General features: G+C 45.9%; 1 protein-coding gene, 2 long non-coding RNA genes and 1 pseudogene across 4 annotated transcripts; 1 reads left to right on the top strand and 3 right to left on the bottom strand.

Moving 5' to 3' along the window:
* Positions 1 to 25,467: 25,467 nt before the first annotated feature.
* On the bottom strand, positions 25,468 to 32,892 carry LOC118357089. Of its 2 annotated transcripts, none has more exons than XR_004820144.1 (4): positions 32,720 to 32,892; positions 31,362 to 31,748; positions 30,809 to 30,929; positions 25,468 to 25,778 (listed from the first exon to the last, which is right to left on the bottom strand). It is a non-coding gene; the product is annotated as an uncharacterized LOC118357089 (long non-coding RNA). The 2 variants fall into 2 exon arrangements; XR_004820145.1 differs by having other exon boundaries at positions 30,809 to 30,900.
* Positions 32,893 to 33,543: 651 nt separating this feature from the next.
* Positions 33,544 to 189,027, bottom strand: CGNL1 (cingulin like 1). Its single transcript, XM_027570815.2, has 20 exons — positions 188,927 to 189,027; positions 170,593 to 170,682; positions 129,967 to 131,559; positions 129,115 to 129,209; positions 127,250 to 127,355; positions 124,282 to 124,383; positions 123,588 to 123,736; positions 122,079 to 122,214; positions 113,373 to 113,585; positions 65,704 to 65,910; positions 64,737 to 64,841; positions 58,781 to 58,933; positions 57,703 to 57,873; positions 54,324 to 54,485; positions 51,182 to 51,271; positions 39,781 to 39,864; positions 38,960 to 39,084; positions 37,922 to 38,030; positions 37,454 to 37,617; positions 33,544 to 36,407 (listed from the first exon to the last, which is right to left on the bottom strand). The coding sequence occupies exons 3-20, from the start codon at positions 131,542 to 131,544 to the stop codon at positions 36,275 to 36,277; spliced, it is 3,882 nt and encodes a 1,293-aa protein (XP_027426616.2). The 5' UTR covers positions 131,545 to 131,559; positions 170,593 to 170,682; positions 188,927 to 189,027; the 3' UTR covers positions 33,544 to 36,274.
* On the top strand, positions 156,641 to 157,293 carry LOC113909538 (annotated as a pseudogene).
* Positions 189,028 to 195,169: 6,142 nt separating the features above from the next.
* On the bottom strand, positions 195,170 to 210,726 carry LOC113909539. Its single transcript, XR_003515763.2, has 3 exons — positions 210,633 to 210,726; positions 210,241 to 210,336; positions 195,170 to 195,963 (listed from the first exon to the last, which is right to left on the bottom strand). It is a non-coding gene; the product is annotated as an uncharacterized LOC113909539 (long non-coding RNA).
* Positions 210,727 to 215,229: the final 4,503 nt, after the last annotated feature.

Genomic DNA, 215,229 nt, shown 5'->3' with positions numbered 1-215,229 from the left:
TGGCTGTTGAAAGCCAACATGGGTTAGAAATATCTGCATGGTTATCTCAGTAGAAAGAAGCTAATGATTATTGTTTTTTTGTGATGTTGTCCTGGGGAGAAAGGAAGTGGGCTGCCATTCAGACAGAGTCAAAATAGCCTGGCATCGTCCATGTTTATTTATATTATGGCAACCACCCAAGTGACCACCCAAGATGGAGTCAGCATTTGAAAGGAAGTGTGGTCCATGGATTAATTTTCCCTCTGTCTACCCAAGTCTTTTTCATATTGTTAATATAATACTTTGCACGCCGTATTATAGTTTATTACAAAAGCAGCAGACGGCACAGCAGCTTGTGAGCTCTTTGTTGTAACTGGATCGTGTTTACATCTCTGCCTAGAGCAGCCACCGGCATGTTCCAAAGGCACGCTAAATGTTGAATGGATGAAGAAATGGTGTTAGAGAGCAATATTGCAACTCACTCAAGGTCAAGCAAAACAGAAACCAAGATCCTTGCCAACCCAGCTTCTAGGGTGGGCTAGGGTCTCCAGGCAGTTCGCCAGCTGAAGCAGCCAGTGGCCCAGGATTATCCCAGCTGGGAAAGTTCCCCACACTGGCTGTCACTAAGGGCTGTGATTGGACGGATGCCACAGGCCCTCCCTACCAGGCCGACATGTATGGAGCTGCAAGAAAGAGGAGAGTGGGGAGGCCCCAGGACGTGGGAAAGGAGGACAGAAAGTGGGAAGGCACTCTGGGATTGAGAAATATATGGAAAGTGGATCTAAAATGGAAGGAAGAAGTCAAAAACGAAGTCATAGTCACGAGTTTCTGTGAACAGTTCTGGGAGGAGAAGATGGAAAGATTGACTGCTTTCTAAAGGGGAATCAAAGGTGAGCACCTCTGCTCCAGCCAGACGTCCTCCGGAGCCTACAGAACTGAAGGATTGGATGAGGCAGATGGGAGAGGGATGGGGGTAGGGCTCTGGGGTGGAAGGTCACCCTGCTCCCTTTCAACCTTGCTTCGGTCGACTCTGGGCCCAGCATGAGCTCTGGCGACCAAGGACCACGGCTGTTCCAGCTGAAGGGAACAGAAGCTATGACAGGACTGCCTTATTTGCCATCCCTCCCATCACAGTAGTGCTCACACATTCCTGAATTTCCCTGCTGAAGCACAGGTCTATAGAAAATTCCAGATGTCTGTATAGACACTCTTTCTTCTCTTGAAATCAATCACTGAACTGAACCTCCTTCTTTCACCCTACTTCTAGAACTCTTTCCTATCTTCCCTGCTTTCAGAATCGTCCTTGTTGCTCTCTGCTGAACCCTCCCCAAACTCTCTATTGCCATCTTGAGTTGAGGGGCTGATGAGGGGACCCACTTCTCCAGCAAAGTCCCGAGCCGCAGAGACTGTCGTTATTTCCTGGCAGAGACGATGAGAAGTTGAATCGCTGGACAAGGACACAGGATAGGTGAGCCCAAGCCAAGCCAGGCTTGCTGACACTTTGTGCGCTCTTCGCTCAAGCTTCCCTTATCTGCCATTCAGCCCCAACAGTCCTGCTCTGACTGCCAAACAGAGACTAGACTTTCACAATAAAAGACAGACACAGTTCCAACCCAAGCACGAAAGTATTGAATTATAGAGCCCCTTTGGGTGAAGCAGAACAAGAAACACCCCATATTCACGGGGCGTAGAAGAAGAGGGCAGGCTCTAGAGATAAGCAGAATGAGAGGAACCCAACACCCTGGCCAAGTCACCCAGATGCACACCATTTAGAAACCTGTCTAGACACGGGTATGGTATTGATGCGAGACAAAGAGGCTCTGCACGAGGGCCACCAGCAGCAGTGGAAGGGAAAGGAGGGGAGGAATTCAAACGACAGAAAATAAACAGAACTGAGTGACCAAGCACAAGCTGGAGGATTTTTGTGAATGGTAGGTCACCCTAGTGAGCAGTCGGCCAATACTGTATAGATCGTGAAGGAAGGGGAATCAGTTAAGAACAAGTGATTCCTTTCTCAGCCCTGGGGCTTGGCTGTGCATTAAACACAAAGGGGCAAATCTAAAAACAGGTGTCCTTCTGACTTTTCCAAGTAGCTAAATGGGCTTGTAGTAGAAAAGTTGCAGGTGCAAAGGCGGAAATCTTATGTATTTATTTTTTCAGGAAGACATCCTGGTGACTGTCTTTAAGAGGAAGCAGGCTCCACCCAATGTCAAAAAAAAGTCCTCACAGAAGGGAAGGAGTAAGTCCGATGAGAAATGTTAAAGGAATTAGGGGCCTTCCTGAGCAGGGTGGCACAAGGAACATCCCCCTTTGTAAGCGTGCTTCCTTCCATGAGTAATTTAGATTTGCCCGAAAGCTTCTGGATTGGTGACTTCTCAGTAAATCCCATTGGACTGATCAAAATATGAGTGATACCTGTATTTGCATCTATATCAAAAGTGAAATAGCTCATTTATAATGGGAAGCGGGTTTGTTTTTTTTTTTTTTTTTTGCTTTAAAAAAAATAAAAAAGCCTTGAGATGTTTATAAATGTGTATTCGTGTAGAATATCGGATCCATCTGTTTAGTCTATGACTACTATCTCTCCCAGAAACTGACTCTGAGCCAAGGATCCATACAATTACTAAGGAGGTGCTCCGAGGGGAAACCAGGAGGGGAGTGGAGACACAGGAGGAGGAAGAAGCAAGCAAGAGCACCACTTCAGGGAAAGTTCCAGATCCAGCCTGATTCCATGGACAGCTCTGGAGTATAAAGTGCACCTCAGAGTTGTGCTTTAAGACAAAAGGGTGTTTGTACTCCTCCACCAGCCAGTCATTCCCTGGTCGGGGGTGGAAGGGGGGGGTGGATAGGGGAGGTAGATGACCCCCAAGCACTGTGGTGCTCTGTAGGGGCAAGAACCTCCTTGTCCCCAGGAAATCCTCTGAAGGTCACAGGTACAAACTATTAGCATCAAAACACATGTTAAACAGCTGGGAAAGAGACACACAGAGCTGGTAAACGAGGGTCATGGAGATTGAGGTGGGCACCAAGTGTGTCCATGACATCTATGTATGGTGTCGATACAGAATCTGGATGTACATAGATACCAGTGAGTATGGAATATGGCACGGCTCAGAGTAAAGCTCTCTGGTACAGCAGTAACCACAAACCACTGTGTGGCCTAGAGAGTCTGGTACAAATCAGTGTGAACACAGACAGTCTGAAAGATTCAGAGGGAGGAACACTCAATCTACTGAGGGGAGAGGCAGGATCCAAAAAACCAAGAGGCTGGAGAATCTGACAAGAGGGAATGTGATAGGAATAAATCTACGGTCCTCACCTTGGGTCCAGAGCCAACAACGGCATCAGTAACGGATAGAGGAGAGCCGGCTCAGCAGCGTCATGTACTAAAGATACCTGTGGAACTCAGTTTGGCCAGTAACTCCACAGAAGCCAACCCTTCTATGACCCAGAACATCTCATCTAATTTCACGGTGCTTTCAGAGGAAGGCAGGGTCTGGGCCAGAGAAGCAAGAGGCCCCGCTGTGTGGTGCAAGCCCACCACGCCTGGAGTGTGGCCTTTGATTCTGGGTGCCACAATTTAAAGAACGTGGACCATCCAAATGATTTCAGAACATGACACAGATGGTCTATGAACTTGGCATCAAATAATGGGAGATGCAAGCGACGAAACTGGGAATGTTGTCTCTAGAGAAGGAAAAACCTGGAGATGTGTTAGGTGCCATCAATTCTGTCCCTGTGACGGAGTAGTTAGACGTGTTCTGTGTGACCCAAAGTGTAGAATGGGGCCCAGTACGTAAAAGCTACAGGGAGGTGGGGTTCAATGGAATCTAAGGGATGCTCCAAGAGCCAGAGCTAGCTGAGGAGAGGGAATCGAGGGCAGGACTTGGGGGAGGAAGGGAGCGATGGGCAGGGCCCACTCCAGAGGTAGGCGGGACATTCCCTGTCACTGGAATGTGGCTCCATGAACCGTCCCCAGGCCCACTCTGCACTGAAGCCACGAGTGGACTTTCTAATAATACCTTTCTGGGATGACAACCAGAAATGCATATTCTAATAAGCTTCCCAAAATATTCCCAGCATTTGTATAGGACCAGCGTCTGGGACCACTGATGGATACATCTCATCAAGGATGCCTAGAGGGAGCCCAGGTATCAGGTGGGGAAGGAGGCACAGAGAAGATGCATGTATTCCCTTCAAATCCTAGACATCTGTGGCCCTGGAACTGTGGGATTCTAAGTTTTACATCAGAGAAGTTAGTCTGAGAAACAATTTTTTTAAAATTTTTAATTGTGAAATTCTTTTTTTAAATTTTTTATTGTTATGTTAATCACCATACATTACATCATTAGTTTTGGATGTAGGGTTCCATGATTCATTGTTTGTGCATAACACCCAGTGCTCCATGCAGAACGTGCCCTCTTCAATACCCATCACCAGGCTAACCCATCCCCCCACCCCCCACCCCTCTAGAACCCTCAGTTTGTTTCTCAGAGTCCATCGTCTCTCATGGTTTGTCTCCCCCTCCGACTTACTCCCCTTCATTCTTCCCCTCCTGCTATCTTCTTCTTTTTTTTTCTTAACATATATTGCATTATTTGTTTCAGAGGTACAGATCTGTGATTCAACAGTCTTGCACAATTCACAGCACTCGCCATAGCACATACCCTCCCCAGTGTCTATCACCCAGCCACCCCATCCCTCCCACCCCCCACCACTCCAGCAACCCTCAGTTTGTTTCCTGAGATTAAGAATTCCTCATACCAGTGAGGTCATATGATACATGTCTTTCTCTGATTGACTTATTTCACTCAGCATAACACCCTCCACTTCCATCCATGTCGTTGCAAATGGCAAGATCTCATTCCTTTTGATGGCTGCATAATATTCCATTGTGTATATATACCACAGCTTCTTTATCCATTCATCTGTCGATGGGCATCTTGGCTCTTTCCACAGTTTGGCTATTGTGGACATTGCTGCTATAAACATCGGGGTGCATGTACCCCTTCGGATCCCTACATTTGTATCTTTGTGGTAAATACCCAGTAGTGCAATTGCTGGATCGTATGGTAGCTCTATTTTCAACTGTTTGAGGAACCTCCATACTGTTTTCCAGAGTGGTTGCACCAGCTTGCATTCCCACCAACAGTGCAGGAGGGTTCCCCTTCGAGAAACACAATTTAATAGAGAACGCAGGCTTTGGAACCAAGCGAACCTGCGTTTACATTCAGGCTCTGCCACATATTAGCTGGGAGGTCCTGGACAAGTCATTTCTACCTCCCAAACCTCAGTCTTCTCACCTGTGAAATGGGAGCTCACCCTACCACCTCTTAGAGTCTTTGTGAGGCTTGAATGAGAGGATAGAATATAAACGAAGTGACTATAGCACATGAGGTCCCTTCTAAATAAAAGCACGTAGGTAGAGGTCCCCCCACTTGTGGTTTCTATGGCTTCTGTATTTGTCCTGACCACGGCCTTGGGGAAGCTGGATGGCAGTCACCTTCAAGGGCATTTTGCACTCCTTTGGACGAGCCACTGTCACAGAACGAAGAGGACAAAGGGCGTACGTCCGGGCTCTAATTAGGTATGAAGTGTAGACTGACCTGAGGAGTGGTGGGCAGACTAATGCACTGGCTTCCCGGGGCGGCTCTGACAGGATCTGTGTTGACCTGAAGTCATGTTTCCTCTCTGGGGCCTCACACCTCCACACGATAACTGAGGGCCTTTGGATGGGATGTGCTCTCAGGCTGCTTTGTAGCTTTGACATTCCAAAGGCCTTGATAAACAGAATGATTCCCCAGCATCTCTGGGTTGTGATTCACTCAGGTTATAAACCGCCATTTTCTCTACGTCATAAACAGTTTATAATAGGTGAGGCCTCTGTGGGCCGGGGTGGCCCTGCAGGCTAGGTTCTGGAGAAAACTAGGCACAGGTCCTTCTCTGGACATTCAGTTCAAACCGCAGGAGTAGCTGCCGGCGCAGTATGTCCTGCACGCCCCATGTCCTCCAGCCTGCCAGCCTTGGACTATTTTGACTTTCTGGAACACGTTCTGTACCTTTACCCCTCCATGCCTCCACGTGTCTTGGGTTCCCTGGGACCCACGCTCTGAGGCAGGCATGTGCGCAGGGCGGTTTCAGGGGTGCCCTGAGGAGACCTACCTGTCCTGGAGTGGGGGAAGCAGGGCTGGGAGAGGGAGGGTCGGTCTTGTGGTGCAGGCACACCAGAGGCTCTGGTTGGTCCCCTGGGGCGCCCTGGAGCGCCCTGGAGCCGGGAAGGCCCTTCAGAGCTGGGCCCAACTGAGGCCCTGCACCCACCCATTGATCAGTCCCCTGGGGAGGAGTCAAGCGCAATCCCAGGGAGCCTGTGGACGACTGGGAGGACCCTGAGAGGGAAGGAGGGAAGCAGAGGAGAAGAGCCGGGGGCAAGCTGAGGCTGTCTGAGAGCTACGTCCTGCTGCAGATGCTGTCAGTGCCTTGGCCCCTCATCAGGACGTTATTCCCACAAAGATCGCTGAAAACGCTATTTCCACCGTGTTTGTTATCTCCTCCAAACAACAGTCTCAGCGAATAAGAAGACAGACATATCATAAATGCCAGGCATTTCCTCCTGCCCCAGTTTAGATTTGAGGACAATGCATTTATGACTGTTGCATCACACGGGCCACCACATATACCTCTGAAAATAGGAAACAGCCTGATGAGAGGGGGCTCGGGGGGTGCTGGCTCGCCTGCATCCTGTCTCCCCCAGGGCCAGGCCTGGCCGGATACTCCACGAGAAGCCCACTTCCGTCCTCACCATCCCCTCCCTCAACAAAACCATCCAGAAGGAAAACACTTCCCCCCCATCTTGGGTGGAGAGAGACCTTTGTCCCGCCTAGATGAGGACAAAAGGGGAAATTACAACATGACTGGACACTTCCAACGCTCCAGTGTTCCTTCCACAGGTCCACACAGCCTCCCCAACATGGCTCTGTTCAACATGTTTATATTCAGATTATGGGTGTTTTCTGTTCTATCATTTTATTTCATTTTTCTGAAAACCCTACAGGGTACAAACAAATCTGAACTTGCCATGAGTTAAAACCCCTTAACTTTTTTTTTTAACATATACTGCATTATTTGTTTCAGAGGTACAGATCTGTGATTCACAGTCTTGCACAATTCACAGCGCTCACCATAGCACATACCCTCCCCAATGTCTATCACGCAGCCACCCCATCCCTCCCACCCCCCACCACTCCAGCAACCCTCAGTTTGTAGATAGCAGGAAGGGAAGAATGAAAGGGGGGAAACTGGAGGGGGAGACGAACCATGAGAGACGATGGACTCTGAAAAACAGAGGGTTCTAGAGGGGAGGAGGGTGGGGGGATGGGTTAGCCTGGTGATGGGTATTAAAGAGGGCACATTCTGCGTGGAGCACTGGGTGTTATGCACAAACAATGAATCATGGAACTCTACATCCAAAACTAATGATGGAATGTATGGTGATTAACATAACAATAAAAAATTTAAAGAAAAAAAAAACCCTTAACTCATCACTATCTGTTATAAACACTTGAATAAAAGAAAGCCTCGAGGGGCGCCTGGGTGGCTCAGTCAGTTGGGCGTCTGCCTTCGGCTCAGGTTGTGATCCCAGGGTCCTGGGATCGAGTCCCACATCAGGCTCCCTGCTCAGTGGGGAACATGCTCCTCCCTCTCCCTCTGCCCCTCCCCACTTCTCGTGCGTGCGCTCTCTCTCTCTCTCAAATAAATAAAATCCTAAAAAAAAAAGACACACTGACCACATATGTGTGACTAAAAAGTTTACGTACACACACACGCGCCTGGTGCGTGCACACACACACAGCTCACACACACTGAGGGCCAGGCTGTGGGCAGGTCCAGTGTGAGAGTATGGTGACTGCACCAGAGGCAAGCAGTCCGATTCTCCAGCTTTCTCTGAGCAGCCCCAACGGCTGAGGGAAGAAAGAAGGTGGAAAGACAGTCAGTCACAACTAAGGATAGCTAATACTTGCTGAAAGCATCTAGGATCCAGGGACCATAGAAAGTTTTACCCACATTATCTCATGATATGTACATATACACATATATAATTATTCATCCCATCCTTCCCTATGAGGTAGGTGCTCTCATCAACCCCAGTGTACAGGTAAGGAAACTGAGTTCCAGGAAGAGGAAGTAACCTGCCTATGGTCTCACAGGCCGTAACAAGGAAGGTGCGGGGACGAAGCCCAGGCAGCCTGCGCCTGAGCACATGCCCTTAGCCCTGGTTGTGGTGGCCTTCCCGAAGGGTGAGGTCTGGAGGCGCAGGTGGAGGTCAAGGAGAGGGGGAGGGCAGCGCACTGGGAGGGCCCAGGTGCCTGTGGTCTCCATAAGGGTGAAGAGCTGGTTCTGTGAGCACGACAGGACAGCGGCATGCAGAGCTGCGGCGTAAACTAAGGAACTTGTGGTTACAACTCTGGCTTAGTCCTTGGAGACGGGACAATGTAAAGCTTGCCACGTTCCAAGGCATGGAGTCGGTGAGGCTGAACAGAGAGCATGGCGATTAGTCATGGGGCTTGGGCAGTGATGACAGGCTGCTCCTCATCCCGGATGGTGAAATGACCGAAGTTTTCCAAATCTCGAAATTCGATGCATTTTGGAGGGATGCACATGGCAGGGACATATTATCCCTGGGGGAAACTGTCACTTAGCAGCCAAATGTGGGGACCAAACCCCTGAGAACCAGGACTCGGAGGGAATCTGTTACCTTCACCAGAAGCCCCCGGACTTGCCATCATGAAGGGCAGGTTTCAGGGATGGCCTCTAAGAACAGCGCATTGGGAGAGATTTTGACTCTCCGATCACATCTTATGACTAATTCGTTTTCAACATTTTCATTAACCAGAGAGATTTACAGTTGCCAGTTAGAGCTTCCGACCAACGGAGACCACCAACCTTGCTGGCTGGGGTGCTAGAAGCCGCGGGCCAGGAACCACGGATCTCATCAGCTGAGGTGGCAATACTTGGGAAGCTGTAGAATTTTTTTTTTGTCAAGCTTTCCAGAGTAGTAGAATGGCCTGCAGTTCCCCCTGAGAACATCTGCAGGCCCCTGAGGGGGCACAGGCCTATGTCAGCAACCTTGACCTTGCCTTGTCTCCTATGGTTCGGGCTGGCTTGTGACAGGCATGTGGAGGGTTGGGGCAGCTGTGGATTGGGCCAGGGCTCGGGACTCTGGAGGACAAGGTGCTGCTTAATTAATACTGAATGAAGCCTAAGGCATCAAGGTTGCATAAATACCTCTTCCCAACTTTTTAGGATAATGCCAAGTCTGTGTGATTTCGTGCCTTTCAGTAAAGGTCGAGAGTCTAAATTGTGATGTCCAAAATACAAAGCCAGCCAGTTTTGTAATTTTTAATTTTTCCAAGAGCCACATTTCAAAAAAGTAAAACAGATAAAATTAATGTTAATAATGTCTTTTAAGTCAACATATCTAAAATATCATTTCAACATTAATTAGTAATGTTACTATTTATAATAGCAAAATAGTAATGAGATATTGGATACATCAGGGGTACTGGGTGCTCAAAATCCGGTGCATGTTTTACAATCTCAGCACTTTTCAATTTAGACTAGCTACACTCCAAGGGCTCAACAGTCTCACGGGGCCACGGCTACCCGGCACCGGGATGCCTTCCTCGGACCCTGGACGGTGCTGCCCCTGCCCCTGCCGTGGAAGTCCTGCTTGTGCCAACCCCAGGAAAGCCCTCCTCTGAAGGTGCCCTCAAGGATCGGCCAGGCCAGCTCCTCCGCCAGGGCAGGGCTGCCTGCTGACGCAGCCTGGCGTCAGCAGGGACAGACGGGGACCAGCAGGCCCCTCGGGACAAGTTTTCCTCGTCACGTATGGGAATCCCGGGGGCTTCAGACATTTGCCACCAAAGGAGCCTACCAGCCTCACTACCCGTAGAGGCCCCAGGACACATTGCTGTCTGGCTGGAGCCAAAGGCTCCGGGACTCACAGCCTGCACTCTGGCTCCTATTCTAAGAGGTCACTCCAGATGCTCCCCACAGCCCCTCAGCGTCCCTGGGGATTTTGTAAGCTCGAATCCCAAGCCCATCTCAGGAGAAGGGCAAAGAAGGAGCTTGAGCCCGCTCGGAGGGTCTATGGGACGCGCTGGACTCGTGCTCTGCTATCTCCTCGGTGCTGCCACGAAGGACTCGAGGCCTCTGTAGGCCTGTTCCTGTCCACCCGGAGCCTTGTGTCTCCTGCAAGCCCCACGCTGCCCTCCAAGTCTCCCCGGATCCCCGGCTGGTGTCGGATGCTCCTTGCTCTGCATTCCCATGCCCCTCACGGGTCCGAGCATAGCTCTTCGCTTCCTTCTGCCTTGCTCTAGTCGGGAAGCTGACCGCATGCCCAACACGCTTACTTGGTTGTGAGCTCTTTGATGACAAGGAGGGCATTCATCTTTTACTCACATCTTCCCAGATTTCTCCCCTCCCACGTCCCTCCCTCCCTGTGCCCATGAATAGTAGGTGCTCCGTACATGTTCACCGAGGGCAGGAAGGACAGGGCCAAGAAAGGGAAGGACAGCGGACAAGAAGCATCTGTACGCCAGTCATTTCAAGTACAAGATAAGATCTCATCACATTAAATTCTGGACCAGACTTGGCTCCAGCAGGACCTCGCCAGCCAAGGGGAGGTCAAAATGACATCTTTTTCTAGGAAGCCACCGGTATTTGGGCAGTGAGGCCCATCCTTCAGACCCCGCGTTTCCTAGGGGATCGTGCAATTCCAATTCGTTTCTGCACATGCATCTTACTGCGATGCTCCTGTCTGTAGGCAAGACAGAAACAGCCTTAAATGAGGGACACAGACTTCAAGAGTTGAAACCAATACCTTCAGAGATGGAGAAACTGGATCTAATGCCAAGCCGATGTTTTGTGAGAGCCCACTTATTCCAAGTGGGCCTCTGGGCACCAGGACAACCGCAGTCAGCGACATAAGCACAGACCACACGCTTGGACAATCCGAAGACTGTTGGGTGAATTGCACGAACCAGACTCAAAAGAAGATCAGAGTCTTAGGGCAAATAATTATTAACATTTCTTTTGAGAGGCAAAATTGAGATAATAGAGGTTGGACTTTAGAGCAAATCGGGTTCAAATACTGATTCTGCAACGACTAGCTATTGACTTTATTGAAAAGAAATAAAGTTTCACATATTTATGATTTAGAAAGTGCAAAAGTTCTCCCAGCTTTATATAGAAATGAGCATTCTCCTGCTCCATACCCTTATTTCCACTCTCTAGACACAACCACTTTGAACTCTTTTAGCTATTTCTTCCATGGTATTTATCTCTATATATTCAAATGATTCATTTATATGGCTATACCTAGATTTTATTTAGATTTTTGATCTTATCAACTTTCCACATGGAAGCTGAGGTTTTGCTCTCTTAAATCTCCCTCTCCACCTCCAACTCCTCCATTCTCCAAATAGAAGTATGTCATAATTCTGCCTAAATCAATCTTCAGTGCTTACACCCCATTGCCGTGTGATTATTAGGCCATGAAGTGCACTATATAGTAATATTTTCTTTCTTACAACATTTTTTCTTTTTCCTGGAGTTAACAATTATTGTGTTCTTTTTTTTCATTTACTTAGCTACTATGTACTCATTACCAACTCATTGCTAACTTTCCTGAAGAAGTAGCAATCTCTCAGTACAACAAAACGCACTGGGTCCTTTGGCATCTTTTCCTGGAGACGGGCCCAACCCCACGTCCTGGCAGAGCGCTCCAGACTGGCCAGCTCCACAGTGCCTCCCGGGGGCATCCCTTTCCATCCTGGGGATTCTCAGAATGTAGCTCCTGGGATGGATCACGCCTGCTTTTCTTCCATCTTCCTCTTTCTTGGAGAATGCCTTCATTTTGGAGGAATACACCTAAAGATAACCAGGAACTAAGGTTTCAGGACTTGCAGTTTTGAAACTGCCTTGATTGATGATTTGGGTGTGTACAGAATTCTGGTATAGAGAAATCATTCTCTCTCAGAATTTTGAAGCCTTGCTCCATGGTTTTCTAGCATTTAGTGTGGCTTTTTTGGAAAAGTCTCATGCCATGCTGACTCCTGATAGACACTTCTCTCTCCCAGAAGCTCTCAGGGTCTCCTCTTGGCCCCTAATGGTCTGAAATGTCACGATTACATTCTTTGTTGTGCATCTATTTGCATGCACTGCACTTGGCACTCTGTTGACCTTCTCCATCTGTACATCCATGTCCTTCAGATACGGGGACATTTCTTGAATTGTGTCTTTGACACTTTTCTTCCTTCCCTGTTCTCTGTTCCACCTCTATGGAACTCCTATTATTTGGATGTTAGACCACCTGGACAGATCCCATAATTTTATTATGTTTTCTCTCCTATTTTCCATCTCATTTATGTTACTGTTCTACTTTCTGAATGATTTCCTTTCGTTTTCTGTTTTATTTAATTTTTCCTTCTACTCTCAAACTTTGAAGTTCCAAAGGCTATTTCTGCTGTTCTCTTATGACAGCTTCCTGTGCTTGACTGTACATCCCCAAGGGATCAATCACAAGACCTTGCCGTTGCCATGATGGTTGTTCCTTCTGCCACCTAGACTGCCTGTTAATTCCCAAGTTCCTCTTAGTTCTTTCTTTGCTTTTGACTCTTTGATATTAGTGATTTCTCTCAATGCCTGAGGACTCATTTTTGAGAGTCGAGTACTGAGTAGCAGATGGCAGCCCTGTGTGTGAGGACAGGATCCACGCACTGTGGGGTTCGCCAGAGTACGTGATTGGCCACTTTCCCCGGGGGACATCCAAGTTCTACGCCCTGAGCCCTCCATCTTTCCCAGGAAGGAATCCTCCAGGCTCCCCTCTGGCAGATAGCAAGCTGGCTGCCGGTGCTCCTGGAGCTGGGTAGCAGAGTGGCAGTGGTCCCACTGGTAAGAGTACCAGCTACCAGCATCCAATGCCCCATCCTCAGCCATGCTACTGCCCAAAGCCCGCAGCTTCAGGGAACCAATGTCTAGTCTTCTGCGAGGATGGGGGACAGGATCTAGGAGGGCTGTATCATGTACAAATGCTATTTGTAGCCCCACCCACATCCCATTTTCAGAGGATACGGCTTCAAGCTGCCCTCACTATCCACATTCTGCCCTAGGTTCCTCCATTCTCTAGTCTATTAAACTGACACTTGTCCATCTCTTTTCAGTTTCCCAGATTTTATTGCTGTTGTTTACTGTCCTCTTCTCTTTCACTAGTGTTGTTTTATGGTCTTAAAAGAGCTGAGTGCTATTTTAGTAGGGTTTCAAGAAGGAGCAATGATAAGCGAGTGAGTTCAACCTGCCGCTTCACCAAGAATCTGTGTCATCTTGGTGAGTTACTTCGTGTCTCTAGACCTCTTTTCCCTTCTCTGGAAAATGCTGCCAATTGATACCTCCCAGGGCTATTCTAGGAATCAAATGAGGTACCATTTATAAAGCATTGTAACAGTAACTATGAGGCATATACTATGTACTCAACGCATCACAGTTCCTGTTTTCAGTGACCAGATCCACTCTGAGACAGTGGCCCGCAATGCAGCAAAGAAATATGCAGCTTCTGTTCAAGTAGAACTTCCTAAATAAAAATTAGATCCCAGGGGCGCCTGAGTGGCTCAGTCGTTAAGCATCTGCCTTCGGCTCGTGGTCCCAGGCTCCTGGGATCCAGCCCCGCATCAGGCTCCCTGCTCGGCGGGAAGCCTGCTTCTCCCTCTCCCACTCCCCCTGCTTGTGTTACCTCTCTCGCTGTGTCTCTCTCTGTCAAATAAATAAATAAAATCTTTAAAAAAAAAATAGATCCTGGAAGTCATCATTTGCTGAAGATATCATCTTTCCACACCCATGAAATCTGAAGACTATGATGGGCAGACAGAATGTGATGGTTACTTTAGACACGTGCTCTCTGGAAGGAGGAACTGAGTGAGATGGCTCTGAAATCACAAAGAATCAGTGCGTCTCTGATGAGTAAATATCACAGGGAGACAGGGCTATGGAAATAGGGCAGCTCATTGTTGCTGGAAATTTGAATTGCTTTATTTCCAGGTGGTAGCTTATTGGAATATTAGAACTATCTCTGAGTAATTAGAAATATACAGGTGGGTTATATCAGTAATGGTGTAGGGTAGTCCTGCAAATTGTATTTGCATTAGAGCTAGAAAATAAATCTGAATTTAAACAAGGACCATCCAGCGCTTGGATTGACCACAGGGCCTTCTCAGTAGGATTCTGGATGCTCAGACTTGGGAAACACACATCTCCCCCTAGAAGCTGGGTTTTAAAGGAGGTTTATCTACAGAATCTGGTATCTTTTTACCCAGGGTGAGTTGATATAATAAAAAGCTCATGCAAAGAATATTTGGGAATACATAAACTTTGGTGGGGTGTGGGGGGGACATAGCTTCTCTGAGGAGTGATCATGCCTGACCATTTTCAGAGGAAATCAGCATACACAGTGATGCTAATGTTGGGGGAAAGCAGTTGTAATTTATAGATTATGAAAAAACATTTGACAAGAGTCTTTGGCAAAGACTCTCTTTTTAAAGAAGCCATGGTTGTGAGGAATGTTCTCTCAGGCACAGAGAACTGGCGAACGGGCAAGAAGGAAGGAGCATTTGTGAATAAGAATTGCTGTCGGAGAAGAACTCTAAATCCTGGAGGCTTCTGGATCCTGGGCTTTGGACCATTCTTTTGTTTCTTTTGAACATTTTTAGTGATTGCATCTTCAATGTTTAGGAAAATGAAAATAAGTAAAAAGAAAAATTCCTTGAAATCCTGCCACCAGTCTTAGCTTTTTCACAAATGGTCTTTGAATAAGAGGAAAGATCTAGAAAAATCTTGTGGCTTGAACATGTTACTATGTTCCTACAACAATGCTGAGCTTATGGCCTATGCATAAAGAAGGATCCCCTAGGGCCAGATTTGAGAGGACCTCAAAAACTAATCTACTCTGTTGTGGGTCTACACCTGCCCCATCAGAGATGTGTTCACACTAGGCAAATACTGGGACTCAGCAAGTTCCCTCGTGAAAGGCCAACACCTCATTGGCTTTAACACACCTTAGCAGGGATTACTTTGCTCTAATAAGGCCAACACCTTTAAAAGCAGAGCACACGGCCCCAAAGGAAAGGGAAGTAGGAGGTGCCTGGGTGGCTCAGTCATCAAGCGTCTGCCTTCGGCTCAGGTCATGATCTCAGGGTCCTAGGATCGAGCCCCGCATCGGGCTCCCTGCTCCTTGGGAGCCTGCTTCTCCCTCTCCCACTCCCCCTGCTTGTGTCCCCTCTCTCACTGTGTCTCTCTCTGTCAAATAAATAATTAAAATCTTTAAAAAAAAAAAGGGGGAAGTAGTACAGTGCAAAGTACAGTGTAAACTGCAAAGAACCGTACAAAGAGTGTGTTATTATTGGTCCTAGGCATGGGATTCTAGGTAAAAGTGTGACGGAGCCTCCTCACTGAAGGCAGGTATCAGTAGGAAAACTATGAGTCACTAGGAATGACTGTCTAAACAATATATGCAAACATGAGACATGAAGACCCAATATACCTGTCAACGTGTCTTGGAGAAAGATAAGAGGATCACAGCTAATCGAGAATGTCCTCTGCACTGTGGGATTGTGGGTAGGGGAGCCATTGGGCCAGTTGGCCTGTGACTGCCTAGCTTTTAGAGACTGTCATGGTAGCTGCAGTGAAAAATCACGAAATCCCCCTACAAGGCTAGCATAATCATACAGTTATGCAGGCACTTTGGACAATAGCTTGGCAGTTCCTCAAAAGGTTAGGCAGAGAGTTACCTTATGACCCAGCAATTCCACTCCTAGGTGTATACCCCAGGGAACTGAAAGCATATGTTCATAAAAACTTGTACACTTAAGTTCATAGCAGCATTATTCATAATAGTCAAACAGTGGAAACAGCTCAAATATCCATCAACAGATAACTGGACAAACAAAATGTGGTCTAGTCACACAATGGGATCTCATCTGCCATAAAAAAGAATGAATTATCAATACATGCCACATGGATGAACCCTTGAAAACACCAGGCTAAGTTCAAACACAAAAGCGTATATACTGTATGATCTCATATATATATATAATGTCCAGAATAGGCAAATCCATAGAGACAAAAAGCTTCATTAGCGGTTGCCAGGGCCAGGAGGATGAGGTGGGGGGCTGGGGCGGGGGGGGAGTGAGGAGTGACTGGTAACGGATACGGGGTTTCTTTTGGGGGTGATGAAAATGTTCTGAAATTAGATAGTATTGATAGTTGCACAACAGTGAGTACTAAAAAACAATGAATTGGGGGCACCTGGGTGGTTCAGTCAGTTAAGCGTCTGCCTTCAGCTCAGGTCATGACCCCAGGGTCCTGGGATCGAGTCCTGCATCAGGCTCCCGGCTCAGCGGAGAGCCTGCTTCTCCCTCTCCCTCTGCCTTCCCCCCACCCACTTGTGCTTCCTCTGGCTCTCTCTGTCAAATCAATAGATACAATCTTAAAAAAACAATAACAACGAACTGTACACTTTAAATGGGTAAATTATATGTTATGCAAATTATACCTCAATAAAACTTATTAAAATAAAATACGTGAAAACCCCCAGGATGCTTAATTTTTCCTTTCCGATGCCCAGAAAAGTCTTAGCCTCCTTTCAAATACACCAAATATACATCAGCAACTAGCCTACAAGAAAGGGTGGGGATCGAGCAGAGTGGAAAAACCCGGTGGGAAGCTATTCCATGTGAAGCAACTAGTGCATTTTTCTTTAATAACTGACAGTGAACATGGCTAGACACTTTCATTATCTGTGAAAACACTACAAAGACAAAACAGCAGAATCAGAGGTGTGGGACCAGCCTCCCACCCCCACCCCAGGACACACCTTTGGCTTTGGTTGCCTGTTTCAGGAAGGCAGAAGGCCGACTCCACAAGGCCCTACCCTGGCAGGTCTGCGGAACAGGAAGAGGAGCTGGGAAATACTGACACTGATGGAAGAGACAGAAGGACATGCAGCCGGACATGGGAGGAAACAGAACGGAGAACACTCAGTCCCATGCCAGGAGCCTTTCAGATGGGTCTCTTCCTCAACCAATTTTATCTTCTGCTAACAACTGTACTTCTGTATACACAGCTTCCAGCAAAACACCCAGCATATGTGGGAGTTCAATAAAGATGTGTTTCATGAATTAAAAGCAACAGCACTTATGTCAGCAAACAAACAAACAAAAACCAACTTCAATGTTGTACAAAAGACTCGGTTCGTATACATTATAATTAAGCAAGTTACTTAATCTTTCTATGCCTGAATTTTTCTTTTTGCTAAAATGGAGAGAATAATGGTACTTATCTCGTAGGCTTATCACAAGGATCTACGAGCTCACGTATGTAACCTCCTAGCACACAGTAAGGACAAAATGAGTGTCAACTATCATTATTATTCCACGGAACACTGCAGCTGTTAAAACTATGCTGAGGAAATATATTTTATACATGGAAAAATTCATGGTAATTTGAAGATAGGTTATGTAATAGTACAAACAGTATGATTCCAAATTTTATAAAATAAACATGCAGAGGGAGAAAAAATTCTAGACAAATATACACGAAAATACTAATAGTTCTTTCTAGATAGCGAAGCCTGCTTCCCCTCCTCTTCTCCTTCTCATTCATAGTCATATAATTATTAATCTATCTGTATTTATTAACAATGAGTACAAATTATTTGAACAAGTGAAAAAACTTAATAAATATTCCATTTGGATTTTTTAAAAAAGTATTTGAGATAATAATTCCAATTTTGGGAAACTATTCCAAGAAATAATCCCAAATACCAAAGGAAATATTGCCTATAAAAATTAGGTAAAGTATATTTTCTATACATTATAGAATAATATACGGATTTTAAAAGATGTTCAGGATGTTCTAAAACATTAGAATGATGCTTTAAAATATTAGAAAATATTACTAATATTAAGTAAGCTAGAGTCAAAACATTGATCTCAAGCATATAACAAAAAAGATTAAATATCATAAGCAAGTTAAACTAGAAAGAATTAGAAAACAACATTAACAGGGAAAATCATCATTAGCAGAATATTAGCATGTTTGACTCTCTGTCCTTTGTTGATTAGTCAACTCCATTTGTCACCTTTTGAACGGACAGGGTACATTCTTTCTCAGTGATTCACAAATTAACTTAGAAACTTCTAGACTTGAGGCACCTGGGTGGCTTAGTCGGTTAAGTGTCTGCCTTTAGCTCAGGTCATGGTCTCAGGGTCCTGGGATCGAGCACCACATCTGGCTCCTTGCTCAGCGGGGAGAGTCTGCTTCTCCCTCTGCCTCTGCCTGCCACTCCCCCTGCTCATGCTCTTGCGCTCTCTCAAAACTAAATAAATAAAATCTTAAGAAGGAAGGAAGGAAGGAAGGAAGGAAGGAAGGAAGGAAGGAAGGAAGGAAGGAAGGAAGGAAGGAAAGAAAAGAAAAGAAAAGAAAAGAAAAGAAAAGAAAAGAAAAGAAAAGAAAGAAAAGAAAAGAAAGAAAGAAAGAAAGAAAGAAAGAAAGAAAGAAAGAAAGAAAGAAAAAGAAAGAAAGAAAGAAAAAGAAAGAAAGAAAGAAAAAGAAAGAAACTGCTAGACTTATTAGAACATCAGTTCTTCCATCAGTGAACGGTACACTAGGATGTAGGACTAAAATCATCACATCTATTTGGTCTAGGAGGAGAAAGACCCAGAGGAAATACGCTTTCAGTTTACAAAATCATAAAGTTTAGGTAAATATAGCCCTGATCACTGATCAAAATGTGAGACGAAAGTCGTTTCAATTCCAACATTGCCGAGGCCCCTCCTACGAAGATGAGTAGTGAGTCTTTGCCGTGGAGGAGCTCACCACCTAATGGTGGAGGGGACAACTACAATCGGCCAACCACAGCTGGGGAAGGGTGACATTAGAACTAGAACCAGGGGAGCCCAGAGAAGGGAGCAATTTGGATATGAAGGGTCAGGGAAGGCTACATATGGGACTTTGGCACTAAGCATGGGTACAGTTTTGGCAACTGGTGGGCTGAACAGTCAGAACCCAAGCAGGGATGATGTCCTTCACTGAACAACAGGCAGTGTGTAAGTGATCACTCTCAGGGCTCTGTGTTGGTTTGTAAAAGGATCAATGTCAACCAAATGGCCCTTGGAGCTGCCGACAGGGACAATCCCTGCATGAAGGAGTGGATATTGCAGACATCTGGGGGGACATGGCAGGATGCCATCTCACTCAGGGGGGCACCTAATTCCAGCCTGTGTCTGGATCAGGGCTGGTCTCTGCTGACCATGAGGTCTGCTTGAAGGAGGTCCCCATGGCCACAGGCTAGCCCGTCCATTCTGGACCCCATAGTTCCCATTCCAAGTTCTAGTTCACATTACACTCAGACAAAAACCATGCTGGAAGAAACCTTCAAAGTTATCAAATCTACTCCACTCCTCAGGGAGGGATTAGATGAGGAGAATTCTGAGGGCCAAGCAGATGGTGGTTAGGGTGGAGTCAGGAGTGGGGACATCCAGGAGGAGGAACGAGATCCCAGTCACTAAGCACTTCCTTCTACAATGTGTCCTTGCATGCTTGACAGCTTAATGCTGAGGTTGGTTTGCAGAGTCATTCCGTAGCAAATCCCTGCAATGAAGGCTTACAGAAACAGCCCCCACAGCCTCTGTCCCAGGACTCCAGGTTTGGCCAGTGTGGTGAATGTGGTGCTCTCTGCTGCCACCCAGTGGATACATTGTGAAAGGTCAGGTAGGAAACGTAATCCCAAGGTTCTCTGCGTGCATCAAATTCTTGGCTGTTCTGGAAACTCTGGGAGGAAGGCCAGCAGTCAAAGTTTTAACAAGCCCTCCAGGCTACTGTGATGCACACTCGAGTTCAAAAAGCACTGATTTAAACTAAGTAGTGATTTGCACTCTGGGATGTTTAAAATGGATAATTAGAGAATTCTCAGTTAGGGGAAGCTGGTTCTCCTTACTGATAATCAAGGATCATACTAAATGTTACCAGCCACTTAAAAAAATTATTCATCTCCTTCTCAGAAAGGACAAGAAGGCATAAAACTCAACACTCTGTTTTTTTTATCCAGAATCTCTTACTTATAAACATTACTGCTTCCCTGTTTCTGGGAGTCTTCCATCAACAAAATAGGGATAGATGGAACATACCTCAACATCATAAAGGCCAAAAGATGCACAGCTATTATCCACCCACAATGGGGAAAAACTGAGAGCTTTTCCCCTAAGGTCAGGAACAAGATAAGGATGTCTACTCTCGCCATTACTATTTAACATAGTACTGTTAGTCTTAGCCTCAGCAATCAGACAACAAAAAGAAATAAAAAGCATCCAAATTGGCAAGGAAGAAGTCAAATTTTCACTATGTGCAGACAACAGGATACTCTGTAGAAAACCCAGAAGACTCCACTGAAAAATTGCTAGAACTAATACATGAATTCAGTAAAGTAGCAGGATTTTAAATCAACGTACAGAAATCTGTTGCATTTCTATACACCAATAAGGAAGCAGCAGCAGAAGAAATCAAGGACTCGATCCCATTTGCAATGCACCAGAAACAGTAAGATGCCTAAGAATAAACCTAACTAAAGGAGTAAGAGATCTGTACTCTAAAAACTATAGATCACTTATGAGAGAAATTAAAGAGTCCATGCTCACGGACTGGAAAAACAAATATTGTTACAATGTCTATATAACCCAAAGCAATCTATACATTTAATGTAATCCCTACCAAAATACCACCACCATTTTTCATAGAATTAGAATAAACAATCCTAAAATTTGTAGGGAACCACAAAAGACCCTGAATAGCCAGAGCAATTTTGAAAAAAGAAAAGCAAAGCTGGAGGCATCACTATTCCAGATTTCAAGCTATATTACAAAGCTGTAGTGATCAAGACAGTATGGTACTGGCACAAAAACATAGATCAATAGAACAGAATAGAAGCCCCAGAAATGGACCCACAACTCTATGGTCAGCTAATCTTTGACAAAGCAGGAAAGAATATCTAATGGAAAGAAGACAGTCTCTTCAACAAACGGTGTTGGGAAAACTGGACAGCAATACGCAGAAGAATGAAACTGGTCCGCTTTCATACACAAAATAAATTCAAAAACAAATTCAAAATGGATGAAAGATCTAAACGTGAAGCAGGAAGCTATCAAAATCCTAGAGGAGAACACAGGCAGCAACGTCTCTGACCTCAGCTGTAGCCAACTTCTTACTAGACAAGTAGCTGTAGGCAAGGAAAACAAAGAAAAAACAAATTACTGGTATGTCATCAAGATAAAAAGCATCTTCACAGTAAAGGAAATAATCAACAAAACTAAAAGGTAGCCTACAGAATGGGAGAAGATATTTGCAAGTGGTGAATCTGATAACGGGTTAGTATCTAAAATCTATAAAGAACTTATCAAACTCAACACCCAAAAAACAAATAATCCAGTTAAGACATGGACAGAAGACATGAATAGACACTTTTCCAAAGAAGACATCCAGATGGCTAACAGATACATGAAAAGATACTCAACATCAGCATCATCAGGGAAATACAAATCAAAACCAAAATGAGACACTACCTCACACCTGTCAGAATGGCTAAAATCAACAACACAAGAAACAACAGATGTTGGCGAGGATGCGGAGAAAGGGGAACCCTCTTGTACTGCTGGCGGGAATGCAAACTGGTGCAGCCACTCTGGAAAACAGGAGGGAGATTCCTCAAAAAGTTAAAAATAGAACTGCCTTATGATCCAGCGATTGCAGTACTAGGTATTTACTCAAAGGATACAAAAATACAGACTCAAAGGGGTACATGCACCCCAATGTTTATAGCAGCAGTATCAACAATAGCCAAACTATGGAAAGAACCCAAATGTCCACTGACTGACGAAAGGATATGGAAGATGTGGTGTGTATATATGTATATATGTATATATGCAATGGAATATCACTCAGACATCAAGAATGAAATCTTACCATTTGCCACAATGGGGATGGAGCTAGAGTGTATTATGCTAAGTGAAATAAGTCAGTCAGAGAAAGACAAATACCATATGATCTTATTCGTATGTGGAATTTAAGAAACAAAACAGATGAACATATGGGAGGGAGAAAGAAAAGAGAGGGGGAAAAAAAAAACCACAAGACACTCTTAACGATAGAGAACAAACTGAGGAGTGATGGAGGGAGGTGGGTGGGGAAGGGGCTAGATGGGTGATGGGTATTAAGGAAGGCACTTGTGATGAGCACTGGGTATTGTATATAAGTGATGAATCACTGAATTCTACTCCAGAAACCAACATTGCACTGTATGTTAACTAACTACAATTTAAATAATTTTTTTTAAATCTTCCAAAAATATAGTCCCAAACCCATTTTCCAGCCTCACATCCAATCATTCCACCACTTTATCCTTGACTCTAACACAACTGGCTGATTCTCTGAATCCAAGCTACATCCATGCATTCATCCTGGTCTGTCCACCAAAGAGGCACCATCTGTTTAAAACTTCCTCCACAAAGCCTTCCCCAGTTGCCCCAGCCAATAGCGATCTTTCCTCTCATGAACCGCATCACACTTCCCGTGTCTCTCTTTTAGCGCTTTACACTCTGCCCCTCGTTTTTTATTTCTTAGTGGTCATTTCTTATCCGTTTGAGTCCAGGGACTGAGTCGTACTTATCTCAACATAGGCCAGTGTAGAGTAGGTGCACAGCAAATGCCCTCTGAAAGGTGTAAATGAAGAACTTTTGTCTCACGAAATAGCTCACAACAAATGTTGGAAATAAAATCAGTGGCATGCAAACATTGCAACATAGCTGTAACTTAGGAGCCCCAGATGACCTGGGCTAGGTTGGGAAGACAAACATTGGTATTGTTCAAAGTCCCTTCTGGGACTCCACCACTGATGGGCTGGGCTCTGGATATGCAGTGCCACTAATCCACCAAGGCCAGGAGTGACCACAGCCCCCCCTGCTGGCCACTACAGCGGTTGCACCAGAACTCGAGGCAGGTAGTCAGCCCCGAGAAGCCTTCCATCCCATCAGTCTCTTAGCCCCTTAAGGAACCACTGGAGAACCCAGGAGCCTTTGGAAAACTTCACACCTGCAGCCACCATTTATACCTGGTTAGGAATGCCACCTCCCACAGACACTGAGCCTTTGGTCCAAATCTCCTATTGCCATCTCAGGAAAATGGGGTTGACCCTGTAATTTCTCTTCTCCCAGGCCATTTGCCCCAGTGGTCCCCATCCTCGCTGCCTTTACCAATAAATGTCCCTATATTTAAGATTTTGACCATGTGGACCTGCTAAAAGAGAGACACCCACTGGGTCTGACAAAGGGTGGGGCAGAGGAACTGGGACAAACGGTACCCTTGAAAGAGAACCTGAAAGCCAGTGGGAAATCAGAGAGTAAGGAATCCAGGACATCCCTTCCTCCCCCCACCCCACCCCGGCCAAAAGAATGTGTGAGAAGCAGAAGATAGTCGCCAAAACAGGGACCAAGGGATGTGATGCCTAAGTGGGCAGGTGGGAAAGGACAGTCCATGAAGTAATCCGGGGCTGACACGGCCATGAGCACAGAGTCCTCGGCATGTCCAGGCACAGGGATTTGGGTGCCTGGATCCCTTCTGAAGGCCTAGACCTCTTCAGACAGATTTTGGCCTCTTGTGGTGAAGCCCCCTCATGTATTTGACACCATAGTTACTGGAGAAAAGCCTTGTGGTCAGCCTTCCTTCAGGATCACTTCACTGGGTCATGAGCCCCAGTCCTGAATGTTGCCCTGCTGGTGAGCAGTCCAAAGGCAGGTTTCCTTTGTTGTGAGGAAGGTAGGGGAGGAGGTAGCCAAGCGGCAGGGAGTCCCAGGGCCCACAGCCACCTCACCATCTTTTAAATCCCCTCAAGTTGCTTTCATTTACTTTTCTATGAATGTGTCCAGTGGGACGCTTACAAATTCTGGGGCCTGGAAGAAAATCAAGAAGGTGGCTTGGAAGAAATAAAAGAAACTAGAAAGAGTGGTTGCTTAACTGAAGATTGGAGAGATTGGAGAAACTGGGGTAGAGATTGGAGAAACGGGTCAGGGATGGAGGACTCATTTTTTTTTTTTTAACTATTTTACTCTATTATATGATTTGCATTTTCTATTCTATGCTACTTAAAAAACACACTAACCTTAACCAAGAAAAATTAAAAGAACAACAACAGACATCTCAAAAGTACATCTTGTGACATAAACCCCACTGATAACACAAAAGGAGATTAACCTGATGAAAGAGGTTATCCTGTTCTTCAGGAAGAGATGCAAATTAGCAAAGCTGAAGGAACTACCACGTTTGTGTATTATTGGTGTCTGTGTAAATTGGTAAACCCTTCTGAAAAGCAATCTGGTGGCACTTACAGAGACTTAAAGATTTGTTTTTCACCTGACACCCAGTAATTCCACTTCTGACCTCTACCGAAGCAAATAATTTGAAATATGGGAAAAAAAAACCCTACAGCTATAAAACTATTAATGGTAGGAAAGCAAAATTTAGAATCCTAGACACCCAATAATATGGTGATGGTAATTCACTCAATGGCTTGTTTCACAGCATTTTAAAAAGTGATACAGATTATCCAATATCGGGAAACAGGCTTATTCGATTGTTAAGGGACCACACCGCATATATAAAATCACATAAACGCTGTGGTTGTGGTTATGTTCAATGTTCAAAGAAATTGCATAAGAAAAAAGACTGGGAGAAAATGTGCTAAATGCTCATGATGGTGGCATCAGGCTGGTGGGGTTATTTTCCAATTTTTGGTAATATAGTTGTCTTATATTATACGGAAAAATAAACACATAAAGAAAGAAATGAGGTCTTTCAGTCCCTCTAACTGCCAAGCGGGAGCATCCATGAGGCCTCTTGGCAAACTGAGGGGTGATCCTATTTCCAGAAACTTCAGGCTGGAAAATGCCTGCTGAAGGAAGAACACCATAATGCCTGCCTCCATTGCCATACTGTTAGAAGAGCTATTCCTGGGATGGAAGGATTCCAGCTACTATGTTGCTGCTAAAAGGGAAGTCTACCAAATGAAGCTCACATTCTGATCTTTGAGGGTCCAAATGGAACACAGCAAAAGAAACATGGCAGCCAGCCCCCAGCCGGCCCTGAGTGATGTGCATGGTGCCCTCTTCACCCGTCTGACCATCCAAGAAAGGTTGCAAGCACCAGGGCCCGTCGAGGCAGCAGCCAAGGCTGGGTGTGTCCAGGGATGACAGAGGATGCCACCACTCTTTGTTCCCTAGGGCAGATAGCCAGTGAGACCTTGGTCTTTGTGAGCCTGGAACTAGGCTTGTGGGCACCACAGGCAAGCTGAAAACGCCACTTCCCAAACAGGCAAATCACTGGGTGTTCCTTCAAATCCATTTTCTTTAATATCTGTCCACCATATTTGAGAGACAGAGGGGTAAGGAAGGAGAAGGAGTATCTCTGGGGCAACATCCCAAATGTGGACATTCCAATTCAGTCAAACCAGGGCCCTGCTCATCTGGGTTCACCATTAGAAGGCAGCTTAACCACCACGCCATTAGTCAAGTATGCCCCTTGGGGGGAGGGGTTCTCCCCACTCCCCAGTGCAGCTTCCATCTCTCTCTAGGGCTCTCACCTCCACTCGTCCCTCGCTTCACTGATCCTGGACACTGACACAACCGGCTGATTCTCTCAATAGTGGTTGCCTTTGGAGGGAGAAAAAGAAAGAGCAGGGAGTGAGGGACAAAGGGAGAAATCTTCAACTTTCTCCGTAACATTTTATTTATATATGGGAAGCAGATATGACCCAATGTTAGCCACTGTTAATTCTCGGTGGTGGGAACACAAATTCCTTAAACAAACAAACAAACAAACAAACAAAGAACACACCCAAACTCAACTAGAACTCGCAGAGATCTGATGTCGTGTTACCCTTGTGCATTTCGGTCTCCTTCATATTTGATGCTTCCTAAATGTCTTTTTTGCTGATGTTGGTAGCAAAGCCACAAGGACTAACTCCACAGCTGACCTCCTAACAGCTGGGGAGCAAGCTCTGGACGCACACCAGCACTTCTCAGAAATATCCCCTCGGCCCCCGGGGCTGCACGCCTCTGACCATCACAGGGCTGAACGAGTCCAGTTTATCTTGGGCACACCTAACCTTTCCATGGGGCTTGGGAAGGCCAACTAATTTTAGTGAGCGCACAAGCACTCTGTACTTGAATTTTAGAATCCAGCAGCAAGGGGCGCCTGGGTGGCTCAGTCGTTAAGTGTCTGCCTTCCACTCAGGTCATGATCCCAGGGTCCTGGGACCAAGCCCCAGGTCCAGCTCCCTGCTCCGCGGGAAGTCTGCTTCTCCCTCTCCTGCTCCCCCTGGCTTGTGTTCCCTCTCTCGCTGTGTCTCTCTCTGTCAAATAAATAAATAAAATCTTAAAAAAAAAAAAAAAGAATCCAGCAGCAATGAAACACACAAAGGAAAAAAATGGCCTTGAGGGGAGGAGACAGTAGCGACCGTTACTCATTTCAGAAAACGAAGCTGGTTTGGGAAGCCACGTGTGCATCAGGAACGAACGCTGCTTGGGAGTCGGGGCTTTGGATCATAGCTGGTCAGAAGAGGAGGTGGCAGGCAGGTTGAGTGGAAGCCAGTTCTGTTTTCTAGTCCTTCATCATCTAAATGCCAAGAGAATCTCCCCAGGGAGACTGGACTGCGACATGGCCTATCTCCTTCGAGAGGAGCCAGGAGCCCGAGGGTGCCTGTTACCTTTTACAGATCCAATTTCCCTTGCCTAGCTCTTCAGGGAGCCCTGTACAGAACTCCAAGAGCCCCGGATTCATGACCACTGACAGGCTGGGAACTGTGGGGAACCCCTGGCACCCCATGAAAGGCCAGGCAGCCCCAGCCCCAGAGATGGAACTAGGCAAACCAAGGAGTCGGACCACAGGCTTATCAGTCAGGCCCTTCCAAAGGCCAAGGGGCATTTAACCGGAGACACCTTGTTTATCTTAATCTCCAAGTCCTTTCCTGGAAAACAAGCACATCCTGAAAGGACCACAGGGCCCTGAGGTTGGCCAGGCTGGCAGCCTGCAAATGGCAGGATGGGGGCGTGCAGAAAGGAGCGGGCAGGCCTTATGCTCCATGTGCAGACTTGCAGTCCAGAGGTTGGGGCTCTGTGACCTCAGATAAACCACCCAGACTTTGGGCCTAATGGCCTCAGCTAGGGAAGTCTAGGGACATCAGTGGTGACTGTTTCAGAGGGGCAGCAAGGGAGAATGGCCAAGGTACGGGGAAGCTCTGGGTTGCAAGGTCAGCTGACCAGGGGCTTTCTTCCAGCTCCACTATTTACAGCTCGTGACTTTGGACACATTATCTCTCTTTCTGCACATGTTCCCCAAATGTGAAAGGGGTAACACTACCCCCTCACAAGGCACACATTAAATCAGATAAAGTGCAAAGATTCCTGGCCCATGGGTGTCTGCCCAATTGCAGCTTCCACCCTATTAAGGGATTTCAGATGTTCACAAAGAATCATTCCTGTACATTAAAAAAAAAAAATCATTCACCACGATCAAGTGGATTTATTCCTGGGATGCAAGAGTGGCTCAATATTTGCAAATCAATCAACGTGATACGTCACATCAACGAGAGAGATGATAAAAGCCATATGATCATTTCAATAGATGCAGAAAAAAACATTTGACAGAGCATAACATACATTCATGATAAAAAAAACCCTCAACAAAGTAGGTTTAGAGAGAACACACCTCAACATAATAAAGCCCACAGTTAACATCATACTCAATGGTAAAAAACAGAACTTTTCCCCTAAGGTCAGGAACAAGACAAGAATGTCCACTCTTACCACTTTTATTCAACAGAGTACTGAAAGTCCTGCAGCCACAGCAATCAGGGAGAAAAAAAAAAAAAAAAAAGACATAAGGCACCCAAATTGGTGGGGAAGAAGTAAAACTTTCACTATTTGCAGAAGACATACTATATATAGAAAACCCTAAAGGTTCCACCAAAACACTACTAGAACTGATAAATGAATTCACTAAAGTCACAGAATACAAAATCAATACACAGAAATCTGCTGCATTTCTATGCACTAATAATGAAATAGTAGAAAGAAATTAAGAATACAGTCCCATTTACAATTGCACCAAAAATAATAAATACCTAAAATTAAACTTTAACCAATAAGGTAAAAGACTTATACTCTAGAAACTATAAACAATTGATGAAGGAAATTGAAGACAAACAAATGGAAACATAGTCCATGCTCATGGATTAGAAAAACAAATATTATTTAAAATGTCCATACTACCCTAAGCAACCTAGAGATTTAATGCAGTCCCTATCAAAATACCAACAGCAGGACACCTGGGTGTCTCAGTCAGTTGAGTGTCCAACTCTTGATTTCAGCTCAGGTCTTGATCTTGGGGTCATGAGTTTGAGTCCCATGTTGGGCTCCACACTGGGCATGGAGCCTACTTAAAAAAAAAAAAAACCACCAACACTATTTTTCACAGAACTAGATAGAACAAAGAATCCTAAAATTTGTATGGAACCACAAAACCTGAATAGCCAAAGCAATCTTTTTTTTTTAAAGATTTTATTTATTTATTTGAGAGAGAGAGAGAGAATGAGAGATTAGCCAAAGCAAACTTAAAGAAGAAAAACAAAACTGGAGGTATCACAAATCCAGACTTAAAGCTATAGTAATCAAAACAGTGTGGTACTGGCACAAAAACAGACACACACATGAATAGAACAGAATAGAAAGCCCAGAAATAAATCCATGATTATATGGTCAATGAATCTTTGACAAAGGAGGTAAGAACAGCCAATGGGAAAAAGTCTCTTCAACAAATGGTGTTGGGAAAACCGGACAGCTACATGAAAAAGAATGAAACTGGACTGCTTTCTTTCACCATACACAAAAATAAACTCAAAATGGATTAAGGCCTAAATGTGAGACCTGAAACCATAAAAATCCTAGAAGAGAGCAGGACAGGAATTTCACTGACATCAGCCATAGCAACATTTTTCTAGATTTGTCTCCTGAGGCAAGGGAAACAAAAGCAAAAACTACTGGAACTACATCAAAATAAAAAGCTCCTGCACAGCGAAGGAAACAATCAACAAAACTAAAAGACAATCTACTGAATGAGAGAAGATATTTGCAGATGACATATCTGATAAAGGGTTGGTATTCAAAATTTATAAAGAACTTACACAACACGGCAGAAGACATGAACAGACATTTCTCCAGAGAAGACATACAGATGGCCAACAGACACAGGAAAAGATATTCAACATCACTCATCATCAGGGAAATGCAAATCAAAATCACAATGAGGTATCATCTCATACCTGTCAGAATGACTAAAATAAAAAACACAAGAAATAAGTGCTGGCGAGGATGTGGAGAAAAAGGAACTCTCATGCACTGTTGGTGGGAATGCAGACTGGTAGAGCCATTGTAGAAGAAGATCCCCCCAGAATTAAAAATAGTATTACCAAAAGATCCAATAATTCCACAACTGGGTATTTTCCCAAAGAATATGAAAACACCAATTCAAAGATACATACACCCCTATGTTTACTGCAGCATTATTTATAATAGCCAAATTATGGAAACAGCTCAAGTGTCCATCGATAGATGCATGGATAAAGATGTGATATATAGAGAGAGAATGCAATATTATTCAGCCATAAAAAAATGAAATCTTGCCATTTGCAACAGCATGGATGAATCTAGAGAGTGTAACACTAAGCGAAATAAGTCATTCAGGGAAAGACAAATACCATATGATTTTACTCATATGTGGAATTTAAGAAACAAAAGAAATGAACAAAAAAAAAAAAGGAGACAAACCAAAAATAGACTCTTAACTCTAGAGAACAAACTGATAGCTACCAGGAGAGGTCGATGGGGGGGGGATGGGTAAAACAGGTGAAGGTGATTAAAAGCACAATTGCCATGATAAATAGTAATGTATAGAATTGTTGAATTACTATATTGTACACCTGATACTAACATAACACTCTATGTTAACTGTATTGGAGTTTATGCTATCATTTTTCTCCATAAGATCTTTTTTTTTACGTTTATTTATTTAGGGACTCTCCCCCCCTTCCCTAGACACAAGGTGGCCTCCGCCCACTTGTAAGGATCCAGAGCCCATTCCCACTGGGACTGCTCCTCCCACACTCGCAGAAACTATGCTGTCACCTCCGGGAAGGCAGCCCACTATCAAGCCCAGGGGTTTCAGACTCCAGCCCAACCACCTGGTACTCTTCAAAGAGCAATTCTCGGGTGAGGGGTTTTCTTAGTGACCTCAGTGGAGAGTGTTCTGTTGAGAACAATCTGCTGATTTCAGATCGCAAGTGCAGTTTTGAATGTAAAACTAACATGAAAGGGACACTACACAATGAAGAGTATTGTTATATACGGCTCTAGAAGGATCTCACCAGAGAGCAGTCTGGGGTTGGGAAGATGAATGTTCCCCGGGAACCATCCAAATTCCAGGACTTGCTGATGTTTCTGAAAGACCACCTTCCATGCAACGAGGGAGTGGCAAGGCCCAGCGACCACCTTGAGCAGCCATCCCACCCCAGACAGGAAAGGTCAGCACAGCACCAAGAGGTCGTTGAAGGTAACATGAGAGATCCAGCAGCAAGTGGAACCAGAAATGGTTGGGTTAGATGAGCAGCTAAAAATCTGTGACTCACCTTGTCCGTGAGCTCTGTGGCTTCAAAGGCTAATTTGATTTCTACCTGCCTCTGATTGCAGCACTGAGTGCAGGCCGGCAAAGGTGGTGGAGCTGCAAAGAAATTCACACCTGAGGGGGATCTGAAAGAGGAAAGATCAGGAGGCCTGAGGGTCTCTAATTCGGGATCAAATGAAAGACCTCTGCCCTCCAGGGCAGTGAGTGTGGGGGGAGGGGCAGCCGAGCTTCCTGGGGGCAGAGTGTGAGCCCCAGAACCAGACCCAGACTCTGGTCCTGCACCTCCACCTCCAACGGTGTGCCCTGGGGAAGGTCAGGGACTATAAATGGGAAGAGACAAATTTGGCATGCCATAAACATAGGGAAGATTTAATACTTAAATCTAATTTCCACTTAGTTTAATAATCCCCATTTTGATAATTGCACTGTAAGCTCCTACGGGTGCCAGACTGTGGCTTAAACCTTGTATCTGCTACAGCACCTGGCCCGGGGTGGCAGGTTCTACTCCCAGGGGGGATCCCCACTCCAGATGTGACTTACAGCCTCCGATTCCTTACCTGTCGAAATTTCTGCTTTCTCATGAAATTGTTTAATTCTGTGCACCCAGAAGACCTCTGGAATCATGCTCCCCACACCCAAAGAGTCACTGACAATCTGCTGTGAGAGCAAGTGGGATTCCGTGTGGTGGGAAACTTGCAAACAACCCCCGCACAATAGGCAGTATTGTTGAGTGTCTTTTGGGACCGCTGGTAAGGGGCACACGCTCAAACCTTGCTTTGCTCACGGAGACAGGCATGAATGCCCGTGGTGATTTTCAGCGCCTGGTATTCGACAGGTCTGAGAGTACGGTCAAGGCATGCGGATCCCTCGACAGAGCCAGGCACCCCACCTGCCTGTGGGGTTGTTCAGCCCCTGGCAGGAACTGGCAGTCAGGTCATTTCCCCCTGCCATATGAAAATTTAGAAAATTTTCTGGTTAATGACTATCTAGCAACAAAGACAGGATCACAGCTGCTATCAACAAATTCAAGGAAGGAATGTCAAGAATGCAGACAAGGGTGCCAAAGGACTTTTCCCTTTGGCTCTGGGCTCCCCTTGGGTCTCCTATCCCCACCAAGAGGACCCTGGCGGGGGGAACCAAGGAAAGGGGCCTAGATATAGTTTCAAAAGGAGATAATACCAGACAGGGCACCTTTTACCAGAAATGACAAAATGATACCTCAGTAAACCCGACCTTAAAGAAAAAAGCAAACAGCATTTATGCAAAGCCTTTGATGACTTATTAAAATTTAAAAATCTCATTTATGGGGCGCCTGGGTGGTTCAGTCGTTAAGCGTCTGCCTTCGGCTCAGGTCATGATCCCAGGGTCCTGGGATCGAGTCCCACGTTGGGCTCCCTGCTCCGCGGGAAGCGTGCTTCTCCCTCTCCCACTCCCCCTGCTTGTGTTCCTGCTCTCGCTGTCTCTCTCTGTCAAATAAATAAATAAAATCTTAAAAAAAAAAAAAAAAGAGAATCTCATTTATATCTGAGATGCTCCCTTTAGTCAGAATAAGAGGAGCCTAAGGCTGCAGCATAGCTGGGTGGGCGGGATATTTACATCAGTGGGGGTGAGGGGGCAGTGGGTAGAGCTCAGGGCAGTAAACAGCACCCCCTTGCAGGGGCCCAAAGAGTTTAGTTAAAAGCCGCACTGGAGGGTAGACAGTGTTGTGGGAACCCGCCACGGCCGCTGAGGGACCCAGAGGAACAGCGACAGGAAGCCAGGACCACCTTTAGGACCAGAGGCACAAGGGGGAGGTAGGGTCACCCAAGTCCTGTGGAAGCTGGAGTCACGAGGGAACCCCATCCCCCCGTAGGAGCCACCGCCAAAAATGTTGCATGAAGCAGAGAAAGATAACAGAGAAATATCCAACCCCTACCTGCTGCTCCTGGCTGACCCCCAACAGAGCAGCCATAGGTCATGGAGGGACCCCAGGGCCGGCAGGGATTGGCCTCCAGAGGACAGGGCAGAGACTGTATCTGAGGACGAAGAACCAGCTGTGTAGGTCCCTTTGTGGAGAAGGAACCCTTTCCTGTAAAATGGGGACCCTGGTACTTGCTGTCAGCCGGCTATCGATCAAGAGAGATCATGTGTCAACTCTGATGGTAGGAGAACCGATTTTAGTTTAGGCACAAGGAATAAACAGAGCGTGTCTGTTTATCCTCAGTTATGAACGCACTTCCCATGTTGCCTTTTTCTGCAAATGGGCAGGCTGGATTTCTCAGAACATCACCATCTGCAGGCATGTTAATTCTCCCAGTGTTTACCACAGACCCGCTCCCATCCTTCTAATTTCAGAAACTGGTTCTGGGCATGAAAGGCCACTGCGTTCCACTTCCTCAAGCAGCCTCCAGCCATTCACCTTGGCTGTTTCTTGCTGGACACGGAACCAAGCTCTGGAGAAAACAAGGGAGTTAAAATAATGGCACAGTCAAGATTCCTGTCGGATGATACCATTTATTTGAAAGGCAATCCTGCTTTATCCAGTTCACATACATGGAGGTAGCTGCCCACAACATCTCTTCCCCATGACAAACCAAAGCAATCAAACATCCCCAAAGCCAAAGCACAACAGAATAAAGCTTCTTGCGTTTGTCAAAGGACACTCCGAAGCAGGAAAAAAAAAAATTATAAAGATATATGATGATTGTCTCCTTGGCATTGCATTAGGCCACATATTGGTTTATTAAATAAAATATTTTCTTTTTTTTTAAGCTAGCTAAAGAAAATATTCTTGAGTAGGGTTAGTTCTTAAAGTAATAAACAGGAAAGAAAATGAGTATATAATAAAATCAAAGAATGATAGCATGTCAGAGCTGGAAAGGACCTTGAGCCATGGTCCTCATGTATTCCAGGCAATCTTGCGCTCTGAGAGCACACGCCCCCCCCCCCCCCCCCGCCCCATCAAGGTCACCCCCGTCAAGGTCACTGGGGCAAGAAGAGTGAGGACTTGAAAACATTTCTCAAGGCCCAGCCTGATGCTCTTCCCACCCTGCTCCCCGGCACGCCTCACCTCCAGCACCAAGCCCGTGTAGGCTGATGCCTTTGTTAACATTTACAACAGCCCATCTTTTACCATGAGGTTGCAACCCTCTGAACAGGGATCTCTGTTCTCTTTCCATGGGCACGTTCGCCTCTTGCAGCCAGCCTCCTGGTGACCACGAGGAACTGCCAGAAACAGTGACTTTCTCACAAACCCCAGATAGACACTCGCCACCCCCACTCCTGCCACGTTCTTGCACCTCTGACCTTCTCCTGTCCCACCTGTAGTTATGAGTGGGCTGAGGCATTCGTGGGCAAACTTCTTGGCATACAGCTAATGACAGTGGGTGGAAGCAGCAGGGTTCTCCCTCGGAGAACCCCCAGGGAATTCCAGTGAATCAGGCTTGTTGTGTCCCCAAGAGGACAGAGGCACTCCAGGGCTGAGTACAGAGGGGCTAGGCCTCAGTGTCCATTGGTAGGACCATTGTCCTGCACTCCAGGAGGGGATTTGGGTCTGTTTTATTCACTGCTGGATTCCCAGTGCCAAGGACCGTGTCTGACACATGGTGGACACCCAATCAATATTGGCTTAATGAATGAATGGTGAAAGGGAGCAATCTCTCTGCACCTTAAATGAATAAGCAGAGGCGAGAAGCACTCTAAGCCAGCAGAGGTGGGGCTGTCCTGCCTCCAGGAGCCTCACCTGTTGCGGAGGCAGGGGTGGGGTGACACCTGCCCTTAAAGCAGGCTGATCACTCTGAATCCTGTTCAGTGGGCTCTGTGCCCTGGTATAGCTAGGGCACTGAAGCTCCCTGCTCCTCACGGTAACTGTCATGGAGTTCTCTGGTCCACGGGCTTCCCGTCTCTTAGGATACCTGGGGACACGCCAACCCAACTGAACACAATGCTCTCTGACCCTGGTCCCCAACCCAACTGAACACGATCCTCTCCACCCCCGTGTATAGACACATCCGTGGCCCTACTGAGCTGCCTGCTCTGGCCCTGACCTGTGGGGGTCCGGCTGTGCCTGGACTTGGCCTCTGGCCATCCATGGGACCAGTCGCAGTGGGAGGTGACACCAGGAAGGCCAGAAGGAAGTACTGGGATACTACAAGACTGCAAGTTCCCAATTCCACACTCCCTGTAATGCTGCCCCAGCAATGTGCCCTCGCCCAATTCCGCTTACTTCATGCCTGGTGCCAGCCCACGTCCCTCCGTCCCAGGAAGCCAGGAGGAGCCTTCCGGTCTGCACCTCCTGACTTTTTTCCCCTCACTTTCCTGACATAAACTCGAGATCCAGCTCAACATACCCCTTGTCTACACATCCCCCGGCTTTCACGAACTTCCCTCTCTCTTCCTTCCCCCCCACACCCACACGGGCCCGCTTACCCCTCTCCCGCCTCCCCCCATGACCTTCCTGGACACTGCCCGCCTCTTCCTCACACCCTCCCACTCCCTACCCAGCAACCATCGGCCAGAGGAGGCTACCTGGAGGCCTGACATGGATGGACAGAGGAAAGGACCAGTAAGAAACGACAGGAGGACCCCAACCCTCCAGAAACCACATGATTTGTCGAAAACCTTATTTACAAGTCTCCCCACCCCAACTGTGGAAACGAAATTGCAGTTGGTGACTGGGAATTTGTCTCAGCATGGTTCAGAAATTGTAACAACATTCTATATAAAATAAGTAGGCAGGGCCACAGATACCTGTGACCTTCTGACTTTCTCTCCCCCGTAAGTTGTTCACCAAGGCCACTTGAATTTCTCTTCTCAGGATTAACTGTGCCTTATCACCACCACAATTCCTTTTTTCCAACTCTGATGTCAAAAGTAGTCTGTATTCTACCCTCTCTCTCTCTCATCTCTATGTCTTCATACTTAAAACCTTGTAGCTCCATGTTTTAAAAAATAATAAGACAGATGTGTGGAGTTTACAAACAAGCCATCCTAAGAAGCTTCTGTAACATTCCACAACGGAACAGCTGCAGCCCAGGAGAATCTGGATCCAAATATGTACAGTCTATGCATCATCTCCTCCCCTGCACAATGGCTATTAAATAACAACTAGCCTTTTGGACCCTTTTCCTTGGCCAGGGAGGGAGGAGGGGGCAGGGGCACCATTGCCAACGGTGCGGCAGACAGCTATGCAGAATCCGGGCTTCCTCCTGCTGAAATAGAGCCTCCAAACCCACAGTGAGTGGTGGTTCCTATGCCTCAGGCGCCAACATTTAAACTGCTACCTGTCTGAGCGAGGAGAGGTGCGCTACCAACTCAGAGACGCCGGGAGGAATGCAACGTGGAGGAGTCGGCCTGTTCTGTGAGGAGGAGGCGCACGGGTCTTGGGTCTTGGCTCCGCATAGACGCTGCCTCTCCTGCTCTCCGCTGTGGGTGGCTGGCTGCTGGGCCCTGCGAGGCATGATGGGCCGTCACTGCAGCCCCAGAAGGGGCCTCACATCTGGCTGGTGGCAGCGCTGTCCTTGGGGAAGATGTGGCTCAGCGGCACCTCGTGGAGGCTCCCCCCATCCGTACTGAGGTCATCATCATCTGTGTCGTCCAGCACCTTGCTTGGCAGCTTCTTAAGTCTGCCGAAACAACAGGGGGCATGTGTCCTGGCCCTGGGCTGCTGTTTGTCTCTGATCGGGGGATGAAGGAAGGGTCTGGGGTTCCCATCTCTCCACCCTCTGGCTGCCACAGAAGCACGTGAACCGGTCTGCACCTGACAGTTCCTTCAGCAAAAGGGAGCAAACTGCCTGCAGGCGGCCGGTGTTGCCGGGGAGGGCTGGACGGGGTTTGGGACAAGTTCAGCAGTGCTGATTTTTCCTTTTGCCTCAAGCTACGATACGTCTCATCAGGGTGCTGTTATTGATCCCATCTTAATTAAAAATTTTGATATCTTGCTCACCATGGGTTGTTTGCATTCACTTTATATAATAGCGCGTGAATTATCTATCTTGATTACTAAGATTTTTGGTGCTCCCTAAAATGGTGCACCCTAATGCCAGCCCTGGGGCCAGGCTCTTAAACAGGCCCTATTTATAGGATTCTCAACGGGCTGGGGTCTTCTGTCCATTTACAAGAGAACCACCTGTGCTACCTGCATAGCCTCTGAGAAAGGCTCAGCTCTATGGATGAGCATGAACTTAATCTCACCCTGTACCCAAGTGACCCTGGGGCAGGGAAAGTGAGCCCCATCCCAGGCCCCTTCTACTCACGGCAGGGGGGCTTTAGAGGCAGCTCTCTCCTGAGACCAGGCCCAAGAGAGTCTAGTCTTCATGGGGATATGAAGCCAAACCTTATCTTATTTCTCCCTAAAAGCAGGACTCCTAAGGGCTGGTCTAGGGGCTGCCCCCTCCAGGGTGGTATGAGCTAGGTCTCCTGCTCTGAGCCTCAGTTTCCCCTTATGGACAAGAGGGATGAAATCTGTCTGGCTGACAGCAGGGGATTGGTATAGGGATGACACATGTCGGGTGGCCGAAGTGGATGTGGGTGCAACTCTAGGATGGGATAACCCCGAGAGGCGACAAGGAACTGGCGTCAGACACCAGCAGTGAGCATGCCCTGACAGTGTCGAGCTCTCCTCAAATGTCAGGGGGATCACGGTGCCCGTGGGGCCGCCACACTCGCCCACCTTAGGTCCTTCTTCATGGCATTGAGCTGTCCCTGCAGCTGCTCGTTCACATCCATCTGCTCCTCCAGCTCCCTCTGCAGCTTCTTTTTAGAACTTTCTAGTCTGTCGATCTCCTCCTCGGCCTCCTCCACTTGTCGCTTCATGGCTTTCAAGCGCAAGCTCAGCTGCATTGGGAGAGAAGGCAGGTTGAGCGCCAGCTGGTCACCCAGCCCAGCGGGGATGGAGAAAAGTCCAGCACAGAGAGGCCTGCAGTCCAGCCGCCGTCTCCCCAGGCGACCAAGAAGTGGCAAAGGGAGCAACTGGTCTCAGCTTCGGGGCTGAGGGTTGCTGAACCCCCTGCTAAAGGAGGCTAGAAAGGCCCCATTGGTCTACAATGTACCTGGGGAGAGGGGAAGACATGACTCAGTCTCTACAACTCTATCACCCGCCCGCCTGGGGCGGAAAAATCTGAGAATAAGGGTCCCTCACCTGGTCCTTCTGATCAGTCAGTGACAGGTGCTCATCATCCACCTGCATCACCAGCTCCTTCACCTTCCGCTCCAGCCGGCGGTTGCTGAGCTGGAGGCTGGCCCGGTCCCTAGAGGGGCAGGGGGAACAGAACCAAGGACCCTCTCATCCAGCCCCACAGGAGGCCCTGGCCAGGCTGTGGAGGCAAGGAAGCTCCTGCCAAGCGGCCTGGTCAACTCGTGACTTAGGGTTGGAGACACACAGCGGTCAGTCCGGGAGGAAACGGGGGCTCCACGAAGGGGAGCGACTTGCCCGAGGCCACAGAGCCAGTGACAGGCAGAGTTGGGACTGGAGCTGCCCTGCGTTCTTCCAGTCCCAAGCTTTACTTTGCAAGGCAGAGGGTCCCCGACTGCCCGAGTATGAGTGGCATGGGTCTACTCCAGGCTGCTCTAGCCCAGCCCCAAAGTCCTACTAGGAATGGATAATGTACAGTGCTATATGCACACATACCTCACCCCTGAGGGGCCAGGAGTAAGAACAGAGGCCAGTCAGGCTCAACCGGGTGCTGGCTGGCCCTCGGGCTATGATCTCGGAGCCAGTTGCAGAGAATCTGCTAGAGAGGAGGGGGGGCCCTCTGATCCCAAGTGTCTTCCACCCACTTGTGGGGGTCCTGCCCATTTCTGAGCCAGCACTGGGCCTCTCTGCTCCAACACCTCTGGCCCCTGGGGCAGAGTGGACCCCCTGCCTCTAATCCAGCTTAGACTCAGTAGCTGATGAGGCAGCCTGTCATACGAGGAGTGGAAAGGAGCAGCCAGCACAGCGTGGAAGCTGTGGGCTCAGGTGTGGGATGCCTGCGCTATAGTCCGCTGGCCAATATTCAGCCCGGCTACCTTCCCCAGTACTTACTGGCACCGGTCTTGCTTTTCTCGCCTATTGCACTTGCTCCACCTTCCTCACGGGAAGGCTCATAAGGACAGGAAGGGGCACAAATGGGAACATGCTCTGCAGTGTGGACACCACTACTCACAGGGCCTTTGCACCTCGGCTGGCCAGGCTCACCTCTCCTCGCTCTCCAGACGGTCCTCCAGCTCAGCGATCCTGGCCTCCATCTGCACCACCAGCCCCTCTTTGCTGGACCTGTAGGAGCCTTCCAGGTGGATAATCCGGCTCTTTAAGTCCTTGTTCTAGAATCAGACAGGGATGCTGTGAGGGGTTGTGCGTCTGCTGTGCTCTCTGTGCAGGGTGGAGCCAGCACGTGGTCAGCAACTGCGATGAGCCCACCCTCCACACAGGATGCATGGCCCCGGGGGACCGGGGGAAGCGGGCATGTCTCTAGGGAAAGGCCTTGCACTCCACTCCTGGCACGCTGAGAAGAGATTCTACCACATTCCCTCCTGAGCCCAAGCGAAATCTTTGGCCATCATAGGACTCCTGGATATCAGGCAAACAGGCGTGGCCTTGTTTTTGTATAAAACTATTGGGGGGGGGGTAGGGATGGCAGGAGAAACAGTCTCCTTTGCCAAGATCATATAGGATATTCAGTGAAGAATTTACATGAATAGCATGTAAAAGAAACGATTCCAAAACAAAACAAAACAAAACAAAAAGAAACGATTCCAATAAGCTCTGTTGGCAACTCGTGGCTCTTTTTCATTCCCTTTATGTCAGAATTTAGCCCTCTTAGGATCTAGAAGACGCCACCCACAATTCCTCCTCCCCTAGCTGTTCAACCTCCAAGCAGATTTAATATTATTGGGAAAACCTCTCCGGAAAAGGCCTTCAGAACACCTCCACCTCTCAGGTGAGTCAGGCCCCAGAGTTCTTGGGGTGTCATGCAAAGGAGCCCCCGCTGAGGGGGTCTAATCCAAGACCAGCCTCACCTGCCTCTCCAGAGAAATCTTGTCACACTCCAAGTCCTGCTTGACAGCTCTCTCCTGCAGGAGCTCACTCCTCATCTGCTCCATCTGCACCCAGGAGAACAAAGCCCAGCAGTTAGAGGTGCTGTCTCTGTATCCTTCGTGAGGATATGGTCCCTGGGTACCGAATTCCAACCACCAAGCCAGCTTCTCTTCATCATGCCATCTCCTCTTGGAGATGGTTTCGTGATGATTGCAAAGACAACAATACCAACGACGGTAACGGTCATAGCACACCCCGCTCTTATGGGCTGAATGGTCGGCCCCCTAAAGAGATACACTGAAGTCCTACCTCCTGGCACCTAAGATATGACCTTATTTGGAAATAGGGTTTTTACAGAGGTAACCAAGCTCAAATAAGGTCATAAAGGTAGGCCCTAATCCAATATGACTGGTGGCCTTATAAAAAGGGGAAATTCGGACTCAGGGACAGACATGCAGCCAGAAGAGACAGCCACGTGAAGAGAGACACAGAGGCAATGCCACGTGAGGACGGAGGACCGGAGGGAGGCATCTATGGTCAGGGAATGCCGAAGAGCCAGAAAGCTGCCAGAAGCCCGGAAGAAGCAACAGAGAATTCTCCTACAGGTCCAAAGAGAGCAAGGCTCTGCTGACACTTTGATTTCAGACTTTGGGGCTCCGGAGTTGCGAGATAATAAATTTCTGTCCTAGGCCACCCCATTTATGGCAGCTCCAGAAAACGGAATCACCTGCTTAGCACTACACAAGCACTATTACTGTCCCCACAGCCCCAGGAAGTAGGTAATCCTATCTCTGCGGAGGGCACTGGGGCGTAGAGAAGCTCATCAACTTGCATAGTGCCCAACCATCCCGGCCAGCTCGCCCAACTCGGAGGATGTTCTTGGGGCACAGGACTTCTGATGCTAAAACTGAGCATCCGAGCATCATTCGTCCGGGGATGAACCAGTGATCCAACTTGCCTGAGATCTACACAACTAGTAAGAGGGAGAGCGAGCACTCATCTGAGTTCCTGACTGCTGCAGGGTTAAGTTCAAACTTCGGGAAAGGCTTCTACACTTAGCATATCTCAGACGCTGCTAGATTTCTCCCTTCGTGTAACAAAAACAAAAGTCAGCAAGAATACTGGGCAGCTCTTGGTGACCTGGCAAAGGCTAAACGTTACTGAGGATTTCATCTATGTTAATAGGAAATGAGCCTAGTGGAGCAGTACCCAGAAAGAAATCCCGTGGCCTGCCTCTGTTCCCCAATCCCCAGAGGGCTTTCAGCAGCAGTGACACGAACCCCAGACCCTGTTCCCACGACTGTCCAGCAGAGGGCAGCCTGAAGAAGCCGGGAGAACTGACCGCGTGAACCAGTAAAATAAAACCACCCCTTCCTTCATAAGGTTCAGCCTGGGTAAGAGGTGCACCAACAAGTCCCTGGATGCCCCGGGTACACCTGTAACAGTCTCACCGGCCTGGTCTCCACTTGCATTTTCACCACCTGCACAAGCACCTCAGTAAAGGAAAAGCCTACCCCTCCCCCACCCTCTGCCTAGAGAGCAAGACCTTGGGGGCTGAGCGAGGAATAATAAGAGGAAACGCTGGGACAGGCTTGCATCTGCTCCCATCTCCCACTGTCCTTGCCACAGTGCATGCAGGGAATGACAAGCAGCATGGTGTGGGTGGCCCAGAGTGGGTGACAGGGAGGGCTGAGGAATGAAGCTGGTGATGGGCAGGACCTGGACCTGGAGGAGGCTGGGACTCTGCCCACAGGTGAGGGAGTACCTGTGTGGTCAAAACAAAAAAATGTTCACATCTTTGCATTTCTGGCCAGTAGGCTTCTAAGTCAAGGGAATTCAGAATTCTACAGCAGGGGGATACTGATGCCCAGGGCAGTGATACATGCGACCAGAGAGAGCAGAACTAGAACCCAGGCCAAGCCTACTCACAGCCCACTACTCCGCCTGCCCTGGCTCTCTGGACCATCTTGGTGCAAAGGCCTCACACGGATCTAGGGTTCAAATACAGCGGTCATGTAAAAACCAAGACCTGGGAAGAAGGCAATCTCCTTAGGGCACCGTTGTGCACTGCAGGGAAAAAAATGTCAGCAATGCTAAGGGTCAGCCGGCAGAGCACGGAGAATTCCGTCCATGGCCCAGCTCCCACCCTGCCTGGCCCTAGAGCCCTCGAGAATCACCTGTTACAAAGGTGCTGGAATATTCCTGTAACTGCCACATGAGCACAAAGTCCACAGCTAACGAATGCGGGCTCACAGCCCCACTCCGAGCACGGCCTCCAAACTGGCCGACGCAGCACACGGAGCATGGAGGACGTCAGCACGGCTGGGCCACGGGACTGCCATGTGCCTCCCGGGGGAGAGTGTTCTGTTCACCGGAACACGGTTAAACTGTCACTGTGATGGGAAGTCAGTCCACAGCTGAGCAGTGGAGGCCCGGCTTCTCCTCTGGCTCTGAGTTCACTTGTGTGTGACCTCAGCCACCTCACCTCTGGGATGCAGACTCGTTTCTAACACAAGGCACTTGAACGAGACAGCCTGTGAAGGCCCTTCGAGGTGGCCGGTCACACAGTGAAAGCACATTCTGGTGGGTGCGGTGTGGCTCTCCCCGCGAGGAAGCCAGAGGACCCTGCCCCCATCCTCCGGCCGGAGTAGTGGTCCCATCTCTCCAGACACTGAGGAGTGTCCCCAGAAAGGACGTGCATGTACTTGCATGCTGGGGGACAGCTGGTCTTGGAATGATGGGACGGGTGACAGGTTGGGTTCGCTCCTCCAACGTTAGCACAGCCCTAGGACACTGACAAAGACCAACACAGGACCTGCCCTAACTGTAGCCTCGTGGGGGACAAACGAGTAAGTCCCGTATGTGTGGCACATGGCAGTGGTCACAGCCCAAGCACAGAAGGCCAGAGAAAGGGCCCCTCAGCTGTGACCCACCTGAGAGGCCAGGCTCAGGCAGGGTAGAGAAAGGGGCAGGAGAGGGAAAACAGCTTCCCAGACCAGGGCCACCGGTGAGTCAGAGCGGGAGGTAAGCAAGAAGACTGGGTGCTCGAGAAACGGAAAGCACTGGACTAGACGCGCAGGGGCGGGGAACAGGCAGGTTAAGAGAGAGGGGACAGGGAGCAGTCCCATGGGGCCTGTTACTACATGGTGACCAGGGAGCTTGGATTGCACTTGCTAAAGGAAATCTTAAGCATTTTTACAGTGCTGTTCCTTTAGTCCTCCATTCCCCCACCCCCCCGGAGGAGGTAGGTCCGGTACCAGCCCCATCTACCCCTAGAGTCCCGGAGAGGCTGCAGACAGGTGCAGAGACTGGGTGGCACCAGATGAAGCCACGGGCCTGATGAGCTCCCCGAGGAGAACTGTAGGAAGGATGAGGAGGCCCCAGAGCTGTGCCCTAGGGAGCACTCCCCCTAGGGGAGACCGGGACGAAACCAGGATACTGCCCCGTCCCATAAGCCAAGGGTGAGGACTGAGGAAGGTCAGGCAGAAGGAAGCCTGGGAAAAAACACCTGAGCGGGACAAGAAGTCGGCTCTGGAAGGCTCGGCAGAGAGGGGAACCCAAGTGCAGAAACTGGGAAGGTGCCGGGCACGATGAGGTGGGAACACGCCTTTCCTCGAACCCCAGCGGTGACGAGATGACAGCTACAACTGGAGGGCTGGGGGTGTGAGGGCCCCAAAGAGGGCTGTACTAGAGGCGCCCCGCACCTATTAGCAGGCGAGGGTGAGAATCACGGAGAAGGAAAAAGTGACAGCCGCTGGACAGGAAAGAGAAGGGAGCCGAACAGGGAGACGGACTGTGTATGGGGAGGGACAGGGTGCAGGCCCGGGGCCGGGGCAGCATGCAGTGGGAGGGAATGTTCTCTGAGCCTCTGAGAGAGAGCATAATGCAGGACTGAAGGGGGGCAGGCTCCTGCAGCTCAGAGGCATGGGAGGGAGGGAAAGGAGTGAAGGGAAGGGAAGGGAAATTATTTTTCCAAAAGTGGGGGCTAAGGAAGAACTGTGGGCTTGTAGAGAGAGAAAGAAATTTAGAAATTTAGTTGCTGTGAGGCATTAGGCTGAAAAATACCAAAAGACAATAAAAGGCCAGCAGAGCGGAGACAAGGGTGTGGTTGTAGCTGTATACGGCGTCTGCCTTTAGGGGGTCAGGTGGTGTTCCTGCAGCTCTGCCCCGGGCCTGAGGACCAAGGAGGGAAAACCTAAGAATCCAAAGCCCCTGGTGACATGCCCAGGGCGACTGTGAGTGTCCTGGGCACATCTGGGCCCATCAATCCTCCTGCCACTCTCTGAAGCAGATGTTATCACCCCATTTTCCAGGTGGGAGCTTCAGGAGTGTTGGAAGCAGCTTTAGATTCTATTCTAGCCCAGGCTTTCTGGCTGAAAATCATTTACTCCTTTTCTCCCTCTCGGCAAACGTGGAAGACCCAGGTCTCTCAGTGAAGGGCAAATCATACAAGACGAGAGCGTTCGGGCGGGGACTTCCACAGTGGAGCGAGGCAGACAAGCTGCAGGGAGGGGCTCCAGCACCACCAAGGGGCCATGCAGCACTGGGCCCAGACGGGAGTTCAGGAAAATCCCTGTGACTCCAAGCAGCAACCAGTGGCCAAGTCTAGCTCCCTCAGTGCCACTGACTGGAAAATCCGGGTCCTGCCAGGACACGGGCCTCCCAGTGCACAGGAGGGCTCAGGGGGGAGCATCCCAGAGGTCTCCTCAGGTTCAAGACCTCCCTGGAGGGGCGCCTGGGTGGCTCAGTCAGTTAAGCGGCAGCCTTCGGCTCAGGTCATGATCCCGGAGTCCTGGGATCGAGCCCCATGTTGGGCTCCCTGCTCAGCAGAGAGTCTGCTTCTCCCTCTGCCTGCCGCTCCCCCTGCTTGTGCTCTCTCTCTCTCTCTCTCTGACAAATAAGTAAATAAAATCTTAAAAAAAAAAAATCTCATTGCTAAAAAAAAGACCTCCTTGGAGAGCCCCAGGCAAATGGTGATGCTCCAAAAAAAAAAAAAAAAAAAATCCCAAAAAACAAAAGTCATTATTTATACTCCCCTACATCCCTTCAAAAGATGGCTATTAAAATGGAAGTGCAAAATAAATCAGAGTGAAGAACAGGAAGGAACAAATGTGCAACCATAAAACTTAACAGTTACTATGACAGGGCTGTCCACTTTTTCTTACTCTTTCGCAAACCAGGCCTTTTAGCAGGCATGCGAGGCTTCCTTCAATTCTTCAAAAAGGACAGCCTGACAGAAAATTCCAAAATAAGTCCACTACATGGAGCCTTATACAAGGAATACCTTGTGAAGTGACGGACAATGCTCCCAAGGCTGGTTTTTACCATAAACCAGACGTGCTTTAGCTCTGTCAATACAGTGATCCCTAGGACTGGAGCAGTGACTTGAGCCCACACTGGGAGAAGAGAGGAGAAGGGAGGGGAGTGGAGGGGAGGGGGGGAGGAGGGGCGAGGAGGGGAGGGGAGGGGCAGAGAGAGAAGGGAAGAGAGGAGAGCCTCTGGCTTGGCCAGCTTCCTCCTGCGGACCAGAGAAGTAAATAAATCTGTGGCTGGGAAAACATTTCTTTTTATATAAGCTTAGTGCGTTACATGTTGTTTACCCTTCAACTATACTAAATAAACCAAACAAAAACTTTTCCAGTCAAACTAAAAACAGAACAGGAGCTGAAGGCAACAGTTTATCAGAGCTGGATTGAAGGAATGCTAAACCCTGAGCATCTTGATCGGAAAGAACAGTATCAGATTCCAGTGGGTTTTATGTCAGAGGCACCCATGACCTGAGCCAGCTCTCAGGATGAGAGGCAGCAGCCTTCTGGGTTAATGAGAAGCCAGAGATATCTATGATCGCTAATAACAATACTTTGCCCCATCACCTGTGTTTACCATTGGGCTGTAGAGGGCCTTGGGACCTACCCTCCTGGCTGGTATTAAAAACACCAGGAAGATCCTCAATCATAAGAGAGGAAAACCATTATTAACCAACTATACACATTGGGTTTTAAGCCGCCCATACAGTCGGAGCCAGGTCTGAGACTAAGGAGCATTTCAACTGAAAGAAAAGCAGCCCCATAATTGATCATTCAGTCACTGACTGCAAAGGAGCCTTACTTCCCAATACCATATCCTACTGGATGCAACACCCTGGTGCAGACTGAGGAGCAGGTGTGAGCCAACCACCTGGGAGCAGTTCCAAAAAGAAATGCAGAGGTCTGCAACTTCATCCACTGGGATTTATTCTGTTGTTGCCAAGGCAACAGGGAAGCCTTACTCAGCCCCTGGAAGGATCATAAAGCCACCCAAAGCTCTGGAGTTGGTAATTTTTCCTCTTGTTCTGCCTACATTAGAAGAATCATCTTTCCAGTGAGCTGGGTCATTGTAGCTTCCATGGCCAAGAAAACGCCTCTCCATTGAGGCCCAGCCCAAGTGTTGACTGTTTGTCCTCAACCACCAGGAACAGCACAGCAGCGCCCAGTGAACTAGAACATCAGCCTGGATGACAAGTTTAAAACACACCAATGCTGGGCCTACTCTTTTACTATGTAAATCCTGGACTCACTGGACAGTCAAGAGAAGATCATAAATCTTCATCCATATTAAGAGACACCATGGCCTTATTTTTAACTTGTGAAGAGAGGCCCCAAATGTACCTGGGGAGGTCTTTACCAGTCTTAAGTCTGATGCTGGAATGATGGGAACAGGCAGGAGGCAGTAGGCTCTGGAGTCAAATCCTGGCTTGGCCTCCAAGCTTCATGACCCTAGGTGGTCACTTACAAGCCGAAAACAATGACACAAAGCATGCACAGCAGGGCACAAGGAGCCCAGCACTTAGCAAATCCTCCGTAAAGATAGCAATTGTAAATGGAGACACGGTTTTGGAGGAAGGAGAGAAAAAAGGATTTCTCTGTATTTAAGCAGACCAAAGCTGGTGAAATACCCACTATTTAAATCAATTTGCCTTCACCTTACAAGTCAGAACGCTTCCTGAATCAGGTGCAACCATACTTGGGTGAGAAAACAAATACTCCTCACCTCTGTTTTACAGAGTAGATAAGACATGACTTTATCAAGTCTAAATTCATCCCTTTTCCTTCATGTTAGCCAGATTTGGAAACAAAATTCAAGCATCCAAAAAGTTTGGGGAAAAAAAAATTTGTTAGGATTTCTGAACCCATCAGTCTGAAAAATTACATCCTGAGCATGTACGGAAAAGAACGGCTGGGAACTCACAAATAATGCGCCCAGCATTTACTGAGTGTCAAATGTATGTATAAGAAAGGGGTGGGGGGCATACAAAGGATAGGATGTTTGATCTCATAACTGCCTTTTCTATTCTCTGTCCCCGGGAACAGCCCAGTTGAGCTTCCTTCTGGTCTCCCCTTCTGCTGTCCTTACTCCCAACCCCCCCACATTAATCTTTTAAAATACCCTGTATGCTTCACTGTCTGCTCTACAACCTTCAGTGGTTCCCCACTGCCTTCAGGATAAGGTCCATTCAACACCCTCAACCTGCCTCTCCGAACTTATCTCCTACTATTCCCTTATGGAAACCAGAAACCTATCACAGTAGTCCATTCATTGTCCCCCAGACGCTGCAAATACCCTACTTCCCAATCCTAATTCACACTCCATTCTGTCTAGGATTCCCTTCCCACTCCTTAGTTTGTCTAAATCTTACCCTTTCTTCAAAACTAGCTCCAGGTTCACCTTCCTCAAAGAACTCCCACCGTCACCCCTTGCTATGATAGCCTTTCCTTCGCGAGCTGCCTGAATCCTGCACTTGGCATTTAGTATCTGTTGCTTTTTCTTATTAATTATCCATTTTGGGGGGGCATCCTCCATCTCTTCAAACACAGCACTCAAGGACAGGGGCCACTTTTGATCATCTCTACAACCTCACCACAATGCTATCTATGCACACAGCAGGTATCCAGCATACCTTATGAGCACCGAGCACTGGTAGAACTCTGTTTGGGGAGTCAGGAGATTTGAGGCCAGCTCTGCAACTGACCACCTGTGTGAGCTGGCCAGATCGGGGGGGGGCGTGGGGGGGCGGGGGGCAATGGGGCTGGGCCTCAGATCTCTTGTGCACTGCACCAGAAGTCTGGGGAGAGGAACTTGGAGGTCCTTGCCAGATCTAAGAGTCTGTGAAAGGGGTTGGCCATTTGCTCATATTGCTGGAAAACCTTTTTTTTTTAATCCCTCTAGCTTTTCTACCTAAGCCCTGCCGCTAAGACTAGGGGAAAAAATGAGAGATGTTTGGGGAAAGCAAAATTCAGAAGGGGAGCTTATAAGAATGCAGAGTTTAAGTAAGAGCTGTAACCTTTTTCCTTTTCAATTTAAGGAGAGCAAGATCCAAAAAGTCTAATTCCCCACGCCTTCCCTTTTCAGTGCCTGGAAGCAGTTTGCTGATGCTATAAATCGGGTTGGAGATATCAGACAGGCACCATTTCCTGTTCTTTAGGGGATGTCCCTGTTAAGGAGGCGTCACAGGTCAGTGTTTGCGGCGGGGAGAGGAGAAGGGTCTTAGGTTTGGAAGTTTCCCCTTTCTCTGATTCTGGCAGGAAGGCAGCAGGCTCATGGCCCTGCAAGTTAACCTAAGCGGACCAAAATTAGGGCCCAACTATCTATACCCAGGGCCCTTCCTTGGAACCTTTACTTTAAGAGGCAAAAAAGAAGTCTCAGATGGACCCCAGCATTGAATAAGAATTAAATGCTGTCCTGTGAGGCAGGTATTTGGTCAACCCAGTTCTCTATGCTACCCTTCCTCACACATCCAGAGACAGCAAAGGCCAGAAGAGAGGCCTTACCTCAGGAGTTTTGTTTTGTTGTTGTTTTAGCAATTCCTACAACAAGGTGAACATGACGCTCCATTCCTTTACCATGACAGGCACCAAGCTTTACCCCTCAACGCCCCACCTCAGGGAGGGAAGGGACAAGAAAGGAAATAGAAGGGGAAAACAGAACGAACAGGGCAAACAGGCTGGAGGCTGTGGAACCCTCCCTTCGAGCACAGACACAGGGAAGGATGGGGGTTCGAGGGACTCATGACACTTGGCTAGACGCAGCCTTGTCAGAGCGGCTCAATGTTGGAATTTGGAGAAGAGCTGCCCTTTCACGGACTATAATAATAGTCTGTGATAATGATGACACCTCTCCCCCGCCCCAACACTGACCTGTGACGCCTCCTTAACAGGAACATCCCCTAAAGAATGTGCTCAGAGAGGCTGGCACCTTCCTGGGACTCCATGGGGCTGGTGCAGGAGTCAGGCCCGGCACTCGCAAGCCCACGCTCTTTCCAGTAGACCAAGTCCGTTCCCTTAACCTCCTCCCTGGGCTTACTTTGTGTTCTTGGCTCAAAGTATCTTCAGCCGTGGCCACATCAAGGAGTGAATCACGTGCTCAGGTGAGAGGCAAAAGAAGGGGTCTGAGTGATCAGTTTTCTTCAGGTTGGGCCATCAGCTGAGCCAAGCAAGGCAACCGCTTTCTGGTTCAGTGTGTCTGTGTTTTGTTTTTGGTGTAAAACATGGGGCTTGGGAAGTCTGTTTTGCCTGCCTGGTTATTGACAGGGTGACAGACTTTGCCACTGTTCCTCCCTGCCTAAGCCACCAGCAGCATTAGCAAAACAAATTCATGGCCACTTCTGTTATCATGAATGCTTAGCAGATCCTGAAATGCCTCATGGCACTGTGGGGGCTAAGCCACACTGGCAGGAACGCATCACCAAGCAACTTTTTTTTTTTTTAAAGATTTTATTTTATTTGACAGAGAGAGCACAAGCAGAGGGAGAGAGAGGGAGAAGCAGGCTCCCTGCTGAGCAAGGAGCCCGATGTGGGACTCGATCCCAGGACCCTGGGATCATGACCCGGGCCAAAGGCAGCCGCTTAACTGACTGAGCCACCCAGGCGTCCCCAAGCAACTTTTATACCAGGCTCTTGCCTAACAAAATGCTGACACTAGTAAGAACGTACAAGGGCTCAAGTGTCAAGGTTGGGTGATTCGTCTGGATTTGAGGTTTCCATAAAAGCCTTTCCCTAAGCTTCTGCAGCTCCGGTTGGCTGGGCTGCCCCCCCTTGAGCAGGACACTACTAGCACGGCTTTGGAACACGTAGACAGAACTGAACCTGAGGACGGAGGTTCAGATTGGAATTTCTCCACTCTCAGAAGCAAAACAGCACAACTGTCTTACTTGTTTGCAAAGAATTGGTCAACAAGGAAACAATGGAAAAGAAGCCAGTGATTTCCCTTCAACTTTGAAGAGGGGCTACCATTTTGGAATGGCATCGTCCCCAAGCATTAGAACCTCCAGTTCTTGGTTGTCTGGAGGTGGTGGAAAGGTGGGGCATGTGCCGAAGTCGAAGTGTGACCAGAGGAAAGAGCTTCTTTGGATAAAGAAGATTTTGCCCAAATTAACTTGCATTTCAGATTTTTAATTTTAATCCTTTATATAGATAAAACTTCCTCATTTGTACTCAGCCTCATCCAAGGCTTTTAGGTTTTGTCTGCACTGTTTAATTAAGAAAGTGCCCAAAACAAATCAAGAGGTGAAGAACTTTCTGAATGTCTATGTACGGTTTCTCTGGTACCATTTTCAGATTACTGAATATAGGTTCTTTTCAAAACTGTCACTACGTATTCTGAATATCGTCCCATAATGCTTCCCCATGTGATCTGTCAAATGGTTTGGGCAAGGCAACCAGTGAAGGGAACCACCGCTTCCCAGTGATAAGACTCCCTATCCCCAGGACAGAACTCAGCTGCTCTAAACTTTTTTTTTTTTTAATTAAAAAAATGGAAACAAAATTCAAAAACCCTCAGATTACATGGAGTGTCATTTAGAAAATTAGTTCTGTTATCTACAGTGTGAGGACAGCGAACACGGTCCCTGGCTGCCTCCCAGTGTTGCTGTACAGATCGAAGGTAAGTGGAATTCCTCACCTTTGAAAACTGCAAAAAAGCATTCACTTGGAAGAGGTTGCTACTGTACTGTGAATGCTTCATAGGCGTCTGTATGGCTATTTAGCTTGTAAAGTTCTTAAAGGAAAAATCTGCATCATGTCCTCCACTTTCTATGGCAACTCAATTTCACACAATTGCTTGTTGGACTAATGATTCTTAGAGCCTCTGCCCTAAGCAGAGCAGTTTGCCTATTATAGCTAATAGACTGTTACCCATAACCACTCTGGAAACTTCCACTTTGTGTGCTTTATGTTATATATTACACCTCCCTCTTCATGGCTTACTATGGTGAACACTACCCAGCCTTCCATCATTTCTATAAGGCAAGAACTTTCTTCCCTCCTCTAGCTGAATCCTTGGGTTTCACTTCTCACATTTCCTTCTCCATGAAGGACAATCCATTCATCATTCAACTACATACTGCACCTGTTCCCTGCTCCGAGTGATCCTCTCAGACAGCAAATCCGAGTTATTTCTTTCTTCTTCCAGTTCCATCTCCAGCTGAGACACCTTGTCCTAAGAAAGAAAGAAGACACAAACATAGCCCTATTAAACTCACACTGACCCAGGTACAGTGCAAAGATGGCCCGCCCTGGGGAATGCAAACCTTGAAGGCAGATCAGAGCTGAGTATCACTAGAGTTTGGGGAAAGGATACATCTCCTCATACTGCCCAAAAAACCGTGTTGCATTGCTTTCATAATGTAAGATGTAATTGTGCGTTTCAAGAGTGCAAAGATGGCCCGCCCTGGGGAATGCAAACCTCGAAGGCAGATCAGAGCTGAGTATCACTAGAGTTTGGGGAAAGGATGCATCTCCTTCTCATACTGCCCAAAAAACCGTGCTGTATTGCTTTCATAATGTAAGATGTAATTGTGCGTTTCAAAAATACATGAAAGGAGACAAAATATTACCCCGAGCCCTAACATAAGCGCTGTGGATATTTTAGCCTGTTTCCTTCATATCTTTTGTCCCCCTTATGAATCAGTAACTTTACAAAGATCTACCTAAGCCTAAGGTCCCCAAGTTACCTGTTAAAAGGCAATGTGGGAGCTCAGACATCATCCAAGACACATTTCTCTAAAAATTCCAAGCTCTGGACAACACTTTCCCTCCCTCCTGCTCAGAGTTTCCAAGAGCCTTGCAGGAGTAAAGGCTACGACTTACTATTGCCCCCACCTGCTTTTCTAGGACACCTCACACACTTCGTGCATTATGCAATCAGTCCCATATCTGCACCTGAATAACCCAGAGACAGCGGTGGCCCAGTCATTACAGAAGAATGGTCATTTCTGTCTTCCTTGCTGGCTCCTCATTTAACACCACTGAGTGCTAAGAGAAAAGCATGTCAAAGTAGCTGCATGTATGAAAAAAGAGGCTTCTAACACAAACCACCCTACCTAGAAATAGGGGCTTGTGAGGTCTATGCACATGTTTCTCCTGTCACTCGCCAATGTGTCATATGTCTGCATTAACTCAGTGCCATACTTGATAAAAAGCAATCGGCATCGTGAGTTTTGAAACACGAGTGTGCAGCATCTGCACGTAAACACTGTCTCTGCAATTGTCGAAGTGGGCTGGCTGACAAGCTCTGGACGCTTCTGTAAAGGTCAAAAATCAGAGTTACTCACGTGAATGAGTAAATGTCTGTGAATGCCTTCCCTGCTGGTGAATGAAATCTACAGGGAACCCAGAAAGCTCTCTCCCGTGAGCTGAGAGGCTCGAAGACCAACTTGGAACAGAGCACCGGGTTCTGCACCGACCCTCCTCTTTGCTCCCTGGTCCCTGACGCCTCCAAGGCCAGTTCTGTTCATGGCAGAAATCACCGAGGGTCCACAAGTGCTTCATTTACGCAAAACAGCCACCTGAGTTTCTGATCCTACAGAAAATGCCCATTGTTGAGAGAGCTCTTGAGTCCTGAGAACTAATTTGTTAAGTGCTAGTGAAGGAACCGGCAAGATATTTGTCACAGCAAGCTAGTCCTGCCAGCTACCTCTGAGGGGAGGAAACGTTCCTCCAGCGAGCTGCTCTGGTAGGGTCTTGAGAGCTATTCATTTTGTCATCAGTGGAGAAATATCTAAAATAATGCCAGGGGGCAAGGGAAGCTCAGTCATATCACCGCTTCTAGACCTTGATTTGGTAAAAGGAAATGTTCTTTTTAGTCAGAATATTCTAGAAGAAGATGACAACCCAATGTTTAGCTAAAAGCACCTCCTCACAGGCCTCTCTTCCTGTCTAAAATCTGTACTATTCAAAACCCACCAAGAGCATTCAGGGGCCCAGGTCAGGGTTCTACACCAAAGGTTCTCACACCACTGCCCAACACAGCTTTAGCTTGCTTTGAACCAGACTGTTTGGGTCCTTGAAAAATCGCTTCCTAGTTAACTGGGTTGACCTTAGCTTGCCTTAAAATGACCCCTCTAATGAGATCAGAAGCAGAAACAATAGCAAAATACACAGCAATCCCACAAAAGGACAATAAGACTGTAACCAGGTTATTCTAGTGTCTAAAAGGGGCCCATCTAATAAAATCTTTAATAGTTGAAACATCACTCCCTAGATGGAAATTGCTACTAAGTCCCCTGGAGGTTTTAAAAGTTATTTTTATTTATTTGCAAAATTGAATCAGAAATTCCATTGACTTTAAATTCAAACCATCTCTCCCTGTCCTTGAGCACTGTCTTTTTACCAAAACCTTGACAATTTTAACTTCTCCCATAGGTCTGGGGCTGATTCTCTCCCTCACTAAATTCCACTGGGATGTGGGGTATGTGTGTGTTCGGGGGGGGGTGTTCTGGTTTGGGGCTGGTTTTGTTCTTGAGGATTATTCTTTTGTATAAGCTCAGATGGACTGATGTTAAGATTCCTCCTGTCCTGCTCAGGAGCTTGTGCATGTTTCGATTCTATTACTTGATTCATATTTTTCTACCATGTTGTATTTTCATCCTGTGAACAGGTCACCCCCAGCTGGTGACCCCAGTGAGCACATTCTGACATACTGTCTTAGACTATGTATATATGGTGTATCCAAAAATGAACTGAGCCACAGTTTGCTGCTAGCTTTGGCGAAGCTGGATCATCTGACAGAAAAAAAAAAGGGCCAGAATTAGGAGACAAGAACAGAGCATGCGGTGTGACAAATGAGAGCTGGGCGTCCCCAGGAGTTAGGTGGTTCGGGTCCAAGACACAGCTCAGCCCTCTAGATTTGCAGCCGTCTTGTCTCCTCTGTAGTTGGAAGCACCTCCCAAAGCAACCAACAAAAAATGCACTATGTGCCCTTATGTAAAATCACCTGGCCTCTTTGCGGCTCTGTTTTGCTTCCTCTTTAAGACAATGAGGGCACTGTGCTAAACTGTCTCCATCATTCCTTTTGGCTCTGAAAACTTATGAGTCTATGAACTTTCAGCTTCTTCCTCAAATCAAGAAATGACTTTACTAATGTCTGGCTGTTCCAGAGAATAAAAACCGAAGGCATCCCAAAGGCTTAAGTGTGCACAGAGAGGTCACTTCTCTTGTGTCCCATGCTTGCCCTGCACAGGCCCCGGCTCACACTCGCATAGCCTACAGACCTCCATCTGCTTGATGAGTCGGCTTCGGTCGTCTTTGAGGTGACTCTTGGCCTCGAGCTCGTACTCCAGGTCCTTCAGCGTCTGCTCCAGAAGTTGCCTTTTTGTGAGCGCTTCATCCTGAGCTCTCTGGTAGTCCCGTAACTCCTCCTCCATCAGGCGCATCTAGAAGGAGGAGCGGGTGGTTACCTGAGCTGCATCAGGAGAGCACCTGGACAGACAGTGCAGAGGCTGATCCCAAAGATGATTGGGGGATGCCCACATAGCACAGTCCAGAAGACCCTGAGCCAGTTCCAGCTCCCTGCGGGCCTCAGTTTCCTCTCCTATAAAAAGCACCAGCTTCCTAGCTACAGGTAGCAACCCACTGAGTTATAAATTCAATTTAGTAGATGTCAGCCAGCATTTTGAAATTTAATGTAACAAAATATCAGAGTAGAATACAAGCAGATATTGTTTTGTGAAACCTCTGTACTAGACACTCACACATTTGTATGGATGTACATATTACTGGGTTGCAATGAGAAACGTAGTTCTTACTATATAGGTCATGGCCAAAAACACTTGAAAGCCACCAAACTAGGTAAGTGCTTCCTACAGTGCGATTTATGACCCACCTGTACCAGCATCACCTCAGTGGGAGGGTCATAATGAGGGGAAAATAAAAACAAAATGAATGACCCCAAAACAACTCGCAAGCACAAAATCTAATAATATAAACATGCATATTAGGTGAAACCATCTGCTCTCTAGAAGAAAATCCTAAATCAGCTGTTGTCATCCACAGTGTTCTTTTCATCCACAAGGTGGCACTGAACTAACAGCTTTGAAGAAAGTGCAACAAAGAGATTGGTCCACAAGGGGTTGTCCCTGTTTTCTACTTCGCTGGAATCTCCCCGAGGGGACCAGCCACCTCAGCACCACTGTAGGTGCTCCTCATACACCTGTGTGGATTGATTCAGTGAAGACCAAGACTATCTGTTTTGTTCAAAACCTCCTTCCCTCTTGGAGCTGGTACCAGGTACTGGGTGAAGGCGCTGTCTTAGGAATAACTAACTACACCAGGGGTTTAGTTCCTTCAGAGAGTGTATGACAGTGAGTGGCAAACTCCATTAGAGAACAGCATCTTTTGGGGGTGATTTTCACAGAGAAGTTGGGGATGCCTCAAAGATAGTCTGGTGGGGAGGGGGGGGGCGGTGCACCAGGTTAGGCTAGTTTCAGAAACCCAGTGGCAAAACTTTAGGAAATGGGTTCCTGGAAGCTGACAGGAACCCCTGGCCTTTCAATGAGAACAGCACAACCTTGAAGAAAAGACCTCTCCAGATAAAGACCCTCATCTGGTGTGGTGGTAACTGAGTCAAGGGCTCTGTCAAAAAGAATACTCAATGAAGCCATGCCCCACAGAACACGGATAGTGTCTGGGATCCCAAGCCCTGCTAGCTACACTAGTGCTCCCTTGAAGTAGTCAGAACTGCCCTTCGTTAAGTGGGATTCAGACAATAAACCGACAGTGAACTCCAAGTCTTCATTCTCTAGAGATAACCTTCATCAGAACTTCTCTAGCTCCACACCAAAGGCAAGACATGTCAAATGTCTATTTCTCTTAAAGCAAAGAAGGCAGTGCTTTGCCCCTGAGGATAGACCTCCTGCCCCTTTTATGTTAACAGACAAGCTTTATCCCAGCTCAACGAAAACACAGGGTTGGGGGCCGTGAACAGAGGTGAGCTTGAGTTCGTCAAGGATCCAGGGTGACCCTGGCTTGTCAATTCACTTTTGTTTTCAACAACTCCACTGACTTCCATAGCTGGATACAGGGCAGTATCTGCCTGCAGTTTCCTTCCAGAATGATGAGGTGTCCATTTCTGCCATTCAGACGGAAACTGTGTCTCAGAGGGCTGCACCACTGAGAAAAATCTAGGAAGGGCCATCTTTTGTTTTCACCGTTAAGGGATCTTGTTTTGAATGACTGCTCTTTTATGAACAATACTGGTCTCCTTCTGGCCTTAACTAATCTCTCTGGATCTCAGTTTCCTCATCCAACTAGAGGATCTCTAAAGTTCCTTCCAATCTGAAGATTCTAGCAGAATGATAACCATCACACAAAAATCAACAGGAAGCACTTTGCAGGGGTCATCGTGACACTGTGATTTCTCTGAAATCAAAGCAGCGCACCATGTGTTTGTTGGTGTTCTGGCAAATATCCGAATCTCCCCTCCCATTTGCCGTAGAAATGCAAATGACTTTCTTTTAATGCCAGACAGAACTGTGATGTCACTATGCTAATTTCAGTTATTGGGGTCCTGCATCATATGACCCTGCAGCAGAGGGGACCTGTTATCAGGATCCTTTCAGAAATGTTCTAGAAGTCTATAGTAAATCTCCATTGTTCTTTCACACAGTTCCAGCACTGACTCATGGGCAATATTTCTTTGATCATCAAAGATATTAAAAGTTTGTTTTTTTTAAAGAAAAACTTGTTTTCCTGTGGAATCTTGACACTCTTGGCACTGCTTATGAAAAAAAGCAAGCCTTGGACTCTAAAAAAAAAACCCTTAACATTGGTGTCCAGGATATACATACCCTCAGCTCTCTAGCCTCACACGTTATCTCATTTCATAATTAAATCATCGTTATTTGGGTGTTTTTAAAGAGGTAAAAACAGATGCTCCGAAAATTGGGGTAAGTTGCTCAAGGTCATCCAGCTGGCAAGAGGCATAACGAGAAATCAGCATACTTGTGTTTTAGAACCTTCAGCTTTCCATTACAATAATCAAAAACATTCCTTTTATTTTTCTCAGCTCTTTACAAGTCAAGACTGAAGAGAGCTAACATTTGAGTTACTTTGCTCTACCTATTCCCAAATATAAAACTAAAAAATATGTTTTAATAATTTCAGTACTCATACATTCCTGAAGATTTCTTTTTGTCTCCATTATCATTGTTCTGGAGCTCATGTCCACCACACCTGCTCTCATAAAAGTCTATATTTTGTAAATGAATGTCAAAAAGCAATTGTTTACTATAATCTGTGTTCTAGGGTTAAATTAAAACACTAATACGCATGAATCACTAAGACACAGCTGGGTATACCAGTGGTGCTCCATAAATGTCAGTTAAACATTTTAGGCAGAAACTCTTGAATGAATCGAGAAAATGGTCACTTTAAAGTTGTGTCAATTTCACCCCAGAGGCCCTGGGACTTTGTGTCTTAGAATGCCCTTTGCCCCATGTGACCATCCTAAGGGTTAACACTGAAGAATCAAGCCCAAACGCTGTCTTCCGACGTACCATGAGTCTCTCCTAGAAGAGTGGCAGTTTCTAGTACAGGATACTTTGAACGGGGGTGGGGGCGGGTAAACCAGGAAAGGATCTGGCCAGGCATTACCTCATCCTGCAGTTTCATGGCAGTCAGACGTGACTTTTCGGCCTCTGAGGTTTTCTCCTTCAACTGCCTTTGCATTTCTGCAAGCTCCCTGCGATTTTTCTCCTTGTACTCATCCAGCTGGTTCTGGAGCTCCAGAGTTGATATGCGGGACACCTCAACAATGTCAGCCATCTGGAAGGAGTGACATGGGTGTGAGCCCACCCTGTGATACTCCAGTTGGGGCCCGAGAGCTAGGTTTGGGTCCCATCGAAACACAGAACACATCTCCTCCTCTTTCTTCTACAACCTCCCCAAAGACTTTGCAAAGCACCCGGTCATGGGCTGTCCAGGCTTAGTCACCTCTAACTTGGAAGCAGCAAGGAGGAGTGAACAAGCACACCTTTTGTGGCTGGAAACACAGACATGGGTCATGCCCTTGCTTTGCCACTTGCAGCTACATAACTGGGCCATGCCCTTAAACCTCACTGGGCCTCTGTAGTGTCCGCATCAGAAATACTGGAATCATCATATCTACCTTACAGGGGTGTTGTCAGAATTAATACATAAGGGATAGAATGGCAGTTACAAAATAGCTAGTACAGTGACTGGTTACATAGTAGGTATCAGAAGATGGCAGGCATTCCTGTTGGCTCCTAGAATGCAGGGAGCCCGTCAGCTTTGTGTCTCTCCCCCTTCTGGGTATTTTAGGGCAGAGATGAGCAAAGAGAAGTAGCAACTACTAGACTTTGAAACTGCCTTTCACATTCCTGGACAAGAAAGATGGGTGTGAATGCAGATGTTACACACGGTTCTGATTCAGGTAACATTTGTTAAGTCTGCCCTTATGTGCCAGGCTTCTTTGGGTGATTGTTGAGAGGAGCTGGGCCCAGAATCCAGAGGGTACTGGCATTTTCTAGACCAGCTTCCCTTTAACTGGGATTCTCAACAAGTCCAAAGAGCTGCTTCAGGGGATCTGGGAATCTGACACATGTGTGCTTAGACATAAGTGCAGGTTTCCTCAGCTCTCACCAGGCCCTCAGAGGGCGCTGGGCCCCAGCCCAGGTGTTCCCCCCACACCTCTTGCTCCCCCACCCCTCACCTCCTTCTGCAGTTTCTCGATGGTCTTGTCCAGGTGCCATCGCTCGTTCTCCATCTCGTTCTTCAGTCTCCTTAACTGCTCCTTCTGCTCTGTCTCATCTTTGAGCTTCTCAGACAACTGCTTCTGCTCCTGGGTGGCCCGACTCAGGTTTCTCTGCAGGTGGCAGGGAAGGGACCGCATGGTCACCTACCTATCAGGTCAGCCCCGGAACAGGGGGCAGAGGGAATTCTGCAGCCACACCACAAAGCAATCAGACCTGCTACATCAGTGGTAAGGAAAAGGATCAAAACAAAACCATCACAAGACATAAGGACATTGCCGGTTCTGAAATTCAAGGACCCAAATGCAAAGTTGACTCAGCCAAAAAAACACATGAGAATAAAGGGGCAAAGGATTTATTACAGAACTACAGAAAATGGCCAAGGCTGCTCGGGGCAGTGACTAAGGACAGTGTCTGAAAACATGAAATTTTCAAGTTCATGCTTAAAAATTGAGGTAAAGATATACCTGAGACAAACCTGAACCAATGTGGCAATTTACATCCTGTGCTATACAGCATTACACCTCATGTTCCAGAATTTCCTCTGCTCTGCAGACACTTCCTACAGTTAAAATAGCTAACAATGAATCTATGAGGAAAGAGAACACTGACCCAGAGGTCAAGAGTCCACTTGGGTAGAGGGAGTTGTAACCAAGAAAATCGTGGTTGGACTCATAGAAGAAAAAGGAATCTGGCAATCCACAGGTGGATAAACCTGATAAGTAAAAGGTGTGAAATGGAAAAGACACTAGTTAGAAAAGTGCAAATGAGTGTTATTTAGTGATTCAGCACCAAATCCTAGTACTTACCATAAAATGAAAGTATCTTGAGTGCACTATTTTCCCCGGGATCCCCTGAAGCTCTCACCTCACCCAGTCACAGAGCCCGATATTCTTCATGTAAAAACATGCAATTCTAAAAAAAATCCTAAAGTATCTTAGAAAGATTATGGTGGCCTCTTTAAATGGCTGAGTGCTGCAGCCGCTGGCATAAAGATACCAAGAAGGGGCAGAGCTCAGAAAGAGGCAGCATGACCCAGACATGGGCTGGATCATCTAGAAAATGGTCTCAGGGGGCGCCTGGGTGGCTCAGTCGTTAAGCATCTGCCTTCGGCTCGTGGTCCCAGGCTCCTGGGATCGAGCCCCGTGTCGGGCTCCCTGCTCAGCAGGAAGCCTGCTTCTCCCTCTCCCACTCCTCCTGCTTGTGTTCCCTCTCTAGCTGTGTCTCTCTCTGTCAAATAAATAAAAATCTTAAAAAAAAAAAAAAAAGAAAAGAAAAAGAAAACGGTCTCAGGTACTGAGGGCTGCATGTGAGTTGCTACAGGTACTGCTTAGGATTTGTGTCCTATGTCCCCGCAGCTGCTATTACAAGGACAATGGTCTCTATCTGTACTGTGCTTAACAGTTTACAAGCTGCTATCACATGCACCAACTCAGGCATCTTGAAAACACTCCCAAACCACTTGGGGCACTCCTGGTTTGCAAAGCACAGCCAGCCATGCTGCTGGCCGACCCTGTGACCTGGGGCCAAAAAGCCACCCGTGGAGGCCTTCTGGCCCCTCTACTCTGCCAGGCTGACTGCACTCACAGAACCAGCCAACATAGCTGGGCTGCTGAAGTTAATTTCTGCGGGAAACCAAGGTCAACAAAAGCTGTTGGGAGAAAAGAAGGTGGTAAAAGGAAGGTAATTAGAAGTTCAGTGTGGAGGCAATTAGCAGGAGTGTGTCCCACCACAGTCCAGCTGGGCACATACCAGAAACAGGATCATCTCCTGGGATCTGTGTTTGTGGTTGATTTAGTGGTATTGGGGGCAAAGGGGAGGATGCATGGTAAGGCAAGCAAGGTCTGGTTCCATGTGTGGGAGAAAACTCTCAGTAACGTATCTCAAAATGTAAATTCCCGAAAAACAACAAAATACAGAGGGACATGAATGGCTTCCTATAGGATCCAACTCAACCCGTGCCCCTAGAGACACCCCCCCCCCCCCAGCCTCTCTTTTTCTCCTCCTGGATCCCAATCCTGGAGGCTGCAGGCCAGCAGACAAGCCAGCCTTGGCTCCAATCAACCTCCATATGGTGTGTGCATCTCTGCTTCCCCCTTGGCTCAGGCAGGGCTCCCTGCCTGGCCCTGGTCTCCCGTGCCACTGGAGACACGAGACTCACCCACTCTGGGCCTGGGGCCCCACCAAAACCCCACACACCCCACCCCAACACTCACACATTTGCCTGGAAGAACAGTGTTGCTAAATTATTTAAAAAATATTTCTTGTAGCTTGCCTCTATTGCAAGGTAGTAAGATCTATCAAGGAGAGGGAGAGATTTTCCATCTGGGTATGTCTCATAGCCCAGATTCATGATGAGGCATATGATAAAAACTCAGTGGCTGGAAATTAATACCTATCCCCAAAAGTGGTCTAAAGACTTTGTATGTCAGAGTCGCCAAGTAAGGATGGGGTATTCCTTACCTGAAATGCAGATTCTAGCCCTTTGTGATGGAATCACAATTTTCCTTAGACTGGGGCCCTCAAATTTAGACTTAAAAGTTACCCAGAAAATTCTAACATACTTTAAATTTTAGAGATGCTGTCTAGAATAATGTTCTGCCTCCTCAGTTCCTCCAGAAATGTATTCCAATACACCATTGCTGAGAAAACATGTTCCAAACTCACACAAAAAGAAGCAAACTCCCCATTTTGCAGCTGGGAGTCAGGAGCGAAATGCTGTTGTTACAGTGACTATATTTCAAAGACCAGCAATATAAGCCCATTGACCAAAACACTGGGACAAAAATCGGGGCAAAAATGATCAGTCCAGAGAATGCAAAACACAGTTATTGAATGTATAGTGAGTACCCTTGAGCTTGAAGACCACACTGTCCGTAGATGGATGCAGAGCCTTTTACTGTATGACTGAGGAAGGCCCCTGTTAGTCCCTATTAACAACAGCCGAGTGGCAGGTGAGCCCACGGATTTACAGAAATGAGAGGCTTGATCAGACAGAAGCTGGGGGGGATGGCCCTAAGCTATGGCTGACCCAAATGAATCCTAGCACAAACAGGCTCCTCTCTGCCCCCGAGGAGGAGAAGCTATATAGTGAAAGGCAAGCTGCAATGAAGCATTAACAAACCTGAACTCCTGAGAACACTTCTCAGGAGTGTTGTCCAGATACCCAAGTTACAGCATGTGGGAACAGCTCATGAACGAAAACACGCTCCCCTTACACAGCCTCTGTGGGGACACAAGACCGCGTGGGTCCCAGGCAGTACCCTGCCACAGTACCAGGGCTGTCTGGGGGGAAGCTCTGGGGCTCTCTGCTTCTGTCATTTCATGACACGGAAGTCCGACAGGGTGGGAGGGGAAGGCTTACAGAACTTACACATTATTCCTCCCCGAAAGAGAGAACGGTGGCTTCTCCAGAAAGAGTTTCTTCACTTCCCCATCTGCAGAAGCCATTTCTCAAGGGAATCCGACACATCTCTGCCTGAAGGCAGTTCCAGTGGATCTACTCAGCAGTGCCATCCTAACCCGAGCAGCAGGGGCCGAGCAAACCAACAATGGCATCGTTCTATCCCACTGCCACTTTCTAAGTCCTAATAAATCAGACCTAAGTTCCCGTGGCCTTCGGCTACTGTGTCAAGGAAAAGTTATCATGCATGAAGATGTCACAGATCGCTAAAGGCACAAAGACTCTGAAATATAAAATGCTGTGTGGGGAATAAAAAACAAAAACAAGTTACTCTTTCCTCCTCCTCGAAGGGTTAAGTTCGCTTTCAGTTGCCAGCTTTGGGAAGGGAGGCATGCAGAAAGTCATCGAACCGGCTCTCTGGTTCCCGATTTGACAGAAGACGCAGCATCTGAGAGCCACGGTGCATTCTGCAGGGGACTCCTTCTGAGACCGGCTACCTGAGAGAACCGCGGAGAGGCTGCCGGGCCTTCTTGAGCGTCTTCGAGAGCGCTGGCGGTGGTTTGCAAGGCCACACCGTCCCAGGGCTTCGTGCGCCAGCCAGCCCAGCACCATGGGGCAAACAGGCCCAAACGCCCGCAACAGGTCAGGGATCATTTCCAAGGCGGGGCGAGGCTAGCAACCCGGAGGTGGGGGTGGGGTGGGGATTACATTAAGATCTTTAGGCCTTGATGGGGCGCCTGGGTGGCTCAGTCGCTAAGCGTCTGCCTTCGGCTCAGGTCATGATCCCAGGGTCCTGGGATCGAGCCCCGCATTGGGCTCCCTGCTCAGCAGGAAGCCTGCTTCTCCCTCTCCCACTCCCCCTGCTTGTGTTCCTGCTCTCGCTGTGTCTCTCTCTGTCAAATAAATAAATAAAATCTTTAAAATATATATATATATATATATATATATATCTTTAGGCCTTGAGGCTGTCACCCACTCTCTCTCTGTGGAAGCAACCCTGAGCTGCAGATCCACAGCTGGTAAACTACTTCCTTCTGTGTGAAACGTTCTGGTTTGACCTAAAGATAAAGACAGACAGCCTGTAATAGCTGTGCCCAGCACTTGGTGTGGACATGACACGAAGCTGCAGACTTTTGTCCCTGTAGAGTAGAAATGCTTTCCCTCTCTTCCTGCCCCCAGCTAGCTCTCCCGGCGGAACCCTGCACCTCAGCAGCCGGCCATCATCAGCACGAGGCTTCAAGAGCAGCACACTGAGCCTGCTGTCCATGCCGAACTAACCAAACCAGTGTGTAACAAAGAGGAAGAAAGGAAGGATGGAAGGGAGGGAGGTAGGGAGGGGAGAGAAAGAGGGAAAGAAGTCCAAAGTGAGGACAATCAGACACCGAACTTAGGAGAAAAGAGGGCTTTACTGTCTGCAAAAACAAGGTCTTTGTCCAAAGCTGGAGAGAAGGCACAGACCTCCGCTCTGGGGGTGATGGCCCCTGGCTACGGCTGACCTGAAGTGAATCCTAGCACAAGCAGGCTCTCTCTGCCCCGGAGGAGGGGAAGCTGTATACTGAGAGGAAAGCTGCAATTAGGCATAAGGCAGATTTACAAATCTGAACCCTGGCTGCTTTGTCAGCCCCTAACATGTTTCATATGTCCCGTCCCCACCCAACGGTCCTCACGGAAATCATTAACAATGACCTCTTTGACAGCTGCTCAAAATCACTGCCTTCGGCCTCCTCCGAAACGGCCTGAGGAATGCTTGGTGCTGGTTCTTTAAAACCCAGAGCAGGTAGAAGGAAGGACATACCTAGATCCCACTGAGGTCGCTGTGCAAACTCATTTTAGAGCTTCACGGCAGACATTTTTTTTTTTTTAAGAATGTACTTCCTACAATCTTTCTAACCTTCAAATGGGAAAACCTAATTTTCTAAGAATCTACTGATTTCGAATACAGATAGCTATCTAGTTTCAAAAAAAAAAAAAAAACCCGACTTCCTCCTGCTTTTAATAGCCGTCCTGAAGGACTGCACTCTGCGGAGTATATTTGCCCAGAGGAGAAAGGAAATTGGCTTCTGCCAGAGAGCTGACTCCACACTGCCTCGGGGACCGATCCTGCCAGCTTTCTCCCACACAATTCATATTTTATCTTTGGAAAGCTGTCAAGCTCTTTACTGTCGACATGAGGATTTCTCTACCTCGGCAGCACTGCCATTTGGGGTCAGATAATTCATTGCTGCGGGGGCTGTCCTGTGTTTGTAGCACATTGAGCAGCATCCCTGGCCTCTGCCCACTCGATGCCAGGAGCATGTCCCTGGCTGTGACAACCAAAAATGTCACCAGACATTGCCAGATGTCCCCCAGTTAAGAACCACTGGTGGTCTAGATGGAGGGTCTGCAGCCCAGCGTGGTTCTTACTATACAAGGAACTCCCTGGAAGGAGAGGACCAGGCGCGATCTGTCCACGTCTCTCCAATTTGGCTTCTCAGGCTTCTTTTATGAGGAGTAAAGACAAAAGCTCTGTTTACCTGCACGTCTTCCAGCTCACTCTCCAGGGTCCTTCTGGCCGACGTGGCTTCTCTTTCTTCCTTTCTTGACTGCACAAGGGCCTCCTCTAATTGCCGGCTCTCTCTCTACAATGACACACAAGGTCAGAGTGCACGTGGATGCGTGTTGTGCCTAGGAAGCGGGCTCGGGGGCATGAAGGGAAGGCGGGAGGCATCCAAGGACACAGCCAGCAGTGGACCCAAGGTGGGACAGAGCAGTATGCTCTTAGACACGTGTGCCTGTCTGCAGTTCCCTATTTAGCCAGATGTGAAAGTGCGAATCATCCGGCATGACCGAAAACACATATCCAGCCTCCCCACTGCAGCTTCGGAAAGAGCAGGTATGGAACGGACTCAGGCATACGGAGTTTTGGGAAAGGTTTCCAGGTGATTCTGATCAAGGAGCATTTTGGGAAGCCCTGTTGGAACACATCTCCCTTTACAATGCTTCTGTCCCCTCTTCTATTGTCAGTGTGAGCTCTCACTGCCCCCTACACGTGCGTGTCTCTTGCTAACAGCCTCCCGCTTCTAGAGATCTGGCAAACTAGATAATCGGTTAAAACTGGTGCGGCTTCAAAATCCGTCAACTATGTGTTAAAGAAGAAAAAAATCACCATGCGTGAGAATGGGTCTGATGGTGGTATTAAGGTGGCCTCTGCCCGGTGTCAAAAAGCTGAGGGTGCCTGACGTCTGGGTGAGCGGGGACGCCTGTGTTTCCCACCCTGACTTCATCGGCCCCGTTCCCACCTTCCTGACAAGCTCATCTCCCCTTTACACCTTCATAGAGGAACAGCAGAAATGGTTGGTGGAGAGGTTATAGTCACCATTGCCTCCAGCTTTCCTGCTAAATTATGATAGTAAATCCCCTTCCGCTTCCAAAACCACAGACACAGGAAAAAAGAAGGATCCGCAGCTGCCAGGCCTGGGCTGGGGGCCCAGCGAGCCTTACCTCGCCCTTCTTGAGCATTTCCTTTGCTTTGGCCTCATCGCCTTTCATGTCAGCAATCTGCCTCTGAAGCCGAGCGACGCTCTGCTCCAGCTCTGCGATGCTTTCCCGCAGCTTCTCATTCTCCTCCTGCAGCGCCTTCACGTGCATTTCAGCTCCCAGCTGGCTCTGCTCTGAAGTGTTGCTCCGACTGGCCAGGACCTCGACATTCTGTTAAAAACACGGAGCGGGCGAGCATGGGAGCTGCTGTCGAGGGGCCGCCCCCAGCTTCGAGCATGGCTGACCTTTATTAAAAACCCGCGATGTGCCAGGCATCATGCGAAGCCAGGGATGGACATGCTATAGCCTGGAGGCCAAGTCCAGCACGCCACCTATTATTAAAAAAGGTGTTCAGGGAGCATCGCCACGCGCGCTGGTGAGCACACCAGCTTTCGAGCTACATAGCGGAGCGGGGAGTGGCCGATGCCTGTGAGGGAAGGCCCCCCCCCCCCCCCCCCCGGTGCTGCAAAGCCTAGAATATTCACTCCCTAGCTTTTCCCAGAAAAACGTTGTCATCCCTTGCCTGTACTAAATCTTTAACATGGGATTTCAAGCTTTTAATGACTCTTAGAGGTGGGTACTATTCTTATCACTGTTTTAAAGACAAAGAAACTGAGACTTGGGTAGATAAGGAACTTGTCCAAGGTCACTTAGGAACAAGTGCATTTGGGCAGACGGACTCCAGAACCTGTTCTTGTAAGCACTGTCTTCGGCCCGAGTCCACATCCCTGACCCCTCGCCATGCGCAGGGCCCCTTAATGGAAGTTCTGGATGAAGGACAGTTCCTGTTTACAGATTTTTTTAATGTCCAATACAAAGCAGAAATTAAAATTCACTTAAATTATGATAGAGTTCCTAGTGCAAGCTCTGGGCGCCATCTTCTGAAAATGAGCTCCATGCTGCACAAAATTCCTCACAGAAAGGCATGGTGACAATTACAGTGTGGTTATTGCTAATTCCCGATGTACCATGGGAGCTTTTTTTTTTTTTTGGCTCAGCAACGTGATGATAAGTGGCCTTGTCCAGAATTCCACTTCTCCCAGAAGATCTCTCCCCTTCCATTGCTCCACTACTACAAAGATGCCAATGTCAGCAAATTGGATGCTCACGGAACAACCCTCCAGATGCCTGCAAGGAAGGGAAGGCCCAGGGAGGGCAAGCTTTGGCTTTGAAAGTTATGTCATGGCCCCATGGGAGAACTAACTGCCGGAACTGCTTGTTTGCTTGCGTAGCCTTACAGAAAGATCTTTAAATCTCTTTTTTTTTTTTAAAGATTTTATTTATTTATTTGTGAGAGAGAGAATGAGAGACAGAGAGCATGAGAGGGAAGAGGGTCAGAGGGAGAGGCAGACCCCCTGCTGAGCAGGGAGCCCGATGTGGGACTCGATCCCAGGACTCCAGGATCATGACCTGAGCCGAAGGCAGTCGCTTAACCAACTGAGCCACCCAGGCGCCCCGAGATCTTTAAATCTCTTAACAGTACAATAATATGTATTATCCTGAACTTAACCGATTAAAGAGTTTCAGAAAACAGAGCATCTTTTCAAACCCAAATGTTTAATTCTATACATCTGGGAACACCCATCACGTCAAGCTACTGGGTCAGAACACGGTTAGCTGGCATTGCGAAGGAGAAAACTAAAGTGCCAACCACCAGGACTCCTCAGGACCCACTTGGGTATCCTCTCCTACCGAAACCAGCAAGATGAACAAGGAGAAATAAAGTGTGGTTGAAAGCATGAGTAAGGATCCAAAGAATCCAATAACTGGTCAGACCAGGAAAAGAAAAATTAAAGTCTAGATTGCCCAATCCTGTCCTTTCTCATTAAAATATGAGACTACAAAGCTAGAGTTATAAGACAGTGTGGCACTGGTGTGAGGATACACATACAATTCAGTTGGACAGAACTGAGAGCCCCCAAGCAAATCCAACATTTATAGTCGATTGATTTTCAACAAGGGCGCCAGGAAAATTCGATGGGCAAAGAAGAGTCTTCAGCAAAGAGTGTTAGGACAACTGGATATGCAGAGGCAAAAAGATGAAATCAGCCCCCTTCCTTAACACCATACACAAAACTAACTCAAAATGGATCAAAGAATGAGAGATAATAGTTATAAATCCTATATCTGACAAAGGACCCATATCTAGAATATATAAAAAATTCAGTAATAAAAAGAAACCCCAATTAAAAAACGGGCAAAGAGGGGCGCCTGGGTGGCTCAGTTGGTTAAGCGTCAGACTCCTGATTTCGATTCAGGTCATGAAATTAAGCCCTGTGTCACGCTCTGTGCTGGGCGTGGAGCCTGCTTAAGATTCTCTCTCTCTACCGCCTATGCTCCCCACCCCCCGCTCCCACTCGCACATGCAGTCTCTCTCAAAATAAGGGGGGTGGGGCAAAGGATCTGAGTAGACCCCTTTCCAAAGAAGATCTACAAAAGCCCTACAGGCACATGAAAAGATGCTCAATATCATTAGTTATCAAGGAAATGCAAATCAAAACCATAATGAAATGCAAATCAAAACCACTTTGCACTCACTAGGATTATAATCGGGAAGATAATAGCAACGGTTGAGGATGCTGTAGAAAACTCAGAACCCTTACACACTGTTGGTGTGAATGCGAAACGGTGTCCCCACTTTGGAAAACAGTTTGGCAGTTCCTCACAAAGTTAAAGAGTCACATGACCCAGCAATTCCACTCTTCAGTATATACCTAAGGGAAAGGAAAACATACAGCCACACAAAAACTTGCACAAAACCTCATAGCAGCATTATTCCTGATAGCCAAAGAATGGAAATAACCCAACTATCCATCGACGGATGAATGGGCAAACAAATGTGATACATCCATGCAATGGATTATTTGGCTCTAAAACAGAATGAGGTCCTGATCCATGCTACAACATGGATGAATCTTGAAAATGTTATGCTTAAGTGAAAGAAGCCAGTCACAAAAGCCCACATGTTGCCATTTATACGAAATGTCCAAACTGGGCAAATCTATAGAGACAGAAAGTAGATCAGGGAGGGCATGGGGCTGAGGGTGATGGAAATGTTCTGAAACTGACAGTGGTAATGGCTGTGCAACTCCAGGAACATACTAAAAACCACGGGATTGTGCACTTAAACAGGTGAATTGTATGTCACACAAATTATGTCTCACTACAGCCAAGAGAAGACAAAGGAAACTGGGACGCCGAGTCGGGGCAGAGGGGAGAGGTGAGGCGTTGACCTCAGTGGTCTGAGGTCGGCCGAGGCACCAGGGAGAAGAAAAGCAGGCTACAGATACCTGCCTACATGCTCTGGTGAAGTGAAGAACACACATGTGCCGGCACTGCTCTTTTGTTCACCCAGAAATCTCAGGAAGAACAAGGCCGCTGAAAACCACATCTGGTTTAACCTGAATTTGGGCGTAACTGGACCCCTGACACACTAGATAAAGGACCTTGCACTGTGTTTTGATGTCTAGGACTTGGTATACTCTCCGTTTGCAAGTCGCAGAGGCACCTCCTGAGTCCTGAGGGATTACATGCCTGGAGGATTGGCCAGGCAAGTGAATGGCTGAGCTGGGGGCTGGCAGGGCTCCGCGGCCTCGCTAGCTTTAGTAACACAGGCTGGGTGTGACTCCAGAGAGCCTGCATGGGTGGAGATGCCGAGTCCTGTTTTGACTATCTATAAATGATAGTATATTTTTCTCTGTGTCTTCATAGGGTGGCAGACCACATTATGTTTATAAATAAATTGACCTTAACCGTTGGCACACTTTTCCAGAACCCCTCCCCGTCTCTGAACTGCACCCCCCCCACACACACCCAAGCCCCTATTTTATATCAGGTCCATAGGCCAAACTTCCTTTTCCTGCAATCATAACCGATTCCCAGCATATCCCTTTGTTCAAGGCAAGTCCTACCTGACTTCCCAGCGAAGAAAACCAAACTGTTCTCGAGGACCTTCAAATCCCCCCCTTCCAACTCTGAACCTTGACCTAAGCATCATCTTTTCCAAATGCTTACGCTTGTATCTCAGGAATGTGGTGAAGGGCAGCAGAACTCTACGGGGCCCAGAGCTGGTAAGGACCGACTTAGAGGTCACTGGAGACAGTACTGCTGACTTTGCTGAAGTTACTGGAACTATGTTTCTCTGATCCTTTGATCTTAAGTCCTGTCTGTCATAATAAGATTGCAGAGGCTGTTAAAGCATCAATAAAACTAAGGAGCACATGGTCTCTAAAGATTCGTTTAGCTGTATCACATCACCAATGTAATATCTACTTTTAAAAGAACTGTATGGATTTACTTCTCAATATTTTAACTACTATTCATTCCTGCAAGCAGTCACACAGCATCAACAAAAACCAGCTCTAATTCCTGTGCTGCTCCAAAAGGTTGGAAGCACCTTGCAGTCATCACCACAAGGGCAAAAGTAGCAGATGTGCTATGTTCTGTTGTTTGTCAAGACTGGACCATCCCTTAAAATTGCACTGAGATCATTTCTTCACCTTTCAGGTGGCCAAGGTCAGAAGGCAGGTGGGTAAGGTGTAAGGGATCACAGGATCCGCCCCCCCGCCACTGCTGGGGGGTGGTGCTGGAAACTGGTATGAGGTCCTGGGGAGCAATGTGGTAGTATCAATCAAAATTATAATGTCCATTCCCTGTGACCCCACACCTTCTCTTCTTGCACTTATCCTACATGTGTGCAATATGTAGGATAAATAAGATGATTAACTGCAGCATTATAATAGCAAAAGATTGAAGTGAACAAAATGCAACCAGTGGGGCATTTGTTAAACAAGATACATGAGTTCAGTGATAACTTGTGTGGCCGAAAAACTAGAGGAACAAGAAAGCAAGGAAAATGCAAGGGACAGAATGGTACCCATAGAAGGGAGGTCTGTATAAAAGGAAGGCAACGGGAGATAGGTCATTACCTACCTGACTACCTGAGAAACAGGTAACACTGGCTGGCTGTGAGGAAGGGAAGCAGGGTTATGGAAAGGAGGAGAGGGTCGTTTTCCATGGCAAACCTTCCTGTAACTCTTGAACTATGGAAATTCAAGAGATACATTTTTTTTAAATAAATACACATTTTCTTTGAAAAGACTATCAATGCCCACAGGCACTTGGGGGACAACCACCTCCCCAGCCCAGCTCTCGCCTCCTCCAGCCACTAGGAACCCTTCCCCAGCACATTTGCAGATGCTTCTGAGCCATGAAAGATAGCAGAGCCGGAGCCCTGGGGTGCAGCTGTACAAACAGCCTAGTGCCAATGAGATCTCCCACGCGGGCTTACATAGCTAAGAAATTCCTTTTCACCACATATAGCTGGGAGAGTGCAAAAAGGCCCAGATGGCCCAGAACTTGCACTTATGGGAGCATGTCTCCAAAATTTCCACCCGGCAACCCAAAGGCAGAGAAGTCCAATGTGGGCTGTTGAGAGACATCCAAGGGGCTGTGGAGAACTGCTTTTCAAGGTTTGGGTTTTTCCAACAAAACTGCACGTATATATTTTGCATTTGACACCATGATATTTTTCATTCTACTCCGTGTCTCTTTTTATATTAAGATATGGTACCGCTGGTGCTCTGGAAAAGGGACCACTTCTCCCCTGCAGCTGTGCCAAGCACGCTCCTCCTCAGCTACCCAGGACCCAGTACATGCACGCCTATCTCAACCCACGTAATGCAGATGTAAATCATCTCAAGAATGGAATTCTCAGGCGGGAGCAGAGGGCTCTCCAGTCAGTCAACCAGATCAGACTCAAATCCAGACTGTGCCCATTTTCAGTATCTTTTGCTGGAAAGTGTCTTTTGGCCTCATAGAACTTTACTTCCCTCACTTGGAAAAGGTGGATGAAGTTCCCTTTCTGGTACACTGTTGTCAATACCTAGGCAGGAGTCCTCACCATTACCAAGAATTACCAAGCCAACGAAACCCACATATGTTTCCCCAAAGGCAGGACTTGGCACAGTTCACTACTGTGGTTCTAAATCCTCCAACTTGGCTTCAGACCACAACCTGCACATTTTGGGCAGCTAAATGTCAAGCCTACATTTCTCCAAAGAGAGACCCGAGATCTTCCAATGGTCTTCCCAGGACAACTGCACTGCACAAATTAGATGACCCCCATCTCATTCCAAGGGCAAATCAGGTTTCTTGGTTGGCTAATTCACTAAAAGTTTAAATCTCATTTCCCAATCAAGCATGGTCTGCTAAACTGATGGCAACTAAGGAAATTTTTCCAAAATAGACAAACAGCATGTTTCAACGTGCTAAATTTCCATTACTTCCAAAAAGTTGACTTTTAACCATATGCTCCAATTACTATTAAAAGGGGAGGAGAGGATATACAATTGTATCACCAAAAAAAAAAAAAAAAAAAAGCAAAATCCCAGTCTTTGCCAAGTACCACCATTCACTGAAAATAATGACTTGCTTATAAGTTGACCCATTTTCATGAGTTAATGCCCACATTTAGAAATGATCACACTGATCCCTGGAGCCAGAGGAAACTTTTATCCATGACGAGCACAAAATTCCCAAACTGCGGCAGAAAAAGCCACGCCTGTGTGTTTTTTTCTGATCCAAAGGCGCTGATGCACTTTCCTTGCAGAAGCACAGACACCTCGGACAGGTTCGCTCCTGGCTTGGCTACAGACCCAACACGTGGCCAGATCTGGCTTTACTAATTAACAAGGCCTCTGCCACAGCCAGCTTTTGTTTCTTTTCTGTCTCCCTGTTTTGCTGAATGAGTGAAAACAGCTGAGGCGTGGAGGCCGGGAGTCCAGGCAATGGAATGTGGGTCTGTCGGTTCCACGTCACTGGCCGCCCCCACACTCCCGGGTGTTGAAGCTGCAGGACCTCAGCTGACGGCTACCCAGAGTGGCCCCTGGGTCAGGCCATCTGCTGGGAGCTTCCTGCTTTCACCAGCACAGCTGTGGATGCCACTTCCACCTCCCCAGGGAGGACCTGGGTCACAAATAGGAGTCCCTTTCTCACTTTGAATGTATAGAGAACCAGGTCCCGTGTGTGGTGTCCTCAGCTTCCCCCTCACCCAAGCAACAGTAAACTATTTAGGAATAGAAACAGCATAAGCTGTAGTCATAAGCCGCTCACTTCATCTCTTTCCCTCGTTGTCTATGAATTTCACTGGCATAAAGCCTCCAAGCCAGGACTTCTCACACTTGACTGAGCCTCGGACTCACCTGGGGGTCTGGTTAAATGCTCACCCAGACTAGGGAAGCCTGGGACTCTGCATTTCTAACAAGCTCCCAGTGGATGCCAAAGATGCTGGCCTGTGGGTCTCACTCTGAATGGTGAGGCCAAGACAGAGAAGAGGCTGTTGTGACCTCGGGGCCTACCTGTGGAGGCCCACAGCAGAGGCCCAAACTGTTCAAGTCCTTTATGCTTCCTGGCCTGACTCCAGTGCCCAGCGTGAGGTGTCAGGTGGCTTGGACATGACTGCAGGCTTTGCAGCCTGCCCACACTGGGACCTATGCAAACCTCTGACCCCTCTGAGCTCACAGTTCACACCATTAAAGAAGTGTAACAGGTAACGTTAGCTCTGAATAGGTCAGAAAATTAAAACAAAAAAACATAAGAGATAAAGAAGCTTGAAAAAGCTGACATCCCTGCACTCATGTAAAGTGATGGGGTTTCCCTTCTTCCTTTCTGACTCTGCCTACGTAACCATTTTTTGGTCACAGTGGGGTTGAGCCACTGAAAAACATCATCTCTTAAACCGCTACTCTACATCAGAATTTCCAGAAATTCTCTCACTACATTTCCCAAATGCCAACACCATTCCTTCCCAACATATCTGCAGCTCAGAACTGAATTGGTTATACAGTTGGACTTCCCCGTGAGCTTTGTTTGTTTGCGTTTTGGCAAGGGGGCAGCATACGAGTGAGACAGGAATCAGCAAGGAAGTAGAGGGTGCTCATCACCAAAACCCCAAATATCTTCAGGGGAGAGTTGATTCCGACACCAAGCACAGTGGTTAGAAGATATGGATTCTGGACCAGACTCGGCTAATTATTCACTGTGTGAGGACTTCAGGCCTGCAGTTGGCGCCTCTGTTCATGAACTGGTCTCATTCCAGTGTCCTGCCGGCTCTCACAGTCTGGGATTCTAGAATGAACTTGAAGAAACTGGGGCAATAGCAGGCAATCATGGAATTAAAGAATTCCAGAGGTTTTTACTCTTTTAACATCATGCTCAAATTTCATTTTTCAAATGCTGTCAGCTAATCTCAGATCCTTTTTACCAGTGTCCCTACCCTGGCTTCTGGAAGTGAGGACCCTTATCCAAAAGTGGGCAACTTCTGGCCACAAAAGCAGAACAAAGTGTCACTTAACTGCCTTGACTCACCGAGTTTAAATGTATTATACTTAAAGAAGATGCTGTTTACATCCTATTTTTCTCTCTGCCCTGGTGGTAGTTTTCCTGCTTACCAAACCACCTGAAAGATACTCCCTTTCAACAGATTCAATTACCTAGTTTTCTCTATGTAACTCCGTGATTACAAAGGTTAAAAATATCCCTGGTTTTCTTCACAATATTCTTGTGAAGTAAGTCAATATAACTCCCTTTAAATAGTTAAGAAACCTGCAAGATTTGCTCTCAGAGTGGCCTGTCATTCAGACATAGGTCCCAGGCAAAAGTTATGCTAATAAAATACCTCACATTTGCTCACAGAATGCATCTGACATAGGTTCTCATTTAAGCCACACAATAAACCTAGAGAGATATCCAAGATGAAGACAAAAACACCTATGATAAAAATACTCTGCCCCTAAATAGGTCAAGTGCTTTTCCCAAAAAGCTACATGCTCAACAGCTCAGGCTTTGACATATGGTATGATTCCATTGATATGAAAATGTCCAGAACAGGCAAATCCATAGAGAAAGAGAGTAGACTAGGGGTTGCCAAGGGATCAGGGAAGGGGGAAATTCGGATGATGTAAGGGGCGTGCTATCATTTGAGGGTGACAGACATGCTTTGGAGTTGGAAAGTAGTGACACCTGTCCAACCTTGTGAATACATAAACACCACGAACTGTACATTCTAAAAGAGTGAAAATGGGGAATTTTATGCTAGGTGATTGATACCTTAATAAAAACAAATGAGAAAAGAGTTCCGGCGGTGGCATCAGCCCCTTTTGTTCCTCTCAAAGCCTCGGTTTTCCTGTTGTTCTAATCATGAAGGGGGACATCGCACCAAGCACAGAGCAATGGTCAGGGCGCACGGTAAGAACTCGATCGATGACAGCTGCATATTAAGGTCAGGTAGCCCAAAGTCACACGACCAGGACTCATATCTAGCTCCGAATTCCTGTCTCTGATTTCTGCTACCTGCTTCTAGGTTCTTCTGACTAGAGCCGCAGCTTTATTCAGCCAGAGAAAGGAAAAGGAAGATCCACACCTGCCAACTGGGGGGTTTGGCGATGTCCACACACTCACCCTGATTTAAAGGGGGTGGGGAGGAGAAAGGAATATGCAATTATATCGTGAAAACAGTCAAGGGCTTCTCTAAAACAGCCTTAGGCTACAGACTTTTATTTATTTATTTTTTAAGATTTTATTTATTTATTTGAGAGAGAGAGCAAGAACACAAGCAGGAGGAACGGGCAAAGGGAGAAGCAGGCTCCCCGCTGAGCAGGGAGCCGGATGTGGGGCTGGATCCCAGGACCCTGGGATCATGACCTGAGCCAAAGGCAGATGCTTAACCAACTGAGCCACCCAGGTGCCCCAGGCTATGGATTTTTAATTATGCTTTTCCCTTTATTCTTCTTTTACACCACTCCTTAAACAGTTCTTACAAAAATTTCTCCAGTGTTCCTGGGTCCTCTCAGTTTTCAGGAGATAAAAGGAGCCTCACGTCGTATTTGTAAAACGCCACTCCCCTCACCCTGAGGGCGGCTGTCTAAGCTGACTTGTAACCAGCATGTAGCAGTTCTTGTTTATGGAACCCAACATCCTCCGGCGGTGTGGCTGGCCCTTCAAGCAGCGGCCGCCTGGCCGGCAGGACTCCACCCAGATAATACCATGCATCTAGAGTTCTGCGTCACCAGGAAAATATTGGGGGGTAGGGGCAGGAAAAAAGCATGGGTTAGACGCCCAGTTACTTTTGTCACCGATAGGCCTGACAGCTTTCCAAATGGTTAAAATCAGCTCGTTGTCAGCACACACATGCCCAACAGGTTAAACAGGATTTTTGAAGAGAGAAGATAAACAAGCAGGTTCTCCAGAGCATTGCCTACGGAGGAGTTATGGGGACCCCTCCAAGATAAACCAAAGGCTCAATCTGGAAGCCAACAGGTCCTAATTGAGTTCACAGTTCTATACTGTTCCTTTCCCAGAAATCTTGTTACTGTTAAAGCTGAGCCTTCAACTTTCCCATTTTGCTGCTACCGTATTTTCTATACATACTGAAAGGATTAACCGAAAGTGGTAGAAATCACGCCATTTAAAAATTTTAAATAAAAATTCTTAGACTAAGAACTCTCAATCCAATGACCATTCCCATTAGTGCCTCTTTGCACCCCCAAGCTAGACCAAATTTCCATGCAGAGAATTGTCCCATTTGTCTCCCACTTCTGCGGCTGCAGGGCTAAAGCCAACAGGGGCAGGAGAAAGAAAAGCAGGACTGGCTGGACCAAAACTCTCCCCAAGCTTTGAGGCTGGTTCCCACAACAGCCGGGATTAAGACATACGACAAGGATGACCTTTATTGATTTCCTCCTTCAAAGATGTTGGCTGTTTCCTGGGACAGAGCTGAGCAGACTGAGCTCCTATAAAGCCCACGCAGGGTCCCCAGGCCCCTTGCTGCAGGCCAGCCTGCTGGGGTTGGCAGCCAGCTCTGACAAGCAGAGGGAGCAGGGCCAAAAAGAGAAATGGCCTAATCCAGGTAGGGTCACCTGCCCACTTGGGAGGTTTGGTTCCAGTAACAATTTCTCTGAATCACAGTTTGATTTTCTTAAAAGCAAGGGGTGCTGTTACGGATCCATTCACTGCACAGATCAGGGAAAATGAAAAATAATGGGGCCAAGTGTCAAAACACTAGTCACTGTATAAATAGCAGTGTCCAGGAAAGAATGAGTATGTACCACCCAGAAGTTATAGAACATAAATCACAGATTGCCTTTGAGACAGAGGCTTGAAGGAGGCGTGGTGAGTTTCTGGCCTCCTTCCCCTTGGACCAGTTGTTTCTGAGCCTTGGCTGCTGGCACGACTCTCACTCGGTCCCAGACTAAAGAGAGGACAAAATGTCACCTTTCCTGTCAGGGAGCTGGCCAGGTCTAAGCTCTAAGCGCCACTTGCTGATCCACATACGCCCCTCCCACTGCTGCAGCAATCACGGGCCTGGGTCCCCCAGTAACTCTGATGAGCAAAGCAACCTCCACCCACACCCCCATGAGGAATGTAATGTGAGCAAGAAATAGTCTTTTCTTAGTTAAGCCACTGAGATGTGGTTATTGAGACAACATAGCCCATCACGTCATGGAAAGCCCTACTACTTACAGGTTCAGCCCACCCGCCTCCAGTCCCCTGAGAACAAAACTTTGAGTGTAGTGCAAACTTCATCCCAAAGAGCCTGTGCGGCTGTCACAAGGAAAGAGCATGGGCTTCCGGAGTCAGGCCGACTTGGGTTCAAATCTTGACCCTGCCACCTACTGGCCATGGGACTCTGAGCCAGTCCATTACCCCTGAACTGAGTTGAAATATTTTCAACTTTGAAATGCCAATTACATTACCCAGCACACAAGGTCCTGGTGGAGATTAAAGGTAATGAATGTGAAGTACATAGCATGTGGCCAGGCATGCACTATGCACTAAAGAAACAGCAGAGAGGGGCGCCTGGGTGTCTCAGATGGTTAAGCGTCTGCCTTCAGCTCAGGTCATGATCTCAGGATCCTGGGATCGAGTCCCACATTGGGCTCCTTGCTTAGCAAGGAGCCTGCTTCTCCCTCTGCCTGCCACTCCCCCTGCTTGTGCTCTCCCTCTCTCTCTCTCTCTGGCAAATAAATAAATAAATAAAATCTTTAAAAAGAAAGAAAGAAAGAAACAACAGAGAATGCAGTGACCCGCACACCATTATCTCCGCCCTACTCTGACCACTTACTAGCTGTGGACTGGAGCCTCTGCCCCATGCTCTGCACAATGGGGGAGTATGGCTGTGCCCACTCTCAGGGTGGTCGCAAGGGCTCGGTGTGAGTGTGTCTGCAGGAGCAAGCAGCAGGATGCCCGTGCCATGGTGGCAGCCGCTTACAAAGTGAGAATACCCCACTTTCCTCCAGACCCCATACTTTATCCAGCCTGTCCTGAGGGAGCCCTAGTGCACCAAGGGCCAAGGAGGCTGCGTCCCCAGGTGCATAGAGGGCCCAGTCCTTGACTGGCCTGCCCTGGACTCCCGATTGCTCTCCAGGTCCCGTCCGATCAGAAGCCTCCTCCCCCAGCCCCAGCCAACTCACTGGTTGCCATTTACTGGACCATAAGCACTGCTTCTGTTAGGGACTCTGAACTTGGGGACCCACATACCAACCTGCCCCTGAGATTCCCCCCACCAGCCCAGGTGACCTGTGAATTTGAGAAGCCCCCTTGAATATTATCCACGAAGATCTGGCCCCTGGCCAGGGGAGGTCGCTCACCAGGGCTCCTACTGATCTACCACTGAGGATTCGGAGAGCGAGCCTGGCAGACCCTCCCAGCTCGAGTGTTAGTAGTTACAGCGCCCTGGCGAGGCTCTGAGGATAACTGACCACACAGCCAGGAAAATCTGCCATTTGCCACCAGAGCCCTGGCCAAACACTCAGAGCGTCCTGAGCTGTGTGCCCATGGACAGTGACTTAATGAAATGCTATCACAGGTCCTGACGACATCCCAAATGCTCACAAAGCTCGGGGAGTGACCTGTGTGGGAAGAATGCTAGAGGCAGGATGGAGCCAGCAGCCTGGTCCCGAGGCAGCCCCTCACCTGCTGTTCGACCTGAGGCAAGGCACAACCTCTCTGAGCCTCCTTTCCACAGCCATCAAATGTCTGGGCACAAGGGAATCCAATTAAGAATTTAAGTATGCATGACTGAGGGTCTACACTGGATAACCATACAAGTCGTATGGGGCACAGTGCCATTCTTTAGAGTTTGAAGTGCCACAAATGAGTTAAACATGTTCACAATTGAAATATAAGTAATCACAGCCTGAAGAAAGGGTTGTGAGCGAGGCAGTCTCATGGCCTCCAAGACCGTGTCCGTCTCTGTGATTAAGAATATGGTGCCTGCAGGGCAGATAAAGGTTATTTCCTCCCTCTGGCCCACCAAAGTTTCCATTTCTCCCGATAAGTTAAAACAGACCTGGATATTATTCATCCTTTCATATCTGACTCATAAAGTAGTACAATGTCAGCACTCTTTGAGACACCGAATTTCTCTGGTTCAAAGCCCAATCTGAATTTCCAATATCCCCCCATCTCTCTCCGCCCCCACCATATCTCGGGCAGATAAGCAGCCACCAGCCTCGGCTTCCAGGGGCTGGAAACATACTGCCTATCAAATCGGGCTCTTCCGTTTTCTGACAGCTCTCAGCCATGGAAACATCTTCATGCTGAGCTGATGATATCTGTTCCTATAACGTCACTAGGACCAACCAAGGATACAGCCCTTCCTCCAAACGACAGCCGTTTCAACACGTGAAGCCCCCATACCTCCCTCACCACCTTATCCCGCCCTTTCTTCTTCAGGCTAAACTTTCAAAGGTCCGCCCTCACCCACTGGAGTGCGGCATCAAGTACTCTTTCAAGTGTGGGGCCCCAAACCAGAACAATGCTCCCTGAAGAACCTGGCCTGCCATCCCCCTGATTACCAGCTACCCCAGGCTCCGGAAACAAAGCCTTCCAGAAAATAAAACAGCTAGATCCCTCCCAGACACAGGTCTGCACAGAGGCCGAAGATGAAACGGGTGCTTGCTCAAGTCCACAAGCCAAACACAGCTTCAGCGACCTGGAAACATACAGACACCCATGAGACCATGGCCAGGACCCCCCTGTGAGCAACACTGCTGGGACCAACGGTGACAGTCAGGGTGTCACTGCCGGAGCCCCACTCCTGCTCCCATCCCTTCTTTGGCTCCTAGTCCCTTTCCGCTTCCCCCACCACCAGGGCACCTCCATCCACCACCCCTCTGGCTCGCCAATATTTCTCATATAGCCGGAGCTCACGCTGACTCCCCAACACTGTTCTCTTTGCTTGTAAGTTTTCTGGGGGGAAAAAAGACTCTCTTTCCCTTAGCCTCCTTTCCCTCCTGCACTTCTCTCTCTTTATGGCCAACACCCTCCAACCCACCCCATTCCAGGGCTAGGCCTGGGGAACTGGACCAGAGGCCCAATTTCCCACCAGTCCCAAGTGAGCTGCTGGTTGCATCCTGCAGGACAAGGCCCCCAGCCGGACAGGCACAACAGCATCTACTGAGTGCTTGCTCTATGCAAGCGCCAGGCCATTCCATGGGCATCTCACTTAACTCCTATGTTACCCCTCCCCTCCTGAGCAAGAGACTGTCTAATCCTTTGCTTATAAGCAAGGAAATGGAGACACTAAGAGGTCAAGTAACCTGCTTATGGTTTCAAGGCTAGTAGGCAGTAGAGCCAGGATATAATCCCAGGTGACCTGACTTGAGAGCCCAACATCCTGAAAACTCAACTGTGAGCCCATGGCGGGCAGGGCCTGCATCTCCCTCTGGGCCCAGCCCAGGGCCTGGCACACACTGCACTCAAATTCAAGTTCAGTGAATCAACTGGCTATCTCTGTTTTTCAGTGTCTAGGTACGTTTGTATCCAATGACAGTCACCAACACACACATTACCCCAGTACACACTGATTTTATATTGTTTTAAATCATGAACATACACTACCTCTGCTGTCATGAGCTACATCAACTTTTGTTATCTGACCTGAAAACCTAACCCCCATTTATAACAATGTTGCCATGAGAAAATCCTTTCAACTTCCAAACACCCTCTATAAAAATAAATTTCTAGCACCTTCCTTTCCTAAATTAAGGCCCCAATTAGCAGATTCCTTCATTAGGGTGCTATTTACCTTTGCATTACCAGGAGCTCTGTCTTGACTCAAGCCTGTTTCACTTCACTGCACCTCTGCCTCAGGAAAGATGCCTGAATTTCAAAGGAATGTGTGAATTGGATACTCCTCAGTTTTTACAAAGGCCCCATTCTCAATCCAAATTTTTTCACAAAATTGTAAGTTCTGAGAGGCACAGTGTCTTGTTTAACCTGATAAATGATTATCCTAATTACTGAATTTTAAATGGATTTAACAGGTATAATGCTAAGTGAACTAAGTCACAGAAAGACAAACAGAACATGATTCCACTCACACGTGGAATTTAAGAAACGAAAAAAAGAGACAAACCAAAAAACCAAACTCTTAACTATAGAGAACAAACTGATGGTTACCAGAGGGGAGGTGGGCTGGGGGTGGTTGAAGGGGGTGTGAAACAGGTGATGGGGATTAAGGAGGGCACCTGTCGTGATGAGCACCAGGTGTTGTATGGAAGTGTTGAATCACTGTATTTTATTTCTGAAACTAACATAACACTGTATGTTAACTATACTGGAATATAAAATTTGTTTTTAAAGAAAAAAATGAATTTTCAGTTCCTTGAGACGGCTAAAGGTTTTAGCTTAGAAAGGGCCTGACATCTTGTAGCCATTCATTTTCCAGAACCTGGAGAAGTTAAGTGACGTGTTTAAAGTCACACAGTGGAATTTCCGCCATGGTGGGAACTTGGTGGACTCAGCATTATCTATTAACCTTGGTAAGTACCTCTCCTGCCCTTGACAAGGACAAGGTGAACACACACCTGCCTCTTCAGCACCGCCAGGAAACCCAAGCACTCCAAGACAGTCCTGTGCCTATCTGGCCTCAGAAAAACACAGAAGAGATTCTCTTTCGGCCTCCTGCCACCAAGGAGACCGTCACCAAGGAGAAAGGGCGCAAAGAAACACATCCTTTCTTGGGTAACCATAGCCCACATATTAAAGGCTCTGAGAAGTCCTGTAATAAGAAAAGCCATTTAAAACTTTATCTCAGGAGTTCCCAAATTTGTCTCAGATATATCTTATGCTCTCCATCCCCGCTGCCACCAGGCCAGTCCAGGCTACCACCATTTCCTTCCTGGACAACAGCAGAAACCTCCTGGTTGGTCTGCCCACAGCCCCTCTTTTGCCCTCTCCGATCTATTTCCCGCACACGGGGGCAGGAGAGAGTATTTTTAATCCCCTGCTTAAATGTTTCAATGGCTTTCCCGTGCTTTTAAGAAGAAAGACAAAAACAAACCGCAAGCCTTCTTAACTTGGTCCACAGGGCTTCCATGGTCTACCTACCTTCCCAGCCCCATCACATCTCACACTCCTCCTCACTCACCCCATCCTTCCACTGGCCTTTTTAAACCATGTCTGCTCCTACTCCAGGGCCTTTGCACTCTGCCTGGATGACTCTGCCTCCCCATATCATTAGCTCCTGCTCAGCCTCATCATCACCTCCTCAAGGAAATGGTCCCTGACCCTCCAGCCTAGGTCAGATCCTAGCCCCTCCCCTCCATGAGCCTTGTCACTTGTCACACAGGTGCAATTTTCATTTACTTATATGATTTTTTTTATCCTTATATATTCTCTCCCACTGGGCTGTACACTTTCTGAGGGCAAGAAGCACATGTCCACTTTTGCTCAAGAGGCTTAATACAGTGTCTGGCCCAAAGTAAATACTCAAAATTACACACACGCGCACGCGCACGCATGCACGCATGTGCACGCAATTGGTGAACCAATCCGAAGCATGAGCGAGTGATGTGAAAAAGAAAGTACAATACAGTACATTCCACAGTGGAGATATAAGCCAAGTGCTCTGGGAGAGGAGGCAGGGGAGCCTTAACTCTACCTGGGTGAGTGGGTAAAGCTGCAGAGTGCTCGGTGCCACACACAGAAGGGAAGGAAAGGCTGTGTGTGCCAAGGTACGGAAGCCATCAACGGCTGCCTGCTTTCTGCTGGATTCTGCCCTACAGCTGCAATCCTCAAGGGAAAGGAGACTGTCTTTTAAACTATCTTCTCTAGCACAAAGCCTAGTGCGCCAGTGTGAGAGGTGAACCTCTCCCTGTAGGTCAGCAGGGCTAAATTCCATCAGGGGAGCCTCGGGGTCACCCTCCCCCACATGTGTACGTGGGCCAGCCCACGTCTTTGCCGTCGGGCGCACACACGCAGCTCACCATGGCCCTGAGATGAAAGCCACAGTGTGCAGACTCTGCGGGGCCTGCCCCTATGCCTACAGCCCTTCCTCACCCCTCTGCTCCTGGGGAGCCACCCCATTTCTGGAAACTGCAGGCCTCTCTTTAATCCCACTCTGTGGCTGGCCACTGTCCTCAGTAATCTTCCTACTGATGCAGAATAAGAAGCCTAGGTTAAGAGGGGTCAGGTCACACATGACCCTTTTCTGTGGGCTTTAACTTGGCTGTTTCCAAGTTTAAGCATGTGTGTACGTGTCTTTAGTCTACTCCCTATCTGCAACAGGGAGACACACACCAGACGCTCCTCCTAGAGTTTAACCAACAGGAATCCTGTAAGGAACCACTCCCGCCCCTCCACTCCCCAGCCCCCAATCTAACCAGGCCTGTTCTTTGTTCCACAAAAACAAACAGCTAGTTCCGCCTGCCAGGGCAGATGAGGTGCATATACACGAGCAAACAAAGAGGCCCTCCTGCCCAAGACGGTCCTTCCTGTGGGGCTGATGTGGTCGCCAGCACTCTTTGTTTAAAGCCACCAGCTGAGCCAGGCACCCACGGGGACCTGCAGCTGCTGGGAATATCACTCCTTGCCCTTCTATTTCCACTGCCACCCTTGGCGGACCCAACCGAGTAGCATGCGGGGCTAGGGTATCTGCGGCTCCATTGTGATTACGTGCAGCCAGCTCCCCTGCTGGACAGTTCTTGTCCAGGCCTCCCCTCTCCTCTCCTCCCTGACCTACAGGCGTCCATCTGTCACATCTGCAGAGTGCCAGGGACCGTGCTGCCAACAATTCAATGTTACCCTCACCACAGCTCTGCAGCTCTGTTTCTGTCCCCATTTGACAGATGGCAAAAGCGGGGCACAGACTAGTTAAGTGACATGCCCCGAATCATACCCAGCCAGGGTTCAGATCAGGTCTACCCGACTACAGGCCCCAGGCCACCGACCTCTTTCTTGAGCGCCTTGGTAATTCCTCTACCAAAGGGACTTGTTAGGGAGTGGAAGACTGTATTAAACCCAAACATCGGGTCGAGGACAACACTTGGTCGGTTCAGTGAACAATTCCATTGATAATTAGAACCATTTTCTTGGAAATAGTCACATTTTGTTTTTAAGACCCTACAGAGAAGAAAATAGGCAGTGTGGGTTTTGTCTCTCTTTTTGAATATATTTATTGCCTTTGTGAGCACATCCAATTGCACTTTAGATCAACCCTGTGAATATTTTCCCTAAAAACACACATTTCCTCCTCTTGTCTTTCACCCATTTATCTTATCTCCGCTCCCCAGAGCTCATGAGGCTCCCCTCCACGGTCACTCCTGATTATCAGTTTTGCTTTTGCAAGCAACATTTATCTGGATTGCTAAGACATTCTTGGCCTTCCCGAAATATGCTTTCATTTTTTTCTTGTCAATTAGTTACTTTATCAGCTTCCAAAGTTATGCTTTCCTAGGAAAATAGATGCCTTCCAAACTCCCTCACCCTTTACATGGCATTAATCAAAGCTGCAATGGAACTGAGACCTTAAGACTTTAAACTAAAGTCAGTCTATACCAGGAAAAATAATGCTGGTCATCATCCAAGTGACATTAAACACTCCCCAAGACAATGTGCACTAGCTTAACTCTCTTGCTTGGTGTTTATAAGCACCTCCCCCAAAACTGCTCATCGATGCTGTACCATGAAGAATCTGAGAAAGAGGAGGGTGGCTCTACTTTCGTATTTTCCCAGACAGACAGTTCCGAAGGCTGATGTCCACCCTATCCTTTCCTTCTCTCCTTGGTGGTGCTCCTAGGTCAAAAGGGCAAAGTAAAGCTGTTTCTGAGAGTCCTCAAGGTATAAAACCAGAAATTCAGGTTTTACGATAAATTTGGTTTTAAAGAAAGCAGGAGGTAATTGGCATGAGGAATTCTTGACATGGAAGGAAGGCCTTCTATTAAGACAGGTCAAAACATCCTCAAGGTATGAGACCTGGCAGAGGTTTCAGAGTCACTGCATTTTACAATCCACAAGGAAGCTGGAAATGAGACCCACACAAGGCAAGCCTAGTGGTTAATGAGCTGACTGACAAAGCAAGAGGAATATTAATGATATAATGCAAATGAGCCGCTGACAACCAGTTTCTGGGTTACACATGCAAGCTAGTTCATGGCTTCCTAGGAAAAGCCTCCTCTAGAAACTACAGGAAAGGTCCATGGTTTCATGACCCATGGGGTCTCACCAAGCTGATTCTCTAACCTACGAAGCCCCTGGAAGGATGTAAAGAAAAATAAGACCCTGTCCTCAGAGAGTTTCGAGGTGATGAACAACCATCTTCACAGCTCCTTTCATACAACAAATGGATGATAAATCCCTAAGAAAAGAGCAAAGAGAAAGCTATTGCATCCAGAGAAGAGGAGCTACCTTCTGCCTTTACAATCAGTATTCTACAAGAAGCATATGGAGAGATTCAGAGGAATGGCCAAGGTGCCAGTGCATGAGCTCATGCCTAGACACTCGAGTTTCCAGGGAACACCCTTGGCCAAAATCTGTTGGATGGGATACCGGCTGAACGCTGTGCACCATCACAAGTGGCTGGGGTTCAGGAATGAACAGAGAAACACGTAATCCAGTCATTCTGGGATGGAAAATATAATACACGCCAGTCTACAATTAGTCTAAAATAAAGAATCGGGACCATTTAGCCCCAAACAGAAAGAACGGAAAGTTCGTGGGACTGGGGCCTTTCCCAAAATAAAATCCATCCTTCCTAATGCTTCTTAATTTTGTATTTCTATTTTAAACGGCCTAATCGTATATACGAGTAGTTATTATAAGCCACTCATGAGTGAGGGGTGTTAAATCCTGAATCCGGGTGCAGAGGGACCAAGAGACAGGACAGTGGCCGAGACAAGCTCTTTCACGCCCTGGATTTCAACAGAACCATGGCAGGAGCCTAGAGAGGAGGAGAGAAGAAAGAGAATTCTTTGTATTTCCCTCATAAATAAAGCTTTTTGGCCTCCAGTTTGGAACACAGATCCTTCTCACTTGCACACTATCCAGTTACAAATACTCGTGCGATGACTACGCCTTTAAAACAATTAAGTCCTATAAATGTAAACTTTGTAAATGGCAAGAGCACAGGCATATAAAAATGATGGTCTTTGGAGCCCTCCTTGACTTGTAAGATTTAAGTGATTTTCAGGTTGGTATCCCCAGTCAGTGCTTCTTACATCTCTGAGTTATTACTGTTTATCTTACTCTTTGGAGTCCGGGGTGTCCAACAAGCAGCCCGTGACTTCATGCCTCACCCACACAGATTGAGGAGAGAAATCTGGGTTTCTTGGAGATGGAGACCAGGTCTCACTTATCTCCTCAGCCACAATGCCTGGACCAGTGTCCTATTAACAACTGGAGCTCAACAGCTATTTGCCTTTTGCTGAATACCCCCGAGTGGGGAAAATTACTAAATGCCTCTTATAACCACAGCAGATGGAAAGAAGAGAATTCAAGAATTTGCAATGTCACGGCATCCAGCAAATGGTACTCTGGAGGATTCTTAAGTTTGATAGCACGCTGACTTAACACATGTGAGGCTAGCTATGTTCGCATCAGGGCTGACTCAGTAGAGCTTATGGCCATCCAACAAGGCCTCCTGAGCCTTTGACCCTCCATTCTACACTTAATCCCTGAAAATGAAAGAAAAGGAAACAAGAGATGTCATTTTATCTCTTTTCAGTTTAATCAAGTTGACTTTTAATCCTTTGCTTCTGCCTGTTGAGATCATTCTGAATCTCCAACCCACCATCTAGTAGCTGGGCTCTCTACTGCCTGCTCTGGGTCTTCGGCCACGGGAAACAAGGTCACAGAACAGGGCCAAGAATCCTGTCATCTATCGCTAGGCAACTCCTTCCAAATCTCTCTGTAACCCCAATTTCCTTGCCTAATAACCCCGTTAAAAGGAAAAGCACATGACTTCCGTGAGTTTTTGATGACTTTCGGGGATTACCTCTTTCTTCAGCTCTTACTCAAACATTTAGTATTTTCCAGAGGACAAGAGGGTCAACGCGATTGACCTTTATTGCCATTAACGTCACTGCAAATTTGAAATCATGAATTCATTCTTAAAAACATTAGTTCTAGTCTAATATACTTCCTTTTCTTTCCTTGTTTATTCCTGATATTAAACCAGACCTCAGAATCACAAACACTCATACCCGCATTTGCCTGCTTGACTAGTCCCCTTTTCCCACCAGTGCAGAAGGACAGATGTGCTACCATAATTCTCAATGTGAAAGTAAAATCTGGAAATACACTGCCCATACCCCAAGGGCTATTCAAGGCCTCGGGGCAATGACTTATTTCTCTCTCAGTCATATGGGAGCCTAAAGTAAGCGGAAACGACAGCAGGCATGTCTGGGTCTTAGCATCTGTCCTCCCTCTGTGCTCACAGACTCCCCCTATCTCCAGGCTAGGAGAGAAACATGGGTATAATTTTCAAAGTTGTATGTCAAGAGAAGCTCTACTTCCCCCTGAAGAACTTTCTTCCCCCCCTTATGGACAGCAAACATCATGAGGTTGACCATGTTTCTTTCTTCACTCTGACCACCAGAATCCCAGGACGACTTTTCTAATTCACCTTCAGGATCTTTGGATGACATGGTTGGGCTCTATTTTGTCCCCTACATTCCCAGGATTAACTCTATTTGAATTTCTATTTCCCATAATTTATTTTATCATACATGCTTTTGTGAGTGGTGTCAGATTCATCCTATAAAAAATATCAGGATGTAAATAAAGTTGCAAATCCATTGCCCACGGAAATTTCCCTTCCAAAGGAGAGCCTGGCGGCCCTTAATATTTGCACTGTGCTATTTGATAAAATTGCGAGTGTTATTCTGAAATGTGTGTGATGCCTCTGAGGAAGTAACTCAGATTACACCTACTTCATATTCTGGGACCACTAAGCGGGTCAGATCCTCTAAGCCCTCCATGAAGGGATGCCTATCTTCCTGCCTGCCTGGTCTTCTCAGTTCTGCCCTCATCAGTCTGACAAATCAAAGTCTTCAGTTGATAAATAAAGTGGGCTCCTCCAGATATGTCCTCCTACCTGTGGATGTCAAAAAGCAAAAGCCTCTTAACGAGAAATCCCTGGGCATGAAACTGGTGCAGTGCGGTGGGGAGGGGGTTGTTGGTGCAACCAGTACCATGGGAACCCCACTTGAGATGAACCCCCTTTTTGAGAGCACTTTTACCAACAGCATCTCACTGTGAACTTTATGCTGGGCTTGACTGCATCATGGCATCGGTATCCATTCCTGTTCTACCTCTTGGCCACAAGATGGGCACCTCTGGTACAAGGACCATAATTATAGCAAATGGTCATGCACACAGTAGATTCATGGAGTATTTGTTCTGACACTCAATCCTTCATTCCATCAGCCAACACACCTGTGAGTGCCTGCTGTGGACCAGAGGCAGTGCACAAAGATGAACTAGGAGGGCACAGTCCAGTGGGGCAGACAAGAGTGCGTTAGCCGCAGTGCAATGTGCAAGAGATCTAACAGAGGTGCACAGGGTGTGCAACGGAGAAAGTTGTGCCATCAAAAGGAGGTGGTTCAAGATGACCTCAAGGAACAGGTACTGAACTGGGTATTAGGCGATCTCACCAGGTAGGTTTACTTTGTCAAATAAAATCTATTTTTCAGAACAGTTTTAGATCATGCGAAGATTGCTAAGCTAATATAAAGGTCCCATATACCCCATACTCAGTTTCCTCTATGATTGCATCTTATGTTAATATGGTACATTTGTCACAATTAATGAACCAGTATCAATACATTATTATTAACAAAAGCCCATACTTCATTTAGCTTTCCTTAGTTTTTACTTAATGCCCCTTTTCCATTCCAGGATTCCACCTAGGACACCACATAACATTTGGTCATCCTGTCTCCTTAGGTCCTCTTGGTTGGGACAGTTCCAAAGACTTTCCTTAGTTTTTGAAGACTGTCCAGGTTTAAAGAGTACAGGTCAGATATTTTGCAGAATGTCCCTCAACTGGAATTTGTCTGATGCTTTTTGCATAATTAGACTAGGGTTATGGGTTTGGGGGAAGAAGAGCACAGAAGTAAGTGTATTCTCATCACATCAGACCAAGGGTACATGCTATCAATGTGATCAATCACTGTTGATGTTGACCTCCATCACCAGTGTTTGTCACATCTTTCCACTGACAAAAACAAAAACAAAAAAGTTACTCTTTTCCCCCCACTTTCCACACTGTCCTCTGTGGAAGGAAGCCACAATGTGCAGCCCACACTTAAGGGGGTGGGGAGTTAAACGACCTGCCTGAACGCAAAGTACCGATATAAATCATTTGGAATTCTTCTGAAAGGGAGATTTGTCTATTCTTCCCCATTTATTTATGTATTCAGTCATTTGTTTATGGACAAATGGATACTTGTATGGACCTGTGGATATTTATTTTCTATACCCAATACTACTTTATTTTATTGCTCAAAAGCGTTCAAGTCTTGGCCACGAGGAGCTCTTTCAGTTGGCTCCTGAGTCCCTTTGCCATCCCTGCATCAATACGTGTACACACGCGCGCGCCTGTGTGTGTGTATGGCGTGTGTGTGTTTCTTTCTAGTGTTTCCTTACTTTCTGGCACTGCCAGATCGGTCTTTATAACATGGTTTCTAAAGAGCAAAGTCTCACCATGCTGACAACATCTTCAAATACATCAGCAGCAGAGAGCTTTAATGTAAGAGAGGACCTCAGAGGTTGTTCATCTAGTGCCCTCATGAGGTCACCTCAATGCCCGAGGACACAGAGCCCTTTTGAGGAACCTCTGCTTTCTATTACTTAAGCTCATTTCCCTTTTTTTTTTCCACTATTCTGACTACCTGCTATTGCCCATATGTGAATGCCCAGTTGACAACAGAGAAACTGTGTCCATCACTGAATCTCTCCAGCTAACCAAGGGCTCTCAGTAAGGTTGCAGGCTGAGCAGGGTCAAAAATGTGCTTTTGGAACCTTCAGAGAGTCAGGGAAGAGGGCACTCTTTATTTTTTACAACCAGTTGAATTTTCCTGACAATGTCTCACCCATTTGGGACAGCAGTAACCACAACTTGAATTTAGCAGTTAGTGCTGTCTCAGTCCCTTCTGGTTTCAACAGTCTCTTTTGGGGGAACGCTCTATTGCCTAATGTCCAGGCCTCACCACCAAACCTGAAGTCTGGGGAACAACTTAGGTGGTAAGGGGCCTGGGAAGAACACCTTAATGGGGGCAGACAGGGCTAAGATCATTCATTAGGGTAAGAATAGCCTCTTCGGCAAATGGTGAGGGGACACCTGATATCTACATGCAAAAAAATGACTTTAGAACCTTAACCCCACGCCATCCTCAAAGATTAAGTCCAAATGGATCACAGACTTAAATGTAAGAGCCAAAACTATAAAAACTATAAAACTAAAATGATAAAACTCTTAGCTGAGTAAGTCATCATGACCTTGGTTTAGGTAATGGTTTCTTAGATATGACACAAGTAACAACAAAAAAAAATACATTAACTAGACATCATGAAAATTTAAAATGTTTGTGCTTCAAAGGACAGCATCAAGAAAGTGAAGAGACAATCCAAAGAATGAGAGAAAAATCTGCAAATTACATATGTGGAAAAGAGACTGGTATCTGAAATATCTGAAGAACTATTACAACTCAATAATAAAAAAAAAAAATCCAATTCAAAAATGGGCAAAGGACCTGGACAGTTCTCCAAAAAAGACATCTAAATGGCCAATCAGCACATGAAAAGATGCTTAATATTTTTAGTCATCAGGGAAATGCAAATCAAAACCACAACAAGATGCCATTTTACACCATTACACTGGCTATAATCCAAAAGATAAATAATTATAAGTGCTGGGGAGAATGTGAGGAAATTGGAACCCTCACACATTGCTGGTGGGAATGTAAAATGGCACAACCACTTTGAAGATCAGTTTGACAATTCTTCAAACAATTAAACACAGAAAATATGACCCAAAGATGCTACTCTTAAGATATATACCCTAAACAAATGAAAACATCTGTTGCTAAAAAAAACTTGTACACTTCATCTACTCCGTAAGTATATGCAGAGACTATAGAATACTGGAGACTCTTTTCAAGAAAGGCTATCTTAAGGCTTTTATTTTCACACCTGGGGGCACCTGAACTTGAACCTAACTCTAGTTCATTTGGACAGAAGACATGACCTCTAATTCTAGACCTGCACATTAAGAGAAGTAAAGAAGCCAGTATGGGCAAGATTCTCAGCAACACACTATCTACAAAGCTAGCAACTAAACACAGTTCTAATCACCCAGTCCCATATAGATATTTGCCTCAATCTTGGGCCTTCTTTTTTTTTTTAATATTTTATTTATTTATTTGAGAGAGAGAGAGAGAGAGAGAGCATGTGCATGAGCTGGACAGAGAGGGACAGAGGGAGAAGGAGAAGGAGACTCCCCACTGAGCAGGGAGCCCCACACAGGGCTCGATCCCAGGATGCTGAGATCATGACCTGAGCCAAAGGCAGACGCTTAACCAACTGAGCCACCCAGGTGCCCCAACCTTGGGCCCTCTTAAAAATATAAATTAATGTGAACAAAAAGAAAAATCCAAGTATATAGATTTATTTGGTTACACCCAGTGACACTTATATTATTACCAATTATCAGAGAACACCAACCCATTAAAATTCCTAAAAACATTAGTATAAAAATATGTATTCTAAGCCAGTATGCCAAATATTCCCACTAAGCATCATTCTTGCCCATAAAAACAAAAGTAAACCAACCTTTTTTTTTTTGGCTTTGCATACCTGAAAATAAGTAATGTTGACTCAAGGGAAAGTAAACTAAGATGGTTAAATAAACTCAAAAAGAGAAAGGAAAAGTTGTTCTTTGGAACTCACTTAACATCTTGGAAAAACTCATCCCCCAAGGAGCGGTGGTTCGGATCTTCATAATAAATATGAATTTGCAAATTCAACCCAACCTCCCCAAAATACATGCACACAATATAGAGTATCTGATCTTAGTCTTTCCTACGTGCTGTGCAATTAGAGTTTAGTGTGGTTGTCCTGGTACAAAGACCTTTAAGTCTGCCCACTGAAAAGCTTTCCTCTGCTAAAATCTTGGCTTGCATCAGGAAGCAGTTGAACTGGACTGGGAAAAACAGTGCCAAAGAAGTCAATTATCTCCACAGTACTTCAAGCATGGCAGGCAAGGCCAGGCCTACAATTGCCGTGACATCAGTAAGAAGTTCTAGAATACGTCCTCTCAGTGGGAATATAAAACTAGGACAAATTCAAACAGCCTCTTCCTTAGGAACATTTAACTATTTCAAGTGCTCAATGGGGCCAACCAAAGCTGGTAGCTCCAGCTAGCTTCTCTCTTGTTCCAAAGACCTTTCCTTGGATGTCCCTTCAAACTCAACACGGTAATACTCAATATAAATAAAATGGAAGTCCTCACCAAAACACGACTCTGCTAAGACCTTGACTCCTCTGGATTTTCAGTGTCTCCAATACTCATCTGGTCACTTGGTATAAATGTCTGAGGGTCACTCCTGACAACCTGTTCTCACGCATTCAATCAAACCATGGTTGAGGGCAGGGACTCCAGTTTAAGGACTCAGATGGTAGAAAATGAGGGAAAGAAGAATTGGGCAGATTTACCTGAGAGGCAGACGCTAGCATACTTCATGATAGTAACAGTTTACTTCTTCCAGAAGCATCCAGTGTCTGTCTTGTTTTCCAACCCTGTGTTTCTCTCTTACTCACTTTTAGTTATTCACCTCCTTCTTTCTTCCCTCCCTACCTTCTCCCTGACCCTTGCAATGATACCATTCCCATTTCCACAGAGAAAAACAGAGTCATGGGACCCTAAGGTTTGGTTTACATTTTTCTGACAGGTAACTTAACACAGAAGAGGTAGGGAAGCTTGACCTGGGACAAATTTTTTGGCCACATCTGGTAGCCAAGCCCTGTGGGAGATAAAGTTTCAGACCTCAGCACAAGGGAGCCCAACCCTGTCCTGAAGTAAAAGAAGGCAGCTGATCCAGGGGCGCCTGGGTGGCTCAGTCATTAAGCGTCTGCCTTGGGCTCAGGTCATGATCCCAGGGTCCTGGGATCGAGCCCCACATTGGGCTCCCTGCTCGGCGGGAAGCCTGCTTCTCCCTCTGCCACTCCCCTGCTTGTGTTCCCTCTCTCACTGTCTCTCTCTCTGTCAAATACATAAATAAAATCTTTAAAAAAAAAAAAAAAAGAAGAAGGCAGCTGATCCAACAAGGTCATCACATCAGCTTATCTAAGTAGCCTAGGTGCTGCTCTTGACTCACCCTCACTTCTGATTCCAGTCCCCTGACTCAGCTGCTCATAAACTCAAATTCTGGCTCTCCTGACTCTCTGGCTTGGTTTGCTGACTTACCTTGGCAGACTCTTTGATTTCTCTAGAAGGAGAATGCTAGGCTAGAACTCAGTGAGGCTGGGGCACCAGAAGAGGTAGCAGGTGGCTAAACCCCTATTAAATCACTGTCCAAGGGGCTGTGCTGCTGCCAGTAAAGAAAATGCGGATGTTCTACACTTGTTCACCTAAAGACACTCCAAATATATTGTGAGAGGAAAATATGTATTGTCAAAAGTATAATCTGAAACATATATTTATTTTTTCCTATCTTATACTCTTATGCATTATTCACATTATTTTAAAGCAAGCTTTTTCTATCATTTCTTTTACTAAAGCAACTATAAAACGGAAAAATTCCATAAAATTATTATCTGAATGGGAAAAATGGCAAATATAATACTTTACATATCCTCTACCACTTAATTTTAACATGCAAATACAGATGTGTTTGTAAACCACCAGAAAGGATGCATTCTCATTCTGTTGATGATATAACTAAGGCTATGAGTGATTAAGTGGCTTGTCCAACTAGAAACAATCTGTCTACTGCCCAGGTAAAAGAAATCATTTATTTTTATCCCTGAGATTTATCTGTATTTACTATTTTAAAGTCCTTTTCTGGGGCACCTGGGTGGCTCAGTTGGTTAAGCATCTGCCTTCAGCTCAGGTCATGATCTCAGGGTCCTGGGATAGAGCCCCAAGTCAGGCTCCCTACTCAGTGGGGAGTCTGCTTGTCCCTTTCCCTCTGCCCGCCCCCCCACCCCCACTCATGTTCGCTCACTCACTCTCTCTAATAAATAAATAAATAATCTTTAAAGTCCTTTTCTAGTAAAATATACATTCTTTTCAAGAACTCATGGAATATATATACCACAATAAACCATAACCTGGGCCATAAAACAAATCTCAACAAATTTAAAAGAACTGAAATCATGCAAGTGTGTTCTTTGACCACAATGGAATCCAACTAGAATCAATAAAAGACAACTGGAAAATACCTAAACACTTAGAAGTTAACCCACTTCTAGATAATGTAAAGGTTGAAAGAGCCTGAAAGAAGAGAAAAAAGAATACGTTCACCTGAGTGAAAATTAAAATACAACATATCAAAATTTATAGAACACAGCTAAATCAGTGCTGAGGGGGAAATTCAAGGAGGAAAAGTCTGAGTTCAATAATCTAAGCTGCCACCTCAAGAACCTAGAAAGGGAAGAGCATTACACATTCAAAGCAAATAGAAGGAAGGAAATAATGAAGATAAAAGCAGAACTCAATAAAACTTCAAACATACGAACAAGAGGGAAAAAAAGTAAATGAAACAAAAAGCTGTTTCTTTTAAAAGATCAGTAAGATTGACAAACCTCTGGCAAAATTGACAAAAAAGATAAAATAGAAATTACCAATATCAGGAATGAAACAGGGTATTGTCACAGACCTTGTGAGCATCAAAAGGATAACACAGGAATACTACAAACAACCCTATACACATGAATTTGACAACTTAGAAGAAATGAGCCAATTCTTCGAAAAGCATAAATTACCACAGATTATCCAAGATGAAATAGATCATTTATTTGTCCCATACCTATTAAGGAAATTGAATTCATAATTTAAAAATTCTCAAAATGAAATCTCCAGGTCTACATGGTTTCGCTGGAGAGTTCTACCAAGTGTTTAAAGAAGAACAAACATGAATTCTACACAATGTCTTCCAGGAAACAGAAGGGAAAGAAACACTCTTAATTCATTTGATGAGGTCAATATTACCCTGAAACCAAAACCAGACCAAGATGGTACCAAAATAACATACACAAAAAAACCCATAACTATAGACCAATATCCCTTACAAGTATAGACACAAAAATCTGAAACAAAATAATAGCAAGTAGAATTCAGCAATATATAAAAAGAGTTAAACACTAAGACCAAGTGGAGTTTATTTCAGGGATGCAAGACTGGTTTAATGTTTGCAAATCACCGGAAAAATCACATGATCAGATCAGTGATGCAGAAAAAGCATTTGACACAATTCAACACCCATTCATAAAAACACAAATAAAAATAAAAACTCCCAGAAAACTCTGACTAGAGGGGAACATCCTAAACTTGGTAAAGAGCACCTACAAAAGACTTATAACTAACACTGGATTTAGTATAAAAGACTGAATGCTTTCCCCCTGAGATCAGGAATAAGGCAGATACCCATGCTCACCACTCTTACTCCACAGAGTACTGGAAGTTCTAGCCAGCATAGTAAAAAAGAAGTAAAAAGCATACAGATCGAAAAGGAAGAAATAAAACTATCCCTATTGGCAGAGATGTGGTTGTCAATATAGAACATTCCAAGGAATCCATCCCCCCCCCCAAAAAATGTAAAAACTAATAAGATACTATTGGTATCCGATAATGTCTAGATACAAAGGGGAGGCTGTTACAGTACTGTTCATCAAGGAATGATTTGGAGGAAAGAGAAAATCTCCGATGACATATCAAAGAAAGTTGGTTTCATGAGGAAGGGAGATGGCCCCAAGCCAGCTGGTGGGAACAAGGTCCTAGATCCACCAAGCAATGCCTCAAGCTCACAAACAGACCACTGGGAACCAAGAATGTGTCTGCCCTCCTCTTTAAAAGGCTGTATGAATTCTTGGCTAGAGTATAAATTTTTAAAAAGTGAGTATTTCTCTTATAATTCTCAAGGATGGGACCTGAGTCATTTAAATTCTTCTTTTGACATCTTTCCAGGGGTGACTCTGCAAACTCCTGCTCAAAGACCAAAAGCGACAGCTACAACTTATTGGACTACAGTCCTATTTTCGTCAGACACATAAATGCCACTTGGAACTATTTTAAACCCTAAATCCAATGCCTATTTTCACACCTATGCTCAATGCTATCGACAGAGAGTCCCTACAATCAGGAGGCATAGATTATCCATCCTGGGTGACAAAAGGTCCATTTATCCTCTTCTATCTTCTCACACCTCACATTTTATTTTAAAAGTCCTTTATTTAGTAACCACATGTTTTAAACAGTGCAATGAAACCAAGGCCGACTGCTCTGTATCTAGGATCACTGGGGGCCAATACCCCCGGGGCAGAAATCCTGCCTGGCCTGACCCAGAGCTCACTTAGGCTCCATCCTCTGCTGCCCCACTTGGGTCTCTCAGAGCCATCTCTCCTCCCTTTACCCTCTAGACGGTGGGCTCAAACTCCTGATTCCTCTGTCTCTCATCTTCTGATGCTCCCAGCCCCCCACTTCCTGTCCACACCATCTCCACCCCTCTCACCCTCCCCCTGCCATCCTTCATCCCTCCTGCCTCCACCACACCTCACCTCGCCCATCACATTTCCAACTAACAATTGTCCTTCGTGCCTGTTTCTCATGCTGATTTTCCCTGTAGCTGGGCACCGGCTGGTCCCCAGTCCTCTCCCTTCTTCTAGCTCCTCTCCTTCCTCTTCCTCCTCTCCTTTTCTCTGGCTTGCTGTGTTTTTCAGTCCCATCCTCCACACGCTCCCATCTTGGCCCAGCTGCCTTCCCCAAAAGTACATGTGGATTTACAGAGTCCGTATTTGTTGGCTGCATAAAAGTGCTGGCCTGCGTACTAGAAAAAGTACAACCAGGAACCAAAAACTATGTACTGGAACCATCTCTAACCAAGTCATGGCACCTTCCTAGAGGTCTAGGGGAAGGAGAAGGGCAGCTGGCCATCTACAGCACTTTGTAGCTCTTTTTTCTTTTTGTTTTTTTTAAGATTTTATTTATTTATTTGACAGAAAGAGACACAGCGAGAGAAGGAACGGGGGAGTGGGAGAGGGAGAAGCAGGCTTCCCGCGGAGCAGGGAGCCCGATGCGGGGCTTGATCCCAGGACCCTGAGATCATGACCTGAGCCGAAGGCAGACGCTTAACGACTGAGCCACCCAGGCGCCCCAGCACTTCGTAGCTCTTGACAGGGAAATAACTGCATTCCTACTTCAGAGAGCAAGAGCGCAACCCCCCCGGTGCACATAACACATAGTCATTTGGACAACTCCCTAACAAGTGAGTCTACCTTTGGATCACCATGTATTTGCTAGCAGCCTAGGCTTATCCAAGAGTTAACTAGAACTTTTAATCCAGCTTTCTTTATTGCTCTGAGGTTGCTTTCATTTCAGGGAGGGGAGAGAGCAAATTCTACAGTGAGAGCTCCCCTCCATATAAAGTGCCTCTAGAAGCCGCAGTGCTGTTGACTTTGCATTAGGAAGTTTACTCAGTATAACCTTCACCTAGCACTGGCGGTAAAAGATTCAGACTTGCTCAAGAAAAGGGGAGAGGGGTGCCTGGGTGGCTCAGTCGGTTAAGCGGCTGCCTTTGGCTCAGGTCATGGTCCCAGGGTCCTGGGATCGAGTCCCACATCGGGCTCCCTGCTCGGCAGGGAGCCTGCTTCTCCCTCTGCCTGCCGCTCCCCCTGCTTGTGCTCGCTCTCTCTCTGTCTCCGACAAATAGATACATGGAATCTTAAAAAGAAAGGAAGGAAGGAAGGAAGGAAGGGAGAAGGGAGGAAGGAAGGAAGGGAGGGGGAAGGAAGGAAGGAAGGAAGGGAGGGGGAAGGAAGGAAGGGAGGGAGAAGGAAGGAAGGAAGGAAGGAAAAGAAAGGGAAAGAAAAAGAAAAGAAAAGAAAAAAGAAAAGAAAAGAAAAGAAAAAGAAAGAAAGAAAAAGAAAGAAAGAAAGAAAGAAAGAAAGAAAGAAAGAAAGAAAGAAAGAAAGAAAGAAAGAAAGAAAGAAAGAAAGAAAGAAAAGGGGCTATGAATTTAAAATGAAAGCTGTGTGGGCTGGGCTGGCAGGGAGCCTCTCCACCTGCCTTACCCACGGAGCCCTCAATGTGGCTCTTGTTCTCTACCCCGAGGAGTGGCTCCATATGAAGCCAGGCCCCCTGACCTGGGATGACACCTTTATCTCATGGAAGCCATGAATATGGTAAGCAAACAGTTGTCCCCTGCTGGATGCAGACAGGACTGATGTAGATGAATGTCCACTGTAAATGCGGAGACAGCAGCAACCTCTCAACAATAAGTTATTTCTGGGTCATATTATCCTGTTAGCTCAATGCCAGGCCAGGCTCTGGCTCATTTCCACCAGAGTTTTGTCAAGGTCAACATCGGTGGCTGCAGAGAGGTACAGTAAATTATTAACCCTGGTTCTCCACAGGGCCCAAACCAGCTACAGAGGTCACCACCCGCCAGCCACATTTTCTCCCCAGTTCAGCAGCGGGAAGTTCACGGTACACAGCCCACAGGTCTGCCTCTGCCCAGAAGGGTCACTGAAACAGATACAGGGAAGGGCAGCGAGCTGGGGCTGTAAGGGAAACTAGTCGTAACAGGATGGGGAGAAGGAAGCTGAGAAGGCAAGGTCGGCGCCTGGCAGCCTGGAGTCTCAAGAAACCAAGTCTCAAGAAACCAAGTCCCAAAGAAGCAGTGGGAATCTTCTTCTCACACAAGGTCGGGGGCTGAGAGACGTCGAAGAAAAATACCTGGCCAGGCAGAGAGGACCCTGTAGATCGGAGAGCATGTCGGATTCTAATGATGTACTGCTCCTTCGGGCTTGGCACGTGCAGGACTCAAGTTCACAGTCATTATTTATAAACCCAACTGGCTCAAAAGACTTCCCCATATGGACTGTGGAGGACAACCGCAGTGCTTATTTTCCTGAGCTTCTTAATGTCTTGGCTCTTACTCCAAAGCCATGAAGAACTCCACGCTTTCCAACTAAATTTGCAGGCATCAGAGGCTTCCCTGCCGGGGGCCACACTTTTCCTGGTGCAAGACAGACATCTTTAGGCTCTTGGGCAATTCAGAGATGGAAAAGCAAAGTTTTCACATCCTCCTATGCCACATCTGCCCAAATACTTTCAGATCCTTCTCAATGCCACCTCTTCTGGGCTCGGCCATTTATTTGCTTGACTTTATCCCCAGTCTTGTTCCAAAAAGTCTCTGATGCACATCCAGCCCTTTTTTCTAACCATAAGTGGACTCAGAGTTTCCCTAAATCCAGACGAAGCCAGTATTCCTTCTCTCTGGACCACACACTTGAGAAACATGTGCAGAAATTTAACAAAATTTTTTTAATAAAAAGAAAGAAAACGAGGAGAAGTGTTAAAAGGAGAAATATGTGCACTTGGCCATATTTTCCCCTTCGTCTCTAAGTCCCCAAGGATAAGGCCCATCTGCGACTTTGGAATATCCTAGGAAAGGAACCAACCTCTCCCCTTCCCTTCTCCCACCCAACTCCTACTCACTGCTGACAAAACAACATTACTTTATTCTTTACTGTGAAAACTGCTGCAATCACCCTGTGGAACGAACATCTTGCCCTTTATTTTGTCTCTCATGAAACCAACCTAACAATGCTGGCTCAAACAAGTTCTGTTCCCTAGTGATCACTGGGGCAGGAGGAGTTTTCCATTACATCTGTCTCTGACTTGCACTTACACACATTTCCAGGATCCGAGCATGTGGTCCCCACAAACACATGACTTAATCGGTAGCTCTGAACTAAGCCACATCTAATCACTGCAGAGGACACCTACTACTCTAAATGGCTTTCTTCTGCAATCCATCTGCCACCAACAATATGCCTCAATCCACTATGTAGATATAGCAGGCACTCAAAAATATTTTGTTGAATGAGTAAGGACATGAACACAAAAACACATCTACCAACTGCCTAGGGTAAGACTACAGAGGATACCAAAACGTTTAAAGAAAATGGCTATCCCTAAAAGTCTCAGAAGACAACAACCCCAAAGTGTCCCATGCTCCAGCTCCCACCTTTAAGCCACCTCACTAACTTTCACTGCTCCCCAGACTCCATCCACACCTCATTCCCTCTTGGGGAATTCCCTTTTCCTGGCCCGCCTACACAGAACAAAATCATCCCCTTTGTGTTTCTGCTTTACATGCTGGATGCCGTCACTTCGCATGATGCTCCATGAGCTGAACGAATACACGGCTACGGGCAGAGCACAATAAGTGCTCCCAGAGGGACAAAGGCTCTGGGGATCTCAAAGAGAAAGGGCAGCTGCTACCAGACCCCAGGAAGAGGGCATATGAGCTCAGCCCTAAGGGATGGCAGGGTTCTAACTGGCAGAGACGGGGGTCCCGGGGTGGGAAGGACATTGGAGACAGACAGCTAACATGACCCGAGACAGAGGAAAGATGGCAGGGGGTTGTCAAGCGGACACAGGGGAAGGTCCAGGAGGAGGATACGGGAAAGCAAATCAGAAAAGACAGGCTGAGGCCAGATATGTACAACTCTGGGAGAGAGACTTAGCAGACTCTGTTAGCACTATTTTCCCAACAGAGAGAGGAGGATACTGGGGATTACAGATGTGGTTTGCCAAAGGATGCAGTCATTGCTCACCAACTCTGCTTAAGGTCACACAGCAGTCATCTGTGTAAAAAGAAAAGAACATATATGTGCATGCTTGCACACACACGTACACGTACGCATAGATTCCAGGTTCTTAGCATGTTGGGGGGGAGCAGCTGTCCTGTGCATTGTAGCATGTAGGCAGCATCCTTGGCCTCCACCCACCACAGGACAGTAGCTTTGCCCTGGTTGTGACAACCAAAAATGTCTCCAGACATTGTCAAATGTCCCCTGGGGCAAGTGGGCAGAATCAGCCCAGCTAAGAACCCCCAACACAGCCCACCTCCCAGAGAGGTAAGGAGTTACAAGGGTTGGGAGGAGGAGAAAAATTCAGGGTATTTTGGTGATTGGTGCACAGAAACTGAATTTAAAAAAAAAAAAAATCATGTGCAATGTTACTCTACAAAATAAAATATGGTACCCCCAAAAAAGGATCTCCCTGCCAGTAAGCAGTGGAGACCAGGTCCATGTCTCCAACTCTGTCTACTGCCCCACGCTGACCAGGCTGGAGGGGAACACAAAGCAAAGGCCCAGAGGAGGCAAGCGGGGAGGGCGGGGGCAGAAACACACATTTTTGTGGAGGGAACGGGGATTCTTCAGTGTGACTGGCGCTGGGTTCATCACAGAAAACAGTGAGAACCAGGGCTGAAAAGGTAGGCTGAGAGGCAGCCTCCGCAGGACTCTGATCCAGAGGGAAGCCATGGGGCGGCGGGGGGTGAGCAGCTGCAGGGTAGCCCACCTGCAGCAGGAGGGAGTGGTGGGGAGGGGCCAAATCAGGAGGGGAAACAGGAAGAGCATTACTGAGCGCATCCAGGCTGATGCTAAGGAGGCTGAACTAGGGCAGCGGCCATAGGAAAGGAGACGAGCCGATGGCACAGAAGCCACAGACCCAGACAGCAGACAGAAGGTGAAGGACAAGGCAGAGACAGAGATCCCAGGGACAAAAAGTAAACATTCCTCACTAAACTCACGGGTTCCTCTTGGCCCACCTAGTGGAGGCACAGATTAGTACCCCCATTTCATTGTACATGGGATAAATTCAAATGGTATGAAGGGTTTTATACACGATTTTTATTTTTTTAATTTTTTTTAAAGATTTTACTGATTTTTTGACAGAGAGACACAGCAAGAGAGGGAACACAAGCAGGGGGAGTGGGAGAGGGAGAAGCGGGCTTCCCACGGAGCAGGGAGCCCGATGCGGGGCTCGATCCCAGGACCCCAGGATCATGACCTGAGCCGAAGGCAGATGCTTAACGACTGAGCCACCCAGGCGCCCCTTATACACGATTTTTAAAGAGTTTTCCTCTCACCGCATCTGCCTACTTGTCCCCAAAGGCAATCACCACTTATCGCTTTGCACCCTTCCTGAGATTGTCTATATGTGCACAAGCATATATGCATATGCATTCACTTGGGGCTTGCTTTTATTAATACAAACGGTACCCATTTACAATAAAGGAAATAAAAACAAGGACCAGGAAATTTCTGGGAAGTTCATAGCAGAGCCAGATTGAGAACCCCGACCTCTCCTTAAGCTGGTATTCTGGTACTCTGTTTTGCCGTTGTACATTCCGGTTCATTCACACGGAGACTACTTAGTGAGCACTCTGCAAAGTCTCACAGATACAAAGGATAAGATGGTCCCTCTTTCCAGTTGAGGAGAATGACATAGGACCTAACAGGAACAGTCGAACAGAACAAGAACTAGAGCAGCAGTGTGGCAGGATGCTGTATTTCTGCTGGAGTCAGTGGCTATCAGGAAAAGCGACACCGAAGAGATGGCTTTGTCAAACCATGGTATTAGGTATCTGTTACTACATGCCAAATTGTCCCCAAACTCAGCAGCCTAAAATAACACTATTTATTATCTCAAAGAGTTCCTGAAGGTAAGGAATCTAGAAGTGACTTAGTTGGGGAATCCTGGCTCAGATCCGCTGAGAAAAATGTAGTCAAGATGCCAGCCAAGACTGCAGTCATCTGAAGGCCTGAGTGGGGCCCGAGGATCCAGTTCCAAGATGGCACACTCACATGGCTGTTGACAGGGGCCCTCTCCCTCATCACAAAGGACTTCCCACAGGCTGCCTGTGGGGCCTCACAACACGGCAGCTGGCTTCCCCCAGAGCAAGGGGTTCAAGAGGAAGCAAGGAAGAAACTTTTATGTCTTTTATGACCTAGCACTGGAAGTCATACTCTACCATTTCCTACTGGTCACCCAGATCAGCCCTATTCAACATGGAGGGGACTATAAAGGAGCAAGAGTACCAGGAAGCTCAGATCACTGGGGGCCATCTCAGAGGCTAGCTACCACAAATGCCTTATATATCTGGATTTGTTTTGACGTTGTGCATATTTCTGTTTCTACACTGCTCCTTATCTAATGGACTTAAAACTTATGACAGGTTCCATTTTCTGCTTAACGTGATCAAATAATAGTGCCAAATTTTTCCACCAAGTAGAAATCTACTTAATGATCTTGGCAACTCTTTAGAAAAATATTCATCAGGCAGCGTTTAGAGGGTCAGAGAGAGTATAGAGGATCAGGGAAAGTGTCACACAGATTAAGTAGGATTTCTGGTAATAAAACTGAAGTGTTTTTCCTTTCAGATGTTGAGGATTTAACTATTTGCAATATTCTAGTGGCTATGATGGTCCCTGCTGTCGAAAAGAGCCCCTCTCGTTACACTGCCCAGTTCTGTGGGCTGACCATATTCACGCCCGGACACGCATCTGGTTACTGGCCCTCAGCGTGTGGACACCGCTCCTGTCTTGCTCACATACCTGAACTCTGGGTGGTGTCCCTGATGCTTCAGAGATCTCAAAACATTCATTCCATTTGGGGAGATAGGCAAGCATACCACTCGGTCATTCTTACTACTTCTACAAATGCATGAAGGCATTTCCGGCCCTGACGCACTGCAGCCACCTTAGCAGACAAGTAACAAATGAGAACTTTCCTCCTACAAACCTCACCACCATGAAGCAAACTTTTCCCTTCTTCCAAGGTCCCTATCCACCCTCATCCGCTTGCTCCTGGACACAGTTTACAAACCCAGGCAGCCAGTACTTGGCAAAGAGCAAAACCTCACTCAAAGAGTAGGCCCCCCACGGCCCTACTCCCTTCCCTTTTGGCCCTCAGCAGAGAGAGGGGCAGTAAGAACCCCATTAAAAATGCAACTGAGGGAGGCGCCTGGGTGGCTCAGATGGTTAAGCGTCTGCCTCCGGCTCAGGCCATGATCCCGGGGTCCTGGGATCGAGCCCCGCATCGGGCTCCCTGCTCCGCGGGAAGCCCGCTTCTCCCTCTCCCACTCCCCCTGCTTGTGTTCCTGCTCTCGCCGTCTCTCTTTCTGTCAAAAATATAAATAAATAAAATCTTAAAAAAAAAAAAAATGCAACTGAGGGACCCCTGGGTGGCTGGATCAACAACCCATCCCCAACCCATTCCCAAGGTTAGGAACTGATGCTAACGTCAAATCTCCTGCATTATTTAAGCCTCGTCCTCCGGTCATTCCTCAGCACAGATGAGAAACGGACAAGAGCTCTCCTCCCTCCTCGCAACCCACTCAAAGCCTGTGTCAGGCAAGGCAGGGACAGCATGACTTGTAGACCAGGCTGTTGTGTTGCCCTCCCTGAGGCCCGGGAAAGGTTTTTTACTTCCTTTCCCACCCAATTAAGTTTCCACACTTTCTCTTCACGCTGCAAGTGAACTCACTGTGATTTTCTGGGTCATCTGAGTGCTCTGGGTGTCCTGAAAGCCCTCCTTCTGCCACCCCTCCCATTGGAGCTGCGGGAAAATGCCCTCCTGCTTAACCACACTCACGAAGCCTCGAGGTACCGTCATTAAAACCTGGCCGACGTCCTACCCATCCCTGTGCGAGGAGTCTTCCTAATGCGATCCGGCATCGGTTCTTCCTCCTGCACTGTGATGCTCCCCACAATACAGCAGCAGATTCACTCATGACTCCCAAGAGGAGAGCCCCTTTACTGCTGCGGTCCTAACCAGGAAATAGAGGTCCTCCTTGTAACTCTCTTAGGAGGTCCTACCCTCTGGAAATCTTAACTGGAACTGGAATCCAATTGTCTCCTTAAGTAAATGAAATCGATTTTAGCTCCTCTCCCAAGTCAATGCTCTTTCTTGGTCTTGCATTTAGTGTATTTAAGCGTCCAGGATTTCTAACCGTTAACTGTGAGTTTACGAAAAGGAGTTGAGTACAAAGACAGCAGGTTCAAGGGGTGCTAATGTCCAGAAACTCTTGGAGAGGTCCTGGGAAAGGGAAGTTATCGTTTTCATTTCTAATTCTTAAGCATTTGGTATGTAGAAGACACTTAGGGTGTCCAGGTACAGAATGGATGTGCAGCCTGCTTCTCTCCTGAATCTTGCCATCCAAAGCAGTAAGCCCTTCCCACCCTGCTTGTGACTCAACCCCAGCACCAAAACTTCAACATCCTCTAATCTGCAGGTCTTTGTTCCTACAAGACTGTAAAAGATCTTCAAAGCTAGAGACCATGGTGCGCCCACCTATGGGCCCTCAGTGACGGACACCAGTAAAACACACTCAAACATTTGATAAGAAAGGAATGGCTGTCTCTGGGACTCTTATTCTGTCTTTTACAAACCACAGCAAGTGAATTTGGCAGCTCAGCTAAAACACCAGGAGGGAAGTGCAGTGACGGACACCAGTAAAACACACTCAAACATTTGATAAGAAAGGAATGGCTGTCTCTGGGACTCTTATTCTGTCTTTTACAAACCACAGCAAGTGAATTTGGCAGCTCAGCTAAAACACCAGGAGGGAAGTGCAGAGATGTCCTGTTCACCAAGGCCCCCAAGAGGTTTATCAGGACCCCTGCACTTGGGAGCAGAGTCACAGCAGGGAGGGGGCATATCTAGGGCTTAGACAGTGGGTCCCAAACAAACATGCTAGGACACCACACCATGCCTCCTATTTAGCTACTCTTTAATCAATACAGAATGTAAAAGAGCAATGCAATTACTAAAAGAGTCATTTCTGGAGGAAAAAAAAATAGAAGAAAAATGAAAGGAGACCTTGTTTAACCTTGAATCTTCCCCATTTTACTTTCGCCGATGGAAAGTTCTAGGCCACCCCAGGCACACGGGAGTCGGTGGAAAAGAGATACTTCCCTTTACCTGAGCACATGCAACCGTGCCACTTCTCCTGTTCTCAACAGTGGTCATGCAGAGTAAGTGGATTATCTGAAGTTAGCAAGCTAAGGAAATATGAATTTTTTACAGGTTTCCTCACTACCCTAGTTCCCATGGAGAAAAAAGAAATGAGATTTTTCCCTGAATCAGCCCTGTCTTTAAGGGAGGCAATTCCATTGATCCTGAGATTAGCAGTGGTTTTGCCATCTGAGCCTCTGCTCAACTTTTGCTTTTAAAGAAACAGTTCGTGGGCTGTAAGAAAAGAGGGAAGGAAAATCTAGAAGTGACACGGGAAAGGAGCACTGAAGCACATCATTTTCGTAAGATTGAGTGACATTTCCAGATTGTTCAGTGAGATGCAAACATGAAGCCATAATTTGAGAACAGTTTTGGAGGCAAGAAAAAGTTGCAACATTACTGAATTTGAATAAAATCTATATAAGTGTTACAGAATTTAAAACATGGACATAATGTTAGAAAGAATTTATACTCTACAGAGCAAAACAAGATGAAAGCACTGAGACTTGTATATAAATATGTAATGCAGGGGCGCCTGGGTGGCTCAGTCATTAAGCGTCCGCCTTCGGCTCAGGTCATGATCCCAGGGTCCTGGGATCGAGCCCCGCATCGGGCTCCCTGCTCAGTGGGGAGTCTGCTTCTCCCTCTCCCACTCCCCCTGCTTGTGTTCCCTCCCTCGCTGTGTCTCTCTCTCTGTTCAATAAATAAATAAAATCTTAAAAAAAAAATGTAATGCAAAAACAAGTTGCTTCTAGAAGTTTCTCAAATATATCATTTATTAAGCCAAATTCAGTGCTCTTCTGCCTGCTTCTCTGTTGCTGGACCTGGCTGCTTGTCTTCAATTCTCTGCGCTTGCGTCACCTTCCTCCCCTCCTGCCCTAAGCTGTCTCAGTCTACCAGGAGCAGCCCCCATCTCATGGAGTGGCTCACCATCCCACCCAACAGGGCTGCCCTGCCCCCGCTTCCCCTAGGGGGCCCACCTGGAACTTTCCCGCCCCCAGCGAGGCCTCGGCACCTGAGGGAAGACCTGCGGCTTAGCGGTCTCTTCTTTCTCCCTCACCCCAATCATGGCACCCCCGTGGGGTCTCTCCTGCCAGTCCCGCCTCTCCTGGCCACCATCCCCCAAACCTGCAGCTCCATCCTCCTCACTCCTTACTTCTAACCACTTTTCCACCTGCTAACTTCCCCGACCTCCAGGTCACTGATAGGAAAGCATGTCCCAGGTCCCTACAACAAACACCAAGTAAGTGTTCCCTCAGCAATTAAAAACCACTCATGTGTCATGGCATTATTATACCCAATGAGTCCTCCCATCCTCTCCGCCTCACCTGTTCTATCTTAAGTCTTTCTGTGTTCTTAAAAAAATAAAAAAACACGTGTTATAAAAAATTTGAAATATTAGCAAAAGTAGAGCACATAGTATAATTAACTCATACTTATCCATCACGCAGCTTTAATACCTATCAACACATGGCCAATCTTGCTTCATCCACACCCCCACGCACTTTCTCCCCCAGGTGGATTACTTTAAAGCAAATTCCAGATAGCCTACCATTTCACCTAAAAATTCTTCAGTAAGTTTCTTTAAAAGATAAAGGACTCTTAAAAATAATGACACAATTGTCACCCCTAAAGCTTTTGCTTACTTTATTTGTTAATATCCTTAAATATAGAAACAGTGTTTAAATGTCCCCAACAATTTCAAGTGTGTGTGTGTGTGTGTGTGTGTTTTATTTACAGTTGGTTTGTTTGAACCGGGATCCAAACATGGTCCACGTGTTGGATCTGGGACTCTGCCTCTCAAAAGTCTCTTTTAATCTGTAACCATATTAACTTGTATTGTTCCACAAGGCTCCAGCCCAGACCCACACTGCATTTTCCCACCTACAAGGTGCTGAACACACTGGACTCGGTACCTCAGATGTACCTGGCCACCATGCTCAAACACCACTGACATTCCCCTACACACTGCCCTCCTGAGCACAAGCCACCTCCTACAGCATTTTATGTCTGGGGCATTTACTCTTTCCTACTCTGTAGTCAGCTTGAGTGTTACTTCTCTCCCCTTCAATCTTCTGGAAGGTACATTTATCTGATTTATCTTCATAACCTTCGTAATACCTTGCACTTGGCAACGGTTCAGGAAGTCAATCTGTAAACGCTCTATTTACAAATGATACCAATGGAGAAGCGAAGGACGGCAAGAGCCTCTCACATATCTTCATCCTCCCTCCACTTACCCCTCATCCACTCATGTAAGAGGTATCTGCGGCTTAACTGCTGCATGTTGGGGCCGTACAACAGCCTCGTGGCCCAGAAGTCCCATCACACAATACAAAAATAAAAGTGGCTCCTTTAACATCCTCAAAATGCTTACGTCTTTTAGACACAAATTGGCCCTTCGAAGATCAACACTAACATTATGATATTGCTCTCAACAGACAAGATTTGGTCATTTTCACAAGAAACCATTTTAATTCATCAATGAGACCCCAAAACAGTCTAATGTCTTAGGACTGCCGAGACTCAAAGGGCATCTTCTCTTATGTCTATTTATATTCCTGTAATTCACGAACATTTACTGACCTCCTACTAAATGCCAAGCACACGAGGGATGCGAAGTGGAAAATGATGACAGTCCTGAGTATGACAGGGGAGATAAAACCTAGAACAAACTTTCCAGCATTCACAGGTCCCTGGAAACAGTAAGGTCCAAGAAGCAACCAGGGTCCAATCAGGGTCCTTCTTGTAGGAGCTGGAAATTTGAGCTGAGCCCACTCTCTGGAAAACCCAAAAACACGGGCGCCTGGGTGGCTCAGTCGTTAAGCGTCTGCCTTCGGCTCAGGTCATGATCCCAGGGTCCTGGGATCGAGCCCCACATCGGGCTCCCTGCTCAGCGGGAAGCCTGCTTCTCCCTCTGCCACGCCCCCTGCTTGTGTTCCTTTTCTCGCTGTCTCTCTCTCTGTCAAATAAATAAGTAAAATCTTAAAAAAAAAAAAAATAAACCCAAAACACTAAGCCATTTGCTCTTCTCTTTTGCAGAAGGAGTTGCAGATGGGAAGGAGAAGCTAACACTGTGGACGGGCTTCATTTTTCTCCCAGACAGCAGCCACTCACATCCCCACTGACTATCCGTTTCTTCACTTGGATCCCGGCCATGGCCACAAACTCAAGGAGAGAGAGGACATTTCCTTTTCAAAACTAGAAAGAGTCTAAGAGGACACAACACAAAAAAGTATGTTATGAAATACGGTGTCAAAGTCCTTCAGGGTCCTTTGAAAGAATGTTTGATAGATAGAATCCCCCTTTCTAACAATCATGAAGATCCAATTCTCTATGGGAAGGGAACCCAAGTGGCTCACCCAGTGACCCAAAGCACCACGGCTTGGAGGGAAAGGTCTGCTTCATTCTGCTGCACGAGGAAATCCCCCAAAACCACAGCACTCATGAGTTCTCATCTGAGAAACAGTCAACCTGTTCTTAAAAAGGTGTAGCTGCTTGGGCGCCTGGGTGGCTCAGTTGGTTAAGCGACTGCCTTCGGCTAAGGTCATGATCCTGGAGTCCCGGGATCGAGTCCCGCATCGGGCTCCCTGCTCGGCAGGGAGTCTGCTTCTCCCTCTGACCCTCTTCCTTCTCGTGCTTTCTATCTCTCATTCTCTCTCTCAAATAAATAAATAAAATCTTTAAAAAAAAAAAAAGGTGTAGCTGCTTAGGTCTACAAAAACCACTCTTACAGGGTATCTATTTGGAATACCTGTAAAATGTTCTTAACATAACTTGACAGTTTTCACCTAATGTTCTAGTAATTTAAAACTGTTAGTGCTCCGTATTGAATGGAGCACTGGGTGTTATACGCAAACAATGAATCATGGAACACTAAAAACAAAAACAAAAACAAAAACTTCTAGTGCTCAAGCTCAGGCCAGGATGAAATATTTGTTATTGGACAATGATAAGATAGCACTTTAGCACTGTTTAAGGGCAGTGGCGAAAATTAGAAAATCTGATGCCAGGCAATTGAGCTGCCTCCTAAGACTTACCAAGGAAATAAACTTTTTACTGCAACACAGTTCCTCAAGGAAATGTCAGTTTTTAGTCACAGTGATGGGGGAGTCCTTCCCCTGGGGCTAGAAAAGGCTGAAGGCTAGTGCACACACACATTTAAGAGACACACTACCAAATTTTAAAAGTTCTATTTAATTCCCCGTCCTCCAAGTAGTTAATAGAATAATCTTAAAATTCTATTCTACAATACCCACATGTAAATCATTTAACAAAAAGGCAGCATCTGTCCACTAGACTGACATAATTTTTTCTATTAGATAAGATTCTGTCACATTTGTTCGGCAACCACCTTCAGAAGCAAAAGCTAACAGGTGCAAAGACACAATCATGATGCTCTTGAAAAAACTGCAGGGAAACATAAAAGCAAGGTACAGAAATTCAGAGTCATAGCAGGGTTTCTTAAAAGACCTCCCACATCACCATCGGAGAAAATCCAACAGGAACCACGCCACAGGGACTGAAAACCTAGTTAAGAGGGGAAATTGTCCTCCACTTACTTTCATTCATCAGACATCACATAGACATAACTGCGTGCCAGACACTGTGTTAAACTCAAGAGACGAAGATCACACGCTGTCAATGTACAGATAGGTTGAGTTTGGTCTCTATCATTCTTTTCTTGCTAATTTAAAAGCCAGGAGATCTCACATCAACATCCAGATATCTGGCTTTTTTTTTTTTTAAAGATTTTATTTATTTATTTGACAGAGAGGGCGAGAGAGCACAGCAGGGGGAAGGTTAGAAGGAGAGGGAGAAGCAGGCCCCCCGCCAAGCAGGGAACCCGACACGGGGCTCAATCCCAGGACGCTGGGATTGTGACCTGAGCCGAAGGCAGACACTCAACCATCTGAGCCACCCAGGCACCCCGAGATATCTGGCTTCTTAAAAAAAAAAAAAAAAAAAAATTTGAGAGATTGCAACATGGGCCCAGGATTCCTTCACTGACAACTTTCAACTGCAACAGAGAAGCAACTGACCCTACAGCAAAGGGCCCACTTTCTAGTTTGCCACAGTCTCCACCATGCCCTACTGTCACCCCAACAACACACCCAGAGGTCCACTCATTGATGTCCCTTGTCTAGGCCCTGAGGTACTTGGGTTTGTCACTCCCACTCTAGGGGAAAAAAAAGGCGGGGGGGAGAGATAAAAATGGCCCCTGTACTTAAGAAGCTCAGAGTCTAATGAAGTTGGTAGACATGATGAATTACAACATGGTATGATACAAACTACAGTAGAGGAATAACCAGGGAGCAACAGAAACCCTATGGAAGGATCCACTGAGGGGAGTGGAGGTACCCTGTCATCATCACAGGGGAGAGGACATTTGGGGACGGTCTTGAGGGCTGAGAAGAGGGTGGTCAGGCAGAAAAGTGGAAGGAAGTCAGTCCACATATGCACAGAGGTGAAAGGACTAAAAGAATATGGAGTTTTCTGGAGACAGGGTTAGGCAGAGAAAGGACCTACCATGCTAACAATTTTGAATTTATGTCTGGAGCAATGGGGAGCCAAGAGAGCCTTTAAGCAGAAGCTGACATGATCAGATTTGTCCTTTCAGGGAAAGATGCTGACAGCACTATAGAATATGACCTGGGGCAAAGAAGCTTGCTGGCATGTACCCCTTTGGATGCTAAGGCGAGCCCCTTTGTGTTAGTTTCTAGGTGCTCAGAAACCCTACGTTCTCTGCCCATGATAGATATCTTGGCAAACTCACCTGTTATTTCTTTCACAGACCGGCACGGGTCAAGAAAGTTATCTCTCTTGAACTGGCATAATGAAAATGCTGTAAATTAACATATAATACTGACCTCTGAAAGGGTCAAAATGCAACAGACTAAGTCTCTACAGATTATCTCAATTCCACTCACCTACCATGTTTCCATTCCCTGCTCACAGTGTTTGTCAGCGGACTAGAAGCTTCTTAACTGTCCTTACGTTTAAATCACTACAAACATGCCCAAGACACCATCCTCAAATACCCTTCATTGAAACAACCACATTAACTCAAGTTCTGATGCAAGGTCTGAAGGTGAGGAACATGTGGTGGATTCAAAGGAGAATCATCTTTCTCACTAGCCTCCTGGCACATCCTCCATGAAACAACAGCACAGAAAAGCCTGGAGCACTGCACAGAAAGAAAATAAGATGGAAAAAACAGACACGTCCTCTCAAAGCAAAGAAAATGAAATCGGTTTCCATTTTCTCCCTCAAACGAAACCAAATCTCAAAAAAAAAACCAAAACAAAACAAAAAAAAACCACTAAGGCAAATCAATGAGAAGAGCTTTAAAAATTGTCTCAGTTATAACAACCCCAAACAGACTATTTCCCAGACTTTTTATTGTTATAACAAACAAAACCATCTTTCACTTCTTGTCATTTGCAATTACCATGCCATAATTGAAAATCAGTGAATCACTATGCAGCTTAGGGGAGAGAGGGGGCCTACTTGCTCTGAGCTGTCTCTGTAATCATCCCAGAATAAAACAACAATATCAAGAGTTCTTTCCTCATTATCTTTAACCTGTGCATTGCAGAGACGCTAAAAACTTTATGCTCTGTAATTCCTCTCATTCCCTAAAGATGGCATGATATTGCAGAGCATTTTCCCCTTCAAAACACTGTTTTTCTCTTCTCCAATGGCCAAGATGAGGCCTGCACCAAAAGACCTCAACATAATTTTCCAATCTATTTATAGGAGCCAAGAATTCAATTAAGAGAAAAATTATCTGGCAAGGGTTTGGACAATTCAGCCAATTAACCCTCGTGGAACTCTGCTGAGAAAAGGACCTGAACTGTTCAACAGAAGGCGTCACGAGTCAAAAGGAACAGGCTAAGGCAGGGGCAGGGGTGAAGGATTCCAGAAATCTGCGTCTGGTCGGCCACCCTGCCCGGTTAGCAAAGCTACACGATGCCCTTGGCCTCCGACCTTTAGGCACACCTGGAGGGACCCAGCTCTCTGCTCTGCAAGAGGCTCACTCATGGGCCTCCAAATCTCACCTTGAATGAAAGCGTGCCCGTGTCCTTAACAATGTTTTAAATTTACTGACTCAAAAGGGTCCACAGTGGCACTGCCAAGCTCATTATTTGTGAACAAGCTCTATTTCCATGATCTGATGAAATGGAGCTTCACTCTGTAATGAAAAATGACTGGCACGGGTGAGGGCACGGTGGTCTCACTCCCTCGTCTGTCCCCAAGCCGGACTCTCGCACCCCAGGCCGATGGGCCCTAGAGTCTGGTCAGACCTGGCGCGGTGACTCACCTTGGTTGCTTCTTCTACACTCTCCCTCAGGGCCTGCAGCTCGGCGTCATACTGCTCCTTCAGCTTGTCCATCTCCAGGTCATGGCTGGAGACCTCTTCCTTCAGGGCTCCCTTCAGGGCGGTGAGTTCACGCTCTCGCTTCCTCAAGAGGTCTTCCTGCTCCTCTTTGGTAATGAGCAGATCTTGAAGATCCTGTTTTGCCTGTAAGAGTTCCTAGAGAGAGGAATCATGAAAGGGGAGGTGAGGATTAATCACCTTCGCCCAGCCGCCCGGTTGGGGCCAACGGCCATACTCCCGAGCTGTCCTCCGACTCTCTCCTCCCCACACCCCCCACCAGTTTAGACCATCCCCCCATCTCTCTTTTCATTCCTTGGACGCCATCATTCCCCTTGATTTGTCCGTCTCAGCTTTTCTGAGTTTGATTTAATTTGAGGGAAGAAAAAGGGAAACTGATTTCATTTTCATTGCTTTGAAGAGGCATGTCTGCCTTTTCCACCTCCTTTCCTTCCTGTGCAATGAAAGGTCTGTCGCTCTTGCAATGAACGGGCTTTTGCGTGCTGTTGCTTCACTGCGGGACATGCCGACGGGCTGGCCTCACTTACGTCACACCACCCCTGGGACCCCAGCGGCGCGTGGACAAACCCGTAACCCAGGGTCCCCGGACTGGCTGACTCCGCCCCTTCTCCTCGGGTCCCGCTCGCCCCTCTGAGCAGGCACAACACTCCCATCTTCTCCTCGTTAACTGCCAGGAGTTCCTGAGGAAAGGCACAAAACCGGGGCAGCAAGTTCCACTACAAATCGCATTCCCTAAACCCAAGTGTGTCCTGCCAAAAGCTCAGCATTCCTTTTACTTCGCCATCTTTGTCCCAGACCGACTGAGCTCTCTCGTCAAGCCCGGACGCCTTCACTTCATGCTGGCGGGACTCGGACATGGCTGCCTCAGCATCCTCTCCGCCCCGGCTCTCCTCCGCATGCCCAGCCTTCTCCCACCCGCGGCTGCCTCACACACATACAGCTGCCCCTCGCCAGACTGCTCCAAGCCTTTCCTCCATCAGTGATCTTTCTTCTGTCATTTTCTTCTCTTCCGTTTCCTTGGAGCTATGTCCTTTTCCTCAGGGCATAAGAATCCACTGGCTCAAAGGCAACAAAATAAAACAAAACAGAAACAAGCTTCTCCACGAAACTTCCTGAAAGTGTAATTTCTGTTGGCTGTGCTTCATAACCACCTATTCACTCCTTAATCTCTTGCTATATGGCTTTGGATCCTATTGCACTAAGACTGTGCCCTCCAAGGTCATAGTGACCTCTTAATTACCACATCCAGGCTTCTTCCCAGTCCTCAATTTTTCTGGACCCTTCTTTGATCCTCCCCGCCCATCTCCTTGAAATTCTCTTTGGCCTTGCAGTTCAGAGACGGTACATGCCTGTTTTCTTCCCTCAGGCTGCTTTTTCTAGACAGTCTTTTCTGGCTTTTCTCTCCCTCTTCCCAAAAGCTAAGATGATCCCCAAGAATGCAAAGTTGCATTCTTTATTCTTTTTTGGCAAGCTCATCTATTTTTTCCCGCCATCTATTAATTCTAAGCAAGTAACTCCCAAACCTTTACCTCCAACTCCTATCTGGGTTCAGACCTGCACTTCCAGTGACCTGCCAGACACAACCATCTGGATGTCCCACAGGCACCTCAGATTCAGTAGGTTTATATTTTTTGGTGAATGCATCATGTTCCTTCCTTTCCTCCTTCTCCTCCTCCAAAAGTTCTGTAACATCTTAGATCCCTTCCCTCACCTCCCTGGTTTAGGCTCTCCTGCCACCCAACTGCTCCCTGCATCCAGTCGCTCACCTGGGGCCCCTATGACATTATCCACATGCATCCTGTCTCAAGTGCCCTTCTTCCCTCTCAGTCCCGCCTCTTTCTCTGCCTCTCAGAAAATCTCTGAAGACGCAGATACAGCAGGACCTTCTCCAAGAAGTCTCCCTTGAATACCCCTCCTGATACCCATCTCACTTTAGCTATACATCTCAGAGCACGTGATTCTTTTACCTGCAGTCCATCAGACTATTTTCTTTTCTCCCCTGCCAGACTGTCAGCCCCTCGAAAGAAGGATACCGATGTGATCACATTTTTGGTGCATGGATCAACATTATTGGGAATGTGTCTGTTCTGAACATAAATGAATTAACATGTGCAGTACAGCAGAAGTCTGCAGATAACAGAATTCTAAACTAGTCTCTCTTTTTCACTGGTGGCTTCTGAGTAAATACACATGCTGTGCTCTTGGAGCTCCTGGGGAATCAGAGGAATGACTGCCACCTGGGAAGCCGAGGCCTCAGAGATGAGAAACTACTTTCCATTCAAGAAGTATGTCACTCATGAGGGGATGAAAATATAACTGGCAATGGAATCTCTTTCCTTTTCTCTAGGACCTGCACATCCGTTGAAACCAGGGGAATCTCTGCAGTCCCAGGGTAGGGCTGCACTGCAGGCACCAAGACTTCACACCTTCCAGAATCTCACTAGCAGGCACTGATAAGTTCAGATGAAATGCCAAGAGATTCATCCAGCTAACTATGGCAATTCGGGGTCTTCCGAAGCACCAAGCGCAGAACACACGAGCGAATCTTAGGAAAATAGAGCCCATCCTGAGATTCGTCAAAAGGGGGACATCCTGGTGCCGAGGCTGCCAGTCCCTCCTTCAGGAGGACCAGAGACGTGCCCATCACTGTTGCTACCGGCTATCCCTGCAGGTCTTCCTGGGCCTTCCGCCAGCCTGTTTGTGGGAGTCTCTGTGATTCCAACCCCCGTTCCCTGCTCTTACTCTCACACATTTGTTTCTCAGTTGTTGTGATGATAAGGCAGTTTCTCTTCCCACACTTATCTTTTCCAGGATATATCTGTGCTTTGTGTCGCCTTTTGTGTAGTGCCACCAATGCATGTCAAGAACCTAGGTTTTCATGGTCCCTTTGACACGGACATGCTGTTGTGGCCCGTGTTGTACAGATCCCATCAGATTGTACCACGCCGTATCGCTCAGCAGCACTTGGAGGTTGTCCAGGGGAGAGACCAAAAGGCAGGAGAGATTTCAAAAACTTGACTTCATCACCTCAGTAGCCTTACTGCCAATCATCTCAAGCCAAAGAAAGCAGAGGAAATATATAAATTTCAAAACCTAAGTAAATATCCATCGGAGATGAGCATGCCTCTCTGGAGACACCAGTCAGAGAAAACAGAGGGAGGCCTTGGCCAATCAGAATCAGCACTTTCAAAACCTCTATGCATCCAGGCTAGCTGCAGACACAGAAGCCTCCAGGAGATAAAAATCTAGTGAGTACGTCTGTGTGTATGTGGGCAGGAAGGCACTACAAATTTCACTGTGCTTGGTACGCAGTATGTAAAAAGAACTGTGCTAAGCATTTCCAAAAATCCTAGGAGATGAATATTCAAGGAGATTAATAGTATTCTCATTCCTAAATGAAAAAAAAAAACAAAAAACTGGAGCTCTGAGACACTAACGTGCCTAGGATGACACAGCTTATAGGTGGAAGACTGGGACACAGACTGAATACGACTGCCCCTTCTCTTTATCACACAGCCATTGCAGGCCTGACGACAAGCCTACACACTCAAGAGGAGCTTAGGGGCAAACGATTACACCGTGCTCAGTCTCTTCGATGCAAACGCAACAGAACACTGTGTTTGGCTGGAAGTGCCTATAAGGAGGATGTCCACCTCCTTAAAGAAAAGAGACAAGCCCAGAACCTGAAAGGAAAGAAGGAAAGCTGAAAGAAAAAGAAAGCACACTCTGGAACCTGGCTGTTCTTAGCAGCAGCGAGTGGCTGTCCTGATAGCAGGTGCACTGAGACCCACACACCAGAATATCCAGGCCAGCAACTCACTGGCCCATAGAAAGCCCCATTTCACACACCACCTATTCACAGGTATTCCATACCAAACTGAGAAAAATGCTGATCTCTTCTGTGTACATGTTTCCCAGAAGTCATAGGGTCTCTATCTACAGCCCACACTCACTGAAAGGACACATAAAAGGTTTTATGCCAAAACTGTAGCTGATAGGGAATTATGTAATTTTTCCCCCAGAAGAATGGCCTAGAAAGCATATCACAGCTGATGAAAAACATTATTTTTTAGTTATTTTTTAATTAAAATTTGTAAAATATGCAGTCATATCCTACCAGTATTTTACGATTAGAGACTTCGTTTCTGAGCACAGTTTATCCTCAGATCAATACAATTTCAATACCAGAATATTTTAAGTACTTGCATCTTGGCAAATGCCAGGGATAAGCCATTACCAGTCTCTGCAGTAGTGAGGCCCATCCATCAGCACTGCAGGCTCCCATCAAAGACGATGGTTGGTAATTAGAAACTCCACTGTCATGGCACTTAGAGCAAGGTCTCATGTTCACCCATTACCCCCAGAATGGATAGGAATGCATTTACCAACAAAGAAGTGGTTGAAAACTTATTTTGTAATCATTTTTGTAACTTGAATTTAAAAAAAAAAAAAGTTCAGAACCATCAACTGTTTAACATATTACAAAGTCATCTTATTTTTGGTCAATTATATGGTTTATCCTAAGAGAATGGTATTTTTTACTCTTTTTTTTCCTCTCTCTCTCTCCTTTCTTCTTTTTTTTAACTTTATTCTCTCTTACTGTTACTTTACTGATTTTGTGTTAGTGTCCAATGTTACTTAACAAAATGTAAAAAATTAAAAGAGATTTCATGAAAAATCTTGTGCATTTGGCAAGCCTCCCAAAATAAAAAGCCTTCAACCTTTTTTCAAACACTCAAAAGCAGGAGTGCTTAATACTCGTTGTGTTTAAGAGCCTGTTCTAAGCCAAATGCCATGGAAAACTTGGCCATAACTATAATCTGTTATCAGATTCCCCCAGGCCACTTTTTATTAAGATATGAAGAATAAATTGAATGTGACAAGGAGATAGGGTCTATTTTATTAGTGCTATAGAAACCATAGATCATGTTTTAACTATTGCTGACAAGTCAAAGGAACCTGATTGAAACAGTGAGGATGAACCTCCAGAGAAACCCAATCTGACAAAGGGAAACTAACTGTGCCCTAACTCATCTTGCAGAAAGACAGCAGTAGATGATATTCCTCCTGTTACAGGAAAGAGGCAAATAATCAGAAAGCCAGCAATATCGGCTATTTTAAGAGCAGATGTGCTCTGTTTCCTTTTCTGTGTCTCTCATTACCAGCCTGAAAACACATCACCAAAACTGAGGCTCATATCTTTATCCTAGTTACCACTATAAATAAGTCAGACTATTTTAATTAATTAAATTTTATTCAATAATATATGCTCGGTGCATTGTGCTTAAAAAGGCAAAGAAGCATGTGGCTCAATTCAGAATTATTCCCTTTTCTTAAATGGTGACAGTTCTAAAATAATTTAAATACTGAAATTTATTTATTCATTTGCTCTGTTGCTTGGCACTGTGTGAGGCATGAAATGGGGGAAGAAGCAAAGCCGACATGTTCTTGAACTAACTGGCTAGTAGAAGAAATGGACAGATATAAAATAGAGCAAGCTCAAATGCGCTAAAATGAACCTATAAGGAAACAGCATTTCAGCTGAAAGGACAATTAACAATTAGAGGTTTCTGTTAGTGAGAAAATCCAGCAACTTAAAAGACTTCCCAACAGCAAAGATAACACCTTCCCTTTTTCAAATCAATAAAGTGTCCACACAAGTATCACAGGATATGGCAAAGTCTTCTATTTAAATTTGTTTGTGAAGCTACATTTTTATTGGAAGTCATAAACTGTTCAGTGACATCATTTCTGGGAACTTATCCTTAGGAAATTTTTCTCAAGAAGTAAAAGGATACATGTGAAAAACATTCAACACATTTTTATGTAATTGAAAAAAAGAGAGAGAGAAACAATATAGGATGATGAAATTTATTATGGTTTATCTCCCTAAAAAATGAAATACAAAGACTATAGATTATAATAAGGAAAAGCGTTTCTGACAAATGAACTTTTTAAAAGATTTATTTATTTATTTGAGAGAGTGAGAGCACTCATGTGCAAGGAAGGGGCAGAGGGAGAGGGAGAGAGAATCCTAAGAAGACTCCACAATGAGTGCGGAGCCTGAAGCAGGGCTCGACCTCATGACCCCAAGATCACGACCTGAGCCAAAACCAAGAGTCAGATGCTCAACCGACTATAGCACCCAGATGCCCCTTGACAAATGAATTTTTAAAGGCAGGTATCAAAGTTGTAGGGACACTATAATTGTCCCTAAATTACAGAAGGGTAGATGAAAGCTAACAATGGATAGGGAGGCAGTGAAGAAATAAATGTAGATATAAAAATAGAAAATGTAGAAATAAAAATAGTCATTAAGATGTTAGGAAAATGTTTCTACCACCCCTCCATTTTAAAATTTCATTTTATAATTAAAAAAAAAATTTTTTTTTTTTTGAGAGAGAGAAAGAGAGCACGTGAGCAAGGGAAGAGGGGCAGAGGGAGAGGGAGAATCCTAAGCAGGCTCCATGCTCAGCACAGAGCCTGATGCAGAGCTCCATCTCACAACCCTGAGATCATGACCTGAGCTGAAATCAAGAGTTGGACTTCACCGACTGAGCCACCCAGACTCCCCCATTTTATGATGTTTTAATATTTCAGCAACAAATACACCATTTTCAAAGCCCCATTCTAATGTACCTTGTCTTTGTATCTCAGCCCCAAGAAGAAGGCGGAACCACGAGAAGCAATATAATACCATGAATGTGCTGGTTTTTAAGATAAAGGTCATTGGATAAAAAGAGGTGCTGTGGAACAGGTCCAAGGCTTTCTCAGGAGAAAAGGTCTAAGTGGAGACAGAGAGATAGACGCTCATGTGGGAGAAGAGAAACAATTCCCCTCTGCCCATATGGTAAATGAATTTGTGATAACACCTATAACTGGGTAGCCACCAGCGCTCTGCTCTTTGCTACCACCAAGTCACAGGGAAGAGACTCTAAGTTCTAAAGAGCAAGACCTAAAATCCCTCCAGGGAATTACTCCAAAACGAAACAAGGAAGGAAGTGAGAAAACACTTGACGGCTGAGACTTGGAGGTAGCCAGAAACTTGAACTCTAAGACCAGAACAAAGATCCAGGCCGTTAGGGGGAAAGCTATAGAAAATGAGAAGTAAATGCTGACAAAGTACCTTTACTGTTTTATTTTTTTAATCGTTTCTTCTTTTTATTTTTTTGCATTGTTCTAAATTGTGTATCAAGTACACACCGGTACAAACCGAAGCTTATAAGGTAATAAGCTTCAAAACTATGCCAAAAATACAGGTTATGATAATTAGAGCCAATATCAAAACATCTAAATGGACACAGAGATACAAGTTCTATTTCTGATCTTCAACTTTACCCATCTCTGACCAAAAAAAAATGTAGACGTTCACAGCCTATGTATGTATCTACCACCTTAACAGGATGGCAGTCTAATTCAGGGAAGACATAATGACTATCTTTAGGAAACCACACAATAATTAACAAATGCTAAGCAGAGGAAAGAGTCAACTTCATTCACTGATTCGTGGACTGATAAGAACTAAATAGTCAATAGGGAATATACCGATATGGGCAGAAGCCAGATGGACACAGCCTGTGTACATAGCAAAAGCGTTCATTCATTCATTCACTCATTCATTTATTCATAATGAATCCATCCAACCATCCACCAAATATTTGCCAAGTGCTCTATGTCCCAGGCACTGGAACAGCTAATGAGGAGAAAACACTAAGCCAACCATCACCAACCCTGCCTCCTGGAGCTTACACTCTTGTGGGGGCCTTAAAAAAAAACTGTGATAAGTGTTGTATGGGCATGAGCATCTTTAAAATGCTTTCCCATTACTAGCATTACTTACAAAGTGTTTTTGCCTAAAGTTTAACCTGAAACTATTAGTGTTTAGATCTAACTTCACATTTACCGGAAATGCAGGAGATAATGGCACAAGTTAATGGACACCATGAGGAAATAATCAGACAAATCCAGAATGTGGGCCATTGGTCTGGTCTCTTTGGAAAATCAACGGGATGGAAGAAAGAGAGCAGGGAATAAGAAATTGGTGGCAGAGAAAGAGAACAATGAAGGCAATATGGAATTCTTGACTGGATCCTGGCTTGGGGGTGGAGGAAACAACTGTAAAATATACTTGAGGGACAACTACAAATTCTGAATAAGGACCAGGTATTATAATTATTGTTATATTATAGGAATTATTCATTGTTTTAGGTATAATAATAGTATTGTGCTTATAACAAAATTCCCTAATTTTTTAAAGATGCATGCCAAAGAATTTAGGGGTGAAGTGTGGTATTATCTGTAATTTATTTTGAAATGGTTCAGCAAAGATGAATACATGGACAGATGAAAAAAATAATAGGATAAATGAATGGACATAAAGAAATGGGGTATGACAAAATGTTGACAACCACTGGATTTGGGTTGGGGCTCTATGGGAGTTAATGAATTACTTTTTTCTACTTTTCTGTATGGTTGAAATTCTTCCTAAGACAAAGTTTAAAAACTATTACAGATGATGCTTTTATGGAATCTAGCCATAGGCACCGTGGAACATGGCTCGCAGTATCCAGACCCCGCCGCCCCCACCCCTCCCATCCTCTCCAGGAAGATCCCACGCCCTCCCCCCCTTACCTCAATCAGAGCTCCCTTTTCCCTGTCCTCAGCTCGTTTGGCGCTGTCCAATTCATCATGCATTTCTGAGAGCTGGTCCTGGAGATCCCTGATCTCGGTCTGGTGCTGCTCCCGTTCCATCTTTACCTGGAACAGTCTAGCAGGGGAGGAAACCCATCAGAGAGACTGTGCTAAGCCTTGCACTGTTTCATCCAGTCGGATTTCAAACCTTCAGAGGGTCAAGCAGAGTCCTCTGCAGCCCCAAGGAGCCTCCCATTCTCCGTTCTATACTGAACAAGGAATCACAAACCAGAAAAGGCACTGGTAGGCACTCATGTCTACAGTCTAATTTGTCCAACAAGAAGGCAAGTGAGAACTCAAACCAATGTAATGGGGAAAGTTATGCAGTGACAGTTTCTCCCCAAAAGGAGACCGTAGGGTACTAGAATTTAGTTGATAAGAAACTGACCCAAAAAAGCAGAACCTCTTTGATAATGCCTTCACTAAAGCCACCCCACTCCCGACCCCCACCCCGCCCCCAGCCCCAGAAGAGTCAGCAAATTACGGCCTACTTGGCCTATCTGGCCCACGGCCAATTTTTATAAATAAAGTTTTATCGGAATAGAGCTATGCTCATTCATTTATGTATTACACATGGTCATTTGCACAATACAATGGCAGAACTTAAGGGGTCCAACAAAGACCATATGGCCCATAAACCATAAAGTATTTACTACCTGACAGAAAAAGTTTGCCAACCTCTGCTCTAAATCAAACTCACGATTTTACCTTTTGATTTTGTAAAGTCTTTACTACACCCTAAATTTTGGGTTTTTTCCCACCAATTTTTCTAAAACTAACCTCTAGGAATGTTTTTAAAGCAAAAACTACATCATCAAAATTGCAAAGGCAATCAAATGATTTTATTATATTTTTCTTGAATTTCCTTCTGGATTTCACTCCTGCTTAGACCTTCACTTAAGACCTCCACCACGGCCGCAGAGCTTCAGAGCACTGCACGTTTGCAGACTTTGGCTTTAGATCCCTTTTTCACAGATTTTAATATAATGCAATGGCAGGGCCATCTTGGCTTTGACTTTCCCTCTCTGCAGACTCAACAGAGGCATAAGCACTGGTCAGCAGCATTCAGGATAAAATTCACAAATTGGGAGATTACAGAAGTCATAGGACATGTGCGTTTGGGAGGCTGGGTCCAGGCTCCTTGAAATCTCTGTCTATAGATATCACCACTCAGTATTCCCTGCTTCTCGCATATCAGCTCCAGGAGCTACTCTCGGGCCTAAAACTTTACAAGGCATCCTTCAAGGTACACAACGAATTTTGAAATTATGAACCTTTCTGCTTACCAGTCTGCATGTGTCACCAGCTTCTCAATTTTACAAGGAAAGAGGGAGAAAAGGAAGGGTCAGCAGCCCCTCTAAATATTCGGAAGGCTGGGTAGTATTAAACAGACAAAAAGATTCTGGCTACATCGGACGCAGGAACTAAGGCTCTTGGCCCAGAACTCACTCCTCCAGGTTCTTCCGGAGCTCCCCTTCACTCTCTTCCAGGCGCTGCTGCAGCACGGAATTCTCTTCCACTTTACTGTCGTGCCGGCCCTGGAGCTCTTCCAAGCTTGTTCTCATTCTCTCTCTCTCTTCTTTCATGTTCTGCTGATTCTAAGATGAATACATGTGATTTTCAAGTACCTCCACTGAACGTTAATGCAATCCCACAGAAGACTACCTCAAAACTCTAATGGACTCCATGTCTTTGCACTCATTTATTAAACAACTTAATCAACCTGTATGACTAGGCCTGGGAGTTTGCAACTAGAAAGAACATTAAATACTGAATGAGTTGTAATACTTCTAAGAGAAATACAAAGACAGCTAAACCTCAGTCTGCTATTTCTATTACTCAGTTTGGATATTTGATATGCATTTAGTTTCCTACTGGCCTGCCTGAATCCAACAGCGTTTTACTCTGTCAAAGCAAACGGTGTCTATGGGCTTCGATTACTTTAAAAAAAATTAAAAATTAAAAAAAAAGTTCTTTGGACAGCAGGAGCCAAATATACAGGAATTTACTCAGTGATGAGAGGAATGTTTCTTTTGGGGGGAAAAAAAACTGGCTTTCACTTCACTTGAGCACCCAGATTTGCTTAAAATATTCTTTGCAAGACAGAAATTTAAAAAATAACATAAAAGGAAAAACCAGATACCTTGACTTCTAGTTGAAGCTTTCTCTGAAGTTCAGCCACTTCTGTGGTCAACTTGTTTTTCTGTTCCAACAGGTCTCTGACTTCAGGCGAAGAATTAGAAGCCTGTAATTAATTGCAGAGATACCCTAATGTACATGTTCGAGATGCTTTATTTTCTTTCTCCCAAAATGTAATGCGAGCAGTAACATCAAAATCTTAAGACCCAATTCAAATGTAAACCCCTCTAGAGAAAGGGGCACAAAGAAAGCTTCTGGGGGTGATCGGAGTGCTCTGTATCTTGATCAGGGTGGTGTGTGCATGGACACACACCTATACTAAAACTTCAATGAACTAGACAGTTAAGAGTTGTGCGATTTACTGTATATAAGTCATACCCCAATAAAACAATGTAAAAAGATAAACAATAAGTATTTGTTGAAGATCCCTCCACTGCCTAAGGTTATAACCAAAGCCCATGTTTCTGTGTTCCCAAGGCCCTTCGTACAATCCATCTATTACAGAACTTCCATTGCACTGGGAATCATTGTTCTAGAACCTGAGATTTTCTCACTCTCTGCATATGCCTGTGTACAAGTAGTAAATAAATGTAGTTGGCTGAATTGGCTTTCTTCTTTTAGATGCTACATTTCCGTAATGAAGGGAGATATAACAAAGAGGGGTCTGATTAGAGAGTCTATTAGAAAACAGACTCTGATCAGAGTATGAATATTAATGATCTCATCTTTTTTCTTCCATGGATATAATAACAGGATGATGCTCTCAAAAGGATTTGGCTAAAATCCTACAGCAAAGTGGTTAGAACACCACAAAGGGGGAGGAAAAGGGATAAAAGCAGGAATCAAAGCTAGAAAAAGCCATGTCTTGGCTCTCACGCGCCTGAATCCAGGTGTGAGTTGTGTGTGATGAACTTGGAATGAGGTACTTCCTCACCTACTCCTGTGAAGTTAACCGAACCCAACCATCAACAAAACACAGGATTTCCTATTTTCTTAGGCAAAATGAGAATAATCCATTATGGAAATCTAAATTCAACCGAATGAGGGAAATTGTACATTGTTCTCGCCCAAACGAAAACTCTACCTACTCTGCTATTTCCAGTATGGTCTTTCCTTCTCTCACAGGAAATCACTCAACTCACACCAAAAAGATAAAACTCCAAAGCCTTTGCCCACAGATAATCAGATTCAGAAAATAACAGGGAGAGAACAGGAGTAGAAAAGTCTGGGCAATTAAGCAGTCATGGTGAATGAATTTCTACAAACACCACACTATTCATTCCTGTTCAAAGCCCATCGGTGATGGCCCATCACCATCAGCCGAAAATGGAAACTTCTGTGATTTCCAAGGTCCTTTCCATCTGGCACTTCCTCTCCACACCCTGGCTCTCTGCTCCGGCTACACTAAATCACCTCCAGTCCCCTAAACATAGCGAACACGTACCTCTTTGTATTTGTTCACGCTGGTCCCTCTACCTAGAACACTCTATCTTCCCTTCTTCTCCCAGAGACTTCTTTACTCTTTTGAGACACTGTTAGTGTCCCAGATTCCAGAGGGCTTAACCTAACTTCCCTAGTTTGGTCTGGATACCCATAGTCTGTGACCCACAATGACAATCTTAACATCAAGGCCAAAGGATGTGTTCACCCTAAAAATATGCAGGTGAGTGAAAAGCAAGAGTCACAGTGATAATTTGGATTTAAGAGTTTTAGCACAAAACTCCTACACCAATTTTAAGAACTATGTAGAGCCCCTTAAGCCTGCCTAGAAGCAAGGTGTATAATTTAAAGATTCCCCCATGGGAATAGTGTGTGTGTGTGTGTGTGTGTGTGTGTGTGTGTGTGTGTGTGTGTGTGTGTGTGTGTGTGTGTGTTTAATCGTTCTACTGGATGCCACAGCAGCAGTCATGGGTTAGCTGAGTGCTGAACAGTAGAGAAAAGAGGAAGCAGATGCCTAAGAACATCCTGTATACCTATGTTTCCAAAGTTACAACGAAGCTATAGGCAAACTTCCTGTGAACTGTCTCTGGTATACTCTTTCCTTTCCACGCAGAATTCCCCGGGAGGGAAAGAGAAGACACACAAGCTAGAAGTGGGTGCCAATTCAAGGTGGTGCAGGATTGAGGAACAAGCTTTTAGTCGTCCCTCTCAAATGTTGCTTCCTGTCAGGGCACAAGGTGTGTCTGGCATGTAGCAGATGTTCATCAAACATGAGATGACTCCTTTAACAACCAAAAAAATCTCCACATCCCAACTGGAATTCAGTACAATAAACGAAACAGGCAGTTTTTTTAAAAGAATTTGGCCCCACTCCACTTCTTCCTTTCTCTTCCACCCATGCTGGTTCGCTTCACCAGTCTCTATTCCTTATTCTCCTGTTCTTATCCTCTTATTTATTTTCTGAAGTTCTAGAGCTTCCTTCGATACCTTGGATATGTTAGGGTTCTCCGTCCATGATTCCATTTCATTCTTCCTATTCTTATTTTCTCTCTCTCTTTTTTTTTTCAGATTTTATTTATTTATCTGAGAGAGAGAGAGAGAATGAGAGAGAGAACACGAGAGGAGAGAGGGTCAGAGGCAGAAGCAGACTCCCTGCTGAGCAGGGAGCCCGATGTGGGACTCGATCCCGGGACTCCAGGACCACGACCTGAGCCAAAAGCAGTCGCTTAACCAACTGAGCCACCCAGGCGCCCTTATTTTCTCTTTCTAAAGCTCACCACCTTTTTGTTTCATCGTGTTATATGTTATATATTTTTGTAAATAAAATCTCTTAAAAACCTTGCTGAAAAAAAGGCAGGTGCACAATAATATTTACAACATGATCTTCCGTCTTAGGTCCTGCTCCCTACTCAGGTAACTTCCCACTTACTGCAATAACCAAATGTACAGGAATGTACAGGCTGAAGAAAGAGCAATTTGTTTGCCACATTCCAAGTTAAATGCCCTCTGCAGAATACAGAACTCCAATTTACTTGATTATTTCCTTGTGTGCTCCCTGCTGCTCGAGACTTTAAAGTCTGGATTTTCTCAAAGACCAGGTTGACTTTCCGTTTAGTCGCATCATCATTATCGGTGCTTCTGGAAAAGAGGCAGCAGAAAAAACAGTGAGGGGTACACCCAGGGGCCCCAGGATACTTTAGGTGCCACAACATACAAACAACAGAGCCGCTTAAGAAGATAAACTGCAAGAGGTATGAATTAATTAAGGCTGCAGGCAAAGCCAGTGTGAGAACAAGATGGATGGTGTACTTCTCTTCAAATAAACTGTTCTATGCTAACACTCAATTTGGGACGAGGGGTCCCATTTCCAAGCATGTGAAAGAGATGTACCCACATTCTAAGCCTGGAGAAAACATACAGTGAAAATTCAGTAATTTGTTGTTTGACTCAACTGACTTTACATTCATTCCAGCAAGGACTTTCTTGTGTGTGTGTCTCTCTCACACACAACCCACAGCCACACTTCACTTGTAAATCTTACGCTAAGAATGATCTACAGTGACTCTTAACTGGTTTTTAGCCCGTGTTTAAAAAAATACATCGCCGAAGAGGAGATTGTCAATACCCCAGCTCTTCGTCTACACTTTCACAGGTAGAGTTTGTTGTGTGTTTGTTTTTTAAAGATTTCATTTATTTACAAGCAAGCGAGAGAGAGAGAGCGAGAGAGAGAGAGCACAGAGGGAAGGGAGAAGCAGACTCCCCACTGAGTAGGGAGCCCAACACAAGGCTCAATCCCAGGACCCCGAGATCATGACCTGAGGCCAAAGGCAGATGCTTAACCAAATGAGCCACCCAGGTGCCCCCAGATAGAGTTTTACTAACATCGACCACACCTTCTATCACACATACCTGGCAGTTAGGAAAAAGATTTTAAAGAAGTTTCCTCAAATAGTCACCTCTATTAAAGTCTGTTTCACCAGTCTCTCAATACAGCATGAGCAAAAAAATACAGCAACAACTAGTTCTTAGCTAGAAGAATCTGCTCGGTTACTCCCCACCCCCACCCCCACGCCAAAAAGGGCTCCTCTCTTACATTCTGAACCTATTTTGTCAGCTCTTTAAGTGTAAGGTACGATGCAAAAATAGGAAGTGTTTTGATACCAGTGAGTACTTGCCAAGTGACTTGCAGTCACGTCAGGTTGTAAAGCTTTTTTTCCTTTTTAATCCTTTCTGATGAGACAATGGAAACAGAAACTGCGAATTCCTGACCTAATATCTAAGCAAGGACTGAAAACCAGATTACTCAAACTCAACCTCCAAGATAAGTATGCGAAAAGCAGTGCTTTTAAATGACTCATACATGCTTTAAAAATCATGGAAGCAGGGGTTCCTGGCCAATGTCAACTCCAGGGAGGGGAAGAAGTGGTTTTATTTATAACTGCTAATAAGGGGACGATTGATAACTACTATATGCATGAAGAACTCAAGGTGGCAGACTCAAGTCAAAACTGAAGAGTAGACATTCTTCCCACCTTTGAACTTCTTTTTAAACAATAAGGAGTCATTTGAAAAATAGGGGCCCGTGGATGGCCCAGTCGTAAGAGCATGACTCTTGATCTTGAGGTCGTGAGTTCTAGCCCCACATTGGATGCAGAGATTACTCAAAAAAAATAAATTATATATATATATATTCATTTTCCCCCTGCTCTTCACACCCACCACCCATGACTCAAATACTGTTATGCAAACTTCAGCCATTGACTCCTAAGCCTCAAAGAGTTTGCACAGGGCAGGAAGGGAGGGGAAAACACAAGGTCTCAGAAAAGGAAACTACGAGCCGCCCCCCCCCCCCCCCCAGAAAGGACAAGATTTTGCTCCTTTAAGGAAAATCACTAACCCCTCTTTGAGGTAATTGTAAAGTATCTGCTTGGCCGTCTCCTCATTGGTTTGTTGAGTAAGCTCTTGCTGGCCTTTCAACAGATCCGGTGTGGCCTGGAACATAAAGCCTGTTATTAGACCACAGGATGAAGTTTCCAGGAAGAAGGCAAAACCCTGATGCAGAAGCTTCCAAACACATTCCTACTTTCCAAAAACAATTCCTCAGGTAAGGATCCTCATTACAACTGGCTCCACCACTTAGTAGCTCTGTAACCTTGGGCAAGTTACTTAACTTTGCCTCACCTCAATTTTCTTACCTGTAAATGAAGATTAATAGTACCTACCTTCATAGGGTTGGTGCAGTCCTAGAATCTGTAACAAATAGTGCCTGACACTTACCAACCTTATCATCATTTTTACCACTATCATTATTTTTTATTGGTACTACCAAAACACTAAATATACCACTTAAGTAAATTCCGTCACTTTAGGATCCACCTAAATTAAAATTAACCTAATTTCTCAGGCCAGATATTAACCCAGTCACTCAATGTCATGAGAAAAGTCAGTATATCTACACAAACCTAAGCACTGAACCTCTGTGTGGCAACAAACTCTGCACACCTTCAGATGTCACACACACACACAGAGAAATCAAGCATATATTGTCTGACAGGTCACTTGACAGACAGGACCACAATGGGATTCTAGTTGTACCTGAGTTAACTTGGAAAACCATACAATTGGCAGTAGGGGAAAACTGACACAAATCAGATATGCAGTTAGTGATTCAAGACGGAGGGTCTGCATTCCTGTAGCCTCCTACAGCTAGCATTACCTGAGCATTACCTCAGGCCCACCTGAGCATTACCTGAGTACCAGAAGTAAATGTCTTCACAGAAATCCTCTTGGCACCGGAGTCAGGCGAAGTTGCTAGCGCCCGATTCTGTAACATCAGCGTCGCAGTGGCTGTTTTGATTTCCTCCTCCTTTTTATTCTGTGCTGGGAGGGAAGATGCATGCGTGTTTGTACTCTGCCGACCACCTTTGTTTTCTGGAACTTTCCCATCCTTGCTCTGCTGGGGAGGCCTGAGGTGGGCCCCCTGCAGCTTGGCAAAGGCCCGGCCCACGCTCTGTCTCCCCCGGTGCTCCTGAGCAGGTGACCTCTGTGGGCACACCTGCGACGGGCGGAGGAGGTGTTCACTGGACTTGCCCAGGTTCCGGCTAAATTCGTTTAGGTACTCGGCATTCCCCTGGAGACCAAAAGGAAAGGCACTATCCACGCTTCTGGACCGCTTCCTGTCTTCTGGGTTGATTCTGTTTCGCTTCCCAGACCTTCCTCTCCTCTGGAGCCCAGGTTTTTGGTCAAACTTTTCAATCAATTGATCCACACCAGGAATTGATCCTGTATCAATATCCCGCCCAGTTCCTGGCAAGAAGGGGATATACCGCCTGTTTTCATGACGATTTACATTGTCAGCATGGATGGCACATTCCTGATCATCAAGTAAAAATCTGTACAAAGAGTTGGCCGAAGTGGGAGTTGCCGATGAGGAAGAGGACCTCCGGGACCGAGCTCCATCCAGGACAGGTCCCGCTGAATCCTGTCGCCGGAAGGGAAGCACGTCCGGCCTGGCTTTCTTGGTTTCGGGATGGGTGTGTGGGCTGTGGGCCGTCAGGGACCTCCCACTAGGGGAAAGGGCCTCCTCCACAAGCCCCTCCTTGGCACAGCTCTGAACATTTACGCACACTGAGGTCTGCTTCTTGGGGTCATCGATGACCACAGAGCTGCACAAACGAATGGCCGTCACGCTGGATTTGCCCACATCTTCCAAAGGAGGGCTGGTAGGCTGGGAACTACCAGGTTTGGGGAAGCAAGTCCAAGCCTTCTTATTGTTGGAACCTTCTTCTGTTAAAGTGTTTAGCCAATTACTCTCAGGAGGCTGATGATTTTGCAAGTTCAATTCATTCTTTTCAGGGTCATAGGGCTGCAAAAGCTCTGGATGCCTCTGAAAGTTCAACATGTGGGATGGTTTCACTGGCCCCTCTTTGCATTCTAGAACCCCATTCTTGCCCTCAAAGAGAGAGGACTGTTTCAGGTTTCTTACTGGGCTGGGCTGGGCATAAGGATTTTCTGGGAGCTGCAATTCTTCTGCGCTGCTCTCCTCCAGCACAGACGCATTGCTGGAACGCAGGGCCAGGTTATTTATCATTGGAGATGGAAACGGTGGCCCATTTTCAGGAAAAGATGTGCCTGTCAGACACCGCTCCGTGTTATTCAGGACTATGTAGGGGTGGCCATCAATTCCCTGCACCCGGATACTGACACCATAGGAGCCTGCCTTAGAGTGTTGGGAATTCCTTGATTTTTTGCTATCATCACTTGCGAGTCTCAGATGGACGCCATATTCTTGCTGCACATGTTGATATTCACCGAAATACAGCTCCATGGTTCACTGTTCCCTCTACCAGAGAAAGATGGGGTAAAAAGAGGACATTAGGTTAGAATTACAGCTGTTTAAATGAAGATGATGAGGGGAAAGTTCCAAGAAAACAGAACACTTTAACCAGCAAGGACACTCCAACCAAATGCTCATCCAAACAGGCCTTTCTGGATGCCCTCCGTTGACCATGGTGTTGTCAACACCGGGCTTGAACCCTGGCCTCTGGGGGGACGACAGGCATAAGAACCTGACACCTTTGGCATAACCTCCTTATTCTGTTTCTAGCTGACAGGCCATTCTGGTTGCTTTGTTTTTTCCTTAGTTAGTTTCCTCACACCTTATGCTATTTATTTTTAACCAATAGGATGTTCCAGTTACTAGCATTTGAGAACAAGGTACTTTTCCATGAAACGATGAAGACCAAAGGCACTCTGATGTTCACCATTTTCTCTTTTCTCCTGTACTACTGATCTTCCTGTTGGAAAAGCACTTTCAACCTTTTTTATGCACAATCTTGCTTTGAAATCTTTCTATTTATTTGGATATGATGTTCAGAACATTGTTTTAATTTGTTCCTGAGACTGCCAATGAGAGCAAATGATTAAAAATAGTTTTTCATCATTTTTTTCTTACCAAAAAGGTTCCAGTAATACATGGATCTGAAAAATGTTACAAAAAACTAAAGAATTGGGGCCCCTTATTTTGGGATGTGTCCTAATGCCAAGAATCAGTGCCATCACCTTTCTGGGGCATGGCCACCGTTGTCAGAGACAGAACACAGATCGCCAGGCAGGACGCACAACTCGCCCCACACTCTGAGGCCTCCCACCAGAAGTTCACTTCCACCCCTACTAGAGAATCCCAACAGCAAAGAAGCCCCAGGAAGAGCAGTAACAACTGGTCACACATGACAGCTGTCTCATTTCTTTCACTGCTAGGGGCCTTTTTCAGTTTTCTTTCTATCCCGGAGTCAGTCTAGTAGCACATTTTCCAAGAAAATCATCTATCTGATCCACATTTTCAAGTTTATTTGCACAGAATTCTACAAAATATAAATCATTTCATCTCCTTTATAATTTCTCACTATCCAGTTGTGTGTATTTGTGCTTCTTCACCTAATTCTTGACTGAGCAAGTAAAATGTGTATCTATATATATTTTTAAAAAATAATTGTTCTCCTAAAGAGTAGCTCTCGAGATTTTGCAATCATTTCTCTTTCTTAATTTTCTTATTGAGTTCTAGCTTGATCTTTATTATTTCCTTCTGCTCTCCTTTGTTTTCTTCGGTTTCCAATTTCTTGACTTGCATGCTTCATTTATTTATTTTTATTCTTTAATTACATCCCATGAATTCTGATATCTGACTGTCAGTTAGGAACTGTGTTGGCTCCTACTAACAAAGAGACCCAAAATAGCAACTTTAGAGTTAGGATTTTTTTTTTCCCCAGAGACAGGAAGTCCAAGGCCAGAATGGATGGCAGTATATTTCTGAGGAATACCTCTTTTATCTTTCCACTCATCTACTTTTAGCATGGATTAGACACCCTAGGATTACAAAATGGTTAACCCAGGGGCGCCTGGGTGGCTCAGTTGGTTAAGCGACTGCCTTCGGCTCAGGTCATGATCCTGGAGTCCCGGGATCGAGTCCCACATCGGGCTCCTTGCTCAGCAGGGAGTCTGCTTCTCCCTCTGATCCTCTTCCCTCTCATGTTCTCTATCTCTCATTCTCTCTCTCTCGAATAAATAAATAAAATCTTAAAAAAAAAAAGTGGTTAACCCAGCATCACATATGCCAAAGGTTTATTAGGTCAGCTGAGTCAACCTTTTTAAGGAGCTTCCCTGGAAGTCCCACCCACCACTATTATTTTATATCTATCTCATTGGTGAGAACTTAATCATATGGCCACCCCCATCTACAAGGACAGATTGAGAAACAGGGATGTTTAGCTGGTCATTGACACTCTCAACAAAATCAATGTCCTGTTAACGCTGGGAAGGCAGCCAATAATTTCTACCACAGTAATGTTTCTATCATTATTTCCTACAGAGTCTCAATCTATGGATTTGATTTCTTCTTTGACCCATGAGTTGTTTTCAAGAAAGTCTTTTCATATCCAGTATGTTTGCTGTTGTGTTGTTTTGGCTTGGAGGGTCCTTATTTCTGTATGTTGTGAATTTCTACGTGTACTGTAGTCAAAAAATTAAGTTTCTATTACTCCTTCCTTTTTAAATGTATTGAGGTTTCCTTTGTGGGCAAACGTATGGATAGTTTTTGTCAACATTTAAAGGATCATGGGTGTAGTCTCTTTTTTAAGGCATAGAATTCAAAATATATCCATACAACTTTACTAATTATTTATTCAGCTATAGTACATCCTGACTTATTTTGTCTTTCCAATTTGTCTTGGGTCTGCCTGGACACATCTGTCTCCTACTAGCCTGGTGCTGTCACTTCTGCTTGGTGATTATTCTTCTAAATGTAGAACATGTTAGACATCATCACCCCCAATTTTACAAATGGGAACAATTAGAGAAGGACATTCATCTGCAAATCCATTATTAACTCACCAACCCCAATGATTTCATGATGCCTACTTGTATTTTCAGAGTTATCCTAACAGTATTCGGCAATTCCATTTTTAATCGAAGTAAAACAAGATATAATGAAAACTTGGACTCTCCAGCTTCCCTTCCCCACCCAGTCACATTCCCCAGAGGAAACTAATTGCAAATTGTAGCTATTTCTCTGGTACTCACCTCCATGTTGCCCAGTAATATGCCTAGCTGCAATTGCCTAACTTATCAGTTTTACATACGGGAGATGACACACCATACATGCAAATTTCTCATTCTGTTAGCTTCTCAATATTATTTATATTATGATTATACATTATTTATATTATTTTGATATATATTGTTATGACTATAGAAATATTTATTCATTAAAAAGCCAAACTGTAGACTCTGGCCATCTTCCCTTACAAAACTTTAACTTTTCTAGGGTTAATATCTGATTGCTATTCTCACTTGTCTTCTTTTCAATACACATACCTATCCTTAAATCCTTTCATCAGCGACATCACAGGTTAGATGCTTACCAGTACTAATTTCAAAACAACCAAACTATCAGATAATGTGGTGATCTTTTCCCCTGGTGCCCTCCCTTCTGCAGCCTTCCATCCTCCCGCCTTATATTAGGGTCTGGTTGCTCTCTTCCTTCTGTGCCATATTGTTTCCTAAGTTTCCTCTTTCTTAATATACCCAATTGGTCTGAGGGAGCCCACTTCCAGTAGCTTTTTTTTTTTTTTTAAGATTTTATTTATTTATTTGACAGACAGAGAGAGAGAGAGGAGAGAGAGCACAAGCAGGGGGAGCGGGAGAGGGAGAAGCAGGCTCCCCACCGAGCACACAGCCCTATGTGGGACTCAATCCCAGGACCTGAGCCAAAGGCAGATGCTTAACTGACTGAGTCACCCAGGCACCCTCCGGTAGCTTTTTAAGAGGTCCAAGGGAGTAAACTTTTTGAGTCCTTGTGTTTTGAAAAATGTCTTTATTCTATGCTTACTTTTGATAGTCTAGCTGGATTTAGAATCCAGGTTAGAAATAATTTTCCCTCTGATTTTTTAAAGTATTACTCCATTATCTTGCAGCTTCCGGGGATGCCGTTAAGAATTCTTCTATCAAGACATCCTTTCCTCTGTGTGTGCCCTGTGTACTTTCCTCTGACAGCTTTTAGGACCTTTTCTTTGTCCCTACTGTGGCTGAAATGTCACCATGAGTATCTGAGTGAGGGTTTTATAAAACATGGGCACTTAATATACTTCCTCAATTTGGAAATTCATGTCATTAGTGCTATGAAATGTTCTGGTATTATTTCTGTGATAATGTTCAAAGAAGCATTTTATTTTGGTTTTGGTTTTTGCATCTAAGATATTAGTAATGTTGCATCTTTTAGACTGAGTTTCAATTTTTTGGATTTTTTTCTTCATCTACTTTTCAACTCTGTCCTTTTCATTTTACTTTTTGAGAGCTACATCCTCAACTTCTTTTAAAATTCAAGTATTTAATTTGTAATCCCCATTATCTCCTTCTTGTTCTCTAACTGGTCCTGTTTCATAAATGCTATTCTCATTTTAGACATGAAATAGCTTCTCTCTCTCTCTCTCTCTCTCTTTGAAGACACTGACTATAACTTTTTTCAAAAGAAAATATTTTTTTTCTGCTTTCTGCAGTATCTCCATCTTCTGTAAGGTTTCTCTTTGCTGGTTTGTTTTGGTCCTTTCTTTCCTGTTGAAGCCTTTCCTAAGACTTAGGACTCAGATCCTTGGCTACCTGATCCTATTTAACAGTAAAGTACTAAAAGCAGATTGGAGCCTCTGCAAGTGGGAAGAGGAGTTATTAGCTGACGAGCTTCAAGGAATGGGGGTATACCAAGATTTCCAATGAGGGACACGCACATTTCAGTATCTGGGGCATTTTTTTCTGGATTGGTTTGATTTCTCAAGGAAAGAATCTTCCAATCCATTGCTGGGGCTGCACAAGCCTGGCTGCTGGCATTATGGGACAGGGCAGGGGAAGGGCATGGAGGTCCCAGCTCTCATTCAATCCTGTTTTCAGCCATCCATACCTCCTTCCAAGATTACTCCAGTTCAGTTTCTCCAGGGAACAGACCTCCAGTCTGCTGATTGACCTCCTCCAGTGGGGAGGGGAGCAGAGGCAGATGGGTGTCTAGATACCAAGGTGTAGAGAGGGCCCTGGAGGGCTAGCTGTTCAAGGCACTCACATAATTCCCTAGGTTTCAGTCCCTCATCCCCGCCTCCTAGGGCAACCAACCGATGCCTTCCATCTTTGAGCCTCCCAGTGGCTCTGCAGGGAAGTCACCTCGTTTCTCCACCACCACCAAATCAATGGTCTCTCTTCCATTTGTGAGCAAGCTCTCCTCCACGAGGTCTGACATTCTTTGTCTTCGTAGCTTGAAACATTTTTGCGCTTTTACTATCTTTTCAGTGGGATTTTGAAAAGGGATAAATCCCCTGCTTGTAAACTGATCTAGCTTGACAAGGCTAATAATATTTATAGAACACTTCAGTACTAGACCAAGAACAGCAAGCATGTCTTAGACGGAGGAAGCAATGCACAGAGGCCAAGACCAGAATGCCTGGGTGTGTCCCAATCCTGTGTGGAGCAACACTGGCTTGTGTTATTCTGGATCTCTAGAAGTGTTTGCACTCGTTAAAGTTTATAACAAATACTTTTTTCACAGAAGAGTTTCTGAACAAACAAATGTGTTCACTGCAATGCTTTGTTTATGATATTTGCTAAATGGGGTCACATTTTACTCACCAATAATCTCTTCTGCGCTGACTCTTCAGTTTTCTATGAAAATATTTCTCCTTAATATTTATTAATAAAATTCTTTTCTAGGGTTTTACAGCCCTTTTCATTAGCTGCTGCTACTATAGTCAACACTAATTACATTTCAATCTTTGAATAAGGCCACCTCGGTTTATTATAGTCTTAGCTCCCTGTTAGCAAATTAATCCGCATATTTGAATTTCATGAAATGTCCACAATTTACATTTCCTTGACAACAAACCTCAATCCAATATTTTTGCAGAATGACATTTCTCAGCTGGGCACTGGTGTTTTAAACAAATGTGGATTTCCTTCCCAATCACAGTGTAAACACTGAATTAATGAATGAATTTAAGGACAGCTGTTCATTTTCAGACACCAAGCCACACCACCATCCTAATACGCTCCACAGGACACACTTGCTTGGTTGGGGACTAAGCCCAACCAAGAACTTACATAATTTGGCAATAAATGCAGACCAATTGCCAGGATGTAACATTGTGGCACTTGGCAAATAAAAGTGGTGTTTTGGAGTGGAAATAATGCTTTTGGAAAAGACCACTAAATGATGATAATTGCTTTAGTTAGCGAGATCAATGAGTGTGTTTCTGGGTAAGAACAAAGAGCTTAGCACTTGAAAGAACGATGAACATATGCCAGACAGAAACAGTTCCTCTCTCTGGGACATCACATGTTATCAGCTGGGCACAGAGATTAGTCACAATGCCGGGCCACACATCCCCACCTCATTGCTCTAATTCCCTGTGGCACCCCTAAGACCTGGAAGCCTATGCACCAGACCCTCCAAAGGCCCTGCCAACTACCGTGGAAACAGAGTCAGGCATTCGGAAACGTCTCCACCATGGCTTGCCCTCCCTCCTGAGGCTAACAGTCCCCACGAGCGAGGCCAGGCTGGCCCAATCACCCAGCAAGGCACCTGGCATGGGAAAGGATTCTGTGTGTGTTTGCTTGGAATGAGTTACTCCTCCTGTTTTATCGTACAAGTCATTTAAAAGAGCATCTAAAACAGGGGTAGGGAGCTAATAAGCCTCCTCACAGGTCTTGAGCTTCATTCCAGGAAATAAGAAGTGAGTCCCAAACCAAAAAGTCATTTCCCCTGAATGGGATTCTGTGGCTGTCCCGCTCAGAGGGAAGCTACTACCAGTCTGATGATACACAAGCTAACACTTCTAAAGAGTGGACAAAATGTTCACTCCTAAGACTTGCTTGTAGCACAGGTGGGAAGACTGAATTTTAGGGGTAATATCCGTAGTAGAACTTCAACTAGATGAAAGTGAAAAATCAGAGTGTGAAAAGCCAAAGAGTAGCAAAATGCATACTGGTTTTTTAAATGTGCATATTCCCAAACATGACCGAGAGAGGCAGTCTTACCTAAACTAAGCCTTACATTCTTTCTTTTCTTCCTTCCTGTCTACCTATCAGTTCTGTGGTGCCAACACAGGAAACTGAACAAACTTTTAAGATTTCAAAGGAAATGTCTTCACATAGTCAAGCCTTTGGAACTCCCTGGGAAAACAATTTCAAAAATAAGCTCTGAGGTTTGAAAATGACAGCAGAGTTTGCTGGCTAACCTACAAAGTTCAGTATGGTTTGAATAAGATGAGAATGACAACGAACATCTTTAAATGAGAATGACGACCAAAAGTTTTCCATTTGGGGGGAAAAATTAAATTTTTAATATTGAGTGCTGTGGCTTCCCCCTAAATCCACCCATCTCACACAAAACGTAAAGTGGATAAAGAGAAGGGGGAGGAAAAAGCCTGTAGAAAGGCTCCTTTTATGCAAAGGATGGATGCTTTGGAGAATCAGCCAGGAGCCTAAGGATCTAGGACTAACCAATCTGACCACACTCAGACAGGAGCACGGGTGCCAAGCTGGCTTTCCAGGGGCCCCCACGTCTCCTCTGGAAGTCTGCCATGGATGGTCCCACTACATCCATCTCTGTTCCATTTTTATCCATTTTGATCCCACTCCTCTTTCCTTACCTGGTCAGCATGTGTGTTACCAATAAATTTATAATGTTCTTTTCTTCCTAACTTTATTTTTTTAAGATTTTGTTTATTTATTTATTTGACAGAGAGAGAGTGAGCACAAGCAGGGGGAGCGACAGGCAGAGGGAGAAGCAGACTCCCCGCTGAACAAGGAGCCTGATGCAGGGCTCGATCCCAAGACCCTGGGATCATGACCTGAGCCCAAGGCAGATGCTTAACCGACAAAGCCACCCAGGCGCACCTTTCCTTCCTAACTTTAATTCTAAAATTCGGTGACTGACCTTTTATATTCTACATGGTCTCTGAAAAAAAACACAGAATTCATGTCCAAACAATGTTGAAGATATATTATTCATCCTTTTTCACCTCTTGACCCTGAAACGATTTCTAAAAAGTTCTCCCACCAATGCAGGGCTAAGAGATGGAAGTCTGCGATTGTGACAAGTAACGGAGCCCAGCACCCAGGTGCAGGGGTGGGGAACGTGTCTGCTATTCGACTCAAGTCAAATCCTGGCTCTGGACAGGTTCTTTAACATCTCTGTGTTTCCCTCTCTCTAAAGTCAGATTACTGATGATTACTGCATAAGGTAATTGAGAATTTAAATCATAAATTGCAGGCTAAAGGAAATAACAACAGTAAGTGAAAAAAATTTATTATGGCGCTTATGGCCACAAGAAAGCTAACTTCTTGGGGCGCCTGGATGGCTCAATCAGTTAAGCATCTGACTCTTGATTTTAGCTCAGGTCATGATCTCAGGGTTGTGAGATGGAGCCCCATGTTGGATTCCACGCCAAGATTTTCTCTCTCTCTCTCTCTCTCTCTCTCTCTCCCCCCCCACCTCCCTCTGCCCCTCCTCCCACTCCCTCTCTAAAAATAAAGAAAATAAAGAATTTAAATTAAAATTAAAAAAAAAAGAAAGCTAACTTTGATCCTAAAATGTTTTTAAATATGAGGCAGATGCTAAAAACCCCACTGGTTAACCAAACAGCATTAACCACCAACATCCTGAAATAATTAACTAATTAAGAACCCAGACAACAGCTGAGATTCTAAAGTACAGTGCTGTGTCCTTAGTGGAAATTCAGTAAATAAATGCTGTAAGAATAAATGAATGTCTTTAGGTTGCCAGGCACACGGAAAAGGCCTTAACCAGAGAGATCCATGACATTTGTCCCGTAGTTTCCTATATGGAGCGTAAGCCCAAACACATAAACACAAGGTTATCTACCACTGCCTTTTTTCTATAAGCCAAAATCTAGCCTCAAAATCCTCAACACCACACTCCCTTAGTCACTGACAATCCGTGTAGACATAAAATAAAACCTACTTGCCAATCCTGACACATGATACTTACCTAAAACTATCTACACTGAAGCCAAGAAATTAACCTCCTAAGACCTACGGGAGTCTTCTTACATTTCCAGAGAAATTTCTCCAGGCTTGTCACTAACTACATCATAGGCAACTCTAAACACCGGGATGCTCCTCAAACTCCGTGCATACTTTATGCTCACATTCACCTTATTGCCATTAAAATATTCTACCAGGCCACCAAGAGGAAGGGAACCCTTGCACCCAGCAAGAGAAGCTTCGATCCTCACCCTGTTCTTACAACCTCGACTTTCAACATTTTCTTGCTCCAGTAAAAAACGATCTCCCTTCTGCTACAAAAACCCTATTCCTTCTTCAGGCTCATCACCTGCCTGCTCTGGATTTCAGGACAGTCTGCCTTACGCAGCTCCATACAGGATCTCCGACAGTGGTTCTTCTCTTGATGGGTTTTGTCCCAACAACTGCATTTTAACTTTTTCAAATGTGGTTGCGCCGTGCCAGGGCCCGTGTGGGAGGCTTTCTTTGTACCATCTCGTCGCTCAGAGCCTCGCAGCCCCTATTTTCTCCCTTTTAGAGATATGTCGATGCTTGATGGGCCAGTAATTTCCCCCAACGTCACACGTGGCTTGGGGGCAGTGATGGATTTAGGCCCAGACCTTCTGTCCCAAAGACCTGAGCTCTTTCTGGTGCAGGGACCACGTTTTCATTTTTCTGCCTCCCACAGCATCTGATACAATCACACTGGTGTGGTCATCGGGTGGCTGTGGAAAACGCGCCCCTATGTCCCACTGCACTGGCATCCAGCAAGCCAGCCTCTGGACTGTCAGGTGTCAGGAGCAGTGTTACTCTCCGAGGAGGCCTTCCTCCGGCACCCAGGGCAGTGTCTTGCACATAGCAGGCACCAGATGAATAAGTGAATGAACTAATTAATAAAGTATGCACAATGCATGTAGCCTTCTAAAATCTGAACAACCTTCACGCGTGCTCCTGCCTCCAGCTGTTGTGTGTGTCAATGTTGTGGGTTTTTTTTTAAAGATTTTATTTATTCATTTGAGAGAGAGAGAGAGAGTGCACATGAGCGGAGAGCAGGGGTAGCAGAGGAAGAGGGAGAGGGAGAAGCAGACCGCCTGCAGAGCAGGGAGCCTGACTCCAGGCTCAATCCCAAGACCCTGAGCTCACGATCATGACCCGAGCTGAAGGCAAGACGCTTAACCGACCGAGCCACCCAGGTACTCCTGTGTCACCGTTCTAAACACTAGAACCTGATCATCAGATCGCTGTGGCTTTTTTCCCCACCCTAGCAGCTATGTTTATAAGATGTGCATACTTCAAAAGTAGAAAATGGGCCCTGGGTTATCAAGCATCTCCTCAGGGAGGTGAAAGGGACACTGGAATTCCAACAATGCCCGCTGTAACAAGCCTGATTCCCAGAACCTCCTCAAACATGATGTCTGCAAAGTGAATTCCAAAGCTAAACATTCTCCCCTGGGATATATGTAATGCCTTCTGCAAAGTATCTCTTCTTGGTCACTCAAAGTAAGATTAACCAGGGCAATCTGTCCATCTTTGTCCTCACCAGGGAAAAGATGGCAGGAGTCGGCATCCTGAGCAAACCTTGCCAAATGACTGCAAAACCCAGAGGCACCCAGGAAGGGTCTGTGGCATGCAGCCTCCCCACCTCCCTGCAGCCATCAATTCAGAAACCAACCAAGTGCCCTAAATGCACCCCTCAATTGTTTGCACAGGACCCAGAAAGATGAGGCTATAAATGACAGGCACCTGGATTTGCCCACAGAAGCTTACTGAGTCCCACACTGCTAAAAACAAACAGAAGGTAACACTGGGTAGCCACCCAAAAAATCTTACAATATAAAATTAAAGTAAACCTAAAGTAGAAACCTAGCAGATTCCCACATGTGTAAATACAGGTTGTCTGTTATTCATTCAGTTATCACCCCCAGCGTCTGATGGCACCACAAGTCCGATAAACGGGCGGCAGGGGAAGGGGGAACTATCCCAGGGCCCAAAGTCACGCCAAACATGCTGCATCTTGCTCTCACTGGTTACTTAGGTAACTGGAGAACGGAAAGTTCTTTTAGATAATCTGAGCATTTCTGAAGTCCTCTCTACCCTTCCCCCTGAAGCACTCCCACCCCACCTCCATCTCCACCTTCTGCTCTTCGCCTTCTGCCCCCAGTCTCCCCAGCTGCACAGCTCCACACGGCTGAGCCCGTTAGCACGAGAGCCTCAAATTATATTTGGAAGTTGCTGTGGTCTGAATGTTTGTGTCTCCACCCCTTTCCAAATTCATGCTGCATTCCTAACTGCCAAAGATGCCGGTATTAGGAGGTGGGGCCTCTGGGAGGTGCTTAGGTCATTGAGGGTGGAGCCCTCATAAATGAGATTAGTGTTCTTTTAAGAGAGACCCCAGAGAGTTCCCTAGCCCCTTCCACCTTGTGAGGACACAGCAAGAAGGCACCAGCTACGAACCAGGAAGAGGGCCCTCACCAGAACGTCACATGCTGGCGCCTTGATCTTGAACTTCCAAAACTGTGAGAAATCCCCTTCTGCGGCTTAGACACAACCCAGTCTCTGGTATTTTGTTAGAGCCACCCAAAGGGATGAAGACAGAAATGTACAGGATATAAACAAATGCATATATTCAAATGAAACGTGTGGGGAAGTACCCCTCACAGCTCCTTTCCAAAGCAAAGAATCTGTCTCCTCTTGGGTCTCAGGTCCCAAGTGCAGAATCGCCTCCTCCAGTCTCGAGGGGCCAGAAGCACCTGGGGCAAAAGTCAGAACTGGGAGCTTCTACCTGCACACCTTCCTAACCCCAGCCTGGCACCATCAACTCCAATGTCTTTGTTTTGTGCAGAAATATGGAAATATCGTTACTTTATGCAGATGTCTCAGGTACAGAAGTTTCACAGTTCAGGATGCTCTTCAATAATTAGAAATTGAGGGCGCCTGGGTGGCTCAGTTGGTTAAGCGACTGCCTTCGGCTCAGGTCATGATCCTGGAGTCCCGGGATCAAGTCCCGCATCGGGCTCCCTGCTCAGCAGGGAGTCTGCTTCTCCCTCTGACCCTCTTCCCTCTTGTGCTCTCTATCTCTCATTCTCTCTCTCTCAAATAAATAAATAAAATCTTTAAAAAAAAATAATTAGAAATTGAAGCAGTAACCAGAAACAGAAGGTTCAATTATGTAAATAAGCAAAAGTAGTGCCTACTTTATCCTTTTGGGGTTTGTCAGTACATTCTTCGGTATTCACAGGAATATGGATATTTTTAAAATTTCACTCTCTCGAAAGCATGCTAAAAGAGCCCATTCAGAGCCACACTATCTTCATTGTGTTGAAAATAGCTTTTCACAAGCAGTTTGAGATGTGAAAACCCATTCCTAGGCATCCCTATTTTAGTCTTTCACAAGCTTGTATCAGTACAGATGTCTTTAAAGAAAAAATTCTCAAAGACCCTCGGTGTTAACCTAATGTACAAATATAAAACCATTATAGTTCTTATGATACCATACAACCAAATCTGCACATTAAACAAAATATGTTTAGAAGTCAATACAATTCAGATTCACAACACAAAGTTAATACCCAGGACAACGTTCATTTTGCTGAAACTGAACCGCCATCGCCATCGCCACCGCCATACGTTCTGTGAGAAAGACACTGACCCTATACGGAGCAGGTCCTCCTGGTTTCACCGTGTATGCGTCACCTTGTGCGATACTCCGTGCCCTTTCTTTATTCAAACAACTGCGAAACCTTCCTCCGTGCCATCTGCCATAAAACTGTTGGGTCTTTCCATGGTGCAATGGCCTCATTTACGTGCCCACTATATCCCAGTTTCTTTCCAATAAGTCATGATAATTAAAATACAACAATATTACCTGAAACCCAGCCCTTGTAAACACAGCAACGGGAACTGAGGGTCGGTATCCAGGGGTCACCCAATCACTGAGGATATGCTGACACTAACCTTCTGTTTAGTCGCTCACAGGTTCTCGCGGAGGGCCTCTCTCTGGGCGAGGCCCCTTCCACCTCAGAACTTACGCGCTAGTGGTAACTCAAACAGTGACAAGTGCTGTGAGACAAGGAAGCAGGGCAAGGAGAGAGCCAGGTGGTGGTAAAGATCCATCTGCGCTTTAATGGTCAGGGAAGGAAGGCCTCTCTGAGAGGGGAGAATAGCTGATTGGAAGGCTACGGGGAGATCTTTGCAAGCCGTGCGAGCACCAGGTAGACAGAACAGCAAGTTTAGAGTTCCCAAGAAAGGGAGGTACTATTCGAGTTGGAGAATCAGCGAGAAAGACAACTTGGCTGGAACAAATTGAGAGGTGAGCTGGAGAGGTACCGGGGAGGGCAGAGCAGTGGGCAGGAGCCGAACTATGGAGGTGTGCGGGACTCCAAAAGGGCTCTGGGTCTTATCCCAAGTCAGGTGGTTAGTCACGGATAGGAGTCAAATGTTCTTGAAAGCCAGGGGCCGCCGGATGAGCTCCCATAGGAAGTAAGGCAGCTGGAGAGGCTGAGCACAGAGCCCTGGAGGCCTTGCTGCATAGTGGGCTCCTGGACCAGAGTCACAGCATCACCTGGGAGCCCCACCCCCCTCCCCCCAGTGAATCATTATCTGTATTTAAGGAGACTAAGGAGGGCCACAACACTGAGGAATGAGAAGAGAAGGAACAAAGATACCAGAGCAGGGACAGCCAGGGGATGGGAGAAAACCAGGGAGTGTGGTGGCCTACAAACCCACAGAAGCTGGTGTTTCAAAAAGGAAGGAGGGTCCAATGAGCCAAATGCTGCTATTAAGCCGAAGAAGACTAAGGAGCAATGCTTGTAATAAGCATCAGGGAGTCGAGAACTCTGTCCCCTGACTAGGAAGGTAGGGAAACCTGACCAGAGCGGGCTAGCAAAAGAACAGAGTAAAGACAACTCTTTCAAGGAATGTCAATTTTCATAAAAACGAAAGCACAAAAACACAGGCAGTCGTGGAAAACTTAGATGTTCCTCCTCTTGCCCAGCCTACTCCCTTTCCAACCCAGGAGATCTCTGGAAGATTTATTCTCCATCCCCAGGGATGCATCTGCAGCCCGGGGGCGCCAATGAAACGCAAAACCTGGTATTCACACTCAAAATATTCTGAGCCAGACCTTCCCTAATTTTAAAGAATATAACTTCTCGCCCTCCCTCTGGCAGTTGCCTATTGTCCTGGTTGCAGCTGAAGCTCCAAGGCTGTGCCAAGAGCAGCTAAAGAGGTAAGGTCTGCATTTAATTTAGACCAACAGCAGAAGCACATGGAAATACCTTTCCACCCTGGAAATGCCAGAAAAGACAGAAACAAATCCAACCTAACAGAATTCAAACGGAAAGAAGTCACTCCTTTTCCCTCTCTTCTACAAAACCCCCTGACCTATCCATGCCCATGCCCACCCAGCCCTAGCCCAAGTAGAGGAGAACCTACTAGAATCACGTTCTAAAGGTAAAAAGGCTTTCAGAGACCACGTAACATACCCCTGACATCCGTTAGATGAACCACTTTCAAGCTCCTTAGTTCCCAGTTTTTAGACCCAAACCACTGCTCTGGGATCCATTCCCACCCCCATTATCACTTCTCCCATGCCAGTAACACAAGAGCAGCAATTCCAGTTTATTTTCCTCTGGCTACACCCAGTACTGACATTAGTCCCTCATGTCTGTCTCACGGTCCCACAACACACCGCACAGGAGCCCTTCTTTCGTTCACGATAATGACAATAATGTAATTAACTCTTAAACACTCCACACTATTCACCAAGTACTCTTCTAAATGCTTGTATACTAAACATTAACCTACTCTGAACTGTAATGTCCAAAACTAACCTCTGGACATTAGCCTAACGTTGAACATTAACACACACGCTTTAATTTGGGTGGGTAAGTGATGACCGTATAGAAAAATACGGCAAAAGGGGAACATACTTAAAGGTCTCATTTTTCTCCTAGGGGCTCAATTTAGAAAGGTTTTGTATTAAAACCCAAAGTGTAATTTGTTTTCCTGGCTAGCTCTCCCCAGTTGGAGCCTCCTCTGAGTCATAGCAGTAGAAATCAGGGTGTGAAGCCCTGGCAAATTCACCCTGTACGCTTTGACTGTCCTGAGGGTGGCAGGAAGCAGACATTCCTATCCACACAGGTGCCAAGTTGTGAAATGAAAGAGGCAATAAAAGTAAATAACTTTTTTTGAATCCTAGACATGAAAAAGATCACTACAAAGGAAAGAGAAAAAATGAAGAGGAAAAAGGAAGACAATGAAAGGAAGTCCCTCCCTGGCAGTTAAGAGTTTTTGGCTTGTTGTTTTCTTTTGTTTTGTTTTGTTTTGTTTTTTTAATCGCCCATCTATAAGAATTGAGGGTCATATATTTCTCTGGAGCTTCAGGCCTGTTTTTGTTTCTGTGACAGCTCCTATGATTTCTCTCCAGAGAGCTGTAAGGCAAAGACAGGACGATCTGTCTAAAGAAGCTAAATGCACTTAACAATAAAAGTAGAAACATGGAGAACTCACAGCAGCATCCCAGAGAAAAATCTGCCTCAAGGAAGCCTTGGCCTTTAACACAGAACTTTTACCAGTCACTCACATCCACGTTGCAATGTTCACCAAACACTTCCAAGCTCATGATCTTGGGCAGGACAGGAGCACGTGATGCTGTCTGGCTGGCCAGTGAAGAGCTAGAACTCGAGTCCAGCTCAGAGCCACCAGAGAGTGTGCCCTCCGACCCTTCTCGGAGTGCTTCCTGCTTCTACAACCAGGTCCTCCTGCTCTCTCGTAGGCTCGGTATGTTTGGGGAATGGGGTTATGTTTTTCTCCAACTAAGTGATTATAATCTTTCCACTGAGCAGCATTCCCTTGATCCTGACGCTTATTTGTGCTGGAAGTGTCCCATCATAGCATCAGACAATTCCAATAGAGGCTTTACCCTGCAGCTTTCATAGGTAATTGTACCTAGACCCATCTCCTACCCCAGATCACTGGAGGAAAGGAAGGTCCTTTGTGGTTTAGAGGTAGAAAGGGAATCGGTGATTTAAGAAAGGACCGCGCAACAGTGCAGGGGTGCCTATCCTTCTTCTAGAGAGAGGGGTGCGTTAGCCTGCTCACCACAAAACACCACAGGCTGAGTGGATGAAACAACAGAAATGTATTTCTCACAGTTCTGAAGGCTGGGAAGTCCAAGATCAAGGTGCTAACCGAGTTCCTGATGAGAGCTCTCTCCCTGGCTTGCAGATGGCAGACTTCTCACTTGGGTCAGCACATGGCCCCTCCTCAGTGCCTGTATGGGGAGAGAGATCTCTCTCCTCCACTTCTTCCAAAACCACCAATCCCTTTAAGAGGGCCCCACCCTTAGACCTACCCTAATCTAATCCTAATTACTTCCCAAAGGCTCCATCTCCAAATACCATCACATCAAGGGTGAGGGCTTAGATCTGGCTTAGATATCTGCATTTGAAGGGAACACAAATATTTAGTGGCAAATGGGTAGAACAAAAAGGAAGCAGAGGGAGAAAAGATTATGAGAATCCTGTCACCCAGTGGCAAAGAACCACCACACATTTGGTAGATATAATTAAATATCCCCAAGTTTTTTCTAACTCTGTTCCCTGACAGCTGAGTCTTCATCTCCCCATTTCTCTCTCCTAAAGAGCCATCAGACTGAAATAAATCTATCTGTATCACAAATGTATGGAACAACTTCACAGAAGGGGGTGAGGAGAAAAAGAAATTATCTAAGTAACTCTAGAAATGAGTGGAGACCAAAAGCAAAAGGAACTATACACAGGTATTTTAGGGTAGTTGATTAGGTTGTTTCCCAAGAGAGATGGGTTAATAATGCTGAAACACTATAGTGTATACTGGGACTAGACAAACAGTTAAGTCAATGGATGGCAGATGGTGGGGGCCTTGTTTCTCACTATTGGAGTGGGAGGCTACAGATCTGCAAGGGGAGAAGGCTAGAATGATGTTGTGATAGTGGATTCCACTTGGAAACATCAGTGTGAGCTCCTGTTTAGCTCACTATCGATACAGATAGTTACATATCTATAAATACAGTATATACATGTTTTTCCTTGCTCTGTCAGCCAAGAGGGCTTAGGAGCAACAACACTGCAATAGTGATGAACACTCCTAGCACCCAGATCTTGGTTTACAATACCAATACATTATCTCATAAAAGGAACCAGGGCTCCCTGAAGAAATGGCCACTTCCAGGACTGGGGCAGGAAACATACGAGAGGGCCTGGAGCATCTTGTAGTGCCAGAAAGTAAGGAAGGGCTTTAAAAAATAAAAAATAATAAAAAATAATTTTTACAAAACCCACAACGCCTATAATAACAGAGATACATATAAGAGATATGGAGTTTCCAATGGCCAAAGCTGGAACCCTTTGAGCAACAGATAAAGAAGTACCAAAACCCAAAATATAAAAATAAATAATCTATGAGTACACGCTGATATAAGCAAATGATTAAATAAATGCATAAATGAAGGAAGAGGGACAAATCTCCCATGCAGAAGAATTCTAAATAACTGATTGAGATAATCTGCCTTAAAGGAAGGAGAACGCAACTCCTCACTCCCTGAGTGTAGGCTACACACAGTGACTTCCGTCCAGGGGCACAGGATGGAAAGAAGAAAAAAAGAACTTTGCGACACAGAAACCTGACAACACGACCTCAGCCAGGTCCCTACTTCATCAAGGTCATCATCAGTCGTGGGAAGTCATATTGATAGTAGGTACGGGGAGGAAAATGGCAGCTTACCTCCCCAAGCCCCTGCCCCCAGGGTAATAATGAGAAAAGCATAAGACAAGCGGCAATAGAGGGACATCCTATGAAATACCGGACTAGTCCTCCTCAAAACCGTCAGCACCATCAGAAGCAAAAGTTGTCCCAGGAGCTATCTGAGCCCTGAGGAGCCTACCATTACAATTACATGTAATGTGGTACCCCCGATGGGATCCCGGAACAGAAAAAGGACGTTAGATAAAAACTAGGCAAATCTAAAGAAAGTATGGACTAATAATAATTTATCAGTATTTGTTTCTTAATTGCAACAAACCAAATGTATGATGTCAATAGAGGAAAGTGGGTGGATAGTCTATGGCAACTCTACACTATCGTCACAATTTGTTATAAATCTAAAACCATTCTAAAATAGAAAGTTGTTGTTGTTTTTGTTGTTGCTGCTGTTGTTTTTTCAAGTAACATTAAAAAAGAAACCACCAGTCAAACCCACTGCTGTGGTCCTTGTGGTCACTTCAGAGCCAACACTTGTAATTCCCGACTCATCTTCCACCTCTGGCCTGTAAGTGGTCAGAACACAGATACTCATGTCCTTCAACAGGTCACCAGGCGTACCACCCTGGTGCTACTCCTGGGTGGGACCTCTGCCAGAAAAAAACAGGGTAAATAATCTTCCCGGACCCTGTGAACACAGAGCATCCCATCGCAGGGACGTGGAGAGAAACCCAGCGAGTTCCCGAGCTGAAAGGCTACACAAGGTGGGGTGTGAATATGCTCTCTGCGCTGGGGGCAGTTTCCCACAAGACATAGAGAAGAGCTAAATGACTAAAAAACTTGCAAACGGCCTTGTGGAAGGGAGAACGAGCACATGGAGGAGAGCTGGGCAAACACAGAAGCCATGCCTTCCCCGGAGAACGCGGCATGGGGGCAGAGTTTAAATGGGGCGTCAAACAAAACCTATTCACCAGTGTTGCTTATGGACAAGAGAACTCAGCCTCCTTCCTCCTCCATCTCAGAGCCAAAGAGCACGCTTTTCCTAGAGAGAAACGTTAATTGGATAAAAGACAGAAGAGCTGAGTTAGTCACAGAACAGGACAAACCAAACAGGAGAAAACAGAGAAACAGGGATTGAGAGCAAGAAAGAAGTAGTGAAAAACGAGAGATAAGAGGGAAGCAATTATATGTATGGAATAGGATATTAATTAAACTTGCTTGGCCACAGGGAGCCGCAGTGACAGGAAATGTGGACCAGGGTTATCATTTGGGCTGAACAGGAGTGGCCAAGTTAGAGCCCCATTTAAAACATTCCTTACTAAGCACCACCTGAGGCCTCAGCTGCCCGGAGTCTCCTTGCCTCCCCAGCTAGGCTTTTCAGAGCTGCCCCTCTCCTATAAACGCGCGTGCCTCTGACAGCGTCCCTGAGGTCTCAGACACCTTGGACTGTGACTCACCGGCTGGGGCCCAGGCTATCACCACCCTGCTTTAATCTGGACCCAGTGCTGCCAAAGCCCTAAGCCACCTAGTCGAAGACCGTGTCTGCCCTGCAGTGACACAGATCCAACCCCAAGGCCCACCAGACACCCGGGCAACATCTCCCTCGACCCTCTCCCAGCTTCCTCCACAGCAGCTGTATTTTTTTTTTTAATTTTAAATTAATGTCAGTCTTCTCTATCGGACTGCAAGATCCATGGGAACAGGGGCTATATTGGGTTTTGCTCACCATTTTACCCCCAGTTCCCCTACAGCATGCCTGACAGTGCGTTTGTGAATTGACTGATTGAATGAATGACTGAAGGAACGGACACTCCTTCCCCCACAGCAATCCGAGACCTCCAGAAGGAAAAAAGTACCTTTCCATTCTGAGTGCCTGGTACAGAGTCTGACCTTGGAATCAGTTTACCCGTAGAAATGGCAGTATAAATGGCGATTAGGTGTCTGGTGCTTTTAAACAAACCAGATACATGATTAATAGTACAGTAATAAACAATACCGATCCCTCACCGAACATTTACCAAGTACCAAGTACTACACTAAGCACTTCAATACATTGTTCAGCAACGCTGCCAGGTAGCTTATTACTTATCACCATTTGCAGATGAGGCAACTGAGGCCCACAGGGGTTGAATCACTGGCCCAAGGTCCCCCAGGTAGCTGTGGCAGAGCCAGAAGTCACCGAGGCCAGTCTGACTCCAAAGCCCTCTCTCTTCGTGACTCCAGATTTTGACCATAGAACGGGTGCAATAGATGCTGGTTGGGGGCCTGGAACCCAAGCACCATTTGGGACACTGAGTCCCCAGGACAATGCATTCTAGCTCCAAACAATCAATGAATTGCAAAATAAACTTTCAGAACGCATCTGGTTTGTGGGTTGGGGGCCATCTGCAGAAGGCTGAAGATGTGGCTGCCAGGACCACACCCAGGGGGCAGCAGTTGAGCATCTCCGTGTGCCCCAGCAGTAGACATGAGACAAGGTTCCAGAACACACAGACAGCAGGCACCTCTGAGAGCAAGCATGGTTCAGGAAGGCCTTCCCAAAATATCTCCAGTTCCAACCAGAGGGAAGATGGTGTCTGATGGCAAGGAGGCCGTGTTAAGAGCAGGGAAGGGAGGGTTAGGGTACAAGAGGATTTTGACTTAGGGAAAAGGGAAAGCAGAATGCAAAGGGCTGTCTGGAATTCTAGGGGAAAATGAGAAAATTCTTGACAACTTTAAAGAGGTGGTGAGCCATGGTTCCAGCAGCCCTGGGAATAGAAATGTCTCCCACCCCTATGAGAGAGATTGGGTGGGTCACTACCATGGAAAAGGGTGATGGGTGTCCACCCCAACACGTAGAGTTTGGATGCTGTCACTTCCATACTTAAACTGGAAAAGGGTTGGGGATTAAATGAGATCTTCAGTGTGGAAGCACTTTTTCAACTATAGTACATTAAAGAAAAAGAAGGCATCAAAACCGTATTTCTGTGGGTTGTTTTTTTCTTAACAAACCTCTGCTATTTGGAGACTATGAAAACGTGGCAATCATTCAATCTCACAAAGCAGGTGAATTCACACAGAGAGGCTCTCGAGCAGATTCCAAGTTCGGTGAAAGAACATGTAGGGAAGAAGCAGCTATCTCGAGGCCCACACAGGGCTCACTGGGAGAAAATCATGAGGGACTGGCCTTACTCCTTTTCTGGCAGGCCTGTAAGCTGGGAGGCCGAGAACTATGATTGAGCAGCTGGATTTATATGAAAGACCCCTCCAAGGTTTCTCTTGGGGTCTTTGGTTCCACGGGCATCTACCAGGAACCCACCCAATGGAGGGTACATGTCGGGCCCTGAGGCAGACAACAATGATGATGGAAGTGGGAAGGCAGGAACAACCCAAACTGCCTCCAACGTGGGCACAAGGGGCAGGTGCTGAGCTCATTACTGCAAGAGGGTGGAGGGCATGGGGAAGACTTTAAAGCAAGGCACTTGCAACTGAGTGGCTTAGAACAACATTTATTTTTACCGTAAATGGAGGTCAGACGTCTCATTCAGCTAACATCCAGGTGTCATCAGTGCTGCATTCCTTCTGGAGGCTTCAGGAGAAAAATCCATTCCCTAGCCTTTCCCAGCTTCTAGAAGCTGGCTGCACTGCTTAGCTCTTGGGCCCCTTCCTCCATCTTCAAAGCCAGCAGGGTAGCCTCTTCTGACTTTGCTCCCTTCGTCACAACCCCTCCTCTCCTGCCTCCCTCATGAGAACTCGCAGTGACACTGAGCCCACCAGGATAATCCAAGAGCATCTCCCCATCTCGAGGTCCTTATTTTAATCACAGTCCTTTTGCCATGTGAGGTGACATATTCACAAGTTCCAGAATTAAAATGTGGGTATCTTGGGAGGGGGGGCATTATTCTGCCTGCCACGTAAGTGGATGGGGAAAATCAGCCTCCAGAAAAGAAGAAAAAGAAAATTAAACGTTCGGAAAACAGCATGAATGAGATGAGATCTTTTTTCAGCTTCCCCAGTTCTGATTTCCTAAGGATGCTCCCTCTTGCCCTTGGGTTGCTTAAAATACCACCCCTCTGTTCTGCGAGTTGCCCCAGAAGATTCTTCACTATGCCCTTGCCCCAAACCATACACCCAGTAGGTGGTAGACATGAGATTTACACCCTAAAGCCCTTGCCCTGAACCACTAGAACCACAGAAACCCAGGAAACACAGGCGCTGTGTTGAGAGTTACGGGGCCAAACAGACCAGCACACTGGACGATGGGTCAGGCCTAGCAAAATGAAGTTTAATAGGGAGCATCAAAGGCCCCCAAAAAACCAACTGTTTGACTCCAGAATGGGTAAGGCACAGAAGCAAATCTTGTTTTTTAAGAAAAAAGGAGTTGGGGGATCAGAGCTGACAAGTTCATTGTGAGATAGATGTTGTCAATGAACACAATGAGCTCTGGAATTATACATCCAGATTCGGCAGGGCAGGGCAGGGCAGGGCAGGGCAGGGCAGGGCAGGGCGGGGTAGGGCAGTTAGCCAGACTGCAGACTCCCTTGAAATCAAGAACTAGCCCCAACTATCTCAGAAGTGTGCCTTCACACCCAAGCACACAGCCTCAGGGGAACATTCAGGGAGTCCCAAGGACAAAAGAGCTGAGCAATCACATTAGCTAAATGAACCCTGCTGATCGGTGCTAACTCCCTGGTGAGTTAGGGAGCCCCCTCTGCTTGGGGCTCATCAGGGATAGTCTGGTTTGCATGGCCAGGATGATGTCAGGACTGAGAAGCTAAGAGCAGGCACTGGGTACAGAGGAGGAGAACAGGGCTGAGAACAGGAAAAACTGTCATCCAGTATAAATACCAGAAGGGCTGCCATGTGAAAAGAGATTAAACTTGCTCTGCATGGCTCCAAAGGTTAGAACAAGGAATAATGACTAAATGTGCCAGGGACACAAATTCCAATTCAATCTGAGCCGGGAAAGTTTTCTAACAGTTAGAGACGCCTAAAGATAAAATGGGCTGTTCTAAAGATAAAATGGGCTATTCTGGGAGACAGTGAGTTCCCCATCGGCGGAGGAAAGCAAACAGCGCGGGGCTGCCCGGAATCCCTTCACAGGCTCACAGGCAGGTTTGAGAAGGAACTCCAGTGTCAGCCCCTCGGAAGGGGAAGGTTCTTCCAAATCTGAGAGTCAATGATCTCATCTCATATGTACTCAGTAACATCTGTCCACTTACACATGCAGAGAAAACATCAGGATGATCACACTAAAGATAAGAAGCACGAAGGTTAAGTACAGCCGGGGACAGAATAGTCTTTAGGATGGGAGAGGGTAAACGAACAACCAAAGAGCAAAGTTTTCTCCAGATCTTATCCTGCACTTTTATCTGTGCCAACACTGACCTGAAAATAAAAGTCCCTTGAGTGGAGGGAAGCTGCTCCTGCCTGCAGCTGGGGTGTGGGTGTTCTGGCCCACCCAACACATCCACCGCCAAGGGACTCCAGCCCAGACAGGAAGTGAAGGACAATTACTTCAGGCAATCCTTGACATCAGGCTTATCCCCAAATCCTCATCGTCAGCTGGCTGCCCTCCTTGGTAGAAGAAGGAAGTTGAAGGACACATGGGCCCATCACATTACAAGGCTGTGAACATTACGGGGCAATTGACAGTGAACACACAAAAACTAGGAGCCTCGATGGACTTTTCCAAGAAGCACTGGGCACTCATCGAGGACAGCATCTGTCCTTGCAGTACTAAGGAAGAGCTGGGGCAGCAGCACGGAGACTCCCCTCAGGGAAGTACTGCAAGATACTAAGATACCCCATACAAAGCAGAGTCAAGGGATGGGGTAACAGGGTGACGGGCATTAAGGAAGGCACGTGATGTGATGAGCCCTGGGTGTTACACGCAACTGATGAGTCAATGAACACTCCATCAAAAACTAATGACGTACTAGATGTTGGCTAACTGAATTTAAATTAAAAAATAATAATAAAATAAAATGGAATTAAAAAAAAAAAAACTGAGTCAAAGGCCGATGAAATCACCCACATCGAAGAGAATGAAGACAAGGAGTGAGAGGTATGCAAGACATGGCAGGGACGCCGGAAAAGCCCAATTGTAAGCTCCCCGAGGACAAGGACGGCAGATGGGGTCTCGGTTTCCTAAACCACAGAGAGCACAGCTGGTGTAACAGGGACACGTGAACGAATGCCCAGCTGGCAGTGAGCAAAGCCACAGGGGACAAAAACAGACTGCCGACAGCTCAGGATGACTCTAGAAGATGACTTGGAAGATGACTCAGAGACTGGCTCCTGTTGGAAAAATCTGTATCTACAGATGAAGCACCTGCTCATGGCACACTTCTGTAATATTTTGACATGGAAAAAGACATTGCCAATGGCACCATCCAATATGGTATAAATTTGACATGCATATTAGTTAATTCCTTCAAAAGTTGGGTTGTTTTTTTAAACATGGTCTTGTGGTAAAGTGCTCATTTGTGTTCTCTAAGATGTTCTAGCTTATTTTCAGACTTTTTTTTTAAAGATTTATTTATTTGAGAGAGCGAGAATGAGAGAGAGAGAGAGAGAGCACATGAGAGGGGAGAGGGTCAGAGGGAGAAGCAGGCTCCCCGCCGAGCAGGGGGCCCGATGCGGGACTCGATCCCAGGATTCCGGGACCATGACCTGAGCCGAAGGCAGTCACCCAACCAACTGAGCCACCCAGGCGCCCTATTTTCAGACTTTTGTATCAAAATACAGAAACTACATATCTCATTAGTTTCAAGTATATCTGATTTTCTCCACTGAATCTGAAAAGACACAAACATGATAAACTTCACTCTTGGTAGGAAAAGGATTGCATGTTATCTTTTTAGCAAAGGAGAGAAGAAACTAAAGCCACACAAATGCATCATGTTTGGGGCACCTGGGTGGCTCAGTCGGTTAAGCGGCTGCCTTCGGCTCAGGTCATGATCCTGGGGTGCCAGGATAGAGCCCCCATATTGGGCTCCCTGCTCAGTGGGGAGCTTGCTTCTCCAAGTGAATAAATAAAATCTTTTTTTTTTTAAAAAAGCATCATGTTTAATACAAGAATTGAAGAGCACGCTCATAAACCATGATAAAACTAGGGTGCAGAGGTTTAATATTTTGAAAAAGCAGTTTTGCTAGGTTCTATTTATGGTTTCTCTAGTGGGTAGCAAGACTTTTTGCAGGTCTTCAACAAATATTATAGCAACAGATATATTTAATTGTATTTTTCCTCTCTCTCTATCATTGAACCTTCTCATATTCCAACCCTCGCACCTCAAGGCACACCATGCATACACACACACACACATTGGCACTATGCAGACAGATGAGAGAGAGGAAACGATGAGATGGCTCCCATCCCCCTCCATCTACTGACCAAACCAGAGGCAGGGAGTAGAAGAGAAAGAAGATGGCTATCTGCCCAAAGGACTAAGTGCCATTCAGGTCCTAAGCAGAAAGCCACAGTTCCTGTCCAGTGGTGATACAGACATGTCCCACATCAACAATGGGGAAAGATCGACAATTTCCTGAGTGCCTACTATGGGTCAGGCACTCCTTAAGGCATTTTACCTAGGTTCACATTTAACCTTCCTAACATTCTTGTCAAATGGGAAACGTGGACTCCCAAGATGGCAGACCTACTGGGCTCCATCCTGAGCTCCATGGAGAAGCCACCCAGCCTCGGTGACCAGGAGTCTCGGTGCAAGGCCTGAGAGCAGACATTACAGGAGCAAGAGAAACAACAAACAAAAGGATGGAAAAAGAGGGGTAAGATTTCATCCAAGACACCGGGCAGATCAAGAAGTGTCAGCTGATGAACAAGATAGAGAGGAGCATTCTACACGATATGGTAGAAGTGGCTGGCCTGACATCCTTCTCCTTTGGGAAAGATGATGAGAATCATTAGGTCATGATCTTCAAAAAGAAGTCTGCACCCTCAGATGAAGAGCTGGACTCCTACCATCGTGGGGAGGAGTGGGACCTGCAGAAGGCAGAGGAGACACAGAAGCTGAAGGAGATGGCCCAGAGGCAGGAGAAGGTGGAGGCCCAGAAGGGGCCCATGGTGGTGAGCCCTGCTAGTGACTTCAAGGACGAGTATAGCCACCTCATTGGCAAGGGGGCAGCCAAGGATGCGGTCCATATGCTACAGGCCAACAAGACCTACGGCTGTGTGCCCATCGCCAACAAGAGGAATCCATGCTCCATCGAAGAGGCCATGAATGAGATCCAGGCCACAAAGTGTCTGTGGCAGAGTGGGGAAGAGTTGCCTCCTACCTCCTAGGCACCCTAGCTCCCTTGGACAGGTCAGGGGCCAGGGAGGGACAAGGCTGCTGATATTAGAACCCATCCTGGACCCCCACCTTTGCACCACCTCCTAATAGCTGTCACCAGTCTGGGGGAGGCAGGTGTTTGATTTGTCACTGTTGGAGCTTAGATATGTACGTGGTATGCATGCTTGTGCATGCATGTGTGCACATGTGTGAGTGTGAGTGCACGGGTGGGTATTTAACATCTATTATCCTTTCTCCTTGGAATTTTCTTCCCCATGGGGCTGGGATTACTTTACATTCAATAAACACTGTTTGACAACCTCCCTGCCCTCCAAAAAAATGGGAAAATTGAAGAACAAGGAGCTTCATTCAGTAACTTGGACAAGGTTATAAGCAAATAGATGACAGAGCCTGGATTCGGAGCGCATCTGGTCCACCCCACTCCAAGTCCCTGTTTGTCCACTTTACTAGACCATGCCAGCTCCCAAGCATGCAGTCCTCACACCACATACAGGGGAGCCCCCCAACTAGGGCAGGACTCCACTTCCCTGAAGTGGTGAGCTCTTGCTGCTCAGAACCCCAAACCTTTTGAGCTAAAATACCTTCTGGGCTGATGGCTTGTGCCTTTAATCTTCCAGAACAGAAGGAATTCCTGTCAAGGGGCTAAAGGGCAATGCCTTAAGGCAAGGCAGCATACAGTAAAGATGCTCTGCAGGGAACTTTCCGTTCCTAATCCTCTCCGAGTAGTTTTGTTTCTCAAACCAAACAACATCTTATTGGGACGTCTCTACGTTTTTCTCATAAGAAAGACAACTGCCTGGTTAGACTCAACTTAGAGCCGTGCCTAATCTTCTTGTAGTACCTTCTGATTGCCTTGTAACAGCGCTAAAGATCCTGGGACCATTTGATCCTTTCTTAAAATTCCTGACTAAGCCCGGGACATGGCATTAATGTCAATCCCCCCACCCCCTGCCCCGGGGCAACCTGGAAGCATCCTAGATTCCTCCTCTCCCTTAGGTACCACACCAGTTAGTGATTCCTTCTTGCTGACCCTGCCTCCTAGAACATCTCAGCTGTCCTTCCCTGTTCCTGTGCTGGTGTCCTCATTTGCCCTGTTTCTCCACCTGCATGTCAGCAATGGTTTCTTGAATTTTCTCTCAGCCACCAGTCTTGTTTTCCTCCAGTCCATTCCCCACATGACCCTGATCTTTTCAAGTGTGACCTTTTCAAATTTGTCCACTCATTTGTACTTCAGCTTAAAAAATTATTCAATGGTTTCTTCCTTTATGCTCAGGATTAAAATACTCCTTGGTTTTTTTTGTTTTGTTTTGTTTTGTTTTGTTTTGCACTCCTTAGCATGGTGTACAAGACCAGGTCCCTGACAATCTTGGGCTACCCGAGATGGCCCCACGCAGGACTGAGGGTCTCCAAAGGTACCATGCTCCTTGGCTTCCATGAGCTTGCCTGGCAACCCCTATTCTTCTCAGGCCCCTGACTCCCCCAAGTTTCCTGCCTTTTGTCCCCTCCCCACCCTTCCCCACACATGTCCCATTGCTGCCTAGGCCCACTCACCGTGACTGCCCTCTGACTTCTCTACCCACCCCACCCCCCCATTGCAGACTGCGGGCTCCTGGAGGGCAGGGCTGCCCCTGAATCTCTACAGTGTTTAATTCCTAATGGCTCTCAATGAATGCACACAATGACCCAGAGGTGGGGGCTGAATGGCAATTTCAAGAGTACACCCCTCATGAAGAAGGAGCCTAGGAAGGTCCTGTGCTGACTGGTGGGAAAGTGCCTCCAGATGTCTAGCCCTGGGAAGACTGCCCAAACTTTGCTTTGGGACTTGAAAATCTCATTTCTGAAGAATCAGTTCTGCGAGCCCAAAGACAGCAACTGGACGGTCCCCGTTTGAGAAAAGAGATTTACCTTTGAGTGAGGCACTCAAGACAAAGTTCTCTATCGCAGGAAATGAGTGCAGCTTATGAATGTATGTGTTCATCATCCCTGACATTTGGGGCCCCAGGGAAACCCAACTCTGTTTTCCCTTCACCAAAATAAACATATAACAGGGTGTGTTCTGTCCTCAGTTGCTTTGGGGAAACAACTTCTTGGAATGAAGTATTTTCTTTCTGAGTATCCCACCTGCTGTAAGATTTCAGCAGCACACAGATATTTAACCAGGCCACTTAACTTTCACCCCACCCTCTCAGCTCCCTGCCTTTTGAAGAAACTAAACAGAGTAAGAATACTTTCAGACATGGAACAAACTTAAAAATTTAAATATCCTCAAAACGGGACTGCTGTTTTCAGTAGCAAAAAGGCTACATGTCATTCTGAGCTTTGTGATAAGAAACTTCATCCACACTAAGCCTACTTTTCACAATTATTTCCTTGAAGATGTTTTTGGGTGGTAAGACTAGAAGCAATTCAGAAAATAAAGCAGATGAGAAATCTTTTTTTTTTCCCCTCATATTCGCTAAAAACAAAGAAAATAATATTCCTGGGCATCAGGTAAGTTACAAGTGAGTCAAGACCTCCCGTAAGCACTAAATGTTAGCTCTTGCTGCCAAATGTCTTGAAACTCCTCGTGTATGCAGGAAGCCATTTTGGCAGCCCCCCCTCCAAAGAGCAGGGGCAAATGACAGGGCTCAGCCGTCAGCAGTCAAATGATCCAACGGCTACCAGTTCTACCCCCATCAGATACTAGAAAACTCACGTCAGAAAGACAGATGGCCCAACCTTCCACGTGGCCTGTGAACCGACCAGGAATAAGACAGTAACTTTTAGTATCAGTCAGTACATAAGCACCAAGTTGGTATTTGGGAAGTAGTCAATCTTTTGATAAAAAAATGAATGCAAGATAAAGCATTTGTTTCACAATATACTCAGGGCACAGCACTATCAATAACTGACCATCAGTTTAGTACGCATCTTAATAATTTTCTGGATTTACGCAGCATTTTCATGCAACTTTCTTACCGTGCCCTCATGTGCTAGTCGACATTTTAAAACACATTTTTAAAGCCGGCCAGCATCTGGTTTCCTGCGGTACTCACTCCAGGCTTGTTGTTCCCACCTTCAAGGCCCTGCCTTGGTCACTGGCCCTGCTCTTCCGAGTCACTAAGCCACAGCTATTCGGCAATGGCTGCAGAATGAGTCCACAGGAAGTCCTGTGCTTTCTGTAATTCCACAGAGAGTTCTAGGCTGTCCACCTCCTTCCTTCTTGAAACCCTTCAATGGCTTCCCACTACCATCACAATAAAAGCCTTAAGATGACCTGCAAAAAACCCAGTGTGCTCTGCACCTCCAACCCTACCACCTCTTAGAACATGTTCCCCTCCCCCACTCCCCTTGCTGTTCCCAGAACACACCTTAGGGCCAGAATGTCTCCGTCTCCTGTCTCCTTTTCCCAATGCTCTACCCCCAGAGAGCCATGTTCCAGACTTCCATTCTGGCCTCAACTTCTCGATTACCACCTCAGGAAAGACCATCCCCATAAAGCAAGATTCTCCCCATCCCCCACCATCCTCACAATGCACCTTATCTCACCAAATTGTCCCGAGCTCTTATCACCCACTGATAAGCCTTCATCTGTGTGTCTATTGGCTTCTCCTCCAGTAGATCTCCCCCACCTCAATACAAGCTGCCAAGAGTAGGCTCTTTGCTTTGCTATCCTTTGCTAAGGCTACCACCATATCTTTAGGGTTAATGTAGGGTCTGGCACATCGCTGTAAATATGCCAGTTGGTAAATATCTGTACCGAACGAATAAAAAGCATTTGTATTAAATGTAAAATGCAGCCCCACCAGGTTAAATAAGGCCAATGCCTTCTAAGAGCTTTCAGGTCTTCTGAAAACCCCGGGGAAGGGGGCAGTGCCTGGGCTGGGGGAGGGGAATGTGGAGGAAGCACGAGAAGGTCAGATTAATAAGCCACCTTCTCAGGGCCCCCCCCATCCCTTCTCCCCTCCCCACTTACTGAGCTCACCACCCACCCTTAAATAGAAAAGAGCTGAAGACTGTACATGAGAGAGCAGAAAATGCTGCAGAAAACAGAGAACCTGTAACAGAGTCCAAACAGGAAGAGAAAGCCTTACCACCTGGGTGCAGGAAAAGCAAGGTCACATCTCCCAAATCAGAAGCAGGGCCAAATGGCTGCCTGAAGTCAGTGACACAGGAAAGTATGACACACCAGCCTGGGTACAAGAAAGAGGGTCCATCGCAGAGACGGCAGAAGCAGTGATGTGGATGTCACCACTGACCCCAGAGGTCATGGGATGAACGAAGCGAAAAACAGAGCCCTCGACTTGATAACTAACACCGACACAGCACTTTACAGTTTAGAAAGCACTAACATCACATGATTTTACCGACGCGCATAAAACGACAGGGAGGTGGGCTGTATCATTTTACAGGTAAGGAAACTGAGGCTCAGAAAAGTCAACTGATTTCTTGTCTCAGATCACATGGCAAGCAAGCAGAGGTGGAAGTTCAGGGGTCTCAGTGCTCCGAGGACTCTCAGCTCTTGTAACCCTTCAAATCCAGACAAACAATCCTTGAGACCCCTCTCAACATGGTTAACAGGACTTCACCCACATTACACTAAGGACTATTTATTGAAAAGCAGGATGCCCTTCCTGAATTCCTCCAGGGATTTATTCATGACCTCTTGACTTAAAAGAAATTTGGTCTTCTCTAAGCCTTCCTCGGGTGCTTGAAAGCTGAAGAGACCAGAGCGAAGTCAAGCCCAGGCTTCTAAGCCCACTGTCTCCGGCTCTGCAAAACCACGGCCACGAGGTAACAACAGCAGAATGACTGAACAAAACTACCACTGGAAGCATTTCTATGTGAAAATGCACCATCTGCAAAATCTTACCGTAAGGGCCCAGATTTCCCAATAAGTCCTTCAAAATAATCACGACCGTAGCTCTCATAGAAACTTGGGTCTCTGAAAATCCCAGACAGGTTCATCGGATTTATTAGAACTGCATTCTTTGGGGCGCCTGGGTGGCTCAGTCGTTAATCGTCTGCCTTCAGCTCAGTTCATGATCCCAGGGTCCTGGGATGGAGCCCCGCATCGGGCTCCCTGCTCAGCGGGAAGCCTGCTTCTCCCTCTCCCGCTCCACCTGCTTATGTTCCCTCTCTCACTATGTCTCTGTCAAATAAATAAAATCTTTTTAAAAAATTAAAATAAAATAAAAAGAACTGCATTCTTTACTTGAAAATATCGCACCTGCTTTTAAAACTGAAAAACCATTCGTGTTCATAAATCCAAGATGATGCTGTTCGGCTTTTGTCACCAGCTGGTAGATGAGAAATTGAAAAGGAAAGAAGCGGATTTGCCCTGGAGTTCCAAGAGGTCCAAAGCTGGGCCCCTCCAAACTGAGCAGGGAGGCATGCTGCAGAGCTCCCAGGTTCTTCTGGGCCTGGCACCTTGAGAAAGCACTGAGAGGGGAGAGACACGTCTAACAGTCTAAACCAACACCTCATAATGCACTGGAAGCAGACAATAAGTCAAGGCTGACCCCCATAGCACTGGCCCAGGGTGGTCCCCGGGCAGCAAACACATCTCAGCTCTGGGTGCCAAGTGGAGCACTAGGAGGCCCCTTTTCCTCCAGAGAAGCCTCAGAAGGGGAGAGGGTAGATGACTGGGCTCTGGGCTGTGCATCTGTCTTCTAGAAGGGCAGGGGGAACCCACGGAGGTAGAGAAAATATCAACCCTGGGACAGAGAGGGGTGTCTCTCTAGACAGGGGCGCTAAACCCCATAGCCGTGTTCTCAGGCTGTTTCTTTTCCTTCTGCGCAACATCACCTCCGTCTGTTTAGACTGAGTATTTGCCAGCTTGCCTCCAGCCAGCCAGATGTTGCCTTTCAGCGATTGCGTATTTCTATAATTATTTCCAGGAGAAGCAAACACTCTTGAACCACTGGGGTTTGCCATGGAATTCACTTTTTCCCACAAAGGGGCGTGGGTCGGCCTCTGCCCCCTGCTCTCGATGGGCCAACGATGGGGTAGGCCACCCAAATCAATGCAGTCAATGAAACATGGTTTGAAAGAAACTCCTTGGTATCAGTGAAGAGTTAATTCCTCTCCCAGCTTTTGCTTTTTGTTCTAGGAGGGGTTTTTTTTTTGTTTTTTGTTTGTTTTTTTAACCCCATATTTCTTTGAAAGGAGCTTTACTGTTAAGGAAGAGTTTTAAACACATTCCCATTAGGCCATCCTTGCAAAAACAGTATCATTTTCTTCACAGCAGAGTCTTGGCCTAACGCTTCCAGGAAACCAGCATGTTGTCCTGGGCTCAGAAGAGGGGCGTGTCAGCCTGGTGGGAGAAGCCTGGCAGGAGTCAGGGGGGCAAGCTGGTCTGGCCAAGACCACCTCTGAGGGTGCCACTGAGAAGGCAGACCCCCTTGTCAGGAGCTGGCAATCAGGGCTCCTGAACAGTCGCCTTCCAAAGGGTCCCCTAACATCCAGTTCCTGGCAGGCACTGCGGAAAGTACAGCCTCCCAATGATAGCAACAGATCCCATGGTGGCCTTTTCTGACATCATGTGAAAACCACCTCCAATTTCATCAGTAGATTCAGAAAAGTGCCTGGTCCTTGGATTTGCATTTGAAATAATGCATGCATGCAGTGGGCAGTTGGAATTTCAAAGGCCTACTATCCACGGAGCTGTCAAAATATTTGAGCCTGTGGCACTAAAGCCCTGCACAGAGGAGTGGGAACCCCCTTCCTGGTGGCTGCGACGGAGCAAACAAAAGGCCCCTAGGAGTGATTTAATCTGACGCAGGAGAGGTGGGGGTCAGAGCAGCTGAAGCCTTCAGTGCCACTGCGCACTGAACTTGCCAAACACTAACAGAGCACCTATTGCGTGCAAGACACCTAGAGGTGGGGAGGCCTCCACACAAAAGAAGTATCAGTTAGGGTAGGTTCAGCTGCTCATGACTGAAAACCCAAAATAACTTTGGCTTAACCAGTAAGAAAGAAGTGTGGAGGTTAAGCAGTCCAGGGGTGGTATCATGGCACATGGTCATTAGGGAGCAAGGCTTTTTTTGTGCCCTACTTGCTTAGAGCATGCGTTCCATCTCCATGATGAGCTTGTGAGCCAAGATGGCTCCTGGATTTCAGCCATTGTGTCCATGTTCCAAGCAGCAGGTAGGAAGACAGAGAAAAAGCAAAAGGATGCATTGTCTATACAAGTCAGTCTCTGGAACCTTCCCATAAGCCCCACACATAACACTTCACCTTTTACTTACTAAAGCTTAAGTCCTTGGCCCATAGCCAGGTGAAACGGAGGCTGGGAAACAGAATCTTTTAGCCTGGCACATTACTACACCCTAAAAAAATATCAGGTTTTTTGGTTACCAAAGGAGGAGGAGAGGAGAGATACTGGATATAAAGTTAGCAGTCTTTGCCACAGAATGCATAAAAAGAGAATCTGAGGATGAGACAATTTGGCATTCTCTTATGTTCAGAGGAGAGTTGATAGTAGAAAAAAAGAAGGGGTGTTGAGGGATGAAGGCTCAATGATATTATCCTTCAAGGATGACTAAAATCTTTATTAAGTCGAAGATGCTTAATAAAACCAATTTTCCAAAACCACCCACCTTTGGATTGAACATATTTCACAAGACATTAAAACTGATAAGGAAATTTCTTCAGCATTCTGGAACTGTGGGGCTATCAGAATCACTTGAAAGCCTTATTTAACAAGTCCCGAGACCCCTTCTGGAAATTCTGATGGATGGTTTAGAGTCGAGGTCTAACACTCTGCACTCCTGCATGCACGCACCCTCCTGCCACACACAAACACACACACACACACGCAACCCAGGTAATTCTTCTGATGGGTAGTCTGATTCAAAAACAATGACTTCATCCAAACTCTCATTGAAAACATGAAAAATAAATAAATAAAATAATAAAACATGAGAAGACAACTTAAAACAGTCATGTGACTTGTCCCAAGTCCCTATCAGTTTTCAGGCAGAACCAAGCCTAGAATCTTGGTCTCTTCACTCATAATCCAGTCCTCTTTTACCTGAAGTCACCTCTCCTAGGAATGCGAATTTGGGCCTCCAGACTCCTGGACACAAATAATCCAACCATCTAGGCAACCCACCCAGGTGTTCTGGCTGAAGGGTCTTAGTTTCCAAGCTAAATCCAATTTCCACCTAAATCATCCTTACCTGGCCACGAGCAAACATGGCACAGCCAACCGTCTGCCAGAATCCCTACCCCTCTGGTCAGACCCAACACCTTCAGAACCACGGGCTACTATGCATGCCACCTGATAAGGGGAAGCACTTGGAGTGATTTGAAAATGGATGTGTATAGGGACGCCTGGGTGTCTCAGTTGGTTAAGCGTCTTCCTTCAGCTCAGGTCATGTTCCCGGGATCCTGGGATCGAGCCCCACGTCGGGCTCCCTGCTCAGCAGGGAGCCAGCTTCTCCCTCTGCCTGCCACTCCCTCTGCTTGTGCACTCTCTCTCTCTCAAATAAATAAAATCTTTTAAAAAATATATAAATAAAAATAGATATGTAGGTAAGTGTGTGTGCATGGTTGTGTCTATATATCTGCAGTATATCCCTCTTCTCTGAGATCTCAAAGACCCAGGGGAAGGAGGTCAAGGGATTACCCAGGGATAGAGGACAGAAGCTGGAAATGATCCATGTTTCAGTCAGCATCTGAACACGATCTCTTCCTGTGTTGGGGAATCCCCCACATATGCCAGAGCTGAAGTAAAGCAGAGTCCACCACCAGCTGGTGGGAACGAAAAGGCCCAAGTCTCATCTCTGCCGCCATGGGGTGGGCCTGTGTCCCCAGGGTGGCGTGGCCCAGGCGGCAGGCCCTACTCAGAGCATGCCTGTGGCCCTACCTACCCAGCTGCCTGTGGTCCCGGACCATTTCCACAGGCTGGTTCCCACCTGCCCAGCAATTCTGTGAGCCTTACAATATCTTGGATCTACAAGGGCTAGTTTCTATCACTGACAATTAAGACCCGTGATTGATGGCCTCATGGAAATAGGGAGGCCTCGTGCCCCAGAGGTCATCCATTTCAGGGTAAGTGGATAACCTGAAATGGTGAAGAGGGAGGTGGGGATTTAGGAAGACCCTCAGGCCAGGCTAGAAAGAGCCACACGCAGAAACCAGAGGGCGCAGGAGGGATCTGCTTCTGGTGATAGCGTTTCCCCTGGTGTCTTCTCTTTCTTCCAACCTTCCCTCCTCTGGCTCTGTCTGCCTCTCTTCTTGACAGAGAGGCATCCATTTCTCCTCTTTCTTGGCTCTACATCCAAGAAATCAAGGTCTCCCTTTTCGACTAAACACTGAAACTCAAAAATACCTCATCTGACACTTCTGACTCACAATTTGCGCTTTGAAAACACCAGGAAACATGCAGAAACAGCCTTTGATGAGGGTGGGAGAAAAACAAGTGCAAATTGGCACATTTATGGCAGATAATACCACATTTTAAATGTATACATCATCTGATCCAGCAATCCTACTTCTAGTAATTCACCCTAAGCAGAAGAATGATACAAACACAATCCTGAATGTATAAATATTTATATACAAAACATTTATAATAACTCAACTGTCCATTAATTGGAAGCTAGCTAAATTTTTATATATCCACATTGCAGAATACCAGAAAGCTATTAAAAAAAATTTTAGGGGCACCTGGGTGGCTCAGTTGGTTAAGCATCTGACTCGATCTCAGCTCGGGTCTTGATCTCAGGGTCATGAGTTTGAGCCCCGCATTGGGCTCCACACCCAGCACCCCACAAAGTTTAAACTTTAAACTTAAAAAAAGTTTTATATACATAGCCATGGAAAGTATCAAGATACACTGTTTTCTGAACTATCAGAATGATATATATATAGAGTTAGCCTTGTTTCTGTAAAATAATATATGTTTATTAAATTACATAAAAATCTAAAAGCTTACCAAATTCTTAAAGAGCAGTTATGCCTAGAGGTGATAAAATAGGGCATTTTGAATTTAAGTCACACATTTCTGTAGTGCTTCCATTTTGGTTACAAACAAGTTATTATTACTGTAACAAACAAAAAATAAATAGAAGCAGAAATGGCCTTTGAGCATGCAGAACAGTGGTGCTGGGAAGTCACCGTTTCCTTTTCAGGCAACACACAGTCTCAGACCCAGCACCCAACATACAACACAGTTCCCCATCAGTTTCCTTCTTTTCTTCTTGCACACAACCCCGCGCAGTTGGAAATCACAATCCCCAGGCCAGAGCAAGGACATCGAAGTGTGAGCCGCTACGCAAGCAAACAAGGTATCAGTTACAGACAAGGACAGAAGGACCACAAAATGCAGTCGTATGAATTAGGAGCACAGCAATTTCCACAGCGATTTAGTGTAGGAGCAAGACTTATGCACCTAGAGCCTCTAAAGATATCTCCACATGAAAGCAGCCCAAGTGTCCATTGATAGATGGAAGAATAAAGAAGAGGTAGTATAGGGCGCCTGGGTGGCTCAGCTGGTTAAGCAACTGCCTTCAGCTCAGGTCATGATCCTGCAGTCCCAGGATCGAGTCCCGCATCGCGCTCCCCGCTCAGTAGGGAGTCTGCTTCTCCCTCTGACCCTCCCCCCTCTCATGTGCGCGCTCTCTCTCAAATAAATAAATAAATAAAAATTTAAAAAATCTATTAAAAAAAAGAGGTAGTACACATATATAATGGAATGACTCAGCCATAAAAAAGGAGGGGATCTTGCCATTTGCAACAACATGGATGGATCTAGAGGGTATAATGCTAAGTGAAATAAGTCAGAGAAAGACAAATACCATATAATTTCACTCATATGTGGAATCTGAAAAACAAAACCAACAAACAAAAAACCAGAATCATAAATACAGAGAACTGGTGGGCACAGAGGAGAGATGGAGGAGGGAGGTGGATGACATTAGATAAAGATGATAAAGAAATACAAACTTCCAGTTACAAAATAAGTCATGGAGATGAAAAGTACAGCCTAGGGCATTTAGTCAATAATATTGTAATACATACGGTCACAAATGGTAACTACCTATTGTGGAACACACAGAATTGTTGAATCACTATGTTGTACACTTGAAACTAATGTTAACATTGTATGTTAACTATACTTCAATAAAAAAGAAAGTGTAAAAAAGATATCTCCACATGATAAATAAGACTAATAAGAATGAAAATGGTAAATTTAATTAGTGTCTAGGTTTTAGTAATTCAGGGAAATGTGTCCCTGTTGAAATTTTTTTTTATTTTTTTAAGATTTTATTTATTTGACAGAGAGAGACACAGCGAGAGAGGGAACACAAGCAGGGGGAGTGGCAGAGGGAGAAGCAGGCTTCCCGCTGAGCAGAGAGCCCGATGCGGGGCTTAATCCCAGGACCTGGGATCATGACTGAGCCGAAGGCAGACGCCCAACGACTGAGCCACCCAGGCGCCCCCCCTATTGAAATTTTAATTAAAAAGCTAAATACTTAGTCTTCCCCTTAAACAAATAAACTTCAAAAATCAGGAAAATGACCTAATATGAAATATCTAATTGTCCAACATGTTCCATAATTAAGCTATTATTTTTATTTAGGTTGTATTTTCTGAATTAAGTTTTATGAATTCTGGCTTTTGTTCTTAAAGACCATTAGAGTAAATATTCGCTATTCTTTAAAATTTTTTTTTTAATTTTTTATTTATTTGATAGAGACACAGTGAGAGAGGGAACACAAGCAGGGGGGAGTGGGAGAGGGAGAAGCAGGCTTCCCACCAAGCAAGGAGCCAATGCGGGGCTCGATCCTAGGACCCTGGGATCACGACCTGAGCCGAAGGCAGACACCCAACGACTGAGCCACCCAGGCACCCCTAAAAATTTTTTTTTTAAATTTGAGTATAGTTGACACACAATGTTACATTAGTTTCAGGTGTACAACTTAGTGATTTGACAAGTTTATGCAAAATAATTATCATTCTTAAAAGTTATTCCCCCACACATGCAAAATTAACTTATACCCACATGAGAGAACTTTACCATAGGCCAGCAAGCTTCAGTAGAAAGATTCCATACCTCTGCTCTTGAGAGAAAAACAAGAGATCTCTATAGAATGCAATGAAGATCTAAAGTACATTCAGGATTATAAGATTTGTATTTCCTGTGTATTTTTTTTCTTCTTTACCCCACCCCCCAGTGCATTTTTATTGGCCACAAAAATTAGTCCTGGGTCTTCGGGAGATGAAGCATGGCTTCAAAGAGTGAGGTTCCACTTTTCAAACCAATAAAAATTTCAGCCAATAATGCAAATTATTCAAAGACTTTAATTAGGATTTTGAGATTAGATTCAATGTTGAAAAACAACAAGGAGTTGGATTTCATGCATTTGAAGGAAACAGGACAATTGTTAAAACATGAAGCCTATGCACCAAATAATGAAGTGTTCTCCATTCAAAGTGTTGTTCCCTGTGCGTTAGTGTTCAAGTGGTTAAAACAATAGGAGTATGTGTACCTTTGTGACTGGGCAAACAACCGGCCATTCTAATTAAACTCCATTTACACTGGGACATGAGCCCAGTTTTCCAACATGCTCTGTTACTAGGTGTGAAATAAGACTTATTTTTCAAACATGTTGTATGGTAGATGGCTGCCATGTGGGTTACACTTTCCCATAGTACACAAATCCCCTCAGCACTTCCCAGCACCACAGTGCCCAGGGCATGGCAGGTGCATGATAGATGCTGGATTCCTTTCCTTTTTCCTTCTTCCTCCAAGTCAAATAGGAAAATGGCAATATGATATACATTTACAGTATCATCAGGACTCTATTCCGGGGCATTCCATTCATTGCTTTCTTATTTCATTGTATAGGCACCCCAAACATCCCCTAACCGAATCTTGCTTGCACGAAAATCCAGTTTTGTATTTAGCATACATATGCATACACATATGCAGTGGAGAAAAGAGAAAATACACCCAAATATTAACGCCTGTATATCTTGATGGTAGAACTGAAAAGTTTTTAATTTTCATCTTATACTTTTCTGTGATTTTCAAAACGTTTTACAATAAGCATCTATTGATCCAAAACCAAATTTGCTACAACACAGTCCCCATTACACACTCACTAGAGGACTAAAATGGAAATGACACACAACACCAAGCATTGATACTGGAACCACTGAAACTCACACACTGCTAGGTGGGAATGTAAACTGGTAAAGCCACTTTGGAAAACTGTTTCACGGTATCAACCACAGCTCCACAATAATGAAGACCCAGCAATTCTGCTCCTAGATATATAACCAAAGAACCGACATACATAGGGGCGCGTGGCTGGCTCAGTCGGTAGAGGATGCAACTCTCGATCACCAGGTCTTGAGTTCAAGCCCCACACTGGATGTAGAGATTACTTTAAAAAAAGAAAAGAAAAAAATAATGTACATACATATACTGAATACGACCTTTAATAACAGCCAAGAAATACAAAAACCCAAAAGTCCATCAACAGTAGATAAATCAATTATTGAGGTACAGTCATTCAATGAAATATACAGTGAGAAATATAGCAATGTATTCAGCAGTGAGAAAGAAGAAATGACTACTGGTGCAAATCCATGCATGAATGTCAACATAATGTTGGATGAAAAAAGCCAGACACAAAAGAGCACACTCTATATGAATATGATTCCATTTTTATGAAGTTCAAGAATGGTCGAAATTTACCCACAGTGAAAAAAAAATGTACCTATGGTGATAGAAACAGGACGGTGGTTACCTCTGTTGAGGAATGATGCCTGGGAGGAAGTGAAAACTTCTATTAAACCCTATACACTTATGATAGCTGTACTTTTCTACCTTAAAAAACTAAACCATCATAGCTCTTAACCACTTACTAGCCATATGGCCCCGGGCAAACTCTTCACCTCTCTAAGGGGCTGTGTCTACATCTGTAAGTGGGGACAGATACAAACACAGCACCTACTTGGTGGGAACGTGATGGTAATGGAAGCAGGCAATGCACGCGGTGTCTACCATAGCACCCAGCACGAGGCGAGGGTCCGATACCCAACAACCATAGCAGGGGCAACTGTGTCCTGAGGTCTCACTAGGGTGCCAGGTACTGCTCTCAGCTTTCAGCTTTTAATTGCTTTGCAACACCCTCTCCCCCAGTGGGAGCTCCTTCTCCATCCTAAGTCAAGGCCAGAAGTGCAGGCGGGGACCCGGACATTCAAAAGTTGTCTATGTAGAACACCAGCCACAGCGTTTATTTCAACAAGGGTGAATCACTCGTTACACTGCTGCTGGGGTTTCAAAGAAAGGAAACTGGCAGGAGTCACACATCAGGACTAAATCCAGGCCATTGAAGAGAAAAATGACTGCAGCTTCTTTTCTGAAAGCAGAAGCTGCTTTCTGCAGGAGGAGAAAGAATATTTTCTCCCAGCGGAATAATTCATTTTAAATTGAGGAGTCATTTGGGAACTCACAGAGTTCATCTTTCTTCCCTAAGGAAAGAGGAAACAAGGAACTCTCTGTAAAGTTTTTCATGCTGACTAGCTAAATTTACTGTCCTTTAATGTGTATCAGATTCACAACTAAAATAATTTATAAAGTATATGCCTACTGTGTAACTGAAAATGCTGATCATGAGGCAAGGGACTCAAGAGTACATAAGATTGTTGTAGTTAAATGAAACACTATCAACACCAACAGAAAAGTCTCCGATTGACAAGATTAACCAGTAGATTTAGGAAGGACTTAAATCTCATGAATTTTTGCTTCAATTAATTTTTCATTTGCTTTCAACTAAGGAAAGACAGACTACCTGGTTTTGAACCTAGCCCCACGACTTACTAACTGCATTACTTTGGGTGAGTTACTTAATCTCTCTGTGCCTTTTTCCTTAACTGTAAAAATGGGATAATAATAGGGTTATTATAAGGACTAAGTGAATTAATAGGCGTGAAGTACTTAAAACAGTGCCAAGCATTATCAAGCACCACAGAAGGGTTCTATCATAAATTTGTATATTTTCTGATGTAGATGCAGATTTCATCTAAAATTATCAAACTTAGGGGTGCCAGGCTGGCTCAGTTGGTAGAACATGTGACTTGATCACTGGGTCCTGAGTTCGAGCCCCATGTTCGGTGTAGAGATTACTTTAAAAATAAATAAATAAATAAAATTATCAAATTATCCTATATTCAGATATAGGATAGACTGAAAACCAGAGGAGGATATATACTAAGATTATGTGAAGTGAGCATAAACATTTGGGTTTATAGGTATACACACATGCACATGCACACTAACTCTCTCCCTCCCTCCCCCCCCACACCATTCTTCCCTCTGTTCTACCTTCTCCTCCTTCGTTCTTTCCTTCCTTCCTCCCTCTCTCTCTAATAAGTAATTTAAATCAGGTCCACTCTAGAACATAATGCACCAATGATCTCAGGATCTTTTGATCCCAAAATGATCCCAACAAAGATGTGAAATATCACTCTTCTTCCACATATTTCTAAGGACCCATTACAAAAACACACATGAAAAGGTCTATTTGCTTCTTTTATTTTAAAACCATGCTGGAAATTTCCAAGGCACATTTGAGCCGCAAAGCTGATGGTGTTCAAACATGGACTCTTTTCAATCTTAGCAGAAAAAGGCCTACTAAAATTTTACATTTTCCTCCAATTGTGAGCACAGAAAGCTTTTCATTTTATTCCAAAGGAAATGATCTTACCACAGCTCAACGGTATCTTTATTGTCTGAATAAAGTGGGCATCCGGTGGCCATTACAGAGAGTTAAATGCTAAAACCCAAGGGTATAAAAGTTAAAAGCAACTTAATGGAAATGTCAGTTACAACATTCTTTCTTTGATTTACAAGAATCAAATTCAGGGAGAGCCCTCAGGCAAAGGAATTATGAAGAGTATCAGCACAACAGAATGGTAGCACCCTACTGCCCCTTCGCCCTGCCCTCTCCAATATAAAGACTTTCCAATAATCATATGCCTTTACCTTTCCACATGGCAGAGAATTCTACTTGAAAATACTACCACGTATAATTCTTTGATTTCACCAATAAGGACATTCACACTTCTCTACAAATACTGGCCAAATAGAAAATCCCCATTTCACTATATTATATGGTTTCTTCCTATTATCAGAGTGACATAATTAATTTTCTGATTTGTTAGTTTGGAGTATCAGAGAGCCTTATTTTGCTTAAAAAAAAAATTGCTCTATTTAGACCATTCAGATACCTCTCCACTAAAGCCGCAACTATAAGCACAATTAACATATTGGTGGTTCCTGTCTTTGCCCTACCCTTAGTTGTAAAAACCTTACTCAGCTTTATTATTCAGAACTTGGCACAGTAGGCTTCAGTTTGAGATGGACGATGAATAGAAAGTTGCATACTCAGATTGATTTTTCGCAATGAATTAGATTCTGGGAGCTCGAGGAAATAGGAGGAAACAGAAGCCATATTTTATTTGCAAAATAAATTTCCAGCAGAATCAACTTTCTTGCTGACTTGAGCTGCTAAGTTGGGTTTTGGCACTTCCTAAAGCTGCTTTGGGTCCTGATCTAAATATTCATTCATTCTTCAAATATATGTTTGATTCTACTATGTGTAAGGCAAGGTGCAGGATACCAAGGGAGATTTTTTTTTTTTAAATGACGCTGTTTCACTCCTGGACTTTTTTCCTTCCCCAACTTCCCTTCAGGCCAATCACACACAGCCAAATGGCACTCCCATCCCCTCATAATGCCCACGTTAGGACCCTGGCTTCCTCTCCTTAAGCTCCTGCACACTCTAATACCTCTCATTTCCTTTTTTATTATAAAGGTAATACATACAGTGATTTTTATAAAATTCAAACAGTCAAGAAGGGCATGAAATGAAAAAGAAACTTTCCTTCCTAACCGTAGCACCAATCTCACAGCCCAGAAATAAACATGTTTCCTGGGACTTTTCACAGAAATTTATCTTTGCAATCAAGAATTAAGATTAAAAAAAAAAAAGGGATCTCAGGATACATACCAATGCATCTTGCTTAAAAAGGAAAAAAAAAACCTTAATAGATTTTGTGAATTTTTCTTTATCAGTACTTACAGATTTGCTCAATTCCATAATGTACTAATTTATTTAACCGGTCCACTATTGTTAGATTCTTAGGTTATTTCCAGTGTCTTGCTATTATAATGCTGCAATGAATATCTTTGTATGTCTGCCCCACTTGTGCAGGTACATCCACAAGATAAATTTCTAACTGTGGAAGGGTTGAGTCAGGACGTATACATTCTTTTTTTTTTTTTTTAATTTTTAACGATTTTATTCATTTATTTATTTGATAGAGAGAGACAGACAGATAGTGACAGAGACAGCGAGAGAGAGCACAAGCAGGGGGAGAGACAAAGGGAGAGGGAGAAGCAGACTCCCCGCTGAGCAGGGAGCCCGATGTGGGGCTCGATCCCAGGACCCTGGGATCATGACCTGAGCCGAAGGCAGACGCTTAACCGACTGAGCCACCCAGGTGCCCAGGACGTATACATTCTTAATTTTGAAAGATAATGCTGTGGCCAACACCATTTACTGCCTACAACCGCCCCTTTCCCCCTGGCCACCAGCAAAGCTCCAGTTTCGACCCCTCTCCTCCCACTACCCATGGGCTTCAGGGAAGAATGGGTCTCTATCTAACCCACGGATTGGCCTAAGCAAGCCACGGGAGCCCCCTCTCCCATGCAAGCCATCAGTTCGGGGTGGGCATCTGACCCAGTTAACCCCGTTTTGCCAAAGGGGCAGGGGGCTCCTAGCAAAGGTTTCCTCTGCTTTCCTCTTTTCCCACCTCTGGACATCACTGTATAGGAGGATACAGGATGGAGCTGAGCTGCAGCAGCCACAACAGGACCATAGCAGAGGGAAGCTTTTTTTCTTTTTAAATATTTTATTTATTTATTTGATAGAGAGAGACACAGCGAGAGAGGGAACACAAGCAGAGGGAGTGGGAGAGGGAGAAGCAGGCTTCCCGCTGAGCAGGGAGCCCGATGCGGGACTCGATCCCAGGACCCTGGGATCATGACCTGAGCCGAAGGCAGACGCTTCATAACTGAGCCACCCAGGCGCCCCAGGAGAGGGAAGCTTGAGGACAGAGGCAAAACACTGAGGCTGGCCAAGAGAAAAGAGGAAATGCATCTGGGTCTTCCATTAATTAATGCCCAAAGTGCCCTACCTTTGGCCTTCTGGTTTACATGAGATAATAAATGTCTTTACTGTTTAAACCACTTTTAATTGAGTTTTATTTACTTGCTGGTGAAAGTATCCCCCCTGCCAAACTGCTCTCCAAAACGAAGTCCACTGGCTTTATAACTCCACCCATGGCACGTAGGAGCGTCATGTCTCCTCACCCCATTGGCTCACGGGGGTTTCATCCCCATTTATTCTCTGTGCATTTTCACTTAACGGCCAGTCTTTTTTTTTCTCGGAGAGTCTGACATTTCTTCATTTAAAAAGGACACCCTACGAAGAGGTAACAGGTAACACAAAGGCTGGCTCTTGGCCAAAATTTCATTCTGCTCCTCCCAAGGCATTGCACCGAGGCACAAGGTTGAGCCGACTCCTTCTGGAAAGTAGACACTGCCATCACAGGGCCAGGATATATTGTAATGCCTTAAAGCCAGACACATTTCTCTGCCTGGACTGAGATAGTCACGGGCATGGGGAAGGACAAGCCCTAGACCGGGATTGAGGATGATCTAGTTTGGATCTGCTACCTATGAGCCACTTGGCTAAAGAGAAGTCACCTACCCCCCTCCTGAGGCCTGTTTCTTCAGACAGAAAAGGAGGACTCTGGAAATGAAGGCCCAGGGTCCTTATAAAGATGGGACAGCATGCATGAAGGCCCTGATAATCAAGTGTTGCTGCCTGGTAAAGGGGGAGTTAGGCCCATTCCCATGGATCTATGCTGAGAAAGGACCTTGCGAAGGGTAAGCCAAACCCCCCGCCTCCCCAGATACTTTGGCCCTTTGTCCTCTTTGCTCTACCTGTCACTCTCCTGCCATCACAGTAGGAGCAGATCAAGTCATGACTGCAGACCAGGAGGAAACCCAGCCCATCACTTCTGCCCCTCCCACAGATATGCAGAACTCTCAGGAACACCAGCACAGTGAATGAATACGAAATGACATTCAGCTAGCCAAGAGTCAGCGCATGTCAGGCTAATTTATGGTAACTACCAAGGCCTAAGCTGGTACCTGAACAAAACATCTTTGATTCTTCACCCAGCTGGCCTAGGTTTAGCAAGCTCCCAAAAGGCTGGTTTTCCAGGTTCTCCCATGCTTCACTCCACTATAATGGGATAACACGTCCACGTTCTTGGCCACATGACTTTGCAGTACCTCCCACGAAAATGGACCAAACATGCTTCCCCACCCGACTAATACTGGATTTGGCCACGTGTTTGTTGCCCAGTGAAATGCTGGCAGAACATTTGGTAGTTATGAGCCAAAGTCTTAAGAGCCATCATGCATTTCCATTTGACATCTTATGCCACAGTGATCCACCACAAGATGCACGTGTACTAGGTAACTGCTGCCCCTTCAGCCTGGGCCCCAGAATAAGCAAATGAGGAAGAGACCCAAAGCCAAATGGAAGTCTGGCCCAGCCAAGGCCAGCCTAGGTCAACCTAACCACACCCAATCAACAGATGACCAAGTGGGAAAATCAATGTTTGTGGTTGTGAGGCATGGCGATCTGGGGTTGTTTGTTACCCAGCACTATTATGCAGCAAAAGTTACTATAACCACTGTAAGAGCAAGGATAATGATAAGTTTGCCTGGTACATATTAGACATGAAATAATAAAACACTTGTGCTTATTCTAAGGAGATCTTACTTTGTTCATCAAACACATAGAACACTTCTACACATGTGGCACCACACTAACCCACAGGGAGCCGAGAAAAGCAAAAAATACAAAGGCGACTAATTCCTGCCAGTGTCTTTTTAGTCTAGCAACTCCCAGGTTCCTAATCCTATTGGGCTAGAGGGCTCTGTGTTAACAAAGCTTCTATTCATTTCATTCATTCATTTATTGTCCTAGGTTAAATCACAGAAGGGATGAAATTCAGCATCTGAGCATTTAAGTGATCCTATTTGTATATTTATTAATGGAGAAATCTACTTCCTCCTACAAATGTACTATTTAATTAAAATACAGAAAGGAGAATTTATTTTTCAAAAGACAGAATTTAAGTCATTTGTTAATGAACTCCTTGGTTCTATTAATTTTTACTTATTCATTCAACATATATTTCCTGAGCACCCGTGTTCTACAGCATATGACACAGCGCACACATTTCCTAGTCCCAACCCTTGGCCACTGAGGTGTAGCCACAGAGTACAGGTGAATTATTTAAAAGTGTAGTTGAGGGGCGCCTGGGTGGCTCAGTCGGTTAAGCATCTGCCTTTGGCTCAGGTCATGATCTTGGGGTCCTGGGATGGAGCCCTACGTTGGGCTCCCTGCCGAACGCTTCTCCCTCTCCCTCTGCCCCTCCCCCACTGCTTGTGCACTCACGCTCTCTCAAATAAAATCCTTAAAAAAAATAAATAAATAATATAAAAATAAAAGTATAGTTGACATATCCATATAGATTCCAAAATTTTTTTAAAAAAAAGAAAACCACAGAACTCCTTATGGTTTAACTCGAACGTTTCTGCATTTTACTTTTAAAAAGACTTCATGTCAACTGCAATGAGAAGATTTCACAGTTCCCCTTTCTCCTCTTACTGAGGACAAACAGAAGATGGTTTTCAGCCATATTCCTTCTTAAATTCTCCTCCACACAGAAAGTTGTGGGAGACTCATATATTCAATAGGCTTGGGCATGACCTCTTCTCAAAGGTCTCTTGGAACTCTAAAACTGTATCCACGGATTTGCCCTTCTCCCCACATTTATTTTCTCCCTCAAAGAACTTTCATAGACTCATCAAGCATGATTTCACCATCTGCAGGTCATGCTTTTTAAGGGTCCAGTGATATCACTCTCTCCCATGGATTGCACAAGCCTGCCGGGTACAGAGGTGAATTAGCTTTGAAAACAAGAAGGATTTCTACAATTCTAACTGGGAATTCACAAAAAGCAAAAGTACCAGAATAATAAGAACATACGCATATACACTTCCCTATCCAGACATTGCTCCAAGCACCTTAGACATATTCTCATGCAACGAAGCCAGGATTTGGACCAAGAAGTCCAGGGCCAGAGTCCAGGCTGGTAACCACCAGGCCCTACTGCCTCTGGGTAAATCCCAACCTGTGCCAGTGACTCTGGATTTTCCCACCCTCCTGTCCTCAGCCAGCATAATTCAGGTCCCCGGAAAAGCAGCACAAAGGGAAGGCATCCTAGAGGGCCCTTTATTTCAGGACATAGCTTTTCTCTGGATGCGTCTCTGTGATAAATTCTAAAGTTTCCAAAGAAAGAAACTCTGTAAGCCCCCAAAAGCAGCCAACATCCTGCTTCCTCTTGGTGGGCCCTACTTATCTCTCCAGAATCAGAGCAAAAAGCAGAGTGTCCTTAACTCTAAGGGCCCACAGCCTCCTTAGCCCGAGAAAACTCCAAATCCTGGTGGAAGGACCCAGAAGAACCTCACAAGCCCCGAGCTGCTCTCCTAAATGCTTTCATCTCTTGTTACTGAAGCCCTCCATCCTGTTACTAAAGGTCAGAACAGGGGTTGTGGGGAACACAGCACCCCCTTTCAGCCCGGTCCCTCGCCAGGGAGCTAGTTTGCATCTCTGAGCTGCTTTAGGCCTGTCCAATCTTCTAAGGGTCTGGCTGAAGGGGGAGGGACAGAGAGAGTCAAGATTGTCTGGATCAATGACAAGCTACAAATCTGGCCCAGGCTTCCACCTGGAAATCTAAAGCAAAGGATATTATTAAAGTCACAGGTTAAGGATCACTCACTCCACAGCTTCTCATTTAGAAGCCCACAGTGGGGTTCAATGTAAACACTTCCCAAGAATGCTTTAAAACAGGGGGAGGTTTTTATTAACCAACTTAATTGAGGGCCACTTCTCATTGTGGAAGGCTTTTAAACACAGGAATGAAAGGGGCCTGGTAGGTGTTTTCCAGACACTTGTTTTTAAAACCTGCCACGCTGTCCTGGGGACAGCTCAAGCCTGCCTCCCCTTCCTTCCCTCCCAGCCCCCCACTCCTGTGTGCACTCCTGCTGTTAATTCTTCAACAGAAACAAAATCCCTGATAGGACCTGCTCCCGGGCAGCACCAAGAACCCGGCTGAGCGCTTCATTCCAATCTTCATTTCAAGGGCCATTAGAATCACTGGGTGGGAACCGTGGAAAAAAGAAGGTGGGCCAAAAAGTGTCAAAAGGGAGAAAGGAAGAATAAATGCCTGCAAACCGGACAGGACTTGGGAAAGAACAGGCCAATGAAAATGAGGCATGGGCTGATCTCGGGAGAGACCAGGTAAAGAGGCACGAGTGCTGGAACTGGCTGCGATGCCTGAAAACAGGATGCGAAGTGCATGTATAGAAAATGTCCAGAACAGGCGCCGCCCGCAGAGCCTAAGAGGAAAGCAGGGCTGCAGGGCCTGCGGGAGGGGGAGGAACATGAAGCCACTGCTCTGTGGGGACAGGGTTTCCCTCTGGGCGGACGAATGCGTTCTGGAATTAGACAGTGGTGATGGTTGCACAACGCTGTGCTGTGCATGTACTTAATGACACTTAAAATCTAAATTGCTCAAACCGGTTCGAATGGCCAATCTTACGTTATGTGTCTTTTAACACTGAAATGTTAAAAAGATACCGGGAACTCCAGAGAAAACCTTCTTCAGCTCCTAACCCAAGAGCCATCCCTTCCTCACCTGAGTAAAATTACACATGCCCTAGGCCAAAATAATAATGCTATTTTACTAATAACAACGCATTTATCGAGCTAAGCTCTCCATGCGCACCACTCGCTCCAGGACACTTCTCAAGGACACGTCACTTCCCAACACCTGTGCTCAGGTGGGTGGTGGTGGTGTCATCATCTGCCTCATTTCACAGGTGATGAAACTGGGGTGTAAGGAAGGTCAAGGAGTTGGCCCAGGGTCAGAGAACAAATAAGGGAAAAGCCAAAAGGTGAACCTAGAGGTAGCTGACCAAGTGGTTCACACCCACACACGTCCTCTCAACCTCCGCGGGCCTGCACTGCCTCTGAATCACATGCTCCGGGGCAGGAATGTTTTCCCGGCTGAGTTTACCACCTTGCCAGCAACACAAGCATTCTTTGGCTACTGAGCCCGAATCCTTTTTAGTGCCATTTACTGAGTGGCTGCTTAGGAACGGGGTTCTCTGCATGAGAGACGATGGACTCTGAAAAACAAACTGCGGGTTCTAGAGGGGAGGGGCGTGGGGGGATGGGTTAGCCTGGTGATGGGTATTAAAGAGGGCACGTTCTGCGTGGAGCACTGGGTGTTATGCACAAACAATGAATCATGGAACACTACAACAAAAACGAATGGTGTCATGTATGGTGATTAACATAACAATAAAAAATTTAAAGGAACAGGTTTCTCTGAAAAACAGGACCAAAAGGCCCACCTCAGGAACCATACCGTACCTTCGCATGTGTAGAGCTATTTTCACATAGGCACATGTGAAAATTACTTCATTTTGCTTTCTTTAGTCCTGGAACAACATAAGATAGGAGGGTAACCTGTCCTCTTTTATGGAAAAGAAAAGCAAGCTTCACAAGGTTTGTGGCTGACCTGAAGCCACACACGGGTGCAGGAGCTTGACTTCCGGAAGACCAGATTTTAACTACCCCGAGATGTTAAGGGTTTTAGCATATTAACTATTTATATGTAAACATATATGTATTATTTATATGTAAATAGACACAATTACAAATGAAGCTAAGTGCTTAACGGAGAGGAAAGTAGCTCTTCCCACACTTCAGGGGCACCTGTGGGGAAACCCAAAAGCATCAGGAAAAGGTTAATTTCCATCTCTTCCTCCCCACTGAAGAAAGGAGGGCCTTCTGTTCCCCGGGCTCCCTTTGGTAAGAAATGTGAAAAACAGCCACCACTGTTAGAGCTCCCACTTGCCAGGGCTCTCAGCCTAGCATGACTGACTTTTGGGGCCAAATGCTTCTTTGTTGTGGGGGCTGTCCTGTGCACCGTGGGGTTTTTATCCACAACCCTGGACCCTCTCCACCAGATGCCAGAAGCCACCGTCACCCCCAGTCTGACAACCAAGAATGTCTCCAGAGATCGCTACCTGTCCCCAGCGGGGCCCCACCTGAGAGCCAGTCTCCCGTGTCAAAGAGACACGTGGCCCCAACAACTCTAAGAGGCAGGCACTACACCCGCATTTTACAGGTGAGGAAACAAGCCCAGATGGAAGGGGTAGCTGCCCAGGACACCGCACTCCCGGCAAAGGGAAGGCGCAACACCACCCCCTCCCCACCCCCACCCCCGCTGCCCCGAATTCTGGAGACGGAATGAGGGCACAAGGGACTGGACCACTTTCTATGTCTGTGGCCCCTAGCAAAACAGATGGTGGGCCGAAGCCGCCTGGTATTTGGTGCTCAGCCCCAAAGAAAATATGCTCTGGGGGCTCTCCGATAACAGCAGTCCCAACAGCGTCTGAGAGTCTGAAGGGCCTCCTTCCTCACAAAACCCCCTGCAAGCGGGGGGGGGGGGAGGCAGGCCCTGCGAACAGTCACTGCTTTACACATAACATGAGACCATGGCCATGGGAACCTGAAATACACTTTTTTTTAAGTGTGCTTTTTTCAGGAATTCTGATTACTTTTATGAAACACTCCCCCGTGCTCCCTCTTGTTTCTTTTCTGTTTAGAAATCACTGTAGCTGCTAGAGAGAGAGAAGAAACACAGGGACATCAAGTTTCCAAAGGCCAGCTGCCTTCCATCCCTCCTTCCATGAAACTTCACCAAGCACCTCTTTTCTGCTCGATGCAAGGATACAGGTCAGTGGCCAGATCCCTCCTCTTTACCGGTTTGCTTACAGGTTTGTGGGGCGTGGAACTCATACACAAAGGGGACTGATGGTATTCTAACTGTGAGATAAAGGCATATGCAAGCAGGCCTTTTTTGGTCAAAGAAATGAAGAACCAGTGCAGCAGCAACCAGAGCCCTGGGCCTAAGGAGGCCGTCTGAGTCATTTAGAGCACAGCTCAGGGCCAGAGGAGCCTGAACCCTGGGTCCCACCACTCAGTAGCTGCACAACCTGGACGACTTACCCAATGTCTCAAGAGCTTGTTTCCTTCGTCTGTAAAATGGGTTTATGGTAGTACCTGGTCCCTAGAGTTGCTATATTAAAAGCCTCTCAGGGCTGGAAATAAGTGCTCTAGGAGGATTTGCTATAATTATGAGAATTACTGACCTTGGGCAAGTCTCTGGGATATCCAAAGATGACAGCCCCCCACCCCGCGCCCCTTCTCTTTTGTATACCACCCAGCTGCCTCACACCCAAGAAGTTAGACTCACTGCAGGGACCCAGTGCTGTCCAGTCCAGAGCAGACCAGACATCAGGCAGCCAGTGGCTTTAATCCTGGCCCCAATCCCCATTTTCCCTCACCCTACACCCTCACCATCCCCCCCCCAAAAAAATTCACAGGTGGCCCAGGGAAGCAAGGCTGAGCTGGTCTGCCTACTTCTGGAACAAAGGGGCTCAAGCCCCAAACCAGAAACTCACAAGTAAAAGAAATCTTAAATTTGGTAAAATCTACCCCGCAGTCTCTTTGCAAACTACTCCTACCTCTCCCTCCATTCTTCTCTATCAGTTCCTTTCCAACTCCTAAAGCTTCCATTGTAATCACACTCTCAGTAAACTTTCCGGGGTTTTTGATATTAGATTAGGGCAAGGAGAGAGGCTAATCAACTTTTCAGCTACTACTGTGTAATTCTGAGCAAGTCACTGTTTTTAAGAAGGAGGATAAAAATCTCCTAGGCAAAAGTCTTTTTTTTTTTAAAGTGACCCATACAGCTACGATGAAGTTCAAAGATATATATTAATTCATAGGATATATTAGAACCTCTTCATGGCTTGACAACTGGGCCCTTTCTTTTTCCTTTCAAATGAAGTCCAAAGAGACCAGCTGTTTATAGAGTCTGAAACCCCCAAACTCCCACTTAGTACCCGACTCCAGACCTCACCAGGTTCCTCACCTGGAAAATGGGACTGACAATACTGATGTCACAGGATGAGAGGAGTCCTGGCCACAGTAGGCCCTCTCCCTGGTATGGACTATAGATTCGCAAGGGAAAGCAGAAGGCCTGTTTCAAATGCAATAAAATGCAAGGATAGAGAGACAGGGGAAGTCAGAGGTAAAAACCAAGAGAATTCCTGAAGCCAAAACTAGAAAATCTTGGTCACCTTGCCTCAGTCCTCTGTGATTAAGGCAAGATAAGCAACAGTGAAAGATTATTAATAATAAAGGGGCTTTATACTTCTTCAAAAAAAAAAAAAAACCACACTATATAGTAACAACCTGAACCACTGTACACTCTACCTAGGGCAAGCAGAAATGCCTGTGATTGGGTGGCAGGGAATAAACTTGTCCCTATAAACAAAGAGGCCGCCAGCCAGGCTGGCAGAAATTATCCATGTTCATGACAAATGCCCTATGCTCTAATCCCAAACATACGAACTCTATGATGACCCTACCCTGACTCCCCTGCGAATGTTCTCTGGAGCCGATCCTTCTCAGGTTGAAATATTGAGCTACAACCCACCGTAATAACAAACACACACTCACTAACCCTGTTTTAAACTCATCTTTACTAATTATAGCCCCATAAGGCCTTGAAGCCCTTACTACCTGTAATTTTAGGAGCTTGAGGTAATTGCTATGCAGCAAAGGTTTGTTTTTGTCGAAAGTACCACATAAATAAGAATTGAATGTGTGCACAGCTTTATTTTGCTCCAGAATGTTCAACACTGAATTTTGCTTTTAATTTCTTACCCAACAGCCAGTTAACTACAGAAACTCAGAAGTGTGCGGAGCTTGCAGAAATGTGGGGATCTCTCTCACTTAGGATGTGGGATCCATTCAGAGTCTTTCTGAACAGCCTAATCTACCCTCTCCGTTAAAAAGCAAAACATTATCACCTAGTAAAGGAAAATGATAAATCAATCCAGACCTAAGAGGACTGGATGTTAGAAAAATAGGGCACAGAAAACATACTGTATTAATCAGCTCTGCTTAAGTACACGGAGCAGTAGAAAACCCTGAAGGCTCTCGAACCTCAACTCTGCTACTTCCTTGCAGCGCCGTGAGCTACAGCAGGATCCAGCCCCTCGCTGGGCCTCAGCTTCCTCATCTGTAAGGTGAAGCCACTGTGCCACCGGCCTCTCAAGTAGGTACAGATTCGGAGCTACGGAAGACAAGTGCTCAGCACGCGACCTGGAGCATGGAAGGGGGTCAATAAACAAAGGGTAGCTCCTCTTTTAACCGTGGGGTTATTAGCCCAGTGGGTCAGATGTTGGAAACCACCCTCTGGAGGGAAAAACAGTGTGAAGTCCAGTTCTCAGTCTGTCCAAGGAAATGTGAGCTAAAGTGACTACAGAACGATAAAGAATGAATGTCGCATGCTGGCTGGAGTTGCAGACAGTAAGCAAATCACTTGCTCTAAAAGTACACCAGCTGCATCTTCAAGGAGGCACTGAGTTCTCTCCTGCCCACCCCACGGCAGACGTAGCCACTGCTAACGAAGCTTACTTTGCCAGTTACCAACATGCCCCAAATGGACCCAGCCCCGTTCTCTGCCAGCTTCCCGACCCCAGGAAATGGCCTGCACTGTTTGGTCAAGTGCTCCTTCAACCAAATGCGTCTGCCAGAATCTGGCCTCCTTCCCTCACTCCCCACTACCTCTCTGCGCATCCCCTCTCTTTCAGGAAGGACTCAAGTTAGTCATTTAAAACTTGATGTCCAGGGGTGCCTGGGTGGCTCAGTCTGTTAGACATCTGACGCTTGATCTCAGCTCAGGTCTTGATCTCAGGGTCGTGAGTTCAAGCCCCACGTTGGGCTCCACACTGGGCATGGAGCCTACTTAAAACAAAAAAAACCTTGATGTCAGACCTAGTAAATTCTAATTGAAACCCAAGCAAAGGCATTTACCCAGGTGAGGCTAGCCAGGGGATACCTGGCTGCCCCTCACAGTTCTTTGTGCTCATTGTGATTATAAGAGCTCCCAATTTACTGTAACCCACAGTTTTCATCTCCACCAGACTTCAAGCTCCCTAAGTCAGGGACTGTACCTTGTTCACCAAGAACTCAATGAGCGAATGCAGAGCTTTGCCGGTAATCAGGGCAAACAAACGACAACCCAAAACTTGGTGTGAATTTAAGATTGAGGCACTGTCTCGATGTTGGCTTGGGGGCACTGACGGAGGGCAGTGCCTGACAGAGGAGGGTAAAGGTAGGTTGGAACCAGGGCACTGGACTACAAACTCCCATAAGCTTCCCCTACGTGAAAGCCAGGCAACCGTGGTGATACTCCTGTCACATCCCTTTTTTTTCTTTTCCATTTTCAGAGTCTTCATGCCATAACTTGTTTCTTGATAACAGCAATGTCATGTGACAAAAGAAGCACTTGGTCATTCAGGGAAAATTACCCAATTTTCAGTTCCCTTGAACTTTGTTTTTCTCTGCTGATGCCAACCTCTCAGCCATTGCACTCCCCAGATCAGAGAGGGGAAAGAAAGGAAAAGCACAAAATCAGTTGTTGCTGTCGATTAAAGGTCAATGGCATCTCTTAGATAGATGGGTTTCAGGGGGAAAGGCAGTTAAGGAATCCATTACATTTCTTTAACCACTCTGCACCCCAACTGTACAAGCAAGTTAACTGTCCCTACTTACAGAAGGAGAAAAAGAGGAAACCAATAGAGCAGTCTACTCGTAACACAAATCAAAAATCATTCTTCTGAGTGTTGTATACCCTTCCTCTAAATGAAGAAGCCCTTTGCTAACCTTCTTCTCGTTTTTCTTCACTTACTTCCAGTCATTTTAGAATATCAGAGCTGCAAGCCCCAAGTGAGAAACGTTTCAATAAATCTGTTTAGAGCCACAGATAACATGCTCTCTTATGTTTTTTGGGGTGGGGGGAAGAATACACAATTATATTCACAGTGTAACCACTGCTGTTCAAGTGCAACTTTTCAGACACCAAGAATTCAATAGCATCCTCAAATAAACATTTTTCCCCAAAATGATGACAAGATTAGAAAGGTTACAAGCCATGCAATACCATGCAATACCACACTAAGGCAGGCTTCATTTTGTTGGTCTGGTCCAAGGAGGAAAAAAAAAAAAAAATCAACAGTAGGAAAACACTTTCCATATGGTCTTGTTCCCCAAAGGTTGAGGATTCAGGTCAGGGGCCACCCTGTGAGACCATGCACTCCACATAACCTCCATTTTCAAGCCAAGACAATTAAGACCGCTCCCACGGCGGCTGCATTTCCAGCAATTGAACACAGTGATAGGAGTAGGGTATGGTAGTAGAAGGTGGGAAAAAGAAAATCCAACTGGCAGAACTACACTTTTCAAAATGAATGGTTCTTTTGACTCATGTTAGGGGCTAGAAATGAATTCAAATGTTTCTCCACCTCTGGAGGGTATTCTCTTAAAAGTCACCCTGCTCCTAAGAAAAATGCAAAATAGAGCACCAGCCAGCACGTAAAAAAAATAATAAAAGCCACTGGTTTGTGGCCAGGTAGCAACATTATACTTGGATACAACAGAAAATTAACCAAGATCCAAGCAGAATGTCACAATAGCATGGACACTGAAAACACACTTTCTTAATAAAATATATATGATCAAATTCAGTCAATATTGATATCCATGTTCAATTTTTCCTTAGTCCTATTTCCCTGTCATTTTTAAGATCATCAGAAACGTGGCTACGGACTCACCTCAGCTGTGCATTGCTACTGCAAGGCACCAATTCTGTAATTCAGGTATTACTCTATCAACAAGAAATATACACTGTGTTACATCTGGGCTTAATCACACAACGGGAATAAGCTTAAGTCACAAATGCTCACACATTAACACAAAATTGGCCACAAAACCTTAAGGATCTTGTTAGCTTGGTTTCTTGAAGATCAAATCCTCACACTTAGAGGCAAAATCATTATCTGTGGCAGAGGGTCTCCAAAAGTTAATGGATTCCTAAAGTATTTTCCCTCCTTTTAATCTGAAATCTTCTCCAAATAAGATGAGTCAAATTATCACTTTGTTTTGCCTGAGCATGACAACCCTGTATTATAACCTTGATCCTGCAAGGACTTTGTGGCTTAAATTCCTACACTCCCAACTCCTTGACAGAAAGTGCCCAGGCAATATTTACTGTAAACAGAAAGGCAGAAACAAAGCATACTCCAGAAAAAGGCACCATCTGCAGTCGAAGGTTGGAAACCACCAACCAACAGGCCCTCCAGGTGGAGAGGTGGCCTACAGCAAGGCAGTCAAGAGTGCCTGAGATGAGCTGTTAACACGGATCTTCCCCAGTACAAAAAGTAGCTCTGGGAGCAAGCGCCAAACAAGCGGTTCTCAAATGCGGCTGCACGTTAGAATCACCTGGCTTCTTAATTCCACTGCCCAGGCTGCCCCCCAACACACACCCCAGCCCCGACCCACTGAATAGGGATCTCTAGAGGTGGGACCTAGGCATCAGTATTTTTTTTAAAACTCTCTAGACGTGCTGCCAAGTTTGAGAACCAATGGCCCCCAAAATTCTCAATGTGTGTGTTTTTTTTTTTTAAGATTTTATTTATTTGAGAGAGAAGAATGAGAGATAGAGAGCATGAGAGGGAAGAGGGTCAGAGGGAGAAGCAGACTCCCCGCCGAGCAGGGAGCCCGATGTGGGACTCGATCCCGGGACTCCAGGATCATGACCTGAGCCGAAGGCAGTCGCTTAACCAACTGAGCCACCCAGGCGCCCCTCAATGTGTTTTTGAACAGCGTTGGAAGGGCACTGCTTCCTTGGGGTGAAGGGGTCCGCACATAGTAAATACACAAAGTTTTTTAAAATCCTGTGTAACTCCAACGTGATAGCCAAGCACCTGTCTAGAGGCCAAGGAGTGATGCAACTTGGAAAAGTCCCTTGGAAAGCAAGGCTCTGTGCTGTAAGAGACGCTTTCAGGGAAGACCTGCATGGACGGGGAGGGCCAGGGAGAGAGCCGCGGCCACAAGCCCTTTCGCTGCAAGGGACGGTCTGGACGAGCACGCCGAGAAGTTAAGTAAAACTGGGTGGGAGAGGGGCTGAGGTGCTCCGTTTGGGACCTCGGCTCCCTCGCAGCTGTCATAGGAACCCAGGGGTTGAGGCAGGGTGCGAAGGCTGCCGATCCCGCTTCTCTGCAGGGCGGTAGGTCCTGGAGGCCCCCCCCCCAGCCCCGACGCCGCTCCCCGCGGAGTCCCCACCATCTGTTGGGTAGGGCGGCGGGCCGCGAGCGCACCTTCCAGCCCCGGCACCCGCGCGCCTGGCGGCGGGCGCGGCACGGTCCCCAAGCCCGCAAGGCGGACTCGCCTCCGCGCACCTGGCGGAGCCCCAGCCCCTCCGGTCCCGCCGCCGCCTCCGAGTCACCTCGGCCCCCGGCCCAGCGCCCGCTCCCGCCTCACTCACCGCCGCCGCCGCCGCCCAGGTCCCGCTCCCGCCGCAACCAGCAGAGCCCGGCCCAAGTGCAGGGGCCGCGGCGCCGCCAGGAGGCCGGGCGAGCCGGCCCCGCCCCGCCCTCCGGGGAGGAGGGGCAGGGGGCCGCGCGGGGGCGAGAGCAGCCGGGGCGGCCGCGGGACAGGCGCCCCCTCGCTCCCCCGCCTCCGCTCCGCGCGCCCGCCGCTCCCCTCCGCACCCGGACTGGGGCTTGGGCCGCACGCGCCGCCCAGCGCCGGCACCTCTTCCCACCGCACCTCACGCCCCACGCTCCTCTCCTGCGACGCTTTGTCCTCGCCCTGCCCGGGATCGGAATGTCCTCCCACCTCCCCTCCACCATCGCTGGGTGTCTTTCTCCTGCAAGCCTCCAACTTTCTTTCCAAATTCCCGGTTTCGCAGCACCCCCGCCCAAACCCCTGCCTGTTCCCCCCTCCCCCTGCGGCCCCTGAGCCCAGTTTTCGCTTTACCCCTCCCTGCAGCCCTTTTAACCCCAACTGGGCAGAAACTTAAAGTGTAACTTTTCTTTCCACCGCAATCAACTCAACAAATATTTATTGAGCACCTACTGTGTCTAGACACTGGTGGAGGGGTGTCAGATGATAGAGGCCACTTCCAGTCTAACAATAATAAAAGTCTGTCCCTGGCTAGGGAGGCAGGGGAGTGGGGTGCCCCAGGTCGCACAGCTGATGGTAGTAGGACTGGGATTGGAAAGCAGATTTCTAGCATCTAGTTTAGGCCCATTCCAGGGGAAATTGCAGGACGCCCCTGGCCAGCTGGGAGAGCTCGAGACCAAGTATGCAATGAGGAACAGGATACCTACCCCACCAGGTTGTAAAGGTTGCCTGAGAAAACGTGGAAATGTCAGGCGACCTATACTTGGTAAGTCAATGGTTGCGGACATACTGAACAAAGTAGACACTTGAAAATTCAGTAATTTCAAGTAACAATATAAAAAGGCTTTAAAAAGTAATAGTGAATGGAAGAAAATATTTGCCAGTTATATATCTGACAAGGGATTAATATCCAAAAATATATAAAGAATTCCTACAACTCAGTAACAAAAAAAACCCAGACAAGCTGATTTAAAAATGAGCAGAGGATTTGAATAGACATTTTTCCAAAGACGACATACAGATGGCAAACAGATACCTGAAAAGTTGTAAACATCACTATGCAGAGGACATAAGGGAAATGCAAATCAAAACCACAATGAGATATCACCTCACACCTGTTAGAATGGCTGTTCTCCAAAAGACAAGAAATAACTTGGTATGGATGTAGACAAAAGGGAACCCTTGTGCATTGTTGGGAATGTTAATTAATGCAACCATTTTAAAAAACAATATGGCAGTTCTTCAAAAAATTATAAATAGAACTACCATATCATCCAGCAATTCCACTTTTGGGTATTTATCTGAAGAAAATGAAAACACTAACTCAAAAAGATATATGCACCCCCCCATGTTCATTGCAGCATTATCTATAATAGCCAAGATATGAAAACAACCTAAGTGTCCATCGGTGGATGAATGGATAAAGAAAATGTGATGTATATGTAACATACACAAATGTGTATATGAATAAATGATATATATACGAATTTTATTTTAGCCATTAAAAAAGATGGAACTCTTGCCATTTGCGATAACATGGATGGACCTTGAGGGTATTATGCTAAGTGAGGTAAGTCAGAGAAAGACTATTATATGATCTCACTTATATGTGGAATCTAAAAAAATTAAAAAGGGGCTCCTGGGTGGCTCAGATGGTTAAGCGTCTGCCTTCGGCTCAGGTCATGATCCCAGGGTCCTGGGATCGAGTTCCGCATCGGGCTCCCTGCTTCTTGGGAGCCTGCTTCTCCCTCTGCTTCTCTCTCTCTCTCTCTCTCCCTCTCTCTCTCTCTCCTCCTCTGTCTCTCATGAATAAATAAATAAAATCTTTAGAAAAAAAAATAATAAAAAAAAAATTAAAAAGGAGCTCATGGACACAGAGAACAGATTGATGGTTGCCAGAGATGGGAGGTGGGGGGTAGCAAATGGTTGAAAGGATTCAAAAGGTACAAACATCCAGTTATTACATAAATAAGTCATGGTGACTATAGATAATACTGTATTGCATATTTGAGAGTTGCTGAAAGAGTAAATCTTGGGACACCTGGGTGGCTCAGTTGGTTAATCGGTTAAGTGTCTGCCTTTCTGCTCAGGTCATGATCCCGGGGGTCCTAGGATCAGGCCCCACATAGCACCGGCTCCCTCTCCCCCTCCCCCTGCTTGTGCTGTCTCAAATAAATAAATAAAATCTTTAAAATAAAAGAGTAAATCTTAAAAGTTCTCATCACACACACACACACACACACAAATCTTTGTAACTGGATGTTAACTAGACTTATTGTGGTGACCTCTCACAATACAAATATTGAATCATTATGTTGTGGGCATGCTAGAAAGGGGAATGGGGCCAGACAGATACCTTTGAAAAGGCATGAAATATTACTGCAGTGAGGGGGCTCAAGTTAACCAAACAGTACTTGGACACTGCAAAATGGTTAGAAGAGAACTTGCATCCTAAGGAGGGAAGGCATTTTTTTAAAACATTTATTTTTTTTTTAAGATTTTATCTATTTATTTGACAGAGAGACACAAGAGAGGGAACACAAGCAGGGGGAGTGGCAGAGGGAGAAGCAGGCCCCCTGCTGAGCAGGGAGCCCGATGCGGGGCTCATCCCAGGACCCTGGGATCAGGGCCCGAGCTGAAGGCAGACGCCTAACGACTGAGCCACCCAGGCGCCCCGAGGGAAGGCATTTTTAAAAGGCCCTAGAGACCAGGAATGGCAGAAACTTGCAGCCTAGGAACCAGAAAAGCTTTGAGGAGGGTTTGCCGCAGGCTGGGACAGGAAAGAAAGAAACTTCCAAAAAGAAGCCACGGGACTTGGGAACCAGGTGTGTGCAGGGAGGGATTGCAAAAAGCAAAGACAAAGCTGATACAGACTTTGGCCCACGGCTTGGAGCACCAGAAATAAGGATGATTTTCTATGAGAGCTGTGGAAGGCTCAGTGGCGCTGAGGTAATGATGGCGCTTTCCGCAGGCAACAGGAGGTGGGGGCGGGAGGTGGAGGGCCAGAGGTGAGCAGCGTCCAGGTGCAGGGTGAAGGAGAGTAAGGGCCAGACCAGGTGCCAGGAGAGAAGAGTGCCGTGCCCTCAGTTAGGGCAGAGGGGGCTGAGGGCAGCAGCCAAGGTACTTGAGAGCCGAGAGCCAGCCAGCTTTTGGGAAGACCCAGGGAAGTCTTTGATGGCTACCAGGGGTGAGTGGTTCCTGAAGGAGAGCCTGTGCCGAATGTCATTATCTTACTTCTTCCCTAGATCCTTGCACAAGGAGCTCTAGAAAGTACGTGCTCAGTAAATATTTATTAAGTGTTTTAAAAGCATTAATCAGGGGCGCCTGGGTGGCTCGTTCAGTTAAGCGTCTACCTTCAGCTCAGGTCATGATCTCAGGATACTGGGATTGAGCCCCACTTTGGGCTCCAGGCTTAATGGAGAGTCTCTTCCTCTCCCTCTGTACCTCCCCCTTCCCTGCTCCCCTCTCTCATGCTGTGCACGCTCTCTCAAATAAAATCTTTTTTTTTTAAGATTTTATTTATTTATTGAGAGAGAGAATGAAATAGAGAGAGAGAGCATGAGACGGGGGGAGGGTCCGAGGGAGAAGCAGACTCACTGCTGAGCAGGGAGCCCAATGCGGGACTCGATTCCGGGACTCCAGGATCATGACCTGAGCCGAAGGCAGTCACTTAACCAACTGAGCCACCCAGGCGCCCTCAAATAAAATCTTTTTTAAAAATTACAAATAAAAATAAAAAGCATTAATCAGCAATTGCCCTCCCACCCACTTTGAGGCAAGTATGTTGCCAATAACGAAAATAAGGGGAGCCTTTGAGGGTGAGGAGAGAGATGGGGTAGAGATTAGTTTATCAGAGAAACTGCTTTTTGATGGGCTGTAACCAGGTTGCATGCTCAAGCCCCTTCAGCCCTAACTGAAAGCAAACCTTTCTCTCCGGGCAAAGCTTTAGAAATTTTGAAAAGCATCCTTGCTTTATTTTTATTCAATGTAAGTCTTTCTCCCTTGACTGCTGCTACTGAGCCTGTAAAAAGAGATTTTGGGGGGGGGATTGGGGGGCTTTGTTGTATTTGTTTTGTCAATTGCAGCAACTTGCCAGAAGTGAAATTTTCAGGAGGAAGAGTAAAGAAAACTCACCTCTTTTCTCCACCCAATTTTGTGTCCATGGAAAACATGATGCAGGAACATTGAGAGTAATGCTGTGGGATGAATAACATAGAAGTAGTGATGGAGAACACAGGAGGGGCCACGGGAGGGAAGCTGCATCATGGACCGCTTCCTGTGGCTCCCACTGTGAGGATGTAGGGAATGCGGGTAATAAAGGGAGCACGGAAAGACATTTGTAGAAGGTGAGCTCAGACATGCAAGACAGGAAACAGGAGGAAGTGAGTAAAACAGAAAAGAGTAAAGTGGTTTATTTGGTTGAAGTGGAGAAGCTCTGCTTGGGAAGAAAGTGGGGGTGGAAAGGGGACCAGGAAAGAGGACTTCGGCTGGAGCCTTTTGAAGAGTCGGCCTTAGTTTGGGTTGCCCTGGCAATGGAGCCTGAGACAGGATATGGGTCCGGTGGTTATTCCAGAAGGGATCCCTGGAAGTAGAGTGAGGGAGCAGGAAACGTGAGAGAGGGAAGGGGGCAGCCACCATTAGGGTGTAATGGTGCCTCTGGAGAAGGTGCTCAATGCTTCCCCCACCCCCAGAATTCACAACCTGGAGGTCTGGGGGAGGGGAGAGCTGGAGTATTTTCCCAGAATTCCAGCAAGGACTGCCCCTGGGGGCTACACTCCCCACCCCAGCTCCCTGGGGCAAAAGCGCTCCCTCCAGGGGGGCAACTGACAGCCCTCAGTGACACTGGGTTTGCAAGGAACTGTCCCTGTAGCAACAGCTCTCACAGTGCATGTGGGTCCTCAGGCCCTGCCTCCTACAGCTATGGCAGCCAGCCGGCATCTTCTCTTGGTACTACTCCCACTGCATCACCCCCAAGCTGTTTCATGATGGAGTGACTGCCCTGGAACCCTAGAGGTCAAACGTCTAGCAAGTTCCACCAGCCTGGAACCACAGCGACTTCTCTGCCATCCAGTGAGACCACGCTGTGCCCTCCCCAGCAAGGCCTGGCTCTGAGCCAGAGCAGAGGGGAGGCTATTGCTTGGCTGCCCTATCTCATTTCTAGACCGTCCACCCTTTCTACATGAGGCTAAGAATCTCTGCCTCAAACTATTCACTTGTCCAGGTGTTCACTCTTGTAGGTGCTAGAAGAAGATACTTAATATACCAAACAATTAAGTTTCTGTTTGAAGTTCTAGAGTCCGGTGGGCTGGCAAACTTGCGAGGTCTTCCTTCGGCCTACCAGAAAAAACTCTAACCCCTTGGCAAGGTGTGGAAAGCCATGCATGCTCTGGCCCGGATTGCCAGAGAACTCAACAAGGGGGCCATGCCCTTGCCCACCTCACCCCTACACTCTGGGCCTGCTCTCAAGTCTCCTTTACCTAGATTGCCCTTCCCTCTGGCTCTTTATCTTTTAAGGTTTAGCTTAAGTCCTTCCTCCTCTGTCCACCCACGTTGCCTTGCAGAGTTTTATCATAGCACCTATTTACTTATAACTCAGTCCCCCCACACATGGTGAGCTCCTTAACTGCAAGGAGAAGGCCAGTTCCCTCACTGAGTTCCCATCCACTAGCACATAGCAGGTGTTCCAGTAAATGTTTGATGAATGAATAAACAAACACATGCTAGTCCCTTCGCACCCTAGCCATCAGGAAATGCCACTGAAAACAGGTTCTGAGTTCATCATTTTGTGGCCAGACCAGGGCATAGATAGCCCAGCCCATCTGATTCTAACAAAACTTGCCCTGTGGACTTGGACTAGTAATTTAATAATCCCGTGGCCTGGATCCCAGGGTCTCTAAAGGGAGGTGATATTCATGAACCCCACAGGGAAGAGGTGGAGTCTAATTACTATTTAAAGATCCTAAATAGCCTTTGGAAAAACAAATGTGTTTGCGTATAGTGTGGAGGAAGGTAATGAAGCTGAGTATGCCATTAACACATTCTTATTCTGGGGGAGACAGGAAGATAAAGATACCGTCACTTTATTTTTTTATTCATTTTAAAGGTAGGATGTCCCTATCATATAGGTGAAAATGTTGAAAAAGGAGGAGAAAAAAAAATGAAATATGGTTGAGTTGATTCCACACTGCCCTTTCAGGATTTCCTCTAAGGGGACCACAAATTTTTCCCACAGGTGTCTCAATGTGCACAATAAAAAAAAAAAAATCAAGAGAGAATAAATAGCAACACTAGAGGGATCCAGCATAGTCAAAAGAATTTTATGTGCATTTTGTGGCTCCATTGGCCCCAAGCAGGGCTGAACTTTCTAGAAGCTAGTCATGCCTGTCTGGAGTAGGAAAGGTAGAACTCATCAGGGATCAGCTGAGGGAGGAGCTAGTAGACACAGGACAAGTTCACAGTCCCTGTCTCCTCGGTCATTCGGACACCACTGATATGAATTCAATGAAGACGCATTTGTTAAATATTATCCCCAGAGTGGCCCTGGCTGGGTCGAAACAACTCTAGTATATAAAAGCCTTGCCTTTTCACCACACTTTGGCCAAAGTCAGGATAGCTCAAATTTCAAGATAAAAAACAAAACTTAAAAAAAAATTCTTTTTTTTAACTTTGACTCTGTGGGCCACAAATTCTCTCTAGCAAATTAATGAACCATTTGTGGGGATTGGATTACTTGATCATAGGTCATTTAAGCTGTCTTGCGGGCCACATTCTCAGACCAACTGGGCAACAGATAAGAGCTGAAACACCAGATGACCTGTTTTTAAATGCTGCATTTTTGTTCATTTAGGATTGCCAAAGCTCTCAAACAAGGGAGTTCTCCTTCCAGAATGCATCTTTCTGAAAGAAAAAGTATCAAGGGATTAATTGGTAGCTAGTCCTGAAATAACAAAAACTAGAATTTAGTTTATCTTGCAAAAGTCATTACGATTTATTTTCCTAGAACTTAGGTGTAAGGAGTTAGCATAGGGCTTGTGAGATGGTCTACTACAGAGCAGGCTGAAGTCCACAGGCTGGTGATTCCCTCTGTCTACAGTCCTGTGGTCAAGGAGACAGTGATTGTAGCAGGAACTTGGATTTCTGGGGCAGTCTGAGGAACTTCTTGTTTCACATTTAAATGTCAGAACCACCTGGTGAGGTAGATGTTCTTATCCCCATTTTACAGATGAGGGAGTTGAGGCTTAGAAAAGTCACACAACTTGCCCAAGACCAGCTCCTTAATGAATTTGTGAAGGAGCAATCTCTACGGCTCCTGGATCTGTCAGAACGAGAGCTTTGTTGGAGAATCCCAGGCCGTCAGACTGGAAGGCATTTAGGGAGATTCATCCCAAGCCTTCCTTCCCTCCTTTCAGAACAGGGTTGGTCTTCGCCTCTCCAGCACCCTGCACGAAGCCAAGGGGCCCTTAGCGCCTGGGTGGCCACGAGGAGTTTCCAGATGGGTGGTTTGGGGGCAGTTTTCCCCTGTGTGCTTGCTTGCTTGTATTCATTCATTCATTCATTCATTCATTCATTCATTAACGATTGTATTTATTTATTTCAGAGAGAGAAAGAGAGATGGAGAGCGCAAGCATGAGTGGTGGGGAGGGGCAGAGGGAGAAGCAGACTCCTTGCTGAGCAGAGAGCCTGATGTGAGGACCCTGGGATCATGACCTGAGCTGAAGGCAGACACTTAACTGATTGAACCACCCAGGCGCTGGGCCCCCCACTGTCCCCTCGCCCCATGTGCTTTAGTCTCACACCCGAGGCTCAGAGGGGACCACGTGCCCACAGAACCCAGCCTGGAGCTGTCCCTCCATGCCTGATACCTCAGTCCCTCCCAGCCCTGAGACCCTTCTGTGAAATATAAGGACACGCATATTGATGTCCATAGGCCTTTCCCTCACCATATGATTTCGATTTTGAGCCAACACAATGAAGATGACTTTTAAGCTTTGGATGAGGGCTCAGAAAGAAGGAAAAGGGGCAGCAGAGGTTTGTGTATAAGTCAGCCTTAAGTAGCTCTGCCCGCAGGAGAGGCCAGGCAAGAGCTGAGCTGGGCATCAGGGGCCAGCACAGCCAGGGTGGAGAGTCCCTACATTGGCGGGGACAAGAGTCACCCTGGGCCTCTCACTCAGGGCCAAAGCTTCTCTTCCTCTGAGGCCTCCAGTCCACGCTGTCTCTGAAACTACGGGGACCTGGCCAGTGGCTCCAAATCGAACATGGCATTAAATGTTTAGATAAAAGACTAGGCACTCAAAAATGCCTCTTAGGCTATCATTGGCAGCAAAGCAGAATTTACATCTGGCTCACGGCAGTGGGATCGAGACCACCATGAACCATCTGAAGTGGACAGGACATGATGAAATTTAGGCATCATTATTGCCAGTGTGAGGTCTAACATGACTGATGTATTTTAATGCGAACAGAATAATTATATTTAAGGATACTCAAAGATGTACCCTTACATAGTTCCTTTACTATAGGGCTATGTGGTCTTCTGCGGTACCTGGGCACTTTGGCATAGTGGGTCCCTTCTTCCAAAAAAATATTAAAAATTATATTTTACAATGGGGCACCTGGATGGCTCAGTCGGTTAAGCATCTGCCTTCAGCTCAGGTCATGATCCCAGGGTCCTGAGATCGAGCCCCGCATGGAGCTCCCTGCTCCGCGGGAAGCCTGCTTCTCCCTCTGCCACTCCCCCTGCTTGTGTTCCCTCTCTCGCTGTGTCTCTCTCTGTCCAATAAATAAATAAAATCTTTTTAAAAATGATATTTTACAAATGCATTGGTATAAAGTATGTTAATATTATATAGTAAAACATGTTCTTCCACCTAAATGTTCATTTTTCCCCCTCTAATTTTAAAAGAAATTAAGTATTTTTGTGGATTTCTGAAAGTATTATGAGCCTGAGCAGTGTACATGCTGTGTCTAAGGGGAATGAGTCAGCCCTGTTTATATACAGAGGGTTTCCGCCCTACAGTGACTACGTGGGGAACTTTAAAAATTAGCTTTGTTTGGAGCTCCATCCCTGGAGCAATTAAATCAAAGTCTCTAGGGGGGACCTAGGCACCCAATTTTGGCATTTTTAAAAGTTCTAATAATATTTGCTTTGTAAGGACCTTATGTTTCTCAATAGCAAATTCTCTTATTTTTTTTTCTTTTTTTAAAGATTTTATTTATTTATTTGACACAGAGAGAGAGAGAACACAAGCAGGGGGAACAGTATTGGGAAAAGCAGGACCTAGCTGAGCAGCAAGCCCAATATGGGGCTTGATCCCAGGACCCCCGAATCATGACCTGAGCTGAAGGCAGATGCTTAACCAACTGAGCCACTCAGGTGCCCCAACTTACTGGGTTTTTTTTTTTTTTCCTAAAAAAATTGTTAAGAGACTATCCTTTGAGGCTAGAGAGGGACTGCTCTTCTGCAGATCAATTTCCCCAGTGAAGAGCCTGACTATATATATTTTTTTTTTTCTTAAAGATTTTATTTATTTATTTGACAGAGACAGACACAGCGAGAGAGGGAACACAAGCAGGGGGAGTGGCAGAGGGAGAAGCAGGCTTCCTGCGGAGCGGGGAGTCGATGCGGGGCTCGATCCCAGGACCCTGGGATCATGACCCGAGCCAAAGGCAGACGCCCAACGACTGAGCCACCCAGGTGCCCCTATATTTTATTTCTATCAGACAAAATCTACTTCTCTACATCACAGTGGGACAATGTTTTTGAGATAACAGTGAAAAAAATCCCTTTCCTTTCTGCCCTCTGTAGCTGTCCTTCCCCTTTTTAAGCCCCCGTTGTTTGGCTGTTTGGCTTGAGGGTGAGATGTGACAGGGTGGGAGGCAGACAAGAAAGGAGTTCAGAGTGGTAGTTTTTCAAAGACCTTTGAACTTGGAGGTCTCCAGGCCTAGGCTAAAAGTTTGGGAAATGTGAGGCATAGCCGTGGGATTTGCTCTGGAGGAATAGAAAATATTATTCTAGACTAGAGGAGAAGAGACTGAGGGCAGAGGGGGGTGGGTGGATGTGAAGAACCATTGAAACAAATGAGAAAAAAATAGATGTAAGGGCCACTGCCAGGGGACTGAGGAGTACTTTGGGAGCCGCCACGTTGGCTTGCAGATATACCAGCTGCCGCTCCCTGGGCAAGACTTCCTTTACGCCACAGTCAGCCCTTTGCCTGGTGACTGCCAGGAGGGGATGCCCACTCATGCCGGAGATTTTGCATAATCCCCTTCTAATCCTGGACGCTCTGTTCCTACCTTATACTATTCTAGAACATTCTTTTTTTTTTAAGATTTTATTTATTTATTTGAGAGAGAGAGAATGAGAGATAGAAAACACGAGAGGGAAGAGGTTCAGAGGGAGCAGCAGACTCCCTGCTGAGCAGGGAGCCCGATGTGGGTGGGACTCGATCCCGGGACTCCAGGATCATGACCTGAGCCGAAGGCAGTTGCTTAACCAACTGAGCCACCCAGGTACCCTATTCTAGAACATTCTTAAGCTCCAAGAAGGATAGAGTTCCAGATACCATGCTCTCATAAGATGGCCTGGCATATTTTCACGGGATTACAACATTTTTAAGAAAATACAGAAGAAGTGAAAGATAACTACCACAAACATAGTTCAGTTAACGTTTCACTGCCTTAAAACTTACACTTAATACCAGAAAAAGGTCTATCCAGTCAGTGGTAAAATTCAGACATCTCAGAATTAGTGGATATAACAAAAGTTGAAAACATTTTAGGAAGGAAAATACCTACATTTGATATTAAGGGAGACAGCTAAGAAGTATGATACTAAGGGACATTAAAAAACAAACAAACAAAACAATAATATAACGTAACAAACTGAATTTGGCCAGAACATTCTCCAATAAGGGAGCTCTTAGGATGACACACACCATCTATCTTAATTATATACCTGTCCAAAAGATAGAATACAACAGGAAGAATGAAGTTTTAATGAGCTTGGAGGGCTATAAAATGGTTGCCTTGTTATAAACTCTGGTTGTTATATACCAGCAAGGACAAGTATTTGTTTTCTCTTTTAAATTCTGTTTTCACAAAGCAAGGAATTTGCAAGGATTTGCAAGGAATGATAAAGTAGAAAGAGATCTTTCAAAGCGGTTCACTTTACTACTTCTAAAATGTAGCCCCTAAGAGTGTCCATGTCTCTCTGTCTATCTTTCTTTCTTTAGCTGTTCTGTTTGAACGAAAGGTACTTAATAAAATTGATAGTTTTCAAAACATTGTGTTTCGGTGAAAATTTTCTGGAGATGGATGGTGATAGTTTTGCAGCAGTGTTATGTACTTTAAGCCACTAAACTACACACTTAAAATGGTGTACATGGGGATTTTTATGTTTGTAGATTTCACCACAATTTAAATAATAATAATAATGAGCCCCTGAGTCCAGATTGCGGGGCGAAAAATACAAAAACATTGTGATTGTGGTTTTGCTTGTCTGCATACGTGTGTATACTTATATATGACAAAAGGAAGAGAGGAGATGATTTACATTTATTTTAAAAATTTTCTGGTTACTTGTGTCTAGCTGATGAAAATATAAAATATGAGCATCGGTACATGTCTAGGATGTTGTGGACTAGTGATGGCATCTAGTAAATGGAGGAAATTTGAGTCTGGGTCTTACTTTATGAAATATTATAATTACACACTAATTAGTTTATGATAAAAAAAATCACAACATCACTTTTAACATTTAGCGTCTTATTCAAGCCCATATAGCCATGCTTTCTTCCAGTCTTAGTCCTGCTCCTTACCATGCCAAGCACCCACAGGCTGAGAAAAAAATCCACACAAACAACAAACTCCTCTTCTGAAATCTCCAAAAGATACCAACATATTTTGAAAATGTTTCTTATGCAAATGAACTATTGGAGGGGCAGCAACAAAGCAGTATTAAGATGCGTGTAGTAATAAATTCTTTATATTGACCTGGATATAGTAACACAATCTGTTGAAAATGGGATTAATGATGACAAGAGGCATCATTTTTTGGAAAGATGTCCATTACTTAATATTTCTATTGTTCTCCAACAACTCCACAAACAATAGAAATGCCCATTCAGTCTCCTCGCTTGCTTCCGACGTCCATTTCAATAGGTGAGGACCCGGCAAGCGGGGAGAGAGGAATTTCCATGTGCCAGGCTATGCAGGGTTTTAAATGCATTGTCTCATTCAGTCCTCACAATTTAGCCCAAGCAGTGTTGTTATATCCATTGTGCAAGGAGGAAAGTGGCACACAGAGATTATATAATTTGCTCAAGATTGCACAACTAGCAAGTAACAGAGCTAGGATTCAAACCCAGATCTGTCTGACTCCAAAGACTATGTGCTTACTCATTATGTTATATCATATGTCTATAGAGCCAGCTCTTTTATTCATAATGTTTATCTTAGAATGTGTATTTTTTCATTATAGAAATAACTCAGACCTTCCAAGTCAAGATGGCACTGACTGAAACCACTCTCTTCTACTACAAATACAGAAGTAAATGAAAGCTGAAGTCTCCACATGCAACAAAAATCTTTAGCTATAAGGGCTGCCTCTGGGAACTCATGGAGAGCTAAGGTCAGATATGAGCTGGGGTCACAGGCTCCCATGCCTGCTTGAGAATGGGAGCCATATTCATTTTCCTCAGGGTGGGAGCAGACTAACCTGACAGCCCTGGGTATGAAGCCAAGGCTGGAAATCATGCTTTCTGCTCAAGAATAGGGACTCAAATTGCTTGCTTATTAGATTTAGAACCAAAAATATACCTCTTGCCCACAGCAGGAGAATGACACAGGGTCACCTGCATGACTGAAAACTGACTCACACTTAATATCCAGAATTTAATCTCTGTCCAGAGAAGAAACATTAGACCACTACCCTAAGATCAAATTTTAAGAATGTGTAACCAGAAAACCACCCAACAGTGAAGAAAAATCTCACTTGAAAGAAGAGTCCTCAGACAAAATGGCAAAACACATGAGTCAATCCAGTGCTATGAACACTGGACTGGGTTCAGCAAATGAGATAATTCATGCTGGCAGAAATATAGATAACACCACGAGAGAACTATAATAAGAATATATATTCTTAAAATCCCCAGAGAGAAAATAAGGGATGGTATTCATAAATCAAGAAGAGGAAGCTGTGAAACAAAAACAGGCAGATATTGAAAAGCACTAACTAAAAATACTGAAATGGAAAAATAATCATTTAACTAAAAATTTAAACAGAGGGATAATCATCAGTTTGGATACAGCTAAAGACTTCAGTAAATGAATTATAAGATACAGCTGAGGCAATTACCCAGGACTCAGCTTAAAGAGGTAGAGATAGAAAATAATGGGGAAAAAGGTGAGATCTCCAATCCCAGATAAGAGTTCCAGAAATGGGGGTGCCTGGGTGGCTCAGGCAGTTAACCATCCACCTCTTGACTTTGGCTCATTTCATGATCTGAGACTGAGCTGCATGTCGGGCTCCATGCTCAGCAGGGAGTCTGCTTGAGATTCTCTCTCCCTCTGTTCCTCCCCCAACTTGTGCTCTCTCGCGCTCTCTCAAATAAATAAATAAATAAATACATCTTAAAAAAAGAAAAATAAAGGAGTTCCAGAAATGAAGAACAGGGAAAATAAGAGATATGCAAGAATGAAATGCCTAAGAATATCCCCAAATCGAGGAAAGACATGAGTCCTCAGGTTTAAAAGTTCCCATTAATTGAGAACATCAGGGATAAAGGGAAAATATTAAAAGGTACTAGAAAGAAAGGTCTACTCAGATCGACAATAGACTTTTTTGCAGCAATAATAGATACCAAAAATAGTGGAATAATAATCATGACTGGGCTGAGGGAAAATCACAGCAAATTTCATAAATGAGAACTCTATACTCAGGCTTATTATTCAAGAGCAGAGGTGAAGGAGCATATGGGTGGCTCAGTCAGTTGAGCATCTGACTCCTGATTTCAGCTCAGGTCATGATCTCGGGGTCATGGGATAAGCCCTGGGTCAGTCTTCACACTAAGCATGGATCCTGCTTAGGATTCTCTGTCTCTCTACCCCTCAGCCTGCTTGCACTCATGCTTGCTCTCAAAAAAAAAAAAAAAAAAAAAAAGAGCAATGATGAAATAAAGGCATTTTCAGATCTACAAAGACTAAGTGATTTTACTTCATACAGATCCCTGCTGAGAGAAATATGTACATTTAATGAAGAAATGGAATGACAGATGAAACAGTTAGCAAAGAAATACTGATCAAAGCAACAGTAAGAACATGTTGGAAATCTACATAAATATTGACTATTCCAATGATAAGAGCAATTTTTAAAATTAGGGCCCAGAAAAAAAGAAGCAGAGAGTTTACATTCTGACTCATTCTATGAGGCCAGCATAGTCTAATACCAAAACAAGATAAAGATATTACAAGAAAGGAAAATAATAGACCAATAACTCTCATGAATATGAAAAATCCTCAACAAAGTATTAGCAAATCAATTCAGCATTGTATTAAAAGAATTATACATCACAACTAAGTGGGAATTATTTCAGGTATGCAAGGCTAGTTCAACATTCAAAAATCAGTCTAATCCACCATATAAACAACGTTTAAAGAAGAAAATCATAATCATGCCGATTGTTTAGGAAAAAAAGCATTTGATGAAATTCAACATTCATTCATGATTAAAAACTCTCAGTAAACTAGAAATAGAAATTGCGTGAACTTGATAAAGAACATATACAAAAAGCCTACAGCCAACATCATCATACTCAATGGTGAGAAACAGGATGCTTTCTCCCAAAGATCAAGAACAAGGCTAGAATGTCACCTCTCACCGCTCTTAGTCAACATTGTACTAGAAGTTCTGGCCAGAGCAATTGGAGAAGAAAATGAAATAAAATACGTAGAGACTGGGAAGAAAAAAAATTGCCTTTGTTTGTAGATAATCCCAAAGAACTGACAACGAAACTCCAGAAAATAATCAATTATAGCAAGGTCACAGGATGCAAGGTTTATATACCAAAGTTAATTGCTTTCTTATAAACCAGTAACAAACAATTGGAATTGGAAATTAAAAGCACAGTACAATTTATGTTGACAAACCCACCCCAAAAAAGGAATGCTTACATATAAATCTAATGAATTATCTTTAGTATCCATATGCAGCAAACCTCAAAACCAGTGAAAGAAATCAGAAAGATCTAAATAAATGAGAGATATTCTGTTTTACAGATTGGAAGGTTCATTATTGTTAAACTGTCAATTCTTCCCAGACTGGTCTAGAGATTCAATGCAAATCCAATTAAAATCCCAGCAAAGGGCGCCTGGGTGGCTCAGTTGGTCAAGCGACTGCCTTCAGCTCAGATCATGATCCTGGAGTCCCGGGATCGAGTCCCACATCGGGCTCCCTGCTCAGCGGGGGGGGTCTGCTTCTCCCTCTGACCCTCTTCCCTCTTGTGCTGTCTCTCATTCTCTCTCTCTCAAATAAATAAATAAAATCTTTAAAAAATAAAAAAATAAAATCCCAGCAAACTATTTTGTGTATAGACAAACTGATTCTAAAGTTAATGTGGAAAGACAAAAGCCTCCCATATGATCTGGCAATCCCACTTCTAGATATATATCCAAAGCAAACAAAATCAGGATCTTGATAAAATATCTGCACTCCCACATTCACTGCAGCATTACTTAACTATAGCCAAGATCTGGAAACAATCTAAGTGTCCACTGATAGATGAATGGATAAAGATGTGAGATACACACACACACACACACACACACACACACACACACACACACACACACACAGGAATATTATCAGCCATGAGAAAGAAGGAAATCCTGCCACTTGTGAAAATATGGATGGAAATTGACATTATGCTAAGTGAAATAAGTCAGAGAAATACTGCATGATCTCAACCAAATGTGGAATCTAAATAACCTGAGCTGATAGAACAGAGTAGAACAGTGCTTGCTAGGGGCTGGAGAATGGGGGAAATGGGGAGCTATTGGTCAAAGGGTACAAATTTCCAGTTAGAAGATGAATAACTTCTGGGGATCTAATACAGAGTATTGTGATTATAGATAACAATAATGAACTATATACTTAAAAGTTGCTTGAAGTAAATCTTAAATGTCTCACTACAAAAAAAAAAAAAGTCATTATGTGACAGAGTGGAGATGTTAACTAACCCTACTGTGGTATGCATTTTGTAACATCTAATTGTGTCAGATCATCACATTGTAACACCTCAAACTTACACAATGTTATACGTCAGTTATATCTCAATAAACTTGGGGAAAAAAAGGAATTGCCATACTCCTTTATCCAAATCTCCCAAATGTTAGGGGTGCCTGGGTGGCTCAGTCAGTTAAGTGCCTTCAGCTCAGGTAGTGATCTCAAGGTCCTGGGATAGAGCCCTGTGTCGGGCTCCCTGCTCAGCCAGAAGTCTGCTTCTCCCTCTCCTTCTGCCCCCCCCCCCCCAAGCTCATTCTCTCTCTCTCTCTAATAAATAAATAAAATATTTTTAAAAAAATCTCCCAAACATTAATATTTTATATGGCCCATGATACAATTATAAAAACCAGGGAATTAACACGGATACAACTCTACTATATAATCTACAGGTCTTATTAAATGCTCATCATTTGTCTATCTAATCATCTTTTTTTAAAGATTTTATTTATTTATTTATTTGACAGACAGAGAGAGAGCAGGCAGAGGGTGTCCCTGTGTGCGACCCTGAGATCATGACCCGAGCCGAAGGCAGACGCTTAACCATTGAACCACCCAGGCACCCCTGTCTATCTAATCATCTAACTCCTTTTTCTTCTCCAGGATCTTTCAGGATTCCCCACTGCATTGAGTTGTTGTGTTTCCTTAGCCTCTTCTGCTCTATGATGGTTCCTCAGTCTTCCTGGTCTTCATACATTCATACTGATGTCTCAGATTCCAACCCAACACCACAGGGTTCATTCTAGCCTCCCCCTTCTCTTATTTGTAACTTCTTTTTCCAAAAGTGAGAAAATTGGCTCTCAACATCTACAATATATTTACTTATTTGCTCAGCCCTAGTCCCTACATAAAGCAGTTTCAGAATTGCTAACTTATATTCCCGTGAGAAATTATTAGGAGTACAGTATTGACATGTATAATCTCTTTGTCTTTAGCCTTACAGTATCTAGTCAAAATCCTGTTTCCTAAAGGTTTTCAGGCGAGTTCTTTTCTTTTTAAGATTTTATTTATTTATTTGACAGACAGAGAGACATAGCGAGAGCAGGAACACAAGCAGGGGGAGAGGGAGAGGGAGAAGCAGGCTTCCTGCCGAGCAGGGAGCCCGATGTGGGGCTGGATCCCAGGACGCTGGGATCATGACCTGAGCCAAAGGCAGATGCTTAACGACCGAGCCACCCAGGCGTCCCCCAAGCTAGTTCTTTTCTACCCCCCCTTTCAGTGTGGTTGTATTATTCATCTGTACTGAGTTCATTTGTAACAATCTGTGTTCTATTTGGGGGAACACACATCCTGCTTAATTTTTTTAAGAAATTTATATACAGTAAAATTCACTTTATGTGCTTTGTAGTCCTATGGGATTTGACAAATGTACAGAGCCATATCTATCACCACAGTCATGAAACAAACAGATGCATTCTCCCCCAAAAAATTCCCTTATGTTGCCCCTTTGTAATTAACCCCTCCCCATACCCCCTGTTTCTGGCAACCACTGATCTGTTTTCCATCTCTATGGTTTTGCCTTTTCAAGAATGTCATATGAGTGGATTCATGTAATAGCTTGGGGATAGCTGGCTTTGGGGATCTGGCTTCTTTCACTTAGCAAAATATGTTCATTTTCCTCTATGGGTCATGATCCACTGTCATAGTTATTTATTTTGTTGCGCAAATTCCCCAGATTTGGCTATTGAGAGCCCTTTCAAGTTGGCTCCTGTGATCTCTTCACACTTCTCCGTCATGTTTCAAGGACTTCCTTATTTTCCGGCACCACAAGCTGCTCCTGGCTTATTTTGTATTTTCCCTTTTTCAAGGGAAATCCCAGCCCATTTTTTTCAAGAAGCCCTTGTACCCAGAGAATCCACTCTAGTGGGCCAGACATCCTGTCCTCCCGGAAGAGGACCCGGGGAGAAACTGACTCATCCCCTTCAGTGCCCAAGAAAGAGGAGAAAGGATTGTTTTCTCATCAGAAGGCCCTGAGGTGGCAGAATAGAGGAGCTAAGTAAAGATGTGGCTTTTCTGTGCCAGTCAGGCCACTGCGGGGCCCATACCAGTGTTGACATCACGCATCTATGGCTTCTGTGATTTGGCAAGATGACCAAAATGGCACTGTGCGTGGAGGTCTGTCCAAGGTTTTCAAATACGATGCTGAGCCTAGGATGTCCCCCTGCATCATGGGATGCAGTCTGGCTGCCTTTACGCCTGTGTCCTTCTGCTCCCAGCCGTTGGGAGTCAGTCACATCAGAGTAGTTCTACAACTTTCTCATCCAAGTGCCTCAGCTGAGGAACCCCATGACATCTACATAAAAACTATGCTTAAAACTTGCCTTAAAAATATGTGATTCTCTCAAAAAGCCCTGCTAAAGCAGTTTGTATCAGGGGCAGTCCGTGAGCGTGCCCTGAGGTTGCTATGGGAACTGGTGTCCGTGAAGTTCAAGTGCCACCTAGTTAGCAGCTGGTTGTTAGCAGCTCTTCGGAAGCAGGGATGTTTCACTCTTCTTTGACAGTGGAGCATTCATTCCTTCGGGTTGTGAACAACTAGCCAAGGGGGTTTCCCTCAGGAAAGAGATGCGCTGTGTGACTGGACTCCCTCTCAACCGTGGCAGCCCAGAGTGGGTGAGGGGAGTCAGACCTGCTCTCAGAAGGGGACACACCAGGGCGCCTGGGTGGCTCAGTTGGTTGAGCGACTGCCTTCGGCTCAGGTCATGATCCTGGAGTCCCGGGATCGAGTCCCACATCGGGCTCCCTGCTCAGCGGGGAGTCTGCTTCTCCCTCTGACCCTCTTCTCTCCCGTGCTCTCTCTCATTCTCTCTCTCTCTCAAATAAATAAATAAAATCTTTAAAAAAAATTTAAAAATAAAATAAAAAAAGAAAGGGACACACCAGGGACACACCAGGGTGGCTCCATTGTTAAGCGTCTGCCTTCGGCTCAGGTCATGATCCCAGGGTCCTGGGATCGAGCCCCGCATCGGGCTCCCTGCACAGCGGGAAGCCTGCTTCTCCCTCTCCCACTTCCCCTGCCTGTGTTCTCTCTCTCGCTGTGTCTCTCTCTGTCAAATAAATAAATAAAATCTTTACAAAAAAAAAAAAAAAAAGCAGGGGACACACCAGCGGAGGCTAACGTCTTCAGCCTGCAGGGTGAATAAATGTTGGAAGGGCGAGGGGGAGCTGTAGGTGGTGGGAACCACACTGCGTGCCACAGTGCCTCTGGGGACCCCTCCCTGCCCAGGGGCCAGCACCAGAGACCAGATTCCTTACTCCTTCCCCTTAAGTCCTAGGCTGCCCTCCCAATGCCTGTCTCCAGGTGCTCTTGAGGTCATTAATAGTCACTTCAGTTGAGTTGCATTGGTTGGCTGAACTGATCCCAGCATGTTCCCATGTTCTAGGTGTGACCCAGAAGCCCTTGTTCTCAAGAGCCTGACCCCACGTGGTCAGTGCTGGTCCAGAGGAAACTTAGGTGTCTGGGATCATCAGGTCTCCATATAACCCAGTCCTGGGCTGCTGCCTCAGCACAACAGGCAGGTACGAGTCCCCCTTGCTGAATGGGTGAAGAGCATCCAGTTCATTTAAGAGCAATGTCAGTGGCTGGGCCAAGGGTATGCTCTGAAGGTTTGATTCATGGGGTAAGTGGGGTCGCAGGAAGGAGGCAGGTCGGGATTAGACCTCACACATGCACCAGGGCTGCAGAGTTGTAAGCGAAACATGAGGAGTCAGGGAGAAAGTGGAGAGATGGGCCGGAGAGGCACCTGTGTGGAGAGAGCAGCTTTCCTGGACCAGGGCCCAAACGATCCCTGCAGGGGCTGGGTTTGTCTGTTTGGGCTCATGGAAGAGAGACAGCTGAGCGAGTCTCTAAGTGTCTCACCTGTGTACTTCCGGAGGATTCTGGGTGCTGAGCTGGCCAGAAGGCCCAGGGCTGAGATCCCAGGACTTTCTGAAAGTGTTATTTGGTACTAAGATGGAACCCAGGGTCAGTTAGGACAAAGCATCTTCTAGTATAACAATCAAGGGCCCAGGGACACTGTGGCTCTTTAGAGCCGCCATTAAGTACATTTGACTTTGTAAATAACAAGATGAAGAACAAGAGGAATTACTGTCATCTAAGGCCGTGGTTCTCAGCCCTGACAACATGTCAGAAACACCTGGGAAAGTAGAGTCACTGTTTAAACCAAATGATTTTGGGGCACCTGGGTGGCTCAGTCGGTTAAGCGTCTGCCTTGGGCTCAGGTCATGATCCCAGTCCTGGGATCGAGCCCCACATAGGGCTCCCTGCTCAGTGGGGAGCCTGCTTCTCCCTCTGCCACTCCCCCTGCTTGTGCTCTCTCTCTCTCTCTCTGTCAAATAAATAAGTGAAATCTTTAAAGAATAAATAAACCAAATGATTTTAACCCAATGTTTCAGTGGCTCTGGGGTCCAGCTTTGGGTTTTAAATACTCTGAGTGATTCTAATGGGTAGCCAGAATTTGCTCTAAGATAAAACATCTCTAACCTTAAAACAACGTAGACCGTGTGAGTGTCACACGGAGGTAGCGTGCAATAATTTGGTTCAGTTCTTTACTAAATGGAAAAAAAATCTCCTCTAAGTTGAATCTGCACTTAAACATGTCATTACTCTCTGAAAACAAAGGGAAAAGGATTAGGAAAACAGATGGTACCATGAATATCTTCCCATACTTGTGACATAGTTCTTATAGTAGACAAGAACACAGAGCTTTATTTTCTTCCCATGGATTCAGTAGTTGTCCCCTAACACTGTATAGAGAAGCTGGACCCAGAAGCCACACACTGCTCAGAAGAAATGCAAGATTCAGATTCAAAGCTCTACTAAAAATATCATCATGGGCCAGGGGGGTGTCCTAGCTCTGACCATAAGCAAAATTATGATGTAGGAGTCCCTGCCACATTACCTCAGTGCTGACAAAGGGCCAGGTGCTCTCCCAGAGTTTGGAGGATGAGGTGGGTCCAAGTAGCAACGTCTATCTACCATGACTCCCAAGTTGAACCTGTGGACAGGGGACCCATGAAAAACAAGGGGGCCCCAGAGAGGGTGATGAGAACAGAGTTGATGAAAGCTTCAGGTGCTGACTAATTAATGACCTTGGCATTTGAGATTGATGGTATTGGTGTGACCATTTGGAAGGGAGAGACTCACCCACTGGTGGCTACTGGGAGAGAAAAGGAGGTTAAGGGACATATCATGAGTCAACTCAAAAGTCACCCAAATGTTGAAGGGCATGAGGCCTGACATCCTTACTTAAGAGACGTAGAAATTGAGTCACTGGAAAGTAAGGGGACTCACCCATGGTCACACAGCCAGATGGGGGCCTTGAGAGACCAGATGTCAACTCCTGCCTCTCAGTCAGCCCTGTCCATTCCCAAAGCACTTCCTGAGCCCTGAGCATCTGACATCACATAGGTGATGGGGATATAGCGGGCACCCCGTCGCCAAGGAGGCCATTGTCAACTCACACATCTGTATTGGTTTCCTATTGTGCTGTAACAAACTACCACACATTGGTGGCTTAAAATAACACAAACTTATTATTTTATAGTTCTGTGGTCCACAAGTTCGATGTGAGTCTTACTGGGCCAAAATCAGAGGGTTGGCAGGGCTGTGGTCCTTTCTGGAAGTTCCAGGGAAGAACCGTTTCCTCGCTCTTTTCAGCTTCTAGAGGCCACCCACGTTCCTGGCTCATGGCCCTCCTCCCCCCTCTTGCAAGCCAGCGATGTCAGGCAGAGATCTTCTCTCACTGCCTCCTTCTGCCCCCTCTCCTGTACCCCGCTTCCACTTTTAAGGACACTGGGGATTGCATTGAGCCCCACCTGATAATCCAGGATAATTTCCCTGTCCTCGGGTCAGCTGATTAGGAACCCCTGTGCCATGTAACAATACATTCACAAGTTCCGGGGGTCAGGGCATGGACATCTTTGGGAGCCATTTCTTCTGCCTGTCCTGCTTCCTATAACACTCTGACCACCTGGTTAGCAAGAGAAGGGCTGGAATCAGAAAGCTCAGGAGAGCTGAACGAGGCGTCAGAAGAAAACTGTGCCTGGGGCTTGTCGCAGGCTGGAACCTTTGTGCACAAACAAGGGAAGGGACTGCAGAAGGGAGGCTTGAGACAGAAAGGATCTGTGTATGCCTCCCTCACCTAATCACGCACAGGGTGTGTTTCCCAGAAAGTGGAAATGTTATGCAGGGTCAGGGAGGCCACGTTCTATCTCGGGGCCAGAGGTGTAATGTCTGGAATGAACTAGAAGTTTTAAAAACTAACCTGTTATGAAGTCAAGTCAAGAGCAGAGAAGGACAAAGCCCTGCCCCCACCGCAAACTGGCTAGCCGAATTCTGAGCAAGCAACCACAAAAGTTTAGCTGCTCCAGAGAATCTCCCCATTTCAGGTGGACAGTCATAGAAACTTCAACCTGAAAGGATAGATTTAAAATGGAAATAGTCTCCCAGCTGGTCTCCCTGTCTTCAGCTGCCCCAGAGATCCTTCCAAAAAGCATAGGAGTGCATCTTACACCCTCCGGTGGCTTTGCATATCCTTCTCAATAAAGGTCTACACTCTACTGAAGGGCAGATGAGTCCCTCCACTGTGTGGAAACTCCCGTTCCCTGCAAGCAGCTCATATTCCCGAAAACACAACCATCTTTTCATCCCCGAGACTTCTGGAATAAACTACCTTCCATCTCTTTCTGGAAAACTCTAACTCACCTCTCAAGACCAACTATTACCTCCCCAGGGATTCCCGCAGGAACTGAGTGGCTGCCTCTCACCTGCTCTCACTGTTCACAGCCCCGTTTTCCTGCTGAGCTGAGCACTTCAGGGTCGAGGGACTGTCATTTTCCTCTATTTCCCCAGGACCTACTGAGCAAGGGACCTGACAGCGTCAGAGCTCTGGAAATGTTTGTCACATGAAGAAGGATTATAGAAGGTTGGCATGCTCTGCTTTCCCAGTCCCCTAGGAATTAGGAATCTGGAAGTCGAATCTGAATGAGTTTCACTATTATGTGAAATTGGACTAAGTCTACAATTAAAAAGAAATTGGCATTTCTGATAGATTGATGGTATTCATGGCCACAATTGATGGCCTCCTTATACCCACCCCTTGGCTTCATGACTTTGCAACTCCTCCCATTAAGAAGAGGTAGAGTACGGGGCGCCTGGGTGGCTCAGATGGTTAAGCGTCTGCCTTCAGCTTGGGTCATGATCCCAGGGTCCTGGGATCGAGTCCCGCATCGGGCTCCCTGCTCCTTGGGAGCCTGCTTCTCCCTCTGCCTCTCTCTCTCTCTCTCTCTCTCTCTCTCTCTCTGTCTCTCATGAATAAATAAATAAAATCTTTAAAAAAAAAAAAAAGAAGAGATAGAGTACGTTTCCCCTCCCCTTGAATCAGAGCTAGCCCTGTGAATTGCTTTGGCCAACAGAATGTAACAGAAGTAGTAATGTGCCAGTCCAGGCCTCAGGAAGCCTTGAATGTGTCTGGTCTTTGCATAGGACCCCTGCCTCAATCATCAAGATGAGCCTGGACCAGCCTCCTGAGGAAAAGAGACCAACCATGGGCTAATCTGTGCAATAGAGCCAACTCATCTTACTTGAGGCCATGCTAAATCTACTAACTCTAGCTCCGGAACCAACTAGCTGGCCACAGAGTAAGCCCAGGTGAGTTCAGCCAAGCCTGGCCCAAATCACCAGAACCACTCATCCAACCTGTAGACATATGAGCAACAATAAATGGTTGTTGTTTTAAGCTGCTAAAATTGGGGATGCTTTTGTTACACGGCATTATTGTGCAACAGATAGCTGACACAGGACAGTTCATGGCTAAGAGGCAAATGGGAAATGAGTGAGTGGCTGTGGAGTGGATAGGAGGGAGCCAAGGAAACCCATCTTCTTTATTATTTTAATTATCAAAGTTTCATTGAAGGGAAAACGAGTTCCTTTTCTCCTTTGAGCTGCATGCACTAAGACTGCTTTTCATTTGTTTCTTCCTGGTGTTCACTTGGGGACTAGAAGCAGGAATGGGTTCCAATACAGTATTTTCCTGAGTGGAAATAATTAATTCAATGTTTCCTGAAATAAGGAAGTCATCAGAGACCTATTTTTTGAACCTGCCGAATGGATCTGGTATTTGCATTCTGGATGCTGGCTTCAGGAAGAAGTTACAGGTCTGATAGAAAAGACTATTTGAGGAATGCTGTGTTTGGAACATCAAAAATAAAAACAAAGATAAGAGTCAATGTGACCCTGCAATTTTGACAAATGTGGAAGTGAGAAATCAGTCAGGGAGCCACGGGGCTAGAGTCTGAAGGGATATGGAGTGGGGATGGTCACCTGGAGGCATCCCAAAGACCTGGAGGATGATGATCAGCTCAGCACATCACATCCTCAGAACATTTATGTCTGTCTTGGACGGGTTTGGCCTTGCTCCTAACATTCCCTCCTAACTCATGGGGCCTCCTTCAAGGCTAATTTGGCAATTGCTTCAAAGCACACTTCAGAATTTTCCTTCACAAAGATGAGGAAGGAGGACAGAGGGGTTGCGCCTGCCCCTGCCATGTATTCACCTCCAATCTCACTCCTATCTGGAAGGGCTCCCTCCCACCCCCCCACCCCCCACCCGCGAGTCTTCCTCACAGCCCCTGAGGGCTGCAGGCAGCCACCTTCCTGGCCAGAAGTGTAACTCCAGTGTTGTCTATCTTGCCGAACCTTGATAAGGGTCTTAGCGACTTCAGGTGCAAATGCTCAACATTTAAACTGGATAAATAAACTTTTAAGGGGGAACTTGGGAACCCCACACTGCATGTAACGGTGCCCCCACGGGAAATGTGTTCCCTGTTCTTAAACAGTCGAGCCTACAAATGGTCTTTTCTCAGGGCACCAGCCATTTTCAAGGTGGCTTGTCTTTGAGCAAAGGAGAAGCACACATCCTCCCTGCAGGGCCTTTCATTTTCATCAAGCTCTGCATTCGAAGATGCTCTGCCTGATTTATCTGTTGCTCTCATCCACCCCTTTGGTGAGGATTTTCCCCAGCCTCTGATCCAGAAATCTGCTCTCTCTTATCCTACCCTGCAGTGAGCTCTCGGCCTCTGTTTCTCCACCCTGCTTCTCCCACACTGCCGCTCTTCCCGGCTGCACGGGATCACCCGCTCTTCCTACTTTGGTCCACAGAAGCCAACTCTTCCCCCGTGGAAACGGTGGTGAAGCCAGGCTCAGATGGCCACAGCCGCTGTGATCACTCCCTCCTGGGAGGGGGCCGCAGGACGGGAGGTGGGGGGGCGGGTGGAGATGGCCCACTGCAGTGGCAGCCAGCCTGCCCACAGCTGACGCACGGCAGACCTGACAGCCACCTCGACAACTGCTCGGCCTGTGATGTTCCTCTTTCAATGTCCCCTTTTGTATTTACTTTAAAAATAAACAAACACGGAAAGGTGGACAATTTCAAACACACAAAAGTAGGAACATAATGACACCCCCCCCGTGCCTGTCCCCCAGCTTCCACAATTGTCTACTTCTGGCCAATCTCCTTTCATCTATACTGCCACCCATTTCCCTCTCTCCTGATTATTTGGAAATAAATCCCAGGCATTATAGCTTTTTCTTTTTTTCCTGTAAATATTTCAGTAATTCTAAAATGTAAGGACTCTTTTTCCAAAAACACAACCAAAAAATGGCTATTATCAAATCTGAAAAGATTCAGTGCAATCCCTACCAAAATTCTAATGGCATTTTTCACAGAAATAGAAAAAAAAAATCCTAAACTTTGTAAGGAAGCACAAAAGACTCCAAGTAGCCAAAGCAATCCTGAAAAAGAAGAAAAAAGCTGGAGGCATCACACTTCCTGGTTTCAAACCATATCATAAATCTATAGGAGACAAAACAGTATGATACTGGCACAAAA

Source organism: Zalophus californianus, chromosome 6 (assembly GCF_009762305.2).
Source record: "Zalophus californianus isolate mZalCal1 chromosome 6, mZalCal1.pri.v2, whole genome shotgun sequence".
Lineage (NCBI taxonomy): Eukaryota > Metazoa > Chordata > Mammalia > Carnivora > Otariidae > Zalophus > Zalophus californianus.
This window is presented reverse-complemented; position numbering and strand designations above follow the sequence as displayed.

Excerpts from the sequence above, each read along its gene's own strand:
- CGNL1 (XM_027570815.2), bottom strand. The coding sequence starts at position 131,544 with ATGGAGCTGTATTTCGGTGAATATCAACATGTGCAGCAAGAATATGGC. Across the intron at positions 113,586-122,078 it reads AAAAGGGAGCTCTGATTGAG|GAACTCTTACAGGCAAAACA; the intron begins GTAAGGGGGGGA and ends TCCTCTCTCTAG. Across the intron at positions 51,272-54,323 it reads GACTCATCAAGCAGATGGAG|GACAAGGTGTCTCAGCTGGA; the intron begins GTCTGTAGGCTA and ends TTTCTTTCTTAG.